Source organism: Elaeis guineensis, chromosome 6, assembly GCF_000442705.2.
Source record: "Elaeis guineensis isolate ETL-2024a chromosome 6, EG11, whole genome shotgun sequence".
In the NCBI taxonomy this organism is placed as follows: domain Eukaryota; kingdom Viridiplantae; phylum Streptophyta; class Magnoliopsida; order Arecales; family Arecaceae; genus Elaeis; species Elaeis guineensis.
The window spans coordinates 2,055,535-2,277,781 of record NC_025998.2 but is presented as its reverse complement, the minus strand read 5'-3'; the positions used below and the strand labels follow the sequence as shown (position 1 = coordinate 2,277,781).

The 222,247-nt window shown below is 39.6% G+C and overlaps 12 protein-coding genes, 3 long non-coding RNA genes and 1 pseudogene across 30 annotated transcripts; 6 read left to right on the top strand and 10 right to left on the bottom strand.

Annotated features, from left to right (window-relative positions):
• Positions 1 to 15,630: 15,630 nt before the first annotated feature.
• On the bottom strand, positions 15,631 to 28,204 carry LOC105047703 (histone deacetylase 1). Of its 8 annotated transcripts, none has more exons than XM_073258867.1 (11): positions 28,023 to 28,203; positions 26,956 to 27,143; positions 26,116 to 26,582; positions 23,677 to 23,859; positions 21,305 to 23,474; positions 19,234 to 19,674; positions 18,372 to 18,602; positions 17,738 to 17,829; positions 17,589 to 17,658; positions 16,015 to 16,089; positions 15,631 to 15,930 (listed from the first exon to the last, which is right to left on the bottom strand). In XM_073258867.1, the coding sequence occupies exons 5-11, from the start codon at positions 21,836 to 21,838 to the stop codon at positions 15,844 to 15,846; spliced, it is 1,530 nt and encodes a 509-aa protein (XP_073114968.1). In that variant the 5' UTR covers positions 21,839 to 23,474; positions 23,677 to 23,859; positions 26,116 to 26,582; positions 26,956 to 27,143; positions 28,023 to 28,203; the 3' UTR covers positions 15,631 to 15,843. The 8 variants fall into 8 exon arrangements, 7 of the variants coding, with proteins under 7 accessions (XP_073114968.1, XP_073114971.1, XP_073114972.1 ...); XM_073258870.1 differs by lacking the exon at positions 23,677 to 23,859 and having other exon boundaries at positions 21,305 to 22,827; positions 23,152 to 23,474; XM_073258871.1 differs by lacking the exon at positions 23,677 to 23,859 and having other exon boundaries at positions 21,305 to 22,776; positions 23,152 to 23,474.
• Positions 22,228 to 29,829, bottom strand: LOC105047702 (SNF1-related protein kinase regulatory subunit gamma-1-like). Its single transcript, XM_073259955.1, has 9 exons — positions 29,796 to 29,829; positions 26,956 to 27,143; positions 26,670 to 26,782; positions 26,116 to 26,359; positions 25,465 to 25,668; positions 24,275 to 24,293; positions 24,107 to 24,188; positions 23,299 to 23,474; positions 22,228 to 22,346 (listed from the first exon to the last, which is right to left on the bottom strand). The coding sequence occupies exons 1-9, from the start codon at positions 29,827 to 29,829 to the stop codon at positions 22,228 to 22,230; spliced, it is 1,179 nt and encodes a 392-aa protein (XP_073116056.1).
• Positions 29,830 to 30,010: 181 nt separating this feature from the next.
• On the bottom strand, positions 30,011 to 36,503 carry LOC105037502 (WRKY transcription factor 72A). Its single transcript, XM_073258866.1, has 6 exons — positions 36,345 to 36,503; positions 35,753 to 35,836; positions 32,788 to 32,880; positions 32,002 to 32,523; positions 31,698 to 31,811; positions 30,011 to 30,913 (listed from the first exon to the last, which is right to left on the bottom strand). Exons 1-6 carry the CDS (start codon positions 36,432 to 36,434, stop codon positions 30,221 to 30,223), a joined length of 1,596 nt encoding a protein of 531 aa, XP_073114967.1. The 5' UTR covers positions 36,435 to 36,503; the 3' UTR covers positions 30,011 to 30,220.
• Positions 36,504 to 41,661: 5,158 nt separating this feature from the next.
• Positions 41,662 to 45,544, top strand: LOC105047704 (uncharacterized; annotated as a pseudogene).
• A 10,473-nt stretch (positions 45,545 to 56,017) lies between these two features.
• On the bottom strand, positions 56,018 to 59,557 carry LOC105047705 (plant cysteine oxidase 2). Its single transcript, XM_010926753.4, has 5 exons — positions 59,080 to 59,557; positions 57,741 to 57,856; positions 57,498 to 57,657; positions 57,194 to 57,400; positions 56,018 to 56,429 (listed from the first exon to the last, which is right to left on the bottom strand). The coding sequence occupies exons 1-5, from the start codon at positions 59,297 to 59,299 to the stop codon at positions 56,305 to 56,307; spliced, it is 828 nt and encodes a 275-aa protein (XP_010925055.2). The 5' UTR covers positions 59,300 to 59,557; the 3' UTR covers positions 56,018 to 56,304.
• A 7,568-nt stretch (positions 59,558 to 67,125) lies between these two features.
• LOC105047706 (V-type proton ATPase subunit d1) lies at positions 67,126 to 73,007 on the bottom strand. Of its 3 annotated transcripts, none has more exons than XM_010926754.3 (10): positions 72,639 to 73,007; positions 71,787 to 71,907; positions 71,547 to 71,654; positions 71,359 to 71,461; positions 71,110 to 71,190; positions 70,923 to 71,008; positions 70,640 to 70,699; positions 70,499 to 70,547; positions 69,357 to 69,491; positions 67,126 to 67,542 (listed from the first exon to the last, which is right to left on the bottom strand). In XM_010926754.3, exons 1-10 carry the CDS (start codon positions 72,817 to 72,819, stop codon positions 67,411 to 67,413), a joined length of 1,056 nt encoding a protein of 351 aa, XP_010925056.1. In that variant the 5' UTR covers positions 72,820 to 73,007; the 3' UTR covers positions 67,126 to 67,410. The 3 variants fall into 3 exon arrangements, 2 of the variants coding, with proteins under 2 accessions (XP_010925056.1, XP_073114966.1); XR_003801199.2 differs by lacking the exon at positions 67,126 to 67,542 and adding an exon at positions 69,653 to 70,084; XM_073258865.1 differs by lacking the exon at positions 67,126 to 67,542 and having other exon boundaries at positions 69,359 to 70,084.
• A 7,006-nt stretch (positions 73,008 to 80,013) lies between these two features.
• Positions 80,014 to 83,486, top strand: LOC105047801 (AP2-like ethylene-responsive transcription factor AIL5). The gene is made up of 7 exons (XM_019851268.3): positions 80,014 to 80,302; positions 80,569 to 80,651; positions 80,766 to 80,863; positions 82,209 to 82,282; positions 82,381 to 82,431; positions 82,527 to 82,603; positions 82,680 to 83,486. Exons 1-7 carry the CDS (start codon positions 80,076 to 80,078, stop codon positions 83,294 to 83,296), a joined length of 1,227 nt encoding a protein of 408 aa, XP_019706827.2. The 5' UTR covers positions 80,014 to 80,075; the 3' UTR covers positions 83,297 to 83,486.
• A 432-nt stretch (positions 83,487 to 83,918) lies between these two features.
• On the top strand, positions 83,919 to 86,798 carry LOC105047707 (uncharacterized). The gene is made up of 2 exons (XR_832495.4): positions 83,919 to 84,312; positions 86,415 to 86,798. It is a non-coding gene; the product is annotated as an uncharacterized lncRNA (long non-coding RNA).
• Positions 86,799 to 90,774: 3,976 nt separating this feature from the next.
• On the top strand, positions 90,775 to 117,775 carry LOC105047709 (alpha-amylase 3, chloroplastic). The gene is given in 14 exon segments (XM_010926755.4): positions 90,775 to 91,205; positions 91,459 to 91,592; positions 92,380 to 92,434; positions 92,554 to 92,676; positions 92,993 to 93,110; positions 103,024 to 103,379; positions 104,784 to 105,550; positions 107,681 to 107,870; positions 110,425 to 110,531; positions 113,187 to 113,436; positions 114,759 to 114,881; positions 116,650 to 116,686; positions 116,689 to 116,816; positions 117,368 to 117,775. Coding segments are annotated over 14 exon segments (2,817 nt in total). The 5' UTR covers positions 90,775 to 90,935; the 3' UTR covers positions 117,527 to 117,775.
• Positions 117,776 to 117,911: 136 nt separating this feature from the next.
• On the bottom strand, positions 117,912 to 119,703 carry LOC105047802 (uncharacterized). The gene is given in 4 exon segments (XM_073259954.1): positions 117,912 to 118,216; positions 118,219 to 118,776; positions 119,385 to 119,573; positions 119,679 to 119,703. Coding segments are annotated over 4 exon segments (912 nt in total). The 3' UTR covers positions 117,912 to 118,076.
• Positions 119,704 to 123,765: 4,062 nt separating this feature from the next.
• Positions 123,766 to 126,963, bottom strand: LOC109505999 (uncharacterized). 3 transcript variants are annotated; one of them, XR_002164933.3, is made up of 4 exons: positions 126,332 to 126,963; positions 124,553 to 124,828; positions 124,260 to 124,438; positions 123,766 to 124,104 (listed from the first exon to the last, which is right to left on the bottom strand). It is a non-coding gene; the product is annotated as an uncharacterized lncRNA (long non-coding RNA). The 3 variants fall into 3 exon arrangements; XR_012141968.1 differs by having other exon boundaries at positions 123,769 to 124,026; XR_002164932.3 differs by lacking the exon at positions 123,766 to 124,104 and having other exon boundaries at positions 124,111 to 124,438; positions 126,332 to 126,951.
• A 574-nt stretch (positions 126,964 to 127,537) lies between these two features.
• LOC105047710 (mitochondrial outer membrane protein porin 1) lies at positions 127,538 to 134,316 on the bottom strand. 2 transcript variants are annotated; one of them, XM_029265324.2, is made up of 7 exons: positions 134,159 to 134,316; positions 133,992 to 134,059; positions 129,760 to 129,870; positions 129,367 to 129,456; positions 129,063 to 129,271; positions 128,617 to 128,893; positions 127,538 to 128,063 (listed from the first exon to the last, which is right to left on the bottom strand). In XM_029265324.2, the coding sequence occupies exons 1-7, from the start codon at positions 134,199 to 134,201 to the stop codon at positions 128,001 to 128,003; spliced, it is 861 nt and encodes a 286-aa protein (XP_029121157.1). In that variant the 5' UTR covers positions 134,202 to 134,316; the 3' UTR covers positions 127,538 to 128,000. The 2 variants fall into 2 exon arrangements, with proteins under 2 accessions (XP_029121157.1, XP_010925058.1); XM_010926756.4 differs by lacking the exon at positions 127,538 to 128,063 and having other exon boundaries at positions 128,365 to 128,893.
• Positions 134,317 to 135,519: 1,203 nt separating this feature from the next.
• LOC105047711 (uncharacterized) lies at positions 135,520 to 136,318 on the top strand. Its single transcript, XR_832498.4, has 2 exons — positions 135,520 to 135,629; positions 135,903 to 136,318. It is a non-coding gene; the product is annotated as an uncharacterized lncRNA (long non-coding RNA).
• A 3,305-nt stretch (positions 136,319 to 139,623) lies between these two features.
• Positions 139,624 to 148,012, bottom strand: LOC140858401 (hypersensitive-induced response protein 1). Its single transcript, XM_073258864.1, has 6 exons — positions 147,767 to 148,012; positions 145,369 to 145,564; positions 143,711 to 143,831; positions 142,199 to 142,290; positions 142,027 to 142,123; positions 139,624 to 140,329 (listed from the first exon to the last, which is right to left on the bottom strand). Exons 2-6 carry the CDS (start codon positions 145,555 to 145,557, stop codon positions 139,968 to 139,970), a joined length of 861 nt encoding a protein of 286 aa, XP_073114965.1. The 5' UTR covers positions 145,558 to 145,564; positions 147,767 to 148,012; the 3' UTR covers positions 139,624 to 139,967.
• A 3,560-nt stretch (positions 148,013 to 151,572) lies between these two features.
• On the bottom strand, positions 151,573 to 160,407 carry LOC140858400 (serine/threonine-protein kinase PBL34-like). 4 transcript variants are annotated; one of them, XM_073258861.1, is made up of 7 exons: positions 160,065 to 160,400; positions 159,622 to 159,952; positions 156,216 to 156,553; positions 155,972 to 156,107; positions 154,607 to 154,743; positions 154,412 to 154,535; positions 151,573 to 152,567 (listed from the first exon to the last, which is right to left on the bottom strand). In XM_073258861.1, exons 2-7 carry the CDS (start codon positions 159,818 to 159,820, stop codon positions 152,047 to 152,049), a joined length of 1,455 nt encoding a protein of 484 aa, XP_073114962.1. In that variant the 5' UTR covers positions 159,821 to 159,952; positions 160,065 to 160,400; the 3' UTR covers positions 151,573 to 152,046. The 4 variants fall into 4 exon arrangements, with proteins under 4 accessions (XP_073114962.1, XP_073114961.1, XP_073114963.1 ...); XM_073258860.1 differs by having other exon boundaries at positions 159,622 to 160,401; XM_073258862.1 differs by having other exon boundaries at positions 156,216 to 156,550; positions 159,622 to 160,396.
• Positions 160,408 to 187,623: 27,216 nt separating this feature from the next.
• Positions 187,624 to 191,041, top strand: LOC105047714 (homeobox-leucine zipper protein HAT5). Its single transcript, XM_010926761.2, has 3 exons — positions 187,624 to 188,297; positions 189,296 to 189,687; positions 190,319 to 191,041. Exons 1-3 carry the CDS (start codon positions 188,177 to 188,179, stop codon positions 190,724 to 190,726), a joined length of 921 nt encoding a protein of 306 aa, XP_010925063.1. The 5' UTR covers positions 187,624 to 188,176; the 3' UTR covers positions 190,727 to 191,041.
• Positions 191,042 to 222,247: the final 31,206 nt, after the last annotated feature.

Sequence of the window (222,247 nt, the reverse complement as noted above, 5' to 3'; positions counted from 1 at the left end):
ATTTTGTTCCAAAGCTTCATCAAACCCCGCATCGAATATTCACATTTTCAATGCGGTGCGTCGCGGAAGCTACGGCCTTGATGGCCATGCACTCTCCCAGAAAAATTTTTGTCTCACGTACCAAATAATTATATCACATCAGTGCTGAATAAATTACTGCCATTAGAATGAAATCGCTTTCAACTAAATTACTCGGATTCCTTCTAAACAATCCTCAAGTACTGAAAAATAGATGTTTTTCCAGGCAGGTTCCTTGGTCAGATGGTTCCCCTACTCTTGAATTCGTTACCTTCTCAGAGCCATTTTCAAATCCCCAAATAGAAGTGACCGTTTGACATCAAATCTATGGCGGGCTGTAAAGAAATGGACAAGCTATCACAATCCCACATATTGCCAATGTCAGAGGGATGCACTAGGTGTGTATTTTTATAGCTTATAAGGCTCAAACGCAAAATCTCCTCTCAAATGGAGGACATGTTCAACTAGTTAGCTATTGTAGGGTCATCTTTATGCATTGGGAGCGCCATGATATTTGCCAATAGATATTTGACACACCAGCTCAAAAACTATATTCAATCTCAAAAGAGAAAATGAACTGTGCAGGATATGGCATCTAACAATAATGAATATGGTTTTGCATTTGGTTAAGCTATTAAGCTGGTGCAAACTAATACTTGATGGAACCTATATAACATATTATTTATGGATACCACCGAATTTTATTTCAGGTAGCAGGTGAAGATTAGACCCTCTCAATTCAAAAGGGTGGAGTCAAAAAAGAAGAAGATATTGTTTCTGAACCCACCTTCACCCGGCCACCAACAACATCCGTTCCCTCTTCGTGGAAACTTCTAATTAATTCATTTCTCATGAGACAGCCAAAACCATCGCCGGCTGGTGTCCAAGTCATGCCTCACCCCTTCTTCTTGGAAGTTCAGAAAGGAGAACACGAATGATGAAATTGCTGACTTCAGGTGTCCTCCTTTCCAGTAGGTAGGTTTTTTTAAAGGATTCATGTTGGTTGTTGGTGGGTCCTTGGACGCCAATAAAACAAAACAAGATTTATAGACATAGATAGAGTTGAGATTACTGATTCGGACGGGCATCCTTTTAAAGTGTCTATTTGAGAAAGGAAATTGCCCGGAATTAGACCGCTTGGTAGAAGTCATTACCTTGGTCAACAGAATCCTGTTGTTCCATATATGTAACTTATACATAAGAAATGCTTATCCCATCAACTTTGGTTTAACTCTTAACCATAATTTCATTAGTTTTGATTATTTTAATATATCATTTTTATAAATTAGACTGCAAAGAAGCTGATGAGTCAACACAGAATAATCAAAAACATTTTCAAAGTATAGTTTTTGCAAAATAAAGGATTATAAAAGTCAAATTCAACAATAAAAAAAAAGAAGAAAAAAAAAAAATCAAGCTTTCGATTTCAAATTGTCAATTCCTCTTGCCTTTTAGGAATGTCATTGTAAAAACATTTACAAGTCTTGTTCCAGTCTAAAACAAGGTTTTTATTTACTATATGGATTAGGAGACAAAGAAGGAAACCACGTGGTTTCTACTGTCAAGTATATATGATTCTCGATCTTGACATGTGCTGAATTCAAGAAGGGGAGTGGAAGCATCGTAGTTCCGCAGCCGAACACACCTCACCGAGGAGGAGAATATTAGAGTTTCAGATTTACACCCTTCCAATGCAATTGCTTTAGACCTTTAATTTTACTCAAATAGATACGATAGTCCCACATAACGTTTGGGATTACTCTTTTATCTTTTTGACACTTGGTTATCAAAGTCTTCGTCTCGAATGGAACATCTCATCGGATGTGACATGGCAATATCTAAGAACCTTCCCACCACCACGGTAGGAAAGTCCCTAGTGCTATTTATGTACATGGTGGCGAGTAAACGACCCCTATGCAAGATGAACGAACAAAGGCCACCAATTTTTCTTAGCCACCTCCCAAGTCATGGCAGCTCGGGTAGAGCTTTCAGATACCACCATGCGCCACTCTTCTCTACTGTTTCCAAGCGACTCGAACCAGTCACTCTTCTGTGATTTTTCCTTGGCAGAACTCCTCCAGCCAATCGGTGCTCGAATATTCTGATCATGTAGCATTCAACGAGGGCTTGTTAGAAGAAAAGTGATGGCGGCTGAGGAATTGGAGCATGTCATTGCTCCGGTGGAAATCACCAGTGAATCCGGTGGGATAGCACGACTACAGAGAGTAACGTATGCGTTCGGATTTGTTTTTTTTGATTAAATCAATCGATTCCGGTATTTTATTTTTAAATGTTAGTAGTTGAAGCCCTCATCTTACTGGATTCATTCATTTAATTTTGTGATTTAGGCAATAAAAGAGTGAGATGGAAATGATGAAACCGGATTCTGAGTGTAGAATGATTTCTGAGGTGGAGATACTCGATGATGGTTTCAATTGGCGGAAGTGCGGGCCAAATCCAAGGTGTGGGAACACAATCCATTAGATCCTTTTCGTCCTCTGTAAGCCAACACATTCGAGTGGCATGAACTTAACCAACAAAATCTCATTATCCTGAAAGAAACAAAGTCTCACCATTAGAATTTAGGTTCTTGAATCGAATAAAGAAGTATATATTACCATTTGATGCGTGCACGGCACGTAGAAATATGGCAATTGTGTTTTCTATAAAATGCACAATATCACCATGACTAATTAGACTTGCTCCCACCGTTTTTTTATCAGCTTACAAGTCTTCCTTCATTGTTCTGCCCTTTTACGGAACCTATAAACCAGCATTGTCTTACATGTCATACCCAAACTCTTTATCAGAAGCCAATTAAACATGTTGGTCTTGCTCAACCCAGGGTTGCTCTTTATGGAGGAGAGGGAAAAGAGACCCCAAAGATGCAAACTATGTTATTGAAGGGACTGCATAACCGCATTAGCTCACATGCTGTAACTTATTACAAGTGCATCTCTCGCTGTGCTTGTGGCCAGCTACCTTTCATGGTTCCAAATACATGGAGGGCACAAGCAGCTAATTCTTTACACTGAATGAGAATTGGAAATACCACAAGCTAAATTCGCTTCATGCCGTGATCATAATCTACCAATTAGATAGCAACAACATCCCCATGTCTTTGTTATGCACTTAAATTACATCATCTACCAATTAGATAGCTACTAACAATTAGACAGCATTTCTAATCAAGAGACTGATCCATTGTACAGCATAAATAACAAGCCAATAAGTGACCAACCAAACAATCATGTTTTTGATCAATTGTTTAACCATGGTGGCGGGGCCAAAAAAATACAGCAGCAGTAGAGCATTTGCCATACCAAGAGACACCCAATCATAAACAACCATAATCTGAAACATTTCACCATTACATTTCATTTCTCGTTTTAGCAAAAAGAGCATCCTCAAAGCACCCGTGCAAGTTCGCAGTTCAAGCACCGGAGCTATTCTGTTGAAATTAGAATTTGGCAAAATATCAGTGACTTGTTCTGTAAAAGGGAACGGCAATTAAGAGTCCATTCTTCCTCTTTTTCGTATACAGTGTATGCAAACATACAGACAGCACCTACGTGCGATCTTTTCTTTCCATCTTCCTAGCTGTGACCCTTCTCAATTCTCATCAACCTCCCTAATTTGAGGAAGATTCAGTCTCGGGTTTCTGATGAAGCCACGAAGAAACTCAACCAGCCAGCTTAGTTAATACCTTCAACATCCAGACATGAGTAAGATCCAACCTGGGCTGTCGGTCTCTTTGAGAGACTTGTTTGGAAAAGTACGGTCCATAGGAAACTGAAGAAACGTCTAGTGTTTGATTCGAGCCTTCAAAGAAAAATCTATATATGAGACAGAAAAATAACTTTTCCACAAGCAGAAAATTAGGATAATTTTTTTTTCAAAAATATCTTTAAGCATAAAATAAGATCTTTTCTTTTATTAAGAATATAACACATATTTTACGTAATATTTTCAAAAAAATAGATACTTAATCAAATATAAATTATTTTAAAAAATATCACGTTTTCATGATTAACCAAATATATAAATCCCATTTTCTCATGCATCGTATATCTAGGGATCAACCAACCAGAGGCCAGAAAAATATTTTAGCAAGATGAAACTTAACGTAGAAGCTTAATAGAGGATCCATATTACCCGAAAATAATTGAGGAACTCCAAAGCTGCACGGGCTGCAGCCCTACCAAAGGGAGATTGGAACTTGAAGTTGCACGCTTGCAGTAGCATTAGTTCTGACTTGGCATTAAAAAGTAAAAAAGCGCACAAGCAAGAAATGCAGCATAAACTAAAATCATATGCAACATAGAATCATGCGCCTGTGGGTTCATATCCAATATATCCTGTTACCATCGAGATACCTGTTGGAGAATACCCGACCGACCGATGGCCGGAGGAACCGACCGACCGACCGACTGCCGGAAGGACCGACCGACTGACGGTCGGAGCGACCGACTAACGGACGCCATCACCGGCTAATTATCGGCTCACGACCGACTGAGGATGTGTCGGACGCACCTTTCCCGACCGACTGAACCCAGAGGTCTGATGGCCGACTCACGTGAGAGTCGCCGACCATCGGAGGGGCCCGACGCCACTCAGCTGGCCACCGACTTAGGGTCGGTCGACTCCTCCAATCGTCGTACAGCCGCCAGACCTTGTCAGTTCTGACAGCAACATGCGGCACGGCTATCTAGGGGCATTGTCCCGCTGAGGGCATTGTCAACCCTGGTGATTTGACAGCCACACGGCGACATGACACTTTCACGGCGACTCTGACAGTCTACAGTGAGTTGACAGTTCCTCACTTGTCTGCGCCATTAATGACGGCGCCATACCGTGCTCCACTATATAAATCAGGGAGGGCAACAGTGCAAGGGATCCGCTCCATCTCCATTCTCGCCTTCGAGACCACAGGCTTGCTCCTCCCTCTCCCTCTCTCTCTCGATCGAGCTCTCTGTCTTCATTTCACTGTTGCCCAGTCACCTCTCTGACTTGACCGTCGGAGGGTCCCCGCCGGAGCCGCCTCCGGTCAGTGCGGACTTCTCATTTTTGCAGGTGCACGCTCCCCGGCGATCGGACGACGAGGCGATTGGCCGCAACAGATTGGCGCGCCAGGTAGGGGACAGAATGACAAAGACAAGAGCTCAACGATCGAGGATCACCGGATCGGCAAGGCGCTCTTCCCGTCGGAAGAGGCCTCCCCGCCACCACCGACGGCGGAGCCCAGTTCTCTGCGTCCCGCAGTGACCACGGAGGCGCAGATTGCGGCCATCGTACGGCAGATGACCGTACTGACGGACGCAGTCAAGAGCCTCCAGCAACAACCGACGGCCCGTCCGATGCCCTCCAGGAGCAGCCGCCGACGACCGCGCCGATCCCCGTCGCCTCCGTGCGAGCGCCCTCAACAGCGCTCCCACGGAGAAGAGGAGGAGCGGCCCTGGCGTGACGACCGACGGTCCCAGCAGCCCTCCCTTTCCCCGCTGGAACGGGCAAGGAAGGAGAAACGACCGCGCACGCCGTCGGCCTCCCTCTCGGAATCTTCCGGAGACTCCACTCCCGGGGTCTCCCAGTATCGACGAGCGGACGACTACGAGCGCCGGTTCGAGAAAATCGACCGCGACTCGCCCAGTTGCAGATGGACGGCCAGAAGTCTTCGAACGACGTCGACTTCCAGACCGCCCAACCTCTCTCCCGACTGGTCCTCGACAAGCCGATTCCCAGTCGGTTCAAAATGCCGCACGTGGAGCCATACGACGGCTCCACCGACCCAGTCGACCACCTCGAGGGCTATAAAGCTCTCATGACGATTCAAGGGGCAACTGACGCTCTTTTTTGCATCGGCTTCCCCGCTACGCTCCGCAAGGCTGCCAGAGCCTGGTACTCCGGTCTCCGATCGGGAAGTATCCACTCCTTCGGGCAGCTCGAGCACTCATTCGTGGCCCATTTCAGCACCAGCCGAAAGCCGCCGCGAACGTCGGACAGCCTTTTCTCCCTCAAGCAGGGGGAAAATGAGACGCTCCGATACTTCGTGGCACGATTTAACACGGCCACGCTCGAGGTCCGGGATCTCAACGAAGACATGGCTGTCTCAGCCATGAAGCGGGGCCTGAGGGCGTCCCGATTCACCTATTCTCTGGACAAGACCCTCCCCCGGACATACGCCGAGCTGCTGGAGCGCGCGTACAAGTATATGCGCGCAGACGAAGGAGCGTCCGACCGACGCTTGGCCGAGCCCAGAGGCCCGAAAGAGAAGTGGAGGAAAGGTCGGGAACCCGCCGAACCAAGCAGGCCCCCGATCGATAGTCGGGTCTCGCCACCCCGACGAATCCAAAAGTCACCCCGGCAGCAGACTCCGAGGCCGGCACGCCCCAGGTATGACTCCTACACTCCTCTCTCCGCTCCTCGTGCGTAGATCTTAATGGAGATCAAGGGGGAAGAATACCTGCGACGGCCTCCGCCTTTGAAGGCAAAAGGCCTCGACGTCGGAAGTACTGCCGATTTCACCGAAGCCACGGCCACGACACCGAGCAGTGCATCCAGCTGAAGGATGAGATCGAAGCTCTCATCCGCCGGGGGTATCTCGGCAAATTTTGGAAGGTCTGCCGACCCAACCAGTTGCCGATCGACGACCCCAGCCGACTGAAGAAGCGACGAACAATCAGCCGATGGCCGGAGCCATCAACATGATCTCCAGACGGCTGGGCCCGGGGACGTCTACGGGAGGGGAGCCGACGAAAAAGCCGCACCCGGACGACGTGATCACCTTCACAGAGGACGACATTCGGGGCATCCAAACTCCCCACGACGATGCTGTTGTTGTGTCGGCGACAATAGCAAATTATGATGTAAAACGAATTTTTGTTGATAATGGAAGTTCGACAAATATTTTGTTTTACTCGACCTTCTCCCGAATGCAACTGTCAACTGACCGACTTAGGAGGGTCTCCATTCCCTTGATCGGCTTTGCCGGAGACGCCGTCACAACAGAGGGAGAAATCACCCTGCCCGTGACGGTCGGCACCGAACCACGGCAAAGCACGGTCCACCTAACTTTCGCGGTCGTCCAAGTTCCTTCGGCTTACAACGCCATACTTGGACGACCCGGATTGAATGCCCTCAAGGCGATCGTCTCGACGTACCATCACCTTGTTCGGTTCCCGACCAAAAATGGAATCGGGGAGATGCGCGGAGATCAACAGCTCGCCCGATGATGCTTCCAAATCTCTGCTCAAAACGACGAGTCGAAGGGCTCCCTGACAATCGACAAGCTGGACCAGCGGGAGGAGGAAGAGCGAGGTTCGCCAGCCGAGCAGCTCGAGGCGATCCGATAGGAGAAAATTCCGACAGAAAGGTTTGGGTCGGGTCCCAATTGCCCGACACCGAACGACGCCGACTGACGGAGCTGCTGACGGCCAATGCCGACATATTTGCTTGATCGGCAGCAGATATGTCGGGCATCCCCCCAGAAACAATAACCCACCGACTCAACATCGACCCGACGATGAGGCCGGTGAGGCAGAAGAAAAGGTCCTTCACTCCAGAGAGACAGAGGGCCATCGACGAAGAAGTGGACAAGCTACTCGAAGCGGGCTTCATCCGAGAATCCACGTATCCCGATTGGCTAGCCAATGTTGTCATGGTCAAAAAAGCCAACGGAAAGTGGAGGATCTGCATCGACTACACCGACCTCAACCGAGCCTGCCCAAAGGATAGCTTCCCGCTTCCCAAGATCGACCAGCTGGTGGACGCGACGTCCGGATTTCGACTGCTCAGCTTCATGGACGCCTTCGTCGGATACAACCAGATCCGGATGGCGCCTGAAGACGAGGAGCACACCGCATTCGTGACTCCCAAGGGCCTCTACTGCTACCGGGTGATGCCCTTCGGACTGAAGAACGCCGGCGCCACCTACCAGCGACTTGTCAATAAGGTCTTCAAAGACCAGATCGGGCGCAACATGGAGGTGTACGTGGACGACATGCTGGTGAAGAGCACGCAGATCCCGGACCATGTTCAGGATCTCGAGGAGACCTTCCACACCCTTCGACGACACCGAATGAAGCTCAACCCGACCAAGTGCGCTTTTGGGGTGACCTCAGGGAAGTTCCTCGGGTTCCTCATTTCTCAGAGGGGATTGAGGCCAACCCTGAGAAGATAAAGGCAATCCTCGACATGCATCATCCGAACACCAAGAAGGAGGTCCAACAGCTGAACGAAAAAATTGCCGCTCTTAGCCGATTCATTTCTCGATCAGCTGAAAGGTGCCTTCCGTTTTTCAAAACTTTGCGTCACGCAAATGGGTTTTCTTGGTCGGATGAGTGCCAACAGGCCTTCGAAGACCTGAAGAGGTACTTGGCTTCCCCACCGCTGCTCGTAAAGCCGCAGGTCGGGGAAACCCTGTATCTCTACTTGGCCACATCTTCTGAGGCGATCAGTTCGGTGCTCGTCCGAGAAAACGAGTGCCGAACCCATCAGCCTATCTACTACACCAGCAAGGTGCTCCACGGCGCAGAGGCCAGATACTCGGAGACGGAAAAGATGATTTTCGCCCTGATCGTCTCCGCGCAACGACTCCGTCCATACTTCCAGGCCCACGCCATAGTGGTGCTCACCAACCAGCCCCTGAGGGCGATATTGCGCCGACCCAACACATCTGGATGACTCGCGAAGTGGGCGATGAAGCTCAGCGAGTTCGACATTCAGTATCGACCAAGGCCTGCACTGAAAGCTCAGGTCTTGGCCGACTTCATCGCCGAATGCCCGACAACCGACCATGGGTCGGGAGCTGAAGACCCAGGACGAGATGCGGTCTCTGAGCCAGACCCGATCTCCACCTGGGTACTCTACATCGACGGAGCCTCAAACGCTCAGGGAAGCGGGGCCGGGCTCCTGCTCACGAATTCAGAGGGGGTGGTCACCGAGTACGCCCTCCGGTTCGACTTCAAGGCCTCCAACAATCAAGCCGAATACGAGGCACTCCTCGCCGGCTTGAGGATGGCAGGGGAGCTGGGCGTCGACAGCCTCCGGGCATTTTCCGACTCTCAGCTGATCGTAGGGCAGGTCAAGGGTGAATTCGAGGCGCGAGATCCGACCATGGTCAAGTACCTTCAGAAAGTGAAGGACGTCATGGCACGCCTCAGGTATTTCGAAATTTCCCACATCCCTAGGTCGGAGAACGCCCGTGCCGACGCACTCTCCAGACTGGCGACGTCGGCCTACGACTCTTTGGGTCGGACGTTCGTGGAGAGCCTCGAGCAGTCGAGCATCGATCGGGTCGACGAGGTGCTACAGCTGACATCCGAACCAAGTTGGATAGACCCGATCGTCCGGTATCTGACCGACGGGATCCGCTCCGAAGATCCCACGGAAGCCAAGCGACTCCGATGGTCGGCCTCACAATATGTCATCATGGACGGCCGACTCTACAAGAGGTCGTTTTCCCTTCCCCTGCTTAGGTGTTTGGGACCGACTGACGCTGACTACGCTCTCCGAGAGGTTCACGAAGGAATTTGCGGGAACCACTTGGGGGCAAGTCCCTGGCCTACAAAGTCCTGCGACAAGGTTATTACTGGCCTACCATGAAGAGGGATGCAGCCGAGTTGGTCCGGAGGTGCGAGCCATGTCAAAAGTACGCCAATATTCAACACCAACCGGCCAGCCAAATTGCCCCTATTGTCGCTCCGTGGCCCTTCGCCCAGTGGGGGGTCGACATTCTCGGTCCTTTTCCACTAGCGTCGGGCCAGAGAAAGTTCATCGTTGTCGCCATCGACTACTTCACCAAGTGGGTGGAGGCCGAACCATTGGCACAGATCACCGAGCGGAAGATGGAGGACTTTATCCAGAAATCCGTCATCTTCAGGTTCGGATTGCCGCACACCATCATCACCGACAACGGACGGCAATTCGACAACCAGGACTTCAGAGACTTCTGCGCCAGGTTCCACATCAGGCACCGACTGACTTCGGTCGGGCACCCCCAGTCCAACGGCGAGGTCGAGGTGACCAACCGAACCTTGCTCCACGAACTCAAGACCCGACTAAACGAAGCCAAAGGTCTCTGGGTCGACGAGCTGGGCTCCGTTCTGTGGGCTTACCGAACGACCCCCCGTGTTCCGACCGGGGAGTCGCCTTTCAGTTTGGCCTATGGAACGGAGGCCATGATCCCGCTCGAGATTGGACTGCCATCTTCAAGGGTCGAGCGGTATCAAGAGCCGGACAACTCCGAGAGTCGGAGGGCCGACCTAGACCTCCTCCCTGAACTGCGGGACGAGCCCAAATTCGCATGGCTTCGTACCGACAGAGGATCGCTCGATATTACAACGCCAAGGTCAGACCGAAGCTCTTCAGGCCTGGCGACTTGGTCTTGAGGAAGGCGGAAGTATCGAAGCCCCTGGACCAAGGGAAGTTGGCTCCAAATTGGGAAGGGCCCTACAAGGTAGCAGACACTTATGGTCCGAGAGCCTACCGACTGGAGACCCTTGAGGGGAAACCCATTCCCCGAACTTGGAACGCCGACAACTTGAAGCTGTATTACCAATGAACTTTGTAATTCGATAGTCGGAATACAAATTCAGTTTGGAAGTTCGGAGTTTTAACTCTTCGACTAATGATCGGTGCTCATCAAGGTCAAGCCCCGACATGCCAATGTGGACTTAGTGTCCTCCTGGAACCAACGGTCTTATCGCCGGTGATCCATCGGACTCTTGCGAGACCGACTCATCTACATGGTCGGGAGTTGACACTCCTTCTACGGTCGAACTTTCGGGCCAAACCATCGGCTGACAAGCCGATCGGGCCCCGACCAAAGAGAGGCGAAAAGCCTATGCGACTGACGTCGCGACTTCCGACCAGGCTACGATCAGTCGAGGGATATTCGGCTTACCACCGTCTATCGCACAATGCGACCTTAGTCGCATCCACGACTTGCCGACCGACCTACGGCCGGCTGGACGATATTCGGCTTACTACCGTATATCGAAAGATACAGAACGAATACCCGACGCAAGAGCATGGGGATCCGACTTATTGTCGTTCCCCCGACACTGCGCCGGACGACATTCGACTAACGCGTCCATGGAAGCCCGACTACCGAACCTTTGCCAGGTTCGGTCGGCTCCCGACTCGACAAGATGCGCCCGACTGACGAGCTCGACTATCAGAAGCCGACCCAAAGTCGGGACTTACCCCTCCTTCGTAACGGCACGAGTTGCCGAACGTCCTACCGACTTATGTGAGTTAGCGACTTACACAAGTTAATGACTCACTAAGGCATTCAACTATACATTTGGAAGAAGGAGACAAAGGGAAAGCAGAAGAAATTTTCATTCAAAATTTTCATTCAAAATGTACAAAGTCGGGTCGAAGCCCGATTACATGTATTTCAAAAAACAGAAAAAGCAAAGGAAAATCGGTATGGCCCGATCACCCATCTGAGTCGATCTCCTCGACCGATGGGAGATCGGGGATGACTGGTGTGTCGGCCACGAGTGGAGCCGGGTCGATGGCTGAAGCTGGTCCTTCGGTCGGTGGGGGACTGGCAGTCGGCGCCGCTTCCTCTGGGATGACTTCCTCCGCAGCAACTACGCCTCCCGACGGCTGGTCGGCCATCTCCTCGGTGGCTTCCTCCTCGGCCCCCGGTGGGACGATGCTGCTAAGGTCAAGCTCCGGATACAAGGCCCGGACTGCCTCCCGACCGTCCTCGTACCCCACCCGGTACGAGGCGAAACCTGACTCGAGCATCTCCTCCCGATATTGGTCGAAGACCCGGAAGTCTTCAACCGCCCGGTCGGCCGACTCCCTCGCCGACCTTGCCTCTTCCTCCGTCTGGCCGAGCGACTCCTTCGCCGACTCCGCCTCCGCCTTTGCTATGTCGGCGTCGGCTTGGGCGATCGAAAGCTCCTCCTCGGCCTTGGCGAGCTTCTCCAGGCTCACCCAAAGCTGCTCGTGCTCGCCTTGGAGTTCGGCGGTGGCGCCGTCCCGTTCGTGCCGAAGACGACGCACGGCCCGACCCTTATGTCTGGCCTCCTTCTTGGCCGACCTAAGCTCGGACCCGAGCCGAGAGACCTCGTCTACTAACTTGGCCTCCCGGTCGGCCGACTGCTGAAGATGGTCGACCAACATCGCCTTCTCGGCTTCGACCGCCGCCGACCTCTCCTTATAAGCGGCCCAGACGTTACGAACCTCCGGTACCCGGCCTCCAGTTCCGACATTGTGTAGATCAGCTGCCGATTGCAAATGCTTCGTCAGGATCACATAATGAGAAAAATTTCTAAGGAAAAGAGAAGGTGATGCGAAGCTTACCTCGACCATAGTCGGGTAGAACTTGGACAGCATCTCGGTTACCTGCGAGATCTCAGCGACTCCACGTCGGCCGAAAGAAGGATCCCCTGGCACAACCTTCTCACCAGGTTATGGTCGGCCAACGCCGACGCCCCTTCGGGAACTGTGCGCTGGGGGCACAGAGCGGCTCCCCGACCTTGTCTCGTCCGCGGGGTCCACCGGGGCTTTCCCTCGATCGGCCGCCCCGACCGACGGAACCGGCAGCGAGGGGATGCTCGAAGTAGAACCAGCACCCCCCGCTGCGGCCACAGACGCCGCCAGATGATGTTCGGTTTCCCGAACTACATCCGGCTCCACCGCCTCCGGTGATGCCGCCGACGTTCCTTCGGCCGCTTCACCCATCGGCCTCTCCTCCGAATGCGTCGTCGGAGCCGCGAGCGCGATGACGGGCTCGGATTGATCGGTCACCGACGCTTCGATGATCGGCGCCGCTGGAGCAGGCTTCTTCGGCGGACGCGAAGGTCCGGCCCCCGATGCTGGCCTCTTCCTTGTCGCGAATTGCCGAATCTCCGCGTCTGTCGGCCGCATTCTTGGAGGTGTCCCTGCAATACCGACAAAGGTGTTAACTAAAGAACCGAACTAAGGGTCGGATGAAAAGGAGACCGGAAATCGGACGATACCTAATCGGGGGACCAAGCTTAAGCCGGGGTCATAGAGAGCTTGTTCGGTAACAAGCTCCCTCTGCTTCGGGACCGACATATCTTTCAGTCGGTGGAAGTCCTCCCGGTCGTCCGCTTCCACCCGACTGTTGTCATTGGCTTCGGTTCGGGGCACGCCCCAGTGAGAAGGAAAGCCCCAAGAAGACGGAGAAGAAACAAAGAAGAATTTGTTCTTCCACCCATGGATGGACGATGGAAGACCGGTGATAAAGGAAAGGCCCTTCCGGGGGTTGAAGAGCCACCACCCTCGGGCTTTAGGGTGGGGTCGGAGCACAAAGAAGACCCGGAAGAGAGAAATGCGAGGGTTGGTCGGCAAGAGCTGACACAACAATGCAAAACTAATTATGAGACGGACAGAGTTCGGCGCTAGCTGCGCCGGACAGAGTTCGTAATAGTTCAGAAGATTCCGGACGAACTCCGGAATCGGGAGCCGAAGACCCGCGCGAAGGTCCTCGACATACAGCGCCAGCTGACCAGGCGGAGGGCTGTTAACCCGACCGCCGGCCCCTGGGGCGGACAGTTGAAACTGCTCCGGGATGCAATATTGCTCCCAAGCCGATCAACATTCGGTCCCGAAAGCGAGGAAACCTCATCTTCCGGAGTCGACCGGGAGTCGTCGGTCGGGTTCCCCGACCGAGCTCCCTGAGTCGGATTCCTGGCCATTGTACCGGAACCGAATGAGAAAGGAACGGAGAAGAAGAAGAAGATGAGGAGGACGGAAGAGAGACCACGAACCGGAGGAGCTCTTCTGGAAGCAAGAAAGCTCTGCCCGCGACGACTGAGAAATCGTCCGGACAGAGTTTCGACAGCAAAATGGCAATGGTGGGTCTTGGGTCCGAGAGGTCCTATATATATAGGCCCGTCCGACGGCCAAGATGACTCCGCGCCGACCGAAGCTCCATGGATGCGCGACACGCGGCGGCCTCCGGGTGGCTGAGGATTCGGCGCGCCCCGTCCCGGGACGGCCGCACCGCCCATATTAAATGCGGGGGGCGCCGGCCAACCACCTTCGACACTCGGCACGCGGGGATGCCGTTTCGCATTTATGCGCCCGCACCGATTCGCGTTCCCAATGGGACGCCTGCCAGCGCCCCACGCTCCCACGATCGGCGCCGGATATTCGATCGTCTGACACCGTATCGTCCGACGCCCGATCTCCTGACACCGACGTAACGTCTGACGACGACAAGACGCGACGTCTGACATCAGACGCGACGTCTGACACCTAGCGCCGACGTGACATCTGACACCGACTAGATGCCCAAATCGCTTGGCATTTATGAGGCGCCTGACATCGAATCAACCGGCGGTACGGTCGAATCTGTGCATGCGACAAATCCACTCCTAGTCGCCCAGGATTGCTGCCCGAATAAAAGCATCCGACAGCTCACCATCCGACTCAGGAGTAGAGGGGGGCAACTGTTGGAGAATACCCACCGACCGACCGATGGCCGGAGGAACCGACCGACCGACTTACGGTCGAAGGGACCGACCGACCAGCTGCCGGAAGGACCGACCGACCGACCAACGTCGAGCGGACCGACCGACCGACTGACGGCCGGAGCGACCGACTGACGGACGCCATCACCGGCTAATTATCGGTTCACGACCGACTGAGGATGTGTCGGACGCACCTTTCCCGACCGACTGAACCCAGAGGTCTGATGGCCGACTCACGTGAGAGTCGCCGACCATCGGAGGGGCCCGACGCCACTCAGCTGGCCACCGACTTAGGGTCGGTCGACTCCTCCAATCGCCATACAGCCGCCAGACCTTGTCAGTTCTGACAGCAACATGCGCACGGCTATCTAGGGGCATTGTCCCGCTGAGGACATTGTCAACCCTGGTGATTTGACAGCCACACGACGACATGACACTTTCACGCGACTCTGACAGTCTACAGTGAGTTGACAGTTCCTCACTTGTCTGCGCCATTAATGACGGCGCCATACCGTGCTCCACTATATAAACCGGAGAGGGCAACAGTGCAAGGGATCCGCTCCATCTCCATTCTCGCCTTCGAGACCACAGGCTTGCTCCTCCCTCTCCCTCTCTCTCTCGATCGAGCTCTCTATCTTCATTTCACTGTTGCCCAATCACCTCTCTGACTTGACCGTCGGAGGGTCCCCGCCGGAGCCATCTCCGGTCAGTGCGACTTCTCGTTTTTGCAGATGCATGCTCCCCGACGATCGGACGACGAGACGATTGGCCGCAACAATACCTATATTCCAAGACTCGCTAACAATAACACATGTAAAAGGAGGCATAGGTAGGCACAAGCACTCGATCGTTTGATCCGGAAATAATGAGGTCACCACAGCCCACCACCAAACAAGACGTCTCCAGCTTGCCCAATAAATGGCATACCCACATGACCTGTCCAAGTTTAACAGAATTCTGATCCAACCAACCCAACCGAATGAGCCAGCATGCGGTAAAACATAGCAGATTGTCGGTAGATAGCATCAACCCCAATCGGTTGACACACATGTTTAACCGTAATTTTAACTGGTGGTGAGTTAGCTAAAAACGAACTATCTGTTTCTGCACTCTAATCTTCATAAAGCAGCATCACCATGAAAGCCAACTCCAAAAATAACAACAAAGGAACAAAATCAGTCGCATATATACAACATTGCAATTAATACATTTACCTGTCGAATTGTTTCCTGGCACTTTGATGCAAGGAGAACCCTCCCCCTTGTGTTATTGGGGAAAAAAAAAAGTGAAAAGATAAATGAAATGTTCTAAAACATAAAGAACAACAAAATCGCCCATTTACTCTCGTTGAACGCCTAAGTACATCAAATCAGGTACACTGAGCAGCATGTTTATTATCTTCTTCAACCTTCGTGTGACTGGGTTCATCAACTGACGTGGATTCTATACCCAAGGCCTGGTCACAAAGAAGATCATAAATCAAAATCACAAAAGCATCTATTGATATGCAATCTACTCATATGTCTTTTAATAGTTTCACCTTGGAGCATGTGGGCATCTCCTCATCCACGACCTCTACACTGTTCGCACATTCTGCATCTAACTTGTGTGGTTCCTGAAAGATGGCAGTAAAAATGAAACTAAGAAAGAACTCAGATTTTACGAATTACAGAATCGGAACAAACACTTAAGCTTCTGCAGATTAAGTAAAATGACAAGGCACTAAAAACCGGTACCATTCTTAGAACCACCTTTGTACCGATCAGTATGTCCTTCAATGAGAACCATCTAATTCAAATTTAATTTGCCCACTTCTCAACTATTACAGTATATTTTACATTTGTGACGTGCATGTGATCAGAGTTATTTTCAGTGCAGAGTTATGGTGATGGACTCCATTAGAGATCAAGAAGAAGGTGTCACTGTAGAAACCTTCTTCCTTCCATTCCAGTAATTAGAAATTATACAACAATCATTCAGGGAGAAATGAGAACTTATCATCATTGAAAACATCTTCATTTTTAATAGAGTTCTATTGATCCCATCAAGAAGTTGAAGGAGACTTCAGACCACCAAATATATGTCAGATGCTGAGAAACAGCATACAACACTCTTAGTCTATGAGATGGACTACCGGTGAAGATAGGACCAGCTCAAAAGCACACAATATGACCTAAACCTGCTTGCGGTGAGAAAAAAGCATTGGTTGGTAAGGGCATTACTTAAACGTGAGACACTCCAGTGCGCATCCAATGTACTGAAAATACAAGTCTTCAAATGGAGCAAAACAAGTATAGGATGGTCACTGGTATCCTAGATGATCTAAGCAATGAGGACAGAGGAGAAACACATAATCGGCATTACTTTGAAAGTTATGTCTAGATATTGGAGTGGCTGAACTTTTTGGAGTGATAGAAAACTAAAAGCTGCTCAACGGTCATTGCATGGGGCACTCTAAAGATAAGTTTGTTAAGCCTAAATGATTAAAAAAAGAAAAAAGAGTGAAACCATTGAAGGGTCAATGATCAAAATGAATAAAGCCTTACCTATTTAATTGGCGAAAAAAAACTTACAAACCTTAGGATATGTTTGAGTAAAACCTTAGAATTCATATAAAAAATGAAACATCCACCAGCTCACAACAGTGCTAACCATATGACAAGGTCCAACCAAGTGGCCTCCTTCAATTTTGTCTTGTGAACATAAAACAATACAAGATCTAATTTAAATTATCATTTTTAATATCAAAGGTAATCAGAGGATCCAACTTTTGTAAAGGATTGATCCCCATGTGACACTTTGTAATCCATTTCCTTGAGAACTCAGAAAAAGGGGTGTTATGTCACCACGAATCCAGCTTTGCAAAATTCACATAGCAAGGCACCAAAAATGTATATTAGTCAGCACTGGATTGATGTCATAATGCATTTTCATGAAAAAATAGTTTGCTGATAGAATAGAAGCAGCTTTGAATTTCTTCCAATACTTGAAATAATATCTGACAAATCAAAATGTCTTTAGACTTCAGGAGGCAATGATCTACAGAATAATTTTAATATATAACATATTATCTGCATTAACAATTTACTTTGGAAAGGCAGAGCAAGCAGATACCTGATCTTTCACTTCATTTTCAACAATGTCCCTCTCGGCTTTTATGGTCTGTATTTCATTTGCAAGTCTGCTGTAGGCACAAGATATTTAAGAAAGAAGTATAAAACATGAAAAGTAGAGAACTAACACAACTTAAGCAATCAGGATACCATGATGTCTCATCTATAGGGGAAGCATCATCCATTTCTCTATCAGAATCAGGATCATATCTTCCATTTGCATCCTCTTCATCTTCATCTTCCTGCACGTCAAGCAATTGAATTAATTAATTAATTGGTTTAAGTATGAAAGTCAATATTGTAACCAAGCCAATGATTGCCCAATCCTCTCATTACAACCTAACATAACAGATGTAGATGTAGATATAGACCGTGCATTATTGAATTGTGTGGTTCACTCATAGTTGATGCATATCATGAATTTGTCTACAAATAATATTATGTGCTGACAATAGCAGCAACAAGTGCATGCACCCAAAAATTGCTTTTCATGGCTGCACTTCATTTTAGTCTGTGGAGCCATTTGTTCTTTATCAGCAAATACAAGAAAGAGGTTTAACTGCAAAACAAGATTTTATATATATATATATATATATATATATATATATATATATATATATATATATATATAATAACTTAAACATACTTGCATGTAAAAATGATGAAATAAAGCGTTAATCAAAATAAAATTGATACAATAGAAGATGCTGGAATTAAAAGAAGAATTTACAGTCTCACTTTTAACAAGTTAATTATTGAAGTCTTGTTGAAAAGGTAATGATACCTCTGGAAGCTCTGTATCAGGTGGCCGCTCCTGAAATTGGACACTAGGAGCATGTTGGAGTTTTGAAAGAGTATCTAGAATCCTTGTTCTTATATTGTCCAATAACTGGCGCGAATTTTTATTCTCCATGTTACTTGGTGCAACATGAAGGGTATAATCTGGAGCAAAATAGCCATAATATTCATGTTGAGGCACCTTATCATCAACTTCTATACCAAGGGCAACTCCTGTCTGCTCAGAAGGTTTAAAAAGAATAAAATTAATTTAACAAGAATGAGATTATCAAAGAAGAAATCCACCATCTAAGCAGGAGAATAGGTATCATACAGGAATCTAGTCAAAACAAAAGCCAGAAATCTCTGCAAGTGACCATCATGAGTGTTGATCAAAAAAAAAAAAAAAAAAAAAAAGCAAAAAACTTTCACTCCATTAGTATTAAAAAATAGGAAATGTTGGCATCCACATTAACTGGTTAATCATATAAATAACAAGACTTGCAAGATTATTAGAAAATGGAGAGTGAAAAGCACTAAGAAATAACTATCTACCCAATACATATGAAGACACATGTGCAACTTACAACACAATGAATTAAAACAGAAATTGTCAGACTTTTTAAGTGTAGCACTCTGATACAGTTCAAAGATGTGATGCAAATATTCAATCACCTCCTTATGCTAATTATAAGCTGAATCATGGCATAGATCTACATGAATGCTCGATGTCAGGGCAGATGTAGGAAGAAGAAAATTATATATACTGCATCACAGAAGAGTAGCATAATTCACTAAATAAAGGAAATATGAGTTTTAAGATAGCAAAGGGCAGCAAGGTCATGTAGATACCATAGCCTTTATATTACCTCATAGCACCAACAGCGAGCAACATTCCGAATGGTGTACCCACCTCCACCCACCAGCAATAGTGGCACATTAAACGACCTCATGTATCTAACACACTCAGCATGGCCTTTGACTGAAAGGTTGAAACAACCCAATCGGTCTCCAGATAAGGAATCAGCACCACACTGAAGCACCACAGCACCAGGCCTAAAAACTTCCATTACTTTTGATATGACAGGTTTGAATAGAGATTGATAGCTGTCGTCATCAATTCCATCATCTAAAGGTACATTTACAGCATAATATTTTCCTTTCCCAAATCCAACATCGCGTATATCTCCTGTCCCAGGAAAATAATCTCCAAATTTATGAAAAGAAACTGTCATTACTCTATCAGTTGTGTAGAATGCCTCCTCTACACCATCTCCATGGTGGATATCAATGTCCACATACAGAACACGCTGCCAGAAGTAATGGTGAATTATGTAAGCAAACAAAGTGGAAAAGAAAAAAGACGAAATCAAACAAAGTGAAAAGGCAACATGTTAATAAATGGATATTAATGTAGGAATTAGTTGTGAATTAAATGTATCCTGTTTGATTAAGAAAAAAAATATCGAATCATATAATCCACTAGGAAAGAGTATGACACAGAACTACTCATCAACAAAGTTTTCTCAACTACTTATTATGTACGAAGCCAGTTGGTTAGATGGGATATTCTTGCTTACAATGTTTGCTCGGGATTTTGTACTAATTCTTTTTTTTTTTAAGTTCAGAGATAATTGATTTGTCACTAATGTGATTTTGCAAATTCAGTATTCAATCAGCATTAAGAATCTAGGCAACAATTATTGCAGTTAAAACTAAATACCCATGCAAAGCAAGTTTTTTCAGTCCCTCTCAAGTTTATAAAAGAATAGCAGTCTCAATAGCATTATTTAAACAAAAAAAAAGGCTTAAGTAACCCAAAAATGCCGCTCAAAAAGTCACTCACTGGTGTAATGCACTCTCAATGCTCCCTTGAATTGGCGTCTTGAAGTGTGCCATTTAATGAAAAGTGATTGGTGTGAGACACCTGAGCGACTTTTTTGAGTGATTTTTCTGAGTTACCATAGGATTGCTCTGATAAAATTTATCATAAAAAGAGAGATAAAAAAATAATGCTCAATTTTACATGTATAAAACTGCCATGGAACCTTTCAAGAACTTCATTTGATCACTTCCTGAATCAGGAGCACTATGATCAACCTACATCAGAATAGAACAGAGTGAAACTAAAGGAAAGGTAAGCAGACCACCCACCGGCGCCATGCTTCTTGTGGCACTCTTGGGTTTGTAGGCAGGCAATCACATGCAAAAGTTAAATCATGGTACAATAGCAAAGTAAATAACAGTGCGTTAGGTGACATAACACGATGAATTGCTTTCAAGTGCTTTGGCCAAAGTTTCCTTTTTCTTCATTTTCTTTCCCCTTTTATTCTAGGGTTTCCCCAGTGACATTTCATTAGAAAAAAATTACTGCGCAAGGAACTTCCTCGAGAACCGGATTATTTTTGTGGAGATACACAATTTTTCCCACTCTATGAGAAGATAAGAGTTTCCTTTAAAATATATTTATTGAACAAAATGAAACATTATAAGAAGAAATATATTCTTGAAAGGGGAGAAAAGAAACCGATGCCATAGATCGCAAGATAAGCAAAGGGGGACGGGAGATCAGAACTTTTTTTTTTCTATTGTGGAAAAGATTGTGACAAATAATACACCGCTCAGTCACATAGTACAAAAAAAACAAAAGGAAAAAAAAAAAGAAAAAAAAAAGACTAAATCTGTACGATCTAACACGAGATTAAAGTAAGAAAATTTTTTTAATAACGTTATCCGACGATTTCCCAATTCATTAAAGTAGATATTCCCAATTCATTAAAGTAGATATATTTGCCCGTCCTTTGGATTGTGAATTTTTTAAATTTATAACAAATAATAAAAGAAAAGGAAAAGAAAAATTGGCCATACAATCGATTGTTCAACCCAAATAGGCGAAATCAGAGAAGAAAAGATCGATTATCTTGGACCAAGAAAGCGCACCTCATGCATCTTGAGGAGCTCGAGGATGGCGAGGACGATGTCGTTGACGTAGCAGAAGCCGGAGGCCTCGCAGCGCTTGGCGTGGTGGAGGCCGCCGGCCCAGTTGATGGCGATGTCGTGGTGCTGGTGGTTAAGCTTGACGGCGGCGCCGACGGAGGCGCCGGCGTAGGTCTGGCAGAAGGCGAAGAGGCCGTCGAAGACGGGGCAGTCGTCGCAGACGTTGAAGCGGCGGAGGGCGCGGATCTGGTCGTGCTGGCTCTCAGGGGTGACGGAGCGGAGGAAGGCGACGTAGTCGTCGGCGTGGAAGCGGCAGAGGTCGCGGTCGCGGGCGGGGACTGGGCGGATGACCTGCATGCGGTTGAGGAGGCCATAGTTGGCGATGAGGGCGTGGGCCATCCGGATCCGGTGGGGCTTCATCGGGTGCCCCTGCCCGTAGTAGTAGTTCCCCACCTCCGGCTCGTAGAAGTAGCACACCCGCCGCTTCGTCCCGTCCGTCCCGGCCACCGTCGCCAGAGAGTTACCCCCACTATCCATAATATATCTTTATATGCTATCCCTCTCTCTCTCTCTCTCCTCTTTCTTACGAGGACACGGAGGTCGGAGGAGACAAAGACATGGAGAAGAAAGCCCGAGGAAAGAAACAAACGAGGCGAGGCGGGGATCCTTTCGGAAAGGGAAGGGGAGGGATTTCGTATATTTATATTACCACCGCGAAGATCAAATTACAGGAAAGGGATGGATAGACGATGATTTACGGGAATCGCCAGTCCCATGGATCAAATGAATCCAGAGCCCAATTACGGTAGGCAGAGCCGCATGCGCAGAGATGCGAAGCACCAATGTCAGAATAACACGTGGCAAAGTCTTGGTTTTCGCATTTTTTTGGTTTTCTTCAGAAGTCCATCGGCGAGGCGAGGGAAGAGTCAGTGGCGCTTGGAACGAGAGTGATGGCCGGAAACAAAGGTTAGGACGGCTAATTGGAGGAAAAGAGGGAGGCGTGGGAAGCGGCGGTCCTTTCTCCGGATCAGAACGTAGAGGTTTCCTGTGTATTTTATATAATATCAGGGAAAAGGTTTCCATTATTCTTTGGATGGGCTGATCATGGGTAGATGCTATATGCGTTGATGGGATCAGTCGGATTTCGTCTACCGTTCCAGCAACCGGACTTCCAAGCACCAATGTGGCTGATGATTTTTTTTTTCTTTTTCAATTACGAAATTTATCATTTATGTTTGGATTTTAGTTCCGTCTGAAAGATGAGAGACGCTACGGACCTTGCAATTTGGAATCTGGAAAACTGACGCCGTGATAACGCGAAATGATGATTGAGACGACGGAAAACTTCAGAAAGGTCTTACTGTGGGCGAAGGCAAAGTATCGAGGGGCCTACAAGCCTTCAGCAGCGTGTGGAGTCCAAGGATATTTAATTGGTCGCAGAAGCCTGCTTTTACTGGTAAAGAGGGATGCATCTTCTAAAAAAAAAAAAAAAAATTAGAAGAACGAGACTTATGAGTATTGAAGACCTGCAATCAAACCTTTTTCCATGTTAGCGGTTTTATTGAGAAAACATTTGCATGCACATATAGCTACGAAAAGGAGTCTGAAATTATGTACCAAAACCAAAAAAAAAAAAAAGAGAGTATGAAATTAAACAGTTATCATAACCTTCTATGAGCCACCTCAACTCGAAAAACCTGTAAAGTTTGACAAGCAATGTGACCAACTTGGATGACATTTTAATACTGACGGTACAACTTAGTTGACGCCATACAACGTTAGGTATCTATTATTCATCAAATTATCAGCATAAAAAGTAGGAAATTAGCAGGGAAATGCAGAATGTGTACCAGAAATTTCTGGCTGATGATGTCTGCGGATGTGATCTGAAGATGAAGTGTCCTACAGCTTCAGTGGTTCAGCATCTCCATTGCAAATCCAAAATAATTGTCAAAATGATTTGGAAGCTCATAAATACAGCAAGAGTTTGACATCACTGAGTGTCACGGCACCAACAACTTCACGGTCATCGCCCTCTATTACGTAAATCCGATGAACAGATATTGATGCCACGCTATCAATCACAGTTCCATGGCAGGCTTCAGGTGCGCATGTTGCTGATGATGCTATTGTGAAGCAAAGGGTCTTCACGAAATCCATAACAGCAAGCGGCCTGTACGCAAGTAACAAAATCATAAGACAACAAAGAAAATTAAACATAATTCCATGAGGGGAATAATAAGTGAAAAACCATATGGTGTCCATATAATATGAAAAAATCCCACCGCACAACTAAACTCCTGCTTAAATAAATAAGAAAAAAGCAGCTCGCCATTATTACAAAAAAACTTTTCACTGATTATGATAGAAATTACCATAAATTTCATTAATGATAAGCTTGGCCAAATGTTTTGATTCCACACCATCTCCAACATGCAGGCGTTTGAATGTTTCTTACATGGATTTTATAGTGATTTTGATCTTGAAATGCTTGCTTTGTTGTTCTGGAAGAATAAACATCTATCCTTCAACATTAATTCAGTCGCAAAATTTGATACCTGAAATTGGAAAATATGTCAGGCTTGAGCAACAAGTGCCGACGTCACGCGCGCTCAAGCTACCAACAGTTTGTCTAGATCCCTCTCCAGCGGGAAGGACACCTATCTTATCATCCTTCATAAGCTTTAAGGCTTCTAGAAGCAATTCATCACTATTGATGCTAACTTAACAACCAACATCAGAGTGTAAAAATTCTTCATCTTCTTGGAAAGGGTGTCGACAGGATAAACATGGACAACTACATACCTCACATTTTGCTTCAAGTACTTCACGACTTCATATGAGAAAAGGGATGATTTTCTATGATATGCAAAAACAGAGAATTTCTCTACACAATATTATATTACAATGCAAAAGTCAATTATGGAAATAATGTTAGTTCATCATTTTGCGATTTCAGCAGCAGAAACTGACCAGTATCTAACTGATTAATCTGAATCAGATACAAATTTCATTACCTTAGTTAAGTTTGTGCTTGCTTGGGTACATGTCCAATACACAATTCAAATCCTCAATGAAGCTTCCACTTAAAGGTGCAAAATAATAAGCAATGGATTACTTCTAAGTTTTCAGATATTCGAGGAACATGAAGTGAACATAACCACTAAGACTTGAATTATAACTAGCACAATCATAAATAAGTGATATGACATGGCAGAAAATTCTAATGAATCTTGATTTGTTCTGAGGTAGCCCTCTATTCTTAGTGACTTCATGGAAATTTCCAAAACTAACCTGAGGCATTAGAATAGGCAATGACCAGCCCTGAACATGTACCAAAGGTTAATTTAATCTTCTTTCCCTGCACTTCTTTAGAATAGGATCAAATCATTGTTTTGACTTAAAACTCTCTCGTGAATAAGGTCAATATAGAACTTTTTTAAATTGTTTCAAGAGGTCTGATTTGTTACTTACATTCTGATAGAAGGAAAATTTACTATCCACCACATCTAGGATTTTTCTCGCGTATCTTTGTAGAACCTTGTTTTCAATCTTGTCATGTTTCAGAGTACAAATTAAGGCAAATAATAGCCAAGAAAGATGCAGAAGTGCACTCTGAAATCAGGGCATTCAAGAAACCTAAGATCCTTTTTTTCCCCTTTTGCAGGTGCAGGAAGAATCTTCTTCTTTGAGATTTCTCATATTTTGAATGCTTTACATGTACCTTGATCAATTAGTAATGTCATTTACAATATTAAAATCGTAACTGTAAAACAATGCTTATTCAGTAACTTTCACAAGTAAACATCTGCCGTAAAATATTTATACATGTCAAATATATCCAACCGACTTATGTGGATAAAATGCAGCATATCAAAACTATAAGCTATCAGGAATTATTAGAGGTCTTGATATTAGAAATTTTTTTCAAGCAGTTGCCTTGGTATCAGTTAACTCCTTTTAAAATCTAACCAATTAAGAATAAAACGCTAACAATTTCTACATAGTATATTAGAACTTGAAGAAAACAATGTTGATTAGTTCATGTGAAATTATTGATAGAACAGAAAGTATATGCAAAAAAACATGATGGAATAGCCTCATCATGCAACAAAAAACAAAGTCCAAGATCCGAAAGTGCACATGCAGATATGAAATCAAACCAGTCCCCTTCCTTTCATTTGCTTGAGACATTGTTCTACTGCCGTTCGGGTGACAAAATTATTAATGTAAGGCTTGCCAGTGTCAATCACAGGGGCATTTGTCAATCTATACTTTGAAAGTGAGAGCAATACAGTAAGCATTGAACTATCTAGCCCACCAAGGAGCAAGGGTGCCCAACAATATGACTGCACAATTGACTTAACCTAAAACAAGATATCAATAGTGATTACATGAATCTGACAGAATTATCACAACATCAACAAAATGAAGTTAAATTAATCATGCGATATAGAAAATTGCTCTAGTAAAATCCATAATACTAGGAGCTCTTCAAAAGCTAATGATCATGTGTATTAAGAAAATTTTCTTGCTAATAAATTTCCACAAAAGTATCGAGTTATCTGCAATGAAGCTAACATACAATCAGCAAAGGAATGACTGTCCAACATTAACAAACAGAAACTGTCTTATTGCTGAGAACAAGAAAAAGAGGCTAACTTTGGTATAAGAAAAGGGAACTCCTTGTTGATGAATAAAAAGAAATGAAACTTTAATGACACTGGAAAAGGTTAAAGGACCTTTTTTGGCAACTCTTAGGAGATATTGAATCATACGGCACAGAAACAATACATAACATCTGAAGTGCTTACTGTTGTTGATTTGAAAGGTTCTTCTTGAAGGAGGACTTTGTAGATATCTTTTCCCAACTTATCAGCTGCAGTAGGAGCATCCTTCCAGTTCCTGATACCTTTCTCTGCAGCCATTCCAGCAGCCACTGCTGCACCAACAGCAGCAATGGTCAGCCAAGCAACTGCAACTGGACCAGTTGCACTGAGACTGCTGCTTCCAGAGCACCAACAGCATCTGCTCCCACTCATGCAGCTGTTGTTGATCCTGCCGAAAGAGTAACAACAGCAAGTTCCACAATTTCTAACACCCAGAGAATGACTGCAGCATAACCAATAACTCCCAGATATCACTCCTCCAATCTATACAAACCCCTGCCTGGGTTTCTTACAGGAGCAGTCAATATATGGTGTTCTGATTGATTTTCCACAGCATCAATAAAACGTCACCTTGAATCTCAATTACCACATAAGAGGGGCAGAAAGCGAAACTGTCAGGCAAAATTTTTGTCAAATGGTCAAATGTCACTATGTTCATTCTACAAGGCAAATGACAGAAATATGAAACTCACACACACCATGCACACCCAACATGCACACAAGCACATGCACTCATGCATGCATGCATGCGTGAAGGCACACACATGTACACATGCACATCAAACATGCTCAAGTGGACGCACACACTCACCTGCTCAATGATAAAAACTCCCATATACAACATGAAACATAATGAAGGTGTCAGTAATGAACAAGGCTAATGGGAAAAGCATCAATTTGAGGCTAATGCGAAAAGCATAAATCTTAATGGCTAATAAATGAGAGTCTAGAAAGCACGAATAGCAATACATAGTGAGTAATAACCTTGCCTCCTGGAACTTCAGGGAATGGTGGAACCAGAATTTGTGCAAATGCAGTTGTCGAAGAAGCCCGCAAAGAAGATGGTAACTTCTTTGACTGGACAGTCTCAAAATAAGCATCAAAGTTTGGAAATCTTGAACTCATTTCAGCTTGTGGCATTTCAAAATATGGTAAGATGGAGAGAGAGATAGCTGCAAACAAGCACGTTTCCATTATTCATGAGAAAATATAGCACAATGCATCTGACCAAACATATGAGTTCGGCGACACACTCTGGAAGACAGAATAAGATTCTACATCACATGAACATGAATTTTGTGTCGCTTTTTTCTAACTAGGTATGCATTCAAGCAGCCAAATAAGACAAATTGTGAAGGATCACCAATACCGGTGCACAATTATGGTTATACTATAGTTCCAAGTTCCTATAATTCTGTGCTTTATGCTGGACCAACCACATTATACTCATGTAAACATCCTTTTCGTATCTGAGAGAGCCATCAAGACATATATCATAAGATAGAAGTTTGACCATTTTAATTAACTAGAATAGTATGATCTAATCAACAAAAAATCACTTAGACCTGTCTTGCAGCAATATCTCATTGCCCATAACGCATCATAGATTATTGTGTTATGGAATAATCAATTCTTGTTTTGCCATGTCGAAAAAATAAACTAATAGACTAATAAAGCAAAATCTGCATTCTATTTTGTACCGACTTCCTGAAGCATTGGCAAACCCTAGAAAGCAGGAATTCAAGAAACTAGTGGTAAGGCATTACATCAAACAGATAACTCTCATAATTCAGATAGACTCCAAAAATGCCTCTGATTTTTGAGTTTGCCGCCGATGGTGCATGCAATCATTCAGATATTTCGTCTCAAGGAGTTTAATTATAAGGTTTCCTGGGAGAACTGAAACTAAATTATTTCTAACCAAATGATCGAAATTATACGACCACAACCACGAAATTAGAGGAAAAGAAAGGGGATAGGCCAACAAAATTTCTTGGATCGCAAGCTGGAAACACCTTAAAACAACCAAAAAAAAATACTAACGACCTTACCTAGAGAACTTCTCCAATCTGTTTTAATTTTTTTATCGATTTTCTTGGAGGAGGAGGAGGAGGTCGAGCTTTTTTTTTGCCCGCCTGCCGCGGTACTGCTCAGCCCTAGGGTCCGTGCTGAGAGTAGAGGATGGAAGAAGGAGAGCTTCTCGTGCAATGCACGTGATAGTCCAAATAGGAGAGAGAGAGCCAAATGGATGGCTATGCTACGGACGGGACTTTACATATTTGTTGAGGGAAAAGGCCCCATCCTCGCTAACGGGATTATTGGAAATTTTTGTGAGCACTATTAAAATCGTACATATCTATCGAGAAGTAAATAGCATTATTGATCGATTGATTTTGTATATAGTGAAACATATTGGATTCACTCTTTGGATAATTTTGATGGATTCTCATGAATATATATATATATATATTGCTTAACTAAGAAGCTCTGGTCCACGAAAATCATCAGTACTTACTCTATGCCCTTGAACCCAATCTTGGAAGGTTGACATGATGCTGCTCATTTCCCCTTTTTTTTTTTTTTTTTTTTTAGGCAAGTCAGAAAAGATATATCCAGGAAGATCCATTAACATTATCCAAAAAAATAAATCTCATATGATTTACTCCATACAAAATCATCTAACCAGCAATATTATTTACTTCTCGATAAATATATGAGATTTTAAAAGATAATAGTGATCGTAAAAATTTTCAATAATCCCGTTAGCAAGGATGGGCCTTTTCCCTGAACAAATATGTAAAGTCCCTAGTATATAAATATTATAATGTAGTCCCTTTCATGCTGCCAGCGACTCACGAGACCATTCTCTTTGGAATTCTGATCTCAACAATCGTTACGAGGGGAGCTGGCCCTCTCCTGGTTCTGATGGGCTCTACAAGTGGAGTTTTACGAGCACTACTAGCACATTGTTTGAACCTGAACCAACATTTTGCAGGTCCTGATGGGTTATATATGTCTTTTTGGACCTAACATGTATCAGGCCTCAAACTGTTTCTGGGTCATCAGGCAATTTTCTTCACATGCGAAATTCTTTATACACCACAGGAGGCGTAAAAAATCCAACATAAAATACTCTCATCCGATTGATCTACATAATTATTATTTTTCAACATATATTTAATATCTGTAGAATGATTTTTTTATTTAAAAATTTTATATGATGAAAATATTTTTATTTTTAAAAAAAATTATGATATTCTATGTTCATATTATGACATTTTACGTCCATAATATGTATAGGATGTTATAATTTTTTCAGAGATATTTTCATCATATAAAATTTTTAAATAAAAAAATCGATCTGCAAACATTAAATATGCATTGAAAAGTGATTGAACAAAAATATTCCTTTCATATTATGGTATCTTAGATCATATTATGACATCCTGAACTATATTATGTCATAAGATGTCATAATTTTTTTTCAAAATATATCAATATTTTTATCATATAAAATTTTTAAACAAAAAAAATCGATTTACAGATATTAAATATGTGTTGAAAAATGATGACTATATGAACCAATCAAATGAGATGATGCACACCGCGTTGGATTTTCTACACCATCCATGATGCACAAAAAATTTCTCTTCTTCACGTAGTGGGGGCACATCTATATTGATTTAATCTGTAAGACTGTTTATAACCCTAGACCGATCTCCTTGCATAAAATGGTCTATAAATTATTGGCAAAAATTTTGATTAATGGATTCAAATCGGTGCTTGTTTTTTGATTGAGCTTTTGTTAGTCAACAGAACGTTACCAAAAACATTTTCCGCGCCCAAGAGGCTGGTCATGTTACGGATTAGAAGTGACCCCACCTTCACCTTTCCCCAAGGACACAAGGTTCAATTACTCCCAAGTACTCCAGCAACATTTATACATGATTGTTAAATGTTATCCGTTCCTGGCTTCAACTCTTTGAACTCATAAATTCAAAGTCGGGATCCTGTCCATTTTCAAACCTGATATTTTGGAAACCGTATAATTAAAAACCAATAATCCTTGCAAAAGTTTCAGATTTCCCTTAAAAAAAAAAAAAACAGAAACGAATGAAAGAAAAATCATAAACTAAAAAACAAAAAATAAAAATAAAAATTCTCATCAGCTGATGTGATCCCCCGTGTCCACCGGCGATGCAGAGGCAACCTTGGAGATTACAAGAGCCGATGGTGGTGGGAGAAACGTCTAGCTTCCTTGTCGATGGCTCGAGTAATTCGGTGAACCACCAGTCACCGCTTGCTCGCTCCATTTCAGACTTAATTGGTCCGAACCCTCTCCTGCAACTTGAGCATTTTGGGATCCAACATACGACGTAATGGCAGCTGCCAATGCCGACTGAAAGCTTGGCTCCGATGCGATCGCTTTAGCTATCGTGTCTGTCAGGAAATGCTGGCCACCAAAAGTCGGGGTCGTAGCCTTTTGCAAATGGGATAGGAAGAAAGAGTCTTGAGCTAATTGCCTTCCAAGGTTTAGAGATCCTGCAGTGTGGATCTTGTTGTATGATTGAGTTCCATAGCTTGAGTACCCATTACCCCAAAATGATGGCATAGTGTTTGGGGAGAAGTGGACATGGGGAGTCGATGATGGTGCGGTGAGGTCTATTGTGATGGTGGGGTGGTAATTAGTGGAGCAATGGATTGATGGGTTTGGTGGGTGGAACTGTTTCACTAGTCCTGAGCTATGGAGGTTGGCACTGGTGGTGGTAGAGGCTGCTGGGGTTCCGAAGGACGAACGAGAAGTGGATGAACCAGATACCAGCATGGATGCAGCGGCGGAGGTAGTGGAAGCCATGGCAGTGGCTGACATCGGAAGAGGATGGTTGTGGGTTCCTTCGTAGGTGGTAATCAGTATGGACATGTCTTCAGCACACCTCTGCACCTGAAATGAAACGATGCAGAAAAATTAAAACATGACAAGATTTAATTTCTTTAGAAGAGTAACTTGTTGTTTTAGGTTTGCCACTATATATATATATATATATATATATATATATATATATATATCTTCTGCAAAACAGATGAAAAGAAAATGTGAGTCGGGAAATGTGACATAGAATGATTTCTTTTATATTTAGTTAGTAAGCAAAACGTAAAATTAAATCATATATATTATTATGTTGATTTAGGTAAGAATCTGGAAAATGGATTGTTGAACATATTGTCTGTTGAAGTCGTGCACGAAACCAACAGTCTACCAACGCGGACGATGATGTCAAGATCTACATAGCAGTTTACAATTAGTTCCTTGGTAAAAAGTCAATGTCAGATGCTTGTTAATTTCTTGTTTGGTTAGGTCCTTTGAGCTTCAAATTCAATGAAACTGTCCATTGTTTAAGTGTATTATTGTTGAATCGTAATTGATCAAGATGCTTGACTGAGTCTAATTTAAAGAAGTGGAACTCTATACTGAAACAAGCAACTAGGACACGGATATGAGATAACCGAGAAGCTAGGGAACTTGCTCCCTCGGAACTCAAAGCTACACCAAAACCCAAGCATGCATTACCAACGTTTAATTATTAGTAATTATCAAGCTTTACTATACAGTTATATCTAGCCATAAATCAAATCAAAGTTCTGTTCGAGATAGAGGCAACTTTAGAGAAAAAATTGCCTGAATCCAAGGTAAGAAACAGACCAGACTATAAAGGAAGAGATGATACCTGCTTCTTCACCGGGCATGCTGGTGCAACGGTGCAACGGTAGTATGCTCGTGGGCATGGGTTACCTTTTGCAGTTTTCTGCCCATATTTTCTCCATTGACATCCATCATTCATCTGTGTGTGTACATATATATACCAATCAGTGATATAAAATTAATAGGCATTTAATGATAAATAAGATTTAATTTATAGAAAAATCATGAGCATTACCCATCAGTGAAAATGAGAAGATGCAAACACTACATACACGTACGTACAAAACATGCATGCACGCATGCAGATCAATTAAGTGCAATATACGAACCGTAGGGGCATCACATCTTGCTCGCACAGAAACCCTAGCTTTCTTAACAGGCGGTTGTGGTAACACCTCATCTTCTCCATTTCTCGAACTCTCAAATATTGTCTTAGTCGGTGGCCATGGCTCCCGGCCGGCATCTTCTTTCTCGGGCTCCTCAAAGCTGTTGTCCGGGCTCAAATTCGCCGGTGGTTCACTTTGGCTGCTGCTAGAACCATCAATTTTGTAGTGTAATCCAAGGGTGAGGCCTTCATTTATCCGTTCATTTTCTTTTCTTTTTTCCTCTTCATTTCTGTTTCTACTTGCGCTTGCTCCAAGGCTGAGTGAGACAAGTTCAGGTTCTTCAACATCTCCGAGTCCGCTAGAAGTCTCCGCTGGTTTCTTGAAATGTTCTTTTTGAACAATGTCAAAGACGTGCATTTTGAGGGATTGGTAATCCTTCACCATTTGCGCTAAGAATGCTTTTAATCTTTCATTCTCTTCTCTTACCTCGCCCATTTCGTCTTTTATGGATTCGAGCTGCTTGTCCTATAAAGCCACAATATTGGGAAATGAGAATGAGAAATTTTGCATACTTATATACCTCGTTTGTGAACCTACACTACAATTGGATGCGTGATCCGGCCCACTGACATTATTGCAAAGGAATAAGGTTAACCAGAAAATTTATATATTAAGCTTGATCAAGAAAAGGGAGAGAACCTTTCTTCCTTTGAAGAAAGTTTATTCTGTAACAAAGTTCTCTATTTCTTTTTTCTTTTTCTATCGAGGTATCTGGAAATATATGCTCACCTGACTGTTTGTAATTGAGTTCTTGTGCTCGGAAGAAGATGGCCTTGAGCTCGTGTCCATGCATGATCTTTCACTTCTAATCACAGTGGAAACCTATATATAGTCCATGGACTCAAGTTAGAGTGCTCGAGCAAGGAAAATCAACGATAGTGAAGTTGAATGATCCGAAATTTAGGTGGGACTGTCTTTATTTTTTCTTTTTCATAATTCAAGATATAATTTTTGTTTTCCATGTAACATGTCCACCATAAATCAGTGACAATTATGCTAGAGGGATCCATGTTAATTGTAAATATGAACAAATTAAGCCAATTGAATCAGTGTGAATACACAAATTTGAGTTTCTCAATTTATGCTTAATATGTATATAACTGATCTATTTCTTACATATTTTGCTGTAAACAATTTAAGCATGAATAATTACATTCAATCTTTTTTTTGTATTTTCATCGAAATCAGGATTTGTACCATCTTAGTATTAGATCCTATACTGGCGCATTCTGTTATAGTATTGATATGCAGTATGATAAGAGATAGCGAGATATATATACTGAGTATCGATATTTTATAAAACTGTGTACTAGTTTAGTATCAATACTATGCGCGCTACAAGAATTCAAATTTTTATTGACGAAGTTTTAGTGACAAAATGCAAATCTAGTCACCAAATTAAAATCTCATATTTAGTGATGAAAATAAAAAAATTATCACAATAAACTATTGTCATATTGAATGATGAAATAAGATTTCATCACTATATATATATATATATATATATATATATATATATATATATATATATATATATATATATATATATATATATATATATATATATATCGTAACTATTTTTAATTTTGTCATAAAAAATTCGTCATTAAATATAGCTTTGTTAGATGGACAAATAATTTTAGCATCAAAATTTATTTTGGTCAACTCATTAATGATAATTTTATAATTCATCACTAAAAGTTATATCTTTGATGATAATATTTTAAAATAATCACTATAGAGATATATATTTAATGACAAAACTTATAGAGTAGTCATTAAAAGTTTGTATTTTTAATGGCGATATATTATGTTGTCATAATTTTGATATCAACATCAATATTGATCAAACCACTACTGATAATTTTATAATTCATTATTAAAATTTATATCTTTAATAATGATATTTAAAAATGATCATTGTATGTATATATATCTTTTCATAATGAGCTGATAAAGTAGTCATTAAAATAAATATTAGTCAATATATTAATAATAAGTTTATGATTCATCATTAAAGTATATATCTTTTATAAGAATATTTTAAAATAGTCACTATGACACATGCTATTAATGACGAGATTATAAAGTAGTCATAGAAATTCTTATCTTTAATACCAAACATATCACTAAAATCTTATATATTAATGATGGATATCATCAATAAAAATATTAATTAAATAATATCTAATAATATATATTAATCATTAAAATAAAATATGGAGCTTGATTTTGTATTTTTATGCTATTAAAATCAAGCGAATCATCATGAGAGTTTAAGATTACAGGATGATAAGATGTATGTAATACCATATTATATTTATTAGACACTTAATTAATTTTTCAAATATATTAAACTACTAAAATTCATATATCCCATCAAGATTCATTTTAACAAAACTGATTATAAATTTTATTTTTTGCTAGATTTTTTTATAAATTAAGTATTTGTTTCAACTTAATTTGAACTAATCTATTTAACAAATAAGTTACATGAGTTAAAATAATTTTATAATTAAAAAATAATTTTATAATTATGAAATCTACAATCAATATTGAAAGCAACGAACTAAAATCAGATGATAGTCTAAAATATAATTATTAAAAACTTGTATGGAGACTGATTTAACCAAGAATTTGGATTGCTAATCTAACTTAAAAAAATATATAATACAAATATTAAAAGATATTCTATATTAAATATTCTTAATTATTAATTATAGCATAAATAAAGAAGTCATGAATCATCATTTTTTTTAGAGGACCTTAGAAAAAGAAGATGATTAGATTTTTATAAAAATTAATTAGTAGAAAAAATATGTCATAATATATTTAAAATTAGAATATTTTATAATATAAAAAAATTCAAATAAGTATAATAAATCATGATTTTATATTAAAAGTTAATACTGTTACAGTGGCTAAATAGTAGGTAAATATCCAACAGTACTTAAGTTCAATTTTTTTAGAGGCTTATATAAAAAATATATATATTTTAACAATTATTTTTTAATCTTTTACCACAAATACAATAGTCATTAATATTCACTTTTGATATCCATTAATTACATTTTGTCACTAAGTATAGTAGTTTTTTGTGATGATTTTATATTTTGGTCACTAAAACTTTTAGCTACAGTGCCTTTAGTGATCACCGAGGGACAAAATATTTAGGTCATTAAAATTTTTTAACAATGAAGGTAAAAAAAATTATGACCAAATTTTTTATCACTAAAAACCTAAATTCTTATAATGATAATACATCTAGTATGTTATGGTACGATGGATATGTCAAACCATGGCTAAGACTATAATTAAGTAGCAACTGAAATTATGATTATCATTGATTTGTAAACCCATCTACTTAATAATTATTAAGCATACAAAAAGGCACTTTTTTCCTAGAATATAGCTATTGTATTTACATGAACATGCTCTAGAACATCAAATAGGACATGTATCTTGGAACAGTAAATTGCCATTCATATTTCACCACAAAACAACCATTCATCACATACACAAAGAAATTTTAGAAAAATAATAGGAACAAGAATAATTTATTACAGCAGTTCCAGACTAACGCTGTGGATCTTCGGATATTTTGACTGCACGTTATTTGAATATGGAAAATTGGAAGATACGCATATGCTATATATGGTAAACTTATTTTATTTTGAAATTTATAGCTCCACACCTGTTTGTTATTACTTGAATCTCTTCGGCTTGGAGACGGTTTCCTTGAAGAATCCCCATCACATGCTGGCATTTCATTTCCAAACTGCAAAATCACAAATTTGTTAGCAAGGAATATTATCAAAAGAATATTAAGACTTCTTCTTCTTCTTCTTCTTCTTCTTCTTGTGAGCAAGTATTTAGAGACCAATTCTTAATTTCTTTCAAGGTTGCCCTCATTTAAACATGATAAAAAAAAAAAAAAATCCCCTTTTTGTCAAGATTGCTGACTGCATACTAAGTTTTTGGTAATATATCTACTCATAGGTGCCATTATTTTCACCACAGCATGATCAATTTCACTTCACCGACGCATAAAAATATCAAATACATATATATATATATAGAACTTCTCGTCAAATAAGAACTACAGGGGTAGCAAGAAGAGAGAACTTCCAACTCCTAGCATGCATGTAACCATTAATTCCTTGGAAAAATCAAAAGGAGTTCACCAATCTTTTATTTAAAAACAGAAAAAGAAGGAAAACTCAAATGGAGAAATAAATTAACCATAATATGTACAAAGAACAAGAGATTAGAAGCAGCAGCAGCACCTTTCCAATCTCTCCACTCTCTTCTTCCCCGACACATTTGACATCTGTCTCCTCTTTGACAGCAACATTTTCCTTGAGCATCACCTCCATTAAAGACCAACCAGGGTCACCTTTCCTTCCCTCCTCTTGATGAAACTTTGATGTCCTTCTTTGGCTTTTGTCCTTTCAATCCACCCCCTATATAGAGAAGCCTTCTAACTTTGACCGGCATTAAGAATTGAAATCCAAGTACTTATCTCTCTTAGGTTCGAAACATCGAAAGGTCAACAGCCGAAGTGCAATGCAAGAAGCAAAAGAAAACGGGGTTTTTCAACGCGTGTGAAATGCTGTCGGTCTGCGTTATGGGAGCGCTTGTAGCCGCACTCCCCGCTCCTTTACTCGGACTTTCTCCGTGGCCTCCTAATATTATACGTCGCGTCGCCTGGGCCTCCGTTCACACCCACCCTTCTCGTCATCAGGTTCCAGCAAATTACTACACCGTCCTCTCCAGTAGGACAATTCGTAAGAGTTTTCTTTTGTGCAAAAAAAAAAAAAAAGGTTAAAGATGGAGAATCCATCACCAGTTCATTTAGGATATACTGTTCATAAATTTTGTATCTCTGGTAAGTACCTGTGCATAGCTTAAATGCATGTGTCCTTACAGTTGTTTTATGGTATTCCGACAGAAACTTAAGTTGTGTGATCAAATGCCATGCATGATTTAATTTCAATTCCAAGGCCTCTACTTCAAATATGATTAATATATTACTGAATTAACCAAGGATTGGTAATTATATAAACATGTGAAATATGAAAATATAATCTCAGTGAGCTTTAGTGCAATGTGGTTAAGGGTTGAGCTCATACGGTTCAAGTTAGTTTTTGGTGAGCCAGCTTGCCCGGCAATGATAGATAGGTAATTTATAATTAAGTTGTAAACTTAAATTTATAGCTAATCTATGAAAAAATATCAGGTGTATAATTAATTTCAGCATAAAACTTATTTTATGCTAGAATAAAGGAGGCATTTCAACGTTAGTGACAGCCAAATTCTAGAGTTTTTTCTAGAGTTTATGTAAAAATTAAACAGTTGAACTTTTATAGTTTCAATCCTTGGAACTTATGTAAGGAAATGTAGATACAATAAAATTTAGCTAGGTTGGCTACTTTGTATGGAGATTCTAGTCTCCACTCCTATTGAACTTTTTAAGTTGATGAAAAGTGCTCTATTATTCTATGATAAAATTATCCCGGTTACAATTTCTCCTTAACAATAAGGTTTTCACTATTACTATTTCATGTACTGAATTTTTTAAATTCTTTAAAGGCTAAGTTCTCAAAGCTAAATCTAACCACACTCCTTGCATCTCAAGACATCGCATTTTTTTTTTCTTTTTGCTTCTCTCTCTTTTTCCTAACAAACGTCTTCTTCTTATAATGCAGGCGAAACCTACAAGAAATCATAATCTCCAATGAGATGCTAAGTTTTGAACCAAATAAAGTAGTTGGATATGTATATATCCCAAATACAAAGCCTTTTAATTAATACTTAATGTTCTACATATGTCATGCTTACATCAAATCTAGGTTGGCCACTTTGTATGGAGATTTGATCTCTACTCCAATTGATCTTTTCAAAGTTGATGAAAAGTGCTTTATTATTCTATGATAAAATTATCTCGGTTACAATTTCTCCCTAACAATAAGGTTTTCGTTATTATTATTTCATCTATTGAATTTTTTTCAATTCCTTAGAGGCTACGTTGTTGTGATTAAACCTAACCACACTCCTTGCATCTCAAGACATTGCATTTTCTTTTCCTTTTTCTTCTTTCCTCTTTTTCTAACATCCTCTTTTTCTTTTTCTTTTTTTTCTTTTTTTTTTTAAAGTACATAGGCAAAATGTGCAAGAAATTATAATCTACAATGAGATGCTAAGAATTGAACTAGGCGAAGTAGTTGGATAATTATGTATCCCAAACACCACATAAAGCCTTCAAATTAATACTTAACATTCTACATATGTCATGCTTACAATATAGCACTATTTATTAATCAAAATAGCCGCCAAACCCACACCACACCCACCCTCTCGTCAGGATAAAAAAAATGCTCTTTTAAACTACTGCATGATTTTCTTACTTACAAATAATTACTTGATGATCTGAAATAATAGTCATTATAGTATTGTAGTTGTTCGACTTAATTACATTGCACATTTATATGGTTAAAAAATCACCATCATACAGCGAGTTAGCTATTATATTCATTATAATGGCCGTGATACATATACAATAGTTCCGTGCATTTGACTTTTAATGGATTATAGAATAAAATAAGTTCTATTATAATTTTTTACAGTTTTATAGAGCTATTATCAAATTCAAGAGTTATTTTGTACAATAACAACATGTTGTTACTGGTTTGGACTTGGTCAATGTAATTGGTTTGGACTTAGTCAATGCATGTAATTAATAAAGAAGCTCTTACCTAGCTACCAACTTATCCCTACTTAAACTGGGAAAAAAAAAATTTAAAGACCAAGAGGTTTGAAAGGGGAAGAAAGGGTCCGTAAATCCACGTAGACATCCTCTCTTCCAAATTTCTTTATACTTCCTTTTGCATATCTATTGCTCAAAAAAAAAAAAAAAAAAAAGACCACCTGCATATCTGATGCTTCAAACTTCTATAAGGCCTCGCCCTCATTCCTTTTATTCCCCTTGGTTTTTCCTTCTCTTATCAGAGGTTTACACGCAATTTAGTCTTTTAATTGCATGGACCCTCAAATTATGTTGATAGAATGATATGGACTGTCCCTTTGATTTGTTCTGTTCTCCATATGACTTTGGGATGAAATATATAAGACATGTCAATTTGAATGATGGGCCAACAAACAGACGATCAGGACTGGTAGTCTGGCAAATTGCAATTGGTTCTGATGTTAACTAGGATTCATTTGTCAGAATAATTGAGGTTAATTTATACAAAACTAGTCTGGTAGGTCCAAAAAGAAACAAAGTTAACATATATAGTCCGAAAGCATTTACTATTGGTTGTATTTATTGTTATGTAACATGACTTATCATGTTAGTGATCCAATTAACTTTTAATTGGATGACATGAATTTCTTATTGGCAACACAGATGAAGCATGTTGACTTAGGATAAGTAATCAAACATCTTAAAAGCAGGCTAGCTGCCACAGAATTTTAACTACTTGCGTGTATGAAGAACTCATGACTAACATTCAAACGAAAACAACCACTAATATTTAGATTGAGAGCTCCAACTAATGGGTTTTAAAAACTCACTAATTAATTATGTATATCATTAATGATAAACTGAGATCCTACAAAATTTTGCTTTCAAGTAGTCTTTGATTGTTGTCAGATGATAGTTGTATATGATTTGAATGATTGTACATCTGAACCAATGGGAAGCTGCAATATTTCAAGTATATATTGTCAGGTCAACCATAACTACGTGTTTTGTTTTGATTGCTATTTCCCTATGTATACCGTCTTTTCCTTTGACTGTTTCCTCAACAGACCAATGACCACTTCTTCAACAATTTTTTTTTTTTAAAAAAAAAATCCTTGATCTTTTACTTCTCTAGCATGTAAATGTCGGATAAGAATTACTGAGAACACAGACGACATGGAATAAGTGATGAAACCAAGTTGTGTTAGATACTATTTTTTTAAAACCAAATTGGATTTTACAATTATTTTTTACCAGATTGCTTGAAACTTGTGTTAGATACTTGATAAAACCAAGTCGCACACATTCCATCGTAGCCCAAAAGAGGTGCATGTTATCCTATTCATGTGGGTCAAAACTTTGATCAAGCTTTTTTCTTAAGAAAAATGCTTTGGTCAAGCATTGGATAAGTCTTCCAATGGAGCTCTTGTTTTTCACGCGTCTTAATATGAACTTCGAGTAAGATTTTCCTACAACCTCTAAGAATAGAAACATTCTACCAAAAATGAATAGAAACATTCTACCATAGGAGTGGAAACATTAAGAAAGATTGTCCTTTTCTCCTTGACCTCACACGGTTTTCCGAGGTACGGGCATCAACGGCAAGGCTCGATTGATCCGGTTCAACAAGTCAACTACCGATATTTTTCCTCTCTCTTTCTTTTTTTTCGGAAAGTTCAATCACCCAAAATTTGGTTTTAAAAAAACTGCACGTTTATCTATGAAAGTCAACGCCTGTGGGCAGCCTTAAATCCCATCAATTTTTATCTAATTTGTTTCTTTTTTTCTTTGAGAGAGAGAGAGAGAGAGGTGCCGGCAAATTGTATCTTGATCGTACTGGTTTAAAAGATATAATATATGCTCAAGAATGGATCTAATCATAAGTCAAGCCTCATGCCCAAATTATATTTATTTTTAATTAGATTTCAAATCAAATTTATTTAAATTTTGATATTTTTTGTACCCAAATCCAATCGATGATTAGGATGATGTTGGATTTCACATAATGTTATTTTCAACTTCTTGCTTGCCAAAGCAAGATGTTGAAAATAAAATGGTGTTACAAGCAGTGGTGACGTATAAAAGCTATCCTAAATGAAGTTCGGTGGGTTACCCTTCCTTTCCCTCGGCAAAAAAAGAAAAAAAAAAAAAGAAACCCCTTTATTAGCCGCAAGTTTTGATTAGTAAAGTTTGTAAAGCTATGAGAAAAGTACTTGTGTTGGACCTTTCACCATCCACGGATGGGACAAAGGTGGGGCATTCTCAGTAAAAGAACTTGGAATCTATTGAAAGAACTGATATTATCAAGGCTCATCTAATTGACATCAATTAGTTCAGCGATAATTTTGCCTCCATAAATTTGTCCAGTACTTTGAAATATTCGCTTGAGGCTTTGATTATTTATTTTAGGCATCTTTTATCATTATAAAATAAATTTATCTTAATTTAGCTTTTTTGGATAGCATATCTCTAATTAGTTTCAAAGAGAGAGAAACAAAAAAGCAATGTCTTTTCAAATCAAAAAAATATAATTATTTATTAAAATAAATAATAAAAAATTTTAATTAGATCTTAGATAGCGTTTGGTAGATGACAATCTATCCAAATTATTGACAGTTTAATATGATAATCTGGATTACTATGTTTGGTATGTTTTCTGGATGGTAATTCAGATTATCTTGGCAATCCAGATTGCCTCATAGAAGGCAATCTGAATTGCTTTAAGAAAAAATAGCTATTCAAATTATTTTTTTTAGTAATATTATAATAAAAATTTTTGATAAAATTATCTCTCAAAAAAATTATACAAGATTCATTGTTCAGAATCGAAAGACTCAATATAATCATAAGAGTGGCAAATGGATGGATATGGTCAAATACAGGTCAGATTGGATACAGATCAGATAATTAATTTATTCATAAAAATTCGATCTATTTATTAAATAGATCAAAAATTTAAATCTGTATCCGATCTGCTTCTTAAAATAAGTAATCTGATTCGATCCATATAATTTATTTATTAAGTAGATCAAATCAAATTAAATAAATTAAATAAATCAAATTAAATAAGATAGAAATAGATTAAGCAGGCCTAAACAGATAAATAGTTCGCATTATAATATAATTTAATTATTAAATAGATCAAAATAGATTACATGGATCAAAAGATTAAATCTAAATTTAATCAATTAAATGAATAGATTTATACTGATTGATCAATTTATATTAAATTTAAACCTACTTAAAATGGATGGTTTGTGAATCGGATTGCATAAATTTTCATCCTTAAACAATATATTAGCAAACTTGCAATTGCCGAAGTTAGGGCCATTTTCAGAAACAACGCCTGATTTTATTTTCAGCGATTCGAATATTTTTTGTTTCGGGCAGGGTTAATGAAATCCTCCATTTTTTATTTTATTAAAAAAAAAATTCTTCCTTTTTGTTCCCCGTGTCAAAACGTATAAAACTGAGAAGGGCACGTGGCCTCGGCACACACTCTAAAGAAAGCACCGCCACGCTTAAAAACACAGCCTCCATCCGAAACGCCTCTCTTTGCCTTGGTGCCTGGGCGTTCTTTCTTTTCCGATTACTCTCGAGTTTAGATCTCGACCTCCTCCTCGAACGCGATCATGTATCGATTCTGATTTGCAGAGGAATCAGAGCAGGAGCTCGGTGATTGGCTTCGACTCGGTTCCGTCCTTCGATCTCCTCGACTTCTAGGTTTGTTCGTTTTCCTGGGTCGCTTTAAACCTTGAAACAATGCTTGTGTCCGGATGTTCTTGAAAATTAGGGTTCATGATCCTCAAGTTTTGCTATATATGGAATTGATTCGATTCGGATTTATGCATTCATGCTACAATTTCTTGCAATGCGAACCCTAGCTTGCCTAGGTTTCGGTTCGAACGTTCAGATATCTTCGGCTCAGAAGCTTGAAGAGCGACTTTGAATCGATGCTCGTTAATCTTTTACTTTTTTTTTCTTGATATCGTTACATTAAATGGTTTATGAGAATTAGGTAGACCGGTTTTTTTCTTTTTTCTTTTTTTAATTCTCGCTTCTAGGTATTATTGCTGGTTTTCTCGATCGTTACGGATGCTGAAACGATACTTCAGTTGTTGATGTTATTGAAAACTAAGAGGGTTTCTGATATTTAAATTTTTTATATGCATGCAATTGATTTGATTAGATTTATGCCTTTGTGTTGTGATTTATTTAGTTTTAACCTCAAATGGGTTAGGCATACTAGCTTGTAGTGTGGTTTAGAAAGTGCCAAAGTTTTCTCCAAGAGGCCCAGGATCTCTGCAATTTCTGAGTTCAGCGGAAAAGAGAAACTTTCAGTTTTAGTCTCTATGTGTATGCAGAAGAAAATGGTCATAAAAATAATGGGAGGCATCAGCATTCTCTGTTCCGTTATTATTTCTTGGTCGGGTATCGTAGCTTCCATGTGTCATTCTTGGGGATAGCAAAACTAATCTGACCCGATGGGTATACATTCTACCCGAACTCAATCAAACCCGAAAAATAAGATTTGACTGGATTTGAATTCGGATTTGGATAAAACCCGAAAATTATAGTACGGGTATGGGTAGTGCTATTTTCTATCCGAATCCGATCCGAACCTATGGGTATGGATAATATCCGAACCCATATCCGAATATATATATATATATACATACATATATATATATATACATACATATACATATCCGTATGTATACATACATATACATATCCGTATGTATACATACATATATATATATATACACACACATATACACACACATATATATGATCTCTCTCTCTATATATATATATATGTAATTATATATATGTATGTATGTATATGTATGCATGCATATATGTATGCATGTATATATGTGTGTGTGTTAGAAGTGTGTATGTGCGTATGTATATATATATAATTGGTAATTCTATTTTTGATTGATAATATGCATAAAATTATTTTACTTTTTTTTTGGGTATAGAATGGACGGGTATGGGTTGGATATGGGGCGGGTATGGATTGGGTATGGGGAAATGGGTTACCCACGGGTATCCCCGAACCCGTTGGGTATGGGGATGGATATCTCTTTTCTTATCCGATTGGGTATCGGGTAGGGTATAGGGTATTAAGTTCGGATTTGGGGATGGGTAGTATACTACCCGACCCAAATCCTACCCATTGCCATCCCTAGTCATTCTTTCTGTGTTGTTATGTTCTATGTGTGATAGCATTGTGGTTGATCCTCATAATTCTTTTCATTACTTTACCATCTTTGCTTTCTTTTGTATGTTGGTTTTGCATCTTGTTTATGTTTTAACTATAACTTTTGTTTTCTCAGGTACTTAAGTTGGTAGTCCTGTAAGGCTTGTATTCATCATAAGTTATTATCTATTTTTAAATTTTATGAATGCATCCTGTATCAGCATGATAGTTTCAGAGTAAATGATAGTAGATGCCTTAGATGTTAGCATCGATTGTGGACATGAGAGATAATACTGGAATTAAAAGTTAAAAGGTTTAGATATTCATTTTCAGAGAAGGGGGTCCAGCTATTACTAATTCCTGCTTTTGGAAAACTTCTAATTTTGCACTGCGATGTTTTAATTTATGTAACCATCTATATTTTCACTGGACTCCTTTCTGCGGCATAAATTATACTGACATAGCAAAAAGCTTATAACTGACAAAATACCTGCGTTTGTGCACACGCTGATGATACACCTGTTACCGATTATGTTTCTTTATACATGATGAATAAGTTTCTTTTCATCGAATTGAATTGTATTGTCAAAAACCAAAACATTCTCGAATTCATTATGGCAGTGATCACTCCATCGAATTTTCCATTGGAGATTCCCCTATTGCAACTGATGGGTGCGCTATACATGGGCAATAAACCAACTCTTAAATTTGATGGCAAGGTATGCAAGTAGAATTAATTGTATTGAAATGTATCAATTTCATCCATGGAAATTTTGCCAATTGTTTATGAGGAAATGACAATCAGATTCGTCGCAGACAGAAAGAAAGCTAAATACTTCCTATCATTGTGCAAACTAAAGAATGTTGATAGCGGTTGCAGACGACGATAGTGTGCAGTATGTCTAGGATTTTTGTGTAGGTGAAAGACACCATGCCATAGGCTACGCTCACCACCTCAGCCACATTGGCTGAGCGAGGGAGGCCCAAAGACCCCACACCCAGCCCATCAAGGTTATACATAGAACACAAGCACAAAGCCCGGTCCATCAAATTTATACATAAAACACAAGAGCACAAAGCTGAACGCATTCCATATAGAAAAACTATTGAAGAAGAGACTGGAAAGTGGGAACATCCCCATCTTCTCTGATCATCCATCGCCAGTACTTGAGAAAGATCGGAAGAACTTCATCCTCAACACCTTGACTTGGAGCACTTCCTTAGCCACCCAACGGCCGACGAATCAAATGGAACCTGCCCCTGCAACATCTCAATCCAAAGTCTGGAGCATCAAAGCTGTTTAAGTGATGGATGGCAAGGGGTCATATTACAGATGGTTTTCCAATCCAAAGATGGTTGGGTCCGGATGAGAGATGATTTTCTTTTCCCTCTAAGAAATTTTGGAAGAGAGAGAAAAGTTAAATGCCATACTTGGCTGTAGCTGTAGTATTTGTGCTGTGTAAAGATTTGGATGGATCCACACAACAACTAATCTGCATTGCATAGCACGTCCAAGTATATTTTTCTCTAGATATTGCATTCATCTAATCAATTTAAAAGTTGATAATACACAAGAATAGAAACAAGAACCAAAACATTTTTGCATAAGGCTTCCCATCTGAACATGACGCAGGCAAAATAAAAAAACTTGGAACATGTTGCATGCTTTTTTGTCCCATTTTAAAAAGAAGATTAGAAAACTTCTTGCATGCTTGTGCACAATCCTTTTTACTACGCACAATCTCATGGCCAGGTCGTTCATTACATACATGAGTTGTGCATGGTTTACCGGTATCCTATAGTTTCCTCCAGGTCAGTGATCAATTCTATAAGTTAGAAGGTGCGGCTGACACTTAAAAGCAGTTGGGATTTTGAATTTCATAAGAGTTTGTTTAGGTGGTTAGATTCAAAATTCTATGAGATTCGAGGCCCAATCGTAAAAAATTTCAGAACATAAATAGAGCAGATCTTATATTTATAAATATCTATATTTATAAGTATCAAAAAATGGTTCTAGATACTTGTAAGATCTGTTTATAGTTTATTATTTTTTATGTTTGGATCATGAATTTCATAGAATTTTAGATCTAACCCTCCAAACAGGTCTTAATTGATTTTTTGAATCTACAATCTGAAAGAGTCGTAATTTGGGGAATTGCCGGCTAAAACTTGCCGGATATATGTGCAAAATTTATTCTTTTTGCACATTTTTCTATATTGTTTTATTCTCCGAATCTGATAATATGAGGGTCTTATTTGATTCATGAACAAACCATGGAAGGATTGCTAAATAAGGACGTCTATGGTAAATAGAAATATAACAGCGCTAACCCACCCAGACTATTGGGATGGAGCCCGACTGCTGTAACGCTGTTGGAGGGATTCCGGTTTTCAAAAATAAGCCCCATCCATTTCTTCAGAGTTCCCATTTTTTCAAGCCTTTCAAACAACATTTAAATTCCGGTTTATTCCAGATTTCCCATCAAAAGATTTAAAACTCACTGGACTAACCCGGTAAATTGCGGAAAAACAGTTAGTAGTTAAAGTAATTGTTCATGAAGCTTCTAGATTCGTATAATCCCGCACGTTCACAGCCTTGTCTTTTGTCCCTATCTCTTTAACGGTAGTTTGCTGGATCACTTAATATCTTCGAAGCCTGGAGCAGACCAATGTTATCTTCTCTTGCCATCCCTTGCTAGCTGACATTTCTATCTGTGCTGTCTTCTTGGATTCATTCCAGGTTTCTCATGTATTTCAAGAGACCAATGAGCCGGCGGACAGCCTCGCCGGACGATCCTCCAATGCCTTCTTCTTATCTCCCTCATCTCTCCCATGTACTACCACTATGCTTGTAATGGCCGACCTGACTGGAGTAGCTGTGATAGCCCGACCCGGCCCGAGTAAGAATCCCAGCCCAGATCAGCCAAAGTCCGAAAAAAAAAAAAAAAAAAAAGAAGAAAACAGTGGAGAAGACTCCCTTCGGGAGTCTTCTTCCTCCTCTCATCGGCTCCCAATCGGAGTCGGAAACGAACTCCCTCCGGCCTATTTAAGGAGGAGATCCCTCCTCTCTTCCTTCCACCGAGGATTCTAAGCACAGTCGGCGGCAATCGTCGAAAAATTTCCGCGGAAGACCGTCCCTATGCCCGTCCAATTGCTCGCCGAAAAAGCTTCGCCGGCGTCGGAGGTAAGCCTCCTTCCCTTCCTCTCTTCTCCCCTTTCCTTCCCGTGTCAATGTGCACGCTCGTCGGCGACCGGAGTCGACAGATTTTGTTGCGGAAGAACCTTTCTTTGTGCCATTTTTCCAGCGTCGGTGGTCACCGCCGACCACCGGTTTTGGCCCTCTTCTCATCGTTGGGTCGCTCCCTTCCTGCCGACGGCTGCCCCACGCCGACTGCACCGTCGGTCGGAACACCAACGAGGGGATCTCACGGTCTCCTGTTTCGGCCCAAAAGAAACCCACGGGAAAAGAAGAAGGAAAGAAGAAGAAGAAGAAGGAAAAAAAAAGAAAAGAAAAAAAAAAGAAAAAAAGAAGAAGAAGAAAAATATAATAATAATAATATAATAATAATAAATAGGATTTTCTCTCCTCCCTCTTTCGTGAAGCAAAAAAAAAAAGAGAAAGAAAGAGAGAAAGAAAAGAAGAAAGAAAAAAATAAAATAAATTAATTAATAAATAATGATATAAATAATAAAATATAAGAAAGAGAGTTTATCTCTCTTCCCTCTCTCTCTTCAGCTTGAACTAGCATTTTCTCTCTCTAAAATTGGACTTTCTTTCTCTACTTTCTCTCTCTAGAATCCTTTCTTTAGATTATTTCTCTCTCCTAAGATTTTTAAAATTTTGAGAAGAATGATGATGAATTTAAATGATCCTCGTGATGGATTTTTGATCTATGAGCGTTGGACGATACACCGACATCCACTTTGATCAGATCAGGTATTTTTAGATTTTATTTCTCATGATTTTATTGAATTATCCATATGATAATTTTAGCATGATATGATTTGATCCAATCGGATTTGTTGAATCATATTGTCTAAAGAATTCAAGATGAGTTTTCTCTCTCTAGAATTTTCTCTCTCTAAAATACTCTCTCTCTTGATTGATTCTCTCTCTAAAAAGGTTAGTGAATGAAGAAATTTTTTTAATAGTCCTGATCTAATTCTAATGAAGAACCCTGATCCATGACTATCAGACAGCGTACTGGCACCCACCTTGATCAGACCATGAATCTTTAGATTTGATCACCATGATTTCGATCTAGTCATGACTTGATTTGATCATGTTGATTTCACCAATCGAGATATTGGACCAATCATAATGTTGGATTGTGTCATCTGATCAATTCGAATTATACCTCATTGATTTTTCTCTCCTCTAATTGTCTCTCTCTACTTGATTTTATGAAATCGATGAAGAAACCTCGGTCCTATCACTTCGAATCCGATTTGATCTGATAGTCAAATTTTAGATCGTTTAGGTCCTAATTAGATTTTGATTAGATAAAATTAGATGATCGGACCCAGTCTAAACCGTTGAAATATGGTATTCGTATTCTTTCTAATTATTGAAATTGATTCTGTATAGGATTGTGGATGTTTGACCATGTGATATTGCAATATGATCTACGAACAGAATTTTTGGAAGAAAAATTTATAGAATTATGTGGGTTTATTGGAATGCGTTCGAGGTAAGTAATGTTTCACTTTTTTAGATTTATCGGTAAATTATAATGTATTTTTCTGACATGATTTGTGAAACGATGCATGAGTTGGATGAATGGTATTTTGTTATGAAAATATCTTATTTGAAATGTTATGATGAAGCATGATTGAACATATTGATTTCATGATGCATTATATTGATTGATTTCGATACTACATGATTATATATTTTATTATCGAAATTAGAATATGAAATATGATTTATGAAGAATTATGATATAAGAAATATTATGAATTGACAACCTGACTATGTAAAGGACCCTGTTAATGGGGGCATATACATTGGCAATTGATTTGTCTTGAGGGTTCATGTCGCCAGAGAGACCAGCGACAAACCGTCAGAGAAACCAGCGGTTCTGAAGGACTTTGCTGCCAGATGATTCGCAGCTCACCGCAAGAAGATACGCGGTGTTATGATCCTGTCATAGAAAAAATATGGTCATAGCTCATGGTTGACGAAAAAAATTTAAGAACGAAAGAAATTGAAATCTGGAAAGAAACTTGAATTTTCGAAAAAGAAATGAAATTGGCATGAATTATGTTGCATAATTGAAATTGATTTCGAATTGATTAACTATATATGCTTATTTTCTATAAATGATTATTTACTTAAATGCCTGATGAAATCTATTGAAAAGTGATCATTGCTTACTGGGCTGTCTAGCTCATTACCTCCTATTTTACTGTTTTTACAGATGTTGAGGAATTAAGATGATACAAGATATGAATGGAAGAGTGATTAGAAGCAGAATCTCTATACTTTTATTTTCGGTTGAAAGTCTTATTGAATTTGGTATAAGGCTATGAATCATTGTTGAATTTATTAAGATATTAAAGAAGAAATTTAGATCGTTATGTTTTGAATTTAAATTGTTGACTAATTATTCCGCTGTTATTTTAGGATAGTATGATAAGATGCCTTGCATGCTTATGGTAAGAGTTTTCTATTAGTCTACGGCAGTTGCCATGATCCTCGATTCAAAATCTGGGATCGAAGGCGTGACAATTAAAATAGTATCAGAGTATAAGTGGATGAATTATGAAACATAGAATCAGATATAAAATGGGGGTAAGTGGATAGACACCAAAGACATTATAGTGTAGATCTTTGATGATTGTAGTGGAAGAAATATTTAAAAATTTTGATTAAACATTGAGATTATGTATAAAAGGATCGTAAGAGATTATGACATATGGAGTTTGAAATATGATAGATAATCTATAGATCATGATATGATTAGTTAGATCTTGATCGAAAGTAATCACAAAAGGATTGACATAAAATTTTATTGTGTATTATGGTTATTAATTTGATCATTGGTTATTCAAGTGAATCGTAAGTTCAAATTCGATGTGAGAATAATACTATGATATTACTTCTAGTTGAGAAGTTGACTATTATTGGCAAGATAAAGATTTGACGATAAAATATTATTCCAGGATGGACTAAGAAAGTCTCTTATGATGTTTGATTAGAATATTTATCAAAATTGAATTTGGTATGTGGATCATATATAAAGTGGCATATTAGGATGAATGCATATTTGAGAATATTGCGAAGAAACCTATTTCTTATTGATGAAATTGATTTTGAGATTGTAGGATATTCATCGTACTGGAATCTTTAATCATTATCCTTAGATCTAAATAATGGATCTTATTATGTCTCTTGGAGACTACATGATGTGTATGAAATTTTAATTTAAAGATTTCATATCTAAGTTATCAAAAAATTTTTTAATATTATTATTGAGGTTGTTAATGAAAGATTGATATCTTTAGATTAAGATAAAAAATATGATTTATATTTATTTTAGATTATGGGATCCATGTAAATTTATAATTAAGAAATTTTGGATTTAGAAATTGATATGGTTTCCTTTGTTTTTGTTAACGAGATCCCTAATTGAATCTACTATTAAATGGAGATTTAATTTTTTTTGAAGCTTGTATGATTGTTATGAAAGGATATTTGATAGATATTGCAGATCCTGATGATAGAAATTTTAGAAAAAAAATAATGATTTGAAATTCTTATATATTTTGATTATGTCCAAATTTGGTGGAGCATCGAAGAATTTTTTTCTTCATTAATTTGACTTATAAGGATTTTTGGTTTGAAAATTATCAAATCGAATTGATATGAGAATTAAGATTTGATTCATATTGATTATAGAAAATCTATATGATGGTTTAAATATGATATTGGACTCAAGGGTTAATCAAGATTTTGTACCCCTGTAAAAGTATGAATAAGAATCGAAAGTTAATCTTTGACTTCAATTGAAATTTAAAATTTTAGATCTTTTCTATTGATAAGATAAAGAAATAATTTGATCAAACTTTTTTTTTGGTGAACCTAAAAATTTTGATTGGTAGATCAGAGTGCGCAGTGGAAGCATGGTAATCTAGATTACTTTGAGTAAGTCAGGAATGATGACTCTTTGAGTTAAAGAATTATGATAGATGATATAGTTGATACAAAAATTTATTGATATTAGAAAGAATAATATTTTAAAAATTTTGAATTATTTTAGATATCTTAATGTGATTTTTTAAAGTAGTGCTTCCACCTACTATGCTACAAAAATAATTAGCATCCTAATTCTAGGATGAGTGGACTTTTGATTTTTGATTTTAGATTTAGAATATTTAGAGATAAATTTTCTCTATCCTAGAATTAAATTTTATAATTCTCTATTTATTAGAAAGAATTTGAGATTTTTATCAATAATGATTTTGATCTTAGAGTATTATACTAAATATTTATCTCCAGAGTATAATAAAATTTGAATTTTGAACTCTTTTGGTTATTATTATTTCTCTGACTAAATGAAAAAGATTGAGGTTATCTATTGATATTGACGATTGTTCTACAAAAGATGAATTGGAGTTATTTATAATTTAATTTGATAATGAATCGATTAATTAAGAGTTGTTAATATTTAAATAAAGAAAATTGATATACTTACTTAGAATAGAGACATTGATTTTGATTATAAGAAAAATATAGTTTTGATTTAGATCAATTTTTGAGTTATTGATTTTTATTATGGAATGACTTAATGATAAAAATTTACTTCAAGAATTAGAATATTTAAGAGTTTGAGGGTTTGAGTAAGAAAATTTGATAACTAGAAATAGTATATTGATTCAATCAACAATGATGATATTGATCTTTATGAAATGACTTAATGATGAAGTTGTATCGAGAATAAAATATCAAAAGTTTGAGAATGAGATTGAAATGATAAATCTTCAACCTTTGAAAGTACGAATAAGAAAAATATTTTTGAATTTTGATTGATTGGAATGTCATCATATGATTCATAGAAGTATGTTTTCCTATCTTATGATGGGTTGAAATTAAGAGTGGTTAATATTTTAAATAAATAAATAAATAAATGAATGGTGATGAATGAAGTTCTTATGCAAGAATAGAGACATTGACCTTTTTCTATTCATAAGAGATAGATTTGATTTTAATTTGAGTCATGAGATATTGAACATTAATTTTTACAGGAAATGAGATCATAATTTCGAAATCTTGAAACATTGAAAAATCTTGAGATGTTGATTTTGATAAATAAGAAAATGAATGGTTCCGTTTCAGATCGATATTAATGTATTGACTTTTTCTTATGAAATGATTTAAGAATGAATTTGTATTAAGAATTAGAATTTTGAAATATTTGAGGATGAGATTCAAGTAAGAAACTATGAAGATCAAGCAAGAAAAATTTCGAGGACGAAATTTTTTTAGAGGGGAAGAATGTGATAGCCGGCCCGGCCCGAGTAAGAATCCCAGCCCAGATCAGCCAAAGCCGAAAAAAAAAAAAGAAGAAGAAAACAGGGGAGAAGACTCCTCGGGAGTCTTCTTCCTCCTCTCGCCGGCTCCCAATCGGAGTCGGAAACGAACTCCCTCCGCCTATTTAAGGAGGAGATCCCTCCTCTCTTCCTTCCACCGAGAATTCTAGCACAGTTGGCGGCAATCGTCGGAAAATTCCCGCGGAAGACCGTCCCTGTGCCGTCCAATTGCTCGTCGGAAAAGCTTCCCGGCGTCAGAGGTAAGCCTCCTCCCCTTCCTCTCTTTTCCCTTTCCTTCCTGCCGATGTGCACGCTCGCCGGGACCGGAGTCGCCGGATTTTTTGTGAAGAATCTTTCTTTGTGCCATTTTTCCGGCGCCGGTGGTCACCGCCGACCACCGATTTTGGCCCTTTCTCATCGTTGGGTCGCTCCCCTCCTGCCGACGGCTGCCCACGCCGACTGCGCCGCCGGTCGAAACACCAACGAGGGGACCTCACGGTCCCCTATTTCGGCCCAAAAGAAACCCACGGAAAAGAAGAAGAAAAGAAGAAGAAGAAGGAAAAGAAAAGAAAAAAAGGAAAAGAAAAGAAAAAGAAAAGAAAAAGAAAAAAAAAGAAAAAGAGAAGAAAAAAATATAATAATAATAATTAATAATAATAAATAGATTTTCTCTTCTCTCTTTCGTGAAGAAAAAAAAAAGAGAAAGAAAGAAGAAAGAAAAAAAGAAAGAAAAAATAAAATAAATTAATAATAATAATGATATAAATAATAAAATATGAGAAAAGAGTTTCTCTCTCTTCCCTCTCTCTCTTCAACTTGAACTAGTATTTTCTCTCTCTAAAATTGAATTTCTCTCTCTACTTTATCTCTCTAAATCTCTCTTTAGATTATTCTCTCTCCTAAGATTTCTAGAATTTTGAGAAGAAAGATGATGAATTTAAATGATCCTCGTGATGGATTTTTGATCTGTGATCGTCGGACGGTACACCGATATCCACTTTGATCAGATCAGGTATTTTTAGATTTTATTTCTCATGATTTTATTGAATTATCCACATGATAATTTTAGCATGATATGATTTGATCTGATCGGATTTGTTGAATCATATTGTCTGAAGAATTCAAGATGAGTTTTCTCTCTCTAAATTTTCTCTCTCTAAATTTTCTCTCTAAAATACTCTCTCTCTTGATTGATTCTCTATCTAAAAAGGTTAGTGAATGAAAAATTTATTTTAATAGTCCTGATCTAATTCTAATGAAGAACCCTGATCCATGACTGTCAGACAACGTACTGGCACCCACCTTGATCAGACCATGAATCTTTAGATTTGATCATCCATGATTTCGATCTAGCCATGACTTGATTTGATCATATTGATTTCACCAATCGAGATATTGGCCCAATCATAATGTTGGATTGTGTCATCTGATCAATTCGAATTATACCTCATTGATTTCTCTCTCCTCTAATTGTCTCTCTCTACTTGATTTTATGAAATCGATGAAGAAACCTCGGTCCTATCACTTGAATCCGATTTGATCTGATAGTCAAATCTTGGATCGTTTAGGTCCTAATTAGATTTTGATTAGATGAAATTAGATGATCGGACCCAGTCTAAACCGTTGAAATATGGTATTCGTATTCTTTCTAATTATTGAAATTGATTCTGTATAGGATTGTGGATATTTGACCATAGGATATCGCAATATGATCTACGAACAGAATTTTTGGAAGAAAAATTTATAGAATTATGTGGGTTTATTGGAATGTGTTCGAGGTAAGTAATGTTTCACTTTTTTTAGATTTATCGATAAATTATAATGTATTTTTCTGACATGATTTGTGAAACGATGCATGAGTTGGATGAATGGTATTTTGTTATGAAAATATCTTATTTGAAATGATATTTCATGATGCATTATATTGATTGATTTCGATACTACATGATTATATGTTTATTATCGAAATTAGAATATGAAATATAATTTATGAAAAATTATGATATAAGAAATATTATAAATTGACAACCTGACTATGTAAAGGATCCTGCCAATGGAGGCATATACGTTGGCAATTGATTTGTCCTGAGAGTTCATGTCGCCAGAGAGACCAGCGACAAACCGCCGAGAGACCAGCGGTTCTGAAGGACTTTGCTGCCAAATGATTCACAACTCACCGCAAGAAGATATGCGGTGTTATGACCCTGCCACAGGGAAAATGTGGTCATAGCTCATGGTTGACGAAAAAAATTTAAGAACGAAAGAAATTGAAATCTAGAAAGAAACTTGAATTTTCGAAAAAAAAATGAAATTGGCATGAATTATGTTGCATAATTGAAATTGATTTCGAATTGATGAACTATATATGCTTATTTTCTATAAATAATTATTTACTTAAATGCCTGATGAAATCTGTTGAAAAGTGATCATTGCTTACTAGGTTGTCTAGCTCATTACCTCCTATTTTACTGTTTTTACAGATGTTGAGGAATTAAGATGATACAAGATATGAATGGAAGAGTGATCAGAAGTAGAATCTCTATACTTTTATTTTCGGTTGAAAGTCTTATTGAATTTGGTATAAGGCCTATGAATCATTGTTGAATTTATTAAGATATTAAAGAAAAAATTTAGATCGTTATGTTTTGAATTTAAATTGTTGACTAATTATTTCGCTGTTGTTTTAGAATAGTATGATAAGATGCTTTGCATGCTTATGGAAAGAATTTTCTATGGGTATGCGACGGTTGTCATGATCCTCGATTCAAAATTTTGGATCGGGGACGTGACAGTAGCATTCTTGCGTCTTTAGTTCTCTTCTTCCTCGGGCTCTTGCCCTCACGTACCAAAAAAAAAAAAAAAAAAAAGCTTTCTTCTGGGTTGTTAAAGGTGCAGTTGATCATCAAGTATATAGATACATAGCGTTCAGAGAAGCCACGCAAGCGCATTCAATATTAACCGGCTCCTCGTGTAGCAGAAGGTACCGTAACGGCCGTCTCCCCAGAAATTCACGAACTGGTAGGAGGCGACCGTGGTAAACAAACCTTCATTTCCCGTCATCTTCGTCCAGTCCGAATCTTATCACGAAAGGTAAAAACGTAGCAGCAGTGCATAATTCGCCACTACATCTAACATAACCGGTTCTTTTTTAAATTTCAGATAGCGGCACTCAAAAAGCAAAAATGGCTTTAAGGATTGGGATCCGCAGGGAGCTCTCTTTTGAATGTTCAAATGATCTAGTAATGAGTACCAGTCCAATCTTATCTTGATGCAACATCCAACTGCTCTGGTCGAACATAATTCAGGCACACCGCACACGGGTAGGAGTATAGCAAAAATTTCAGAATAGAGAAAAAACGGAGGCACGTTGGTGGGGGGCGGGTTGGGGTACTGATCTCGGATACTAATTTGGTCTCTAATCCATCAAAATTATATATATATTTTTTTTCTTTGATCAGTTGCCAACAAAGTCATAAATAAAAACTAGAAACTCCAATCGTGCAAGTTGTGCAAGTTTAAATTTAACAGAACATTAAAAACATGCTTTCAGGGCATTGCCACGAACTTTTGCACCAACGATTTAAGCTATAAAACAGAATTTTTGGAGGTGCACAATCCCATCCAGAACCTCTCCCTCTCCCTCTCCCTCTCCTAACCCATTTCCCTTGTCATTCTTCTGTTGTGTATATACACCCAACCAAACTGCAGAATCGCTGTGCTTTGCTGCAAAAACTGCAGCGTCATCGCCACAAATTGTCATTCAGTGGTCCACAATTTTTGGGCCCCTGTATTCACGAGGCACTGCAACGCAGTCATCAGGCTGTCCCTCCATCTCTTTCAGCCACGCATACCCCTCTGGCTCACCAGGCACCAAAACAGCGTCGCCTGAAATAGAATGACATAAGTAATTTGACTTCCACCGTCCAATTGATTCTATCCTTTTGTTATAACTCAAATATGTGTGTGTGTGTGTGTGTGTGTGAAAATTTTGCTGAAAATGCTTCTAGTAAGTTTGCAAGCCATGGATTAAGATGCCCTAAGAAAGGAAGAGAATGAAATCCAACAACAGAAATATAGGTTTTGCCTTCATCTAATTATCTTTCACACACAATCACTAAGAAATACTAGGATCAGACGTATCTCGGCCCTCTTGTGGTCTGCTGACCATTAGACCAACATGATAATCACATCCTGCATGATCCGAGAGAGAAAAACTATTGGTGCTTACTTTACATAACTTCAGGACTTTTAATGGGAAATAAGAGGTGGAATTGAGCATCCAACTAGTGCAATTTTACAGGTAATGCTGCGCGGGACACTAAAGACTTCATAGCATCATCGACATGTGAGTGAAAGAAATCCTGATTTCCCTGATCCATCACAGCATTCAACAACGTTCACTGTGAGGCTGGGAATGCACATTACATGATCATAACCATGATAGCAAATAAATACAATGATGCATGACACAACATTAATGGCACAATGTCCCATGTAATTATATATGCAATTTTTATTAAAAGAAATACATCTAACAATTTTTTTTATAATCATTTCATGATGTCAGTGTATATGTTCTGTCATTGATGTCCCAATGTAAGTATAACTGACTGAAACACATGCTAATGGGTTCAAAATGAAAACCATACCGGAGGAACTTGAATATGGGAGATCTTTATAATATGTGCAATCCCTTCCTTCAGCTTTAGAGTAAGGTGGCCCAAGCACATCCAACACCGCACAAGAGGTCACCGCAGTAAAACGATGCATGTTGCCTCCAGCAGCTGGATACAGTATGGATGTCTCACATGGCGCTTTGAAAACATCATCAGTTTTAACCTTCGCCAACCGTGCACCTGGGTTTAGGCCCAAAAAACAAGTTGACAAAGGCTAAGAATAAGATCTTACCACCCCCATACATAGCAAAAGCCAAACAAACCCAACAGCGCTTACCATCTGCATTTTTTATTGTCTCGTTGGAATTCTGAGGGTCATCAACCCAATCATACGACTTGACGTGCATTGAGCCGAAAAGAAGCTTGCCAAATACAGTCATTCCTGGGTGATTATGAAGTGGGATGACAGCGTACTTAGGCAAGCAAAAGATACATATCTGCAGGATGCCATAAGCAGTTTGAGAGAAATATGGATAATCAAGTGACTTTTAAAAACAGATGCAGCAGAACTGTACGGTACCGAAAACTTGGGAGACTCATGAAGGCATAAGTATGTTATCAGAGGAGTTCCTTCAGAAACATTGCGAAAATATGGCAGGTTTGGAGTTAAACCAACATCTTCTGGTTTCATAGTATCTGCATAAGAAAGCCAATGAGCACAATTGTCAAACTAAGTTGGAAATGTACATAACATGGCCCAACACAGCTAGTTATTTATAATTTTCATGTTTCATACACAAGGACACTAAGCACTTGATAAATTATTTATAACACTCATCCCTGGCTACAGTATCGACATATGAAATGTCTTGTGCTTCATGCATCGACTCACTCAACCGCATATAATCAAGTAGACATACTAGACTCATCTGATTGTTTTAGCTATTCTGTGGTTGTCCACATGATATCCTGTCACCTAACCAACATTCGAGATGTGAAAACTCGAAAAAAATCATCAAATTGGACTCTGCTTGATGAAAAATGAACAACTGAAATCGATAGCTGAGGGCATAAAAAGACCATATATACAATTAAGCATGGATTTCACGTAACTTTGCATACATGTTTGTCTATAGAAGTCCATACATGATACTGGTTCACATCATATAAATATTTGTCTTTGGATGTCAACTTCCTACAAGCAATAACAAGAAGAAGAACCATTGTCTTTTATCATAGTTTATGCATTGAGAACTCAAAAAATCACTGATGCCATAACAAGATCAGCATTAGTGAAGATTGTTCAGTCCAGACATCTTCATCATCAAACAATACTCGCAAGCATATTTCCTCATCCATAAATCTTTCACAGAGAATCAAGCAAGTATCTTCGAGTGATAATTATGCTGGATATTGCCTCCACCACCTTGAGCCCCCCCTTTTGATTTTGTTTGATTACCTTTGGTACTAACCAAAAATCAACACACCTAATCTATAACTTCACCGGATAATACAAACAAGAAACGCATTCACTTGCAACACCGGCAACTATCCTACAATCTGAAATCATCATCATGAAATGCAACAGCAGTTGCAATTCTCAGAAACTCAATGATCAAAACAAGATAAGAATCCATGAAAACATAGCCTTGCAAATAGGAGCCGAATCAAAAGCAAGCGTTAGCCATCTAATAAAAAGAACAAACTTTACCAGTAGTCGAAATAAGAAAGCAAGATTCCATAAGTTCTCTACATATTAGGTATTAAAAGCAAAGGGAAGCAAAGCAATCCATATCCTATCGCATTCCACGAACCATCCAATGTAAACAAACTCACATAGTAAATCCTCTGAAACCCAATAGAACACAGATCTCGGACTTTAAAATCAGAATTCTTTACGAGAAAGGAAGAGGCCGTACCAAGAATGGCTCGAAGGCGCTCGATGTCCTCCGGGGACGGGACGATGTCGGGTCCGCAATTGGCGAAGACGGACTTGCAGGTATCGAACAGCCTCTGGACGACCGTCGCCGACTTGGCCTTCTTATTCCGCCGCTTGTCCTTCTTCGACGACTTGCCCTTCGCCACCGCCGCCGCCTCCTTCTTCCCCTTCCGGTCCGCCAAGCTGCCGTCAACCCTCATCAAGATCGGCTCCACTCGTCCCACCAAGCCCTCAGAACCAATCGTGTATCGGGAATCAGGAGGAACCCAGAACTGCTATATTCCTGATCGTTGAGAAATGGGGAGAAAGATGGGATTTTAAAGAAGAAGAGGGGGGGCGGAGTTCTATAGCTATATAAGGGGGGAAGGGGAAGAGAAGAAGGAATGGAATTTGATGGCTTTATACATGTAGAATTCTACTCATAAGGTTTGTAGAAAACTCCCAAAAGATCTTTCTTTTGGGGTTTCCTCCTGGTGGAGAGGGATGGGGATGGATGGGATGGGGATGGGAGCCGGGGGAATCCGTGCTGGGGAGCGACGGAGACTTGGGAGTATAAGAGGTGAAGGGGTCTGGGGGGTTTGGCTGAGATACCATCAGTCTGGGTGCAAAACCAGGGGCCATGCCAAAGGCAGACTCTCCACTTTCCTGTGGGCTACTCCCAAACGGTCTTTGATTTTTCTCTCTCCAATCTCCATCGGTCTCACACTTGTTCCTGGGCCAAGACGGCTCCCCACATACAAAAATTATACAGGTATATAAATGGTCCTGTTAAATGAGGTGATTTGGATATATCTAATAATAAAAATGCATTGGGTGTGTCAGTTAGGATTTTATTTAATTTATGATTTTCTGAAATGTTTTAATAGATGCTTAGAGACCTAGATTTGGAGACCACACCCCATGGTAACTGGATTGAATGGCTTCATTCTTAAATGATATATTGAGATATTTTTATATAGATGAACCAATAAAATCATATTTTACTTCACATATGCCTTTTATTTATTCTTTTCTTTAATAGAAGGAGTATATATATAATCAAATAAAGAGCATTTTAGTAGAGTCATTTGAGAATAGACTCAACTTAGTTAATGGTTTGTTGTTTGCAAAAACAAAAAAAGGGGAGAATATTTTATTTCTCAAAAAAAAATTCTCTTTTCTTCCTTTAGTTTTTGTTTGACCATCTAATTTTATGATGTATTTTTTTTTCTTCGGATAAATCTTTAATTAGCGCTTTAGGATTCATATCAGTTCTTAGCCAATAAATATAAAGATAGAATAAAAAAATAAATTTAAAGATAAATAAATTAAATAAAAATAAAAAATTAATAAATTTGAATAATACTGCTAGATCAATGCATGATGATACTAAGTAGGGATGGCAAAATTAATCCGACCCGATGGGTATACACTCTATCCGAACCCGGTCAAACCCGAAAAATAGGATTTGACTGGATTTGGGTTCGGGTTTGGGTAAAACCCGAAAACTATAGTATGGGTATGGATAGGGTATGGGTAGTACTATTTTCTACCCGAATCCGATCCGAACCTATGAGTATAGGTAATACCCAAACCCATATCCGAATATGTATATATATACATATATATATACATATCCGAATATATATATACATATACATATACATATACATATACATATACACACACATATACACACACACATATATATGATCTCTCTCTCTCTATATATATATATAATTATATATATGTATGTATGTATATGTATGCATGCATATATGTATGTATGTATGGTGGTGTGTGTGCGTATGTATGTATGTATGTATGTATATATATATAATTGGTAATTCTATTTTTGATTGATAATATGCATAAAATTATTTTACTTTTTTTTTGGTATAGAATGGACGGGTATGGGTTGGGTATGGGGCGGGTATGGATTGGATATGGGAAATGGTTACCCACGGGTATCTCCGAACCCGTTGGGTATGGGGATGGGTATCTCTTTTCTTATCCGATTGGGTATCGGGTAGGGTTTGGGTATAGGGTATTAAGTTCGGGTTTGGGGATGGGTAGTATACTATCCGACCCAAATCCTACCCATTGCATCCCTAATACTAAGCAAGGAGGACACCATTAGTCTCAAAAGGACTCTCGCTTATATAGAAAGTGATCATTCTTCTCACACAGAGATTTTTTTTGGATTGAAATTTAATATAATATAAAATTAATTTATTTATTATGAATAGAGATATGATAAGAAGAGATTTGAATTCAAAAATTTAATTCTTAATGAAATCTAAATAAAGAAGGGTATTAAAATAGATTTTTTTGAATTTAAATTAAAAAAATTATGATAATTTTTTAATTTTTGTTTTATCTCCAGATCACGACGAACATATGCTCTCTCATCTATATAAGTAAGATAAGCTTTTTTATACATTGTTCTTTCAAAAAAAAATACTGTCCTTTCTTTCATCATCTTGAGTTAATCGACTAGTGCCTTCCCAGATATCCTAATTAAGTCAAATTTCAGCGTCAATAATATAGATTTTTTTTTTTTTTGGGGGGGGGGGGGGGGGGGGGGGGCGGGGCGGGGTAAGCAATGTTGAAACTCCATTTAGAAGATGAGATTACTTAAAACTACTGGATCATCAATATGTACGGATTCAGAAGTGGTTTGTCCGTATCCGGATGGCCGCAGGAAAGCCGTGCCAAAGTCAGAATTTTCCAGAGCATGCACGCGAAGGGTGTAGGCCGATAGGTAGCAGAGCCTCGTACATCCTCCCCCTCTCCTTTATAACGAGGTGGAAGCGTGAGGTGGCGACTGCTGGCTCTCGACACGTAAAAGATAGAGATGAGATGCGAGGCTTCTGCACCGCACTGTACGTAGCTAATTATCCAACCGTCCACCTCAGCCTCTCGCTCCTTTCTTTCCGAAAGGGGAGAGCACGCAAGATCTGTCGAACCTAGCGGACACGTGTTGGACCTTTTGCCATGATACTTCTTTTGCGGGCCTGATACTAGAATTAGGGGAGAGGGTCGAAACAACGAAAGAACCAAGCTAAATTTGCCTGTGAACCATTTGACTTGATCGTCAATACAATGCTGTTCTCCAGGATCTCATCTGCGTCCAAAACACTCGAGCCTAAGAGCCCACTGGTGGAAAAATATTTGGTTGGATATCAAACCACCGGCTGTAGACCAATCCAATCACAAACAAAAATACATAAAGATAGATAAAAAAGAAATAGGAAAAATATTATTATATATATATATATATATATATATACGCGTTGGTTCACGATTGAACGGACCTACCAGCTCAATGATACATCCGATCCAACTAAAAATTTTATCCACGTTTGAGCTTAATTTCTTTCCCTGGCACGTAGGCTTGAATGCATGAGTACGTAAGGTTGTTCGTTGTCCTCATCATAGGGCTCGCATCCCATGCTAGACCGCATCAAGGTAGAGTTAGAGGATCATCAGGTTGCTTCGTGAGTTATCCGAAGTCTGGAAGGAGGGACCATGCCATGTGTTCGTTCGAAAAGGAAATCCTCGAGCGAAAACCATGGAAAAGTTGCATGATTTGTTCAAGTCTACCTCGTACGTGGAAATCAGGTGAGGCGGGAATAAATATTTGACCGACTCAAGGTGGGTTCAAACTAAGTAGGAAGAAAACTTTCTACCATTTCGTTCAGACTAATTAAATGAGAACTTTTATTCATTGAGTCTAACTCGACTTTAGACGATGGAGGGTTGGGTCCGAGGTAACCACAACAACCTCGTGCCATCCTAGGCTTAGCTTGACCAACGGTCATTTCATGGAAATTGGCAAGAAATATGAAGGAAAAAAAAAAAAAAAGGAAATGCTGCCTTGTGGGTCAAGTTGTTGAAAGCCATGTGCCTGAAAAACAAAGATGTGTCCTAAGTCAACTTGTCATACTCAAGCTTTTTCAAACCTAACCTTTCTTTATGAGCTCAATTCAGCAATATCCTAGCTGGAAAAGTTCAAATTTAGTTGCAACTTATCTTTTATATGATAATAAAATGCACAAACAAACCCTTTATGCTATTTAGCTAAGAAAAATTATTAAGTGGATCAGATCCATCATAAATCTAGAATGAAATCATCCTAGTGCATATTGCCATTAAACATAAAAAAGAAGAAAGAGGAGGTAATAGAGATTTATTTCATCCTAGGTCCATGATAAATTTGATCTATCTAATTATTTTTTATTTAGCTAAACCATCCTAACTAGCTCGCATCTAATATAAACGGATCCTAGTGGTGCCAACTACGGAGTCTAATATTATAAGAAAAATGGTAAGGTCACTCATGCAAACACCGCTCAGTTTACTCGTTCTATAAGGAATTGGGTGATTGACTATATGATACATGGTTAGCTAACACCCACCTTCCCGGTTTATTGCATCAAACCTTGATTAGCATATAAGATTGGTAAATTGAGAGCAATTAATGAACAAGTAATCTATAGCAATTCTCTTTAGCTTTCTCTTCGCATATTATTGCCATTTCCATCAAGATGGTGGATGAAGACCAAGTTACATCTTGCCATTTCTTAGAGAAAAAAAAAGTAGGAAAGAAAAGAAAAACAATTTGATAATGTGCTTTAGCTCGGGAGGAGAAATTTAGGTGCTAATAATTAAACGAAGCTACTTGCAAGCAACTCCCACTCGGCTCAACCAAGAAACAAGTCAAGCTCAAATGCAATTAAAAGCTTGGCTCATGTCTGAACACCGAGACCCCAGTAAGCAGCACATTGTTTTGGAGAAACTTTGAATAACAGCTGAGAAACCATCAGACATCCATTTTTAAATTAATTCATTGGGGTCTAAGTATAGCCATGAGAGTAAACTAGGAATTTAATTCCGAGAGTCGTGAAACAAAGCCCAACCAACTATGATGCTTTTATTTGAGAAAGCAGGTGAAGATAAGCTAGTTTGTCTCTAAAAAAAACAAAAGAAGAAAACCTACCTAGTTGCTGCCCCCATTTAAAAGGTGTGTGAACCAAGAAAGGTACGTAGGTAGAGAAGGTTGGTGATTTATATAACGATCACGTTTTCTTGGATGGTTGTATCATGGATACTTAGAAAGCCCGTTGGCTAATTAATTAAGCATTAAGAAAAATCACTTTCGGCCTGGCCTAGTAGATGTTCCCTCCATTCGAGAAATGAGATACCCACCCACCAAACTAGGGGTGGGGCATCAGAAACAAAGGGTGGCTATGGTATCCTAAACGACCCAAAGTTGAATGTATAACTAGTTGCTGTATAGGTAGGCTAGGTGATCAAACGATGACACTACCGTAGAATCCCATAATATTGATCCCATATGATCTATTATCAAATATTTTATTTACTGATGTTTATAAATATATTTCTATTTATTTGGTTTAATTTATCTGATTTATCAAAAACAAAAATCAATATCTTAAACATCGGCTATGTATCAGTGAAAGAGCACATGGATTTGTTCCTCTTAAGATGAAAAATTAAAAAAAAAAAAAAAATATTAAGAATATCTCATATAAGATGAAAACCATCTGATGCAGAGATGTACATGGTGATTCTCTCTCCACTCTTTAACATCAATTGTTCCTGGCTTTTAGCAAGTTGCAATTAACACGTTCGGTTGTTTCAGATAATCTTTCAAGTTCGGAGGGACCCGATGGTACTTTTTGGTTGGTCTAACATTTATACTTGCTTTGCACGCCGTGCCATCTATTGTTAAGTCATAATATGGTGGAAAGCAGGCGCACTAAAGTTCCAAGCACTAGAGCATTAGCACATCAGAGTATCTTGTTTTATGCTTTAATTATATTTTTTTTTTGAGTAAAAAAAGGAGCGTAATGTGGGTTAGCCACGGCAGTCACGTGTCTTTATTATTGTTTAATTCTATTAAATGGACACTGGATTGCAGGGTGGCTCTTCTCATCCATGGGCGCAGTTTCGCACGACAATTAATGCTGGATAAGTAAGCAAACAGAACGTGAGGTACTGCTTGGTCCATATCATGGTGTGCACCATTCCAAAAGGCGTGCACGCCAATTTATATTGGTTGGCTAAACAGATTTATCTCAATTTATTACCATCAAGTAGTAATAGACTAAATAGAGTTTTGACCCTTTTCTTTTCTTTTCTTTGTATCAACGGTAAATAAAGCTGTAGCCGCATGTACCAGGTCCAGGAGCAAGGCTATTTGGGTTTTCTCCGGTCTTTCTATTACTGTGGTCGGCAGCCTAGAATGCCCCACGAATCAAAAGGACAGGACCATTGGAAAGACGAATAGACTGGGCTTTTCTGTTTAGTTCCTTCTTTTTCCTGACACCTTGAGGATAGGAGGAGACCTTGTAGATAAGGACAGGGTCCGTACCTTTTGCATGAAAAAAGGATTCAATCTTACATATACATGAATCCATCGTTGGATTATCTAATAATTGTTTTAAGATTTATGCAGATAGATGAATAGAGTTTGAAGTGGTTTGAGATCTTTGTGAATCGTGATCTATCTGTCAACGTCATGAAAAGAAAAAAAAAAAAAAAAAAAGGACCAATCATTCTTTCTCACGAACCATGCAACCTGAGAACAGGATGACCCTCCACAAAATTCTTCTAAGCCCCTTCACCTTTGAGTGAAGTAGAATTAAAGTGCAAGTCAGACTTTTCCTTAGCAGGGTAGTTTGGATTTTGAATATTTCCCGATGTTGTCCTGCAAATGCCACTAGACAGAGCCATGTCTGCCAAGAATTGGAAAGAAAATTTTAACTTGGCTTCTTCATTTTTTTTTTTTTAAAACAAATTTCAGAAAGGAAAATTTATCTTTAGAACTCTCGACTTTGTCGGAGTTGCGCTTACACATCCTGCCTTCCAAAAATTTTAATCCGGTCCTTCAAATTATTTAACTAATCCAGCATGACCCTCTGCCCATCCACCATCCAATACCATTACAGTACTCTCTCAAATGACAAAAATACCCTTAATATTACAGAACTTCAGAAAAGAAAAAAAAATCAATAAAAAAACAGAAATCCATTAAAAAAATCCATATCTTAGGTATTTTAGTTAAATGATGCTAAAGATATTGTCATCCTCGAAAATTTTTAAATTGCCCAGTGGTGACCGTATGCTACAATCTTTATTGACCCGTTCAGGAAAGATAGACGGGGGGGATGATGCTGAGTCGCTTAAATAAGTTGAATGATCTAACTAAATTTTTTTATTAAAGACGAGCAAAATTGGGGAGGCCAAAACATAATTTTTTTTTTGAAAAATCAATTAAGTATGGGTTAAGCAAACCCTGTTACTTAAAAGATAGGAGAAAACTGGCAACCGATAAATGCTAAATATGATGCAATATCAATTTAAACTTGCATAGCTGTTAACATCCAAATCATCATATTTACGTCACAGCTGCTCTATCATCCAAGGGATCCGGAACTAGGATATGTGTGGATAACTACATTTTGTTTTGACACTGTTGAGATGGAGAGTTCGGCAGTTTATAGACAAGCCATTATGGACGGAATAAGACAATAAAGAAAATGATAAATTTTAAGCAAGCTTCTGGAGCATTTAGGGTAACTCTAAGGATAAAGCAGACAGAAAAACTAAGCAATATCATTTGGACTTGGTGCATCCATTCTTACATCAGGATGATGGTAGTTGCTCATCAAGAGTCTATTTTCAACAACCCGATGTCTTTTTGGCCACCAACCAACGGAATCTCAAGAGTTTTTTTTTTCTGAGTTCTTTTTCCGCCATTATAATTTATGTGTCTCCTTGTCATAACATGTTATCCCTGACTCCATTGTCGAAAGGATGAAGCCCAATGCCAATAGGGTGTTAAACGTAATTACAAAGTGGACAAATCAGCTCCTTCCTCTCCAAAGAGGCATTTCCTTGTTCACCTCCCTGAGTCTGCCTTTTTAGCCATCAATGACTTGAATGCATCACAACATAAGGTACACAAAAGCAGGAATCAATATTATTTTCAAATAAAGAACCATATGCAAGTCTGCCCTCCCGGAGAACCCTGATATTGGATTATTATTAACAACATGATGATTAAACAAAACCCCACACATATTAAATAATCCCTGAGCCATTACAAAGCTGTTTACAAGTATGGCACTTTTTGCATAAACAAAATGGTTTACATATTATGTTGGTCATGCCATGATAAATGATATATCATCAGTTCTTTGCAACAATCAACAGTCCAAGAGTATTGTTTTACAGCCAAAATATAAGATGAAGGGCTGTGTCTCCTGATTTATCTTGAAAGTTTGATCTGAACGAGGAGTACTCAGAAAATGAAGACCACACTGTCATGGACCCGGGACTTCTGATTCTGTGCAACGCATTCAGATATCCACATCAGGTTCCTGATCTCCTGCTCCCTCAATCTCATGTATGCAAAGAACACACCATAATGGAACTGCATCACCATCAAAAAATGTTAAAGGTGCATGGCCCTGCTGGAGTAGCCGAGAAGAACGGCTTAAATTTTAGAAACGTATATTGACCATGAGAATTTTTTCTATAATAGCACAGGCAGCATCCCAGCAATCACAAGAATTTAGTAGTGTTTGTATATATCACATGCAAGCCATTAAATTAGATCAATAGTGTACTGACAGGGGACATGGCGAATAAATCCTCAAAATGGTTTCTTTCAAAAAGGAACTGATCTAACAGGTCTACCCAAGTTAATAGCAATAGTTTCCCCAGATGCCAAGTAGCCTGGTGGCATCTATAAGATTGTTGTTCTATTCTTTAGTTGCTAAAACTGGGCAAGGTTGTGGGTGCAGGGAAGCAGATGTTTACAAATACTCTTTGATAGGAAATGCTAAAAAAGCAGGTGCAGGTTTGAAATTCTGGGAAAATTGTGAAGTAGGTATGTTATCCTAAGGAGACGATTCTGGGTAGTGAGCTCCATTCTTCTTATTATAATCTACTAAGATAATATAAGATACTTTCTCCACAAACTGAAATTAATGTATGCACACATCCTGAAAGCAGACTCTCAAACCCCTTTGGAACTACCAGTGGCAGCCCGAAAAATAACTTAACAATATGATAACTAAAAGGGCACTAGCCCAAATGACCAAACCGACTCTAAAACATTCCAATATTTGTTCCGGGGTCGGTTTTCATTTCAACCCTTATAAGAATCCAAACATCTTAGAAACTTGCAAATCCTACAAAAAGTGGAAATGACAGGAATACATAGCCATGGCATGGTTATGCACTACCAACAATGGCCTTAATAATGTAAGAGAACTAGATTTGTGTAGAAGAGCATGGAATGCAGATAAGGCACCATAAATCACCATGAAGTCTTAAAAAGTTGGTATAAAAAATATTAGTGGTTAACCCTAGGTTATAGTAATCACGTAGGGCCTATTTGGATGGTTGGGCCCAAAATCTCACAGGATTCATGGATTGGGCCAATACAACCATAAAAAAATATTGAATTAGAGGCCGGGCTAAGCCTATGTCATCAGCAGGTTATTTTTTTTTTCCTATGGGATTCAAGCCAGCCCACTTCAAAGGCCCCTAAATATTGGGAATATAGGCTTAGCCCGGACTTCTTTTTTCTAGTTGCACTAGTTCAAACCTATAAATCCAATGAGATTTTGAGCTTGGACATCCAAATAAGCCCATAAGGATCCAAATAAACATTAAGATAGCTTAATCAAACCAAATTCAGATTATATACAAATATATATAGGAATATAAAGAAAACTAGCTACATGTTAACTCCTTTTCTTTGCACTTGGATTTACACCTTTTTCTCATGGATACTTTTCATAGTTCTTGCCTGCTGCTATTTTAGTTCCAAAATCCCTACCCACATTTAGATTTTGATTGTGTTGCAATCAAACTAAATATAAATAGAAATTTAAATCTGTTTCAAAATTGATTAGGTTTTTCCAAAACCAACCATTCACTTTCCATGTTGTGCTCCTTTATACTGCAATCTGCCACATACTATTGCGATAAGAGTCCTTTTAACTGCGATAACAATCCTTCTAATTTTGGAAACCATTAATCCTTGGCTAGTTCGCACATTAAAATCATATGATAAATTCAACATCAAAAAAACTCAAATCTAATTATTCATCAAGTCTGGACGCATGTTTGGAGCTTACTCATTTTGATGGATCCAAACCCAAATAATCCATGTATTTCTAGGAGATTCCACATATAAAGACACAAAATTATCATTGTATTCTCTGAAGAGAGTACCTGCTGTTCAAAAGCCAGGCAGAGCCTTTTCACGTCCTCCTCATAGAATGCCTTGTCCAGCATCTGGCTTTCACCATAAGACAACTTAGCAAAAATTGATTGATATGGAGGATATTTCTCCATAACAGCACGAACCTGCAAAAATCATACACTTAAGATAGGACATGGCCATGGCATATGTATCACCCTTTTATAGACCTTACAGAACAAAAGGAATAATCCAAATTACTGTATGCTGGCAAAGAAAGCACAGTGAAAAATTTAAAGATTGAAAATAGCATTGATAAGGTCATTACTGTTGATTAAAACATGGTGGTCATATGTTGACAATCTTGTCCTTTGAAATTGAATAGCACAAAAATTAATAGCATATTACTTGGATCTACTCTTAAGTCCCCCATCATCGAATGCTAATCCAAGGTCTCTTTTGTCAAAAGTGGTTGCGGACATGCAAAAACACAATATGACGCCAAAAACAGACAGCAAAATTGAATAGAGAAAAGGATAACAAAAAAAAAAAGGCTAAAGTTGGCCAATTCCATCGCTCTGACTGCTGCTCAAGATAGCAGAAGGGCCAAAGGAAGCCAGATCCGGACATGTGCCCTCTCACATCATGAGTGCCAGGACATCAGCATCTCCCATGGAATAGCATACGATCCTATCACGGAAGGGGAAGCGCTTGGACTACGGCATATTTCTTTTGCTTGAAAAAGGTAGTGGCATACACACTGCAGAAGATACATATAAACATCCAATCATCAGCATAAAAAATGGAAACCTGATGCCTGTTCGTTGGTTTCAACAGCGATATGAAACTGCTGCAGTTTCAATTTGGTGATGCACATACTGCACAAGATGCACACATGGAGGGGGAATGCCAACTGCATTCTCACCACTATTCAGCTTTGACTAATTCGTAATGCAATGCAGAGTATAAAGAAAATATACAGTTCTGGAAGATGCATAGAAAAATTTTTAAGGTAAACAGTTACCAGTAGCAGCATTTTAGAGATAAGCAAACTCATCAAGAATACTGAATAGGCAAAAGAAGAACAATTTCTTCAGATTATTCAAGATGAAGTATGCATAAAATTGAAATGGCCACTAGAGATTCTCATTGGAAGTCTGTCACAGAATCTTACCTGATCAATATCCTCACATGCAGCAAGTTCTTCATGACCATATGGATACCTACATAGCACAGAGTAGTTATCTATTAAGCAAAAGTGGATGAACATCATCCAGACCCAGCCCAGAGATAAAAAAGGTCAGTAGAAACTCACAACAAGCCAAAATTGGAATAAAGCTTCCGTCGATCATCTCTAGTCAACTCCGTGCCAATACTATACAGAAGAAAAATACATTAGAAATACTAGTATGATGAAATTATGAGATACCATTAAACAAGATTCAGAGCAATGTGCAAAACATTTAGAATAACACATGCAGAAAATTATTGACTGCCAAGTCGGCAATGTACAAGGAAAGAATATACATTAATAACATGGAATGCCAAAAAAAGGTACAAAACTCCTTGAAATAGATGTATCATTTTGCAAGACCCACCTGTTTATGGTGATATTGACAGCTCTTCTATCAGCTTCAAAAGCAAGGAGATCAGACATTATCTCAGCAGTTGCTCCTCCTGGTTTCTATTTTATAGCATTGCATTATCAGAAAAACAAAATGAAATTACCATGCATAAAAGCTTGAGACAAACATCCTATGAAATAGGGAACTGATAATTATTTACCTGACAGAATTTGTAAAAATCCTCGAGGTAAGCTTTGTAGAGTGTGTTCCTCATAATTTCAATATTCATGTCATCCAAGTCCTACAAGAAGTTGCAAAACAGATATAATTATAATACTGAAGTTGGCATATTAGTGAAACCAACAGCAATTTTTGCAACTTCCTTATCATGTTAATTTTTTCTTTTTTGCAAGAAATATGTTGATTATCTCATGCATAACATAACTTAGATTGGTCACCAAATTCGTACCTCAGATGTGATGCACTCTGAGAAGTATGGAGCCAGTGGTGTATCAACAAGAACTAATCTGTATAGCTCATGCATGTTTTGTGCAACAGCAAGGGTTGCAATGCTGTCGAAGAAAAGCAAGAGCTGAGGTACCATCATAGATGGTTGAACCAATGAAAGCAACACTCAGCAGTACTGCAAATAAGTACCTGTCAAACATACCCAAAGGATGGCATTTTTCTAATAATTCCTGAACATCTCTCTCATGCAAGGTCCCAGTGACAATGAGGACAACATTATCAATCATGTGACCGTACCTGTAAGCAACAATAGATGAATGTGATTTTCATTACAAGCCAAAAATTGTCTCTTGCAACATGGAATTCCCAGCATTGTGAATTTTAAAAATATATATATATCAAGAAAAATTTGCAGAATATAGTACCTACGTTATATACTCCAAAAAAGTTGACAACGGCTCAGTGGCTTGGCATAACATATGTTTGTATTCATCAACCAGTTTCAGAGTGCATTTCTCGACAATTGTAGTTGTATGTAAAGGAGAAGGCTCTGCAAGCAGCAAAAAGGCTTTGTCTCAAACAATCAAGTTACAGTACCAAAATAAGATGCACAATGTTATTAAGGCAATTTATGAACTAGAATAATCAAGAAGACTAATTTTTACTGCAATTGACTGAATCACTATGCTGTTCCATCATTATGTTTTTTCAGATGAGAGCTTGTGCCTTTTAAAGCAGCAGAGAAATAATGTCTTATGTCTATAATTGCTAAAAATCTTTTTTGAACTAACAAGATGACAATGCATGGCCACTATGCAGGCATGTTGATATGTGATGTGCGCAGTGCTTCCATGTGGACCTGCAGAACAAATTGCAAGCAAAAGAACCCAAATTGAAACACCTACAAATACCCATTCGGCAATTTGTTTCTCAAATGTTTGAAGCTATTAAACTCTCCTGGCCATACTCCAAAAATTCACTGATAAAAGGGTCAAGTTGGTGAAAATTTCCGAGGCAATTCTCTCCTTGGAAGAATATCTTGAATTCTGATCTCAATTTTCCACATAAGAACATCAATCTTGTGGACCTCAATGAAATATTAGCCTTCTTATTCTTCCTCAACAGTAATATTCACAATATAGACATTACATCATGCTTTCAGGAAATCCTTCCTCAATGTACCATTGCAATACAAGCAGGCAAAAGAAAAAGCAAAAAAATCTTGCCGGAAAAAATGGAAGCCAATTTGGATCGGAGGACAGAGAGAGGGCTCTGGCTCACCGTTCTGGAGGTAGGGCCCATATTCGGTGGCGGAGAGGTGCATTTTGATGTCGTCTAGTGTTTCGCACTGGCAGAGATTGTTGTAGTCGGCGGCAGTGAGCAGGCCAGACCTGTGGCCCCGGACGATCGCCTCCAGATACCCTCCATGGATGTTGAACGTTAGGGCTTCAAATCCATACATCTTCACCTGGATATCGTCCAGGGGAATGGAGCACACGATATATATTCAACCACCAAGCTCTCGGATCGGACGCGGTATCCAAGAAATTCGGTAGATCAAGAAATACAAGGAAGAAAGCGAAGGTAAGGAAAGCGGAACCCTGGATATCCAGGAAGGACCAACAACATCGAGGAGACGAAGGACGATATGCATGGAACGGAAATCTGTGGCTCAAAATTAAGAAATCGTGTCCTTATTGGGCTGGGCCGAGATTTTGTTCCGTTGGGCTAAATTGTGCATTGGGTTGGATGAGCTCCGCTTCCACTTGCGGCTGAAATTAGATATGGGTTCGTGCTTGGACCAGACATCGTGAGAGCGCTAGCCCACATCAACCTCGCTCGATATTTCAATAAAGTGTAGCGGATTTTGCATAAAACATCCATTAATTATTGAATTTTGTGAGAAAAAAGATTATTTTTTTCAAAAAGTTTTTTAATAATTTTTGAGTGGTAGTATAAACAAATATATATATATATATATATATATATATATATATATCAAGTATTCAAAAAGTATACATCAAATACCCAATAAATATTCATCATGTATTATAAATGCATGTTGCACGAAAATATCAATTCGTCCGTAACATGTGGCATAACAATAGCATGGAGAACTTTTTTAGTACAAAGGTGGGGTTTGTAGCGCCTATCTTATTTCAAAGTCATATGTTTCGTAATTTAATATATGATGGTGAACTATCCAACAAAAAGATTTATGCTAAGAATAAAAAAATAAAATTATATATGATATCTTTATAATAAAGATAAATCAATTTTGTAATAACTTTATGTGAATGCGGTCATTAATAAAAAAATATTGCTATATTTTTAATTATTTTTATTTTTTATAAGATATAATAATAAATCTCAAAAAAAAAATCTAAAGCGCTTATCATATAGATGTTTTTTGAGAAATATGATGATAACACCACCTCCAAGATTATATTAGAATAAATCGTGTCTCTGACACAAATTAAATCTATTCAGAATTTTGTACATGTGGCTTTTAACTTGGTCGTTTAATGGTACCTCGTGAACGAGCATGCAGACGTAAGGTGACCGTGACTTCACTTTTGATGACAAAAGGACTGGATCAGGGAAGCAGTTTCATGCTTTAGTTATTAAAAATCGATATTGTGATGGTAATGATAATTTATCAATGATTGGCTCTTTCGTAAGGATGCACCATACGCACTATTTGGAGTAGCAAAAGCTAAAGGGCTATAAAGACCTCCCATGGTTGGCCCTTTCGTTAGGATGTACTATACGCATTATTTGGAGTAGCAAAAGCTAGAAGGCTATAAAGACCTCGTTAAAAAAGATCAGTCATAATGTGCTATTTAAATTTTCTATCCGAAATACGATTGATATGAAATTAAATGCATACTAACTCTTGCAATTACTATTCTGAGTTAATAAAACTCATGAAAACCTTATGCAACTGCATTATTGCTTGTTTCCACTATTTTAGATATATTTTTTTGAGGTAGAATGAGAGAAATGAGTCACTTCCTCCGATGCATTTATTGATGGAAGCGTTAAAGAGATATGTACATTAGTGGGTTATACTCTCGACCGAACTCCGACAACCGTCATATGCTCACTCTTTCTCAAAGACCATACAAATGATAGCCATCCCATCCATCCACTTCAACTCTACTCACTCGAATTCCTGCCCAAGAATCACACGAGCGGGCTGGTGGAATGAACGAACTGGGAGCGGACTAAGAACGAAGACTTTGATATGCATGATACTTTTTTATTTTAACTTGCGGACTCTAAATGCATATCCCTATCATATTTTTTTTTCAAAATTGACCATCATCGTCCCATCCCCACTTCACTTGGTGGCTCGGACAATCATAGCACCTTTGATGCATCTGAATCCAAAACGTTGACTCTATTCTAGTAATAGTTGTAAGCATGAATATAGAAAAATACAAGCAGAGTCCGTCATTTCAAGATGATCCAATGATCTTGGCAATGGATTGGTTGTAGTACCGTACTCAACCATGATCACAGGTATGGCATTCCGAACAATTTTGATAGAGGTAAAGACTCTGAATTTATAAAAAAAATCTGAAAAGTCATCGCAAGTTTAAAAATAATTTGAATAACTAAAAACTCAAAAAATAATAATAAAACTAAAAATTTAAGCTGCCTGCAATATTTGTATATTTATTTATCCAAAAGTAAGTATAGAAGATGTAAAATAGCAAACAATATCAAGAGCCCTACTAGCAATATGATATCATTAGTTTGCAACACATAAATATTATCTACAATTATATTACTTGAGGAAAATTCATGAACAAATTATAAAACTCATTAATAACCAAGAATAGTTGAATGTTTCTGGATTATTTATCTAACAGAAAAATGGGAATAACTCATCAACAATCTTTTATTGTTATAACTGTATTCAACTTCTATCGATCATCATCACATCATGGCTTGGTTCAAATTACTCTCCTCTCCTCACTCACTCTTACAGATACATATTTTTGTCAGAACCAAGGAAATAAAATGAGAAGAAAAATTTGAAAGTAGATTGGCAACATGTAGTACCGGATCTATGCATGCTCAGACGAAACATCCCCACACGGCAATGTCAATTGGACCACATCACAAGATGGTACTACAGGATGAAGGCATATTTTCCCTACAAATGCGTTCACATTTTTAGCCTTTTCCATATAACAAATTAAGCTTTGAAGATTGATCAAAACTGGAACTAAAGTACATTGACCGGGCTGTTGCGATCATCAAAACATTCGTTTTGCAAAAGAAGCTGGTAGACTTTTTCAAGGGAGATGCTTGTGAATATCTTAAAAGAAAGGGGTAAATAACCCATGATGGACGCCATTGGAAACAACGATCGACCTGTACAAATTACACGCTACTTGCGTGGAGAAATGACCCTCCACAGACAGGTCCATTTCTCAACCGCACCGTAAATCGGAAACCAACCATAAGCCAAAGCTCCGGCAAAAGTTAGATGGGCGAATTGGCCAAGGCATCACCCTCGTCGTTACATCTTTGTCCCACGAGACAAAATTTGCAGCCCATAGCTCGGGTTTCTCAGCTCTTTCCACCTCCTGTCTTTTGCTGCCGTGATGGCCACTTTTGGCTTGGACTCATCTAGTTTTCTTCTCCTATAGACCTGTAGATTTGTCTTGTCCCTACTTGCCCTTCTCCACCCCATCTTCTGAATTTAGGTACATAAAATTGTTACCAAAGTTTCGCATTAGAGACAAAGGCCAGGAATTAAGACTAGTTAGATGCCAGGAGTCCACAGGGTCTTGCGAGTTACGCTAATAGTTTCTCTTCCTGTGGATAGCTTTCCTTGGGTAGCAATTATGGTTCCTATTGAGTTATCATCGTATTTGCACTACAAAAAAAAATATATATATATATATATATATATAATATATATATATATATATATATATATATATATATATAAAATTATGGATTTCTTAATTGACGCCACTATAACAAAAATTCTTCATTGACTAAAACTGTAACTCTTGGTCCCTACTTACCATGATCCAATAGTTTTGGCGCAAGATGACTTTAGATAATACCCAAAATACCCTTTCAAATCCCAACTCCATTAGGAAGAGGAAAAAAATAAAAAAAAGAGAGACAAAACGAAGAAGACTCCAAGTGGATGCCATGCCTGAACCCCATCTTCTCCTCCCCGGCCCGTCCTCTCCTCCCCAACACCCAAAATCCCTCTTTCCCTCTCCGACGGCCACCCGCGATGGCCTCCTCTCTCCGGCTATAGCCCGTGATGGCCCCCCTCCCCTCTTTGGCGACCTCCTGTGACGGTCTTCCCTCGTCGTTCTGCCCGCGACGGCCTCCCCTCATCGTGCTCCTTATTGTCACCGACGTCGGTCTTCGTTGGTCCACAGAGAGGATCATGAGCCGTAAGAAACAAGTCGAAAATATCCTTCGGTCCACACCTCACTCCATGGACCGCATAAAATTTTATTTTAAATAATAAAAAAATAATATAATAAAAAATAAAATATATAAAAAATAAGAATAATATAATAAAAAATATATAAAAATAACAAAAAATAATAAAAAATATTTTTAATAATAAAAATAATATAAAAATAATATAAAAATAAATAATATAAAAATAATATAAAAATAAAAAATTGATCTATTTTGCAAACAATTTTGAAAATTAAAATATTATAAAAATAAATTACGACAGATTTTGGATCAATTTTTTAATTAAAAATTTAAAAATAATTAGCTACCAATTTTATGATTGATTTTATTAATAAAAAATATTTTAATAAAATTAGCTATCGATATTACGATCGATAAATTAATTAAAAAAATTAAAAATAGTTATCGATCGATTTTGTAATTGATTTTATTAATACAAAAATTTAAAAATAATTAGTGACTATTTTTGCCATCGATCTATTGAAAATATTTTAATAAGTTTAGCAATCAATTTTGTGACCGATTTTAGCAATTGATTTTGCAATCAATTTTTAAAAAATAAAATATTATAAAATTTAAATTATTTTTCATAGTCACTTATTCACCAAATAGAACGGTCGTTAATTTAACATAGTGCATAATTAACTAACTATGATGCACAGTTTAATTAACATGGTACATAGTAAATGAACACCGTATATAATTAAATTAATATGATATATAGTTAAATGAATATGATATACAGTTAAATTAATATAGTATATAGTTAATTAAATATAATATATAGTTAAATAAATACTATATATAATTAAATTAATACGGTATATAGTTAACTAAATATGGTACACAGTTAAATTAACACGATACACAGTAAATGAATACTGTATATAGTTAAATGAACACAGTACACAGTTAATTTAATACTGTATACAGTTAAATGAACTCTGCACACAGTTAATTTAACATCATACATAGTTAATTTAATCCTTTACACAGTTAAGTTAATATTGCACACAGTTAATTTAATATTGTACACAGTTAAATGAATCATGCATATAATTAATTTAACACTGCACACAGTTAAATGAACCTCACACACAGTTAAATAAACACCGCATACAGTTAATTTAATACTGCACACAATTAAATAAACTCTGTACATAGTTAATTTAACACTGCATACAGTTAAATGAACCATGCACACAGTTAATTTGTTACTACACAGTTAAATGAACCATGCATATAGTTAATTTAACACTGCACACAGTTAAATAAACTCTACACACAGTTAATTTAACATTGCACACAATTAATTTATGAATAATAAAATATTATTATATAATTAATATTAAATTATTATTATTTGATAAATAATAAGTTATTATAATTTGATTAATAAAAATATTATTTGATTAATAAAAATATTATTTTATTATTATTGAACTATAATTTTAAAAATATTATTTTATTATTTTAAAAAAATAATTTATTATTATTCTTAAAAAAATAATTAAAAAATATTTTTTATTTATTATTGAAATCATTGAGGGAGCAGACTCATACTTTGGTACTGAAGGGGGGTTGTGGGTGTTCGGCACAGAGCCACGGGAGCAGACTCAAACCCATCATGGACTGAGATATTTGGTGTACTTATGCCTCTCCTACGTGGCATCTTCTCACCAAATTGACTAAACAAAATTACTATAAAAACTATAGTCAAAAATATTAATTTTAAAAAATAATTTTAAAAGCATATATAGGCCACCGCTCCCAGTGCCCCCCCGCATATTTTTTAAAATTATTTTTTTAAGAATAATATTTTATCATTATTTTAAAAATCTAATTATTTTCATTACAAAAAATAATTTACTTTTAAATATTTTTAAATATTTTATTTTATTTTATCATTTTATTTTTAGTTATTTTAAAAATTATTTTTAAAAAAAATTAAAACTATTTTTAAAAAAATTATCTATTAATAAATTATTAATATTAAAAAATATAAATAAATATATAAAATATATAAAATAATTTTTTTTTGAAAGGGCGACTCATTATAAATATTTTAAAAATATAAATAAATAAATAAATAAAATATTATTATTATTGTTTAATACTTATTTTTATTTTTATTTTTATTATTATTATTATTATTTTTTCTTTCTTTCTCTTGCCCCGCACGCTACAGACTCCCCCCTCCCCACCCCCCAAGCAGCATCGGACTCCTCCATGCCCACCCCCCGTCGCACCTCCGGCATCGCATTGTGACCCCCCACGGCCCTCGACGATGCCTCTTAGCCACCCGTCGGCCGTTCGTGCTGCCTTGACAACCCACACTGTTCTTCTGGCCATCCGCACCGCCCTCTGGTCATCCGCACCGTCCTTGGTTGCCGCTCCATATTGTCGGCACCACACTCCGACCCCCGACTGCCTGCGTCGCCTCCGACCGCCCCTGGCAACCCCTTTATTTGCTTAAGAAAAAAAAAAAAAGAATACGATTATAATCGTGTGCAGGATATTTTTGGGAAGGCACTGTGAGTAAATTGGAGATATTCTTTGATCGTGCGGTGAAGCAGTGTCTCTCAAACAATCGGGTGGGAGGAAAGAAAGAGGAAGGAAAAAGGAAGAAGAGAATTTTGGGGGAAGAAATTTAAATGGGATAGTAATCGTAATAAAAATGAGGATATTTTTGTGTCATGGGGACTTAAAGTCAAACACCTAATTTTAATAGCCCGAAAGTTGTATTTTGGGTCAATAAGATTTAAATATTAAAATCCGATCCACAAATAACCGGGCGTCAAAATAAAAATAAAAAAATGTTTATTGCTGACGTATGCAGATAATTTTAGAATCCACAATAATGCCTTGTGTTATCAATCTTTTATCTAAGAGCAGTCAAAACGGACAAAACCACTCACGGACAAAAGGACATGGAGATTTATGGCCAACAAAGTGTACAGATCGAAGAGGTTTCATTTAGTTTTGACGTTACTCGAGGAAAAATCATGTCATTGTGGTGGCTTGGGCTGACGGCCAAAGCTAGGACAAAAGGGTTTGGCCTGGAATGGTTCTGATATCATCGTCTGCCTTCGTCTCATTTGTCACACAATGGAACAAAATCGCGAGCCGTGGAACCCAATATATATCACATGTATTTGTGAGTAGTCCTGGAAAAGCTTCCAAAGCATAAGACTCGCCTACTTTTCATTCATCTTGCACCACCTCAGGGAGGTTGGAAGGGAAGAAAGCATGGATGTGAAGTTGGTGAAGAGTGAGGTTGACAGCAATGGAAGGCGACTGCTAGGCATGGCAACCGGTCCGCAGGACAGCAGTGAGACGGTCAAGTTCCTCAAGAGAAGGAGGCGAGAGCCTGCATTTCTGGCGACCGCAACCGATAGCAATGGGGAGATAATTGATCAGTCTGCTACCAGCAACACTACTGTCAAAAGAAGTTCCAGGTTTCGTGGGGTTAGCAGGTATGGATGATGGTCAAATAATAAGCTTTCACTAATTGTAACTGTGATCTAAGTTTGACTAACAGTATCAATCCTTGTACACAAAATTAAAGAGTATAGCTGAGAGGAGTGATCGATGGTAATGACATATATCAAGAGCTAACATTATATCGCCAATTTCAAAGGTCATCAGCAAAATAAATTCGCGTATAATAAACTTTTTTTTGCATATTTCCCATATTCCACACCATTCTTGGCAGTTAACCATAAAGCAATGGGTCATGCAGGCATAGATGGACAGGCCGTTTTGAAGCCCATTTGTGGGACAAAGGGTCTTGGAATGCCACGCAGAGGAAGAAGGGAAAACAAGGTAAGATTAATTTGTATTTCACTTTTTGCATCTTCTGCCTTTTTTTTTTAGCAGGCTTTATTTGCACTAAAATCGTTTATTTGATTTTTTTTTAAAAAAATCTAATTCAAACAGTTTACCTTGGCGCTTATGATGAGGAAGAAGCAGCAGCAAGAGCTTACGATCTTGCTGCACTCAAGTATTGGGGACCTACCACCTTTACAAATTTCCCGGTATATCATTGATGAAAACTTACTCCCATCTTAACTAATAGAACTTTATCAGGATCTTGAGTAAAATGGATGCTTTTCCTTATGAAATATATGGATCGGGTTCCTGGTCTCTCATTTGTTCTGTCAGGAAAAAGAAAGGGGAAAAAAAAAAAAGAGTAAATTGGGATGGCCATGAACAACATAATTTCTTTTGAGGGAATATGAACCTCATAATTTTAGTTAATCAAAATAACAGAGTAATCAGTAGAAAAGAATACTTGGTGAGACAATCAGTTGGAGCAGTTCCCGTATTTGGTTGCTATATCAGTTGATGTATGTGTGCAAACATTTCAACTCAATTATATATTTGGCTGACATAGGGGCTGATGATTAATACTAACCCTAACAAATAGGGAGACCAACCACGCCCTATATGACAACCATGACCATTTCAAAATTTTGGCATTTGCACCATGTAAAGGAGCTGATAACTTCAGTTTTGAGTTATTTGACTTTTAGTTAGGAGTCTTATATGAGATTTTGATCTCTCTCATTCCACTCCTTGTTCTCTATATAAGAAATATATAAGCATTCACATGCACATGAACAGAGAGACATGAAAAAATCAATATTGAGCTTGATATAAGGGCAATATATTTCATCTCAGAATGATTAATGACACTTGACAAACATTTGGGAACTTCAGGTGTTCTAGCTTTCCATACTGGTGTCTAATTTAGGACATCTAACTGAATCATAAGAAATATTTTGTGGAATTGTGATGCAGTACTTCATCAACATGGGCATGGTGAAAATATTTTCCAGTTTCTTTTCTTTTATTTCCTTTTTCTTTATTTTTTGAAACTTTTGGAAGGATGCTCATGTAGTGAATTGCGGCAATTCTCCACATTTGACTTGTCCTATAACTCTTGGTCCTTGTTATGTAGAAGTGAGAAGAGAATTATCTTGAAATCAAGTTCACGAATTAAAGCTTTGCTAATTCCATTGAAGTCATAATTTGTTGATCTGGAGGATTTTGCACCACAGTACCTTATGAGTGATATTGTAATGCATTTGTGCGCTATTCTTAGACATATACTGCATATGATGCATTTTTTGTTTTTCATTTTTATTTACAAAATTAATTTATAAGAAAATCTAATCCATTTCTTATTTTCGTACTTGTCTATTGCTCGCATAGTTTCTTATACTTACCAGAAAGTAGAAATATTCATGTTTAGTGACGAATAAGTAAATTAATGCATCTTCATCTATTATACATTTGTGGATACACAAAATAAATATCATGAATAGATGTGTTTCCATTCCAGGATTTTAATTTACAATCAGGGGAAAATAATTTCAGGTTTCTCACTACGAAAAAGAGATACAAATAATGCAGAACATGACTAAAGAAGAGTATCTAGCCTCATTAAGGAGGTATTAAGATCCTGCTCTCTTTTTTAGCTCTAAAACTTCAAATTCTTTAATGGTCAGAACATGGCTCCTTAATCTTGTGTAAATTGGTTTGATAACAGGAAGAGTAGTGGATTCTCAAGAGGCATATCCAAGTACAGGGGAGTTGCAAAGTATAAATTCTGAAACAGAATATATCTAATTCTTTTGCATGGTGAAACTCATTACTAAGAAATATTAAAAATCAAATGAATTGGATAAACTGCAGGCACCATCACAATGGAAGGTGGGAAGCAAGGATTGGAAGGGTTTTCGGAAACAAGTACCTCTATCTTGGCACTTACAGTAAGCACTACAACTCTCACACTTCCACCTCTTAACCTCCAAATGAAAACATATAAACATGCCATAATTGTTGCAGGTACTCAAGAGGAAGCAGCTCATGCATATGACATCGCAGCAATTGAGTACAGAGGGATCAATGCTGTAACCAATTTTGACTTGAGTACATACATCCGATGGCAAAGGCCAGGGGCCACCAATTCCTTGAATAATACCCTTGTGCACCATGTCAGTCGCGAAGCTCATGCAGAACAACCCCTCACCAACCTCTTTGCAACAGCTGAATCTGGAACACTCTCGCACTGCAACCTCTTTGTCTCAGAGGATATGATCTCACCATGCAAGCAAGAGTTTGTACCTCATGATTTTCCTGGAAGTAGCTCAAGTTGCAAGTCCTCCCCTACTGCACTAAGCCTCCTATTCAAGTCCTCAATGTTCAGACAACTTGTGGAGAAGAATTCTAATGCACCCAATGTGGAGACTGAGGGGGAGGACATCAAGGATCAGAGACAACAGCTAGGAGCTGACAATGAGTACCATCAGATTTTTTACGAAGGCATTGCAGATGCATCATATGGTTACTCTCCAAATGGCGACAACAAGCAAGGAATGGGGCTACAGGAGAGCATTTCCTACTATGACCGGAGTGAGCAAGCAATATGGAATGGGGTAGTGAATGTGGCCTCGTTGCAGTAGCCTAAAGGGAAGACCTTGAGGGCGAGAAGTGCGAGAGAACAATAGTGGAAAAAACAGGGTGAGAGATCTGAAAATTATATAAGGTGATTCTCTCTTGTGTAATGTTTATAATTTTCTCTCAATTTCCAGTTTCTTGGCCCAAGTTTCTTTCTTTGTGCTAATGAATGATATGAATAAAAATCCAGGAATATTTTACTAATGTCTCCTCCTGCATCCAAATTCTATGCTCACATGATAAATCTCATGATTGGTGTCATAGTGCCGATGAATCTGTGGTGACAATCGACAATAATTTGTTATTTGAATGATTGAAATAGACAAGTTCTTCCAGAAAGCCGTCCGCTAGTGAGTTGTTAAATTTTCGAGGATTAACTCTACAAATTCATCATTAATTAGTTTTTTTTTGGATGATTCGGCATTATTTAGTGACCAGAGGACTGAGTGACTGGTAAAGATCAGGACCAAGCCAGTTGGAGAGGAATGAACACAGCGTTAAAATATTTCCATATGAGAGATTGAAAGGAAGAAATCCAGACATCGCTACTTTCTGCTGAACTTTACATATAAGTCCCTCTAGTATTTACATTTTAATAATTAGGGGCTGATATGTCAATTATTAGTTTTGGGTAATTTCGGCAAATAATTCTAGCCGGCTAGCGCGAGATTGCGGCCCCGCTCGCCGCCTGGGGTTCTTTCTTTCCGCTGGATATCCAGCTCGTCGGAGTCCAGCTTTGACGCATCCATTCGCTTTCCGACTTCACGCGGTTGAGAGGCGATCGATCCATGGCGCTGGCTCAGTGTCCGCCTTTTCTTCTTGGCTTGATGACCTCTCGTCCTCCGCCGCCACCAGAAGAAGACGTAGCGGACTAGGGCATCCATCGGGCTCCCTTGTCCCCTCCTCCAAGCGAGTGTTCTCGGTTCCCTCTTTTATCGCTACTCCTTCCGGGAGTCACGGTCTTCCAACAACTACGACCACATCCCTAAACAATTCCGGGGGGAAAATCTCAAACATGGATGTGAGTGCCTCGTCAAATACTCCTCATTTTCGACCCTTCAATTACTTCATATGATATGATCTATCTCGTTTCTATGTTCTATCCCATTAATTTTAGGTTCAATTTAGGTCTGTTATGCCGATTATTGAGGAAAGCAACCTCCTTTTTTTGTTTTCCTTTGCTGGTTTTGAAATTGATTTTGTTACATTTACCCAAAAAAATGATTTTGGTACTTAGGTCCAGGGAGTTGGATGGGCGTATCGTGTTATGTCTTATGATTTATCTTTTGCATCCGATCACCGTATTTCTCTTTTACTTAGTTACAATATACCACTTCTTCCTTAGTACCTGTTAGTAACTTGAATTCTACTTCTTTGCTTGGTTGGACTTGTCATCAATCTAGGGTTAAGATGAATCAACATCTATAATTGTTATTTGGTGCATATGAGTCGTGAGGCTGATAAAAGGTGGAAGAGCTCATTAGTGGTTTTAGCTTTGGGGATGTGATGTATCAATTGCTCTTCCAGGATAAGGAACAACACTGATGTTCTCTGAAAACAGATTGTGGAAGCTGATAGGTTTCAATTTCTTATCTATGCCTAGTGGATTTTAGGGCTAAGGACTTGAAGCTGAAATGCGACATGGTTTTTCTATTTGGAACTAGGATGGACTTACAGAGAATGGGTTGGGCAAAGAAAAAAAATCCTGGTGAGCAAAGTGGAGAATTGATAATCAAATACCTATGCCTTATACCGCGCAAGGTATAGAGTTCGAATCAATCTGGGAGAGATTTGGCAAAAAAGTGTATGAATCAGGAAGTTAGTGATGTGTATTATGCTTATGAAGGAAATATCTTTGAATTTGCCTGTTTATTTTTGTCGGTGTGGTGCTTGGTAAATGAGCACATACATAGTGGAATTTGTGGAAGAAGGGTACGCTTAAATTTCTGAAAATTACATTCAGTTGGTTAAGTCATGAACTCTTGTTTTGCTAAAAATGACATGGTTGTTTGTGTGCGAGATGTATTTAAGACTTGATAAAACATTGCTAGGAAAATGTGAGAGAAACAATAATGATTCTAGTTATTTTAGAAAAAAAGATATGTGGGACTTATTCCCTCACTGATCATCTCCTCTTAGTCTTAGGTAATAAAAGATAAGCAGCTGGCTATCTGAACAAGTTGGAATAGTTTGTTGGAAAATAACCTCGGGTTTTAGACCCTTGAACATAAAATTGCTTAGTAATGGTAATCTTGCAATCACAAACCGTTCCAAATACTTATTTGGACAATAAAATTTAAAAATCCACTACTTAGAATTTTCGTGCATTCTTGAAGTTGGGGTCATCACTTATTATTAGATCACTATCAGTGATCCCTTTTATTCTGCAAAGTTTTGAATGACCCAGAATTGACTGTATTAAGTCAGTTACTAAGCAAAATGACTAAAGTGTAATTATATAATGGGTTGCATGAAGGCCAATGTTGGCAGAGAGGACAAAAGAGCAGGGATAGCGTGAGAATGCTGTTTTTCTCTTAAATTCTTGTAAACTGTCTTAATTGATGATAGCAAAATCTGTTTAAGAAGAAGATACTGTGCCTATTGTATATATATAGAAGGCTATATGCTGCCTATCAGGACTAACAACATATTAACCTAAGAAAGTATGAAGCAGAAGGGTGTTGATCCAACCTAGGGAATGTGCCAAAAGTATCTAGGACAAAACTATCTTATCTAGGCAATGTGCCTAGAAAGTAAAAGGACAAAAGATCTTTTTGACATATTAAACTGTCAAAAAGATCTAGGACGAAGTGTCAACTATCTCTTTATCTTATGTTCTGACAGAGGTTAGTTGTGACACAGTTACAGCTTTGTAGTACCCAGGCTGTGGTTGGCTAACTGAGTATCCTAGGTTTGTGGCTGTTGGAACTGACTATGACAATGATAGTGATGAAGCTTAATAGTACATTAATTTTAGGGCTTCAAGACAATTTCTCATGCAAGCAAATGTCCTTATCAAGAGATGTTCTCTAGTAGCTAGTGTACATGTTTGTTTCGTGGCTTGTGTGGCTTAATCTTCATACATGGTTTCTTTTGCTTGCATGGTACAAAATGTATCTCCAGTCTGATTTACTAATTTAGTGAACTGGAGCTTGCAAATGTTGATCGAGTAAAAAAGAAAAAGTGTATGGCAAAAATTTTGGGCTTGCCAAAGGTATTTTCTTCTCGCTTTTACACTGATGGACCATTATAAAAATGCTCCCAAATACCTGCATCTGCTTCATGCCTATACATGTCTATTGATGTCGCCACCAACGGGAAGAACTAGTGCTCTGCTGTGCGATAGTAAATGGGCAGTTGAGTACCTGGAAATGTCATCATTATTGTTCTTTCCAATGATCAACCTCTACAGCAGTATTGAATGCTAAAGATGTATTCTATTTGTATTTGGCTAGCATCAACTGTATGGTCGCGAACAGGTTTAAAAGTATGGTTTTATTTTGGAAATATTGTTGCTATCAATTGATAGGGCTTGAAACGGGCCGGGCTGGGCCAGGCCACTCCCCTACCCAGGCCTGTCTCTTTTTTTTTTTTTTTGTGGGGGGTAGGGCTTTGGGCTGGGCTTAAGCCTGAAAACTGTTAAATAGTTCTGGCCTGAGTCTATGCCTGAATTATCCATTTGGGCTAAAAATCGGGTGGCCCGAACCCAATAGAAGTTCAATCTTTCATACTGTAGCATAAATTTTTTTTGATGAAATACTATAACTTCATGCTAGCAACTATCTGGTGATAAGAAGTATGTTTATCAGAAAAACAAATTAAGAACACAATTAGACATGGCATTTCTATTTTCTCAGCAATTCAAGTATCCAAGTCTGGCTGTCTGGGCTCCAAAAATGTACGAGCTCTATATTTAAACCCAATTTCAGGCATAATAGCCCTTAGCCCGATTAGATTGGCCTCGGACTGCAATTACAGCCCTATCAATTGATAATTTCATATGTGGAACCAAGAAGAGACTTCCTTTCATCACGGTGCAATCCTTTCAAATTGCATTCACAGAACAAAATTAAAATACCCCGAGTTGTCAAACATCTCTGAAGCATGATGAGCTCTGATTGTCCTCTGAAGTCAGGAGCAAGTCTACCCCTAAATGGATTCAAGCATTGCGGAGGACCTTTTCTGGTTGCTTTGATATGTTTGATCATGTGCATTGGTTCTCTCTGCAATATCTTCTCATTCTTTTGGTTAAAGTTATCAAAAGCTGTCTTATTAATCTCTCTGGCCATGAACATTTTTTGCAGTATTATTTTCTGCATTGGACCCTACGGGTTTGGTATTTGACCCCTCTTTTAAGATAAACAATGAGACCCTAATTTTGGGAACTGGAGCTAAGCCGGCTTCTTAATGCTGGCCCAACGAAATCCTGGGAAACTGATTTATCTATCTCAGAAAAGAAAAGGAAATTTGAACTGGTAATTTACCTGGGAATTGGATCTTACAATGGAAGCACACTTGGGTGCAAGGTACTAGAAAGAAATAGGACTGGTTTTACAGCCCTAGAGCAGTATTTCTATTTGTCCAAGATCTTTCTAAATAAAACTGCAGTGCCGTAATCGTTAGAGAAAATACTAGTCTTTTTGGATTTGGTATGGCAGTCATACAAGAAGCAAGCGGATCATTTACTAAGGGACCTCTAAATCGTTTTATGAGAAATTTCATTCACTACCGTGTCAAATTGGTGATGCTTACCAAAGCGGTAAAGGAATGGGAAATTGCTTGCATTGCTCAAGCCCTGCTGGGTTCTAAAACTCTATCGCTTCCTTATTCCATAATTGACATCAAAGAGCCATTTTTCTACTTTAAAAAAAAAAAAAGGTTGAAGACTGATAAAATATTAATATTTTAATAAATATTATTATAATTTATATTTTTAAATTTTGTTTCAGAAAATAATCATCTTTAATGTATACTTCATGAGGATGCTAAGTGGTGTAATTGGTAAAGCTATTGGAACCAAATTTTACCTAGGTTTCCTTTGCGGGATGAAGATAAATTATTTTATCATCTGTGAAGGTGTGTTCTGTAAATTCGGTGAGTCAAGTTAATCGAATTATCTGGCTTGCTAAAAAATAACAATAACGAAGAGATGATGTTAATATCAACATTACGTAAGGAGGTGTGATGCAAAACTGCAAGAAGCAGTCACTCTGTTGCAAAAAAATTCTTTAAGAAATAAAATGGAAACTAAGACTTCTGTGAAAATGAAAAATATATAGAAAACAAATTACAGATTTTTCAATTTTATTAGTTTTCTAATAAACCAAATAAGATTTTTCAAGAAAAGTAGATTTTTTAAATAATTTTCCTTGCGTTCAAACATATCTTTAATAGGTAGCGGATTTGATAATGTAGTTGTATGATGAACTTGCTGATTCAGCTAGTCAAGATAATCATGCTACCCAACTTGTGAAAAAGACCTGGTAACGGCATGGAGGACAATGTGGATATCATCATTATCCTATAAGAAATTGTAATTAAAAAATATAAGCAAACTCCAAATGCATCTGATGGGCGGTGGCTTTGACAATGTGGTGACAAGAGTCTTCAATCATGAACCCCTCAAAACATAATATCAAGCATCAAAATCTCGTTCCATTAGAATCTTCTTCCTATGGTGGATAATACCCTTGTGATTCATTTTTAATATTATATTGAATCAATGATAACTACGATAGTGTGCTCTCCAACGCAATAACACATGCAACCAAGCACTTGCAAGTGCATCAAGCATGAGGACCAATATTGGAGGCCATTAAAACATTAAAAACATAGTAAGATCCTTAGTTCGGTACTTAAACATCATGGTGCAATCAGAGTTTTCAGAATATAAAGTATAAAAAATATACTTGAAGCTATCCTTGTCAACCAGAAGAGTGCCACATTATCGAGCGCAACCTCTTGCACTTCTTCTTCTACCATCCCATTCTTTTTGACCTTCTCCAGCCTCTTTTCCTCTCTCTGTCCGATTCCTTTATCTATCTAGTAGTTAGGGATCAAATGAATAGTATAATGTTAGATGATGTTGCGACAATCAATCTTGCCCTTTCAATTACAAGATCTTTAGGTATGGAACAAATCACCAACCATATCATTGGAGACCCTGATCAGATCCTCTCCAGCAAGTTTCGACGTGCCGATGCACAGGTTTATCAGATATGGATGGCATTGGGTAGGTTTAGACTTTCATTTGGACCTCTGGTTAGAGTATGAGACATTTGATGTGGCTTGTTTTTATAGGCAGATGCATATAATTTGGAAGCTTCAAGATGGTGATTATAAATTCATGCGTACATGTATTTAACAGGAAGATTCGAAATAGTCACAGGTTGGACATGGCCATGCATTTATGCATCCCCATAAATGTGCCATGATGTGGCCTACGACCGTCAGAAAGTGAGTTATTCTCAAACATTCTGGCGGTAATAATCAAATAATGATAGATATCAATTTAACGTATTGGAATCTCTTTGATGCTTATTTTATGTGCTTGCTAAATTCTACATATTATATGTATATGTGGAAAGGATGTGGTGTTTGTTTAAGTCATCTTTGTGATTTCCTAACAAGGTGTCTGCTGTTTACGGTTGATTATATAGCAATTATTCCTACATGGCTTTTATAAGAAAGATACGATTATACGTTGAATGGTAAGCACAGCAAACTACTTCAATAATATGATATAAGGCTGGCTCTTGAAGTTGAAAATATGTGAAAGCAAATTTTAATCCTGGATTTCGGTCATCAAGATTCCCTGGGACAACAGTTACCATCTATCAGAAGATAATAAATGATTTCGGGTTGCACCTTTCATGCGAAGGAATGATTTAAATTTTTTTATGATATACTTCACTGGACCCTACAATAGCCGTTGGGGGACCTGTGCAGCCAAATGGAAGAGGCAACTCGGAATGCTTTATGATTTATGCGAGGCATGATCTAATGGTCGGTGCCACGAGAAAAAAGATCAATCATTGTTTGCCCCAAAAAGACGCAACCCGTACCCGTGATAGATATCCATACTTTTCATGCATTATATTTATTGTTAAATCGGTCAAGTGTTGTTTAACAGTTTTATTGTCCGAATGCTCGGATTCTCGATTAGTTCCATCAACTCATTTGCGTGCAAAATATGAATTGTTATCGTTATTAAGGATAAGTATGACGTCATCACATCCCAACTAGCTTGAAATAAAGACAAGAGAACGCCTGACGATTCTTATCCTAATTGATCACAAGTGCAGAAAGAGCTCATCAAGTTGGACTGGAGACCGCTTCCTCCCATTGCGCATCTAAATCTGTCACGTGGCGGCCAAGAATTTGTTTACATGGTGTTCCATGGAACCGGCTGTGTTGTGGATCTGTTCCGTAATGGATAACCACTACTTTTTGAGTTTCTATTATCGGAGGCTTCTTTTAAATGAGCTCCACGTAAAGGTCACTTGAAAATGCTCTGCCCTTTTGATCAGCGTTCACGTTCTACACCATCTTTGCTTAGTTATTAAGCGGACATATCTTCATCTCTCTCGTCTCGTCTCTCCTCTGCGTCTCTCCCTTTCCATCCGAGCTCTCTTCCCGTCTATAATGTCGATCGTCCGGTTGCGGCCGGTCCTCCACCTGCCTCCCAGAGAAAAGCCTAGGTTTCCTCCCCACGAGCTGAGGAGATTGAAGGTCCTTTGCCCGATCCGCTACCCCAAACTCGTCTTCCGGGCTTCCAGAGGACTCTCCAACAACTATGCTCGAAAGGCTCTTCGGATCGTGAGGGCGGGGTTGGCCCCGACACCGTCTCTCGCCGACGCCGCGGAGACCGAGGTGTTGTTCTCGGAGACGTTTCCCTTGAAGCGGACCCAAACGGTAACTTCTTTCTTTCTCGATTTGTCTCTCTTTCCGCTTCCAAATTTGTCGGAGTTTATTTTGATCCGCACTGTTCTCGGCGAATCCGAGGGCGATCTAGGTTATTGCGATCGCCTTGAGATTCGTGTGGTGCTGGGTGGGAACCCAGTGGTAGGGTTGCTTTCTCTCTTCCTTTTTTTCTTTTTCTTTTTCTTTTTTTTCTGGCAGGGGATTCTATTTTAGGGTTTTCTAATGGAGAATTTGGGGATGGCAGGTCGAAGGGAAGTTATCGGTGAGATTGGATCCGGCGGAGGGTGAGGGATCGAGATGGCGGCTGGCGGTGGGGTGTAATCTGGAAGGGAAGTGGATTTTGCACTGGGGAGTCACCTATTGCGATGATCTCGGATGGTAAGCCACGAAACTTTGCTATCTTTATTGTAGAATCTTTCTATGAAAATAAAGAAAGAAAAAAGAAAAAGAAGATCTTTCTGTCTGTAACCAGAAAGGGGGAAAAATAGAAAAGAAAAGTAGATCTTTATTTAAAATCAACACTAGTGTTAAATGCTCCCTTGCATGGATTGGATATGTCTGATTTATGTAATCCTATTTTGTGCAAACTAAAGTTACATAATCCGAGTTAAAATTTGTAGTTTCTCGGCTTTAATCTCATAAAGTTTTGTCCACAAAGAGGAAACGCTATTAGTTGACTTTTTTTGGTGCGCTAGGGGGATTTGTGCAATTAATGGAATGTGATACAGAGATAGTTGAACGCTGAGTTGCCAAGCCAGCAAGATGTGGACCCATGCAACTTTTAGTGTGCACTAGCTGGCACCTCAAAGCATTTTCCATTCACGAATGGCGGTTCCATGCTTTTGTGATCTGCTGGATCCTGGAAGATGATTTATATAATGCAAGTCCTTTTTCATAAAGTAAACATTTAATTGTACGTGGTGCTAATGCCTTTTCCTTGTGGATGTATTGCTTGACGAGGCTGAGCTTTCTATCTTCAAGTAATGCTACCATATGAGTGAAACTTACCGATTGATTGAATTAGTTTCTTTGATCCATGAAAAGTTTTTAGCTTAATTTATATGAGATTTACTCTGTTTTGATTGTTACATGTCTTTTTGCAAAGTTGCTTCATGTTTGTCTATTTCTTTTTAATAATTGAGTTGTAATTTCCTTTTGCTTGCAGTGAATGGGATCAACCTCCTCTGGAGATGAGACCTCCTGGCTCGATTCCCATCAAGGTAGCTACTCATCTCTTGATCACCGTCTTTGTTTTCTCATGCTATTTGCTTTACATCTCTTTCTATAAGTACTATTGTTCCTTTTGGCCTATCTCATTGCCATCCGTGGCTTCCTTCAGGATTATGCAATTGAAACACCCTTGAAGAAATCTTCATCTGCTTTGGAGGGACAGATACTTCATGAAGTGCATATTGATTTTGATAGTAATAGTCCAATTGCAGCTATTCATTTTGTTTTGAAGGTATTCAGTCTTGATGCTTTTTCTTTCACTCAAATTAGTGATCTCCATGTAATTCAAATGATATCGTGGTTCAACTTAGTCTTCCTAGCAAGCTATCTTTTTCTATAGTTTTCTTCAGAAATTAATTGTGAACCAATGCGTACTTTACAATCAAGTCATTGTAGTCATCAAATTTCCTTTCAACATTTCGAGTTGGACTTGTTAAACTGATGCCTGACTAGCATATCAAGTACTAATGACTTGTTAAGTGGGAGATGATAACTTCATAACTACTTTGAATGCCTTTTTCTCTAATACTTTACATATAATGTATCAGGAAGAGGAAACAGGAGCATGGTTTCAGCACAAGGGTAGGGACTTCAGAATTTCCTTGAAGGATTTTATTGAAGAGGACAATGCTTCCAATGGAAAGCAAGGATTCGGCATATGGCTAGGTTGAAATGCTTTTAACTTGTTATCTTTGGCCATAGTTTTTACTTAATTATCTTCTTGATTGTAGGCGATTGGAACTTTTATTTATGTATTTACTTGTAGAAGAAAATCTATAATGGCAATTAAAGATGATATTTAGATGGAAGAGGGTTTAAAGCTGTACCTTCTAAAATTTTAAACACATTGATTTGAATGCCTCTGAGCTATCCTTCAAACAACTAGCAAGAGTTAAATGTGAGTGAAACCATCATGTTGTAATTATTAGTTTGCTAGAATTTGGCACATGCTCTGCATATAAAGAATGGAGGAATGAATTGGCAGAGAGAGCATCTTGGAAAGCGAAAGGAGGTAAGTTGCGAGGTTGCGGGGATAGAGCTAAGTGAGGCACTTCATTGAACACCTTATAGGTGTTTGCGCCCCACTGCAATTGACCGATGAAGACTACTATAGCAAATAGGGAGTCTTCCCCCTATGTGCGATGATCATGGGCAACGGTTGTCCAAGGTCAACATCGGCAGCCACCGTGGCAAACTCATAAGATCTTCAAGGAGGAGATTGCTGTTCTTGTCTTGTTGGAGAAGATCGGTGACTCTTATTGAGAATAGGAGTCTATCGTAGTATTGGTCAAGAGTTTGAATTTGAGAGTTTTGATCGGTTGAATTGCTAAAGATTTTAAGGAGGGAGGTAAGTTGTTGAACGAGGTTGATGCTTTCTCTCTGATCGAATACCACTACTTGTTCCACTTCAGAATCGAGGTGGAGTGGGACATCATCTTGAAGAAAGGTCCCTGGCTCATTGTAGGCTAGATTATGGTGTTAGAACCATGGAGGCTAGATTTTATTCTAGGTGAGAATGTGATTAGGTTTGTGATTTTGTGGGTAAGACTTACAAAACTTCCGATGGAATAGTGGAAGAGATCAGCCATCCTCAGCATAGCCTCTACTATTGGGAAACCCATGTTTATTGATGATTTCACCAACCATCTTTGCAAATTAGGCCATGTTAGGATTTGTGTATGGGTTGATATTTCTGCTCCACTCAAGCCCGACCGGCCAATCAAAGGGAAGAAAGAGGTCTTTGCCAGTAGTTTATTTATGAGAATATTCTAGCGGTGTGCTTTAGTGCAACCAAATTGGTCACAACGATGGGGTGTCACTTCCCTTCCCTGGACTTGCCCATAGATGGGGACTAGCTAGCAGTGCAACTAGAAATTTGTTATATTAGAATATGATTTAGAACACTAATGCATCTTTGCCTTGTTGGCCATGGTAGTAGACAGGTGGGAATCAAGGCATGATGGAGGTCTTGGCATCCAAATCCCCTAGGCATACAAGCCAGTGGGACCCTCTTGCAAGCCATGGAATTTCATACCAGGTTGAACCGCTCAGTACACACCGTATCGAACTTGATCGGTGCGGAATTAATCTGGTTTGGGCCTATAAATCGACAAATGGGTGAAACCCAATCCATACTGCATTGAACGCTTGATTTGATGCAGTATTGTGTCAACCGTGCGGTTTGTCATGATTCGGATCGATTTGCGTCGGTTCGTGTGAACCGACCAGTATCGCATGGGGTGGGGGGTTGGTCTTTATGTTTCTTTGTATATTGGAGAGGTAGAGAAGTGTCGAGCGCTTCTTGTCTCTTCGTTTCTTTGCTTTTAAACCAAAAAAATAAGGAAATGCCGTAAATCACACAAATTTTTTGCGATTTTATCAGAATATCAGAGTGGATGCCTCATAGGATGAGTGTTCAAGACTACAATGTCACTTGATTAGAGGATGGGTTGATGTTTCTCCTACTTAAGTGAACGATTTGATATTTACGAGCGTCATCGACACTTGATGAGGAATTAGATCAATAAATCTTGAGGTTAGTACATTGTACTTTAAATACATTTAATACATTGTTTAAGATTTCTTTTACTTTATTTCGAAATGATAGAAACATTATATAACATAAATAAATGTTAATTTGGATCTAAAATCATTCAAAAATTTGATTGGATTGAAAATAAATTGAAAAAAAATGAAAAAAAGCATGCCGATATGGAATTGGCCCACAATGCTGTGCCAAGTGTTGGTATGGTATAGAATCGGTGCCATGTCGAATTGGTCAGGAACCAGCATATAGGGCTGAGGAAATAATCGAAATCCGAAGAAACCCATCAAATCCGACCTAATAAACATCAGTTTTGGTCGGTTGAAAGATATAAATCTGGTGGAATTGGGTTCAGATTTGTAAAAAATCGGTTATTTATGATTGGGTTCAATTTCTACACTTTTAATCCGTGTGAAATCGAATCCAATCAATGTAGTATTTCACAAACTCACTTTCATTTTGGGACGGCATTGCTTAGACTTCAATACTTCATTCTAAAAAACACTGCATCACCCATTTGGATTCATGGGAATATTAATATTAAATTATTGATAGAAGCACATCAATTTGAGATAATTTTAAAGTGAAAGCTTTTAGATGTCGTTACTTTCAGATGAGTAAATATTTTGTTTTTCTGTTTTATTTTGTATAGATTCAAAAATAAGTCCAAATTTGTAACTTATAAGATTAAGGTTTTTTTGTATTAAATTGACAAAAAAAAAAGCAAATAAACTTAAATGGGCTAACATTGGACTTAAAATTAACATTGGGTCAACATTGAAGCCTAAACCGACACAATCCATCTGAACTTACTACAAACCGTTCATTTCGGTTTCAAATGGTTTATACATGATAAATGGTCAGCAGCGGATTGAATTTTCTTCAATCTAATTGGGTTCAGTCGAATGAAAATTTTCTCTTAATCCAACCGAATCCGACCTGTGCTTAGCCCTACCAGTACGAGTCTCGGTGCTGGTTCCAAAAAACTTGTTGCAAGCCTTTGTTTGGTCGCTAGTTAGTGATAACCAAGATTAGGAGATCAAGAACTCCATGAATAGGGGACCCAAAGAAGAACAGTGAGTCGACTTAGTCTATTGAAGCCAACATTCCTCTAGTTTCTCTGTTGTATCAAGTTCCTCTCTTGACTTAGAGGGATGGAGAAAGCCATCCAAGGTCACAAGGTGCAAATTGTTTAACCACCTTCATGAAAAGGCGGTCGGGTGCCAAGGAACGGGTGGAAAGACGGGATCTATATTTGAGCTTCTTTTTGAGTTAAGCCATCTAGAGGGGCTCCCTGGGGCCCACTCAAGTGGCAATCTGGAACTCGTCCACATGGCAGAAGCATAGAGCAACATTGGTTCTGGCCTAAGCTTGGCGCATGCTAAACAGACCAGATCGCCCAACTCATCAATATCTTTGCCCACCAACTAGAAAGGCTAGGTAATTTCTTCAAACTCAAACACCTGTTTGATCCAGCTCTATCCTTCTTGTTTAGGCCTCCTGTAATAGAGCCCAAGTGGCCAGGCCTCCAAGTCCAATCCTACCTAGGTCATGCTGCCCGAACAGGCCGTCTTCCCCACACCCCCACCCCCAATTTGCCCATTCAAGTAGGGTACCAAACATGGTGAAACCCCACTGAAAGCAGTTTAATTCTAGCAACTTTCTCAGGATGAAATGGCCTGAACTAAGCTCCCAACATGCTCTTTCGCTGCCCCACCATCACTATTGGCTCATGAGTTAGCAGTCTTATCTGTGAAGAGGGCAACCGGTTAGCATCCCTAGAACTGCTTTAACTAGAAGGTAATGTTGTGGATGGGCATAATGATGTGATATTGGAGGAGCATTGGAATGTGGTTGCCACAGAGATGGGTTGGACCTGGATTGGTCTCTCAACCCCTTCAATGAAGATATTCTTATGGAATTGTAAGGGGTTTGGGAAGCTCTCTTTTGTCCCTATAGCAAGAAGATACATCTAGTTGTACTCTCCCCAAGTTTGTGTATTTTTTGAAACTCGGTTGGCTAGTCAAAGCCTTCTCTTGTCTCAACGATGCTTGCCGAATGATTAGAACATTGTTGTCATGTGGCAGAAGAATGTTCCCTCCATGGATGTTTTCCACCACAGTCCTTATCAAGTTTTCATCGTTGTTACAAAACTAAATTTCAAACTGTGGCTGTTGGCTGCCATCTATGCTGACACTAATGATCTTTACCTATGCTAATGGCTGGTGATTTTAATTGTGTTGAGGGACTGATGACAAAATGACGAGCAAACTTTTCTCTGTGAAGATTGGAGTTGTGTTCCGTGAATTCGTCTCCACTAATTGCTTGCATGATTTGTACTACATAGGAGCCCAATGCATATGGTGTGACCATTGATTCGGATAGGTGAGAGATCAGGAGTGCATTGATAGAGCCTTTGCCATGGATGATTGAATCCAATGCATCACGGATTACCTGGTGCATCACTTGGCTCGCATATCCTCAGATCATCGCCCTATTCTTTGCTTATACCCCTTCTCCATTTCCTGTACCCTTGTTTTGAGAAATTCTGGTTTGATTAACCAAAGTCTTGGGAGGTGGTGTGAGATGCTTGGAAAATTCTAATTAGGGGGATACCATATATCACGTCACTTGGTAGTTGGAGATCACAAAGCAAAGATTGAAATGCTGGAATTGGACCATAGTGGGAAATATCTTTCGGAAATTGGAGGTGGAATAAAAATTTGGGATCTTCAACTAGAATTATGAGCAAGGGTCTCGCAGATGATGATCTTATGTTGTTGCAAGCTTCCATGTCTTCTCACTACTCTCTTCTCCACCAATAGGAGACACTATGGTGACAAAAATCTAGGGTTAACTAGATTTGGGAGGGAGAAAGCAATACCACATTCTTTTATCAGACTACCATGATGAGAAGATACCAAAATAGCATTCACATCTTGAAAGGAAGCAATTTGTACTAGTGAAGGACATTAATTCTATCGGGAAAGAGCTCTTCCATTTCTTCAAATCTAGATTGACTGCTGACCTGGGTACTGCATCATTGGTCTCCATCCCTAACCCGGCCAGATACTTGTATGTAGGAGAATGAGAGGTTGTTGAAGCTTGTGTCAGATGTGGACATTGAGGAGGATGTCTGATCCTTGCAAGAGGACAAACCACTAGGGCTTGATGGCTTTCCACCCCTCTTGTTCCAAAATTATTGGCCTATCATCTGAGGAGACATCTATCTTGCCATCAAGCAATTCTTCTCCACTTGCTCAATGCCCCAATCACGGAAGGACACATACGTCACTTCATTGCCTGAGAAACCCGATCATTAGAGCCCCATCACTTGAAATTGATCAGCTTATGCAACACGTTATGCAAGATCATTGCCAGATTCTTGTTTGTAGGGTGCAATTAGTGCTAGACTCCTTAATTAATCCTAAGCGAGGGGCTTTGTCAAGGGCAGGTGTATTTTCATAATGTCCTTTGGGCTCATGATTCATGCGTGAATTGGAAAAGGCCCCTTCTGGGTAGTGTTATATGGCATTCAAGTTAGACATAAACCAGGCTTATGACAGGGTTAGATGGGACTTCTTGATCAGCTCTTTGAGACAAATGGGCTTTCAGGATGCCTGGATTAATTGGGTGCTAGGATGTGTCCCTCCTTTCCCTTGCTGATTGGTGATACTCCTACAGAATACTTCCAATCATCCAATGGTCTTTGTCAGGGATGTCCCTTCTCTTCCTACCTAGTCATCATCTATGCTGATGACTTGCCCCATAACTTAGTGTCCAATGGTGCTTGGACGGCATATCAGCCGGTCCCGACAGCCACTCCTTAAGAGTATTGTCCAGGCCTGTTGTCTAGCATTTGGTCAAATAGTAAATCTTGATAAATTTTTCATTAGATTCAGTTCTAGGATGAAAGTGATTGTGAAGCACCTGATCAAAAGTCATCTGAATATCACTGATGCAAAGCGGCTTGGCTGTGCTTGGGTGTCCCAAGCATTGGGAGGAGAGCTATGGTTGCTGATCATGCTTTCTTGGTTCAATGTGTTCATGATAGATAGGAGGATTGGATGTGGAGGTCCTTATGAATGATGGATGGGTTGGTTCTTGTTAAGTGTCTGCTTTTGTCCCTTTCCTAATTATTTGATGGTCAACCCAGTCATTCCTAGATTAAGCATCCACAAGCTTGATCGGATTATGTGTAACTTCTTATAGGGCTCGTTAGATATCTCTAATAGAGTCCATCTACTAGCTTGGAACTGTGTTTGTAACCAATTCAGGATGGGGGCCTAAGTACCCTCTCCTTGTCGCTTAGACTTAATGGCTAAGTTTGCGGCTAGATTTATTCTAAACACAGACAGCTATTAATGCTTGCTAATGAGGGCAAAGTATGGATCATGGCCTATGTTTTCTTCTCCAAGTCTTGCTTGTAGTAGCTCCTTCATTTGTAAGGCATATGCATTCGTTCCCCTGCCTTGAGGTCCAGCTTAAAATGGATGATTGGTGATGGTAAATTGATACACATGATCGATGATCCTTGGCTCTTTACAACCCCTTTGAATAGCTTGTCCACATCCTTGAGAACTTGAAGGTGAAGGTTTAATGATTCAAGGCAACATGAATTGGGATATTTATTTCAGCCTCCATGCTTTTGGGGAAGATTTGGCGTGCAAAGTATTGCCTGTGGCCATTTCAATGCTTAATAGTTCAGATAAAAATGGATGGTGTACTACTGCCTCTACTAGAATTAAAGCTAGGTCTCTTTATAGGTTGCTTTTATTGGCCCTTCGGCTTCCTTGGACATCTCTTGATGTGGAAGGTTGGCATTATGATTCGTCGAACCGGATGGTTTAGGGCGTGCCGAACCATACCAATGGCTAACTGGTGCGGTTTGGATGTTCCATTCGGAATGCCGGCGAAAACAAAGCGAGGGAGAAGGAAAGAGAGGAAGAGAGAGAGAGAGGCGAGAGGAGGGAAGGAGAGGTGAAGACCAGTAGTGGCTGACTCTCGGAGATCTGTCGAGACTCCAGGTCTTCGAGGTCCTCTGTGAGAGAAAGTGTGAAATTAAGAAGAGGGGGAGGGGGAAGGCGGCAAGGAGGCTGTCAAAGGGTTGCCGTGGCCGTCGGGCCCCTCAAAACCTCCCGGGCTGCTGCAAGTTCGAAACAGGGGTGAAGCCCCTGTTTTGTCAGATTTTTTTTAAAAATTCGACACAGTAAAGTGGGAAATGAGTTTTGGGCCATCCGACGGCCCATTATGCTAGGTTTTTTAAAAAATCCGATGAAACAGGGGTTGCATCCTTGTTTCAAATCTGCGGTAGCTGCGAGGGGTTTGGGCCATCCGACGGCCATAATGGCCATCTGGCGGTCTCCTCGCAGCCTTCCCTCCTTCCCTCTCTCTCCTCAATTTTTTTCACGGAGGATTGCGAAGTCTAGGAGGACTTAGCAGCCCTCCGATGGCCAACTCAGGTGTCTCCGCCAGCCTCTCGTTCCTTTCTCTCCCTCTTCTCTCTTTCGCTCTTTTTCCTCCCTGGTTCATCCCCATTTTCGTGTTGGTTTGGACCCGATACGGGGGCGTATCGACTTATACCGTCGGCCGATACTGTGTCCGATTCTGAGTCGGCGATCCTTGGTTGCACCATTTGGAAAATGCTCTCTATATCTGGAAGGTGGGTTGGAACTGGATTCTTTGCCATAGTACTCTGCATTGTAGGGGCTTTCAAATTGCTCCTTATTGTGATTGTTGCTTGGAAGTTGAGGAGACTGTTAGTAGTGCTGTTCCAATTCCCAAGGGCCACGTGTGTTTGGAGGTGTGCAGCCCTATCTGTTGGTTCTATCAGCCTTTTCAATTCCCTGGACTCCTTTGAAAAAATATTGAGAGAGGTGTATACCACATAAGGCATGGGGGTGATATTACATTTTATGCTTACATTGCATATCATATATGGTTGGCAATTAATGGGCAAGTGTTTGAAAATTTAGAATAGCGCTCCTTGACTTTCATGAAAGCTTCTACTCAAGTTGTCCCATCATTCACACCAAGGCCATTAGTAGATCAATATCAGTTGGGGAAAGATGGGTTTCCATCTCCGTTGTTGCCGCATCATCTCATGTCATATACTTCACCCGGGGACCTGCACCCTCAAGCTTCCTTAAGGTTAACTTTGATGGTAGCGTGATGGATGGGGGGCAAATGGTAGTGCAAGTTTCATTATTTCAACTCCACTCTAGTAGTGGCTAGGTTTTTGCATCTCTACAACATCATAGTTCTGCTGGCCAAGCTGAGAGGAGCATGGGAGAGGCTTATATATGCTACCATCATATTAGGGGCAACCCAGACTATGCTATCAGAACTGTAGTTAAGTGGATAGCCTTTCCAGACTCCCATCTTGATAGGTGTTATCCTCTTCTTGTAGATTTATGGAAGAGTACCTTGGCCTTAATGTCGCTGGAAGCTGCTCACATCTATAGGGAAGGAAAGAGTGTAATCGACTGGTTGACCTCCTATGTTGTGAATCATTTGGGCAGCTTTGTATGGGGACAACATCTCTTTTAGGTAACTTGTGAGCTCCTGTACTTTGATGCCGGTGGATGTATTTACACGAGTATTGTATCTTATCATTCACCTCAAAAAAGGGCAGAGAGCTGAGAATAGTATGAAAGATGTTTTTGCAATTATCTTAAATGCGGAGTTGAACATGGGTTGGAGTTGGATCCTGAGCATTTCCTTTATATTATTAGTTAATCTCATACATTTATTTAGATATTCTGTTTTGCATCATACAGGTTTTCCAAGCATGTATCTATTTTATTGATTTGTTTGTCTCTATACTAGCTACATGGATTGAAAAGATTGCCTAAATTGTTGGTGTTAGATGCCGGAGTTGGGGATGCAGGAGCTAGGGCACCTTTAGAATTACCTATTAAGTGATGGTAAGATATTGGCTATCATGATATCATTGGAGCTGTGTGGATTCCCTGGTACTCTGTCATGTTGAAGTGTTGAGTTTGGCTATGTTGACTATATCTAATTTTTCTTTGTGGTTACCATATTCCAGTTTAAAGATATTTTTTTGGTTTCCAGAAGTTCTGGGATTTTGAGATTGGCAGCCTTCCTTAATCTCTTCTTTCTCCAGTCCTCCATTTTGTTTAGGGTTGAAAATGGATCGGTCAATACCCATATCCATCTTTATTAGGTGATTATGGATTCGAATACAAAAATTAATTGGAATTCATATCCGTATGTGTTTTAATCTTATGTGGATACAAATTGGATATTAACAGTGTGGGTATAAATGTGGATATAAGTTGCATAGTCGAACTTTATGAGCTACCGGATCAAAGATGTCACTGTAGAGAATGGAAGTTAAATTAACGACATTAATGTTATCATTAGTGTTGTGTATCCATACCCATACCCGGTTTTCTTTGATGGACATGAACACACACATAGATATTTGTCAGATGCTATGCGTATACAAATAAATTTGGATATCAAAATGATCCGATCCTTTTTTACCATTAATTTTATCTCATCATCTAAATCCAAGGTCCCCATGGATATTGTACAGGTTTGGTAGCTCGGCATCCATGTAACCTGTTAAGGATCTGGACTATTGATAGTTGTATAAGAAGGATAAATATGATATTAGAGACTAATAATATTAAAACAACACATATCAGTCAAGATGCATTTGTCAGAAATTCATGATTCAGAGGCCAAAATTCATAAGGTGTATTTTGTAGTGACATAGGAACAACATGCACTTGATCTAAAAGGAGCATGTCATTTGTATCACTTTATTTTTTTTTTGAATTTTCAAATGTCAGTTCACCAATCATGATTGACATGTTACCCTTTTTCTCCATGGTTTTGTATCATTGTTGTTTACTTTCTCTACATGATTAGCATTCAGTTCTCCTTAGCATCCTTTTTTTTTTTGTTTTCTTTTTTATTTGAAGCATATGGCCATGGAGAGAAGCTCCTTTATGGCTGTGAAGTTGATTGATGACAGTGATTTTTAGTTCTTTCTGGTTTCAGGTACTTTTGATCAGATATCTAGCTTACTGGTGAAAGCTGAGGGATCTAGTTCTAAACCCCAGGAGACTGTTGGTGAAGCCAAAGTTACTAAGCAGCAGAATGGGCACATTCAAGCATTTCATGAAGAATATTCTTTGTTGAAAGAAGAGTTTCTTCAGAATTTTATGACAGTTACTGTAAGGAAAAGTGATGAGTCAGACAAGAATATAGTGCAATTTGACACCGATGTACCTGGTGATGTTGTTGTTCACTGGGGAGTCTGCAGGGATAATGGCAAGAAATGGGAAATCCCACCACCTCCTCATCCTCCAGCAACCAAAATTTTTCGGCATAAGGCTCTTCAAACTTTGTTGCAGGTACACAGGAAAGGAACTGCATTTTATCTGTTTTAAATTGTAATTCAAATTATCCATTTCAAAGGGCAGAGTTATTGTTAAAGACTTGAAAGTTCTCTCTACTATCTGTATCAGAATTCCTTTAAAGAAAAAATTGTGAAAAAGATGATAGAATCTGATATCAAGAGATGTAGACAAAATGGAAGGTGTAAGTTATACCAGTTGGATGTTAAATTTGGAAATTTTAAGAAATTATAATAGGAAAAAGTAAGAAATTCTTTAGAAAGCTGTGCAATATAGTATAAGTATGAGTTCATGATTAACTTGTCACTATTGAAATGACATGGTGCATTTTGGTAGTAATTTTTGTGCATGACATTTTTTCCTTCTTTATCTTTGAATGAAGAATGTATAATACATGTATAATAGACCATTATTTAGTTTTTTGTTTTGCTTAGATTAAAAAACACTAACCATGTTGGAGGATTTGCCCTTATTTAATAATTAGGCCATGAAGCAAGTATTCATATATCACCAAAACAGGATGGTACCACCAGTATTATACTGTTCGAGTGTGAAAATGGGACCAGGATGCCCTTGGTCATCGAAATACGTAAAATAAGGTCGTGGGGCATCGGCGAAGGTGTCAAGGTGGTCAAAGAAGGATAAGGAGATGGTGGGGCAGTGCTGGAGGAGGTGGAGATGGAGGGTTAGTAGCCTCCCTTGCTGCTGTTCATGGAGGTTCGTGAGCATAGGCGCTGGTCATACCCGTGGGGGGGTGGTCCAGGACCAGCAGTCTTTACTTACAAAGATGAGGGGAGGGGGTTACCGAGTTTGGGTTCCTCAATTCCTCCCTTCGCTTTGAGAACCATGGCATTAATGCACATTTTATTTGGCTACCCACCAACCTAGTGCTAAATCGGGCAGGTTAGGTTATGTATTCCAGGGTTTAATGCCAATCTTACCCCCAAGTGAAATGCTCAGTCTGTCCTGAGCATCCCAAGGATCCCGTGCGTTAGGATGGGAAGGTACATGAGGCATACCGTTCCATGGGAGAACCAGTACACTCTCGTACTTTGGCATTTGAACTCTTGCCATAGAGGATATGCAGCTCTTGTTGGATATGATTTTCATATACGTTCTAAGTAGGAGGCTCTGCTGCCACTTGAACTGCTGGAACCTGAATTAGTTGGCTGGAGGTACAAATCTAAGATAAATGTCTTATACATGTAGAACCGAGATCATCTACTTATTCATGCTCTGCTAATGATTTATCTGATACAAACTTGTGTTGGAAGCCTATATATGTTTCTTTTTTTTTCCTCATTATTTTACCTTGAGATGTAGTGAATTGCCTTTTTCCCCCACCAAAAAGGGCAATCTCTTAACACTTAATACTCACTACAGAGTTCTGTTGCATTGCAGCCAAAAACAAATGGCCTTGGTAGTCGGGGGTTGTTCTTGCTGGATAAAGGAATATCAGGTGTTCTTTTTGTGCTCAAGCTTAACGAATCCACATGGTTGAATAATATGGGAACAGATTTCTATGTCCCCTTCACAAGTGCAAGTAGTTCATCCATTCAGGCCTGTCAGGATAGTACTGCAAACAAACAGCTAACATGGACACAGCCTCAAGACATGAGACATGGCCAAGCACAGGATATTATAAATGAACGTTCTGAAGCAAGTTTTATTCAAAAATCCAAAACTGGGGTACCTGAAAATTCCTCAAATAATGGGGAGACAAATCAAGCAGTTGATCATGCTGCGTATACTGATGAAATAATTTATGAAATAAGGAATTTAGTAACTGATATATCATCTGGAAAACGTAAGGGCACAAAAAGTAAAGAAGCACAGGAAAACATCCTCCAAGAAATTGAAAAATTGGCTGCAGAAGCTTATAGCATCTTCAGAAGCTCCAGTCCAAATTTTGTGGAGGAATCTGTCTTTGGTGTTGAATCTTTGAAGCCTGGTGTAAAATTATGTTCAGGGACAGGCTCTGGATTCGAAATACTATGCCAAGGATTTAACTGGGAATCTCACAAATCAGGAAGATGGTATTCTGAGCTCAGTGCAAAGGCCAAGGAATTATCTTCATTGGGATTTACAGTTATATGGTTGCCACCGCCTACTGAATCTGTATCACCTGAGGGCTACATGCCAAAGGATTTATATAATCTGAATTCCAGGTATATTTCAGTGCAGGAGGTTCTTTTCCCTTGAGATCTTTACTCACTATCTTTTAAGTTCTCTAGATGTATGTATTTGGCTTCTGTGGTAATTTGCAATTACCTGTTTTGATCAACATAGATGATGCTGCTTGACTTTACACTGCTCACTTAATGTGCAGTTGTGGGACACGTTCAGCTGCATAGATTGCTGTATAATATAGCAAACAATCTTTTATCTTTCACCTTTTTCTGGAAACTTGCATTATTTGGAATGTGGATTTATCAATTTTTAGGGCCTGTTTGGCTGTTTCTACATGATTGGGCTGAAAATCTTGTAGAATTCATGGATTTGGCCATCCATTCAGGGCCTGTTTGGATGAGTGGGCCCAAAATCCTATTAGAATCGTGGGTTTGGACCAATGCAACCACCTAGATAAGGCCAGGCTAGGTCTGTCTTTATGGATACTCAGAGAACCACCGCATTGGGCTGGCTTGAATCCTATAAGGAAGAAAAAAGGCCTGCTGCTATATGGGATTCGAACCGGCCCAATGTGGTGGTTCTTTGGGCATTTATAAAGACAGGTCTAGCCTAGCCTCATTTAGGTGGTTCAATTGGTTAAAATCCATGATTCTCATAGGATTTTGAGCCCAATCATCTTGCCTGGATGATCGAAAGTCTCATAAGATTCATAGGTTGGGCTAGTGCAACTAGGAAAAAGCAGCTTAAGCTTTTTCAATAGGGAGAATACAAGCCTAGCCGAGGCTGCTTTTTCCTATTTGCACTAGTCCAACCCATGAATCATACAAGATTTTGGGCCCAATTATCCAAACAAGCCCTAAGCATGACCATGCATCAACCAAACTCCACCCGGTCCATATGCCGTGGGAAGAAAAAAAGATCTCCATAGGTCTTTCTTTTCTTCCTACAGCTGGAAGGTTAGCATCTGGGCTGGATTTGGATAGACTTTTACAAAATGTAAGCTAAATGGGTCAACAGACCTGATTCCTATAGGATTTTCAGCCCAACACCCCCTCCCCATCCCCCACCCCCCCCCCCCCCCCCCCCCCACACACACACACCAAAAACCTCCCTAAAAAAGGGGCCCATAGTGGTGTTTTAAGACTTGAAGATACTGTTTGTTCTCATTGAAATGTGAATTTATATGTTAAACCAAGTCTAGCAGTTATAAGGTGAATCTTATAAATGCTAAGAGTTATCTTGCATATCATTACTTGTACAAATTTATTGTCTTGAATAGAAACTTAAAATAGATCAGAAACATGGTGAGCTGAGCGCCCTAGGATGTATCAGCAATCAAAGTCTGCAGCCAGCTGACTTCATTTTGAATTAGTAATTTAGAGCAACTGCTAAATGCAAGTGGTCCTGTATTGAGAGGCTGAAGTTTAATAGAAGCCAAAAAGTTGTGAGGAAGTAAAAGAATTATAATGTCATCATCAAGCATTGGCATGTTTTTAGGACCATTCTCTAAATAGAATGTGCTTGTTACATTTCAAGGAAGGACATTATGAAGGAGGATCTGTTCTTGTGCCTGAATGTAGATTTGAGTGTCTTTGGCACCGAAAAAGAAAGGTTTTATCCTAGTGAAATTTGCCATTATCTGATTGAATGCGCATACTACATGAACACATCCTTGTTCATTATCTTAAGAAGATGGATAATTATGCTATATGGTTTTGAATATTCATGTGAATGGATGTAATATAGTTATGAGCTTTTTGGAGGGCAAACGGGCATGAACAAAGTTTAAATCAATATCAAGTGCTGGCAATTGGCACCTGTGTGGTTTGATTAGTTCTGCCAATTTCATGTATTATTGTTGTCTTCTTGTCTTTATGTCTTAGCTGCATATTTTAGGAAAACATGTACATGTATGTCTAGTTGCTTTTGAGGGTTGCTAATGTTCTTCTTACCTCTCCCTTTTCTTTCTTTCTAATTTTTGGCATAGCTGGAACATAACGTGATTAGCAATTAAGCAACCCTTTGATACCATTCTCTAAGGCTCTCAAGGCCAAGCTAGGCAGTGCTGTTATAGCTGATAAGTTTATTTCAGGTCCTGATAATTCTTTGAGCTGTTGTTTTCCTCTTTTATTAACTGCATGTTGACTTCATATCATGGAATTTATCAGATACGGAAACAAGGAAGAACTGAAGGACATTGTGAAAAGGTTTCATGAAGTGGGCATTAAAGTTCTTGGTGATGTTGTCTTAAATCATCGATGTGCTCACTATCAGAATCAGAATGGTGTCTGGAATATTTTTGGTGGTCGTCTGAATTGGGATGACCGAGCTATTGTTGCTGATGATCCACATTTCCAGGTAACAGGTTACCATTTGTGACATAATGGTCTTTTTGACAAGGAAGTTTAAGAATATTTCCTGCTTTTATGTTAGATTAGGGTTGCTGCTTGTATTGAATAGACTTATAACTCTATTCTGTTAAGAGATAAACTGGCAGGAACGTATAGTTTTGCAAGTGAAGTTTGTGGCTCATGTACTTTGATGGCATTTGATTTCTAAAAAGAATAATATACATAAAGCTATAACATAACAATCTTGTTATGCTGTTATGTCAGTTCAGGAATACAATATCGTGATTTGATACACAAAGTAATTGGTAGTTTCCAAGTTCCCATGTTTGGATAACTTTTGACAATATCATGGTATATTTTCCCAGATATATATACAAAATATTTAGGAAGGAGATGAGTATTGTTGTTAATGCATACAAAACTAGAATTAGATAAAAAATGTATTTGAGGAATTGCATGGGAGAACAAGGAATGGCATAGAAGACCACAACACCCACTCCTTTTTCTATCTTGCTGATCTTTTTTCTGTTGTATCACTTATTCCTTGTCCTAGAACCAAGTCTTTTCCAAATACAATGCTAGCGAGAAAAAATTGAATTTCAAATGTATACCCAATATGAATAATCCTATGAGAAGTGTTAATGGTAGTTTTGTCAAGTTAATATGCATCTCCAATTGTATTTTGGTACTTAGATTCCCTGTTGTCAGAATCTTCCATCTGGGGTAACGCCCACTTCCTAAATGCTTCTTTCCTAAAAATGTTTCTAAAGTATCTGCTTCCCTGCACCTGCACTCACTCCTGATTTGAGCAACTATGCTTGGATTACATCCTTCTTTTGCTGTGAATCTTCATTTTTTTTCTGAACTTGTTGTAAAGTGAAATAATAACCAATACTAAAAGGGATGATTTTTATGTTAGTAATTTAGTATTTTTCTTTGTTTTGATCAAGTAGGGAAAGTGGAAATAGATCCACAGTTAATTCTTCACAATAAGTCTCACTGGATTCCCTAATGATCCCTGGTCATGTTTTGAGACTGATATTATGGAACTTGGAGCAGGTATTGGAGTTCATGCATTATCCTTATTGGGGAGAGAAAGCTATTATCTGCCCTTGTGGGGACTAAATCTTATCATCATGATGACAGAATCTACATGGTTGATATGTGTAATATCCATATTGCACTTACAATAAGAGTATTACTGCATGAGGGAAACATGATAGATATTTACCTATAATATCATGTAATACCATGTGATATGCTACTATAATTTATCACCTTCATCCACCAGATGGAATTTGCACTTCATCCTGTGAGTTAGGATATACCGGTGATGCCTATTATTCATCCTACAAGTGATACCCCCTATCCATTAGAACAAACAGAATTGGTAAGGTCTATGGAACATCTGTCTTTATGTTTACTTACCAGCAACTGAGCATGCGCAATGCATGCTTGAAGGAAAACATATAATATATAGGGTTTTATACTATAAGATATAAAGTATAAAAAATAATATTAAAAATAATTAGTTTTTTTGTTATTTATCAGCAGTTTTTTAATGTTTTACTATCACAAATAATGTGATTATAATTCTTGCTGTTAGCAGTTGGTGTTCTAATTTGTTTACTCTTACAAACTCTTGATCATGATATTTTCCTTTTCTGTTTGCAGCCTATTATTTTAGTTCTTTATTTTTTTTTATTTGTTTGTTTCACAAAATGGTGGTGAGAGAAGAACAAAGAAAGGATTTTTTTTGTTATGATCTTATGAAAAGGGAAATCTTTTATATATTTTTCCTTATTTGTTGAAACAATTGATATTTTGTTTTTTTCCCCTTATTGGTTTTTATCACAATTTTTTATGATATTCTTCTTACTTGTTTGTGGCCCTTTTTAAATGTTTTCTCCTTGTTTTGTTCGAAGACAGTTTTTTTGTTTTGCTTATTTGTTGACTGCTAGGACTAATTAGGTGAAAATTTCTTATTTGTCACAATTGGTATTTGATATTTTTGTTGTTATTTGTATATCACTAGGATTATAAAGATAATTTAGATTAGTTGAAATGGCATTTTTGGTATAAAATATGAATGGAATAAAAAAAATGAAACTGCCATTTTTAAATATAAGATAGAAGGTATAGATAAACTGCTTTATTCAAAATGCAGTTAGAAATGTGTGTTAACATGTGCTCTAAATTTTTTGTTTGTCTATGTTTCTATTTGTTTAATTATAGTTCTTTTATAGTGCTAGGAGATCTGATGTTCACAGTTTGCAAAGCTATAGCTCTCCATGTCTGGTAAACATAGTATCTAAACATCTGGGATTTTCTTGAGAGCAAGCATCCCAGACCTTATCTCTGTACTGAGCGTGGACTTATATTATTTCTATGTGACATTTATTTGCCTGGAACTATAAAAAAGTTGATCATTCAAATTCTTGGCTGCAAGATTTTCATGCTTCATTCCTTTGTTCTTTTAGAATGATATGCCTCATCTAGTAATATATCTTGTCCATTTGTATGATTCTTTTAAAAAAAAAAAAAACTTTTCTTCTTTCTAGGGCAGAGGCAACAAGAGTAGTGGAGATAATTTCCATGCAGCACCAAACATTGACCATTCTCAGGAATTTGTGAGGAATGATCTCAAAGAATGGCTTTGCTGGTTGAGGTCTGATAATCTGTATCTCTATTTTCATACTTTTTAAAAATTAACTTTTGATAATTTCTGGAATTTCTTTCTTTTTGAGAGGAATGCCTGGAATTTTATATTCTGCTTAATCTGTGTTCAAGCATAATATGGAAATTACTTTATTAACTTTTGGTAGGAAAGCATATGATATGAATTATTAGAATATATTGAAATATTGCTGAAAGAGAGGGTAGGCAGGGCCTTTTGATTGTATTTGCATAATGGAATAATTGCAGCATGTTTCTAAAACAACTAGAACAGGGTGATGGAATCAAAGATGTGGTATTAGATTGTGTGTGTACATTCTAGTTCAAGCTGCTCCATCAGAAGAAATGTATGTAGAAATACTCATGCACTAGGTGTTAATGCCCTGACAGCATATTTAATGTTGAAGTCATACTCTATGGATATGTCCAGTTTGTGGATTTGGTGCTTCACTACATGCCTTGAGTCAGTATTGGGATCTGAAACTATTACTAGATATAGTGGATCCAAGAGGATCATCTAATATTTTGTTTCAGACTAGCAGAGTTGCATAACCTTCTCCAGGCTTCATAGAAGAAATGGGTGCAAAGTTTTGCTACCCAGGGCCACTGAAATGGTTGCGATGTATGAAAGGAAGCTGTTGCAGGAAGAAGCTGTGTGGTTAGCTCCAATCAACTTCCTGGCTGAGATGGTGTTATCATGAAGACCAAGTCGTGAAATTGAACATGGGTAAAGCTTTCCTTGCTTTCAACAAGTTGGCAGGTGCAGGTGATGTTATCTGTGGCAGCAACTGGTGGTGGGTTACTCCTTGGAGGTGAAAGGACATGCTTATTTCCAAGTGTTTCAGCTGACCAGACAAGCAGCATTGGCAGATATCTGGTGGGATCTGATTATCAGCTTGTTTGTTGTACAGGCAGTCTGACATGAGGCTAGACCTCTTTTGACCCGTGGCTAACATATGAGGAATATTAGTTGTGAAAATAAAGTAGAATATGGATATTCAATGGCTAGTTGCTGGTATCCTAGAGGGAAGCTAGTGCTGTGGCAATATTATTGGAGTCACTGTAATTACTTCGATTAAAGCCTACTTGGCAATATATGCCTGTCCAACACACGGCTGTTTAAGATTGATCTAGAACTTCGGACTATTGTGGAAAACTGCCTTTGGGGCTTTATATATTTCTAAACAGAAAGGGAGAATGAGATATGATCAACCATGCATTGAATTGTCATAGGCTGTAAATTTTTGATAATATACGCATGCCAAAACTAGATGCATTTGTAAAATATGATTTTTAGAAATACCAATGAAATGATGATTGTTATTTAGTCGTGGTTTAATCCCAAGGGGCTTGCATCTTTTCTATTCATTCCGAATTAGGAGATATGATAATGGTCAACTCACAGCATGTAAACATTGTTTGAACCTTAAATATGCATGCCCTTCCGAAGCACAAAGGATTTTGGATTTTGTAATTATATAAGGTTCTAGGAATTGGATTTTGTAATTATATCAACTTCTAGGAATCTTATGTTTGCTTCATATTGATGTCAAAATATGTATTGCCTTCATTTAGTATTAATTTATTGTAAACTTATTCCTTTGCAGTCAAAAGCTATTTTCATTGCTCACCTGTCATTATGCATTTTCTTTCAGGACATGTTTGGTGTTGGTTAAAAAATTCAGTTTATAACCTTTAAAGTAAAAAATTGCATAAAAAATTAAATGTTCAGTAGGGATGGAAATGGCTCTGATTGCGTCAAGGTTAGGTCGGGTCAAGTTAGGACAATGATGTAAGAAACCATGACAACCTGACCTGACCAACATTGGGTCAAGACCCATACATACCCATGGATTGACCCTCATGACCTGATCTGACCCATAACCTAATCTAATTGTAAGGGTTGATCCCCTGAACTCAATTTTTAAAACTCTTAATGGCTCATTTATAAAGATGAACTAAACTATTAGTATGATAAAAAAAGATCAATCATTCATAAGGTCTTTACCCAAGGTTATGCTTCAACTCAACCTATGCTGTTTTGACTGGAACATGAACTCTGCTTTGATGACTCTAGTTGGGTCAGAGCTCTGACCAGCCCAATTTGTTTAAAGTTCTAGTCAAAAAAAAAAAGACCTGTACCTAACCCGAATTGAAATGACCCTGAACCACATCTGTCCCAAATAGATTGAGATAAGGTCAGGGTTCTTGGTTGGGTCAATTGTTGCTACCCCTGCTACATCGTTTGAGAAGGCTTCTACAAGAACCAAAAGTCTCTCAAACCACTTTTAGGAGAAGCTAGAAAGCCTAGCTTCTAGCTTCTTCTTTTGCCAGATTGCTCATTGTCTTCCAAACATGGGAAGCCTATGCATAAAAACTAGTTCTGCAATATGTTATTACCAAAATGCCAAAGTTACTAAAATGTACATATTCTTTAAGAGCTTAAATGAATGTAATTTTTCAGAATGACTTTCTAAAAAGGCAGATGCAACACCTAACATGCCCTTTAGCTTCTTGGACTTGATGATTTTTACTTCATTAGTTGTGTTATTGTTTTTGTCATTCTTTTGGACGTGACTTCCTGTTCCATGCTTTAATCAGAATGTAAAATCATCTTCTGGGTTATATTGTGATGCTTTACTTGCAGAAGAGAAGTTGGATATGATGGATGGAGATTAGATTTTGTCCGAGGGTTTTGGGGTGGTTATGTAAAAGACTACTTGGAAGCAAGTGAACCATCTTTTGCAGTGGGCGAGTTTTGGGACTCTCTCAGTTATACATATGGTGACATGGACCATAATCAAGATGCTCACAGGCAGAGAATCATTGATTGGATAAATGCCACAAATGGAACTGCTGGTGCCTTTGATGTCACTACTAAAGGAATCCTTCACACTGTAAGATTGACTCTTTCCCTTGTAATAACACTTTTAATTTTTGACATCATAGTAGGTTTTATTACTTAAAGAACTATAACATATCTACTGAAGCTTATCTCAACTCTGAGGCTGGCGGTTTATGTGATCATAAAAGCTGGAGCCCATTTCATATAGTTTAGATTTATTGGTCTTATTCTATACTTTCTATACTGCTCTGACTTCAATATGGAACACTTAAAAGTTGTCTAATATAAATATTTCTATATTATCAAAAGAACACAAATAATGTTGAAATTTTAATTGCTAGTTTTGCTGTCATTTACTCTTGCTAAGGAACACTAAATAATGTGACTTACAGGGACATACATTAGCCAGTTATCATATGAGTAAGACAATTATGTTGACCAGTTCATCAACTTATATGATAATATTGAGCCTTTGGGAAGGTTAAACCAAAAGGTTTTCATGGTTATTGATACCTAAAATATCTAGGCATCTGTATGCTGTACTATGCTATATTGGTAAATGTGGAGCATCATTTTCGAAAAAGTTGTGCTTTAACTTTTGCATTTATGCAATGACCGGTTGAATGTTTAAAATACAAGAAATTTTAGAGGGTTGGGCAGCATGATCAGGATAGTCAAGTGTTATATTGAGGGTCTGATTCAAAATTTGACATTTTGACATTTATACTAAATCTGTTCACAAGGTTTTGGAAGTGATGGTTGCATTGAGTTGTGGATTGCAAAATATCCTAATGACAGCTTGCAGACAAATACACACAAATGATCATAAAGATAATCGTAATAATATAACAGTACTCCAATCATGAGTTTACTGCATGCGACAAACTTTGTATTTCTGGTCTTCAAAATGACTGATTCATTAGTTTTTTTGTTCATGGAAAGTTGGAAACTTCTGGTTATCCTGACAGTCTTCCCAATGTCTAGGCCACAATAGCCACAGGTACCAGGAAATGTATTTCCATGCATCTGTGCTTCCAACAAACTTGTTTGAAAAGCAGATTTGATTTGGTTTCCCCAAACTATGGGAATGCCTAGGATGTCTGAGACTTTAGAGAAACATGTGGGAGACATAGTTTCTGCGTGAATCACAAGATGCTTCCTCCATATTTTGCATGAAGAATGCATCTTTGCTATTTGAAAACTTCTATTGGTGCTCATCTCCTGCTGCTTGTTCTACCAATTTCCCACACCCATTGCCCTCAGTAACAACTACGAACACATCCGCATTCAGGTCTTATATTCATAAGCTGCTTCATGTAATAAAAATGTCATTCAATCATTTTATAGCTTAATGGGTTGTTTTTCTTCTTCTAGGCCTTGGAAAAATCTGAGTATTGGCGATTGTCTGACCAAAAGGGGAAACCGCCTGGGGTTGTAGGTTGGTGGCCATCTCGTGCTGTTACATTTATAGAAAATCATGATACTGGCTCTACTCAGGTATGAAATGCCTCAAGTTATCTTCTCTCTTAAGATCTTTCATGGTTTCATTTTTCTACATGTTTGTAAACAACTTAGTCTAAAGTGGATGTTTTCTAATGTACCTATTCAAACTTGATTCTCTTTAATATTGAGTAAATTCTCAAAATAGTCACAGAACTTTATCCATGGTTCTTTCTTTTGATTTGAGCATTGTTAAGCAAGGAAGGGGCATATCTTAAAACTCCTGATGAATCATGAATGATTCATGAACTAATTTTAATTTTTGTTGGTTGCAGTCCCTAAATGTTCCTTTGTGGTATCCATTCTCTATATGCTCTTATCTCAAACTTGTCAATTTACATTTTTATTGCCTTTGTTGATATCGAATCTTGGAGTTACCATTGCGCCGCCCCCCACCCACCCGGGGCCTCTCTCTCTCTCTCTCTCTTTTTCTCTCTTTTTTTTCTCTCTCTCTCTCTCTCTCTCTCTCTCTCTCTCTCTCTCTCTCTCTTTTAATTCCTATTTGTTTCTACTGGTTGGAATAGAAAGAATTATGTTGTTATGTATGCATCTTTAATTTGCATGTTACTATTTGACATTATTTTCCATTTTTTATGTGTAAAATGCACTGGTCAAATTTTGAAAACAGCTTTCAATTTTTCTGTTACATGTAAATAAGATCAAAGGGTAGATTAATCATTTGACTGGTGTTTGCAAGTTCTGATATGCCATGTGTTGTAACTTTAATCTTCACGGCTTCGGTCTATACTTGTGAAGAGTCAGATTCCTATCTGAAAATATTAAAACCCACAACCAGCCTACTAATGGAAAAGGATTTCCAAATCCATATCTGCCAGCAGGTTGATCTGCATAACCTGACTCGAACTTGCCTGCTAGAGGCAATACCCTTTTTACATTTTTAGTAAGTTAGTCAAAGCAGGGTAGCTCAGCCCAACTCACCACTGTCATAATCAATATGGACTAGACAATATGTGGAGGAAAAGCCCAAAACTTAATACAATGGCCACTGTACACCAAACATTAGTAGTGCAAGGACCACCCTATGTCAGATACCACCCACGCCACAAGGCCAACCAAACATGGGAAAGACCAGCAAAAGTCTCGAACCATACAATTATACAAATTGATTGACTATTTAAGCAATATAACCAACTTTTTCCCATTTCGAGCTCCACTCCTGCCTTTCATTTATTACTATTTGGTTCACTGCTAGTGCTAATGCTATTATATGGATGCCCCCATGAAAGGTTATATTTCTAATTTTCTTATATTTGGACTTCCAAATTATCTTTGTTTGAAACGTCATCTGGAGACATGGATATTATATGGCTATTATATGGCTGCTTCCTCCTAGGGAATTATCTTTTCCCATCAACCTTCAAATAGCAATTTTTTGAAAATAAAAGACATTGTAGAAAACATTCACTTGTCAGAACCAACGGTACATCTGTAATTTAGTATTTGTAGTTCTTTGTAAACAATGAATTGGTTGCCCTCCTATGAGTACAATACTTGGAATGAAGGAAAAACACTGCCATTGAACGCCTAGCTGTTTACTTATGAAAATACACCATTAGATCATGTTAAATACTAACTAATTAGATCCATCTCAAACTGTTTTATTGGTCATCTATTATTGTGAGCACTCATAATATCTTGCACAATGCAATGTTGAAAACAAGTTTGGTTCTCTAAATATCTAAACGAGACTTTATTCTCATAATAATGGCAACTCTGCTGATGGTGTACCTCGTTTTTTCAACAGGGTCATTGGAGATTCCCATCCGGTAAGGAGATGCAAGGATAGCCTACATCCTGACACATCCTGGCACGCCTGCAGTTTTTTATGACCACATCTTCTCTCACTATCAACAAGAAATTTCTAGACTAATCTCACTAAGACATCAAAAGAAGATTCACTGCAGGAGTACGGTATGGATGCTCTACATCAAAATAAAGACGTCTTCATTTATTTTATATACCTAAAACATATAAAGAACGATCCCTTTTTAGACATGGATGCCATATATAAAAATGATTTTGTAAAACACATTCCTTGCTAAGGTTTTGTGACTGCTTTGGTTGGTCAGTTTGAGTAGTTACGAAGTAGTTACGAATTAATGAGTTTCATTTTCGTGGTCAAGTAACATTTATCATGATCAAAACATTAATGGCAGAAGAAAAATAAAAAGACAGAAAAACATAAGAATGCTTCCCCATGGTGTTTAAAGTTTTGATCTTCAGTGTCAATCTGATTGTGGTTAAGTGCATGATCAGTTGTTTAGAGTATCTTTCGCTTCTGACCAGCAATGAATCTTGTATGAAATGTCCAATGAGCACATCAGTTTTTTACTTCTGATGCAAATGGCCGACCAATGCACAAGACTCCTGCCATTGCAGGGTCTATGGGATGTGCATAGTCTAAATAGTGTTGTTTTAGCCATCCACATGTTCGGAATTTCACGACTAGCTGTATGCTTCAGGTAAAGATAACCAAGGCAGAGAGGGATGTGTACGCAGCTGAGATTGATGAGAAGATTGCAGTCAAAATTGGGCCAGGACATTACGAACCATCAAACAGTCCCAAGAAATGGGTTTTGGCTGCTGAAGGAAAAGAATACAAGGTGTGGGAGGCATCTTGAACTGTGTGCAGCGTCAACTCTTACCAAATTATTTGTTCATAATTGATTTTAAAGTTTATATCGAATGTTATATAAGGAAAATAATATGTATTATTAGCATAAAGAGTGGTTCCCAGCTGGAGTCCCAGATAGAGCTGATGTATCAATAAAGCCTTAAAATTCAATTATTGCCACTAAGAGTCCTGGAAAACATGTGTAAGGTATCACTGTATTAATAATTACATTTGTATTATTGGCCATTTTTTCTTACATTGGATTGAACCTAGCCTGTATTCATATGTATATGTGTACTTCTTTTATTTCACTTTGTACGTCTTTAATCTTCCCTGTATATTAGAGAACTTATGCTTGAACAGTTGTACTTCAATATTCAATAGACCATTCCTTACATCTGACTGAATGACAATAATTGATCATTAATTTTTGCATTCTTTGATCTTCATGCAGATCAAAATAATTGTGGTAGTTAGTGACTTTTAGCACTTCAGAAGCTATTCAACAGCATTATATATGGCAAGGAGCAAGTGCAGAAGGCTGTTGAATGCCCATCTCATCTTCCATTTGACCTCAGCTTTTGAGACACGTAAAACCCTGTGCAGAAGGCTGCAACAGCTACTGCAATGACTCTTTTATTCTTGCTGATTGTCTCCAATAATCCATCTATCAATCCATAATCCAGCCACCCTTCCCCTCAGTTGTTTCTTTCCAAGCCATCCCATTCTTTTTATATTTTTCAAACCTGTCTTCGCTGACCGTGCTGCTTACTGGCTTTTGCTTTGGAATAGGCTCATCTTGGATAAGGTGTTCCTCTTTTTTCTTATCTGTGAGTGGCCTCTCTTCATAAACAGGAGCTGCTGCTTTTGTCTCTTCTCTATCTTTTGGCTTCTCTTGTTGTATGGGTTCCTCCTCTTTTCTCTCTCCTCTCTCTGGCTGGTCTTCTTGTATTGGAGCTTCCTCTTTCTTGTCACCAGCCATTGGCTTCTCTTTCTGAATGGGTTCTTCGCTTTTCGGCTTTTCAGGTGAGACAGCCCTCTGAGGTACTTCCGTTTCTCTCACCACCTTCTTTGGCATGAATAAAGAGAGATACCCTCCTTCAAATTTCCCACTGATCTTATTAATATTTGAATCTTTAGGAACTTCAAAAACCTGCTCCAAACGCATGAATTTGCCATCACCAAGTGACCTCCCGCCCCTTACTGTTAGCTTCCCTGAGCTGTCAACCTCGACCTTGAACTCATCCTTATGGAAACCTTTATTTTAAGACAAAAAAAAAAAAAAAGGAGAGAGGAAAAACATAAAAGATATTAGATTTGGAATGACCAACGTTCCTTTTGGGTGATGAATAGAGAGTAAAATGGGACGCATGGGAAAGGTGCTGGGAAGCACAGAGAAACCACATACAAATTGCAAATATGAGGTGCTCTGTTGCTTTGTTCCGTCTCCCATGAATCTCCAATGAGAAAGAGAGGGGGGGAAAAAAAAAACCGATCAGGACTAATTAAGGACTCAAGTAGATGGTGACTGTATTGCAGCAAAAAATCAAGGAATTTACCTTTGTTTGGAGTGAATGTAATGCGGAATCGAAACAGTGCAAAAATTATGGAGGCAGTTATAATGAAATGAGGCTTGTGCGGTTGTTGCTCATGTCTCTCTACTAAACAGTCAGAAATTCTTTACCAAAAAACAGTCAAAAGTTCCGTGTTTGAATTTTTGGGTGAAGCGTCTTCGGATTTAAATTTCGACTTTGGTGTGATGTTTGAATTTGTAGTGCAGGTAAGTCTTCTCTCTCTCTCTCCAAAAAAAAAAAAAAAAGCTTACAAAAATATCTATCATAGCTTGATAAAGTTTTATCTTATACCTGGGAGGTAAATGCGTAGGACATTGGTCATCGCATCTTGTGTCCATTCGATGGATGGCTGGACAAATGTGGAGCTTCGCATGTCCGCCATTTTGGAGTTGAGAGCAGCAAAATACTGTGGTGATGTTGGTTTCGCTCCGGATGGCGTCGATATATACAATCCGTATCGTAAGGTTGCACCAGCTAGTGCTTATTCCAAGCTTTTCTTTTCGGTCTTCGGACTTCGTGGATGAAAGGCAAGGAAGAATTCTTTACTTTTGCCTCAAAGAGAATTATTGGGTTTAAGACTAAAACTGAGCTCAGGCTGTCCGAGGTCCATCAGGTTAGGCTCGAAATAATTCAGATTGAGTTTGGATCTGATTATAGAATCCGTTTGGATTTCGGATCGGGCTCAGATATACCTTTCGTCCGATTCAGGACTGGCCCAAATTGAAATCTAGTCCAAAATTTAATCCGACTTATCAAAAAAATCTAATAGTGCATAACCCTCCTCTTGTCATTTCTCTGACATCCCTCTCCATCTTCTCTCCTCTTTTTGCGAACCTAGATTGTCTTCGATAAATCTCGTCCATTCTAGATCCCAACTCTCCATCCCATCAAGCTCCCTCTCTTCCTCCAAATACTCGATTATGTTTCTAAAATTAACCTGGTCTTGCTTCACTGGTGCTGGAATAGGGTTTTTGATCTCGGATTCGAAGAAAGAAAGCGAAGAAATTGGGGTTCAGTGTCCATGTCCGTGCCGGCGATCGCCTCTACACGAGCACCCCGGCGTTGTCTGCTCGAACCCCACCATTTCTGCCATATCGCCTCCTCCTATGGCCCCTGCGACTTCGACCTCAACCCCAACCCGCCATTCTTCTCCGCCACCTCCTCATCCCGGAAGCCGATCTTCGGTGGCCTTTCCTGCCTATTCTCTTCTCCGACCACCTATCATGCCACCGCCTCAAGGAACCCGCCTTCGATTTCTTCATCCGCGACGCCTGCCGCGACCTCACTGCCCTCTACGTCCGCCCCTCCATCGTCGCCAGCCCTGAGAACACCTTTGCCACTGTCGGTGGTGGTAGGTCATCCTCTCCGATTGGATAGGGCTTAGAGTTTTATTTTATTTTATTTTAAGAGATGGAAAAAAGATGGTGTGGGTGGGCTAGCCCAATCATGTTTAGGCCGGGCTCGGGCCCAAGTTCGGGTCAAAATCTTTCAAAAAATTTCGGACCTAAGTTTGGCCTAAAGCCCGAAAAGTAACATCGGCCCGGTCTACTTCCAGCCCTATTGGGTGTGTCCCAAACTTCCTCTTTGGGAAGCTTTGCCATTTCCTTCCTCAAGCTAGGCCTGGACAGGCAAAGTAGGCTAGGTTGAGTGTGGATCAGTCGAGAGTATTCATACCGTTGGAGGTACATCTAGGCTGTCCACCAATATGCTTGGTGCCTAAAATTAGAGGTGTGCAAAATACTGACCAGATTGACAATCTAATCATAATCTGTTATTACGGCTTCAAACTTTTTCAAGTCAAAAAAACAAGGTCAATTTCGATTTGGGTTTGAATTTGTAAATGAACGGCTCAAACCAACCCGGCCTGACCTATATATTCTTTAGCAGTTCAACCCTAACATTAACTCCTTTTTGCTATTCCACTTCTGCCTATTCACCCATTTTTTTCTGACCAGAGTAAAGTATAACCATTTCCCGTTTGCTCTTTTCTTCTCCACCCAAAGCTAGGGCTTTTTTTTTTTATAGAAAAGGGAAGTAATGAATTTTCACCCAGTTTTTATTCAGATGTATATGTACAATAGAGTATATAAAAATAGAGCAAAGAACAAAATATTAAAGGGGACATGTTCCTCCAAGTAAAAACATTGAGGTTATAGCAACAGTTAAAATAACAGAGATATGCTTGTCTGTATGTGACAAGGGAATGTGATAAATCAGAGTAGAACCTGAATACTCTTCCTTACTCATCTTTTGTCCATGATTTTTAACTCAATTAAATAATAGGGCTATAGAAACTTCATGTGCTGGTAGTTTCACTAGATCCTGAGGAGCTTGGGAGTAATCCTTGCAGTTTAGTCCACAGAGCCCGACAAACCTCTTAGTAGTGCAGAGATTCTCCCACATCTTAATCTATGGAGTATTCTTTGAAAGACTGAATATATAGTGTGTTTTTTCCTTATAAAATTCTATTGTTTCTTTCCAACCATATTTTCCAACACAAAGCCGCAATGAGTTGATCCCCCGCTCTTCTTGTTGTGGTATTAAAAATCTTTCTTCTTCAATTAGACCAATAATCATTGAAATTATCTGACCAACCTTTAATGTTGAGCTGTAATTTGAGAGCATACAAAAGTGATCGAGTGAAAGAATACTTAACAAAAAGGTGAGAAGTAGTTTTTTCAGATGCACCATAGAGAATACACCCTTGGTTGATGCTCAACCCCTTTCTAGCAAGGTTGGCTCTTGTTTGGATTCTATTCCTCACACTCAATCATAGAAATACCTTAATTTTCAAAAGAATTGCAGCTTTCTAAATCACCTGATAGTAAGGACAAATCAATCCACCATTGTTGAGAAATTATACAGAGATTCAACAGTATACAATCTATTCTGAGATAATTTCCAACTTGGTGTGTCTCCCACTCTAGAAAGTGGAAAGTTATTAAGAATAGCATGTAATGCATCCAACTGATCTGTTTGTGCTGAAGTTAGAGATCCTCTGAGGATGATTTTCCACGACAAAGTCCTCGAAGACCCCAAAACTTGACTGTCTAATACTTTGGGTGAGCTATCATATAAAGATCCTCAAAGATGTCTGCCAGAGCAGAAGATCCCACCCATAAGTTTTTCCAAAATTGAATGTTTGATCCATCTCCAAGCTTAAAAGAGAGACAATTCCAGAATACAAACAAATTCTTGATTACATCTTTCCACACCGGAGATAATCTTGAGAGACTTCTAGAAGATCTTATATCAAGATGTCGTCTAGAGTAGAACACAGCCTTAATTAGATTCCTCCATGGATTGGTACAGCTGGTAACATATTTCTAAGCCCATTTAGCAAGCAAAGCAATGTTCATCTGTTTAAGGTTCTTGATATCCTAATCCTCTTGATCCAAGTTCTACATACATTATCCCAATTGACTAAACCGTGAAAATCTCCCACCTTCTTTTCCCTTCCATAGAAAAGCTCTTCTCAACTAATCAATTCTTTTGAGGACTATTTCGATAATTTAAATACTGACATGTAATAAGATGGCAAGGTGAATAGAACAGAGTTGACAAGAGTCAATCTACCATCTCAAGACAAGAATTTTCCCTTTCAAGAAGCCAATGTTGCACTGATCCTTGACAAATGGCATCCAACACTATTTAGGGAGTTCTCTATCATGCAATGTTACATCCAAGTAAGTGATTGGGAGTTTGCTTTTTTTACGGTTCATCAAGTTAGCGAAGGAGTTGGCTTCCTCCTCTTCCACGTTGAGACAGACAACAGAGCCAACCAAAGCTAGGGCTTGTTAAAATTTTTATTGGCATCCTAGCCCTCCCTCCTCCAGCCTCACACTGGAAGCCTCAGAAAGAATAAATCCTAAATCATTTTTCACCTGTTGCCTCTTCTCTCACTACATCTAAGACAGCAAATTCTCATCGGGATCCTTACTTCTCACCTCTCTCCTTCCTTCTCACCTCCCTCTGAGTCCCCACTGATGTCCTCGTCAAAGCGCAACTTGAAACCGTTTCATGGCCTGTCCCTTCGACTGAGCCAAGGCTCGTCGAATCCTTGCCCCTCACTTTCCTCTTCCTCTAGTAGACCCTCGTCAGTGTCCTCATCAAAATGAACACTATCTTTTTTTGGCTCTTTGCCCTTTTCTTCGGTCTTCCAATTTTCTCCATCCGACTTGGGAGTGCGGCAAACCTCCTAACGTCTTGGCTATAAAGGATAATCCCTCCAGCATTTCAATAGTTGTTTTACCTATCTCTTTTTGGATGAGCACTACAATCTCTCCTCTTTTCTTCTTAACAAGCACTACAATCTCCATCCACAATTACATAGGTTTTGAACAATTTCCAGCCCCTAATGTTAACCAAATAAACCGAACTGAAATTTCCAGTTCAATTTCATTACGTCTTATAAACTCAAGTTTGGTTTGATTTCAGTTTTTAGGAACTGATTCAAATCAATTTGGTTTCAGTTCTAGAACCTGACTCAACACCCGCACACCCCTACCCAAAAGCATTCAAGATGCAAATGGGCCAGCCCAATGAACAAACTGGGCCAGCTCGTTTGCATCCCTTACTGGACTAACAGGACTGGTAATCGAGGGATGAATATCAGCGTAGCGTAGCCATATTTTTGGCCGTCTGACAAGCTTTAGATGTTCTTGTCCTTGCAACTTGAGGTTCTTCTCTTTTCTTTTCTTTTCTTTTGCATAGGAGATCAACTGAATAATTAATTTACATGCACAAATGTATGCTATTTAACCAGCATGCACGCCAGTCCATGCCAGTGTCCGACAACCAAGTCGTTGGGTTCTGAAAACACGTGCTCGTTAGACCACCCTTTACCTGTTGGGACCCAATTGCCGTCCTCATCGGGGCAGCACACTCGTCAGGGGAAGCACCAAACCAAATGAGTAACACTGGTTGGGCGCTGCTGCAAGAGGCCGAAAGCAAAGTACGCCCTAAATATTCATGCCAATTGTCTTGGACTGCTGTTTGAAATAAAGCATACCTAACATACAAAAATGTCTATGCATAATAATTTAAGTTATGACAAGTAGTACAGGTTTGGCTAGAAAGTTAACCAATGTCGAACCTATACTGAAATTCTTGCAATAGTCAGCGAATAATCTAAAGCCCGTATGACTTTATCTTTTAGATGCTTACCAATTTGATAATCTGCATTTCCCTGGTGAAAGCAGTTGCTTCTTCATTGGCTTAATTAAGAATAATTTCATTTGCCGGTTTTCATCAAAAGAAAGAAAGCTGAACCAGCCAATCTATGAATCACCACCCAGAAAGTGACTGCCATAAATGAATGCCGTTAGAAAAAAAAGTCTTGTGTCCTGAAACACCGCAAGTTCAAATGCAAACATCGTCATTAATGGCTGGAGCATACAAAATAATTTCAAAGAAAAAGTCCTCTATTAAACTTTCCTCTATTTATCACCCAAGTTTACCTGTAGAATATTAAACATGCATAGAGCAATTCTTCTGGTGTAATTCGTTTCAACACTCCAAATTCCATGCTACGCATTCTATTGGCTTGAGATAGTGATGTTTGGACAACTGCTAACAGAAAGCAAGAACCGTAGAGCCTCCATAATGGTAAAACTTGTGTTCACTAATAAATGATCTCCTAAAGAATCACTGGCCCTCATAAAATGTAAGAATGAACATTCAAAATACATCATCTCTATGGCCATCACGCCCTTAGAATCTTCTGCATGAGAAATCTACAACAAGAAATCACCAGTGAAATAAAGATTATCAAGCAACACTACAAGATGTAAATCCATGTGATGATGAGAAACTACTGTCCCGCAGCCAATAATAGCACATGCATGGTCACACACGCACATCTGTTTACATTATGCAAAATGCATAACATGCACATGTGCTCACATATAAACCAAGATGTAGAAGACGAAGAACGAAAGAAACACAAAGCAGAAAAATTGGAGAGAAAGAAAAACAGAGCAGCGAAGTGTTGCATGGAGAAATAAAATAACCTCTCCAATAGTTCAAATATCTTTTAAACTGGATTTTCATGTCAGCCTACACCAAGAAAAATCAAAACAATGTCCTTGGAACTAGACATTTGCAGTAAAAGTATACATGTTCAAGTAGGTATCTAAGAGAGAAAAAACCAAGGTTCACTTTTCAAATGAAAGAAGCTTCTCGCTTGGTCAAATTGACGATATCATTTTTCAATGCATCCATTTTCCAAAGCAACAATTTTGATAGTTTTCAAAATTTTGAAAGTATTTATGTGAATGCACAAAGTCGAACTAATGACAAAGTTAGTTGATGTTACTGAGTAGGCTTCGAATGAGAGTAAGCACTTTTGGAGAATTATCATGATGCAGTCGCTTTTCCTGTAAAAACTCTCAGCTTTAGTCTCTCGTTAAAACATGTCTACAGAGATAAACAGACAAGATCCTTTTTATGAAGGAAACCGCATTATAAGTTCACTTACGTAGGCTTTTGTGGGTGGTTTAAATGTGAACAAAATCTTCGAATATTCAATGATCAGTTAAAATTTCGAATATTCCAACTGCCCTGGGTTCTGCGAGTATCTCATCACAGAACAAGAATAACAATGCAAATTCGATTTTGTAATGGAAAAGCAATCAAAGAAAATTCTATAAATACATGATTGGTTTTCTTTCAAATGGACATCTCAAAAACATTGAGAACATAAAGAGTACCAGCAAAAATATTGGGAAACGAACACTAGAAGATATGAAACTCTCGATCAAGAACCAAAAAAAAAAAAAGCATCAATCACTTGAAGAAATCATTATATAACATAGAAAATTCAAAAAGATTCCATGCTCTGCAACATCGCCCTAACGCCAGACAGTATTAGGATGACGAAACTCTAACAAACCCTCCTAAGCTTTCAAGAATTCCCTAAAAATAGCTGCGCAAAACTCTAAGACGGCGTCAAAGACAACCATAAAATCACAGAAACAAGTACTATCTTTTTAAGAATAGAAATCTTATCAAAAAGAAAAAGAATACAAATCAAGAAACCGAGGGAAAAAAATATTAAAAGAACGGGATCATAATCTCGTTTTCTTCGACTTCTTGAATCCAAGAAGACGGAAAGAGAATGTAAAGAAACCCTGAGAGGACTACAAGATGACCGATCGCAAGACGGGACGATAGAGACGAAGCGATCAAGAGGGATCCGGTAGGAGAACAGCGAGAGAAGAGAACGAGGAAAGTATTACTGTTCCGCCACAGCCTCCGAGGAGGATGTTGTTGAAGAGATGGCCGTCCGTCATCTCACTGAGAGCGTCGGGGTTGAGCAATGGAGTGGAGAGTGGAGATGGTGTCTCCCTGGCCTGGCGTCCTCTCCCTTAGCCTCGTCCTTTCGCCCTCCCACGCACGCGCGATACTCTGAACCCGTCTCGGACGAGCGATGCACATCAATCACCTGCGAAGGAGGGCGGCTGGGCCCCACATGAGAGAAAAAGGAAACAGAACGAGAACTTGAATCACCATTTAATTTAATTATTGAAATTTAATTTAATTATTGGAGACATTATGTCTCCAATAATTAAATTAAATGGTGATCCAAGCTCGAAAGCAGTCTCTGGGAGCCGCAAACTCCGGCTTGTGACCAGCTAATTATTTGCCGGAAAGGCTCCAGGAGACTGGTAGCTTATATACAGGGGTGAGCAAAAGTAGAGTCTGAACCGATTAAATCAGTAAAATCAAATTAAATTAAAAAATTAATTTAATTTAAAATTTATTTAATTTAATTTAATTAATTTTTAACATATAAAAAATAAATTTAGATTGGTTCAGAATTACCAATAAATAAAATTATTCTTAAATCAAATCAGATCAATTTTAATAAAATAACACCATTTTAATTAGAATATTATTTATATTAAAATATTAATATATTAAAAATAATTTTAAATTTATGATATTATTTATCAATTTAATTTTTTATTGATTAACCTTAAATCCTAAATGACTTACTTACTGGATTGTTTATTTTTATTGTAATATATTAGCTATCTTTATTTTAATTTTTAATGATAATATTTGTTTAAAAATTTTATTTTATTGAGTAACAATATCTTATGTCAATTTAAATCATTTTACTTGATAAATTTTTTTGATGGTATTTTTATGTGAAAAAAATAAATTTTCATGAATCACAATATATATATATATATATATAAAAAAAAAAAAATAATATATATATATATATACACACACTAGTAAATGAAATCAAACTAAATCAGACCATTTAAATCATGTTGGATTGGTTTGATTTCAATTTTCTATTGATCCGATTTGATTTTTAAAAATATCAAACAATTTAAGACTAGTTCGATTTAGATTTGAGCATAAAATCGATCCAAATTAGATGATACTCACCCCTACCTCTATATATATATATATATAGAGAGAGAGAGAGAGAGAGAGAGAGAGAGAGTAAAAATTAGCATGCGCCGCGGGGAGTAATTTTTTGAAAAAAATTAATGAAAATGGTTACTCAGATGAAGTAGAGCATGAAATGACATCATGGAAACATCAAGGATGCAAATTGAAATATTAGGATACCAGCCAAGGAGATTGGGAGCTGTTAACTGAAGATGAGATCTGAAGCAAAGTCCAAAAGGATGGTTAACAATTAGCATTATATAGAACGTGGAAAAAAATGATAGTACCATCATTCAGAATATAATAGCAGAAAGACAATTGTTTGCGTGCATGATGATAATGGCTATGTGGTGCAGCCAATGCAGGATTAGAGAAAAGAGTGAGAAGGCGTTGCTTAGCTTGTTGCTTGGTAGATTAATCCATCGTAGCATTCAGGGAAAGATTTGGGAAGTTTGATGACATGATCGAGCCAGGCTGCCATTGCTTTCCTTGATTATTTTACCCTAGCCTTTTGAATGCTTTATCGCCAACTGATAAAAAGGTTCTCTTTCGTCCAAATTTCTGCATTAGATATACGAGGTTCTTATTAGCATTGGGCATATTATTTTCATATATGCTATGCCTGATATTGCTAATAGCTACAAGGATAAAAGCCACAAACAGACCACAACTTTTTTAAGATCCACACAATAGCTATTAAACCAGACCTCCTTCATGAAGTCCGGCATATTACCGAAACATATACAGAATGTGCTCCATGCATAACAGCACAAATATCTGCCAGCTAAGCTAGCAACCAAGCAACATAGTTACCAAGAAATGGCGACCCACCGCAAACAAGGCAAGCACAAACGAACCATCGTCAAGAACACGATTCATATTAATATTTGCTCGGATCCAGTTTAAATCGCTGGACAAGGAAAAAGAATGTACGAGATGGGAACTGAACTCATGTCATCGTACAACAAATTATTCTTACAGAAAAGGTATCGAAGCAAGCTTAAAGCCAACCTCATCATTTGAGTAACAAGTACCCGAAGAGTCTCAAAACCACGCCACCATCACAGAGTCCAAAAATTAATTATCAAGGCTTGAGCACCAAAGACAGACCAACCTTCGAGCTCTTCTCAATGGCCTTGGTATCAACTTCTCCAGAAATGGTGAAAAATGATTTGGGCCTCCACTCATGCTGGATGAGGGCACTGGCCTTCCCATAATTGTTGAAGCGTGCCTTCACCGTTGTCAGGGGGTCCAATGCGTGCTGCATCCCGAAAGTGAGGGTGTTCTCGTTGCTCGAGAAGCTGTGGGTGATCTCTGCCCCAACAGCTGTGCTTGACAGCGGGCTCACCAAGTGGTAGTAGGAACCACTCAGGCTATCTCCCTTGTTGTTCCTGCATGGCTTTTGCAATCAGTATATGACGATAAATAATCTAACACATTTTAATTTTGAGAGCTTGTACTACCACTCTACGTAGCATAAATATGCTCTGAAGGTTAGCTCATTAGCATCAAAGAAATTTCCCTATATGAATGGCATTTCTTTCTTAAGATGTAACTTACAAAGTCAGGGCAGCAATAAGATCTGCATTGGTGACACTCAATCCGGCATTGTATTTGGTGAAGTTCCCACTTGCAGTGTCAAATGATACATCAGCACCAACAGCAAAAGCTTTAGTTCCGAAAACACTAGAAATGTTGACAATAGGATTGGCAGTCAATCCAATACTTGTGTTGACGCCAGCATAATCATGCAAGTATTGAAGTTCAACCTGCAATCACAGCAAGAACAAAAATGCATCACTCCGAAAATATTTTGACTGAACCAGTATAATCCTAAGTTGCCAAGATGTGAAAGTTCCTATACCTTTCCAGATCTCTGATCTGGCACAACAAAGCTGAATATTGTCTTCAATCCAGGCGTGGCAAGTTCATCAACCGTAACAGTTGTTAACAGCTGGCAAAAAAAAGAAAATATATATATATATATATACATAAGCACTTCCTCCATTATGCAAAGCATCACACAGATAAAACAAGTTGCTCACATATGTTATCAAGTACAATGTCTTAAGTGGCTTTTAGTAAGGGAACGTGTGATTTGTTTCCAACGATCACTATTTTCCATTTATTCAATCTGGTCATAATTTTTTTATTATGTATCCTTTTTGTATGCATATCGACAAAATGGAACCAAACAATGTGCCATAGTTCGTATTGTCTAAGAAGCAATTAATGATGAACAACAAATACATCTTACATTTGACTCCGAGTTTGCTTTCACATCAACTGTGATATTCTTCTTCTTCAGCTGAGATTGAATCTCCCCAAAAATAAACTCTGTTTTCTTAGTACCCGAAGCTGTAATTGCCTGCACTAAAATACATTACATGTGAAAAACATAGATAAACAAGCATCCTTTAATAAAGCACAGAAATAAAAACAAAATAACAATAGAAGTAGCATAAAAGAAGTGAAAAATACAATTATAAATGAAGAAGTGTCAATAAAATAACAGAGAGATACCAAAATCCAGTGGAACACCACTAGTGATTCTTTAGAAAAAAAATAAAAAACTTCCTGGCATAAGAAAGTTGCTTTCTCAGAATAATTAACTACGAAATTAAACACAGGTGGCCTTTTTATATCGAAATTGGATCGCAGATACCTTAAAGTATAAAACTGAATGTGTTCATGGAAATATAACATAATTCAGAAAAAATGGCTCCAATATAAAATGGCCAAATAGTCAAAAATGCATGCAAAACTTACTACAATATACATAGGATGAAATACTTAAATTTAGCAAGCCAAATGGTTGAAATCAGAACAAATCTCCACATACATGGACATCAAAGCAAATTCCATTTTTAAATAAAATTCAGAAAAAAAAATATTACAGAATAAACAATTCTTGTACATCACCAGTGAGAAACTCTTTATGAAATGGAATATCAATTAGCATTCCTGAGATCTGATTCTTTCCCTTGCTTTGGACAGCTGTAATTGCAGGAACACAGGCAAAATAAACTAGCATATGATATGCAACAAAGACACGAAATATACATCTTTCTAACATGAAATAAGTAGCTGACATTAACAAATATGAGTACCAAAAAACATCAAGACCATGCAAACCATTCTATGGTGCTTTTTTACGTCAAAACCTAAAAAAATGGAGAAAGGAAATCATTGGTGACACCAGCTGCCACCAACTGAAACCACATAACTAGAGCACAGTCATACAAATAGAAGTTCTCTACTCTTGGATAAATAGTTACAGCCAGTCAATAGTACATGATCTCATGAAAAAATAACAATGCAAAAGTATTTGATTCCATCACAGATTATGACAAGAAAGTGATATACAAATCAAGACAAATGCACATTATTCAGACATCAGGAACATATCCAAAGCAACGAAACAGTTAGCATCCAACAAAGTGGTGAACTCATGTGCAGCAATGATAACGCAAGAAAATGATGACCAAAATGATACTGAATGTAACAAATGAACAGAAAATGCCTCACTACAATGACATAATACATTGAAATTCATGGTTTAAAATCAGTTGCAAACTTGCAATGCTTCTTGTAGTAGCATATTTCAGTATACCTGGAGTGCTATAAATTATGTCTCAGTGGCATAGATTTTAGCAGTAGAATTTTGCCTCTAAGGATCATGGGTAGCCCAAGGAACTAGAAGCTAATGCCTCTGAATAATGAGATTCATGTCATGGCCAAGGAATTTGTTAAGATCAGTCAGTTCATGACAGCTTTTGATGAGATTGCAATAGCATTTCCTAATTGTTGGGGCTTTTTATAGCAGCCATGGATGTACTATGGATCCCAAATTAGTGTTGTGGGCTTAATTAGACTGACCCATTTTAAGTAAATGTGGAAATCGAGAGACAATCTTATCAAGGGCACCTTGTTCACTCATCCATTGTAACAAGAGGAGCTCTAATCCTTCCATAGATCCATAACATCACCATCTTCCCCACTAAATGTAATTGTGCACATCTGAACCAAAGCATGAGATGCACAACATCAGTATGTATAAGGCCAATTTTATTTTTGTGAATCTTGGTCAAGTTGTTATGAATGTAAGCCTGTCATAAATTTTAATTCATAATAGATCAGTGATCACAGATTGAACATGATATCATTTAACCAGTTTCTTTATTCGAGTGCAAAACTAAACAAATCATTTGGCAGATTTCCACATGTTGGTCTTCCCGACCACAATGAGAAATATAGGAGACCGAAGGAAGAAATCTTGATGATACTTCATTGATATTCAGCTATATGAGATTCTCTAAGTCCAGAATTTGTTTGCTGATTCTTCCCGATCTCCATGGGATAATTTTTTTATCGTGTACAAAGACCGTTCTATCCTTTCCGAAAAAGTCGATAAACTAGGTGGATCCACCTCTTATAGAGAAAAGAACTTAAAGCAAAATACTTAATAACACGGCGATACATTCGGTATTAAACCCAAAACTCCCGGCGGGTGCAGCGCTCTGACTTTAGTCTATCAGTCTTACCCAATTCGGTATCTGTGTAACAATTTCTTGGATCTTGGATAGAAACGGGTGATATTTTAGTAGGTAAATTAACGCCTCAGACAGCGAACGAATCGTCGTATTCCCCGGAGGATAGATTCACTGAGCGGTCATTTAGGGGCCTTAGCTGGTGATCCGGGCTGTTTCCCTCTCGACGATGAAGCTTATCTCCCATCGTCTCACTGGCCGACCTTGACCCCTGTACCGATAGAGAATAAATAGACACTCAAAAAAAGTACATGCTCGAACATCATTGACTAACTCACAATCAAACCCGAATGAACAAAATGTTGAATTGAATCATACCACAAATTAACCTAGGTAAATCGATGAGCTCGATTCAATTAGTCCTTATACTATATATAACCATTTGAACCCTGAATTGTTCTATGACTCATATTCCAGAGTGTATTGATTTTTTTTGGAAAGGGGGTGTGTGCGAGTTGTGTATTTCAAGAATAGGTTGGATCCATCCAACTGCACTGCGAATAGTTTAGCACATTCCTTGTTGCTACTATGGGGCCCTGAGGCACAAGGGGATTTTACTCGTTGGTGTCAATTAGGCGGTCTGTGGACAACAAGTTTTGGCCTGAGGGCTGCCGCGATACTAGGCATTTTGAAGATGTTTTGTCACTGATTTTCTGTAACCTAAATTTGAAAAATTAAATTTCAGCTTTGGAACCAATTGTGCATCTAAATTGATTCCCAATATGGTGGTTAGCATGATGACAAGTTACTCATTAGAGATCACAAATGAGATGTCAAACATTAACATGCACTGTATCATTAAACTATGTATGGATGACATGAGAGTCGAACACAAATACTAATCCATTTAACCATGTAAGAGTTCCGTCTTCTTGAACTTCCAATAGAATTTGTGGTTTAATACCATTTAAGTCCATCAACAAATTTGGGTAAACTCCCTCTCCTTCGAGACCTTTTGCAACTTATTTTAATCTAGTCACTAAAACAAACAGGGAAACAAAGATCATAGATTGTTTGCACAGAGTCACAGACCATCATTTTAACTGGAATCATGTTACCACTTAAGCATAGTATAAAGGGCGTTAATGAACTCCAACCTACTGAAGGCATTTGTGGTTTAATACCATTTAAGTCCATCAACAAATTTGATGCCATCATTTGTGGTTTAATACCATTTAAGTCCATCAACAAATTTGGGTAAACTCCTCTCCTTCGAGACCTTTTGCAACTTATTTTAATCTAGTCACTAAAACAAACAGGGAAACAAAGATCATAGATTGTTTGCACAGAGTCACAGACCATCATTTTAACTGGAATCATGTTACCACTTAAGCATAGTATAAAGGGCGTTAATGAACTCCAACCTACTGAAGGCATTTATCACAGATAGCTGAACCACAATTAAAAAGCTAAAGACATTATTCATCTTCCCGATTCCATCTGCAATCCAACTCTTTTACTTCTAAATCTCACACGATGAATCTATGCCTCGACAGCATAGTATTGCTGTAAAATGCAAGATAAGTAATTATAGTTATATAAAAAGATCTACGATTCTTCACATATTAACTCATGTTTGCACTGTTCCAAAAGTTCATCAAATAGTATATTCTTATCCCCACTATTTCGGCCAAGAAAATTCGAATCAGAAAACAATACTATTAAGTTGGAACCCAGTCGCTACTACAACACTTGAAAATCGACATCGATCAAACGGCAGGCCGAATAAATCACTCCATAAGGAAGTTGAACAAGTTACACTACAAACCTTTGCGGATTGAACAAAAAAATAAACAGAATAAAGCGTAAAAATCCTTTAAAAATATGAAAAATAAGGCAGGAATTGGAATTTTGCGCCGTTTAGACCGCAGAAAAGATCATAGCAGAGTAAAGTCCGAAAATCTAGCTCATTAAAGGGGAAAAAAAGAAAATCACTCACAACTCCAGTCGAGGTGTAGGTCGTGACCGTGAACTTCTGGTCCGTCAGGTAGTCCTTGTATAGAAGATCTAAAGGCAAAAAAAAAAAACAAAGAAAATTCTTTAAAACAATGATTAATCGAAATAATCATCAAATAAAAGCATAAAATTATTAGAAAAAAACAATACCTCTGGCCTTCTTGCCGATTTCGGAGTAGAGACCCGGACCCATCTTCAAGATTAAGCGCAGCGAAAAAAAAATATATAAAGACTAAAGTGACGAAAGAAGGGGAGACGGCCTGCTCTTTTTCTTGGCCAAGAGAAATGGAGAAGATTTATATAACAGAGGCGGCGTGGACCGAAAGAGGCCCCATAAAAAACCCTAATTCTCGCACTTACATTCTCGTACCTGAGATGCTTACTCGTAGAGAGATCCTAACCGTCGAAATCGTACGAAGCTTTTGTTCGAACCGCTGAGATCCATGTCCTCAGCGTACACTTTCAATTTATCGTGAGCGATAGCTTTATATTAATAGATTCGTCCCATCGTCTCGGGTGGGGCGTTGGTTGGTTGCACCACGTAGTAGCCGTCTGATCGTTGGATCTCCGTCCTTGATCACCGTCCAATCACTCTACGAATTAGCCAATGATACTCTCGTGATTGTGATCATGGCGCTGCTCCGCGGTGGTAGCCGACCGCATGTTGTGAACCGTGAAAGGCATCTAGAAGATGCATCCATTTTGGGGGATTCTAAATACACTCCTCTTTGTCCGGGACGTGCACTGGTCTTTCTAGGGGTAGCGAATGGAATGAACCTTGGGTGCGTATTATCGACAAGTTGTGTTTATCATTAAAAAAAAAAGTGAGGCCACCGTTGGACCGTGCAATAGTCACTGCAACGTCTGTGCAAATGGATGAAATGACAGGTTCCGATTGCTTTAAGGCTGTGCAGAGCGCGATCTAATGGTCGCGGTGCATTACACAAATTCAATGGCTTAAGATTGAGAAATATGATGGATAATGAAGAAGATATTTATTCTATAGCCCATGTCATGTGCATCATAAGTATCCAAAGTTGAAGTTGCACGTATTTTTCCCACATTATCTTATAATATCATATGATGAATTAAGACTTGCGCTGGCGGTCATATTCTTCTAGATTCCGATCTTGGATGGTGCACCTACTAAGATCTAAATAATAATACTTTCTCTAATAATAAAATCAAAAATAGCCTACGTTTGACGATGTCCATCAGAGTGATCAGATTGGTCCCAAACTTGACATCGGAGAGAGGCCTGAATTAGATCCAAGTGATGTGGATAGGTTTCATGGAAAGGATGATGAGTTCAATACATACAATTGGGTTCACCAGAAGCAAGCATCGCTGTGGAAAAGAAGGATTCCTTTCAACCGGTCTTTAACTTTTGATCATATGCGGATGGGTGCAACCCCGGTAAGCTTCAGACCTCCGGGTCTTAAGCTAATCCACTCCCTATTTCTTGTGGGCATTCTTGTTTCTCGCCGAATGCTTGCCTCCCCATAGCCGTTGGAATTTAGAAAAATGGTTCCCTCTGCTTTATCTATAAATTCATAGAGGCCTTTGAGTTGGCCTCCAAGCTCATTGCAAAGAAGTGGAGAGTCCCCTCGAGAAGGCAAAGGTCGGTACACCCCCCTTGTTCATTCAAAAAATTTACTCTTCGTGACAAATCTTCCACATCCACGTGATGGCTGAGTGTAATTTTCAGAAGCTAGTATATCGTATATGTTGGTGCATGACTAATATCGAGATGGATGGGTTTATAACTGAATAGAAATAAAAAATTAACCATAGAATTTTTAAAATAAATCCTACCAATGGCTGTTTAAAACTGAAGAATCAAAGCACTCAAATTGTGGACTAATAAAATCGTGTTCTTTGATTTATGATGAAGATGGAAGGTGCAACTAAGTTGGAAGAAAAGAAAAAGGAGAAGAAGGAGAAGATTACGGATCCACTCAAGCTAAGGCAGAAGCTGGAGAAGATTGATGCTAAAATTGATGCACTGAAAGCCGAAAAAGAAGAGGTGATAAGACAACTATATGAATTAGAGCAAGGTGGTGCCGAAGGAGGAGGTTCTTCCCAACCAAGCAATGAAGGAGCTCCAGCTCCATAATTGTTAGATGGAAGAAATAAAATATTTTGTCCTGGCAAATAGAGGATACTAGGCTACTGCTGCTGCAGTATTTTTTAGATTTGAATCCTCCTGCAGACTTCACGTTTTCTGTCATGTTCATTTTTTTTAATGTATAATGTGTACCAAATGTTTAAATCTTTAATCAGATATGCGAGTCTTCTGTTGTTTGTTAATGATGGGAGAATGTTCGTCCATGATCTATAATTGCATTCTTTATTGACTTTGAAGCAATTCTAGACCCACACGTCAAAAAGGTTATTTATTATATATGCACACACGATGAGATCTATTTTTTGGCTTATATCCAAGATCGGTGCCAGTGCAATCGCTCCCAATGAATTCTAGAACTGCAATTACTAACTCTGGATTTTCATTTTTTGTTCTTCTTTATTGCCATATCCAGCAACCAGTTGGCCCCAAATTTTGACACACGAAATAGACCGACTCCAATTTATCAGGAACATATCTGACAGTCATCCCCTAAACCTTTTTCTGCAGCAATGCAATTTCAGTGTCAAATAGTTCTATCCATAAAGATGAATCTCATTGCTCAAATCCATGAAAAGGCAATGTATTACTTGATTGATTTCACCATATAACACCTACTCTCTCGATATGATCATGCGTCAGGTGTGCCTTTTTTTTTCCATTCCTGTTTCCCAAGCTGCATATATTCTCACCGTCTCTCCCCGCGTTCTGACCGTCCATTTCTATTTTTCCGTGCGGCTATCAAGTACGGATTAAAAATTCAAATCCTTCATTTAGCATTACTATTTGTTTACATATATTTACGTTAAAAGTAAAAGTAATAAATGCATCGTACGTGATAAAGGCAAAGAATCTACAAAAGAAAGTGCAAGCAAGTTAAAATATTACGATTCATACCTCCATATTCGTGAAAATCTTAATCTACAATATGTAACGGAAAATCTTAATTAAAATTCATCATAACATCATGCATGAGCACCAGCGCAAGGCAAAATCATTGCTCGGCCAATACCAGGAAAAAACCAGGGAGGAAATCAACTAAAACCCGGCGAAATCCAAGGTTTACTCCAATGATCGTCAAAGCTCCAAAATTATACATAGCAATGCAACGCAAACAGTGAACCGAAGCACAAGAATGCGAACCAGAATAACCCAATTCAATCAATCGAACAGTTGGCTGGCGCTTGCTTTAGTCATCTTTTTTTTTTTGATGGTTGAAAGGAGGCTGGAAAAGCAGCCACCAGTTCTTTATTGATAAGAATAATATATACAACGAAAGTTGCAAAGGATTTATAAAAGTAGTTAGTCATCACGCAACTAACAGGTAACCAAACACATGCCAGCGAATCTGTCCGGTCCAGCACCTGTGCTAACAGCTAAAGCGGACAGCGGAGCTGACCCAGACGCCGACTTCGGCGAAGGCGCCGCGGGAGTGACGGGAGGTAGGAGTAGGAGGACAAAGACGGGAGGGACACGTGGCGCGAACATCTCCACCATCACATTATTCAATTGCCAGGACATACGGATATTCAGCGGAAAAAAATGAAAAAACGAAGCCCGCCGATCTTAAATAATTTTCCAAGACTCGCTACGCTGTTTATGGCCGTAGGAAGGTCCAGTTTAGGGCTAATGCACCCCCGATGAATGCTTGAGACCGACTCCGAGACATTGCTTTAGGATATTTGATTTACGATCGAAATCAAAATAAGAATCGAAATCAAAATTGATTGAAATCAAAATTAAAATGATCTAATTTTTTGAAGTATTTGATTCATGTCCGAAATCTGAATCGGAATGGTTGATTTCAATTGTTGTTATTTGGTTCATTTAAAAAAATCGAAATCAAAAATACTATTTTTTAAAACTAATAATTTATTTATTTTATTTATTTATTTATTATTATTATTATTATTATTATTATTATTATTATATAAAGAGGTAAGGAGAGATTTATTTATTTTTTTTCCTTCCATCTTCCTCCCTCTTCCCATGGCATCGTCGTGCCCAACCTCCCATCTCCGCCGGTGCGAACCGCGACTCCTCTGCTCTGCCCCCCCACCCCTTCCCCCTGGCCCTCCGAGTCTTCTCCGTGCCACATCCCAGTCCTCCTCGTGCCTCCTCTGCTTCTCTGCACCCCCCCAACCTCCACCCATGGCCCGCCACTCCTCGGAGCCGCCGCCACCACCCCTCGGCCCCCTGCGCCACCTCCGCTTCTCCGTGCCTCCCCCACCCCTGCAGAAGCAACGCCTTCCCCCCCCCTCCCCTGAATCTTTGGTGATCTGCGACTCCCCCATGCTGCCCCCTTCTCCTCGGACGGCCCGTGCCTCTTCCGAGCCACCACCATCCTTCTAAACCTCCTGGTGGTCCGAGGCTCCTCCATCTTCTTTCCTCACATCCGATGCCGGTGCCTCCTCTCCGCTTTCGATCCCACCTCTCCGACGAAGCCCGATGCCGTCCTTGACTTCCTCCGCTGCCGTGCCAACTCTCCATCGCTCAGCTCCGCCGCTTCGTCCGCTGCCGCCCCTCTATTGTCATCAACGATATCCCCTCCAACCTCCTCTCTAAGCTCTTCTTCTTTTATTTCCTCCTCTAGCCACGACGCTCGCACCCCACGTCCCATGCCCAATGAGTTTTTTTTTAAAATCTCATTCTAGTGGAATGAGATTTTAACTCTATTGAAGTGAGGCCGGATTCAACTAAAGAAAAAAAATGGATCATTCTCATTCCTCTCTAGAATAAAAATCGAAATGAAATTTTTCCAAATCAAATATTTGAAATGAGAGTCATCCATTTTGATTCCCATTTCAGATCTTAATTATCCCAATCAAACATCCCCAAAATGTGATGATGATCTTGAACTATGACCATTCTTGACTTGATCCATCATTTTCATTTTTAAATTTTTATTATTCTTTATTGCCCTTCCCTCTAATTTATGTATTTGGCTTTACCAGGGGAAAAAATCATGTCTATCAGCCCCTCAACTGGCATGTTTTTCTTCTTGCACTTCTTTTTATCCCCTCCCCCTCCGATCGTGGGTGTGGCGGACAAGTCTTAGACGCCCGGAGCTCTGCTGAAACAGACCGAACCACTTGCGCTAATGACTTCCAATCTGAAATTATCCTATCCTGCGACCATCTCCACCCAGTTGCACTAACCTCTACCGGCAATATATAGAGAACGTGTCAGACTGAATACGAGGAAGGGGTGACATCATTATGCTCGCAACCCAATTGGTCGTGCAGGATACAAACATCAAAAAGGTTGCAATAACTGTTTCAGACTTTCAGAAGACTCCTATTACGTCATCTTTAGACAAGATGAGTATTCTCATCATAACAGTCATTCTACATCTGGACAATGGTTCCCATTCGATATTTTCCTATAACGAGGCTGCTTCAATTTGTCCAATCAGAACAGACCCACAGTAAAATGAATCCAACAAGCAACGGTCAGGAGGAAGTCTGCAATCACCATTACAACCTTTAAATAACATCAAAGGAATTTATTAGCTTCAGCAAAATCAACAAACAACAGCAACCAAACAAGTTCAAAACATAAGAAATTACAATAATAATAACAGTCATCTCCATCATTGCTGCCTTAACCATGCACTCATAAACAGTATCATGAAAATAGCTAGTTCAGCAAATCACGTACAACATGCTCACGAGATGCACAAAACAATAAAAAGAATATATATCACACCTTATGTTTTGTATTCTGCTTCATCTTCCAAATACCGGCACCAAATTAAAGCACTTTAGAAGAAAAGAAACAATCAACCGTTTTAAACTGCTAATCCATCCCCACGAAACTAGCCTCCATTTGGTCCTACTGCTGAGTGGTGCTAGCTTGGAGGAGGCCATCCCTTATTTGTGCAGCAATGTCCCTCACAGCCCCAGGCCCATGAGGGATGAACACAGAAGAGGCCTTTGAGGATGCTCCAATCTCTTTCATGGTGTCAAAGTACTGTGTCACCAGCACCATATCCATGACATCCTTGGCTGTGGTCCCAGGTACATTTACAGAGAAGGCAAGCACGCTGTCCCTCAGCCCATCCACAATGGCCTGGCGTTGGCGTGCTATACCAAGCCCCGCTAAGTACTTGGATTCTGCATCTCCTTCAGCACGCTTGATCTGCAGTATTTTCTCAGCTTCAGCCTTTTCATTTGCTGCCACCCTCAGCCTGGCAGCTGTTGCAACCATTGATAGTGTATAATTAAGAAAAATCCATGATAACATCTAGCAATAATAGTTTAATAAAATTGTAAATCCTTTTACACCTTCGCAGTTACAAAAGCAAAGCATCAAATATGGGCTCAAAGCATCTGGTTCCACTACAACAGTAGTTAAGATTGACAGCAAGGATCCAGAATATTTACACCATGCATATACAGATGCTAGCAGATCTTCAAATAATGCGAGTCCAAGACATCATAATTTATAGCTAATAAAAAACCACAAAATTTTCAAAAAAGGAGAAATAATTTCTGGATTAAAAAAAAAATTATCAGATAGCTGACCTCCACCCATTCAAGGCACAAAAAGAAATGTTTAGAATACAGCCATCAAAGGTAGGATAGGTCCACTGCTCATGGAATTTTCATGGTTCCATGCAGTGCAAGTCGCACATCATGAACTGAAATGCTTGATGCACGTCTGCCTGCACATCACAAGGGTATGGGTGAGGTCTCCCATTTCTCCAAGCAATATTATTGTTGCGGTGCCAGACCCCCATCATATGCTAAGACACATAAAACACATGTTCTTGTGCACATCACATGCGAATGGGCATCAATGCGCAGCACTAATACATATTAATATGATATATGCAGCTAGGGGTGAAAATGAGCCGAGCAACTTGCGAGCTGCTCGAGCTCCACTCGACTCAACTATTACTAAGCTTGAGTCAAGCTCGAGTAGCTTGAGCAGTTTTTCGAATCAAACTCAAATAGCAGAATACTCATCTCACTTGATCATATATATATATATATATATATATATATATATAATAACTTTATATTTTATTTATAATATATATTACTAATTTTATATTTTAAAATGTAATATTTATATTTTTAAATCTAGCCTAACTCCTAACTTTTAACTATATTTTTTTCATTATGACCAAGGCTCAAATTCGAGCTCGAGTATGGCTCGATTGATATTTGAGTTCAATCAATCTCAAGTCGAGTTTTGAGCCCGAGTAATTGAATCAAGTTGAACTCGAGCCTCTACAGCTCAACTTGATTGCACACCTATATGCACCATTGTTGCATTAGAATATCCAATGATCCAAAGAGCATTGGACCCAGCGTGTGTCCATGCATGTGACCCTTTAACTTTCCTTCATATCCATTAATCAATTCCCACGTACATGATCACGTTACAACCAAATCCATCATATGTTAGGCTGCACAAGAGGCATTCAAATCTGTCAATTCAATCCCCCTCTCAGTTGTACAACCTTATGCCTGTAGCAGATTAGCACCTATCCTGTCTCTTGCTCGCACAAGCATTTCACATATCCAAAACTAAAGACAAATAACCAATTGGGATGCTACCACAACCCCACATTCAGGATATAGTAAAACATGCTAAAGCATTGCCTTGAAAATTATTCCAAGTTCACATGATGAAATCCCATGCAAAAAAAAAAAACATAATGTGCATGCATGTGCAATTATTAACAGGCAACATAAGTGGAGTGTTCACATTTCAAAATAAAAATGGATTATGCATGCTAAAGAAAGACCAACCATGCATTGAGTCACAACGAAAAGTCACTTTCAAAAAGAAGATCACTCCAATGGGAGGGCAAAGATCATCAATTAATATCAAGACCACAAATGTTGAGAATTTTGAGCACCAAGCAATGAAATAAGCTTGCCTGCATTGATCTCGTTCATTGCCCTCTTAACATGCTCGTCAGGCTCAATATCCACAATGAGTGTTTGAACTATCTCATATCCATACATTGACATTGCCTATATCACAAAAGGTGAGGTCGTTTCACCAATTTGTCCAAGTGAAATATAATAATGAATGAACAGATTGATTACCTTTTCAAGTTCATCTTCCACAGCTTTCGCAATATCATTCTTCTGTTCGAATACATCATCTAAGTTCAGCTTTGGAACACTCGCCCTGATGACTATCAGCAAGGAAAACATTTATAAGTAATCTACTATTTGTGGATTATATTTTCATCATAGAAATTTTAAATAAACTACTCTATTATGACCCATAAAATCAGTTTCATCATGGTCAAACTGTCATCTAGCCAAACATCATGACTAGTTAACAAGGAAACTAACAAAAAAAACTATAGTAGCAGTGCCTAAAGGAGTCTGCAATCAATGATAAGTATCCATTACATAACTTGCCTCAACTGTTTACACGGCAATTCAGACAGTAAAAAAAGGGAAAAATTAAAAATAAAAGATTCAATATGGATTTATCTCATTCCAAACGAATACAAAACTTTATTAAATGTGAAGTAAAAAAAAAAAAAAAAAAATTATGATTTATGACTTCATGAGAGATTTGTGGAAACAGATACTAGGAAACATTTTCACCAATTTGACAGAAGTTTCTCAGGAAACCAAATTGTGAAACCAGAGCAAAGCAGGTTTTAGAAATGCATAATTCACATTCTCAAGAAAACTAGCATGCCATATCCCCTTCAATCTCATACTTCTTCTATATGTATGGCTTATCATGTTATAGATATTTGGATTTACATCAACTTTTTGATTGGACTCCATAAGCTTATGCACTTTTCAATAACAGATGTTCCACTTTAACAAAAACTAGATAAAATTAGATTGAAACAGTAAGGAAAGAGATTTTTAACCAACTTTATTTTTATTCCATTATCATATGACAAAGGTGGATGGAACTGGCTGGCTGTGAGAGAGAGAGAGCAAAACCAAAAAAAAAAAAACAAGTATGTGGGACTGATCGGCTGGAACGAAGCAACATCCAGCTAACTTGAATCCACAGTAGAGTTAGCAGACTTCATAAATCAAAATGCCAAGGTCCTATAATTAAGAGAAAAGCATAACTTCTCATTCTGAATGAAATCAGAAGTTCAGATTTTGGGATTATAGTAGTACAAGATAGGTTTCATGTATGAGTGCTTTCTGCATGCATATGAGTGCATTCACATGTAAGGTCTATGTTGCCTCAGATAATTCCTAGTTATTGGATAAAAGATTAAGGTGGATGGGGTCTATGGGATCTATACATCCAAAATAAATAGTAATCATGACTATCAACATAGGGCACATTGTCATACACTGTCTAGTATCCAGATGTAAGTAAATGCATGGATAAGCAAAATCATCTAAAGAGATAAATGTTTCTATGATTGCTAACCATAATTAAAGAAGATAATTTGGACATATAAAGGAAAGAAAAAATCAAGCATAGTTTACTTCCTAGCCTATGCACGAGATATTAACTACAAAAAGATACAAAAAAAATAAAAAACAACAAGAGGAATGAGACAGCATTCAATATTGTAAAAAAAAAAGTTTGCTGCAATAAAAGTTTAAGTACTGCGATCATACCATCAAAAACATAGGATTGAATCTGTTCCCTTGTGTTGCTAAGTCTATAGAAAGCATCAGATGCCTTATCAGCAAGAGCACGGTATTGTATAGATGCAACAACAGTAACAAACACATTATCCTGAAACACCAAGAACATACACATAAGACAATAAATTCAATAGACCCATTATACTTACTGCATCTGCAATACTAATGGAACCAAAAAGATGACCAGGATACAGGAATAACAAACTAATATGACAAGAAAATTTTTTAAAAAAAGTAATGTGAAATCCGATCAGCAGCTATTTGTTTAATAGAGTACAATTCATGCTTCGAATCTAATTTAATTCCAGCAAGACATTTAATCTGTATTTAGCATCCTCTTGTCTTCAAACTTCAATTTTGAAAAAAACTATCCATTAAAAGTGGAAATATTAAGTATAAACCACTCATAGTCTCCATTTAAAGTTGGCCTTTTTTTGAGAAAAAATGGTTGTCCTTTAAGTAGAATACAGGTTACAGGCATATAAAATAAAGTTACAGGTAGGACTTGGATTTTGACACACATGATCCAAAGTCATCAAAGACTAAAGGTGCACCAAGGTGACAAGGTCTATAAGAGCCAAGGTGCAAGGCACAAAGCTAGGCATGCACCTTGATGAAGTGAGGCTATATATATAAATAATAATCAATGCACAATATTAAACACATTACCAATGAATCATCAATTTATCAACACCTGTAAAAATGTAAAATGCATCAGACTTCAGATTTACAAACACATAAACAACATGGCATGTCAAATATTACATACTCAAATATAATGTCTAGTAACCAACTAAAACATAATATTTACCATCAAATAAGAAGTACAACAACATCAAATTACCAACAAGTAACCATTGAGCACTTGCTTGGATGGTATTACCTCTTGTCCCTTGAGCAAGAGGTCAGCGGTTCAATCCAAGTGGCATCAACCCTGGTTTTGGCCTCCGATATTTAAAAAAACAAAAAAGGTGGGGTCCACAAGCTCTAGCTCGATCTACTCGAGGGCCTGAGCTGTGGCCTAGATGGATAAGGTGGGCACAAGGTAGAAAATCCCCACCAGGGATGGCTAGGGCTTCCCGGTCATTAGAAAAAGGTAAAAAAGTGAGCAAACATTGATTATCTAACTCAAAAGTTAAAGAAGAAGAGGAAGAAGCAGAGTCATTGTACTAAAATAGACAACATGCTTCTTTGGCCTCCAGAAACATGGGACAAGATAGTCACCATCACAGACAGCAAAGCATGATAAAAAAGGCTCACCCTTTTTTTTCATCCTAGACTTCACCACGAGGCACACAAACAGCATGCCATTTTAGCACCTAACAAAACTCACCTCAACTTGCAGTAGGCAGGGCACCAAGGTAGTGCCTTGGTGTGCCTTGCATCTTAGGCATGCCTCTGATAACACTGATCTGATTATCAAACATAGAACAGACTCTATAATACTAAACAAAATATCAAAGCTTTGCCAGGCATTGATGCAAAAAATATTTTAATTTGACTACATTTCTTTCCAGAACATAATGCAACTATACTGATCACCGTGATGACACTATTGATGATGATGATCTATAAGAACGCATGTGTGTATTTTTTTAATACAAAAAGATGGCAGCTATGAAACACACCTTTGTCTTTGTTTCACAACGAACATCAAGTTGCTGCACACGCAATGAGAGATAGCCAGCAATCTGCTGCCCTAGACACCATGGCAAGAAGTGGCATCCGGGATCAAGCACATCAGTGAACCTACCAAAAGTTTCTTTGATAGCTACAGTTGACTGCTCAACTTGTAAGCAACATAAAGCCTGCCCCATTTCTTAACTGCATAACAGTAAAAAAGAAAGGACAAAAACTGATTAAGACATAACCACACTACCAAACCTAGTTCATGTAAATGGAGACAGCAAAGGAAGCTTGTTGCCAATTATTCCTATTAAGACTACATCAACAGTCACTGCAAGCTTCTTTCTTGTTCAAATTTAAAAGCAGGTATGCTCAATCAATATAATGATAACTTGAGAGCCACCAAACATGATAGCCTGTTTACAAATTGCACATATATTTTCTAGCAGGTGCAATCTATCTAATAAGCATTGATGCATATATAACATTACTTAACTCTTAGAACAAGCAGATATTTTAAATCATAAAGCATTATGTTATTGAGAACTTAGCACTTGTGGTTCAAATTTCTAGGAATCTACATATTCTATAATGACACAGTTTGTTTGTAATAGTAGGATAGCACAGCAAAATAAAGATCATATAATAGAGTGACACAACTGGTTGCAATTGATACTCATATACCAAAATCCTCGAATTAGTTTGGTGAAGCCATGCTCCTATGGTAGTGAAAAGAAAAATAGATATCACTTGCAGCCATATTTCACAGAGGTTATCTACTAGATACAAGATGTTCATCTCCACATCATAAAAACCAATATCCTTCATCCACCACTCAATATAGTGTGAAGGAAAAAGATACATATAATCCATGTGAAGTTTTAAAAACCAATATATGCCAGCCTATAAATGTTAGATTAGAAAATAATTTAACAGTATTGTTGATAATCAAGGTTACACATTCATATTAAGAAACTAGCAACAGCTAAACAGGAAATCTAATTCACTAAAAGAGAGACAGGCAGAGAGAGAGAGACTGTTTTATAAATACAGAAATCATTGTTTTATGATCATCAAATACCTCAACCACCAATATCTTTTCATTTAAGAAACTCAAAGGCTGTTTTTGGCTCGGGAAATAGGAATACTCATTCTTTTTGGAATTATTCTCCAAGTAACACGTGTTTGGCTAAAATTTCTGAGGTGTGTTTTGTCCACGAAGATGGGGCAGCAGGAATATTCCACGAATAGAGTTATTCCAGCCTCCCCTTGCAATAGCCATTCCAGGAATATAAAGCTTTATCGGAATAAATATACCACTTGCAATCCTGCTTTTTCGCAGACCAAACGCAACACAAAGTCCCTTTGCACAGCACAGCAGGTTTTAAGTCATAAGCCTCTAGACAAAACAGCATCACAAGCAACTGATTTGGAGAACAGTTATGAATATCAAAACATCCCTCTGGAATCAGAATATTATCTTCAAAACACCTGCAAGAATGCAATCTTGGAACAGGGTATTATAGATAACGTGTGTGAATAACAAAATGGTAAAGACACAACGATTAATCCAGCAATCCTCGAAAAGTCAACAAGCAGCCCGCCAATCAGCAAGCCACTATTCTATACCTGGTGCTATGAACGTACTAATCTTTATCTCTTAAGACCTGGACCAGTAAAGTATGTATGTATGTATGTATGTATGTATGTATGCATGCAGCCCGCCAATCAGCAAGCCACTATTCTATACCTGGTGCTATGAATGTACTAATCTTTATCTCTTAAGACCTGGACCAGTAAAACATGTATGTATGTATGTATGAATATATATATATTCATCCCAGCAACATTATTTCTTGATTTAATTCCAACCGAATAAATATGCTAACTGCTTCGGGAGAATTTTCAACTCCCAGGACCTAATACGGGCAAGGCTACATTAATTGTTTGGTCGGTAGAACATGGGATAAGCATTATCCTAATACCTAGAACAATTATCCACTCATTTCTTCTTTTGCTGAACGTTTTCCAGCCATTCTAAAAGGATAAACCAAAATCAAGCCAAGAATTGCAGAAAGTTCGTGGAAATTTTGGGAAATTCTCTCCGGGTAAAAGAAACAAGAAAGATCAAGAAATCACATCACCAACCAGCAATCAGGACCGATTCATTTCCTTACCTATCAAGTCAACGAGACCTTTCTCTAAACCCTAATCTCCGATTTTCCAATTAAATAGACAACCCCAGAAAGTAAAGCCCTCCAGATGCAAAGCAATCAGAGTCCCCACGCATCAAATTCTCGCCAGGAGAACACAAGGAACAACAAGAATCGACGAAAACGATGCAAGAATTCTAAACATCCGCAAAAAAACAGAACAGAAACCAAGAAAGATTCGCTTTACCTCGGGAGCCGGACGCGAAGAAGAATCCTGGTGGAGCCGAAGAGAAAGAGAGCGAGGCGTGGTTTTATCGAGTCGTCGTCGTCGTCTAAGGAGATCATCACCAGAGGAGCAACGGTACTGATGGTTTGGCAAATGCTTTGGACCCCCCGTTTTTCATTTTTGGTAAAACGCTCCTCCGGTTTAGTCGCCCTTGGTTTTGGAAAATTATTTCCTGCATTACCCTACGTGGCCATCCACAGTAAGCATAACAGCCGCTTAAAGAGAAATTATCGCCTGGTCCACGTCCAGAAAGACCACTCAAATCCATAACACGCGTAATCTTTATATTCAATTACATGTTAGCCACGCGGTGTACGTACTTTGAGATGTGTGCTGATCTACCTAGATGTGGTCCGGACAATAATCCCTCTATTTAAAAATAATACATGAGAAAAATTATTGATTAGAATAATTATATTATATATATCTTATATCATTCAATAATAAATTAATATATCATTTAAAAAAATTAATTTTTTTTAAAATAATAATTACTGATTAGAATAATTAATACTATATATATCTTGCATCATTTAATAACAAGTTAGCATATCATTCAAGGACGTTGACTTTTTTTTTTAAAAATAATAAAAATCATCAATGGACAATCATAATTAATAGTAAAATTATTTTTTATTTAAAATTTTCAATCAAATTTGGATAACAGTGTATTTTTTTTCAACAATTGATGATATACTGGTTTGTTATTAGATGGTGTAAAATACATATGATAGAACCATTCTAACCAATAATTAAATGAGCTTTTGAGACCCATAGAAATAACTAATTATGATTGGTTGTATAACAGATGTTATAGTGTAATGTAGCGAATGATTTCTCCTCTGCTTTAGTAGAAAAGTTGTGCAGTTTAAGAGAGGGACATGGTACATTCATATTAAAAAAATCTTATACTTTTTCTATTTAGATCATTAGATAAATTCAAGCATCATAACTATCCAACTTAAAAAGAGTTATTCGTTTGATTAGATTTATCAGCTCACGGTAGACCCAAATAACCTCATAGATGGATATGCACCAACATTAAGGACAATGAAAAATGAAAAAAAAATGAAGCAATATGAGCATATTGGTGCTTGTCCCTTGCGGGGGTGCAGTGGATATGATCCAACCAATAATTTTTTCCAACTCAAAGACAGCAGAGGTGTAAAAGGACAAACATGAAGACTAGCTCAAGATTAAAGCTTGTGGTGGGTTGGGACTGTCGTGCCCGTCCAAACATGCCGGCCAGGGTTGGAAGAGACCCTCCCAGGCGCGGACATTACAAATAGAGAAATGTACCATGAGGCATGGACCTTCTTGTACATCAAACAACGGTTCTGATGGCCTTGTTGACCCAACTAGCAAAATTCCACAAACATCAATCTAAACAACCACTTTGGGTTGTGTTCTCCGAATAACCACTCAGCATGGTCCTTCTTTTTGTATATCTTGTTCCACAAATGAGACCAATGATCGTTCTATGACAGCCTGTGCTACTTACTAACTTCCAAGCAGATACAAAGAACTTAATGTTGAAACTTGATATGATTTTCTTAGGCCCGTCCAAATAAAACAGAATACTTGAGCAGCAAGACAAGCACTACCTGGCCTAGTTTAGCTCAAAAATTAAGGTTGACCTCAGCTCAACATCAACCGGCAATTCCTAGGCTCCTTCAATTTGAGGTTAGAATCTCTTATCCAAGGGTTCATTACTTTATCCATCCTCGGCACAACATATAAACTAGATGGCCTCACAATCTACCATGAAACCCAGCAACTACTGTGTAACGCTTGAAGCCTTCAAATGTAATCTATGCTTCTCCTTTCTAAAGCCTTCAACTTGCCTTTCACTTGCTTCAGAATCATGCGTCTTGCAGCGCATTCAAACTCTTTCATGCAGTGGATGCTTCACGCCATCTGCCATTTTCGCTATAACAAAAAGAAAGCTGCCGTTTTAATATTGCAGAAGAGATTGTATCCTTCAATAAATAGTTTTTGATGCAAGAAAAAGGAAATCTGCAAGGACGAGTTGGCGACCTCCTCGTTGATCACTATGCTTCCCAATGAGATTTGATATCTACTGTAGCTTCACAGGCTAGTGGCCAGCTAGTCTGCTCACCGTGCACCCTTGCTCAATGCTTGAGACTGACATGGAGATCCTGAGCAGACGCCGCAGGTTGTTTGCATCTTTTCAGGTACCATCCTTTGCACAAAAATAAAATATCTGAAGTGGGCTTGCAGATTCCACGGACCACCCAGCCCGATCCATTTTTTTTATTTATTTTATTTTATTTTTTATAAGACCCATTCTGATCTTTTATCAGCCGCTCAGCAGCAAGTACCTCTAAACAAAGATCATATAAGACAGGCATTAGGAAAAAAAAAAAAAGGGACTTTATAATTTTTTAATATTAATTTTTTAAATAAATTTAAAAATCAAAAATTTTTTGTATTGTCGGTCTAATGATTAAAAAAATAATATCTTTTTTCTTTCTTATTTTTAACACATATTTTTTCTCAATATATACTACATAGCTATATAATACATACTAAACAAATTAACATCAAACAAATCAATACATACCTCCAAATAAATTGATATATAATTTTCAAAATATAAAATTCATCAATACACAATATATGATCAGATGATACACACTTAATGAATTAGTCATCTAGTAATTCAATACGCACTTTCAAACAAAATAATATATAATTTTTAAAATATTATATTCATTTTACATACTATAAATTCTAACGATACATATCAATTTTCTGGCACATACTATAAGATTTTTTGATATATATTTGATTGTGATCCAATACATATCTTTTAATAAAAAGCATATCTCAAAAAATGTATATTGATTTATTCAAAGATATATATTAAATTATTACTAGATGTGTATAAAAGAGATTTACAGTATATATCAAAATATTGATAAAGATGTATCATCGTACCATTTAGTGTATATTAGTAAATATAATATTTTGAAAACTATATATCAATTTACTTGAAAGTATGTATTATGTTACTAATTGACTAAGATATTAAGTATATACCACTTAATCGTGTACTATATATTAGTAAATCTCATATTACAAAAATTATATATCAATTTATCTAAAATGTGTATTAGATCATTATTAAAAATGTATCAAAAAATTTATAATATATATTAAAATATTAATAAATATATATCACCATATCTTCTAATGTATATCAATGAACAAAATATTCTAAAAATTATATAATAATTTATTTAAAAATATGTATTGCATTATAAGATGATTAATTTATTAAATATATACCATTTAATTATATATAATATATTAACAAATTCTATATTTCAAAACTGCGTACCTATTTTTTTTAAAGTATATATTGACTTACTTGATAATTAATTTATTTAATATATATAATTTAATCATATAATATATATTAATAAAAATATATTATTAAAAAAAATTATTTTTTATTTTTAATTATGAGATTAACTCCCCAGCAGTAGAATGTACCGTTGATTTTTAGATTTTTTTTTTTAAATTGATATTAAAAAAAACATGACAAAATAAAACATCCGTCCCATTTGATATTCTATAGCGCCCACCCCAATATGATTTCTGCCCAGCAGTTCTAACAATAGAAAAGCCAACACCTGCACATGCTATGCTATTTATTTCGCTGCCAACCTGAGCACACAATTAGGATGTTATCATATTTTTCCATCATCGTGCTTATGATCTAATTGGTTTTAGCATCCGTAGAATATAAACTATTGCTCTATCACTTCAAGCTTGATATAAATTACAAGCAACGCTTTTCTTTGAAAAAGAAAAAACGAAAAGAGGAAAGCAAGAGAAGTTTTTCCCATGTTTTCCCCATGATTCTCCAATCAGAATCATTCACGAACTGTTCAAGCTTCAAGAAGAGACCTGATGACCCCATAAAACCTCCTTCGTGTCAATTGGCTATACCGAGCAACTGACAATTACTACAACAGGAGAAAAGACAATGGAAGCATCAAACTATAAATATTCTTCACAGTTACTCTTTTTTTTTTGGTAACTCATAACCAGCAAAGGTTGACACCAATCCCTCACACCTCCATCAACCTTTATCCAAGGAGTCCATCAGCCTTGATCACCAGATATGCAACAAATTTAAACACCACAGTCCAGCATACTTTCACCATTCAATATTTGTACTTTCTCGAAATAGGTTACCGAAAGCGATGTGCTCATGGTTGTTTGCCATTGGGCTTTGGAGATTGGCGGTATGGAGAAGGAAGTGAACCATTAGAGAGGCTCCTCCCAGGCTGGCTCCTCACAGGCTGCTGTCCATTCCTTGGAAAGGATGCCTGTAATTTTAAAACATGCCTTGCATTCTGATTGTTGGTGTTTGCTGCACCTGCTTGCATTGACTGAAAAAAATACGAGGAGCTCGCCATGTCTTTAAGGTTGATCAATGGTTTGAGGACTTTCACTACTTCACTCATTAAAGGCCTGATTTTCGGATCACGACTGAGGCACGCATGTGCCAGCTGGGCAGCTTTTTGAGCACCTTTGACTGAGAAGTTGCCATCCAGGCGAGGATCTATAAGTCTGAAGAAGCGTCGTCTTTCTCCTAGCTGGGGGCGTGCCCACTCCACCAGGTTGTGCTCACCATTTGGTCGGTTCCTGTCCATGGACCTCCGCCCTGTCATCATTTCGAGCAGCACCACCCCAAAACTGTAGACATCACTCTTTGATGTCAGATGTCCTGGAAAAATAATGTCAGACATGTGTAAGTTGACAAAATCAGAAAGCAAACTGCAAAATGATAAACAATAGAACAACAGGATCAGTGGTGAGCTTCCGGAGCGCCATAACCATTAGTAAGAGCAAACTGCAAACACACAATATGTCCATCTACCAACATGTGACAGAACATAGAAGACATGACAAATTACAGCTGTTCCCAGTCCCCACGTAGAAAAGACCCTGAGAACTAATTCATGTAGCATCATATTGAAATCAAATTAGAGATGCAGGCATACCTTACTATTTTTTCCCATTTTCTGAGACCTATAAAGATTTTCTTGGCAGTGTCCCTTTTAATACCTCATAAAGCTTTTGAAATGTCGAACCCGTGATAATGCTTATGTCATCTTTTCAAGAAGAACCATCTACAGCACCTCAAAATTTGAGATCACACTCATCGATCCGATCAATGGTGGTGGTCTCCACCAAATCATTCCACTCAAAATATTATTTTATCACAATTACAAACATGGAACTGACTCCTCTTTAAGAGCCACTCAATCTTATGAAGGTACAAAGATACAACTTAATCAAGTTTCCAAGCACCATCTACCTCATAGTCTGCAGCAACTCTACTCCAATACCAATGCCTTACCAACTACTATTGCCACATCCAAGCTATGAAAGGCAAGTCAGTATTTTCCTTTCATTATTAATATTTCACCTGCAAAAACGATTTTGACCTATATATTTTGAATTTGTCATGTGAAATCTAATAAAACCATCAGCACATTACTAATGAAAGTTGCTGGAATTTTTCAGTTTAATAAAACCACAAGAAGCATCTTGAATACATAGAAATAGGGAGATCCAGGAAAGTGGAATGCAAGTGAAAGTCTAACAAAGTCTGATGACTGAAAAATATATTATCCCTTTCACATAGCAAATTTCTCTCCAGAACAACTATCATGTCCCAAATAGAAAACAGAAACCATGTCCCCAACAAGATACTGGGACAGACGTGGATTGGTTAAGCAATTCATCATGTAAGTTACAAGTTTGCCCACTAACATTACTGCTTAAATTTTCATAAAGTTCAACCGAAGTCGTGATGTTGCTTTCAAGTAACATAAGACAAATGGATATTCAAACGTTGTTCCTCTGGATTTTACAAAAGATGACATACTGCCCAACATAATTATGGGAGATAGGCATACATAAAATCTAACATGCTGATGTATGCATCAACATGAATGAATAATTCAGTCTGCTATTTTCTGATATTCTACGAAGAATTGAATCTTATGGTAGATTTACTTTTGGTACATTAATGAATCATGATGGTGATCAATGTGGAATGCACTTGGTAAATTAAATGAATCTTGCATCAAATCCACTTTTTTTGGTACATTAAATGAATCATGGAGGCAATCAATGTGGAATGCACATGGTACATTAGATGGCATCAACATGAATGATCAGGTTGTCTGCTATTTGCTGATATCCTATGAAGAATTGAATCAATCTTATGGTAGATTTACCCCTTTTTCCCCCCTTACAGTACATTAAATGAATCATGTAGGCAATCAATGTGACACGCACTTGGTGTGCAAAGAAAATTATGCTTTTACCAAAGCATGAGACCAGAAAGCACACAGAATCAGAAGACTCAAGAAAACCTAAAAAATAATACAGGCAAGGCCAAATCAAGCATAATAAAATATGTCATAGCAGTGTACATCTATCACCCTGCTCTGATCTTTTCCATCCATCAAAGGTACAACATAAGAAAAAAAAAAAAGAACAAACAACATCAAGTTCAGAGTTATATTAACAAATGCCAGTAACAATTAAATGATTCACCTGTCATTACATATTCTGGAGCTGCATATCCATATGTTCCCATCACTCGTGTTGACACATGAGTTTTATCCCCCTCAGGAGCATCCTTAGCAAGCCCAAAGTCCGACAGCTTTGCATTATAATCCTGGAAGGGCACATTTTCAGAAATAGTCATATAAATAGATTACAAGAGACACATATGAATTTGGTACACACCGCATCCAATAGAATGTTGGATGTTTTGAAATCACGATATATCACTGGTCTTTCTGCTTCCTCATGGAGAAAAGCAAGGCCCCTTGCAGCACCCAGAGCAATCTTCATTCTTATGGGCCATGGCAGAGGCAGGGACCCTGTTGCACAAAGCACAGTTGATAGCAGAGATTAGATATGGACAAAAGGCATTAGTTCACTTATCATTTCAACTGCGACAACCAGAAAAAAAAGGATATAATCCTAGCACTGATAGTGCAAATAAAGGCCATCGTAGAGTTCCATAAGCCTGACCGAGCAGTAAATGATAATTGAAGTGAGTGATAAATTCATGGCATAAACAATGGTTTACTATTAATTATTAACAAGACAGAAAAGGGATAAAGCCTTAAAGGTGCTTTGTTGGAGATGTCAGATGGTAGAACTCAACTTGCTATCTATTGTGATGAGAGCAGCCAGATATTAAAGAAAGAGAGGAGCGCAGTTTTATTTGTTGGGGGGGGGGGCCGGTGGCGGGGTGGACCACTCTCTGTGGTCCATTATAACAAACTTGCAGCTTCACAACAAAGAATGAGAAGTGAACATATGACAGAACCTAATAATAATGTTCATGAAGACGAATAGTCAATTGTTTCAAAGGGTAGCAAGATGGTATCCATCTAACGAGGAATGTCATTTTATCTGGTTAAAATGAAGAAAACGGGTGCAAAGCAGGCAATGCAGAAGAATTTAAATAGATTTGCAATCATCTCTGTGCCTGTGTTATTCTATTGACAAAGAAATGAGTTTGGCACTATATCATAATGGAATTTTTAGTTCTCTTTTAGGTACCACATCAAAATCCTAAATACTGGACTTAGCAAACTGCTGATGCTGAGTGAAATAAACATAAAACATCTGAATACTAGAGACTCCATATTAGCATCAAGTTTGCAATCATGCATATACATGCTATAATCATATTTATTTCTGGTCAAGCCATGACATTAAAAGTTGATAACTATATTACACCAGTAAGTAAATAAGTTTAGCTGGTTCCAATATCATAAACCAGCACCAGTGATCTTAAACAAACTACATAAATATAACCAGTAAACCTTGATAGAGTACCACTAAAAGCAACCAAAGCATGCTTTAACCCTAATGTACAATTTCTATTGCACAGCATTAAGGAAAAGAATATAGCATTTCTTCAGGGAAACACAGAAGGAATTGAGGATGAAAAAATAATACAGCAATTGAACTCCAAAGTCTTGTAGATAGGCAAGTTAGCCTATTTTGAATTTTCTGGCATTGCTTTTCACTGGTAACTAATAAGGTATATACTAGAAACAATATCAAACAGAGTGAAATCAAGCAGTTACATACTTCTGAAAAGATGATTTTCAAGACTTCCTCGAGGCATAAACTCATACACCAGCAATCTTTGATCATCTTCAATACAGTAACCAATCAACCTCACTAAATTTGGATGTTGAAGGTCACCAAGATAATTAACTTCTGCCTGCAAACACATTGAAAACATACACGGTGAATGAGAACTTTGAAAGGGATATATACTTGTTATTCATTATTGAAGAAGTCAAGATTGAAAAGTCAGAAGATATCATACCAGCCACTCTTTATGCCCTTGAAGTCCATCATGGTTGAGTGTTTTGACAGCAACAGTTAGCCCTGTACCAGGTTTCACAGGAGCAGTACCATTCTCCTCGATCCATCCTTTGAAGACACAACCAAAGCCCCCCTCTCCCAGAAGGCTCTCCGGCCTAAAGTTTCTTGTGGCAGACTTAAGCTCATGGAAAGTGAACTTCCGCAACTGAGATGCAACTTTTAATTCCTCACCTCCTTTAGTAGATGAGTTACTTTCAGCAGTACTTGTGGTTGTGGAACCAGAGACTACTGGTGCAACTGGTTGGTCCCTGCTGCCATCATTTGTGTATTTACTTTCTGCTGGTCCATGCACAATAGCAGCAATTAACCGGCTGTTAGAAGACACTGAAAAGCTATAGCAAAAATAACCTCCCAACTTGACAGAACTCAGACAAGGTAAGCATGCATGTCAATGAAAATATTGAAGAAAAAGCTACTTGCGGCTAAGAGATGAGTTAATCAAGCTGGATGACTAATACAACAAAAGACCTTCACATTTGGTGTAGTTGCCAGCTGGAGTATCAAAGCATCCAACTCTTCAACCTCCATCACACAAAACAGTTTGATACAGCTGTTATTTGGACATAATACCTAACATGTGGACATGTTTAAATTAATAGCTCTTTCCTTTTAAAGAAGCGAAGAAAGAAATTTTTTTTTTCTTCTTTTGATGCCAGGGGAGGGGGCGGGGGGGCGCGGGCCGGGCTGCACATATTAAATACAGAGGGAATTGAACACAGAACAATTGAAAGGAAACAGGGACCTATTTACCTTTGAGTTCTGATGCTCAATTTCTCTTGACTCATGGTTTCACAGTGTAGTTTAAATGTCCAATTTTTTAAGGAAGGGGGAAAAAAAAAAAAGCACAGCCTCTATGCTACGAGAAATCATTCTAAATTTTATTTGTTGATAGAAAATGATCCATCAGAAATATGCTCGCCATCAAGATCCTCCTAGAGACATGCTTATAGAAGATAAGCATTTCCAAAGAGCAAGGTTTTATAAAAGACATGCTTAATGGTACTGGTTGGCAACTGATGAATCAAAATTGAGTTTACCCCCTAATACTTTTAAATAAACAATTGTATAATAAAAAAAAGGTAAATACAGAAACTGGAATACTTCTTACAAGGGTTTTTAATATCAATCGGATGCATGGTCATTTTAAACTATGAATTTAATAAAATACTAAAATCATTTTGTACAAGTAATGATTATTCTAAATCAGGGCTATACATAGTTCCACCCAGAAGTTGCCTTTCAAGGTCTACTTGGGCGATCTACCACAAAGCCCCTTCAACCTACAATTCCCAATCAATGCTAAGCCAGAAAAACAGCAAACAAGAAAGAACTAGGCATGAACTCGACAATCTCTAGAGAACATCAAAAAGGTGCATCAGGAGATTGAAGCTCAACTACACAATCACAACAAGTATATGATGATTAGCACAGTAAGCATCGAGTGAAGTACAACTTCCAAGATGGGGAGCTCGCCAAGCATCACCTAGGGAAAGAGGGATTAAAGGGCAAAAAAAACAAGCCAAAAGCAATCCAATACTGTCCCTTCAAAATTCAGAAGAAGATTGGTGAAAATGCCTTCTAGCTTCACTTGCAACCTTGCATGGAGATTTACTTAGTTACCAATGTTGAGAACCTAAAACTATTCGAGCCTTCCATGTGGATGAAGACCAAAATCAGGAACCAGTGCTACCATCCTTGAACGACCTACAGATAGAGCAGGAAAAGCCCCTTTCCAAGGAATGCACTGTTGAGAGGAAGGTCACAGAAACTATGTGGTTGAAGGATTGAGTCTTTGGGATTGACCGAAACAGCCAACTTCCTTCCAAGGCCTATTAGTTTAGTCATATGATTGGAGAAGCAAGAGTTTCCCATCTCCAATTCTAATTTAGTAGGAATTAATCTCCCCAAAAGGGTGGGGGGGTGGGGTTGGCCTTGATCCAAGAGGATCGGTAATCCTACTATAGATCATGCTAGCCATGTCAGGTAGGTCTGAATAGAATCCAAGAGCAAGATCCACCACATCGGAAGCCAAATTGCACATCAAACTACTGAATGCCATAACTTCTGCATACGATGTTGGATTGAGATGTTCTTTTTAAAAAAATTTGATAACTTTTCAAGATTTATAATGCTACATCTACCCTTAAAAGGTTCAACACACACAGCAATCAAGGCCATATGATAATGTTTGAGCCCCCAAACACGCTGATCAAAGTAAAAAAATCTTCTTTTACGAAAGAATTTGACCAAGTAAAACTCACAATTTAGACATAAATGAGCAACAAGATCGAAGACAAAGTTGATACAAAAGTCGAGACTAGCTCTAGGAAAATTTTAGCTTTCCATAATTTTTTTCATCAATCATGGCTATTGTAGGAAGACTATGATTTCTTCCAACTAGAAGAGCAATCCTATCCTAATTTTGTAAGGGTGGCCTCACTGGTATAAATAGTGAGATTGTTATCAATTTTACTTTCATTAAAGACCTAAATCCCCGCATCCAAAATCCCTTATTTTTTGTTTTTCTTTTGAGATTCACCAGGTTGAAGGAATTTCTTCCCTCTCCCTATTCAGATCATAACCTAAGTTAACCTGCTAGTAGAAACTTTCAAGCTTAAATTCATTTAAATTATCAAAGACAACTTATTCCATACCATAAATAGAATAGCACGCTTGACACCAACATGAAGGCAATGCAATCATGTCTTAGCATTATTTGCAGAGGGATAAGGCATCGTTATGACTCATGACAACACCTTCCCAACACCACACTGAACTATTTAGTTCCCATAATCAGCTGCCAGCTCCTCTCCAAAATGCTTAATTTCCCCCAACTCTTCAGTTCATCCCCTTCTAAGTTGTCAATTTTCAGTTAACCATCAACCAAGGCAACTCTCATTACTGATCTCCATTTATAATACATTTCAAAACCTCGAACAGAGCAAGAAGTAGACCAGCACAAAAACAACGTGGCATCATAAAATATGTTTTGCCTTCATTCCACCAAACATGTGGCTAGAATGACTAAAATTTAGAGATACCAAGTCGCCCAAGTTTTGGAGTCAACAAGAATTTCACATATCAAGTTCAATTAATAACCAAAAGACAACTAATCTAAGAATCAAAAAAGTAGCAAGCCCGCGTCTGAGGATAAAAAGTAAGGATCTTTCCAAATTGTTCGCATATAATCATAGCATTCATGATCAATAACCATGAAACGACAAACACGGAATCTAAAAATAGTAAAGAAGCAGAAATACTAACAAACTAGCAAGCATAACAAGACACTACAACTATCGAGCAAGGTCAAATTGAAGAGAGAAAATGTGGGCGAACGAGCAGATTACCGCAATGAGTGCTGGCATTACTGATGGATGTATCCACTTTGGATCTTGACGAGATGCAACTCCACATCAATCTGCGCTTAATCCAACATCCAGTCTCCTCCTCCCTTGCCTTGCTCTTCTTATTCTTACTCCCCTTCTCCTTCCCTTTCCCAACGCTGCCCCATCCCTCCGATTTAAACTCCTCGGGACCCAACCCCATCCCTCAAAATCTCATCCCAGTTCGAAATCAAAGATCCCAGCTAGGAAAGCCGAACCCCCTCTCTCCCAGAAAGATTCCTTATACCGAAATCGGCCCTAATAACTCCTCTCCTCCAGAAACCTCTCAACAAATCTGCACCAAAACGGCAACAGGAAACTAAGATCCTACTAATCCAGAGCTCGAAACCCTAAACGAAAAAGAGAGAATCGAACGAGGTGGAACGACACCGAGATCAAAGACCGACCACGGAGCTCGAGATTTCTCCTCGGAACCTCCGAACCCGGGAGGGCTTCCTCGCCCGGGGAACTTCGGAACTCGCTTGGAGACGGAGGTGGTCGTGTGGTGCAGAACCGGACTCAGTCTCCTGTCCGAAGAGCTGCCCAGGTTGGGGCTCAGGCGAGGTAAGCAGGAGGAAGGCAGCTGCCCGACGTAACGGCGCCAGCGAGCATTTGACGGTGGGAGAACCAGAGACCGATGGCTCCGAGGAAGAGAGAAGGGGTAGAGAAGCAGTGCGTGGGAACCGGGGGGTGGGGGGAGAGAGAGAGAGAGAGAGAGGAGAAAAGGGGCGGGCAGGACGGGCAGAATATGAGGGACGAGATGAGGGTGCGGAAAATGCGGGCAGGACGGGCAGGAGGTAGGAATTTAGCAAAGAACGAGAGAGTTAGGATGCTGCTGAGGATGTTTTTGTACAGACGGCTGCTTAAATTTTTATATGTCCGTAGACGCTCTACCGTCGGCATTGCCACCTAGGAACATCTGGTCCGTTGGCGTATTCACATGTCACGATTGATGTGCATCAATTTTTTACCCACTCCACTTAATGCTCGTCTTTGCGGAATGGTAGCATCCGTTATGTTTACCCTGCGTGCGAGAGAAAGGGGTCCGACCGAAGTTAATGTTTACCCTTCAAGGTTTTTATTATGGTAACGGTTACCTTTACAAAGTACTAGATATATGCAACCGGTAACATCGGTTACTGCAATATTCCAAAACATTCAGATAAAGCTAAAAAAGCTTTGCATAATATGGTGCCACTACAGTTGGCCAGATAAGTAGCAACCCATCTGGCAGCACTATTTGCTTTCTTATTGACATATCTAGCCACACATGAGGTAATGCTCGACGTGGGTCTCCAAATATCCATCAATTGAGGGCTAATGTTTGCATCAAAAAAACTGAGGACTAATGTCATAGCGTTCAGTCCCTGTCCCAAACTATGAGATAACCGTTGAGTCCCCTTCCAATGTTTGTCTTTTTATCCAACTTGCCTTCTTTTGTCTCTCCTAGTTTGGATGCCTATCTGAAGGGAGGGAATATGGGGAATGGGTGTCAACTTTAGATATACAGTGCTTGATTTCGGGGAATCTAATATTATCTGGGAGCTTGTTTCGGGATAAATATACGTGTGTATTTTGTTTCGCTCCAGGCCAGGCTTTTAGACATGTTGCTCATAGGATCTTGCACGATTAATGTTTGTGATATTCATGTGATGGTAGATGACAATCAGACCACCAATGAGACAAAAACTCCAATCAATAAGGAGTTCGACATATTATTTGTTTTTTGAATAGATGGTTGTTTTAATCATGCTTTCAACTCTAGTTATCAAAATGGGTGTATGATGAAAACAGGGCATGTTTTGAGTTGCACATTTTGAGTAAGTTAAATACACCATGCACCAAGGATCTCATAGGCAAAAAAAAAAAAAAAAAGGAACATGGAACATATGTTTTATTCGTTCATGCATTACATTTACTTTTAATTTGAGCCGAAGTGAATGCTTCCAAATTCCAATGGTACGATCAAAATTAAAAGCAAAGATGCGCCGCAATCTTCTCAATGGTGTGAGATAAGTTGTGTACTAGTGTGGAGCATCAATAAAGGAGCGGGATGCAATGGTGTTGGTTCATTTAATATTGATGCTTTCAATATTATTCTTAACCAATAAAAAGCATCAATTCTTGCAAAAAAGATATATATTTTTAATGAACGAAAGGTAAAACAAGCTGACCAACTTATTAATATAAATACTGATAGCAACCTTACCTCACAAATTGCTGCAGATTGCTATAATAGTCATATCTGAAAGCAGAGAAAGTGGGAAGAAAGAATTACAACATTAGATACTCTCATATTTATATTAGCAATATATAACGGTGGTGTAAATATATATATATATATATATATATATATATGTGTGTGTGTGTGTTACTGTAAAACTCCAATAGAATGCTGATGTGGCTGGAATCAGATGCCACTTTGAATCTACTATGACTGAGGATATCTATAAAGAACGTCTACACTCATCAAAGATATTTCGATAGAAAATCTTTTGATGCCTAAGTTAGTCTGAATTTTAGAAATAGTGGAGAAAAAATATTGCAAGAGCAGAATGAGCTTGCTTTAGCTTGGCTTACTTTGGGATCCCCTTAATATCTCTTTTTATTTGAAGATTGAGCTCGTACTAGGTTAAATTTGTAGGAATAAAAAAGAATTAGGATAGAAATATGAGTGTAATAGAAATGAAAAGCGATGAATTGAAATCAGAATCTCTACTCCAAGATTTCAACATATGACAGAGAAATACATGGAAAGAAATAACAATTCAATTATAATATTAAATATAGTTATTTTTATATTAAAAATAGATGTAATTTTATATTACTTTTTAAAATATATCATTGACCAAGGAATAAAATTAAACCCTATATTACATGACCAATATAATATTTTTGGGGATCTTCCATTTTATTCCATCTATGTATAACGAATTGTTAAGTAATAAGCATCAAGATGTTATAATGGTCATTATTTTATATTTGATAGTTCATCCTTTTCATTATTTTACTTTATTAATTTTTTATTTCATATTTTTATTTTTGTTAGTATAATTTTTATATATTTATATGATGTCATTTCGTTTAATTATTGTAACTTATAATTTTATTATAATATTTATTTGTTTGCTACTTTATTGATATTTTTTGTATTTATTATTTTATTTACATTTGACATTTTAGCTATATTTTTCTATATATATTGTACTTTTGGTCTTATTTTTGTTTATAGTTTGTAAATTTTTAATTGATAATCTTTCTTATATTATTATTTTATATTATTGGCATTTTAATGAGGTAGGCTATTTTTCCATCTTTTTATTTCATATTTTTTTAATTCATATATTACTTTGATTGATTTTCAATTTTTATTTGATATATTTTATAATTAGTACTATTTAATAATTTTTATTTTTTATGATTTTTATCCATCATGCATCATAAAATGCCCATTCTATAGTATATAATATATAGTAACCTTTTGAGTGATAATTGATATAATATTATATCTCCCATTAAAATTTTTCAAGAAATTTTTTGAGCAATTTTTATTATTTTTAGTAAAATCTTTTATTAAAATTAAATATTAATTAAATAGAAAACTAGAGATAAATATTCAGCTATACTTTCAACTTAAAAGCAGCTCTCCAAATGAGTTTTATGTAAAAATACCTATCCATTTCAAACATAAGTTAAAAACATCTATCCATTTTGGTTAAATTATCGTTATACCTTTATACCCTTTAAAATACTGTAGTATTATATTATCATAATGCAGTATTTTTCTACAATAAAGTAGTATTATATTATATTAGTATAGTATTTTTTTATAATAATATAGTATTACTTCATTATATTATATTAGTGTAATATTTCTTTACAATAAAATAGTATTATATTATCACAGTATAGTATTTTTTTATTGTAGTATTATTTTACAATAATGTAGTGTTACTTTATAATAATATAGTATAATTTTATAATAATATAGTATTATTTTATAATAGTATAGTATTATTTTTATTATAATATAATATTATTTTATAATAGTATAGTATTACTTTATAATAGTATAGTATTGCTTTATAACTGCAAAGGTAATTGGATCATTTCATCCAATTTGGATAGTTGCTTTTAAATTATATTTCAAATAGAAAAAATTTTTTATTTGAAACTTAAGTAGGTAGCTGTTTTTACATTTAAACTCAATTAGATATTTTTTATTAATTTTTTCTTAGTTAAATTAATTTATTTTATATCTTAATTATTGATTATTAATTATATAAACATGTATTTACTATAGTTTTATATCGTAAATATTATTAACTAATTCATGATGAAAATTATTTTTTATTTTTGCTTTATACAAATGACCATTCCTCCTACTTATGAGCCGAACCGACATTTCAAATAAAGAAAAATGTTACTCTATTTTTTACCACCATACCTAGGGTTGGAACTGGACTTAGGCTGGCCCGAGGCCCATCAGGTCGGTTCGACTTTAGGCCAGGCTTCGAGCTAAGCCCGAAGCAATTCAGACCGGGCTTGGGCTCAATTATAGAGCCCATTTGTATTTCGAGCCAGGTTCAAGTATATGTTTAGCCCAACCTGAAGTCTAGCCTGATTAGACTCGGACTTGAAGTCCTATTCCTTCGGCTCTGCCTGTACCTACTTGCCTTCTCTGAGAACTCTCCGAACCTCCTTGACCTCGCCCACTCCATCCCCTCCCTTGACCCTTCCTCTCCTCACCTCCGCCTCGCCCTTGGCTCCGACGTCTGCTCCCTTTTCACCCCCTCCACCCTCCTCCTCGACTGTGCCGCCTCTGCCCACGAGATCACCCACCTCAATCGCCCGGCCCTAAAGTCCAGTTCCTTCTACGGCTTCACTTGCTTGCCTTCTCTGAGAACACCATCGACCTCCTCGACCTCCCTTAGTCCATCTCCTCCCTCGACCCTTCCTCCTCTCACCATCGTCTCATCCTCGACTTCGATGTCTGCTCCCTCTTCACCCCCTCCTCCGCCCTCTTCCTCGACCGTGTAGCCTCCACCCATGAGATCACCCTCCTTAACCCCCTCTCGATTCACTCCCGTCCCTCCGGCAAACCATTTTACACATTCTCCACCGGATCATTGTTGGAGTCGGCATCGACATCGAGCCCACACGCAGTGAGGACCCTGCCCTCTTCATTGCCGGTGCCGTCCAGTCCCAGAAGCTTGCCATACGGGCAATCTTCGGCCTTTAATTTCTTCCAGGCGACGACATCAAACTCCTCTATGATGCCGTCATTGACCTCGTCCGTGAGTTTACCAACTACGACGACCTCATCCACAACCTCATCATCGACCTCATTCGCGTCATGGTCTACAAGTTTCATAAGGACGAGCACAACAAGATTGTCACGCCTCCGACCTGAGATTGCAAGTCAGAAGTCATGACAACCGCCGCATACTTATGAAGAACTCTCTCCATAAGCATACAAGGCATCTCGTCACGGTATCAATGTATCACAGTAGAATAAAATTCAAATAATTATTATTCAACTTTAATTCAAATAACTAAATCAAATATCTTACATTCAATAAAGTTTCACTAAAAATAAAATAATAGATCTAAATTCAATGAAGTTGACAATGCTAAATCTCGCCTCTAAAAGCTCTGTCCCAACATTATTATCCATGCTCGTAATTAATTATCTAAATATAAAAAAAATAAAAAGAGAGGTAATGAGCTAGACAGTCCAGTAAATAACAAATATCTCAACTAGATATTTTAGATAATTATATAATTTTCAAGAATAATGCTATGAATAAACATAAAAATATATTTCATATTAATTCAATACAAATTCAATCTTTTTAAATATTTATATATAATATAATCATAAATATGATTCAAATCAAAATACTCATAATTCAACAATCACGACTATGATCAACGTTTAACCCCTATTGGTGGGATCTACTGAATACCAGTGCACAACCCCTACTGGCAGGTCTACTGAATATCAGCGCATAACCCCCATTGGTAAAGTCCACTAAATACCAACGCACAACCCCCACTGACAAGATCCACTGAGTACTAATATATAATCTCTATTGACGGGGCCCACTAAAATATAGTTAGGTTGAGAGCATAAATCCGATCTGTATCAAAATACTTTCGTATCATAACATATCATAATTTTCACTGAACATATACATAATCAATAAATCATAGTATTTTAAAATTATTTTTTGTTCAAATATAATTTCATAAATCATGCATAATTTTAAAGAATAATTATTTATTTTCAGAATAAATATGAAATATCTCGAGAAGATGATTCATTATTTATCTTTCACAGATCACTGAACGAATAGATCGATTAATCTTTAGAAGATTCTTTAGTACTTATTATTCAAAGTTATATTCTTACATTAATTTTAATTAAGAATTAGATCTAAACAAATTTTAAATCAAAATCTCACTTAAGATTAGATCCTTCACTAAGCTCGATGAAAATCATCAAAAAGAAGCATTTCACTATGCTAATCTTAGAAAGATAACTTTGAGAGAGAAAAATCTATCAAGAGAGAAAAATAGTTTAGAGAGAAAAAATTTTAAAGAGAAAAAATAGAGAGAGAAAGTAAAAATTTTTAGAGAGAAAGTTGGAATTCAGACTGAAGGGGGAGAGAGAAGAAAGAGAAACTCTCTCTCATATTTTTTTAGTTATTTATTTATTTTTTTCTTTTCTTTCCTTTCCTTCTTTCTTTTCTTTTTTTCTTTTTTTTTCCACGGGAACAAAGGACTTAACGTCCTCCTCCTTCTTCAGCAGAATAGGGGAACGGGGGGCTCTTCCTCCCTTTGTTCCCAAAGCTGGGAGGTCTTCCTCCCAGTCGAGGACTTCCATGGCTAGAGGAATAGTCTCCAACGACGACAGCCAGTCGGATCCGATGACCGATGGTGGCCCACGACGATGGAAAAAACCAAAACAAAAATGAAAAAAATAGGGGATCTGAAAGTCAGTGACTTTAATGATTTTTTGGCAAATAATTTGGCACAAACTCAAGCTTAAATCTTATACAAGATTGAGAAAAAGATAATTATAAAAATATACCTGGTCTTTGAAGAGGATTGATCTGACTTTTGATGGCTCAAATGAGATTATTCTACCGATGAGCAGGGCAAAATCAGGGAAGAGAACCAGCGAGTTAAATGGTGATTTTTGAAGATTTTTTGATGAGAAAAACTAGAGGGATTAGGACCTTTAAATAGGATTTCAATGGGGAGGATTTTGAGTTTGATTTAAACTCTATTTCCTAATGATTTTAGGACTTTGAATCGAAGAAGAAATGGAACTCTTCTAGGGTTCTTTCCGTATTTTCCTTCTTTCTCTCTCTTTTTTTTTTGATCTTTTTATTGCTTGAAGATTTGTGTGATTAAGGGTTAGGGTATTACATTCTCCCCTTCTAAAAAAAATTTCGTCTTCAAATTTTTTTTGCTTAAGTATTCAAAATTCAGGGTCGGTATTATCTTAAATCATAATCAATTCTCAAATTTTAAAATTGAATCTTTCATCATAATATCCAATCAATTTACTTTTTTATTGACTTAGAAATAATTCAGACCACTAAACTTCTGCTGCGTACTCTGATTCAATCCACTAGTGCACTTATATCAATTTAAGTTTCTAAATTATGTCATGATCAGTATAAGTTATTGTCCCAATATCTCTAGTGTCTACCCACCTACACTCATGTTCGATTCTATGTGTCATAATTTATTCACTTATGCTGTGATACCATATTAATTGTCACGCCCCCGATCTGAGAATGCGAGTCAGAGGTCATGGCAACCACTGTATACTTATGAAGAACTCTCTCTATAAGCATGTAAAGCATCTCATCAAGATATCAATACATCACAGCGGAATAAAATTTAAATAATTATTATTTATTTTAATTTAAATAATTAAATCAAATATCTTACATTCAATAAAGTTTTACTAAAAATAAAATAATAGATCTAATTTCAATGAAGTTGACAATACTAAATCTCGCCTCTAAAAGCTTTATCTCAACATTATTATTCACGCTCGTAATTAATTATTTAAATCTAAAAAAAATAAAAAGAGAGGTAATAAGCTAGACAGCCTAGTAAGTAATAAATATATCAACTAAATATTTCAGATAATTATATAATTTTCAAGAATAATGCTATGAATAAACATAAAAATATATTTCATGCTAATTCAATATAAATCTAATCTTTTCAAATATTTATATACAATATAATCATAAATTCAATTCAATCAAAACACTCATAACTCAACAGTCATGACTATGACCAACGTTTAACCTCTATTGGCAGGGTTCACTGAATACCAGCGCACAACCTCCACTGACAGGATCCACTGAATACCAGCACACAACCCCCACTAGCAGGGTCCATTAAATACCAGCACACAATCTATTGGGAATAGTATCCCAAAGCCAATCGTCAGTCTGTTGACGGTTGTGCTCCTTTTGTATTAGTACATGAATTATAAATAAATAAAAGTTATTTTAGTATTTTTTTCATCACAAATATTTCATCTTCTAATGAACTCCTGTGTTGTGGTGAAGTCCTTAGGACTATTTAGACTCGACAAAGGAGGATTTATCGCTTAGTCTTTAAACCTGTTTGCGACCAAATGATACGTTGTTACTAAGGATGATAATGTTTATCGAGCATAGGTCGTTGTGTGCCATATGGGTTGGTTGTCCTCATAATCAAAGAGTGTGGAGACACTGGTATGCCATACAGATGAGATGTAATGGTACATCTGCGCTGAACGTGACTGACTCCGGAGCTATTTCTGCTGTCAAGATTTGCTCCGATGGGATATGGGTATAAATGTCCCTCTGACTTGAGACCGCCACGGTGACTTGCAAGTAACTCACTGCACTTAGGCACTGAACTACCTAAATTTTTAATTCAGTGACGGAAGGCTGCTGGGTGTAGTCAAGTACTTGACTTGTCGGTGCGTGTGTCAAGTTGGGATTGACCATTCCAGTTTAGGAGCTGTGTACAGTCGTGTTTCAATTTAGCAAAACTTTGGCCAGGGTAGTCCTAGTGAGGAGTCACAGGACTAATTGAGTTGAGCACGATTCGGATGATCTCATCAGGGTTGACAGTTTAATCCTGAGTCATCCTAAACACAGGGGTCAAAAGGGATGAATTATACGGTAACCATATTCACGTAGGTTCTGAATGTTGCGATAGCGACTATTCGACCTATCCGGTCATCGGGTATCATTGCTAGATGGTCACTTCGATTAGTACAGGAAGTGGTTCCTGTGCTACCGGCTTAGGTTCGAACTTGCGGGGTCACACACATTAGAGGTTTCTTTCTGATCTGATGGCTGATTATGAGTTTTATGTGTTTGAGACTATGATTGAGAATTAGGATTCTCTGATCATGAGTTCCACACATTTTAGGTACCGGGATCAAAATTTTGAATTTCAAATTTTGAATTTGAAATTTGAACTCTTCGATCAAGGTTTCATATTGATGGACTTTGATACCCGATTGCCCATCAGATTTGGACTCAATAATTATGAGAGGTTTTATTAGTGATTTGATCGCTAATTAACTCAATTTGATTGAGTAATTATTTTTGGATCAAGTCCAATTGAATTAGATTCAGTTGGGTTTGATCCGATTAGGTTAAGAGTTGACCTAATCGTCGAGATGGTTTGGTCCCTGATTTGATCAGGGGTTGGGCTTAGTCAATTTCTGATTTGATTAAGATTTTATTGAGTCTAATTAAGCTTAATTAAGTTGAATTTAATTTAGTCTAATTGTGCTTAACCTATTTTGATTAGGTTGGTTCAATTAAGATCAAACCACCATTTGAATTTGAATCCCTGCACCACCTTAAATCTCTGCGCCCATTTGAATTCACGAGAAGAAATTTTTTGTTAATTTTTTCTCATGCAAAGCCCTTCTCACGCCCACTCTTATACGCCAATATTTGGATAAAGATGATTAGTTAGCCATTCAAATTCAAAGCGTGTTTGAATTTGAATGGATAACTTATCTCTTACGCATACATGACATTATCCACTTTAGCACCCCACATCTCACACGAGAAAGAGTTTCTCGTGAAACCTTTCCACGCACAAAGCAGACTCGCACCTTCTATTCTCACACCCAAGTGGATAGGGATGAGTTGGTTTTAGTTTGAATTCAAATTTGATTTGAATTCAAATGTGTAACCACTTGTCTTTATCCTCTCACGCGGATAAGACACGTTTTGAACTGTTTTAAAAGAGATAGGGAGCTGGGGCATGCGTAGAAAAATTCTGAGAAAGAAAGTGGGGCGTGAGGAAGCCTTGTGCGTAAGGTGAAGGTCCAAAACCTTTCGAGAGAAAAAGAAAGAAAAAAAAGAAAATTAGGCGCAGGGTTTTTGGTGTGTACCCTAGGGTTTCTACCTAGGGTTCGGAAAGTGAGATTGGTGTGCCACGAGTGTCGTGAGTCCACCAAATTTTAGGAAGAGATCCATCAGCCTCTCAACCAATCATGCAGATGATCCAGAGCATCCAAAGAGTCGGCACACATCGATCGAAGGAGTTCGATCAATATCAGCCATCAAAAGGGTGAAATCACGAACTAGCATTCGTGAGGAGCCGATCAGACGGAAGCTTCGTGTGGATGATCCATAGAGGTCAGACACTAGTGTGGCTGCATCGTGATGATTAGAACCCTCCGACGGTGATCAGATTGTGATGATCGACTACCCACAAAAGGTGATGTGTTCTGAACACAGTACAGTAAAAAGTTTACTGTTTCAAATTTGAATTTCAAATTTAAATACATGCTGTTGTATCATATTTAGATCTTAGTGTAAGATTAATTAATATTAATTAATGAGATTAATTAATAATTTTACTGTAAAATAGTAATTTTGAAAAGTTTTAAATTTACCATTTTGCCCCTGCACTGAATTTACGCTTCAAATGGTATCAGAGCATGGTTCTAGAATATGATATACATATGCATGCGTAGATTAAGGTGTAATCTATAAGTTCAAATTTAAAATTCAAAATTTAAATTTTAAAATTTGAATTTTAAAATTTAAAATTTAAAATTTGTTTGAAATTTAAAATTTGAAATTTGAAATTCAAAATTCAAAATTTGAAATTTAAAATTCAAAGATTGGAAAATCGAAATTTGAAATTTGGTTGAAATCTCAAATTTGAAATTTGAAATTCAAAATTTAAAATTCAAAGATTGAAAATTCAAAATTTAAAATTTGGTTGAAATCTCAAATTTGAAATTTGAAATTCGAAATTCGAAATTTGAAATTTAAAATTTGAAATTCAAATTTTAAATTTTGAAATTGGTATATTTAGATATACTTGATCCAAGTAGCAAGTAATCTAATTGGGTTGGTTGCCATGGCCGTCCGGTCATTGGAGAAAAGTAGGGTTTAAAGGCCCTCTCTTCCCATTCGATGGGGTCTCCTATGGCGGTAGGGGTGCCGATGCAATTATATCCCATACCGATGAAGCAGCGAAAGGACTTAATTATAAAATTTATCATGAATGTGTTAGATTAGATCTAAAAGAAAATTCATGATTTATTTTGAGTTATTTTCTGTTATGAAATGAGCAATAGGATTGCTGTTTATGAATTGTGCTGACCCGTTTGTGAAATGAGTCAACACATTTGGTGAACAGAAAATAAAATCTTTTAAAATTTAAAAATTATTTTTGAAATACCAAACCCTGACCCATCAGCCCAAGTACTTAATTAAAAGAATTAAGTATTGTCTAATAGGTCTAGAATTGTGAATTAAGACCTAAGATAATTGCATAAACTTGTGGGTCAATGGGTTAGATGAATTAGGTCCATAATTGGGTTAGACCTAAGGTTAGCTTAAAAAATAGACTAAATGGAGTAATTGGTCAAATCTAATCAAAAGTTGAATTAGATTAGATCAAGGATACTCTAGACTCAACTTCAATAGTTGTAGTTGAATGGGTCCATATCTTTAACTAGACAAAGATGGACTTAATTCATGGCTCCGCGGTGGAGCCCTATTTACTAAGTTGATCAAAATTAAAACTAATGAACCGGTTGGTGTCTAAGGTAAGTTCGGCAGTTTTGACCAGTGGTTCTTAAGCGGGAGCTACTCGCATTGATTCGATCATTGACGAGTTAATGACAAATCCCCACCACTGATCTCACTTACCTGGCCAATCTGGTAAGTTAGATTTTGATTAGATCACTTGGTGATTAGAGCTCACCCATGTCATTAGGTAAATCAGTGTGACTGATTTAGGTGCTCCTAATGCCAGCTTTAATTAAATCTTTTTTAATCTGACTTGGTGAAGTCAGTGGGAGGATTGAAATTGGCTGGATGATTTCTTCTCTACTATCCTTTAATAAAATTCTAAAAAATTATTAGGTCCCTAAAATGATTAAGTTATAATGATAACTAAGTCAATGCCTCTCATTAAGTGAGTGATAATGAGTCCATTAGTTCAATGATCATTGGAGGCCCAAAGGCCTGGTGCTCATTGGCTAATGGAATTATCATTCATAATATGATAATTTGGTTGAGTCTTTCTGATGGTGGTTAGGTTGGTCGGCCAAAGTCGGGCCTGATCATTTATTGGTCTGATTCACCAAATTAAGTCATGTTAATGGTTGGACCTAACCAGATCTTTTCAGTGGAGGCCAAAGCCTACTGATTAGGTTCTGGGGCAAAATCAATTGCTAGAAGTTGTTTAGAGAAACAACTGGTTAAGTACCTACCCATAGATGCACATGGGTTGACCAACCAAAGTTGGGCTCGTGTGTAGTCTGTGTGGATTCTAGTACCCATTAAGAAATTAAAGTAATTCCTCGAATTGGAGGTTGAGGCTACCAGTTCGTAAAAATACTGGAAAAAATTTTAGACTAAAGTCCAAGTCTTTAGTATTAATTTAAGTACTAATAGAGGTCTGGTTTTTCTTTATACAGCTATGGCCACTACCCTGTGGTCCGATAAAAGATTGAGGAATCCATAACTTTCACTGAAGAAGATGCTCGGGGAGTTCAATTTCCTCATAACGACGCAGTTGTAGTTTCCTTGAATATAGCTAATTACGATGTCCGTCGCATTCTTGTCGACAATGAAAGTTTGGCCGACATTTTGTTCTACGACGCCTTCTCAAGAATGTCCATCCTTGACGGTCATTTGGGGCCGATTAGCTCCCCTCTGGTAGGGTTTACCGGCGATGCTGTTCTGGTGGAGGGAGTAATAACTTTGACTGTAGCTGCGGGTCGATATCCAAGATAATCTAGGACTCTGGTGAATTTTCTGGTGGTGAAGGTGTCGTCAGCCTACAACGCAATCCTCGGTCGACCTGGCCTCAATGCTCTCCGAGCCGTCGTGTCAACTTACCATTTGAAATTGAAATTCTCTACCAACCAGGGGGTCGGAGAAGTCAGGGGAGACCAAGCCCTGGCCAGACACTGCTACAACATAGCCTTGCAAAGAAGTGACCAATCCGACCTCTGTCCAGTTGATGGGCTGGATGCCCGCGACGACCTCGCTGAGGAGAGGGGCGGCCCAATCGAAGATCTAGTTTCGATCCCTTTGAACGAGGGGATACGGAGCATGCGGTGAAGATCGGCTCCAACCTGGGGGAAGAGGTGCGGACGCAGCTCATTGATTTCCTGCGAAAGAATGTGGATGTTTTCGCATGGGTCCCAGCAGACATGCCAGGGATTGACGCAGAAGTCATGGAACACCATCTGGCCGTCGATCCAAAGCATCGACCGACGAAGGAAAAGATCCGAGGTCATTTACCGGAGAGGCAGAAAGCGATAGCCAAAGAAGTAGACAAACTCCTGAAAGCCAGATTCATTAGAGAAGTCAATTATCCTGACTAGATTTCCAACGTCGTCCTAGTCAAAAAGGCAAACAGCAAGTGGAGGATGTGTATAGACTTCAAAAAGCTGAATAAAGCCTGTCCGAAGGACAGCTACCCTTTATCCAGAATTGATCAACTGGTGGATGCAACCTCGGGCCATGAGCTTCTCACCTTTATGGACGCATTCTCTGGCTATAATCAAATCAGGATGGCACCGAAAGATGAAGAAAAGACTGCTTTCATTACTAACCATGGCCTTTACTGTTACAGGGTCATGCCTTTCGGCCTCAAAAGTGCAGGCGCAACCTACTGGTGAACAAAATCTTCAAGGAGCAAATCGGCCGCAATATGGAAGTCTACGTGGACGACATGCTCGTGAAAAGTAAATCTTTCATGAACCACATCGCCGACCTCGAGGAGACCTTCGGCGCTCTCCGAAAATATAAGATGAAGCTGAACCCGACTAAATGTGCTTTCGGAGTGACCTCGGAGAAGTTCCTGGGCTTCATGGTATCGGGGCGTGGAATTGAAGCCAATCCAGAGAAAATTCACGCCATCCAGAAGATGGCCGCCCCAAAGTCGATAAAAGAGGTTCAGTGCCTTACAGGGAGGGTAGCAGCCCTGAATCGCTTCGTTGCGAGGTCGGCCGAACGGTGCTTACCCTTCTTCCAAACCCTCAAGCGGCCGAAGAACTTCTGTTGGACCACCGAGTGCCAACAGACGTTCGAAAAGCTAAGGAGCTACCTTGGCTTGCCTCCGTTGTTGGCGAAGCCCGAGCCTGGAGAGAAATTATTTTTGTATCTCGCGGTCTCCTCCATGGCTCTCGCAGCAGTCCTTGTCAAGAAAGAGGCAAAAATCCAACGATCGATCTACTACGTCAGTCGCGCGTTGAGAGACGCCGAAACCAGGTATACTAAATTAGAGAAACTAACTTACGCCCTGTTGATTGTAGTCCGGAGGCTCCGATCCTACTTTCAAGGGCACACCGTAATGTTGCTCACCGACCAACCGATCAAGACGATTCTGTACCGGGCGGATGCCTTCGGGAGGATGACGAAATGGGTGATCGAGCTCACAGAATTCGACATCAACTATCGACCTAGACCAGCAGTGAAAGCTCAGATATTGACAGATTTTATAGCAGAGTGCACTATCCCGGAGGAGGCCGAATCTGAACAGGGCGAAATTGACGGCCTGGAGCCCCGACCGAACTCCCCCGAAGAAGAAGCGACCCCCTGGTTGCTTTTGGGCCCTCTACGTGGATGGGTCTTCCAACATGTCGGGCGCAGGCACGAGCTTGATCTTGATCAGTCCAGAAGGAATCGTCGTGGAGTACGCTCTGCGCTTCGAGTTCTCCGCAACAAATAATGGAGCAGAATATGAAGCTCTGATCGCAGGATTGAAGATCGCCAAAGAGTTGGGAGTAGATCGGCTCCAAGTTCACAGTGACTCCCAGCTGGTAGTGGGACAAGTCAGCGGAAACTACGAAGTACGGGAGGACAGCATGGCTAAGTATCTTGAAAAGGTAAAGGTGCTCGTCCCCGCCTTCAGTAGCTTCAACATCAGGCAGATTCCAAGGATAAAAAATATCAGAGGCGATCTTCTCTCCAAGCTGGCTACGCTGGCTCCGGCTGAATTGCCCAAGGATGTTCTCTTTGAAGTTTTGAAGTGCCCGAGTACAGAAGAATCGCGGCCGATGATGGAAATTGACCACGAGCCTAGTTGGATCGACCCACTGATAGCATATCTCAGAGACGGAGTTCTCCCTCATGATGCAAAAGAAGCTCGAAAGCTCAGAAATCAAACCTCCCGATACATCCTTTATGAGGACAAGTTGTACAAGAGATCATACTCTTTGCCCCTTTTAAAATGTCTCCGGCCTTCAGAAGCTGACTACGCCTTGTGGGAGGTACATGAAGGAATCTACGAAAGCCATCTGGGGGCTAGATCCTTGTCCCACAAGTTGCTCCGCCAAGGATATTACTGGCCGAATATGCATCGTGACTCAATTGAATACGTCAGAAAATACGACCGATGTCAGAGATATGCCAACATCCAGAGACAGCCCGCCACCGAGCTTACACCCTTGAGTGCCCCATGGCCGTTTACGCAATGGGGGATGGATATCCTTGGACCCTTTTCCATGACGTCGGGGCAGAGGAAGTTTCTCCTGGTAGCGATTGACTATTTCACCAAGTGGGTCGAGGCCAAACCGCTGGTGAAAATCACAGAAGCTAAAGTGCAAGACTTCGTCTGGAAGTCAATCGTTTGCAGGTTTGGCCTGCCGAGAACCCTAGTTACTGATAACGGGCGGCAATTCGTGGGAGCAAGATTCGTCAAATTTTGTGAGGACCTAAACATCTCCCATAACTTCACGTCCGTAGCCATCCTCAGGCGAACGGCAAAGCTGAAGTGACCAACAGAACTCTGCTGCAAGGGATCAAGACAAGGCTCGAAAAAGCGAAGGAAACTTGGGTAGACGAACTTTATCATGTATTGTGAGCGTACCGAACTACCCAAAGACTGCCCACGGGGGAGACCCCCTTCGGTCTAACCTTCGGAACGAAGGCTGTTATCCCAATCGAGCTCAAGCTCCCGTCGGCACGAGTCGTGGCATTCAACGAGCATCACAATTCGCAAGGTCTTAAAGCCAACCTCGACTTGCTGGAAGAAAAGCGGGAGGTAGCTCAAGTTCGGATGGCAGCCTACAGACAGAAAATCGCCCACTATTACAACTTCCGGATCAAGAATAAAGTCTTTAGAGCAGGAGATCTAGTGCTTCGACGAGCCGCCGTCTCGCAACCTCAGGATCGAAGGAAGCTCGCCCCAAATTGGAAAGAGCAGATCTCCTGCGACTATGGAGCTCTGAAAACTTACGAATGTATTACCGATAACTTTATTTTAAATAAAAATTTTATATCCGCATGTCTTCTCTTTTGGCGCGAGCCTATATCGACAGGACAGTCAAAACAAACCACGTCGGGAGTTGGAGGAGAACTTCGTCTCGACACAATCGAAGGCCCGATTCTCCCTAGATCGGATGGGGGAGAGGCCCTGCAACGCCCGTATGTGCCCCCACAGCCATATTAGGGACAAGAGGAGAACCTCGCCCTAACTTGAGCAAAGTCGAAGGCCCGGTTCTCCCTAGACCAGATGGGGGGAGAGCCCTGCAACGCCTGTATGTGCCTCCACAGCCATGTTAGGGACAGGAGGAGAACCTCGTCCTAACTTGAGCAAAGTCGAAGGCTCGGTTCTCCCTAGATCGGATGGGGAGAGAGACCCTGCAACGCCCGTATGTGCCCCCACAGTCATGTTAGGGATAGAAGGAGAACTTCGCCCTAACTTGAGCAAAGTCGAAGGCCCGGTTCTCCCTAGACCGGATGGGGGGAGAGGCCCTATAGCGCCCATACGCGCCCCTACAGCCATGTTAGGGACAGAAGGAGAACTTCACCCTAATATGAGCAAAGTCGAAGGCCCGGTTACACTTAGATCGGATGGGGAGAGAGGCCCCGCAACGCCCATATGTGCTCTCATAGCCCCGTTAGAGACAAGAGGAGGACCTCGTCCTAACCTGAGCTGAAATCTATTACGTCAGAAATGGGGGAAGAACCTCGTCCTGACATCAATTAAGGTCTGATCATCCAAAACCAGATAAAAAAAAGGAAACCTTCCCAGCGACCCCTTCGCGCTCCCGCGACCCCACCAAGAGCAGAGGAAAAATCCTCACTCGAAAAAGAAAAAGAAGAAAGAGGAGGGGAGTCAAAAAGGAAAGCGACGGACTGCGTCAGCAACGAATAAAAAACAAACAGCATCAAAGATGCAGAGAACCTCATCCCAGCAAGGATTGGGGTTCTTATCAAAATCCTCGGCCTTCAAGAAAGCTTTAAACACAGGCCCGAGATAAGACGACTTCCTCAGGGTGATGAGAAGTTCGGACCTCCGAGCTCAAACTCTGAAAGGGGGCGTCAAACCCGAGCGACTCCGGACAAATCTGCGGCCATGGACGAAAGGATGGGTCAATGCGATGGCAATCGGGTACCTCCAAATGGCATCGATTTCGAGCAAGGCAAAAGCCGAAAGAAGCTCGGCAAGCGACAATTCAACACATGAGTAAAAGAGGTAGCGGAAAATTTTCTTCTCATGTTATTTATTAAATATGCATTATAGAGCCATTAAGGCTGAAGAAGAAGGATGACTGGAAAAGCGAGCCGACGCGGCAACGACCAGTAACCTCCGGACGACGTCAAAAAAAAAAGAAGAAGAGAAAGAGAAAAAAGAAAAAGAAGGGAATACAACAATAACAATGGTGAATGAAAGAAGTTTAGCAGGTCGTAATTCGATGCAAAGCACGGACGAAGTAACAAAATTTCCTTCTCATTCTTGATTAACAAGGTGTACGTTACAAGACCCTGGGGGCCGAGAAAAAAGAACATTACTACAAGACTCAAAAGGAACACGTTGGGGACCACTTCAAGCTCTCGACTTCTCCCTCCGGCTCCATCCTTTTCAGCAGTATTTTCCAGTGCATGTGATAAACCCCTCGGCTCTCGCCCCCCGCCTCGCTCCGCTCCATTGCTGAAACCCCAACCCTAGGGGGAAAAGGGGGGGATAGAATTCAAAGGACAGCGACGGTGACAGCAGCGATGACGACGACCTGCATCAGAAAGAACAAGATTGTCCCGGAGGCCGCGATGATGCCGGAGGCATGCACCACCACCGTGTGCTCCACGACAACCACCGTCCTAGGTACTTCGGCAAGGTCGGCATGCGCAACTTCCACCGTCCCCGCAACAAGTTCTACTACCCCACCGTCAGCGCCGATCGCTTCTGATCCCTCAGCCCCGACGACATCAAGAATCCCGCCACAGTTTGTGACGACAACTCTGCCCCCTTGACCGGTGTCACCCCGTTCAACTACTCTGAAATTCTCGGACGGAACGAGCTCACCGGTTGTTTCCGTTATTAAATCCCTGTTGTTGAAGGAATTCTCCCTCGAGCCCCCTTTGAGGCGGTGGAAACCCTCAGTGACAGTTCGACAGCCGGAGAATTCGCAGGCCACTGTTTTCCCCCTCCTACTCCTCTTGATCCGTGGCATCCTCTCGAGGTTGGCCTCCAGGGCAGAAGCCCCAACGGGAGAACCCCTCGAAGGGGCTCGGAAGACTGAAGGCGGCGGGGAGCCAGCGGAGATGACGAAGACTGGTGCGAAGAGTGCTTAGAGTCCAAAAGGGCACCGATGGAGTGACTAAATTCTAAGGCAGAAGAAAGGTGTCAACTCTCAGGCGAAATGAAGCTCCTGGAGGGAAGGAGGGGGCTTAAATAAGCGACGGGGCCTGACGCAGTTATGGTGGCGGATATCCCTAAGTCCACCAGCGCCCACCACGTGTCCCACTCACCGTGATGTAGGGCTAGCTACTGGCGGGACCATTATGGTGTGGCGCTTAGGACTACGCTCCGGAGAAAATTTTGAAAGGACTCTTCGGATCGCCCTAATCGGAAAAAGACTCTAGCATGCGCGCATTGAATGCCAAAATTTTCGAGGGCGGTCGTGTGCGGAATTCAAGGAAACGACTTCGGCTGTGAAAATTTTTCTGCACTTCCTTCGTTCGAAACTCAAACTCGAAAGTAGGAGGACTGGTGTTGGGTATAAAATCTCCCCCAACCGAAGTTCATGTCAGGAGTGACCACTCAGAGGTTCTACCAGCGTCCGACCTTCGACGACATCTCTCCAGCGATCGAGCCTCAGCAGCATTCCCAAGTTCCGCCGATGGATAAACCCCCACCAGCGTCGACCAGATTCTTCACGACAGACGGACTCCTACGGGAGCTAGACTTCGCCGACTCCGACTGCGGGAAGACTTCGTCCGGACTCCTACGAGAGCCGGACTCCGTCCCCGGCCCCGACTGCAGGTAGACTTCGTCCGGACTCCTACGGGAGCCGGACTTTGCCGACTCCGACTGCGGAAAGACTTCGTCCGGACTCCTACGGGAGCCAGACTTCGTCCCCAGCCCCGACTGCAGGTAGACTTCGTTCGGACTCCTACGGAAGCCGGACTTCGCTGACTCCGACTACGGAAAGACTTCGTCCGGACTCCTATGGGAGCCGGACTCCGTCTCCGACCTCGATTGCAGGTAGACTTCGCCCGGACTCCTACGGGAGCCGGACCTCGTCCCTGACTCCGGCTGCAGGAAGACTTCGTTCGGACTCCTACGGGAGCCGGACTTCGCCCCCGACTTCAATTGCAGGTAGACTTCGTCCGGACTCCTACGGGAGCCGGACTTCGCCCCCGACTTCAATTGCAGGTAGACTTCGTCCGGACTCCCGCGGGAGCCGGACTTCGCCCCCGACTTCAATTGCAGGTAGACTTCATCCGGACTCCTACGGGAGCCGAACTTCGCCCCCGACTTCAATTGCAGGTAGACTTCGTCCGGACTCCTATGGGAGCCAGACTTCGCCCTCGACTTTAATTGCAGGTAGACTTCGTCCGGACTCCTACGGGAGCCGGACCTCGTCCCCGACTCCAGCTGCAGGAAGACTTCATCCGGACTCCTACGGGAGCCGGACTTCATCCCCGACTCTGGCTATAAAAAGACTTCGTCCAGACTCCTACGGGGGCCAGACTTCGTCCCCGACTTCGACTGCAGGAAGACTTCATCCAGATCCCTACGGGAGCCGGACTCTAAGTTTTCGCTGCAAACGATCTACTTCAAATTTCTACCACGAGCGGTCCGTGTCGGATTCCCACCGCAAGCCTTCACCCGAGCTTCCATTATGGATGAATTTCTTTCAGATTTCTGTTGCAGACAGGCCTTGGCCGAGACTCCTCGACAAATGATCCCCATCTGGGCTTCTACGGAGACCGGACTCCGACCGAACTTCTATAAGCGGGCAAATACCGTGCTCACGGAATCTAGTAGCTGGACCCCTCCGACGGACAAACCTCTCCAGCACCATCCGACATCCACCGTCGGTCGGCCCTCTGCCAAAGTCTGTGCGAAATCGAGCTACGCCTGTGGGAAGCCTCTGACCGAGCTCCTACGGCAAGTGATCCTCGCCTGCCACCTTAACGCCCAAGGCACCCAACAGGATTTGCAGCATCCGAGCTCCTCTCAGATGGGTAGCTAGCCACCTCTCTCCGCCAGACGCCCCAACCGAACTTCGGCCGACAGGCCTGGACCCCTGACAGGTCGCAGTAATGGCCATGACTCTGCTCCACTTTCTGCAATGGATTCCACGCGGCTCCATCACTCCATGGCAGGCCGCAGTAACGGTCACGACTCTGCTCCACTTCTTGCGACGGATTCCGCGCGGCTCCATCACTCCCTGGCAGACCACAATAATGGCCACGATTCTGCTCCACTTTCTGTGACGGATACCGCGTGGTTCCTCCACCCTCTGGCAAGTCGCGATAACGGACGCCACTCCACTCCCCGCAACAGACTCCACGTGGCAGGTCCCGATGATGGCCACGATTCCACTCCACTACTCTTCACAACAAACTCCTCCTGGCCCTGAGCGGCCCACGACTAGGTGGTTACAAATATCGCTGTCAATCCGTTGCTCCCTCCGTCTATAAAAAGGGGGGGTCCAGATACGTTATTCTCTAAGCTCTAATTTCTATCACAAAATTCTGTTAAAATTTTCGTTCGAGTACTCCATTCTTGTTGAGACAGAGAACTGACTTGAGTGTCGGAGGATTTTGTCGGAGCAACCCCAACTCCGATTTAGACTTTCTTTGCAGGTCTCGACGGCGACTGCGACTCCCTCGACTCTAGCTTCTCCGACGCAGGTGGATTTTTGCACCAACAACTATCATAATCTTAGAAAGATAACTTTAAGAGAGAAAAATCTATCAAGAGAGAGAGAAATAGTCTAAAAAGAGAAAATTTTAGAGAGAAAAAATAGAGAGAGAGTAAAAATTTTAGAAAGAGAAAGTTGGGATTCAAACTGAAGAGAGAGAGAAACTCTCTCTCATATTTTTTTTAGTTATTTATTTATTTTTTTCGTTTCTTTCTTTTCTTCTTTTCTTTTCTTTTTTCATTTTTTTTCCATAGGAACAGAGGACTTAATGTCCTCCTTCTTCAGCGAAATAGGGGGCTCTTCCTCTCCTTGTTTCCAAAGCTGGGAGGTCCTCCTCACAGCCAAGGACTCCCATGGCCAGAGGGATAGTCCCTGACGGCGATAGCCGGCCGGATCCGGTGATCGATGGTAGCCCACGATGATGGAAAAAACCAAAACAAAAATGAGAAAAATAGGGGATCCAAAAATCAGCGGTTTTAATGATTTTTTGGCAAATAATTTGACACAAACTCAAGCTTAAATCCTATACAAGATTGAGGGAAAGATAATTATAGAAATGTACCTAGTCTTTGAAGAGAATTGATCTGATTTTCGATGGCTAAAATGAGATTATTCCACCGGTGAGCAGGGCGAAATCAGGGAAGAGAACCAGTGAGTTAAACAGTGATTTTTGGAGATTTTTTGGTGAGAAAAACCAGAGAGATTAGGACCTTTAAATAGGATTTCAATGGGAAGGATTTTGAGTTTGATTTAAACTCTATTTCCTAATGATTTTAAGACTTTGAATCGGAAAAGGAATGGAACTCTTCCAGAGTTCTTCCCGTGTTTTCTTTCTTTCTATTTTTTTTTGATCTTTTTATTGTTTGGAGATTTATGTGATTAAGGCTTAGGGTATTACAGAGGTCATCATTAAGAACTGCCACGATGACCTCGAGCCCTACCTAGGCCTCTACTACCCTTCCACCGACATCCCTTAGGCCTCCCGCTTCCTCTTCAAACAGAGCCACATTCGAATGATCGTCAATTGCAATGCTGCCCCCATTCGGGTGATCCAAGATGAGAGCGGAGAGCTTGATGCAGCCTCTCTGCCTCTCGGGTTGGCCTATTCAGGCTCGGGCCTGGGCCCGGACCGGCGTTTTCTTAAAATAATCGGGCCTAAGCCCGGTCTGAAGCCCAAACAATTTTTTCAGACCGAGCTCGGGTAGGGATATGGTCCGACCCAGCCTAATCTAGTTTCAACCCTGGCCATACCAAACATGCCAATGAGGCCAAAATAAAAATTCTTATTCCATGTTAGCATCCTTCCCAATAAACAAATGTAGCATTAGATTTATATAATGACCTCCAAAGACTATGACATCCAGCACATGATTTTTTTTTTAAAGCCCAATGAATACTAAACCTATGGTTTTATACCTGGATTTGATTAGTTCAATAGTGATTATAAAAATTTTTATATTTTTTGGATACATATGGACGGTCACACCATTCTGGTACGAGAATAGTTCAGAAAATTAGAATATAAAAGATTCTGCAAAACCGATGGAATACTCTCATCCTATCGTCAAGTCCAGTCTCTGGAGTATTTCGCAACAAATGATGTGATCTAATCAGCCGTGTTGTTCGTCTTCGATAGACATGCCATACTACCACTGCAGCTGGGAGGTGAAGAATAGTTCAAATGTTAAAAAAGAGTGGATGGATTTGTAGTTGCCTCCTGCTATTATGAATCTATCCAATGATGATAGTAGTCATCCTCAATGAAAATGCACTTTATGGGCAGCTTCAACTTGGCAAAGTTTCCATCTGTTAGTAATGCTATGGTGACCTTGGGGCAAGTACAAGTCCCCTTTCCAAATGGAAGCCCTCATTAGTATTTAACCAGAAGGAAGATAATAATTCCGCGAATCAACCTTGGCATCGCAAGGACCACATGCATAATAGAACAAATAGTTTGAACAAAAAACAATCAAGGGTTTGGGATGGTTTAAATACAAAGTTGGGCTCTTAAAAAATTAATTCTTTTGGGTTTGTTAGGAAAATTCAGTAAAATTAGAGTAGATTTTACATAGAATCATAGATTACATAATATATTTAAGCTAGGCCCGTGTCAACTCAGTCGCTCTCCATCCCAAGTCTTGTGGAAGGAAAAAAAAAAAGGACCTTCCTAAACTTTATTTTATTTTTTAAATATCCTGTGGTCCAACAGGTTTATAGATTCTACTAAGATCAAGATGGAGACAGAGGCTCTGCAGGTTAATAAGCTTGATTTCTATAGAAAAGCAAATTGGATTGGATTTTCCAAATAGACCCTTGGATCTTTGATAGAAATAGTCTGGGAGCAATAATGTCCGCTCGTTCCTGGATCCACCTAACTTTCTCCAACCTTACCCTTTGGAGTCATATTTGCTGGTGGGAACGGGCAACCTGGGCTGGCACAAGCTCTACACATCCACCCGTTAAACTGCTAGATGGGCGGTGGGATCTAAAACAGCCAAGAATTTTAACTGCGTTCCCCAAGACGAGGATCGAATGCTCAATTCCAAACGTCGATGGGGTTCGGCCGTTCAGATTGCTGTGATGTGGGACCCGCTCGTCCGGTCCTTTTCCGTCCACCAGGCCCATGTAGCGAGGAAAGCTTCCCGTGGGCCTGGCTGGGCTGAGGGTCGCACCGAAAGGGGGAGGGAAGAGGGGTGGGGGTTGTGTCGAGTCACCCGTCCCCCACCTAGTCCATAAAGCTCCGACAAACTACCGCCCGTGAAAACGACTCCTTATTAGACGGGAATTCCAAGTTCCCGTCCTCCGCCGCACCACCTTTGCACAAAGGCTCGCCCTCGCATCCAAAGCTTCGCAGAGTACCATGAACTCATATTGACTCGTGCTCGTATGGTTTGCTGCGGCATAAATTTTTTTCTGTCTCCTTGGATGATGATATATTTCTTACTTGGATATGTAATAAAATTATTGGTTATATTATTAAATCGGTAGAAGAACCTTTTCCATGTGATATATATCAATGTGTCGTAGCCAATCTGGGTTTTATGACGCAAATTAATGTTGTCCAGAGACAAAATTTTCTCGACGGGGAACCACGATCTCTCCCTTCTTTTCTCTCTTCCTTGAGCATGGAGACAAAGGCACGCATGGCAACGAGCTACACATACAAATGTCGCATCCCTCTCCGTGGAACTCTTATCTCCGGCTCCAATAGATACAAGATTTAAACTCAAAGCAGCCAGTGCGATCACCGGTTTGAACCAATAGACTGAGCTAATCTTATTTCTAACTTGCAATTTGGAGCAACTAGGTGTCTGGATTTTGAGCTTTCCTCTTATCTGTTTTGATGAAGCTCAAAACAACGCCCTTGGTGTGATTTTCAAGAGAATGTAATTATGGAGATGCACCCCTTGTTGTCCATCTAGATAATGACTACAACTACACGATAATGATGAGCTAACAGTTTTCATATCTAGATTACAACATGCCACATGCGATGTAGGTGATGTAAAGGTAAACTTTCTTGGGTGAACCTTCCCGTTTTGGTAATTAGTAGTAGCATAGGTAAGGTTTTGAATTGTCTTTATTATACCATTGTTCGAGCATGTTTCATCTTGTAAGATACAATTGTTGAGGATTGTGGTCTAATTGTTGGACTTGTGGCTCAATTGATGAGATAGGCTCATCTTAGTCTAATGTTAGTGCAGTTTACCTGGGTGCAATGTAGTTTATGTGTATTTATTAGATGTTCAATAAATGTTATGTAAACTAACTCAGGTTAAGATAGTGATTGATCAGGTGCATGAGGCTGCATGACGGTGATGTTGCATCCATAAATAAGCCTAATAGAACAGCTTAACATTGAAACCGGATAACTTTATTTTGGTTTGTTTTTCCTTGAGAAGAATAATAGACACTTACAAAGCAAGGATTAATCAGTGGTATGTGGACAGAATTTTTGTGACTATTGGACCAGCTGGACTCTTCTTTCGGACAAAGATAATTCTAAATATGTTGCTGTAACATCAAAGATTCCGCTGATCTGATTAGTGGATTGAAAGAAAATTCAAGTTTTGTATTGCTCAGATTCTTAATAAAAGATGTGGCAAAGGTGTAACCAAAAAAAAAAAAAAATGTGACAAAGGAAGAGTTTGCATGGCGTAGATGCAAGCAGGTTCCCTTTAAACCGTCGTTATCAAGCTTAGAAGGTTTAGACATAGCTGAAAATTCTAAGACAAAAAGGAGAAGAAGAAGAAGAGAAGGGGGGGTGGGGGGGGGTGTGGGGGAGGGTAAGGGATGGTTATTTTAGCTGACCTGCTAGGTGTCTGATCTGATCTGATCCGATTAAAACTCAAGATGGATATGAATTTTAGAAAAAAAATACCGAAGCGAGCTCAGATCAGATATAGATAATGGTATGTCCAACTCCGAATACTGATCTGATATAATCTTAATATATATCTCTATTCAAAATTATAATAATTTTATATTATTTACATATATTCAATTTGATTCGATTCGACTTGACACCTCTTATTTATCCGACCTAATTTGATCCATATCTCTATTTGATCCAATCAAATCTCATTCGAGATGGATAACTAAATAGATATGGATATAAAATTTTTAACTACAAGACGGATATGGATATAGGGCGATCTGACCTATATCCGACTTGTTACCATTGCTAAGGAGCTTTCTTTAGTATTTTATTTTGATCAGTTCCACTTTCATGCATATTGTTTTTGTTCGTTGTCCTTATTCTTACTCTCAAGAGAAGGATACTAATTTTAATTATCTATGGATTATTGTGCTTAAGAGTTTTAAAGCATATTTAGTTTGAAAGAGTTAGACTCTGGAATGAAAATGAGATTGAGTGACTCTCATTCCCATCATTTGATTGAGGAAAGTTTCATCCTCATCCCAAATTTTTGATTTTAGAAGAAAATGAGAATTCTCCAATTTTTCAAAATCTAGTCTTTATTTTTTTTTAGGATTCAAATTCTATTTTTATTTTAATTTTGATTTTGATCGTGAACCAAATATATTGGTGGATATGATCATTCTGATTTCGATCATAAACCAAATGCATCCCCGTTATTTGAAGGTAGGAATATAGGATTTAGGAGGTGTGAGCAGGACCCGAGGAATACGTGAAAATTGGAATGCTCAACAAGAGATATGTTTTATTTTTTTGTTTTGTTTTTTTTGATAATAAAACCAGAGATATGTTTGTCGATGGTTTCACTCGAATGACAAGTGAACAATACGTGAACATCCGGGGCGCACAAGGTGATCAGTTTCAGAATTCCAACTAAGGTTTCGTGTTCACCATCTAATAATGAAATATGCAAGGGAAGATGGGGTACCTTCTATAACCCAGTATCTTTGTGATCCTTCCGTGAAAGAGTTGGACAAATTGTCTTAAAGAGATGGATGCATCTTACCGGAAGCTCGTCCAACGTTCAATTTAACCATCATGAACCCAAGGTTGGTACCCTCTCGAGGCAGGGGACCTTCAGTCACGTCATATGATTGGAAACAACCAGATACAAACTTAATTATGATGGTGGTACAAGACAATTCTCATGTTGCAGGATGGTTCCTTGTGATTTTGCACCCTCAACCCCTGTCATGATCCTCTATGACCCATTTTATCACTTTTTCATCTCTTCTACTTTATTACAGTTAGATTGTTCATAAGTTGATAATTCTTTTATTTTTAAACATATGAGCTGCCTCCAACGTTTGCTTATGTACATCTAATGAACTTTTTTGTATTGATGTGGTCAAATAATTTTTATTTTTTTTTTAATTCTAGACTACAAGTGTATCAGCCACTTTCATTTTCATTCTAAAGTTTAATTTTTTCAACAAAAAATATTTTTAAAACATAATCTAATCCACCGTGTTTATGATATTTTTTAACTCAAAATATAGACAAAGTATGAGGGATAAGTGTCACGATCTGAGATTCCCAATACAAAGATGGAGAATCATCGGAATAAAGTTAGTAGCCATTGAATTAAGTGCCAATGGAGACTGAATGTATAAGTGGGAATACAAAAGTCCCACAGACAATGGGATCCATAAGCTAAAATTTTGATTTAGTGGCAGAATAGATGGGACAGAACCATACAATGGTATGGTCGCATCATAAACAGGAATGCTTTCGTTACTTTATCCAGACAACGTGGGGCATTTCAGCCATTTCAACTCCAACCCATCAGCGAGCTAAGTAAACAACAGTAGCATCACTAGGCCGCTCCAGTCTTTATAAACCCCTCCCCTCGAAGCACTCCGGAGCAGGGAAGAAATAACAGAGAGAGACCTTGGCAAAACAAAACGAAACCAAATCCTTTTCCATGCCCCTCCCCCACCACTGGTCTCCGTCTTCTCCGTCGGGATCGACGGAATTCTTTCCACCCACGCCTCAAATCTTCGTCTCCTTCCATTAACTCTTCTTCCCCTGGGAGGAAGAGAGATAGGAGGGGTGAGGGGGAGACAGAGTAAGAGATGGCTCTTAGTAGCCTCTGCTCTATTGCATCCTCCCACGCCTGTGTCATCATGATCACCAGCTTCTTCCGTCACTAGCTATAGCAGAACAGAGAAGTAGCAGGTGTGCAAGACCTCTCTGAAGGGAGAAAGCATGGCCTTCTGGTCTTAAGCTGTCTCGCTAAGGAGTTCCGGAAAGAACAGAGGCAGAAAGGGCGAGAAGAAGAGGAAGAGCGAGAGGGAGATCGGGAAGGAGTTGTTTGAGGTAAAGATTGGAGAAGAGACTGAAAAAAGACAGTTTAGAGAAAAAAAGACTGTGAGGGAGGGAGAGAGGTGCAGAATATGGCGGGACTGATGGCGTATGGGGGTCCAAATTTGGCGGTTTTGCTCCGGAACGAAGGGTTTCCCTCGGACGCTACCGAAGCCCTGCTCGCTTCGGACTCTTCTCATGGCGGATTCCTTGGTAACCATCTGGGCTTGTTTTGAATTCTGGAAGTTAGTTTTGGGTGATAGTATTCTAGTGCTCTGCTGCAGTTTATTGTCTTATTTTCTTTGATCTGATTCTAATTTTGAGCCGTTTATTGGGCTGCTAAGCTTTTTAGATGGTCAAAATGGAGATTTGTGTGTGTGTTTTGTTCGAGGGTGGGGTTGGGGGAATTTGTATAAAGGTTTGCAAGAGGGTTATTTTTGGTGCCGCTGATCTTCTGATCTTCTATTGGAATTTGAACTTGGTGCTTTTCCTAGTATGCGTTTTCCATTACTAATCCATTTCAAGTTTTGAGCTTCTGAAGTTTTTTTGGCACCAATCTTAGAACCATCTCTCTTAAGATGAGTGCTTCCAATCTGATGCGACTTCGTAACTGAGAGCTGCTTCTATTTTCAGTTATGTGTTGAGACCTATTAATCTTGTTGAAAATTCATTTGATTTCTACTTAAGCTGATGGATTTTTTGACATGCGCATAACAAACTACTCCAATTGAGATTTTCTGAATTATGATATCAGGATACGTATCATGTGTATGAGACTTCAGTTTAGTATAGAAGGACTGCCTTGATCAATACTCCCCACTAATTGTACTTCTTGTTTTTTGGCATTTCTTTGTTTACTGGATATTAAGTAACTTACATGATGGCCTTATCTTGGATTCAAATATTCAAATGACATTTTTGTAGGTGGTTTAACAAGGCACTTTCATTATTTCTCCCTTAAAAATGGTGTTTGCGGTTGCTAATTTGATTTAGATATAGAGCAAAATGTTCTTTACTGACTCTTTTTTTCATCGAATTTATGGTGATAGTGCAATGCATTTAGAAACCATATTTTGTTTGTGAACGTAGAAAGTTGGATACACAATGATAGTTTTCTATTTCCTCTGTTATTCAAGCTGGTGGATTAAGCTATCCATAGCCATGGTTAGAAGGTATATATTGAAGTCTGTTAAAATTCTTTTTGTCCCCAGGCTTGAAATCCATGATGAATATTGAAAATGCTCATGGGATCACAAATGAAGGATCATTTTACCGGTCCCTTGACTTGGATGAAACTGGTGGAGTAAACCTGGAGGAGTTTTGTCACCAGCCAGATAAGAAGAGGCGGCTAACGGCCGATCAGGTTGAGCTCCTCGAGGAGAATTTTGCTCTTGACAACAAGCTCGAACTAGAGAGAAAGATTCAGCTTGCGAAGGATCTTGGCCTTCAGCCTAGACAGGTAGCCATATGGTTTCAGAACCGCCGAGCCCGGTTGAAGACAAAGCAGATGGAGAAGGATTATGAAGTGCTTAAGTCCAGCTATGATGTTCTCAAGGCTGATTATGAGAACCTACTCGAGGAGAAGGAGAAGCTGAAAGCAGAGGTAATCCATTTCAGTTCAAGCAAATAAGCTTATACTGCTTCTCTCTATTTTTTCAGCTGAAACCTACATCCCTTTAAAAAGTACTTGAAACTTAATTTTTTGGGCGCACGATATCTCTTGCTTGTAGGTCTTTGGGTGTCAAGTTCCTCTCACTGCGTTAACAACGCCACACAATGCTGAACCTCTTTGTTTCTTAATCATGTTCAATACCCTGAAGATATGAGTAGATGTAAATTTGCCCCTTTCAAATTTACACGACTATCATCAAGCTATATAAAGGGATACCTCTGGATTTAAAGATTTTTGTGCATCAGTTGCTAAGGAATAGTTGACATGATCTTGTTCATTTTCTTATTACGAGTCTGTTATTCTACTTCTTGGTCATGTGTCTTGCACAGATTGCTATATGTTTCATGCTGGTCTGAATGATGCCTCATAAGAATAAATGTGACTTGTCGTTTTTATTTCAACACAATTGCATTTGAAGGAGAAAAACCGAAGCACTATTGTGACATGCCTTTTTGAAGTTTGCAAGATTTGTCCTGATCTGTGTTTGTCTTTCCTCTATTGAAAAATATATTCAGAAGATAAATTGTATCTCGTTTATCACTAAGAATTTTCTCCCGAACAGGTTCTCTTTCTCACAGACAAACTTTGTAAATGGGAGAAGGGTGACTTAGAAACACATAAAATAAAAAATTCTCCTCCTCTCCTGCTGCAAAAACTAGACATGGATTCAGTTTTTGAAGAGAACAAACCCGATGTGCATGTTCTGCTGTGTAAACTAGAGGATCTCAACTCTGCCAACAGTCCGGTATCAGACTCGGATAGCCTTGGCTACACTGATGGAGTACTCTCTCCAATTTTGGAGCCGGCAGACTCTTCAAGTGTGTTCAAACCTGATAGGGCTCTTCTCTTACATGTCAATGAGGATGAGGAAATTAAAGGATGCAGCTCCATGAAGCTTGAAGACAACTCATTTAACTATGTTTTCCCAGTGGAGGACCAGGCTTTCTGGCTCTGGCCCTGGCCCTGCTGAGATTTCATACTTTCTGTTCCATACATGTCCATCCTGCTATATTGGTCTTTGTTTCTGCTATGGGGTTTTTCCTAGTATGATGTAATGATAAGCTAGGAGATCAGTAAGGGGCCATCTGGTGACCCCAGACCTAGGTGGGCTGTGTGGTTTTCTTCATCCTTTCAAAGTCATGATGATCTCTCTCTAGATTTCCCTTTCTCATCCTTTTGAAGTCCTTCCATTTGATGTATTATAAGTAGGCTTTCATAACAAAGCCTTGGGCAGCCAAAAGGCTTTTTTTGTGAATATGAATATGAAAAGCTACATGATTCGGAAGTCAAGCTAGCGGATGGATTGTGCTATATTGTCTGATGTGGAGCTATATCTGTAACTTCCAAGTGTCATAAATTGGCATGGAAATATGATCGCAGCATCCCCCTAACGTGTCATGTTGATCAGAATAGCTTTAGATATACTATTTTGGTCTAAAGAGTTTTTTCAGAAGGTTTTGATCTTTTACGAAGGTAAGAATTTTGTTGCTGAGTGGTTTGTGCCACATGGAACCTCGTATAACAGGCTCCAGGGTGTAACAGTGTAGCTTTTCTGTTGCTTTCTTCCATGGCAGCTGATTTGTCGCCGAAGCTTTTCTTGGGGATCCTGGTATATGGTTATTTTAATCTGATGTTGTGGAGTGCAATGTTTATTTTGCCCCTTTCATCTTTGTACGAGGTTACTTTTATTTGCTGAGTGCTTCAAATCGTGAAGGAAGGGATATCTAAGATTGATGTCGATATGAAAACGACGGCAATGCTCTACTCGTGGCTCCTATTAAAAGATGGTCAAAAGGGGATGTTATTGCAGCTGACAATTTTTTTTTTTTTTGGGTGGGGGGGGGGGCCAAATAAGATCTCTGTTGTCAGGGCCAGTCCTGACATTCTTTAGGCCTAGATCAAATAAAAAAAATAAAATTTTTTTATTAAAAATTAATATATTTTAAATATTAATTATCATTAAAAAATTAATCTACGTGCATTTTGTAATGTAAAATTTTTTATAATTTTTTTATAATCAATATTTGACAATAATTTTTCTTCAATAGATAGTATAGCTAAACCATTTAATCTTTCTTGTAACATCGTTGATCGTAAATATAATTTTAATAATTTTAATTTTGAGAAACTTTTTTCAGTAGAAACAACGGTGACAGATATGGTCAATAATATTCTATATGCAATTGATACATTTGGATAACAATTCATTTCATTAATATAATTAAATATATTTATAGCAGTATTTTTTTTTTGGCATAATTACTTTTAGAATTTTTAATTCTGAAAATAAATCAATCCCATCAAGATCATAATGATTATCATTTGTTAAAATACTTTGAAGATTAAGATAAAATTTTTTCAAACTTTCTTCATCCAATGAAATTAATGTTTTGAAATCAAACAAAAATTCAAAATTATTTTCATATAATTGAAATTATTCAAATCTATGTTTCAATGAAAAGATAGCTTGATCTATTAAATATAAAAAATAATTAACTCTAAATGATTCTTCTGGTGATTGTTCAATATCTACATTAACATCTTCATCAAATTATTTTTTCTTTTTACTTGATATTTTATATGAAATATAGGATTAAGGGAGGTGTTGCGAGGCGATGAGAGGGGATGAGAATTGAGAAATTACGAGAGAAATCGAGATGACGAGAGCTAAAAAGCTCTTGCTAGGAGCCGTTGGGGAGTCGGGACTCCGGAGAGGAAGAATGACGTTTGGTTTACCCAAAAAAAGAACAGGGAGAAAGGCGTTGTGAGGTGATGAGAAATTACGGGAGAAATCGAGATGACGAGAGCTAAAAAGCTCTTGCTGGGGCTTGAGAGCCATTGGAGTCGGGATTCGGGAGAGGAAGAATGATGTTTTGTTTGGGGAGTCGGGACTCCGGAGAGGAAAAATGCCGTTTGGTTTACCCAAAAAAAAATAGGGAGAAAGGCATTGCGAGGTGATGAGAAATTATGAGAGAAATCGAGATGACGAGAGCTAAAAAGCTCTTGCTGGAGCTTGGGAGCCGTTGGGAGTCAGGACTCGGGAAAAGAAGAATGGCGTTTTGTTTACCAAAAAAAAAAAAAAATTGGGGCCTGGGGCGGTCGCCCAATTTGACCCGCCCCAGGGCCGGCTCTGTCTGTTGTAGCCTTTTAGGGTGTCGATTGCTTGCAATCCGAACATCAACAATCTATTATTTCTTCAAGTGAGAAAGCTTGTTTTGAAATTTGATAGCAATTAGTATAAATAAACATATATCCATCAGCAATGTTACGTATTATAGAACAACAGCATCTAGCACTGTTGTTAGGGCCCATCTGATTCCCATGTTCCCCAATGGATGATACTTCTTGTGCTTGACAAACATAGCTCTTCTTGATAAAAAGAGTGAATAAGAGTGCCTTTATCGAGTGCAAAACCATTCGATATGCCCGGACCAAGCACTACCGAATAGGGAGGGAGGGGGGAAAGCAAAAGAACAAGCTATATCCATCGGGCCGGCGCCCTCTGAGCCAATAACATCTCCAAGGCATCTCAGCAATCATAACGGCCAGATGGCAGCTGCCTCGAAAAACAGTTACAATGGAAGCTGAACAGGTGTCCAGCCTTGATGCGACGTGTCCGCTATCCGTGTCCGTCTTTGAGTGACTTTACAGGACCAGGGAGAAGCGGGGCCCGCGACAAGCCCGCCCTCCTTGTTGGAGCTACGTGGCAAAGGAGAGTGGCCCGATGCCTTTCTCAAGGTGGGACAAGCATTTCTGCGTGGGGTCGGACCACACTCGCCGAGGAGAGAAGGGGGGCCCGATCCCCGTGGAGATCTCTCCGTCACCTTTCTCCCTCCTCGAGTGGTATATACATAAATAGAGAGAGAGAGAGAGAAAAATAAAATAAAATTTATCGGATGGATATATAATTAAAGATAAAAATAATATAAATATTATCTATTTCGATTTATTTTTATATTCGAATCAATCCAATTATAAATAAAAATTTAAGAATTTAATTAATATTTATATTCGTATTTATATCTATAAAAAAAATAGATATGGATATGAATAGACAACTATTCGATCCGTATCCGAATATTCGAATATACATGTAACTTTATATAATATTATATAGTATTTATTAATTTTTTAAAAAATATATAACTATATAGATATATTTTTAACTTGATTTATCATCTTTTTAGTAATATTTTTAAATTTTTAATTATAAAATTTAATTATTTATATAATATTTATAATTATATTCATATTTTCAGTATCTGAATTATATCCATATCCATTTAAAACAAATATGGATATAAATTTTTACATCCGAATAATATTTATATTCATATTTATATTTATCGAATAAAATAAATATGGATATAGATATGCTGGTATCCAATCCGATTTCAATTCTATCTATAACACATGCAGTCATCAAATTTTTTTTTAATTTTTTTTCAAAAAATTATGTTCAAAAGTCAGTGCTGACGTATAAATTAATTAACAATCTGTTTTAAACTTTTCTGATAAAAATATAACTTCTTGTTTCGTTTATGCTCCCTCTCTTTCACGCACAGAAAGGAAGAGCGCACCAAAGGAAAAGAAAAAAAATTGCCTTTCTCAACGCACATAAATAACCAAAAAAAAGGAAAACTCTAACAGGACAGAGTTGAACCATAGTCATCCATTATCCTACCATATGTATGGAACGTGCCAAGCACCATGCCTTCTATCCATATGTTGCGGCCAATCGTCTCGTCGCCCGATCGTCGGAAAGCGTGCACCTGCAAAAGGAAGTCCGCATTGACCGGAGGTGGCTCCGACGGGGACCTTCCGACGGTCAAGTCAGAGAGGTGACTGGGCAACAGTGAAATGTAGACAGAGAGCTCTGAGAGAGGGAGAGAGAAAGAGGGGCGAGCCTGCGTTTGCGGGAGAGACGGAGCGGATCCCTTGCACTGTTGCCTTCCCCGGTATATATAGTGGAGTAGGTATGGCGCCGTCATTAATGGCGCGGACAAGTGAGGAACTGTCAACTCACTGTGGGCTGTCAGAGCCGTCGTGAAAACGTCACGTCGCCATGTAGCCGTCTAATCACCAGGGTTGACCCGGCTCTTGGCGGGACAATGCCCCTAGGTAACTGTGCCGCATGTCCGTGTCAGGGCTGACAACGTCTGGCGGCTGTACGGCGGTTGGAGGAGCCGACCGACCTAAAGTCGGTAGCCAGATAAGTGGTGTCGGGCCCCTCCATTGGTCGGCGAGCATCATGTAAGTCGGCCATTGAACCTTGGGGTTCGGTCGGTCGGGATGGTCACGCCCGACATATCCCCAGTCGGCGACGGGCCGTTGGACATCTGGCGGTTAGCCGCTGATGGTTCCCGTCAGTCGGTCGCCCCGACCGATGGTCGATCGGCCTATCGGCCAGTCGGAGTCGTTCGACGGAGGCGGTCGGGTCGTCAGCCGGTCGGGTGGTCGGGCCCTCCGGCGGTCGGTCGGGCGGTCGGGCCCTCCGACGGTCGGTCGGGCGGTCGGTCGGGCGGTCGGGCCCTCCGGCAGTCGGTCCGGCCCTCCGGCAGTCGGTCGGGCGGTCGGTCGGGCGGTCGGGCCCTCCGGCGGTCGGGCCCTCCGGCAGTCGGTCGGCGGATTTCCCCAACAGTTGCCCCCCTCCACTCCCAAGTCGGGTGGTGGGCAGGATGACGCTTCCATTCGGGCAGCCATCCCGGACGACTGGGAGTGGATTTGTCACACGTGTAGATCCGACCGTACTGTCGGATGATCCGATGTCAGACGCCCCATGAATGCCCAGCGATCCGGACGTTCAGTCGATGTCAGACGTCACGTCGGCGTCAGATGTCAGACGCCACGTCTTGTCGTCGTCAGTCGTTACGTCGGTGTCAGAAGATCGGGTGTCGGACGATACGGCGTCAGTCGATCGGATATCCGGCGCCGATCGCGGAAGAGAGTGCCACTGTCAGGCGTCCCATCGGGAACGCGAACCGGCGCGGGTGATTGAATGCAGGGCCGCGCACTGCGTGCCGCGTGTCAAGGTGGTTGGCCGGCGCCCCCTCCGGCATTTAATGCGGGCGGTGCGGCCGTCCCGGGGCGGGGCGCGCCGAATCTTCCGCCAACCGGTGGGCGCCACGCGTCGCGCATCTGCAGGTCTTCGGTCGGCGCGGAAGGATCTCGGCCGTCGGTCGGCCCTATATATATAGGACCTCCCGGACCCTGACCCACATTTGCAACATTTCGCTGGAGAAACTCTGTCCGGGCGATTTTTCAGTCGTCGCGGGCAGAGCTCTTCTTCGCCTGCGGAGGGTCCATTCGGTTCGTGGTCCCCCTTTTCCTTCTTCCTTCCTTTCTTCTCTTTCTCCTCTTTCGGTCCCTGCATAATGACCAGGAAACCGACTCAGGGAGCTCGGTCGGGGAACCCGACCGATGACTCCCGATCGGCTCCAGAAGATGAGGTCTCCTCGCTTTCGGGGCCGAACGTTGATCAGCTTCGGGAGCACTATCGCATCCCGGAGCAGTTTTGGCTCTCCGCTCCAGGGGCCGGCGGTCGGGTCAACAACCCTCTGCTTGGCGATCTGGCGCTGTACGTTGAAGACCTTCGCGCAGGTCTTCGACTTTCGATTCCGGAGTTCGTCCGAAATCTGCTTGATTACTACGGACTCTGTCCGGCGCAACTGGCACCGAACTCTGTTCGGTTAATCATTTCTTTCGCGCTGTTGTGTCAGCTCTTGCCGACCAACCCCCGTGTTTCACTCTTCCGGGCCTTCTTTGTGCTCCGACCCCCCCTAAAGCCCGAGGGTGGTGGCTCTTCAACCCCCGGAAGGGTCTTGCTTTCATAACTGGTCTTCCATCGTCCATCCATGGATGGAAAAACCAGTTTTTCTTTGTTTCCTCCTCTTCTTCCTGGGGCTTTCCTTCTCGTTGGGGTATACCCCGAACAGAGGCCAACGACAACAGTCGGGTGGATGTGGACGACCGGGAGGACTTCCACCGACTGAAGGACATGTCGGTACCGAAGCAGAGGGAGCTTGTTACCGAACAAGCTCTCTATGACGCCGGCTTGAGTCTGGTCCCCCGAATAGGTATCGCCCGATCCTCCGACTTCTCTTTTTGTCCGTCTTTTAGTCGGCTTTTGGCCCAGCCATTAACTCTCTTGTCGGTATTGCAGGGACACCACCGAGGATGAGGCCGACTGATGCCGAGATTCGGCAGTTTGCCGCCGCGAGGAAGAGGCCAGCGTCGGGGGCCGGCCCTTCGCGCCCTTCCAAGAGACCAACCCCAGCCCCGCCGACCGTCGAAGCATCGGCGACCGAAGAGTCGGAGCCGATTATAGCCCTCGTGGCTCCGACTGTCCAAGTCGGAGAGAGGCCGACCGAGGAAGCGGCCGAAGGAGTGTCGGCGGCTTCGCCGGTGCGGGTGGAGCCGGACGACGTTCGGGAAGCCGAACATCACCCGGAGGCGTCTGTGGGCGCAACGGGGGGCGCCGGGTCGAACTCCAGCGTCCCATCGCTGCCAGCCCCATCGGTCGGGGCAGCTGATCGGGGGAAAGCCCTGATGGAGCCCTCGGAGGAGGACAGATCAATGCCCCCCAGCGCATACTACCCCGAGGGTGCGTCGGCCTTGGCCGACCACAACCTTGCGAGGAGGTTGTGCCAGGGGATCCTCCTCCCCACCGACGTGCAGTCGTTACGGTCTCGGCAGGTGACCGAGATGTTGTCGCGGTTCTACCCGACAATGGTGGAGGTAAGCTTCGCATCACCTTTTTCCTCAGAAGAATTTTTGCTTGCCACATAATTCTGACAAAGCTTTTTTCCTTCGGCAGCTGATCTTCACCATGTCCGAACTGGAGGCCGGATACCGAAGGTTCGGTGACGTTCGGGCAGCCTTCAAAGAAAGGTCGGCGGCGGCCGAGGCCGAAAGGGCGAGGCTAGTCGACCAACTGCAGGAGTCGGCCGACCGGGAGGCCAAGTTGACGGACGAGGTCTCCCGGCTCATGGCCGAACTAAAGTCTGCTAAGAAGGAGCCAAGCACAAAGGTCGGGCCGTGCGTCACCTTCGGCACGAACGGGATGGGGCCACCGCTGAACTCCAAGGGGAACGCGAGCAACTTCGGGTCAGCTTGGGAAGCTCGCTGAAGCCGAAGAGGAGCTGTCCATCTCCCAGGTCGACGCCAAAATGGCTAAGGCCGAGGCGGAGTCGGCGAGGGAGGTGCTAGCCCGCGCCGAGGACGAGGCACGGTCGGCGAGGGAGTCGGCCGATCGCGCGGTGGAGGACTTCCGGGCCTCCGACCGGTACAAGGAGGAGATGCTCGAGTCAGGCTTCGCCTCCTACCGGGTCGGTTTCGAGGACGGTCGGGACGTCGTTCATTCGCTGTATCCGGAGGTGGACGTCAGCCGCATCGTCCCGCCGCTAGCCGAGGAGGAAGGAGTCGAAGGAGAAGGAATGGAAGAGATGGCCGACCAGCCGTCGGGGGGCGTCATCGTGGTGGAGGAGGCCGTCCCGGAGCAGGTGCCGACCGAAGTTCCTTTGCCGACCGAAGCCCATCCCTCGGCGGCCGACCAAGCGTCGCTTATGGCCGAGACGCCGATCATCCCCGATCCTCCGTCGGTTGAAGAGATCGACCAGGACGGGTGATCGGCCCTGCCGACCATCTTTACTTTTTGTCTTTTTGAAAATACATGTGATCGGGCTTCGACCCGACTCTGTAATTCCTTTTCATCAATGAATGAAACTTCTTTCCTTCTCTCCTTGTTATTTGTAATGCCGGCTATAGCTGCGATGTCGAACCTTAGTCGCTAACTTAAGTAAGCCACTAACCCACATGAGTCGGTAGGACTCCGACAACTTGTATAGCCCTAAAAGTAGAATGTGTCCCGACTTTAGGTCGGCTTCGGGTAGTCGAAGTTGTCAGTCGGGTCCATCCGTTGAGTCGGGAGCCGACCGAACTTGGCAAAGGTTCGGCAGTCGGACTTCCGCAGATGCACTTAGTCGATCATCGTCCGGCGCAGTGTCGGGGGTACGATAGTAAGTCGGGTCCCCATGCTCTGCGTCGGGTTCCATTTCTTTTGACAGACGGTGGCAAGCCGAATGTCGTTCAGCCGGCCGTAGGTCGGTCGGCGAGTCGTGTGTGCGACTAAGGTCGCGTCGTGTGATAAACGGTGGTAAGCCGAATATCCCTCGACCGGCCGTAGCCTGATCGGAAGTCGCGACAACAATCGCGTGGGCTTTAAGCTTTTCTTTGGTCGGGCCCGATCGGTCTATCGGCCGATGGATCTGCCCGAAAGTTCGACCGTAGACGGGCTGTCGACTCTCGTAGGTGCTTCGGTCCTGGCAAGTGGTCGATGGCTCGTCGAACGTCGAAGGAGTATCGACTCCCGTAGGTGCATCGGTCCTGGTAAGGGGCCGATGGATCGTCGAACGTCGAAGGGTCAGGACTCCGAAATTTAAAACTGAACTCGTATTCCAACCACAAAATTCACTGGTAATACAGCTTCAGGTTATCGACGTTCCAAGTCTGAGGGATGGTCTTCCCCTCGAGGGTCTCCAGCCGATAGGCTCTCGGCCCGAAAGTGTCTGCGACCTTGTAGGGTCCCTCCCAATTCGGAGCCAACTTTCCCTGTTCCAAGGGCTTCGAGACTTCCGTCTTTCTCAAGACCAGGTCACCGGGCCTGAAAAGCTTTGGTCTAACCTTGGCGTTGTAGTACCGGGCGACCCTTTGTCGGTATGAAGCCATTCAGACTTGAGCCTCGTCCCGCAGTTCGGGGAGGAGGTCTAGGTCGGCCCTCCGACTTCGGAGTTGTCTGGCTCTTGGTACCGCTCGACCCTTGAAGATGGGAGGCCAATCTCGAGCGGGATCATAGCGTCTGTCCCGTAGGCCAAACTGAACGGCGACTCCCCGGTCGGGATGCGGGGCGTCGTTCGGTAAGCCCACAGAACGGAGCCCAGCTCGTCGACCCAGAGACCTTTGGCTTCGTTCAGTCGGGTCTTGAGTCCATGGAGTAAGGTTCGTTAGTTACCTCAACCTCACCGTTGGACTGCGGGTGCCCGACTGAAGTCAGTCGATGGCGGATATGGAACCTGGTGCAGAAGTCTTTGAAGTCTTGATTGTCGAATTGCCGTCCGTTGTCAGTGATGATGGTGTGCGGTAATCCGAACCTGAAGATGATGGACTTTTGGATGAAGTCCTCCATCTTCCGCTCGGTGATCTGCGCCAAGGGCTCAGCCTCGACCCACTTCGTGAAGTAGTCGATGGCGACAACGATAAACTTCCTCTGGCCGATGCCGGTAGGAAGGGGCCGAGAATATCGACTCCCCACTGAGCGAAGGGCCACGGAGCGACAATGGGAGCGATTTGGCTGGCTGGTTGGTGCTGAACATTGGCATACTTCTGGCATGGCTCGCACCTTCGGACCAACTCTGCCGCATCCTTCCTCATGGTCGGCCAGTAGTAGCCTTGTCGTAAGACTTTGAAGGCTAAGGACTTGCCCCCCAAGTGATTCCCACAAATTCCTTCATGAACCTCTCGGAGAGCGTAGTCGGCGTCGGTCGGTCCAAGCACTTGAGCAGAGGGAGGGAGAACGACCTCTTGTAGAGTCGGCCGTCCATGATCACATATTGCGACGCCGACCATCGGAGTCGCTTGGCCTCTGCGGGATCTTCGGGACCGGTCCCGTCGGCGAGGTATTGGACGATCGGGTCCATCCAACTTGGTTCGGACGTTAGCTGCTGCACTTCCTCGACCCGATCGATGCTCGGCTGCTGGAGATTTTCGACGAAGGTCCGACCCAAGGAGTCATAGGCCGACGTTGCCAATCTGGAAAGAGCATCGCGCGGGCGTTCTCCGTCCTGGGGATGTGGGAGATCTCGAAATACTCGAGGCGGGCCACGAGATCCTTTACCTTCTGAAGATACTTGATCATGGTCGGATCCCGCACCTCGAAGTCGCCCTTGACCTGTCCCACGATCAGCTGAGAGTCGGAGAATGCCCGGAGGCTGTCGATGCCCAGTTCCTTCGCCATCCTCAAGCCCGCGAGGAGCGCCTCGTATTCGGTTGATTGTTGGAGGCTTTGAAGTCGAACCGGAGGGCGATTCGGTGACCACCCCATCCGAATTCGTGAGCAGGAGCCCGGCCCCGCTTCCGTGAGCGTTGGAGGCTCCGTCGATGTGGAGTACCCAGGTGGAGATCGGGTCTGGCTCAGAGACCGTATCTCATCCCGGGTCTTCAGCTCCCGACCCTCGGTCGGTCGTCGGGCATTCGGCGATGAAGTCGGCCAAGACCTGAGCCTTCAAGGCAGGCCTTGGTCGGTACTGAATGTCGAACTCGCTAAGCTTCATCGCCCACTTAGCGAGTCGTCCGGATGTGTCGGGTCGGCGCAGTACGGCCCTCAGGGGCTGGTTGGTGAGTACCACGATGGCGTGGGCCTGGAAGTATGGTCGAAGCCGTTGCGCGGAGACGGTCAGGGCGAAGATCATCTTTTCCGTCTCCGAGTACCTGGCTTCGGCACCGTGGAGCACTTTGCTGATGTAGAAGATGGGCTGGTGAGTTCGGCACTCGTTTTCCCCGAACAAGCACCGAACTGATCGCCTCATAAGATGTGGCCAAGTAGAGATACAAGGTCTCCCGACCTGCGGCTTTGCGAGCAGCGGTGGGGAAGCCAAGTACCTTTTTAGGTCTTCAAAGGCCTGTTCGCACTCATCCGACCAAGAAAAATCGTTCGCCTGACGCAAAGTCTTGAAGAATGGGAGGCACCTTTCAGCCGATCGGGAAATGAATCGGCTAAGAGCGACGATTCTTCCGTTCAGCTGTTGGACCTCCTTCTTGGTGTTCGGATGACGCATGTCGAGGATGGCCTTTATTTTGTCAGGGTTGGCCTCGATCCCTCTCTGAGAAACGAGGAATCCGAGGAACTTCCCCGAGGTCACCCCGAAGGCACATTTGGTCGGGTTGAGCTTCATTCGGTGCGTCGAAGGGTGCGGAATGTCTCCTCGAGATCCTGAACATGGTCCGGGATCTGCGTGCTCTTCACCAGCATGTCGTCCACGTACACCTCCATGTTGCGTCCGATTTGGTCTTTGAAGACCTTGTTGACGAGTCGCTGGTAAGTGGTGCCGGCGTTCTTCAATCCGAAGGGCATCACCCGATAACAGTAGAGGCCCTTGGGAGTCACGAACGCGGTGTGCTCTTCGTCTTCAGGCGCCATCTGGATCTGGTTGTACCCGGCGAAGCGTCCATGAAGCTGAGCAGTCGAAATCCGGACGTCGCATCCACCAGCTGTCGATCTTCGGAAGTGGGAAGCTATCCTTCGGGCAGGCTCGGTTGAGGTCGGTGTAGTCGATGCAGATCCTCCACTTTCCGTTGGCTTTCTTGACCATACAACATTGGCGAGCCAATCGGGATACGTGGATTCTCGGATGAAGCCTGCTTCGAGCAGCTTGTCCACTTCTTCGTCGATGACCTTCTGCCTTTCTGGGGCGAAGGACCTTTTCTTCTGCCTCACCGGCTTCATTGTCGGGTCGATGTTGAGTCGTGGTAATTATTTCTGGAGGGATGCCCGACATATCTGCTGCCGACCAAGCGAATATGTCGGCGTTGGCCGTCAGCAGCTCCGCCAGTCGGTGACGTTCGGCGTCGGGCAATTGCGACCCGACCCAAACTTTCCTGTCGGATCTTCTCCAATCGGGATTGCCTCGAGCTGCTCAGCGGGCAAACCCCGTTCTTCCTCCTTCCTTTGGTCCAGTTTGTCGATTGTCAGAGGGTCCTTCGTCCCGTCGCTTGAGCGAGATTTGGAAGCATCGCCGAGCGAGCCGTTGATCTCCGCACATCTCCCCGACTCCGTTTTTGGTCGGAATCGAACAAGGAGATGATACGTCGAGACGATCGCCTTGAGGGCATTCAATCCGGGTCGCCGAGTATGGCGTTGTAGGCCGAAGGAACTTGGACGACCGCGAAAGTGAGGGAGACCGTGCTTTGTCATGGTTCGGTCCGACCGTCACGGCAGAGTGATTTCTCCTTCTATCGTGACGGTGTCTCCGGCAAAGCCGATCAGGGCACAGGGATCCTCCTAAGTCGGTCAGTTGACAGTCGCATTCGGGAGAAGGTCGAGTAAAACAAAATATTTGTCAAACTTCCATTATCAACAAAAATTCGTTTTACATCATAATTGGCTATTGTCGCCGACACAACAACAGCATCGTCGTGGGGAGTCTGGAGTCCCAAGCGTCGTCTTCTGTGAAAGTGATTACGTCGTCCAGGCGCGGCTTTTTCGTCGGCTCCCCCTCTATAGACGTCCCCGTCCCAGCCGCTTGGAGATCATGTTGATGACTCCGGCCGTCGGCTGGTTAGTCGGCGCCTCTTCAGTCGGCTGGGGGCGTCGATCGGCAACCGGTCGGGTCGGCGGATCCTTCCGAATTTGCCGAGATACCCCCGGGATGAGATTTTCGATCTCATCCTTCAACTGGATGCATCGCTCGGTGTCGTGGCCGTAGCTCCGATGGAACCGGCAGTACTTCCGATGGTCGAGGCCCTTTGCCTTCAGAGGCGGAGGCCGTCGCAGGTACTCTTCCCCCTCGATCTCCATCAGGATCTGCGCACGGGAGTGGAGAGAGGAGTGTAGGAGTCATACCTGGGACGCACCGGCCTCGAGGTCTGTCGCCGGGGTGATTTTTGGATCTGTCGGGGTGGAGAAAGCCGACTATTGGTCGGGGCCTGCTTGGTTCGGGGGCTCCCGACCTTTTCTCCGCTTCTCTTCGGACCCCTGGGCTCCGCCAAGCGTCGGTCGGACGCTCCTTCGTCCGCGCCATATACTTGTATGCGCGCTCCAGTAGCTCGGCATATGTTCGGGGGAGGGTCTTGTCCAGAGAATAAGTGAATCGGGACGACCTCAAGCCCCGCTTCATGGCCAAACTGCCATGTCTTCGTTGAGGTCCCGGACCTCGAGCGTGGCCGCGTTGAATCGCGCCACGAAGTGTCGGAGCGTCTCGTTTTCCCCCTGCTTGAGGAAAAAAAGGCTGTCCGACGTTCGCGGCGGCTTTCGGCTGGTGCTGAAATGGGCACGAATGAGTGCTCGAGCTGCGCAAAGGAATGGATACTGCCCGATCGAAGACCGGAGTACCAAGCCCTGGCAGCCTTGCGGAGCGTTGCGGGAAAGCCGATGCAGAAAAGAGCGTCGGTTGCCCCTTGAATCGTCATGAGAGCTTTGTATCTCTCGAGGTGGTCGACCGGGTCGGTGGAGCCGTCGTATGGCTCCACGTGTGGCATCTTGAACCGACTGGAAATCGGCTCGTCGAGGACCAGTCGGGAGAGGGTTGGGCGGTCTGGAAGTCGACGTTGTTCGAAGACCTCTGACCGTCCATCTGCAGTTTGGCGAGTCGGCGGTCGATTTCTTCGAACCGTCGCTCGTAGTCGTCCGCTCGTCGATGCTGGGAGACTCCAGGGGTGGAGCCTCCGAAGATTCTGAGAGAGAGGCCGACGGTGTGCGCGGCCGCTTCTCCTTCCTTGCCCGTTCAACGGGGAAGGAGAGGCCGCGGGACCGTCGGTCGTCGCGCCGTGGTCGTCCCATCCTCCTCTCCGGGGAGCGCTGTTGGGAGCGCTCCATGGAGGCGACAGGGTCGGCGCGGCCGTCGGCGGCTGCTCCTGGAAGGCATAGGTCGGGCCGCCGGTTGCTGCTGGAGGCTTTTGACTGCGTCGGTCAGCACTGTCATCTGCGTACGATGGCCGCAATCTGGGCCTCCGTGGTCACTGCAGGGCGCGGAGAGCTAGGCTCCGCCGCCGGTGGGGGCGGGGAGGCCTCTTCCCGGCGGGAAGAGCGCCTCGCCGACCCGGTGACTCTCGATCGTTGAGCTCTTGTCTTTGTCATGCGTCCCCTACCTGGCGCGCCAATCTGTTGCGGCCAATCGCCTCGTCGCCCGATCGCCGGGAAGCGTGCACCTGCAAAAGGAAGTCCGCACTGACCGGAGGCGGCTCCGGCGGGGACCCTCCGACGGTCAAGTCAGAGAGGTGACTGGACAACAGTGAAATGTAGACAGAGAGCTCTCGAGAGAGAGAGAGAAAGAGGGGCGAGCCTGCGTTTGGGAGAGACGGAGCGGATCCCTTGCACTGTTGCCTTCCCCGGTATATATAGTGGAGTAGGTATGGCGCCGTCATTAATGGCGCGGACAAGTGAGGAACTGTCAACTCACTGTAGGCTGTCAGAGCCGCCGTGAAAACGTCATGTCGCCGTGCAGCCGTCTAATCACCAGGGTTGACCCGGCTCTCGGCGGGACAATGCCCCTAGGTAACTGTGCCGCATGTCCGTGTCAGAGCTGACAACGTCTGGCGGCTGTACGGCGGTTGGAGGAGCCGACCGACCAAAGTCGGTACCAGATAAGTGGTGTCGGGCCCTCCATTGGTCGGCGAGCATCATGTAAGTCGGCCATTGAACCTTGGGGTTCGGCCTGTCGGGATGGTCACGCCCGACATACCCCCAGTCGGCGACGGGCCGTTGGACGCTGGCGGTTAGCCGCTGATGGTTCCCGTCAGTCGGTCGCCCCGACCGATGGTCGGTCGGCCTATCGCCAGTCGGAGTCGTCCGACGGAGGCGGTCGGGTCGTCAGCCGGTCGGGCGGTCGGGCCCTCCGGCAGTCGGGCTCCGGCCGTCCGGTCGGGCGGTCGGGCACTCCGGCAGTCGGTCGGCGGGTTTCCCCAACAGTAACCATCTGCAAATAACCTGCTTGCACACTAAATTATTTCCTAGATTAATCATACCATTACAAGTAAGAAGATGGATATTCCCATGCTCACTACTCACACTTGTTCTCCTTTTCATTTCTACTATCTCAAAATCTGTATCAGGATTCACTTAATAAAGCGGGAAAAAAAAATGCTTCTCTTCCTCATGTTCCTGCAAGAAAATTTCAGGTGGCAGAAGATAGCTTTTACAAGGCGCAAGATCAAGAATCAACAAGAAACTCCTAAATGTCTTATCTCACCATCCACGTCAGATTTGGAAACTCTATCGATCTGTATCGGTTCAAAACTTCAAAGGACAAAGCAAAGCTCATGTTGTTATCACCCCACTGAAATTTCTCATAGCACCTATGGTCTGCAATGTTTATTCACATCACCTTGAGAGTTTGCAAGGTTCTATACGTTGATAATGATCTTGCATATTGACGACAGTAAGTTTCAATTGCTAGTAGCTTCCCCTATTAATTATAGGGCACTCTTCTTCTTCTTCTTCTCCATCCTTTTTCTTTCGGTTATTAGAAGAAGGTGGCAGACCATTACTATGTCCAACCATATATTAGTGATTGGATACCTTTACTATTTTACCGCTGATTAATCATCATATGATCTGCTTCCTCCCATTTTGACCAACAGAAAGTTGGCGACCAGTGAAATTAATGGAATTTGTAACATATTCCTAGTACTTGATGTCTTCGAAAAAAGGGAAAAAAAAAAAAGCAACTCATCATTATACCCCGGTAAGCTGTGGATCTCAAATATTGATACAAATGTTATACCAGCCCAGAATCCATATGGCTAGAATGGCTTCTTAAAGATAAAACGACGGATCATCACTAAACCACGCGTTAATTCTATAATCACAATAATCATCATTAAGGTCACGTCCAATGCGTGCACCAAACACAATGATATTGACCACCGTTGGTCACGTAATAACTTGTGTGCATGAGCATCAAGATGCCTTTCATACGCTAGGAAAATAGCCTACCAAACTACCAATGAACTTAAAAGATGCATTAGAGGCGGGGATTGTTGCAAATAAACCCCTTTGAAGCACCGCATATAAAGCATAGACCAAATCCCCCATCGTTGCCCGATATAGAATAGAGATAAGACCTAGGATCTATTTTGGATTCTCCTATATAATTGGGCTAAAAATCTTGTATGGATTAGGCCAGCACAACCAGCAAGATCACAGGCTACGTGTGAGGTATTTTTTTCTCCCCTCTTTATAGGATTCAGACTGGCCCACTCCAAAATTCTTTTTGCATATTTTTCCTAGCCCAGACTGTAGCCTGTTGCTAGTTGTACCGGCCCAATCTATAAATTCTACAGGATTTTCAACCCAATCCTGTAGGAAAAATGGAAAATCCAACCACACAAAGATGCATATAAACCATTGCATTATGAGAGGTCAATCTTCACAACATCTAGGAATGTTCAAAATAAATAAATAAACAAATAAAAGCCGTATAATAAAAGATCGATGATAGAATAGAAGAATGAATTTCTGGAAAAAAAGGGGTATTTTACCCATGCCGATCAATGGAGCAATATAAAAGGTAAATCAGTGTAAAAGAAAGGAAGAATGAATCACGGGACGACCACAATCGTTTTAAAGCACTACGTTTAGCAGCAACTTCCAGATATTAGAGTTCAACTGTTTGTTGAACTGAAAAATACTCAAATTTGTTAGTGGAATTCGGACTCAGAAGAGAAATGGACGAGTGAAGAAGGTCACAAAGGCTTCAGAGTGGAAATATATGTAGAGAGACAGAGAGAACTCACAGAGAGATTAAAACCCGAAGACAGAACAGAGAGAAGCGTCAGAGGCAACGACCTTGGTACTTCGGCCAGAGCTCCTTCAGAATCGGGAATTGGGAAAGGTCTAATCGACCGCTGGCTTCTCTGGTCCGTTCGATTCGGGTCCCGGACCTCCGTAAGGATACGATAACGACGCGTGTCGTGAGGTCGTCCGACGGGCGCCCGAGCCCGAGGGTGACGGCAACATATCTTACCGTTTTTCCTTTGATTGAGAGAGAATATGCTTTTCGTGGTTGCGTCGCTGGCACCGCCACTCCCACCAGCTAGTCAACCGCGCATTTCTGACCGCTTTCAAGAAATCTCGTGCAACAGCACGTCTTTGTACTTTTTAATTATATATATATATATATATTATATATATATATATATATTCCTGTAAATAAAATTTAAAGTATTATATTTACTTAAACTCAATTATCAACTTATATTTTAGTTATTAGATGCGCATCCCCCTATTTTAAGATTATTCACATTGATACGTATAGGTCGAATTCACCATCGTGCTAGCATTAAAACTATTTGAATTATAAATATATTTCTTGATCATATTAAATCGATTATATACCGATCTATCGATATATATTAATCTTTAGCTTATCAGTTCGTCGATCTAACATGATTTAAATTTATCCTTGATGAAACATGATACCCAGCTCAGCTTTTTATTGAGCTGCATTAAGGCACATCAAAGTGTAACCGATATAATTTTGGAAATACAGACGGTTATCTCACAGCTGGCATCTAGTTCAGTAATAACTGTCTTCCAACTATTTTACAACTAATCTTCATATGGACAAATAACCCATGATCTCCATACAGCTAGCCATTCTGTTGTAATAAACTAACAGCCTAACAAATTCTCCTAATAGCCTATAAAAACTCCCTCTGTATAAGGAGGAATAGGATGCCTTCCACAAGGTAAATTAGAACTCACAATGTTTAGATTCTGCTGAATTTTTTTAGCTTCCCCCACTGAAGGAAATAAGAGTCCTCACTTTGTTTTCCCAAAATCTTCTCTCTTGTCTTCTAGTCTTTTCATTTCTACTGCTGATTCACAAGGCTCCCAGCTGACCTAATCATCGAAAGATCCTAATCTGAAGGGTATCCCATCGGATCCAGGATTTTTTTTTATAGGATTTCTTGTGGAGTTCACCAAATTGCATTAAAAAATACTCCAATTCAGTTCCAGACTGATCTTGTCAACCATCTTTCGGAGTCTTACAATATCAGATTGGCGCTAGAGGAAAGGGAGACTATTCCTAGAAATTTGGGTAGAAATGGTGAACAAGGAGGCACAAAATCATCTTTTGCCTACGCCATCTTCTCTAGGAGATGCTCAGGAAAATATTCAACTTCCGATTACAGTTGATCTACAATAATTTAATCTTTTGATTCAACAAGTCTAAGTTCTTATCACTGCAGTACAGCAATTTCAGCGTACTACTGAGCAGCATCAAGAAGCGGCCTCTCAAAAAGCTCAATCTCATCATACCCAACGGCCAGTTCATCAGGATCTTCATCACGATCATCTTCTTGATCATATTGATCAATCTTGGGAAGTAGAATTTACTTCGCTCAACAAGAAACCACACTGGAAAGAAAGTCTTAGACAAAATATTCAAGATCTTGAGAAAAGATTAATGAAAATGCAGCTTGGAAGCCACCCCCAAAGTAGAAGAGACTTCAATCCGCGGTCTCTCTTCTGCCAAGAAATCTTAAATGAACCGGTTCTCTCCCAATTCAAGATGCCTATGGTGGAATCGTTTGATGGTTCCACTGATCCTCTGGACCATCTTGAAGGTTTCAGGTCCATTATGAGGTTGCAAGGGGCGTCTAATGCCCTACTTTGTGTTGCCTTCCCTATGACTCTTAAGAAATCCCCAAAAATTTGATTATCCAGACTCCAACCAGGATCTTTTTTCTCTTTTGAATAGTTGGCAAAGCTGTTTATTACTTATTTCAACAATAATCAAGTCCATTTGAAGAACACTAATAGTCTTTTTACTGTTAAACAGTGGAGGGCGAATCTTTTCGAGAATATGTGGCATGCTTTAATGCCACCATATTGAAAGTAAAAAAACTTCAATGAGTCCATTGGCATGGTTGTTTTGAAATAAGAACTCCATAGCAATCGATTGATTTTTTTTCTTAATAAGAATTATCCGGATACTTATGAGCAAATATTGATCCGAGTTCAAAAATATGCTCCAGCTAAAGAAGAGGAGTGCATACTTCGTCAGGCAAAGAAAGAAAAGAACAAAAAAAATGGTTTCAAGAAGAAGATCACAAAAATCAACAAGAAAATAATTCTAATCGACCTCAAAAAATTTCGAGGTCCAAAAGCCTACCTCGATGATTTGATACTTACACCTCACTATCTGCTCTCGAACGCAAATACTAATGAAAATCGAAGATCAAGGATATCTTCATCGATCTAATCCTGTGAAGGCGCCATCTATAAAAAGAGATAAAAGGAGGTATTGCCACTTCCATCGAAATCATGGTCATAATATTGAAGAATACCGACAACTTAAAGATGAGATTGAGGTACTGATTCGTCAAGGTCATCTTGGCAAGTATATTTCAGATCGGATAAACCAAACTACGGAACAATGATTACACAATGAAAATAAGCTCAACAAGCCCACTACTAGGGTCATTAACATGATCTTAGGTCTCAATGGAGCTTGGAGAATAGCGGAAGTAACCAAGAACCCTTCTCCGAAGCAATAGTGTATCGACAATACCATTTTGTTTTCTCATGATAATATCAAAAGGGTCCAAACTCCTCATAATGATGCTGTTGTCATCTCTATGATAATAGCAAAATATGATGTAAAAAGGTTATTAGTTGATAATGAAAGCTCCGCTGATGTATTATTCTATAATGCGTTCTAAAAAATGAATATATTAGGTCAATTGAAACAGATCAGTGCCCAGCTGGTCGGATTCTCTAGAGATTCTGCAGCTGTGGAAGAAAAAATTACTCGATTAGTCACCATAAAAGAGAATCTCACCAATCCATTGTGTCGCTCACTTCTCTGATTATCAAAATATCATCAGCTTATAATATTATTCTTGGTCGATCTAGGCTCAAAGCCCTCAAGGTTGTAGTTTCTACATATCATTTGTTAGTCTGATTTTTGATCAAGAATAGAGTCGGAGAGATGCGGAGAGATCAAATGCTTACTAAGCAATACTTCTTGATAGCTATAAAGATGAAGAAACCAGTAGAGGCTCTGCTGATCAAAATATCAAATCAAAATGATAAAGTTGAGATTAGCAAAAATCAAGGAAAATGAACCGAACAACTTATTATTGTTTTTTTAGGTGAAGATTCGGAGAAAACTATTCGAATCAAATCTCAACTAAAATTTGATCTAAGAAAAAAATTAGTATCTTTTCTTCAGATAAATACCAATATCTTTGCCTGGTCAGTCTTTGACATTTTCAAAATCTCGATCGGTGTCATTATGCACAAGCTGAATATTGATCTAAAGCATAAATCAGTATGACAAAAGAAAAGAAGCTTCAATCCAAAAAGATAAAAAGTAATAGATGAAGAAGTCGATAAGCTTCTAAAAGTTGAATTCATCAGAAAAGTGCAATATCCGAAGTGGATAGCAAATATTGTTATGGTCAGAAAGACAAATGAAAAATAAAGAATTTGTATTGATTATACTGATCTTAATAAAGTCTGTCCAAAAGATACCTTTCGTCTCTCAAAGATTGATCAGCTTGTTAATGCCACCTCAGGACATAAATAACTGAGTTTCATGGATGCCTTTTCTAACTATAATTAGATCAGAATGGCATCTAAAGATGAAAAAAATATAAACTTTATCACCGAAAGAGGTTTGTATTATTATAAAATGATATTTTTTGATCTTAAAAATACAGGTGATACATACCAGCATTTAGTCAACAAGATCTTCAAGTAACAGATTGACTGCAATATGAAAGTCTGTGTTGATGATATATTAGTAAAAAATATTGAGTCAGATCGGCACATTACCAACCTAGAAAAAGTTTTTGGAGAATTACGTAAATATCAAATGAAGTTCAACCCTAACAAATATGCTTTTGGAGTAACATCAAAAATTTTTATGAATTTTTTTGTAACTCAAAGAGAAATCGAAGCTAATCCCAAAAAAATTCAAGTACTACTCGAGATGAAACATCTAAGGCAAATAAAGGAGGTACACGACGTATTGGATGGATAGTATAACTCAATCGATTCATATCCAGATCGGCTAAGAACTGTTTTTCTTTCTTCAAAATTATGAGAGAAATCAAAGATTTTAACTGGACAGATGAGTGCCGAGCTACCTTTAATGATCTTATGGAGTACTTCGATACAGCCTCATTGCTATCAAAGCCAATTGAAGATGAAGAATTATTCATATATTTATCTATTTCGACTAACGCTATTAGTTTGATTTTAGTTCGAGATGATGTGGGAACATAGAAGCCAATATATTATATTAGCAAATTACTTTAAGATGCTGAAACTCGATATTCTAAAATTGAAAAGATGATTTACGCTTTATATCAGCTAGATGACTTCAACCTTATTTTCAAGTTCATTCAGTTATTGTTCTCACCGATCAACCTTTGAAATCGGTCTTATAATGACTTGATGCTTCAGGCCGAATAGCCAAGTAGGTAATTGAATTGAATAAATTTGATATTCATTACCAACCTCGATCTTTATTAAAGGCTCAAATATTAGCTAATTTTATTATGGAATGTTCTATCCCCGATGAAAAATCGATCTCGGAAGGTCCTAAAGATATTAATGAAAACTCTTCTTGGGTGCTACATATTGATGGAGCATCAAATTTTAAAGGAAGTAGAGCTGGTTTGATTCTGACCAATCCAGAAGATGTTATCACCGAACAAGCTCTGAGATTCAACTTCAACACTTTGAACAATAGAGCAGAATATAAAGTCTTTTTGTTGGACTCAAAATGGCCAAGAAGCTTGATGTTAAAAGACTTAAAGTCTTTACCGACTCACAGTGGATCATCGGATAGGTACGACATCAATTTGAGACTAAAGATTCTATAATATTTCAATATTTGTAGAATATAAAAGAACTATCAAAAATTTTTAAAAATTTAGAAGTCATATAAATATCAAGATCAGAGAATGCTCGAGTTGATGCCCTATCACATTTGACCATGTCGTATTTTTTTGAGCTCAACCAAAAAGTTCTTATTAATGTTCTTGAAAAGCCTAGCATTGAAGCTTTGTCAATTATCCAAATTAAGCATGAGCCAAGTTGGATCGATCTGTTAATAGATTATATTATGAGAGGAATCCTGTCGACTGACCCAATTGAAACAAGAAGAATTAAAAGATAGGCTCCATGGTATGTTATTCAAGATAATTGATTATATAAAAGATCATATTCATTTCCATTACTTCGGTGTTTGTGACCATCAGAAACTGATTAAGCTCTTCGAGAAGTTCATAAAAGAATCTACGGTAATCACTTGAGGGACAGATCACTAACTTACAAAGTCATTCGACAAGATTATTATTGGCCTACCATCCAAAAGGATACTGCCAACCCATCAATAGATGTGATTAACATCAAAGGCATGCTAATATTCAACATCAGCCTATAATCAAACTCATTTCTATTGTAGTACCTTAGTCTTTCGCTATATGGAGAATGTATATTCTTAGATCTTTCTCGATGGCTATGGGATAGAGAAAATTTTTGGTTATAGCTATTGATTACTTCACCAAATGGATAGAAGCTGAACCTCTGATATAAATCATTGAAAAAAAATACAGAAATTTGTATGAAAATTAATAATCTACCATTTTAGTTTGCCTCCAATCATAATCACCGATAACAGATGGTAGTTTTATAATCAAAAGTTTAAAGAATTCTATTTCAAGCTTCATATAAATTACTGACTCACTTTGGTGGGACATCCACATCAAACAGAGAAGCTGAAGTCATCAACAAACCTATTCTTCAAGGTCTGAAGACAGGACTCACTGAAGCAAAAGATCTTTGAGCGGAAGAACTTTATAGTGTTTTGTGGGCATACAGAACTATACCTCAAAAATTAATTGAGAAAATATCTTTTAAGCTCATTTTTTGAGTAGAAGTTATAATACCTATAGAGATCGGTTTACCAACGATCAGAACAAAAAATTTTTATGAAGAAAATAATTCAGATCAGCTAAAAACGGATCAAGATTTACTTGATGAAATCCAAGAAAAAGCTCAGATCCGTGTGGCATCTTATAAGAAAAAAATAGACAGATAATATAATGCTCAAGTAAAGCCTAAAACTTTTTATAAAGGAGATTTAGTCCTTTACCAAGCTGAAGTCTCAAAACTCATAGAACAAGAGAAACTTACTTCGAATTAGGAAGGATCTTATCGAATTATAGAAGTGATTCATCCAAAAGCTTACCGAATTGAGAATTTAGATGGCACAGTTATTCCATAAAAATGAAATGCTAAAAATCTTAGAATGTACTATCAATAAAGTCTTTTGATAAAACCTTTAATTTTTGTCTCAATGAAGATAAATTTTTGGTTATCTGAATAAAGATAGTTTTTCTGTCGAAGAATTTTTTTTCATCCACACTAGATCAATGAAAATCGATCAAATGAGGATAATAATAAATGAAATTCATATTCAAATCAGATCGGTACCAAATTGATCAAAAGATAAACCTATCCAAACAAGGCTATGAAGTCTGATCGAACGAGGATAGTATCAAGGATTTCATCCAAACAAGTTCATAATATCCGATTAGAAAAGGGATGATATTTATCCAAATGAGGACAAAAAAAAATTAACCTATCCAAAGGAGGTCGAAAAAAGTCAAATTAAAGCTATAACTATCCTAATCAAATCAGGACGGCTAAATGTGAGACTAGAGCTGTCAATTTAGGTTGGGCCCATTAGATTGGCTCATCTCACTATGTAAATAGAACGGATTGGGTTCATATTTTAGCCATCCATCTAAAAGCGGATTAAATAACCCACCCCATTTGGGTTGTGGATTGTGGCAGGTCAGGACGGGCTGGCCCATCTTTTTTTTTATATATTGAAATTACTCCCAAATTTGAAATCAAATCTCCTTTAACTTTTTTGTCTGCGTGAGCCATACCAACCATCGAGTCTTATACATACTAGCAACCCCTCTATAGTGCATTTGTGTGAGAAAGAGAGGAGAGATCGAAGAGCTGCTGCTGCGGCCGCATCCGAATGCCATCGCCCAGTTTCCATTATCTACTTATTTTACAACCTGGTACCTGCTATGAATCTTTTGGCTTACTGCTGATTTTACTATTTGAATCTTTTATTTATGTTTTTGTTTTGTTTGATTGTTGTCTTAATTGATTTTTTTTTGTTGATTGATAGATTATTAACTTATTTCTCTATTATGTGGGCATGTGGCTGATTGCTTACATCATGACTGGGTCTATGAGTATATTAAATCCAGTTGTAAATGTGGATGATGATGAAGTACCTGAAGAATCTAAATTAGATAGTAAAAGTGAAACTGAACCTGAGGTTGAGAAATCAAATAAGAGGGAAAGAGAATATTCTGATGTTTGAAATTATTTTACAAAAATGGGAAAAGGCAAAGATGGTGTAGAAAGGGCAGCTTGTAATGGATGTAAAAGCCAGTATAAATGTGATGGAAAAAAATATGGGAGCTCTTCTATGATCCATCATCTTCCAAAGTGTCCTACAAGAAAGTTTCATGATGTAGGGTAAATGATAATTGATGCTGATGGAAAACAATAATCTAGAAAAATAGATCAAAAAATTTCTCGTGAATTATGTGTTGGGAATAGTATCCCAAAGCCAATCGTCAGCCTGTTGATGGTTGTGTTTATTTTTATATATGTACATGAATTATGAATTAATAAAAATTATTTTAGTATTTTTCATCACAAAATATTTCATCTTCTAATGAACTCCTATATTGTGGTGAAGTCTTTAGGACTATTTAGACTCGACAAAGGAGGATTTATCGTTTAGTCCTTAAATCTGTTCATGACCAAATGATACGTTGTTACCAAGGATGACAACGTTTATCAAGCATAGGTCGTTGTATGCCATATAGGTTGGTTGTCCTCTTAACCAATGAGTGTGGAGACACTGGTATGGCATACAGGTGAGATGTAAGGGTACATCTGCACTGAACGTGACCGACTCCGGAGCTATTTCTCTGTCAAGATTTGCTCCTGATGGAATATGGATATAAAATATCCCTCCGACCTGAGACCGCCACGGTGACTTGCAAGCAACTCACTGGACTTAGGCACTGGACTACCTGAATTTCTAATTCCAGTGACGGAAGGGACTGGGTTAGTCAAGTACTTGACTTGTCGGTGCATGTGTCAAGATGGGATTGACCACTCCAGTTTAGGAGCTGTGTACAGTCAATTTTAAATTTAGTCAAAACCTTGGCTCAGGGTAGTCTTTGTGAGGAGTCACTAGGACTGTTTGAGTTGAGCACGATTTGGATGAATCTAATCAGGGTGGACAGTTTAACCCTGAGTCGTCCTAACACAGAGGTCAAAAGGATGATTATACAGTAACCATATTCACGTAGGTTTGAGTGTTGCGATTGTGACTATTCGACCTATCGATCATCGGGTACCATTGCTAGATGGTCATTCGATTAGTACAGGAATTGGTTCCTGTGCTACCGGCTTAGGGTTCGAACCTGCGGGTCACACACATTAGAGGTTCCTATCTGATCTGATGGCTGATGAAGAGTCCTAATCATGACTAGGGATCCTATGTCTGAACCTTGATCGAAGAATCAAGATTCTCTGATCATGAAGTTCACAATTTTGGGTATCGGGGTCAAGAGTCCCACTGGTTTGGACTCTTCGATCAGGGTTACATATCGATGAATTCTGATGTCCCGATTACCCATCGGGATTTGGACTCAATATTTATGAGAGTTTAATTAATGATTTGATCACTAATTAACTCAATTTGATTGAGTAAATTATTTTTGGATCAAGTCCAATTGAATTGGATTCAGTTGGGTTTGACCCGATTAGGTTTAAGAGTTGACCTAATCGTCGAGATGGTTTGGTCCCTGATTTGATCAGGGGTTGGGCTTAATCAATTCCTGATTTGATTAGATTTTATTGAGCCTAATTAAGCCTAATTTAGTTGGGTTTAAATTAGTCTATTGGGCCCTAACTTATTTGGTTCAATTAGGTTGGTTTAAATAATGAAACCACCTTGACCCATTCTCCCTGCGCCACCTCACTTCCACTGCGGCCCATTTGAATTCACGAGAAGGAAGTTCTCATGAATTTTTTCTCAGCCAAAGCCCTCCTCATGCCCTACCTTTAATGCGCCAAATGAGTGGATAAGGATGATTGGTTGGCCATTCAAATTCAAAACAAAGTTTGAATTTGAATGAGCAACCAATCTTAGCGCCTTGACCTTATCCTCTTTTAGTGCCCCATTTATTACACGAGAAAAATATTTCTCATGAAATCACTCACGCACAAATTAAGCCACGCCTCCTCTTCTCAGCCCTTAGTGGATAGGGATAAATTGGTTTCCATTTGAATTCAAAATTTGATTTGAATTCAAATGTGCAATTACTCATCTTTATCCTCTCACGTGGATAAGAGTTTGTTGTTGTATTTAAAAGGAGGAGAAGAGTGGGCGTGGCGAAGAAAATTTTGGAGAGAAAAATCTGGCGTTGAGGAATCCTTGTGTGCAAAGGTGAAGGTCTATATCCTTCCGAGAGAAAAAGAAAGAAAAGAAAGAAAAAGTGTGCGCAGGGTTTCAGTGAGTTCTTCAGGGTTTCAGCTTGGAGTTCGGGAAGTGAGAAGGTGAGCTACGAGTGTCGTGAGCCCATCAAATTTTAGGAAGATCTTCAACATCTTCTCAAGCACATCTGCTGATGATTCAGAGTATCCAAAGAATCAGCAGATATCAATCGAAGGAGTTCGATCAGCATCGGCCATCGAAAGGGCTCTACAACGAGCTAGCACTCGTGAGGAGTCGATCAGACCGAGAGCTTCATGTGGATGATCCACAGAGGTCAGACATGCTGTGTAGCTACATCATAATGATCAGACTCTTCCGACGGTGATCAGATTACGGCGATCTACTATCCGCATAAAGATATTGTGTTCTGAACACATTACAGTAAAGTGTTTATTGTTCAAATTCAAATTTCAAATTTAAATGCATGCATGCTATATATCATATTTAGATCCTAGTATAGAATAAATTTTTATTAATTAATTAAATTAATTAATAATTTTTACTGTAAAATAATGATTTTGAAAAAGTTTTAAAATTATCATTTTATCCCTGCACTGAATTTTTCTCACAAATGGTATCAAAGCGGGTTCTTAGATATGATATATATATTTGCATGTGTAGATTAAGTTGTAATCTAAAAGTTTAAAGTTTGAAATTTGTATTTTGAAAGTTGTTCAAAATTCAAAATTCAAAAATTTGAAATTCAAAATTTGAAATTTGAATTTTGAAATTTGAAATTCAAAATTTAAAATTCAAAAATTTAAAATTCAAAATTTGATTGAAATTTCAAATTTGAAATTTAAAATTTAAAATTCAAAAATTTGAAATTCAAAATTTAAAATTTGAATTTTGAAATTTGAAATTTGAAATTCAAAATTCAAAAATTTGAAATTCAAAATTTGAAATTTGAAATTTGAAATTTGGTTGAAATTTCAAATTTGAAATTTAAAATTTAAAATTTAAAATTTAATTTAAATTAAATTCAAAATTAATTTGAAATTTATTTAAAATTTGAAATTCAAAATTTAAAATTTGAAATTTAAAATTTAAATTTTAAAATTAGTATATTTAGATATACTTGATCCAAGTAGCAAGTAATCGAATTGGGTTGGTTGCCATGACCGTCCGGTCATAGGAGAAAAGTAAGGTTTAAAGGCCCTCTCTTCCCATTCGATGGGATCTCCTATGGTGGTAGGGGTGCCGATGCAATTATATCCCATACAGATGAAGTAGCGAAAGGAATATTCATGATTTATTTTGATTGAGTTATTTTCTGTTATGTAATTAGTAATAGGATTGCTATTTATGAAATGTGCTGATCTATTTGTGTAATGAGTTAACATATTTGGTGAATAAAAAATAAAACCTTTCAAATTTGAAAATTATTTTCGAAATACCAAATCCTGATCCATCAGCCCAAATACTTAATTAAAAAAATTAAGTGTTGTCTAGTAGGTCTAGAATTGTGAATTAAGACCTAAGATAATTGCATAAACTTGTGGGTCAATGGGTTAGATGGATTAGGTCCATAATTGGGTTAGACCTAAGGTTAGCTTAAAGAAATGGACTAAATTAGAGTAATTGGTCAAATCTAATCAAAAGTTGAATTAGATTAGGTCAAGGATACTCTAGACTCAACTCCAATAGTTGTAGTTGAATGGGTCCATGTCTTTAACTAGACCAAGATGGACTTAATTCATGGCTACGCGGTGGAACCCTATTTACTAAGTTGATCAAATTAAAACTAATGAACCAGTTGGTGTCTAAGGTAAGTTTGGCAGTTTGACCAGTGGTTTTTAAGCGGGAGCTACTCGCAGTGATTTGATCTCTGATGAGTTAATGGCTTATCCCCACAACTGATCTCACTTATCTGGCCAACCTGGTGAATTAGGTTTTGATTAGATCACTTGGTGATTAGGGCTCACCCATGTCAATAGGTAAATCAGTTTGACTGATTTAGGTGCTTTTAATGCCAGCTTTAAGTAAATCCTTTTTAATCTGACTTGGTGAAGTCAGTGGGAGGATTGAAATTGGCTGGATATTTTTTTCTCTTCGATTCTTTAATAAAATTCTCAAAAATTATTAGGTCCTAAAAATGATTAAGTTATATTGATAACTAAGTCATAGCCTCCCATTAAGTGAGTGATAATGAGTCCATTAGTTTAATAATCATTGGAGGCCCAAAGGCCTGGTGCTTATTGACTAATGAAATTATCATTCATAGTATGATAATTTGGTTTGAGTCTTTCTGATGGTGGTTAGGTTGGCCGACCAAAGTCGGGCTTGATCATTTATTGGTCCGATTCATCAAATCAAATCATGTTAATGGTTGGACCTAACCAGATTTTTTCAGTGGAGGACAAAGTCTACTGATTAGGTTCTGGGACAAAATTAATTACTAGAAGTTGTTTAGAGAAATAACTTATTATGAACCTACCCATAGATGCACATGGGTTGACCAACCAAAGTTGGACTCGTGTGTAGTCCTGTGTGGATTCTAGTACCCACTAAGGAATTAAAGTAATTCCTCGAATTGGAGGTTGAGGCTACCAATTCGTAAAAATACTGGAAGAAACTTTAGACTAAAGTCCAAGTCTTTAGTATTAATAATTTATGTACTAATATAGGTCTGATTTTTCTTTATGCCAGCTATGGCCACTACCTGTCCTCCGATCATTATTAGATAATGACAAGCTCATGGAACCTAATTTCGATAGCTGGTATCGAAAATTAAAAAATCATCCTTGAGCATGAGCGATCCTTTATGTAGTAACGGATCCGCACCTGAGGAGCCAGCCTGAACGCAGAGGGACGGTCCGAGATACTTACCAGAATGGCTCAACGACCGCACCAACGTCCGTGCATAATGCACTGGCAATGAATGATGAGTTCAGTCCAGGTTTCGAGAATGTCCAGCCACAGGAGATGCTTCAAATGTTGAATGACTCTTTTGGCACGCTGACGATGTTGAAAGGCACAAAACTGTTTGTGCCATTTTCAATGCTCGGATGAGGGATGGAGCCTCAGTACCTGATCATGTACTGTACATGATCGAAGATATTGAGCGCCTAAGTAAACTGGGTTTTTTTCTGCCACGAGCAGCTCGGTAAGGATGCGATCCTTAATTCTCTGCCCAAGTCCTTCCTTCCCTTCCTTACTCATTTTCGAATGACAAAGCCTGTAGTGAACTACCACGGCTTGTTGGGGTTGCTGCAGAACTTTGAGAAGGATCACCAGCTCCATAAGGAGTCGGTGAATTTGTGGGAGGGTCTTCTTCTGATCGTCGACCCTTTAAGAAAGGGAAGAAGAACAAGAAGAAGAAGAATAAGAAGTGCAGCGCATGCTGGGAGTCTGCACAGGTCAGACCAAGAAGCGCAAGCCCGACCAGAGCCAGGCGGAGTGCTTCTTTTGCAAGAAGCAGGGGCACTGGAAGAGGAACTGGTCCTCTATACATTGCCTCACTGGACCCGAACAGGCCAAAAAGAAGCAAGGTACTTATATGATAACACCTTGCAACTTTTTATTGTGATACTACTGCCTGGGTATTGGATACCGGAAGCCCTTATCATATTTGCAATTCATGCAGGGTCTGCAGGTCAGTAGGAGATTTGATAGGCGAGAGGTTCCTGAAGTTGGAGATGGAAGCAAAGTTCCAGTTCTAGCATTAGGAATCATGAACCTTGTAATCAATTCTCGAAATATAATTCTGAGTGAATGTCACTATTGTCCAAGCTTTTTATTAAATATTATTTCTGTAGGCCTTTTGGCCATGAACGGTTATCAATTTTTAATAAAAAAAAAAATTTGCAATATCATTTTGAATGGTGTTATAATGTTTATTGGACAACTTTATAATAAAATTTACTTTCTATCATAACTTGTTAATGTGGTTCAAACCTCCGGTAAACGTTCTAGAATAAATAATGTGTCAGAAGTCTACCTTTGGCACTGTAGGCTATGTCATATCAATAAGAATAGGATAAACAGGTTGGCTCAAGAAGGAATTCTTGAAGTAGGTGATTATGAATCACTTCCAACCTGTGAGTCCTGTCTTCTTGGTAAAATGATCAAGTCATCTTTTACTAGAAAAGGTGAGCGAGCCAGTGAACTCTTGGATCTGGTACATTCTGATATATGTGGATCCATGAGCTCAAATGCAAGAGGTGGATATTTCTACTTCATAACCTTCACAGATGACCTATCGAGGTATGGGTATGTCTATTTAATGAAGCATAAGTCAGAGTCATTTGAAATGTTCAAAATTCCGAAATGAGGTAGAAAAATAAACTGGAAAGTGTATTAAAACTCTTCGATCTGATCGAGGAGGTGATTACCTTTCCAATGAGTTTCTGACATATCTTGGGGAGAATGAGATTCTCTTTCAATGAACTCCTCCTGGAATACCACAGCATAATGGTGTATCTGAAAGGAGGAATCGGACCTTGTTGGACATGGTTCGATCCATGATGGAGTTTGCTGGTCTGCCGATCTCCTTCTGGGGATATGCACCGAATCGGCTTGTTACCTTCTAAATAGAGTTTCGAGTAAGTCTGTAATCAAAATACCATATGAGATATGGATAGGACGTAAGCCAGTACTCTCGCACCTAAGAGTTTGGGGGTGTCCGGCTTATGTTAAACATTTAATTACAGACAAGCTTGGACCTAGGTCTGACAAGTATAATTTCATAGGGTACCCAAAAGAGACCAAACGGTATTATTTCTATCTAGCTGATGAGCAAAAGGTATTTGTCAGCCTTAAGGCAATCTTTTTAGAAAAGAAATTCCTTGGTGAAGGGACTATTGCCTCTAAGATCGAACTTGAGGAAGTTCGGCAGGTGAAAAAATTGACACAAGTAGCTGAACCTGAACCGGATTTGGTTAGACCAAATTCGGAGCCCATTGTTGATGCACCCTTAAGGCGATCTGGTAGAGTACACACGTCAACCAGACAGATACTATGATTTTTTGGTTCGGGACGGAGATCCTATCGAACTTGATGAAAACGATGAAGATCCGATCACCTACATGGATGCAATGCAGAGACCTGACTCTGAGAAATGGCTAGAGGTCATAAAATCCGAAATGAAGTCCATGAAGGTCAACGATGTGTGGACATTGGTTGACCCATCCGAAGGAGTAAAACCCATAGGGTGT

Coding starts and splice junctions, on each gene's coding strand:
- LOC140858400 (XM_073258860.1), bottom strand. CDS start 159,820: ATGGGGTTGGGTCCCGAGGAGTTTAAATCGGAGGGATGGGGCAGCGTT. Junction 154,744..155,971: donor TGAAAATCATCTTTTCAGAA/GTATGTAACTGC, acceptor TTTGTGCAACAG/GGTCCCTGCCTCTGCCATGG. Junction 152,568..154,411: donor TCCAGAATATGTAATGACAG/GTGAATCATTTA, acceptor TTATTTTTCCAG/GACATCTGACATCAAAGAGT.
- LOC105047714 (XM_010926761.2), top strand. CDS start 188,177: ATGGCGGGACTGATGGCGTATGGGGGTCCAAATTTGGCGGTTTTGCTC. Junction 188,298..189,295: donor TTCTCATGGCGGATTCCTTG/GTAACCATCTGG, acceptor TTTTGTCCCCAG/GCTTGAAATCCATGATGAAT. Junction 189,688..190,318: donor AGGAGAAGCTGAAAGCAGAG/GTAATCCATTTC, acceptor TCTCCCGAACAG/GTTCTCTTTCTCACAGACAA.
- LOC105047710 (XM_029265324.2), bottom strand. CDS start 134,201: ATGGGTCCGGGTCTCTACTCCGAAATCGGCAAGAAGGCCAGAG. Junction 129,871..133,991: donor CCTACACCTCGACTGGAGTT/GTGAGTGATTTT, acceptor ATTTTAGTGCAG/GCAATTACAGCTTCGGGTAC. Junction 129,457..129,759: donor AAGCAAACTCGGAGTCAAAT/GTAAGATGTATT, acceptor TTTTTTTGCCAG/CTGTTAACAACTGTTACGGT.
- LOC105047801 (XM_019851268.3), top strand. CDS start 80,076: ATGGATGTGAAGTTGGTGAAGAGTGAGGTTGACAGCAATGGAAGGCGA. Junction 80,864..82,208: donor CCACCTTTACAAATTTCCCG/GTATATCATTGA, acceptor AAATAATTTCAG/GTTTCTCACTACGAAAAAGA. Junction 82,283..82,380: donor TATCTAGCCTCATTAAGGAG/GTATTAAGATCC, acceptor GTTTGATAACAG/GAAGAGTAGTGGATTCTCAA.
- LOC105037502 (XM_073258866.1), bottom strand. CDS start 36,434: ATGGAGGTGATGCTCAAGGAAAATGTTGCTGTCAAAGAGGAGACAGAT. Junction 32,881..35,752: donor ATTCAAGTAATAACAAACAG/GTGTGGAGCTAT, acceptor GACTATATATAG/GTTTCCACTGTGATTAGAAG. Junction 31,812..32,001: donor CAAGATGTGATGCCCCTACG/GTTCGTATATTG, acceptor GTACACACACAG/ATGAATGATGGATGTCAATG.
- LOC105047702 (XM_073259955.1), bottom strand. CDS start 29,829: ATGACCAGCCTCTTGGGCGCGGAAAATGTTTTTG. Junction 27,144..29,795: donor GGGCGCGGAAAATGTTTTTG/GTAACGTTCTGT, acceptor GCTTGTTTGCAG/CTATCTCTCTCTCCATCTTA. Junction 22,347..23,298: donor TGTTGGTGCCGTGACACTCA/GTGATGTCAAAC, acceptor TAAAATACACAG/GAAACCTCTACGTTCTGATC.
- LOC105047705 (XM_010926753.4), bottom strand. CDS start 59,299: ATGAGGGTTGACGGCAGCTTGGCGGACCGGAAGGGGAAGAAGGAGGCG. Junction 57,857..59,079: donor GCGCCTTCGAGCCATTCTTG/GTACGGCCTCTT, acceptor TTTCTTATGCAG/ATACTATGAAACCAGAAGAT. Junction 57,401..57,497: donor GACAATAAAAAATGCAGATG/GTAAGCGCTGTT, acceptor GCCTAAACCCAG/GTGCACGGTTGGCGAAGGTT.
- LOC105047703 (XM_073258867.1), bottom strand. CDS start 21,838: ATGGATAGTGGGGGTAACTCTCTGGCGACGGTGGCCGGGACGGACGGG. Junction 19,675..21,304: donor AGCTCCTCAAGATGCATGAG/GTGCGCTTTCTT, acceptor TACTTCTGGCAG/CGTGTTCTGTATGTGGACAT. Junction 17,830..18,371: donor CTGATACAGAGCTTCCAGAG/GTATCATTACCT, acceptor CTTGACGTGCAG/GAAGATGAAGATGAAGAGGA.
- LOC140858401 (XM_073258864.1), bottom strand. CDS start 145,557: ATGGGGCAGGCTTTATGTTGCTTACAAGTTGAGCAGTCAACTGTAGCT. Junction 143,832..145,368: donor GTTGTGAAACAAAGACAAAG/GTGTGTTTCATA, acceptor TTGGTGTTTCAG/GATAATGTGTTTGTTACTGT. Junction 142,291..143,710: donor TCAATCCTATGTTTTTGATG/GTATGATCGCAG, acceptor CCTTGCTGATAG/TCATCAGGGCGAGTGTTCCA.
- LOC105047706 (XM_010926754.3), bottom strand. CDS start 72,819: ATGTATGGATTTGAAGCCCTAACGTTCAACATCCATGGAGGGTATCTG. Junction 71,655..71,786: donor ACTTTTTTGGAGTATATAAC/GTAGGTACTATA, acceptor TGTTGCTTACAG/GTACGGTCACATGATTGATA. Junction 69,492..70,498: donor CATGTGAGGATATTGATCAG/GTAAGATTCTGT, acceptor TGATTTTTGCAG/GTTCGTGCTGTTATGGAGAA.